Source organism: Schistocerca gregaria, chromosome 4 (assembly GCF_023897955.1).
Source record: "Schistocerca gregaria isolate iqSchGreg1 chromosome 4, iqSchGreg1.2, whole genome shotgun sequence".
NCBI classification, from domain to species: domain Eukaryota; kingdom Metazoa; phylum Arthropoda; class Insecta; order Orthoptera; family Acrididae; genus Schistocerca; species Schistocerca gregaria.
Window position 1 is genome coordinate 340043354 of NC_064923.1, and position 288358 is coordinate 340331711.

Genomic DNA, 288358 nt, shown 5'->3' on the forward strand with positions numbered 1-288358 from the left:
ACATAGAAGGCCAAATCAAATGTTGTTTAACTGTGGCCAAGGTGTTATGGAAACCTATATGACCGACCACCCATAGAGCCATGACAGGCAGCGGGAACGAATACCTGGACCAAACAAATTTTGAGTGTGCGATCGTCCTTCCCCTTTTGACATACGCTACCTTTATTAAGAACATGCCCTTCTATGTGGTCGCCATTTAAAAGAGGTTTTTATTTCGAAAATACGGAAATCTTTGTCTACCCTTCAGATCCCAAAAGAGTTAACTTCAGTCAACACAGGCCTGCCCGAGGCAAGTTGGCCAACATCCTCAGCATACAGCGGGGAGTCACAATCTTCTTAGATGCGACTTGAAGCGTCGGCTACTTTTTTGTCTGGACCCATGATATGATGCACGTTAAAACGAAATGCAGAGATGCGGACTGCCCAACGAGCAACTCTATAAGCTTTTCTGTGACGGAACAATACCCACTCAACGCCTGATTGTCAGTCTCGAGCACAAAGTTCCTATGCTCTAGTAGAAATTGGAGTTCTCCAAGGCGAAGAGAACTGATAAGCCTTCCCAATCACACATTGAATATTTTAATTCAACAGGAGATAAGCACCGCCATGCGTAGGCGAAGGCACGCTGTTCCCCAGATGTTCTCGGAGGTGTGTATGCCTGGACAATAAAGGCTAACACAGAAGGGTTGCTAAGGGCGCTTTTAATTGTCTCAAAGGAAGCCTGATTACTCTCTACCCCAAGAGAAGGGCTCACTTTTCTTGCCCAAGTTACTGAAGGACTCCGCCAATTGGGCGAAATTAGGAACAAACTTCAAGAAGAAATTCGCGTTTCCAATAAATCTGACCATTTCCCTCTTGCTGGGGGGGGGGGGGGGGGGGGAGGGGAGCGGGAGCGGGCGATGGGCAATTCTCGCAAGGAACTTGTCCGGTCTTTAAGCCGAAACAGGTGACCCAAAAATGATATACAAGAGCGAGACAAAGTAATCTTAGATGGCTTGACGATAAATCCGGCCTCCCTAAGACTTAACAAAACTACTTCGAGGTGGTCCAAATGCTCTGCGAACGTGACACTGTAAACCACCACATCATCAAGATAGTTATAAATGGATTTGAAATTCAAATCTCCCAAAACATGGTCCAAAAGGCGAGACAACACTCCTGTGCCCTTACACAGTCCGAAAGAAACTCAATGACAGCTCTCTGCTTGGGACGGACCTCCGTTACGGACACGATTTTGAAGGCTACGTGTAGGGCCGTCACTTATCGAAACTTTATGAAACTGTAGGGACTGAAGCGGGAATATTCCTCGATGTACCACAACAAATTCCGCATTTTTTCAACTTTAATTGGCTGAGAAAGAAGTGTTGCGTTATTTACTGAACGACCCTTCTATTTTATTATGGTTCTATTTTTCTTTTGGCTTACAATAATAAAAAGACAAAAATACTTTATATAACAAATATACACATCGAAATATCATTGTATAATTTTTAAACCAGTTGCTAGTTGACAGTCCGATTAGATATAGATTTTAATATTGATCCTGATCCTTGTTTCGCAAGCTCTGATTTTGCGTTCAGATAACCTTTTAGAAGATTTTTAACTTTTTAATATTTGAAGCTTGATGTATAACAAACGCCCGATGCTCTTTATGTTCCTTTTATCTTAATTTCACATATGTGTTGATGGCAAATGGCGAAACGTCGTAACAACGAAAGACATTTTATTTAGCGATCTGGACTTTTTCTTTTTTCTTAAGAGGTCCCTACAACGTCGCAGGAAGCTGTTACACAGGGTGTTCGGAAATTTCCGTTACAGTCTTCTAGAACTTATAGATGGGACTGAGTACATAATAGTATGACTAGGAATCTATGTCCAGAAACGTACTGTTTCCGTTCTACGGCGCGTTCAGTTCGGATGTGTAGCGCGTTCACGTCTGTTGATGGAAGAGAAAAAGTCTCAGAACTGCTTAACTTGGTATGCAATAGGGTGAGCAGAATGACGTGAACTCCGTCAGACGGTCAACTGATGTAACTTAACGTTTGCCTTGCCGCGAGGCCTATTCAGTGTATGTGAGTATCCGATACAGTAAACATGGTTCGGTACACTTTTTCGGAAGATACAAACACGCTCCTTGTGTACAGCGAAGCCCTTGATAACGGAAGAGCTGCTAGTCGGCTGCATCACGAACGTTTTCAGCAACGTAGCACGCCGTCGCACAAACGTTTTGTCCAAGTTACGCAGCGGCTCCGAGAAAAACTACGTTCTCTAGAAGTAGGCAGTACTGTGGTGCTCCACGGCAACACCGCACGCCCAGCGTGAAGCAGATGTATTGTATCGTTTGAAGAGAACCCGTCAACGAGCACTCGAACAGTTGCGCGTGCAAGGGTGTTAGTGAAAATATCGTCTGGGACGTTCCTTGTGAGCAACAATTACATCCGTACGGCTTACGAAGGGTACATGTTATGGGTCCAGCCGATTTTCCACAACGCGTTCCTGAACTACTGTATCGACACACCCCTGTTTCCATGTCGAGCTCTATTCACATATGAATGTAAGTTCATTATGGCCTGTGCTCTGAATTCGCGAAACAGCCATGTCTGGGCAGAGGAAACCCTTCGCGCCACGCATGTTCAGGGATTTCAGCACCGGTTTGGTATTACCGTGTGGGCAGGTATTCTGGACGGTCACGTGAATGAGCTATACCTCCTTCCACTCAAGCTAACTGGTCCTGCATACTTGATCTTCTTATAAAACGTATTGGACCCGTTCTTCGGAGCTGTTCCACTGAAAGTCAGTGAGGATATGTGGTACCAGCATGATGGTGCACTACCTCAGTTCTCACGTGCGGTTAGGAAACATCTCAACAGACGATACGGTGTAAGATGGATTGGCTGAGTTGGACGAACTGCGTGGCCTCCACGATAGCCGGATCTAACGCCTACGGATTACTTCATGTGGGGTCGTATGCAAAGTTTAATTTACGATACTTCTGTAGAGACACAGGAGAATCTGTTGGCACAAATCCTGGTCGCTGCACTAGAAACTCAAGAGACATCAGTTGGGATGGGGAGTGTGCACCAGAACATGCTCCTTAGGTACAATCTCTATAACGGCGTTGGTGGTCACCACACCGAGCCGCTGTTGGAGTGAATCAGTACCGTTCTGTGCGTACAGTATGTTGAGTGGCTGAGCGGTTCTAGGCGCTTCAGTCTGGAAGCGCGCGACTGCTACGGTCGCAGGTTCGAATCCTGCCTCGGGTATGAATGTGTGTGATGTCCTTAGGTTAGTAAGGTTTAAGTAGTTCTAAGTTCTAGGGAACTGATGACCTCAGATGTTAAGTCCCATAGTGCTCAGAACCAAATTAATTTTTTTACTATGTTGAGAACTTGGAAGAGCGCCAAACATTTATTTCACGGACGTAAATTTTTTATTTAATTGTTTCGTGTTCGTAATTGCAATAAGAATGACACCAGCGCAGTTTTTGGTGAGAAAAGCGATGTCATTGACTGTTTCAAGCATTTCGAAGCTGCGCCAACCGTTCTCGACAACTGAATCGCTGGTAGCCAGTTCGACAAGCATGTAGTGCCCTCGCCCACTAACAGTGGTCGATGGTAGTGCTAACGGATATGCGTGTGCGTGTTGATGACATGTTGATGACGTCATGGCTAAAAGCAGACAGGTGGTATCCCATGCTTCAGGTATAAGTAATTTTCGCTGCATTATATCCAATGTCGGAGTGATAAATATTTGTTTCGTTTTGTTTGCTTTCGAATTGTTTCTCAAGTAGAAATGGATGAATTAAACATTTGAACTGAAACCGTCGTAGAACAGGAGCGGTACGTCTCCGGAAACAGGTTCCCATTCAAAATATCATGTACTCACTCCCCTCTACATGGCCTACAAGTCTGTGACGGGAGCTTCAGAACATCCTGTATGAACGCAGTGTTGAGAACTTCTCCATAAACGTTGGCGCCTTGACTCATCTGTGAGATATTTCAGTATGGCAAGCAGTAACTTGTTTATGCTGTGGCGTGAATGAGTTCTTCATTGTCACGCTCTGGAAGAGCTATTTGCGTAATCTGCAGTATGTGTGGCAGTCAGTTCGACTCCTGACGTGTCCTCTGGTGTGGAGGCAGGCGATACGCCGGCGTTATCGCAGCGATAAGACGGAGACGGGCGACAGGTATCTGACGAGGAGCGGCCGGCCGGCACTGCGGCGAAATGGGTCCCCGGGTAGTGGCGTCTGCGCTGGCGGTCTCCTGCCTGCTGCTGGCGAGTGCCTCGCTGGCGTCAGCGGCCACGGCCGCGGAGGACACGGAACTGGCGCCAGTCGTCAACGTCGAGCAGGGAAAGGTGGCGGGATCCACCATGCTGTCCCGGCGTGGGAAGCGCTTCTTCGCCTACTTGGGCATCCCGTATGCCGAGCCTCCACTTTGGGACCTCCGCTTCCAGGTCAGTCCGCACAGCCATTAAAGGCTTCGTTTTGAAAATACACTATTCAAATGAATTAGCAGAACACATCAATATCAGTATGTTAAATCTATTTTGATGCAGGCAGTACCTGTCATCTTATTGGATGGCTTGAGATGTTCGCTTTGAACGTAGGCAACAATTAAAATCATTCGCTGTGTTAAGCATATAAGTGTCAGGTCCCCCCTCAGTAGGAAGCGAGTAACGGCGTCTCACTGTTTCCTTGTTAGGTACACAGACGGACGTTGCCTTTAATCAAGCACATGCAGTGCGACATCTTAATATACTGCAAGTTGCAAGAACGATATGTTTGATCCGAAAAGACTGGATTTTGGTCGTGTTGCTGTAGATGACAGTGCCTCTCCATGTGTCATCCAGTGCTGTGGGCACCTACAGGGAGGCAGGTCAGTACACCAGGGGAGTGTACAAGATTGCCGACGCTTTACAACTCCACGTGCAGACAGATAACTGGCCGTCTCTGCGTTTCAGCGTCGTAGGAATACGGCCAGAGCACAGCAAGATCTCGGAAGGGTTACTGGAACCGTTGTGTCCTATCACACTCTAATGAACAGGAACTTACCGGCCGCGGTGGTCTCGCGGTTCTAGGCGCGCAGTCCGGAACCGTGCGACTGCTACGGTCGCAGGTTCGAATCCTGCCTCGGGCATGGATGTGTGTGATGTCCTTAGTTTAAGTAATTCTAAGTTCTAGGGGACTGATGACCACAGCAGTTGAGTCCCGTAGTGCTCAGAGCCATTTGAACCATTTTTGAACAGGAACTTGCGCCTCAGACGTCTTGTTCGAGTACCCAACCTTGACATGACATCTTGCCCGCCTTCAGTTCTAACGTTCGCATGTCAACGGGGAACTTAGTCACTGGCGAAGCGCGCTATTCGCAGACTAATGTTCGTGTTCGGAGATTCTTGGTAAGTGGTACCTGCGAATATTGTCCAGTGAAGTAAGGTTCTGTGATGTTATGGGAAGGCTTCAGTGTTGACAGCCGTACAGATCTTGCTGTTATCCATGGTCGCTTTACCGCCAAGCAGTACATTCAACCGATCCTGTTGGACCACGTGGCGGCTGCAGCATACGGTGGCGTCCCTGAATTACTTCTGATGCCAGGGGCTGTGTGGCGAGCGTCAGCAGTGATGTCGTGCTAAGCCTGGACGTTGAAGTAATGGAATTGCCGGCGGTGAGTCCCAACCAAAACCCCATCGTGCGTATGTGGGACACGTTTGACACAAATGTTACTCGTCTCCTGTTCCACCACAGACACTCCAAAACTGGTTCAAATGGCTGTAAGCACTATGGGACTTAACATCTGAGGTGTTCAGCCCCCCAGACTTAGAATGTAATTAAACCTAACGAAACTAAGGACATCACACACATCCATGCCCGAGGCAGCAGCGCGGATCCGGACTGAAGCGCGGTTCCGGACTGAAGCGCCTAGAACCGCTCGGCCACAGCGGCCGGCACAGACTCTCCAAGAACGCTTAAGGGGTCTCACTGAATAATGGGAACGGGTACCACAAAGTGACCTTTGTAGACCTATATGGAGCTTCCCACTTAGTTGTCAGGCAGTGATAAACGCACACAGAGAGTATATACGTTATTGAAGCTCTCACTGAAAAGCATCCAAGATGGCGGGATGAGTGATTGTTTCCACTTTCTTTTCGACACCTGTCGGACATTTCAATTCTTCTTATATAAACACTAGGTGATGGAACTATGTTTTTTTGTGTACTAAATTTGTGAAAAGTAAATGTATAGTTGGGTAACACAGCCAGCCCTCATTATTGCTCAGTGGAGTATGACGGACGCCCGAAGTCGTGTTCCCATAATTCTTTTGAGCACTGTATTTTGTTTTGAGGGAAAAACACACAGAATTTCAATAAGAAATTACCGGCTTCAGCCATCTTCAGACCGCAAGACGCATACAGTAGTTCGCTTCGACCACTGAGAAAGCCATGTTGTCTGTCAGTCACTCTCAATGCGTGCTACTGCATATGGCTTTTATCTGAAGGGGGTCAGTTACTGTCGAAACCGGTGCTAACTTGTTGAAATTCTGTATGATAATGCCGAAAATAAAAAATCTGCACAATCACTGGCGTTTCCAGTACAATCGAAATTGTGATCTCTCCGGAAAGGATTTTGTTCTCGACCATTTTTCGTCAAAGAAAATGAACTTATTAATAAAAATGAAGCATCAAGCGTATAGCAAACCGAAGCAGGTGGAGGGTCACACTAGCAGCCAGAACGAAGGGACACTGTGTTACACATGCCGACAGCACGGGCGCACCGAATGAGCGATGATGATAACCTCGAACATGACTTAAATATGCTGCGGATAACATTACGTGAGAACGGATACGAGGGTGTGTCACTAGGTATTTGCGCTTTCTGCGATCTGATGTTTACCCCTTGTATTATCAAGTGTCAGCGCAGATCACCTCGTATGTTCTCCAGGGTATTTCAGCGAACTGATTGTTGACATCTTCCGTGGTTCCTGACGACTGCTGCTCTGCCGTTGTCGACGTACTGTATACGTTGGTCTTACCCCTCCATCACTCCACTACTCCACTCCTTTCGTTGTCCATGCTTCAGCCTCGGTGGCCAGGGAGGGGGGGGGGGGGGGGGTAGGGGAGGGGGGAGGTGGAGGGTGACGACGTCCTCCTGCGAACTGTGGATGTCGTCGGTTGCGGTCATCAGCATACGGGAATGCTTTTCCTTCAACGCCGACAACAGATGAGAAGCAGTCATGAGAAACCATCTGAAGACAGCAACGCGTCTGTTTGCCGAAATATCATGGAAAACTTACCATGTGACTCGGAAGGACATCCTGGAATTCTGCAAGTGTTTTCGCTTTCGTTCTAATCGTTTTTATGTTGGGAGTACGCCTCACTGCCACCCTCGTCAGCCAATAGATGACGCCGTTCTCTTAACTTGTAATAGCTTTCAGCGCTGTCACATCACTGGTGATTTGCTGTTAAACAGGCATCACGCCTTCGTCTAAGGTACGTTTTCGTGCCTAAAACTTCGTCTCCTGATGCTGGAGACGTCATCAGAGGCTATGAAGACTCAGATACTAATTTCAAAGTTACGCTCAGGGAGCCAAATTGTTTATTTGCACCCATGCAACGGTCGAGTAGTGATTTGTCTCCTCCTTTTCCCCTCCCTCCCCCTCTTCTCCTACCACTTTTTCTTCTTCATATTAGGCAAAAACTGCACTTTTTCCCTGTGTAATATTATTTTTTTAGTTGTACCTTTTAATATTTATATTTTTAAAATTAACAACGACGGAAACCAAGTTCCTTTTATATGAAGCCTTCATTAAAGACATCTTTACAAATTTTAAAATCCCTTGAAAATATTTCATCTATTAATTTATTGTTTTTAGTCTTTCTGTATACTGCATACCTTTTGTCTGCAGATTATTAATCGTTGCGCTGAATGCTCATCCACCGCCCACAAGACGCAAGGGAGATCACACAACAATAAAGAAAAAGAGTCGTTACGTCATGAGACCACTTTCTAATATCGCAGAGTCATGCTGAAATTTATTATGGAAAGTTCAAAATGGTTCAAATGGCTCTGAGCACTATGGGACTAAACATCTGTGGTCATCAGTCCCCTAGAACTTAGAACTACTTAAACCTAACTAACCTAAGGACATCACACACATCCATGCCCGAGGCAGGATTCGAACCTGCGACCGTAGCAGTCACGTGGTTCCGGACTGAGCGCCTTAACCGCGAGACCACCGCGGCCGGCATTATTGCAAGTGGCAAGACCCAATAAATATCTTCACTGCGTGATAAAAACGGCGAAGTCACTGATGGCAGTGCCACTACAGCAGAGTTACTAAACACGGTGAAACACTACTAGCTCTTTATACTCATGAAGTAATGAGTGCTATCGACAGAGGATGTCACATTGATTCTACATCTTTAGGTTTCTACAAAGCTATCGACACCGTTCCTCACAAGCGTATTCTAATCAAACTGCGAGCCTATGGAATATCGCCTCAGTTGCACGAGTGGATTCGTGATTTCCTGTCAGAAAGGTCACAATTCGTAGTAATAGAAGGAAAGTCATCGAGTAAAACAGAAGTAATATCCGGCGTTCCTCAAGGTAGTATTACAGGTCCTCTGCTGTTCCTGATCTATATTAACGACATAGGAGACAATCTTAGTAGCCGTCTTAGATCGTTTGCACATGATGCTGTCATTTGCCATCTTGTAAAGTCATTAGACAACGAGAACGAATTGCAAAATGATTTAGGTAAGATATCTGTATGGCGCGAAAAGTGGCAGTTGACCCTGAATAAAGAAAAGTGTGAAGTTATTCACAGGAGTACTAAAAAAATCCGCTAAATTTCTATTACGCTATAAATATGAAAGCTGTAAATTCAGCTAAATATTTAGGGATTACAATTACAAATAACCTAAATTGGACCGCTCACATAGATAATGTTGTGGATAGAGCAAACCAAAGACTGCGTTTCATTGGCAGAATTCCTAGAAAGTGCAATAGGTCTACTAAAGAGACTGCTTACACCATACTTGTCCGCTTTATTCTGGAGTATTGCTGTGCGATGTGGGCTCCGCATCAGGTGGGGGTGATGAATGACATCGAAAAACTACAAAGAAGGGCAGCTCGTTTTGTATTATTTTCGAAATATGGGAGATAGTGCCACAGACACGAATCGGAGGGGCAATCATTAAAACAAAGGCGTTTTTCGTTGCGACGGGATATTCTCATGAAATTTCAATCAGCAGTTTTCTCCTTCGATTGCAAAAACATTCTGTTGGCATCCACTTACATAGGAAGAAATGATCATCACGATAAAATACGAGAAATCAAGGCTCGCACAGAAAAAAGTGAAGTGCTCGTTTGTCCCGTGCGCCATTCGGGAGTGGAATGATAGAGAGACAACTTGAAGGTGGTTCATTGATCCCTATGGCAGGCACTTTAATGTGAATAATGGAGTAATCGCGTAGATGTAGATTATGGAGCTTACAGTGCGCAAGAGTTGGCACTGTGTGGCTGATTTACTACTAAGGCCCACAAACTGGCTGATTTCAGTCCTTCTTCTTCTCTGTTATAATCATTTTTTTGCTTTTGAATGTCTGTCGCCTCTCTGCAGAATCTAGCACGGTAATAGTTGGATCTCGATAATACTATAGTATCTGAGAAAAGAATTTGGCGGTTCCTTGGTCCCAGATCATGAACTCATACTACCGATTTATCTGTGTTTCCCACAGAATTACTCTTATGTTCTTCAAGCCAGATGTTAGTACGAGCGAGCGAGGTGCCACAATAATTGCCAGACGGGAGAGGACGACGGTTGAAATCCACTGATTTGGGTTTTCCGTGATTTCTGTAAATCGCTCCAGGAAAATGCCGGGATGGTGCCTTAGAAAGAAAACGGCCGATTTCCTTCCCCATCCTTGAATATTTCCGATCTTGTACTCCATCTCTAATGACATCTATGACGACGGGATGTTAAACGCTACTCTTCCTTTCTTCTTTTAGTAGTTGGTAAGTACACCTGACGGCATGTGCAAGGGTTTTCATATATTCTGCTGTGGTAAGCGGCGGGCGCTGGTTCTTCGCAGTGTTAAAATATTCACGCACCTTTCTTATAGGATAAACACTGTGTTAGTGCCATGTCTGCTTAGCTCCCTGCTCTTGCGATCTATGGGTGGAAAACTTTCCCTTCATTTGGTTCTGCCCCACTGCCAATTAAACTTGGCTACACCATTCTCCACTTCCACCATTCGAGAACAACGTTCCTTAACCTTTCTTTTATGGTCTGAAGGTGTACTAGGAGCTAAAAGATATTGAAGACGTTCAGCACAATACAGTCGCAACACTTTATCGCGAAAAAGTGTTTACCAACGAACTCGACTATTCAAAAGCCGCCCAACAAGCGTGTAACCGGTATTAGACGACTCGCCTGACGTGTTCTAGTCATGTGCAGTTGACCTGCCACCTAGCGGCAGAACTGGGGAAGCTACAATTTTAGTTTTTGCTCGATATTGTTTTCACTTGTGGCTAGCAGACGAGATATACGTCAGCTCTTGAGGACTCTTTTGGCCATCGCGCGAGATACTCTGCTCATTTTTCAGACAGTAATTTTTTATAAATACAATGATGAAACAAATGAAAATAGTCTTTTCTGCGTTACCGTTTGAGAAATGCTGTATATCTCATAATAGATTCTTATTGTAGAAAAGGTATAGAATAAAGAAAGTATAAGCGTGCTTATTGAGGAATACGGCAAGGGAAGGTGTCTATATGATTATCAAAATACGCCGTACTATAATAAGTTACGTCAACAAATGTTTAATTCTGAGTTTACATATTTTACCAAAGTGTGAATATAATTTTACTTAGCCGGCCGCGGTGGTCGTGCGGTTCTAGCGCTGCAGTTCGGAACCGCGGGACTGCTACGGTCGCAGTTCGAATCCTACCTCGGGCATGGATGTGTGTAAAGTCCGTAGGTTAGTTAGGTTCAAATAGTTCTAAGTTCTAGGGGACTGATGACCTAAGATGTTAAGTCCCATAGTGCTCAGAGCCATAATTTTACTTTCGATGTATTATCTTAACTGGTATCTGACTGATTTGATTGATCTTTTGTATTATTTCAGCATGCCAGGCAGGAGAGTGTCGAGAGAATAGCTATAAGAGTCGAGGTACAATTGCACATGCCGCGACCAGTGAGGACAACAAAGGCCGTTATGCATCTTTGCTGTCACTCTGTTGTGCCGAGCTGAAAAAGAGAGACAGAGGATTGTTACAGGGACAATAAAAGTGCATAAACCGAGTGCGTGGTGATTCACACATTACTGCGTTATTTGCGCGAATCTCGACATGCAAATAGATTGCAGGTTATCGAAACAAGACACATCCTTTTTGACGAAGTTCCAAAATTCCTGCGTATCTTCGGGCTTCGACTCCTTCATTAACAAGGAGTTTATGTCGGTGCCTGCAGCTCTTCTTCCCTGACAGGGTCGAATCCCATTCCTGCTTCTGGTAGTGCGTCGTCGTTCTGTCTTTCTCCTAATGACTACGGCTGCCACTCCCACGGCAAGTGCTGGGTAGATAACTGCGTCCTCTATGTCCAAAATGCTGTGAAACGTTAACTTAATCATTTTCTTGTACCAGTGTGACATAAAATGAACACTTTCGTCCATAATTTTGTGTAATCGTAACGTAATTTAATTCTGGCTGCCCAAGATAATATCAACTGCTTAATAAATATGAACCTAGACCTTTCAGAAGATTCAATAGGAACAGATACAGCTTTAAGGAAACATCAACTTTCACACCCAAGGACATCAACAAGGCTGCGACTCTGAATATGTACCCTTGGGGCATTGGTGCAGACTTACACTTAAGGTATATCGTTTAATAGGTCTGATGTAGACTTGTATACGGTAAATGTGCCGAGTTATTTTTAGGGTCGACGGAAAGTGCAGTCATCTAGTCATAGCGACTACTGTTTCCAACAGCGAACGAGCCCATGACCTCGGTTTGAATAACCGAGTGGCTGTTGATGTAGTGACAAACTGAAGGGAAGTTAGGCACGGTTCTGCATAACATCTTCTACAACAGCCTATAATTTCATAAAATTTGTGTCAGATGGGCCTCAAACCAACACAATCCATAGCGTAAGTCCAATCGTCTGAGAATCTGTCTTCAGCAAATAGACCCTAGCCCTAATGAAGGTGAATTGAATTTGAAACGAATTATCACTGTAGATGAAACATGGCTTCGTCACTTTGTAACAGAGAGTAAAGGTTTGAGCATGGAATGGAAACACCCAAAATCTTCAGCGAAAAAGGAATTCAAGAGTCACCCCTCTGCTGGATAACTGATCACAGTTCTCGCGACGCGCAAGGGCCGGTTCTAAAACTATACCTGCCAAAGGAGTCATGAGCCAACAGTCAACATTACAACTACATTCGCCGAGGCCTATTGCCAATGTTCACATATTGGTGCCTACATCGTATAACCCACGAGAAAGAGCATTTCAAGTTGTTGGAGCACACTGCATCCAGTTCTGATCTATCTGATGTCGCTGCGTCGGTTTTCTACTTGTTCGATCCACTTAAAAGTAATATAAAATGCTGCCTTTACCCCTACGAAGTGAAGTGATGAATGAAGTGATGCTGCTTCACCGACTTTTTTCTGAGCGTTCTGAAAAATTTGTTCTTTGATGGACCAAGTACACTGAAAAATAGAGTGATTGTTGAAAAAATATGTCATAAATTCTGTACTGTTGTGGCAAATTAGAAAATTGTGTAGATACTTTTTGACGCAGCCTCGTACAACGCGCTGCGAGGTACAGTGAAGCTAAAGTAAATAAAGGAACAACTCCCTCTTGTTTGCTTACATCAAGTGAGAGGTATGAGCTACAGCATAGGGGCTGTGTGGTGTGTCGCTGAGGCATTGAAGCCTATATTTCATAGTGGTGGCAAGATCAGAGAGCTGTTGAGGACCACGAACGATTCCACAAACGCTCTACACGCATTTAGGAACTCCGATTTGATTGTGGTGACATTTATGTTGGTAAAACCGAGAGACCTATTAGCACTCCCGTGTCGGAACATGAATGTTACGTGCGAGTGGAGCAACACTGCAGATCAGCAGAAGACGAATATCACCCGCTCTGTGGTCGACTCACCAAATGCCCCAAGATCTGTATGTTTGCCCGCTAGCCATGGATGCATCAGCTGAAAAAGAGAGGCTGTTGGAATAATAGAGCGCACCAACAACGTGAACTTACACGGCTTAAGTTGCCGACGATCTGGCTGCCGGAGATTTATGTCCAATTGATCACTGTCGCCAGCCAGCATCTCCTCAAGACCAACGACACCAACACAGACAAAAGAGCCATTAGGAACTGTTGTGTGGTGTCGACGTCTTGATGCGGGTAAAAACTGTTGCTGCGTGCAAGCCTGTTGCCTGCCGATCATCTGCTAGAGCGGTATAAGCAACAGCTTTCTGTACCATCACACCTCCAAAGACACCTTGATCTGAACTGCACGTTGATGTGCAAGACAGTGAAATGGCACCCATGGAGAACACCGAGCAGGGCAGCGTGGGCGGTATGTATACAAAGTATCAAATTATTAAACAACGAGCAACTACTGATCGTGGTGAAAGACTGCCACAGGTATAGCTGACATCCAAGTTATTTGTTTATGACGTAGCACAGAGCCATGATGAGTAATGGTGATCTGACTGGTTGAGCTGGTGCATAAGTTCGTAGTGTTTTTCCGCAAGTCAACAAACGCAGCAGATAAACATAACAGAGATTTTACTCATAAATATCATATTCTCTTTCACTATTTACAACCATCTGCCAATACTGAGTTAACTTTTAGATACCGCGACTGTAGAAATCACGTGGTTTCGAGTCGAAGAACTCGTCGAACAATGTTCGGAAGGCATTTTCATTCGTGAAGGAAGTTACTCGAAGGGTGTTCGATAGAGCGAGGAGAAGGTGGAAATATGAGGGCGTAAGAGCAGGTGAATAAGGTGGGTGCAGATGACTACCCAACCCAACTCCTGTACAGTGCTTTTTGTGCGTCTAGTAGAATGCGGGTTGGAGTTGTCGTGGAGTAGCATCAACTCCTGGTCGTTATTCTTGGACTGCGTCTGCAAGACGCCTTAGTTGTTGACAATAAGTGTCATCAGTGATGGTTACACCGCGGGGAAGCCATTCGCAGAGCACCACGCCGTCGCTCTTCCACCAGACTTATAACATTATCTTTTGTGGATGTGCGCAGGTCTTTGTATGGGGAGTTGCTGCTTTGTTTGGGGCCAACCATTCTTTCCTTTTTCTTACAGCATCGAGAAACCATTTCTTGTCACCAGTAACGATACAGGATACGAATAGTCGGTGTTGTTCACGATCTAGTTGACGAGCAAGCAGAAATTCACATATGGCCACACACTGATTTTTTTGTGTTAGCAGAAGAGTCAACATGCACGCGTTTTAGCTCACGCAGCCAGCCGTGAGGAGGGAAGAACTATACTGAGGCGAGGTCTGGAACATGACAAGAAATGAGGATTCAGAAAACGGACGTAATTAGTTTGATACTTAACTTTAATCCATTAATGATGAACGTCGTACATGATTCACAATATTATCTGTTCAGAATACATTCTGGAAGATAGTAATTACAGTAACTAAATATGGCGCCTTGCTAGGTCGTAGCAAATGACGTATCTGAAGGCTATGCTAAACTGTCGTCTCTGCAAATGAGAGCATAGAAGTCAGTGAACCATCGCTAGGAAAGTTGGCTGTACAACCGGGGCGAGTGCTAGGGAGTCTCTCTAGACTAGACCTGCCGTGTGGCGACCCTCGGTCTGCAATCACTGATAGTGGCGACACGCGGGTCCGACGTATACTAACGGACCACGGCCGATTGTAAGGCTACCACCTAGCAAGTGTGGTGTCTGGCGGTGATACCACACATTTCTTTTTATTTTGGCTTTCGCCATAAAGTGTCCATAAATCCGATTTTTCAACCTTCCCCATTGCATACAAATGTCATACGATGGAGGAATGATCACAGTCCAGCACATTTGCCAGTTCTTGAGGACATTGTGAGTTAATCCGTTTAAACGAACTTCATCAAACCCTGAAGATCTTCTTGAAGGTGGTGGGTCACTAATGTGGAAACGATCCTCCTTAAAACGAGAAAGCCATTTTCTTGCTGTGCTTTGTCCAGTCGCATTATCCCCATACGCGGAGCTAATGTTTCTGGCTGCCTCCTCTGTTGTCAGCCCTCTATTGAACACGAACAGAAGAATATGTCGGAAATGTTGCGCTTTCTCCACTTGGTACTCCATTTTCAAGCGTCCACATCTCCACTCACTATCTCCAAATAACAAATGATAATAATTAACATCAAATAGCAACAGTGAACTACAAACAAAAAATGAAAATCCACAAAGAAACCTATAGCAACCGGAATATCAACATGCAAAATGAAAACGCTAAGAACTTATGCACTTAGTTTTGGATGAGGGCTTTCGTCTGTTGTGGGTGCTTTCGACGATCAAGTACTCACTGCAGTCGTAAGTGACACTGTCGCTGAGTCAGCATGGAAATGCCTAGAGGTCGTCTATTGCGGAGGCACATATTCGATTATATGCGCTGAATGGTATATTCCGAAACACTTGTGTCTCCACCGGCTTTGTACTCTGTCGTCAGGTGCACCACAGATCGCCGCCTGTCCTTTTCAGAGAGGAAGCGTTGGCTTTCAATACCTTGTCGCCTAATCGTGGTTTCACCATCCTTCAACCTTATTCCATTTATGCATACGACAGTATCACGCGAACTGCCAAGCAGCTTCACCGTCTCCGAGGCACCGGCCGTAGCAATCTGCCCTTTGTCAAAGTCGCTACGTTAATGGATTTCTCCATTTAGGGCCCGTAATGTCAATAAAATGGTTTTACACTCATCTCTGCTCGTCTTATGTACTTTTCTAACCGCTTCACGTACCCGCAATGACACCAGGCGGCATTCAGTCTGGCTTTGAGCAGTGGAAATAATGTTTCAGCTTAACAGTGTTTGCTGGCTGTTCTATGTTCTGTGTAAACCCGTTATGAGGCTATAGAAACACGTTTTTCACTCGATGCTTGCAACTTTAGTTCACTCTGCAGCTCTGCAAAATGGGTGACGTGAAAACTCCACTTCAGTACTCTAATATGTGGTTGTGAGTAGACAAGACTGCTTGCTAAAGCATCTGACGATGACCCTGAGTGATCGAAACATGTAATCTAATTAAAATGTGCAACTGACGGGACAATAAATGAAATTTATCTTAACATTCAACTAGGCTCAGGAAGAGTGGTTTATCCACTCAGCCGCGACCGGGAGCTCACCGCCGAGGATAATACTAGTGCGATCCTCACTACAAAGACACTAGACCGCCGAACAACCAACGATGTACAATTAAAGTATCAATTTTTGAAGCCCCATAACTGTTTCCCATTGCGACGCATAAGTTTGAAATTTCGCTCGACCTGCCTCTTTAATCTCTGTAGGTCCAGTAATATCAGAAATTGAGTCCGCCTTGATGCAAAACACCTTCTTATTCGTTTATTCCTTCATTATCCCAAACTAGTTTTGGCGACAAATATCACCATCATCAGTGGTTTTTTTAAAATCTAAAACATGCAGAAAATCGCATGGTTCTACAAACACAGTAAAACATTATTACATTTTTACAATTCGTCTTTTGAAACATAGTTTTCTATTGATACTTTCACACTACCTTATTTATTGCATGTTACAGCCTGTTTAAAGCAATTATTGGCTCTGTTTGCGACAAATTTTCTGTGCTCTTTTTTTTCTGTTGCCGTCTTCTTACGTAGCGAACATCATGTCATCTGCAACCATGTGAGCGGCTGTTAGTAAATAAATACTAAAAGGTGAACTTCGTATGTCAGCAGTATACATCTGGAGTTGTGGTAGAGTTGTGGAAACAAGTTATTTGGTGTGTAATGAGCTGTTGCTTAGCTATTCGTGTACTCACGTTCGTTGGATGGTATGTGGCTGCTTTTATTCGAAGAAAAACAAAAACTTTTGCACTTCGTCTCTGATCCAGAATATTACGCCATCTTGCTATTCACATGTGTCGGTAGAGGCGTATCGCAAGTGGCGGGATAGGCTATGAAAAAGTGTAGCGCGAATTAAGACGATTCTGTTCATTATTTTTGTCTCTGTGTGTGATGGGGAAGTAGTTCTTTTGCGTGTGTGTGCTTTCTGTTCTGTGTCCTTGGGCAGTTCTCTCAGAGCGGTAAAGAGCGTGTTGTTGCACAGTGTTGTGTTTTCATTTATTACATTTTTCCCTTTGACTATAGCCTTTTGTCTGTAGTATGATATTTTCCAGCGTTGCTGATTTTGTCTGAGGTTTTTCCGACTAGTCTTAGTCTTTTATGAACTGTATTGTTTGTTCTGAATGATATTGGGATCGCTTGCTTTTACAAGATGTTTCCTATGCTATGTCAAAGGGAAAAATGTAATAAATGAAAACACAACACTCTGCAACAACACGCTCTTTACCGCTCTGAGAGAACTGACCAAGGACACAGAACAGAACGCGCAAACACACGCAAAAGAACCACTTCCCCATCACACACAGACACATAAATAATGAACAGAAGTCGTCGGAATTCGCGCTACAGTTTTTCACAGCCTATCTCGCCACTTGCGATACGCCTCTCGCGACACACGCGAATAGCAAGATGGCGTAATATTCTGGATCAGAAACAAAGTGCAAAAGTTTTTGTTCAGCTCATTATACACCAAATAACTCGTATCCACAACACTACCACAACCCCAGATGTATACTGCTGACATACGAAGTTCACCTTTTAGTGTTTGTTTACTAACAGCCGCTCACATGGTTGCAGATGACATGATGTTCGCTAAGTAAAAAGATGGCAACAGAAAAAAAGAGCACAGAAAATATGTCGCAGACTGCGCCAATAATTGCTTTAAAACATGCTGTAACTTACAATAAATAAGGTAGTATGAAGGTATCAATAGAAAACTATATTTCAAAAGACGAATTGTAAAAATGTACTAATGTTTTACTGTGTTTGTACCATCATGCCATTTTCTGCATGTTTTAGATTAAAAAACCCCACTGATGATGGTGATATTTGTCGCCGAAACTAGTTCGGGATAATAAAGAAATAAATGAATAACAAGGTGTTTTGCATCAAGGCAGACTCAATTTCTGATATTACTGTTTTTCTCTGCAAACACGGACCAAATGGAAGAGTTCCAAGATAATATTATTGGCTCTGTAGCTCTATCTTTATACATATGGTTTCAGGATTTCGGCTATTCAGTATAAAATCTCAAATTAAAACACCTTCAGTTGTGTAAATTTGTAGTTGCTATTTTATTTGCGCAACCAGTTTAAGCGCTACATTAAGCCCCCTGACCTAGGTGTAGGATGAATTCCACCTCTGATCGAGTCATTCAGTGACTGGTATCCGTCGATTACTCCTTAACACAGGCATCCCTTCGATCATCACTTACCGACTGTTAGATAAACATTATTAACCCAACTTCCATATCGGAGCTGTGACCTTTACCTCGCTTGTGGCGACACATTGCTGTTTGAGGTGTCGCCGAGCCCGAGGGAGACGCCACATGGCATCATTACAAAGGAACTCTGTAAGCATCTTTGAGCGAACTTTCACACTTATGCGTCGCAACGGGAGCCAATTACGATGTTTCTAAAACGCGATCCTTTAATTCTCTAGCGGAGTGTATGTGCCACGTAGCTTAGCGAGTTTCAATATCCGCCTACTATAAAGACGTGCGAGATTACTCTTCCATTGTAATCAAAATATTTTCTAGCTATTGACTTATTCATACGTGATAATAGATAGAAGACGAATGGTGCCAAATCTCTTGAATGGGGCAGATGTTCCAACAATCCATACTGGGCTCCTCAAGTTTCCGCACTGACAGTGCACTTCAGCGGGCAAGCAAGCTGTCCTGAATTTTTCTTTAACTGCCAGGCTTTTTTTCACATTCTTACTCCATTCAATTGACTTTTGTATTAATAGTACTTGTTTTACCTTTTGCAAGGAAACAATAACAATTACAAAACACACAGACTATAATTTTTTCGCCAAATGAAGTCAATTTCACCATTTATTTGGTAGAGTCACAAGCTTCTGTTTTGCGTAGATTGCTGTATCGTTTCTTGAGCGGAGTGAGTACCACATTTTCATAGTCTTCCTCTCCTTGTACCTACAGGGGGTTCCAATAAAAGTGCTCTTTTTGCTTAAATGTGTTCCTCCACTCTCTTCATATTTCCGAACAGTCCTAGCTGGCTTTCTTCTATTCTATCCGTAATACTACAATAGGTCTGCATCCTGGCATGAAAAAATAAGTTTCCTCTTTTCTTACCCGATCAAGCCGGGAAATCCTACGTGATCTCAAATAGATCATTTCTAAAGCTCTAAGTATATTTGTATTTCTTTCTGCAAGTTCCCAGCACTCACTACCACAACTTCTTCTTGATTCCACGGTGGATTTGTATAATCGCATTTTAACCTGCAAACTAATTTTTGAGAACCGAAGTACAAGATTTAACTTTTGGATAGCCTCCGTTTCCTGCCTGATCCGTTGTTAGGTATATCTGTCGTGTCTTCCATCACGTGATGGGATACAACATGTACTTATACTCTTAAACTTTAATTTGACGTCCACCAATGACGAAATCACTTCCCTCCAGCCCACAGCATAGATGGTCCGTCTTCTTAAAACTGATTTTGGAACCGCACGTTGTATATTCTTCCAACAACTTCCTAAGAATGTAAGATATATCCTCTTCATCCTCTGCTGCAACGACCTAATCTTGAGCAAATAAAGGTGTACACACACTGGTTCCCTAATCTGATCTCCATGCCCACACACTTTCTACACTAGAGTTCCAGTACCTTCTCCGCGGACACCTTAAAGAGTGTGGGAGGCAGACAGCATCCTCATTTCAGTCCTTTATGATGTTCAAGACCAGCAGGATACGGACTCCTGGAGTAGAAAGACTAATTCCAGGTCCAGAATACACCATAATATACGTTTTTCCTTTATTTACTGAGACGCATTGGAGATTTTACACTGGTAGCATGCACAGAACAATTAATCAACTTATTGTTTTATAGATAAGCTCAGCAATCGGAACACTCGAACAAATATTTACATAGAGAATAATTAAAGCAAAAACAGTTAAGCAAAATTTGGTTTTACAGGAATGCTCAGCAATCCAAATAATAAACAGGTTCACATCCAACGTTTGATCAGAGGTTTAATTAAAGCAGAATTTAACTTGAAACAGTTAAGCAAACTATGATTTTCTAGACATGCTCATTAGTCTGAATAGCAAAACAGACTCCAAACTCTTGGCTAAACAGATCTTAACTGAAACAAAATTTAACTAAAAGTTTTCAGTAAACTAAAACTAGGAAAAATTTGGATACTTGAAAATTACTTGCACATAAATCAAAATTTAATGGAAGACAACTTCCTCACCATGCTAATAACAGTATATGATATCTTTATCACATGCCATTCACCTTAACTGACCTAGGCACTGGGCTATGCGTGGAGTAATTTCAGCAATGTTACAGAAGCAGGTTGAGTCGATATAAATAGACTAAACAGGAATTAATATAGATCATTCTACTAATAACATGTTAGTTGGTAACAATCAATGGAGACTCATACTTAACATTAAGACAACCAAAAGGAAAAATACAAAAGGAACATAAAGCTTGATTTAAATTAATGATTGAAAAGGGCACAATCCAGACTGATGCCCTTTCAAAAGGTGTATTAAAAGGCTTTCGGAAATCAAGGTCAAAATTACTCTAAACCACCTTTAAAAGGTGGATTAAAATAGAAAAAAAGTTTTGAGGCACCTGTAAAGACCAATCAAAAACAACTTCTCATACTTAAGCAATTCATGGGAGATTTACACCTTTAAATAAATATATTCAACTGACAATAGTGCGGTTGCACAGAGCAGTCGTTAATGGGAGAAACCAATTTTTCTAATCTTAATCAAAATAGTAAGTTTACGAGGACCCAATCTGAAACTGCGAGCTCTTTATCTTGTAGATTTACCCTCAGGTTGGAGACAGAAGTTCCAGGACTGCAATACCAGCAGCCAATTAGCAACCTGTAGGTTTCTTAGACCGTGAGACGCTGGAACGGGCTAAGAATGCGGACACAGCCAAGCCATATCGAATAACAACTACACTGCCGTAGCCCAGGAACATAGTACACAGCGGGAGGAGATCTTAAAAACAGTCACTAACGGTGAAAACCGAAGGACAAATTGTAACTTTCAAAGAAAGCGGGTCACCAAGAAGGATAGTGGACAGCAGAGTATCTCGCACAAGCTCAATGCCCCAAGCATTTGCCGACCTCTACGGTCTAGCGGTTCCAGGCGCTTCAGTCAGGAACCATGCGACCGCTACGGACGCAGGTACGAATCCTGCCTCGGGCATGGATGTGTGTGATGTCTTTAGGTTCGTTAGGGCTAAGTAGTTCTATGTCTAGGGGACTGATGACCTCAGATGTGAAGTCCCATAGTGCTCAGAGTCATTTGAATCCAAGCATTTCAGTGAGGCTACATGCACTGCACCGTCGAAATTCAATTATGCCACACAGCGCGCAGCTCCTGTGAAGCGTTGCAACAGCCACTGGCCGCTCTGAAGTCACCACACCAGCCTGGGCGCACCTTTGCCTGCGACGCTCGACCAAGGCGTTCTGCCCCTCTACACACGCAGCCGTTCCATCGGCAGCTTGCGCTGCCCTCTCTGCGTCGCTTGCCAGTCGACTTTTCACCAGCTCCCTCTGCTGACTCGCCTCTCAGCTCCCCGATGGCTCCCACTTAACACTACGACCAAACAACAGAGGCCAATACCGGGATTATACCTGCAACGTAAACCCTCTGGGCAACGAGACGGGCGCTACGTACCTAGAACGCAGGTATCAACTTCTATCCGTCTTAAGGAGGAAATGGAGAAGGGTAATCAAAGCTACCTTCATCCGACACCTTAGGACTAGCACACAGGTCCTGAACCTCTCCTGCTATACAAAATCCGAGGGTTCTTGATTTACAAAATACCGTATTAAAATGGACAATACTGACCGTTTTGATTTCTTACTGAAAATATGATCATTAATGATGCCTGAGTAAGGTATTTATTCCGTTCCATAACAATCAGAGGCAATATTCACTATTATAACCAGACTGAAGTTACAGTAAAGTAAATTTAATTAAAGTATTGCTAGCAAATTTAGGTTCTATCTAGAAGTATACAACTTTTGCACATTTCATTGCTTGCTGTTTATGAGGGTGTTATTTGTGATGGCCTTATTGGTTCATACTCTGGCGTTGCAATAGTGCTGAAGGTCCATTATTATTTGTTCGTTCACGTCACTTCCAATGTATTTAAGACAAGAAATTTTAATGAGCTTCATTTACAAATTGCTTGAGTTCTGTGCATGTACGTAAACATTACTCTGAGGCTACGTAATTCTTGCTATAATACACTCACGGAAAAAAGTCGCAACACCTAAAAATAATTAATGTAGAGTAATGAAATTTCGGGAATATATTTGTCTAGGTAATATATTTCAGTGAGTAACATTGCAAGATCAGAGACTAACGTAAGCTCGAGGAAAGCCACTGCAAATATAAAAAGCTGGCGTATTAATAACCAATGTAACCGCCGGAAAGCTGACTCAAAGCATGCAAACGTCCATGCATTGTCTTCAGCGGGTGGCGTATGCCATTTGTGGCACGGAGTTGCAAGCCTGTTACTCTTGGCCGATCTATAAAAAAACGGTTAATGCTGTTTGTGGATGTCGCTGGAGTCGTCGTCCGATGATGTCCCGCATGTGTTCGGCTGGAAACAGATCTGGGATCCAAGGCAACATGTCGACACTGTGCAGAGGATGTTGGATTACAACAGCGGTATGTGGGCGAGCGTTATCCTGTTGGAAAAGAGCCCCTAGAATGTTGTTTGTTCGTGACTGGCAGCACAACAGGTCGAATCGCCAGACTGGTGTACAGATTTACAGTTAGCGTTGATGGAATAACCAGAAGATTGTTTCCTGCTGTCATACGAAATTGCACCCAGGCCATAATTCAAGGTGTAGGTCCGGTGTGTCTAGCAAGCAGACACGCTGGTTGCAGGCCCTCAATTGGCGTCCTTCTAAAGAACATATGGTGACCACTGGCACTGAGGCAGAACCAGCTTTCATCAGAATACACAACAGACTTCCTCCCTGCCCTCCAATGAGCTCTCACTTGACACCACTGAAGTCGCAAATGGCGGTCGGTGGTTTGGAGTCAGTGGAAACTGTGTCGATTTGTAACAGTTGGTTGTGTCACTGTGATGCCTACTGCTGCTCAAAATGCTGTTGCAGTTGCAGAGCCATACCCTCGGCACCGACGGTAGCGCCACGTGGCTATTCGGAGCCCGGTCTGCTTGGGACCGTACATTCTCGTGACCGCCGTCACCGGCAGCCATGTACAGTGGCTACATTCCTGTCGAGTCTTGCTACAGTATCGAAGAAGGAACATCCGGCTTCTCGTAGCCCTATTACACGACCTAGTTCAAACTCAGTGAAGTGTTGGAAATGGTATCTTTGTCACCTTAAAGGCATTCTTGACCAAACATAAACTCACCAAGCCCAGTCTCAAAGGTAATTAACGCTCACGACCGTTGCAGCGTGTATTTAAAGAAAACCTCATTTGCTTCCGCATAGTGGCGGTATTAGCGCCACTCGTATGCGACTGGCGGGAATGTGGATAGACATTATGTTTCAGATGTAGAAACACGCCTACCATCTTCTGGTTTTGCCAAACAACTGCATCTTGTGATTTCTCCGTACGAGTGTAGAAAGTTTTCACCTGTCTATAATTTCAGTAATGATCATTTATTTGTTATTCCCAATTATTACTTTTGATTTTATTAACGAGTTAAAGTAATTGATAACATTTTCTCACTGTTATTTTGTACCAGGCTGTTGTGTTGCTTATACGTGTGAGAACATTCTTTTGCTTCACGTTTGCTTAAAAAAATATGTAATTGTTACTGTTCTTATTATCGATTAGGTAATGAACAGATATTGTCCAGTTGGACTGGCGACAATTGATTTTTACATATTATTTCATTTGATTTTTCTGTGGGCCATTCGAAATTTCGTAGTATCCATTTTCTTTTCGTACTTTACTGGGTGCGAGTGCACTCTTTTACATACATTCTCAAAATTCAACTATATAGAAAAATAGGAAGTTATTTCTAAAAATAGCTACAGTATGTGATCAAAAGTATCCGGACACTTGCTTGAAAATGGCTTACAAGTTCGTGGCGCCCTCCATCAGTAATGCTGGAATTCAGTATGGTTAGCCTTGATGACAGCTTCCACTCTCGCAGGCATATATTCAGTCAGGTGCTGAAAGATACTTGGGGAATGGCAGCCCACTTTTAACGGAGTACTGCACTGAGGAGAGGTACCGATGACGGTCTGTGAGGCCTGGCACGAAGTCGGCGTTCCAAAACATTCCAAAGATGTTCTATAGGATTCAGGTCAGGACTCTGTGCAGGCCAGTCCATTACAGGGATGTTGTTGTCGTGTATCCACTCCGCTACAGGACGTGCATTATGAACAGGTGCTCGATTGTGTTGAAAGATGCCATTGCCATCCCCGAATTGTTCTTCAGTAGTGGGAAGCAACAAGGTGCTTAAAACATCAATGTAGGCCTGTGCTGTGATAATGCCACGCAAAACAACAAAACACGACCACACCATAACGCCACCGCCTCCGAGTTTTACTGTTGGCACTACGCACGTTGGCAGATGACGTACACCGGGCATTCGCCATACCCACACCCTGCCTTCGGATCGCCACATTGTGTACCATGATTCGCCACTCCACAAACGTTTTTACACTGTTCAATCGTCCAATCGAGGTGTCGTTCGGCATTTACGGACATGATGTGTGGCTTATGAGCAGTTCCTCGACTGCGAAATCCAAGTTTTCTCACCTTCCGCCTAACTGTCATAATACTTGCAATGGATCCTGATGCAGTTTGGAATTCCTGTGTCACGGTCTGGATAGATATCTGCCTATTACACATTACGACTCTCTTCAACTGTCGGCGGTCTGTGTCAGTCAACAGACGAGGTCGGCCTGTACGCTTTTGTGCTGTACGTGTCCCTTCACGTTTCCACTTCACTATCACATCGGAAACAGTGGACCTAGGGATGTTTAGGGGTGTCATTCAGACGTATGACACAAGTGACACCCAATCACCTGACCACGCTTGAAGTCCGTGAAATACGCGGAGCGCTGCAGCCTACTCTCTCACGATGTCTAATGACTACTGATATTGCTGATATGGAGTGCCTGGCAGCAGGTGGCAGCACAATGCACCTAATATGTAAAACGTATGTTTTTGGGGGTGTCCGGATACTTCTGATCACATAGTGGAGTTGTACTCTTCTCCCTGATAATTACTTATCCACTGCGGAAACGGCCGCCCCAAAAATTGTCTTTTTATGATTAGGTTCACACGATCGCGGTCGCGTCCAATAAATTCATATTGACCGATTAGCAATGGGGAGGTTACATCTTCAGTCGGCCTCGCAAGTCAGAGTATACCGTGTTCCAGTCCTCTCACGAAGGAAAAATCACTGAACCGGAGCGTTCCGCGTGGCAGTCAGATACACTCACCTCTCGGGTTCGGAGGTGGACGGCATAGAACCGAGGAGTCAGTAATTAATGAATAATCACTATTTATTGTACTGATCTCAATGCTGTATTAATTCTGGAGTGGAAAACTGAACTGTACTGTCATGCTTCGATAAGTCCAGAAATTTGTAGTAACTGAGTCTAGTGATTTATAAACTTTTAGAGTTTGCTAATTTCTAGAAGTAATAGAAATCGATCAACATCGGTACGAACTTATTCTATATGATCAAACAAATAATGTAGCCACTCTGTACTTCCTAATATCATGACACAAAACTATTTTTTTTCCTCAAGTTCAGCATTTGATTTGTTAATAATAACGGTAAACTTTTTTCTGGTCTGCAGGTTGCACAGAAACCAGACAACTGGGACGACGTTTTCAACGCAACGAAAGAAGGAAGTCCCTGCCCTCAACTGAATGCGGAGGGGAAATACATCGGGAACGAGGACTGCCTGTACATCAACATTTTCACACACCTGGTAATAATAAAGTAGTAGCAGTAGAAGCAATAGTAGTAGTAGTAGCACAAACAATATAAATTTCCCATGCCACTTCTTTGCTTTCATAGCTGATAGAAGCAGAAGATGCTTTTCTACACTAAAAATAAATGAATATGACACGTCTGATGGGATGCCGGAATCTTCCTACCATTCATGTTAATCGATCTGGGGAAACCACAGAAAACCTAAGCCATGATGTCCGGCCAGGGACAAGGCGCGTAATGTGCAAAAAATAGTAAATGGCAAAGCAGAAGGATGAGTGATGATATTTCGTTAATATATCCGCTGAGAAATGATATCTAGCATTAGACTCACCCACAAAAGACTTCGAGAAAACCTCATCTTGATGATCTTCAAGGGAAAGCCTTACAATATTCAGTTACGCGTATTCCTCACACTTATTGTATTTTCTGCGCTTTTAATAATTGTGTAATGCAGTTATTTGATTTGTAATGCGTCTGTGCCGGGGCAGGCTCAGAAGGTAAGGAAAGCCATACCTCGCCACACAATGATAGCCTGAACTTGCTGCACTAGCTCCAGCACACCTGCCGCAGATGACTGGTCAACTGTCTCCACTGGAGACAAGGAACCTTATAAAAGGTACCCTGAGACATCAGCCCTCAGATAAAAGCGTCGGCTGTACATCTTAAGACCTGAAGGCAAGTGAAAGTATGTTGATATTAAAGGAAAACACTGGAGGAACAGATTTTTGTTCTAAGGCACTCGGAACACTGTGCGAGAAGAAACGTAGAGTGGATAGTTGTCACGAAAACTGTGAGAGAAGACAGGAGAACAAACACACACACACACACACACACATACACACAGAGAGAGAGAGAGAGAGAGAGAGAGAGAGAGAGAGAGAGAGAGAGAGAGGAGAAAGATAAATAGAGGGAGAGAGAGAGAAAGAGAGTGTGTGTGAGAGAGAGAGAGAAGATCAGTAGACAAAAGCTTGGTTGTACGAACAAGAATGATAGTGTGGTCAAAACAGGTCGTCAGAAAATAATCTCTATAGCAAGTTGGCGTCATATGAGGTGGCGTTCAACTGTACCTAGTTGTTTGTTTACAGAAGTTTGTGGTTCAACGAATGCCGCGATCTAGCCTTATAAACTATGTTAACGGTTATAAGGATTTTTTTCACATGTTTCACATGTCTTACAGAACGTAACTATTTCTTCGACTCTCTGGTAACTCGTTATTCTTGTAATTATATGTCCGAAAATAATTGAAATCAAAAAGATCTAGTCATCATTGCAACTAATCCTCCGATAAACTTTGATTCAACAGGAAATACACTCCTGGAAATGGAAAAAAGAACACATTGACACCGGTGTGTCAGACCCACCATACTTGCTCCGGACACTGCGAGAGGGCTGTACAAGCAATGATCACACGCACGGCACAGCGGACACACCAGGAACCGCGGTGTTGGCCGTCGAATGGCGCTAGCTGCGCAGCATTTGTGCACCGCCGCCGTCAGTGTCAGCCAGTTTGCCGTGGCATACGGAGCTCCATCGCAGTCTTTAACACTGGTAGCATGCCGCAACAGCGTGGACGTGAACCGTATGTGCAGTTGACGGACTTTGAGCGAGGGCGTATAGCGGGCATGCGGGAGGCCGGGTGGACGTACCGCCGAATTGCTCAACACGTGGGGCGTGAGGTCTCCACAGTACATCGATGTTGTCGCCAGTGGTCGGCGGAAGGTGCACGTGCCCGTCGACCTGGGACCGGACCGCAGCGACGCACGGATGCACGCCAAGACCGTAGGATCCTACGCAGTGCCGTAGGGGACCTCACCGCCACTTCCCAGCAAATTAGGGACACTGTTGCTCCTGGGGTATCGGCGAGGACCATTCGCAACCGTCTCCATGAAGCTGGGCTACGGTCCCGCACACCGTTAGGCCGTCTTCCGCTCAGGCCTCAACATCGTGCAGCCCGCCTCCAGTGGTGTCGCGACAGGCGTGAATGGAGGGACGAATGGAGACGTGTCGTCTTCAGCGATGAGAGTCGCTTCTGCCTTGATGCCAATGATGGTCGTATGCGTGTTTGGCGCCGTGCAGGTGAGCGCAACAATCAGGACTGCATATGACCGAGGCACACAGGGCCAACACCCGGCATCATGGTGTGGGGAGCGATCTCCTACACTGGCCGTACACCTCTGGTGATCGTTGAGGGGACACTGAATAGTGCACGGTACATCCAAACCGTCATCGAACCCATCGTTCTACCATTCCTAGACCGGCAAGGGAACTTGCTGTTCCAACAGGACAATGCACGTCCGCATGTATCCCGTGCCACCCAACGTGCTCTAGAAGGTGTAAGTCAACTACCCTGGCCAGCAAGGTCTCCGGATCTGTCTCCCATTGAGCATGTTTGGGACTGGATGAAGCGTCGTCTCACGCGGTCTGCACGTCCAGCACGAACGCTGGTCCAACTGAGGCGCCAGGTGGAAATGGCATGGCAAGCCGTTCCACAGGACTACATCCAGCATCTCTACGATCGTCTCCATGGGAGAATAGCAGCCTGCATTGCTGCGAAAGGTGGATATACACTGTACTAGTGCCGACATTGTGCATGCTCTGTTGCCTGTGTCTTTGTGCCTGTGGTTCTGTCAGTGTGATCATGTGATGTATCTGACCCCAGGAATGTGTCAATAAAGTTTCCCCTTCCTGGGATAATGAATTCACGGTGTTCTTATTTCAATTTCCAGGAGTGTAATTTGCGTCCACACAAGAGGTTGGTGTAAAGTGCGAAATGAAACGATGATCGTTTTATTCTGCTGTTTTCAAATCATCCAAAATGAGACTTTTATGTATTTTTAGCTTTTTTGGATGGATAAATAAGTTCATCTGATTTTCGTTTTGGTGTAGTTGTATACATTTCATTTTTATGTCATAATTATCTGCGCCCAGCTGTGTTATCCAAGGTTAAACGGTTATTTATAAAGAAATGTTAATTTCGAAACTCGCTATCCACGGATATTTACCACGAGGAAAGTTATCTATGGGACGTATTGAGGCGCGAGCCACTTGCGGCCCAGCAAACCTAGCGACATCGGAAAAGAAAGACGATTTGAGAAACTGACAGAATACATATCGCTCACAAGTCACCCGTTATCTTAAGGAGAAAGTTTTCACACGGTCAAGTAGCGAATTACAAAACGTGCCAGGAAACGGAGTAAATAATTTTACGACTATTTGCGACATGTCGAGCACGGGAAAGATCATAATTGCCTTGGTGTGTTTGGAGAGCCAGATATCTACTGTAATACGTCCCTGTAAACAACGTTCCGAGACTTCTTGTTCTCTGTTCTCGAGATATGGGCGCAGCCAGCCTAGAACTGCCCGTGAAAGAAACGTGGTGTGTCCAGATGAATTCCTGTCACTTCTAGCATTTCTTCTTGAATCTTATTTATAGTGATCGAAAAGACCATTTTCGAAGGGAACTGCAAGCGTTTGGACTGGAAAGGCAAGGTTGTTAGAATGATAGGAATTCGTGGTATTGAATACTGCCTTTCCTTTGGCTCCGCCGGTGATGATGGGGACCTGCACGATATGCTTCTCAGCTCTGTGATGCGTAACCTGATCCCACTGTACAATCTTGGTGCACCCAGGCTACACATCAGTATGAAAGGCACTCCACCTTCAGGTCCAACTAGTGGACGGCATCCCCGACAGCTCAGATGTGTTTAGAAACTCACAGGGTATGTTTTAGCGTCGTATTTTGTCGTCATTGTATCGACAGACATGTAGGTGGCCATCTCACCAGGTACTCGATCAATAATTCTTTTACTGGTGTTTCTCACCGATTCATTCTTGGCCGTCAAAGTCACCCTTGTATACACACACACACTCAGTGTGTGTGTGTGTGTGTGTGTGTGTGTGTGTGTGTGTGTGTGTGTATACAAAGGGTTACTTTCGCTCAAATTAACGCCCACAAACCGTTATTCCTCTCAACTTGTTGCAGATATACAGTTGCAAGTAACTACTGGACGTGTACGAAAAATTTTGACAGATGACAAACATCTTGAATTTAAGAAAACACTGCAGAGACTCGCGTTAACACCCAAACATAAATAGGCTACATTGGAGTTTGCTGAAAAACATGTCATGGACTTCACAATAGAATGAAGTGATCTTCTGTGATGAGAAGACGTTTAATTAAAATGGGTAGGGTGGATTTCAGTATTATTGGCGTGATTTGAGAACTGAACAGCAGGTAAGAATGAGGAGAAATTTTGGTGGCGGAAGTGCCATCGTTCGGGAAGCCTTCTGGTGTGCTAAAGGTAAATCACGCATGACTTTGATGATCACTAGAATGATCTTTATGTACACTGACAATTGAATAGAATATGTGAAGACCTAGGGGACGGAAGTCTAATGTTTCAACACGGTAATGCATCTATCTATGTTTCTGTTAGAACTAAATAGCGGTTTGATTAAAAAGATAGTGATGGCATGCCTGGTTTGCAAGTAGGCCGGATCAGAGCACCGTGGGAAACCTTTGAGGAATATTTGTAAGGCGTGTTTATCGTATTGGAAGACAATTTGAGGCCGCATGTGAGCTTAAAAGACCCATATGAGAAGAGTAGACGACAATTCCATTGCAAGAACTACAAACCCTAACAAGATTAATGCCGAAGAGAATTTTAGAGGTAATTAGGAAGAACGGAGGCTGAACAAAGTACTAACAATGTAATAACAGGAGAGTGCCTATCTTTATATCAATCTCCATCCAGAAAATGCAAACACCTCCTTTTCTTACTCGTGATATGAAAGAAACTTTCTAATTCCGTCACGACTGTTTATGTCTTACATGTATCTACTACTTTTATAGTAAATACGGTACACGTATTTTTCAGACATTTTACTCTTATTTTCGTGGAATCCCGCCTCTGTACTGATTTCCACTACTGTACATGCAGTTTAAACTGTGGTTAGACACCATGTACCATCTCACCACTTCAATCACAGTTACACCTACGAACTGCGCTAACTGTTTCAGGTTCCTGATGATGGCGACGTGAACGACATCATTAGGGTGATGAGGGACGTCATCGTGGTGATTCACGACGGCGGCTTCACGACGGGCAGCGGCAGCTTGTCCAGGTTCTCTCCAGAACACCTCATGGACCACAACGTCGTTCTCGTCACCTTCAACTATCGGCTCGGCCCGCTGGGTGAGACTCATTTCTTAGTGTCTGTCAGGAACGGTTATGCATTAGGGAGTTTTCTTTTACCACAGACGAAATTAAGTTCGGCGGAACTGAAGTGGGTCATTTAGACGTAGCTGTCATCGTATCTTTCTCTAGCAGACCCACGGGTAGCGCTGAAAGACATTTCTACATGTCACTTCCCCTTATTATTCTAAGTAATGACGTATTTTAAACATAAACTCGAATTTATACACGCGTAGATTAAGGAGATGAGTTTATGTTCTGCGTATTTACGTTTCTAATTCATCAGGGCTTATTTCGTCCCTTTTCTAAGTTACCTTAACAAATAATATTTTCCTCTTTCCACCGTTCATGCGGATTATTTTTTATTTGGTAAATACATGACAATGGACCTATCCATGGAACTAAGAGCTACTTTAAGAGAAAAATAAACCTTGCTTTTAAAAATATTGTACATTGTAGTACAGTCTAATTGTTGTTGGATAATTGTATTTGTCGTATTCTATTAGTACCTGTGCAATACCTCCTAGATGAGGCATGAATCACAGCCTGAGGAGAGAATTAATTTTAACAAATGTTTTGTTTTATTGTTATTCATATGGTCCACTCTTATTCTGTTAATAATAACAATTTCTTTTCTCGCCTGCGTTGAGCTGAGAAACCAAGTGTGGCGTGGAACCTGTTGCTGAATCATCCAGTGTACTATGTGTCTTTGACGTCACAGATTTATGAGGAAATTACAACTTAACAGCTATAGACCGATAGACTCAAGTAATCAGGATGGGGAGTAGAGACAGACAATTTTCTTTGTCTGAAATTATCTTGAGGCAGTTAACCAGACCACCGACTCGTGGAAATAACGTTTTAAACCTGCTGGTGACTTATAGACCTGAAATTTTCGACTCAGTTTCCTTTGAACAGGGAATCAGTGACCATATGGTCATCACAGTATCACTGAATAGGGCTGTAAATAGAAATATAAAGAAAGGCAGGAAGATCTTCTTGCTTAGCAAGAGCGACAGGAAACAAATTTCCGATTCCATGTGTGGTCAATACGAAAATTTCATCTACAGCACTAACAACATTGAGAATAAATGGACAAAGTTGAAGAGCATTGTACAACACGTTTTAGACAAGTATGTGCCAATCAAAGTTGTCAGAGGTCGAAAAGACCCTCTGTGGTTCGACGTCCATGGCAGAAAGCAGCTACCAAAGCAAAAGATAGCTTCGCTGCAAATTTAAACTTAGCCACAACATCACAGGCAAATGAAAAACAAACAAAGCCAAAATTAGGGTAAGCGGAGCAGTGCGTGAAGCGTTCAGCAAATTCGAATGTAAAATTCTGTCTACCCATTTGACAGAAAACACTGAGAAGTTTTGGTTTTATGTTAAATCAGTAAACGAATCAAAGCCATCTGTCGAGACACCCTTTAACCATAATGGCACGGAAACGGAGGACGGCGCAAAAAAGGCAGAAATATTAAACGTCTTTTCCAAAACTGCCTCACAGAGGAAGATCGCACTGTAGTGCCTACCTTAAATCGTCTCACAAACGACTGGCTGATATCGAAATAAGTGACCATGGGGTAGTAAAACAGCTGAAATCACTCAGGAGAGTGAAGGCCACTGGACATGACGGAATACCAATACGATTCTAAATAAAGTATGCAAAAGAACTTGGCCTTCTTCTAATAGCAGGGTATTGTAAGTCACTGGAGGGGCGAAATATTCCCGACGACTGGAAAAAAGTACAGGTCATTCACGTGTTCAAAAAGGGTCGCCGAAAACACACACAAATCTATATTCTGACGTCGATCAGTTATAAAATTTCGACACATATTTTATATTTGCGAACTGACATTTCTGGAGACCAAAATCCAGGAATGAATATGGGTTGCGAAGAAAACATTCGTGTGAAACCGAGCTGGCTCTGTTTATCCACGAGACCCAGAAAGCAGTAGATACAGGCGTCCAGGTAGATGCCGTGTTCCTTAACTTCCGGAAGGCGTTCGATACAGTTCCGCACTGCTATCTAACGAAGAAAATTCCAGCTTACGAAATATTTTACCAACTGTGTGAGTCGATAGAAGAGTTTATAGCAAATAGAACATAGCATGTCATTGTGAACGGAGACAAATCTTCAGATACAAAAGTAACTTCAGGCGTGTCCCAGAGAGTGTTAGATAGTAGATAACGTCTAAAGAGTTCTGTCAGACTTATCGCAGATGGTACTGTTGTAGACAGAGAAGCTGCGACGCTAGATAACTATAGCAAACTGCTGCAAGACCTGTAGAGGGTCTTCAGTTGGTGAAGGCAGTGACAATTGACTCTCAGCATAAACAAATGTAACGTATTGCGAGTACATAAAGACCCTTTACTGTATGATTACACAACTGCAGAAAAATCGCTGGTAGCAACTTGTTCCATAAATTATCTAGGAGTATGCATGCGGAATGATGTGAAGTGGAATGACCACATGAAATTAGCTGCAGATGGGAGACTGAGATTCATTCGAAGAATCCTCAGGATGTGTAGTCCATCAACAAAGGACGTAGCTTACAAAACACTCGTTCGACCAATACTTAAATATTGATCGTCAGTACGGGCTGTTTGCTAGACAGGACTGATAGACGAAACAGAGAAAATACAAAGATGAACAGCGCGTTTCGTTACGAAAGTTTCACAGAGATTATCAGCCACATCCAGTGGCTGACGCTGCAAGAGAGGCACTCTGCAGCAAGGTGTTGATTATTATTAAAGTTTCGAGAGTGTGCGTTCTTCGAAGAGTCCCACGTACATCTTTCGAAAAGACCATAAAGATAAAATTAGATACATACGAGCCCATACGGAAACCTACCGACAATCGTTCTTCCCGCGAACTATTCGTGACTTAGGGGGAAGTGACAGTGATAGTCAAAGTACCCTCCGCTACAAACCACAAGGTGGTCTGTGGAGTATAGATGTGGATATTTGGATTTCTTCGTCCAGTATGACAGTCTGTATGAGGCTTAGTAACCGGCGAAATTTCCGTCGTAGTGGTTGACTTACAGAGGTTCAAATTGTTCAAATGGCTCTGAGCACTATGGGCCTTAACTTCTGAGGTCATCAGTCCCCTAGAACGTAGAACTACTTAAACCTAACTAACCTAAGGACATCACACACATCCATGCCCGAGGCAGGATCGAAACTGCGACCGTAGCTGTCGCGCGGTTCCAGACTGTAGCGCATAGAACCGCTCGGCCACTCCGACGGGCACTTATAGAGGATCTGACCCTCAACATGTACAGGCACATAAGTGGTTTCGAACTTTCTTCTTTTTAGGAGTGGTGGGGGGATTGCCAGTTCCGCTTGCAAGACAGATATATGGGTGTTGAAATGCTTCTTCTTCTGTTTGATATCAATGACGTTCGATCGAGGTGTACAAGTTTACTTTGTTTCCATCATTTCCATGACGTCGAGACAAATTTAAACGTACGCAGGGAAGCACAGTTATTTCTGATTAAGTTTCCACTGTTCTCAAAAATCGTTATTACCTGGTTTTTGCTTATTCGGCAGATTAGATGCACGATGATGATCAGGGTAACATAAAACCGGGAGGACATGTTCGATGAATGATGTGTCAGATGAGTGCCTGGGAAGAAGAATTCCTGTAGCGGAAAATGCATGGCTCCTGTCGTGGCTCCACTCGAGTTAAGAGCAGCGCACCTTAAACCGCATCACACACGTCTCAGGCGATCCAATGACTACTCAATTCTGTAGGAGAAGCTATATGGACTGCAGAAGATGGGAATGGTCACTGATGTGGTAACACTACGAGGTGCAGTACCCACTCTTTGCTGTGAATACCAGTTTTTTCTAGTCAATGTTTCCACACAGTGCAGCAAAGTCGTAGCAACACATCCTGTACAAGACAAAATGCAGCGCGAGAAACGCATTTCCTGGACACTAATTACCCTGCCGCTTTCGAACGGATTCATTTGGCTTAAGACTAGTTTTCCTTTGGATATCATTTCAAGTATTTAGTGTCTTACGATGCCGACATCGATTCCACCTTGGCAGAGGAAATGGTAGCACTGTCCGGTATCTTCCCATCCTGATCACACGAGACGCTAGGGGAGATAGTGGGGGCCGCGATCTGTGGTGAGTCAGCGTTGGAGATGATGTGCTAAACAGCTGGCGAAGCTCGCTATTCGCTACTGTAATGTACTGAGTGAAGCTCTTAGTAAGGTGACGACCCGCTACCTGCTATTCAACCCGGTTCTCATGTTTCTTTCACGCTTGTGTATTTTGGTTCTGGTACTACGACTTTTGGCTCACATCTACTTTGGTCTGTTATGGGCTTTTGATTGATCTGTAAGTTAACTCTGGCACTCTCCTCGCCGACTTGCCTAGTGAATTTAGCAGCTTCACTACTCCATTTATTTAACATACTCAAATGGTACTGTCGTCGTTTCGACCAGCCAGTGATCGTCTTTAGACAGTTAAGGATAAAAAGAGGAGACAACAAATTCTTTATATATTCTACAAGATCAGCCAAACAACTATATACACTCCTGGAAATGGAAAAAGAACACATTGACACCGGTGTGTAAGACCCACCACACTTGCTCCGGACACTGCGAGAGGGCTGTACAGGCAATGATCACACGCATGGCACAGCGGACACACCAGGAACCGCGATGTTGGCCGTCGAATGGCGCTAGCTGCGCAGCATTTGTGCACCGCCACCGTCAGTGTCAGCCAGTTTGCCGTGGCATACGGAGCTCCATCGCAGTCTTTAACACTGGTAGCATGCCGCGACAGCGTGGACGTGAACCGTATGTGCAGTTGACGGACTTTGAGCGAGGGCGTATAGTGGGCATGCGGGAGGCCGGGTGGACGTACCACCGAATTGCTCAACACGTGGGGCGTGAGGTCTTCACAGTACATCGATGTTGTCGCCAGTGGTCGGCGGAAGGTGCACGTGCCCGTCGACCTGGGACCGGACCGCAGCGACGCACGGATGCTCGCCAAGATCGTAGGATCCTACGCAGTGCCGTAGGGGACCTCACCGCCACTTCCCAGCAAATTAGGGACATTGTTGCTCCTGGGGTATCGGCGAGGACCATTCGCAGCCGTCTCCATGAAGCTGGGCTACGGTCCCACACACCATTAGGCCGTCTTCCGCTCACGCCCCAACATCGTGCAGCCCGCCTCCAGTGGTGTCGCGACAGGCGTGAATGGAGGGACGAATGGAGACGTGTCGTCTTCAGCGATGAGAGTCGCTTCTGCCTTGATGCCAATGATGGTCGTATGCGTGTTTGGCGCCGTGCAGGTGAGCGCAACAATCAGGACTGCATACGACCGAGGCACACAGGGCCAACACCCGGCATCATGGTGTGGGGAGCGATCTCCTACACTGGCCGTTCACCTCTGGTGATCGTCGAGGGGACACTGAATAGTGCACGGTACATCCAAACCGTCATCGAACCCATCGTTCTACCATTCCTAGACCGGCAAGGGAACTTGCTGTTCCAACAGGACAATGCACGTCCGCATGTATCCCGTGCCACCCAACGTGCTCTAGAAGGTGTAAGTCAACTACCCTGGCCAGCAAGATCTCCGGATCTGTCCCCCATTGAGCATGTTTGGGACTGGATGAAGCGTCGTCTCACGCTGTTTGCACGTCCAGCACGAACGCTGGTCCAACTGAGGCGCCAGGTGGAAATGGCATGGCAAGCCATTCCACAGGACTACATCCAGCATCTCTACGATCGTCTCCATGGGAGAATAGCAGCCTGCATTGCTGCGAAAGGTGTATATACACTGTACTAGTGCCGACATTGTGCATGCTCTGTTGCCTGTGTCTATGTGCCTGTGGTTCTGTCAGTGTGATCATGTGATGTATCTGACCCCAGGAATGTGTCAATAAAGTTTCCCCTTCCTGGGACAATGAATTCACGGTGTTCTTATTTCAATTTCCAGGAGTGTAGTTAATGATAAAAAAGAATAATATCATAACTAAAATCACATGCTGCATGATGGTCCCCGTTGTATTCAACGACAGTGAAGATAACATTAGTGAGAGGTCGAGGTCTTATAGAGGGATTGAAATCTCTTTGTTGTTTCTTCACGCATCCATTCCTGTATTTCTCCTATCCAGTAATTTCTTTGTACAATGTCCCACATTTTTACAAATGCTGACATTTAAAAATTGTTTTAAATATTTTTAAAACTCTTAGAAGATATGTAAAAAATAACATATTATTCTGATAAATTCCGCTCTATACAGGCGTGTATCGTATAAAATATAAAAACAAAAGGACACGGTGATAATCATTGTATCCGTGGTGTAGGAGTGATATCTTTGACTAGAAGTCAAAACGCCTTGCGTTCTGTGTTCGATCCCATCCACTACTTAAATTTCTGACAAAAACCATCAGGAACGGCGGTGGAAGACTTCCAGTATAAGGAGTCACCCTCTTTCTGTCAACGGCTTTTTGAAAGAGGGCCTAGGAGTGTGCAGAGCTTCAGGAAACTGCTGCTAAAAGGCGAAAGAATCAGAAGTGATCAACGACGTGATGATGCAGAAGGCAATGGAAGTCACAGCGTTAAAGACACATGACATGTCCTGTGGCCTGTAACTGAAATAGTATCATGACGATTTCTACGCTGGAAAAAGATTCTGGATTACTCCCCCATTCAGATATCCGGGAGGAGTGGGGGGAAGGGGACGGAGATGACTACGAGAGAAAAAGATTAGAAAGCTAAGGAAACGGTAACCTTCTACTAGTCGGAGAAGTCTGAACGTGAAAGGGAGGCTAGAAAGTCTGAAATGGGAAATGCAAAGACTCAGTCTAGACACAGTGGGGGACAGTGAAGAGAAGTGTAATATCAACAGCGGCAGAAAATGTGATAAGGTGTGTAGGATTGGTTGATTCGTTGTGAAAGTTACTTCGTTATGAGAGATGCTGTGAACAGTGCTCATCAGTATCATTGCCAAACCAACGCCAAAAACAATAATTCAGGTCTTCGTGCCGACCTCACAAGCAGAAGATGGAGAACGAGAGAAAGTATACGAGGACAGTGAACGGGTAATTCATTACGTAAAGAGCGACTGCAATCACACTACTGGCCATTAAAATTACTATACCAAGAAGAAATGCAAATGATTACGGGTATTCGTTAGACAAATATATTTTACTGGAACTGACATCTGATTACATTTTCACGTAATTTGGGTGCATAGATTCCAAGAAATCAGTACCCAGAACAACCACCTCTGGCCGTAATAACGGCCTTGATACGCCTGGGCATTGAATCAAACAGAGCTTGGATGGCATGTACAGGTACAGCTGCCCATGCAGCTTCAACATGATACCACAGTTCATCAAGAGTAGTGACTGGCGTATTGTGACGAGTCAGTTGCTCGGCCACCATTGACCAGACGTTTTCAATTGGTGAGAGATCTGGAGAATGTGCTGTCCAGGGCAGCAGTCGAACATTTTCTGTATCCAGAAAGGCCAGTAAAGGACCTGCAACATGCGTTCGTGGGTTATCCTGCTGAAATGTAGGGTTTCAAATGGATCGAATGAAGGGTAGAGCCACGGGTCGTAACACATCTGAAATGTAACGTCCACTGTCCAAAGTGCCGTCAATGCGGACAAGAGGTGACCAAGACGTGTAACCAATGGCACCCAAGAACATCACGCCGGGTGATACGCCACTATGGCGATGACGAATACAAGCTTCCAATGTACGTTCACCTCGGTGTCGCCAAACACGGATGCGACCATCATGATGCTGTAAACAGAACCTGGATTCATCCGAAAATGACGTTTTGCATTCGTGCACCCAGATTCGTCGTTGAGTACACCATCGCAGGCGCTCCTGTCTGTGATGCAGCGTCAAGGGTAACCGCAGCCATGGTCTCCGAGCTGATAGTCCATGCTGCTACAAACGTCGTCGAACTGTTGGTGCAGATGGTTGTTGTCTTGCAAACGTCCCCAACTGTTTACTCAGGGATCGAGACGTGGCTGCACGATTCGTTACAGCCATGCGGATAACATGCCTGTCATCTCAACTGCTAATGATACGAGGCCGTTGGGATCCAGCACGGCGTTCCTTTTTACCCACTTGATCCCACCGATTCCATATTCTGCTACTAGTCATTGGATCTCGACAAACGCAAGCAGCATTGTCGCGATACGATAAACCGCAATCGCGATAGGTTACAATCCGACCTTTATCAAAGTGGGAAACGTGATGGTACACATTTCTCCTCCTTTCACGAGGCATCACAACAACGTTTCACCAGGCAATGCTGCTGTTTGTGTATGAGATATCGGTTGGAAACTTTCCTCATGTCAGCGCGTTGTAGGTGTCGCCACCGACGCAAACCTCGTGTGAATGGTCTGAAAAGATAATCATTTGCATACCACAGCATCTTATTCCTGTTGGTTGAATTTCGCGTCTGTAGCACGTCATCTTCGTGGCGTAGCAATTTTAATGGCCAGTAGTGTAATAGTCATGGAGGACTGGAACGCGGTAGTGGGGAAGGAACAGAAGGAAGGGTTACCGAAAAATATGGGCTTGGCAGCAGGAGTGAGATAGGAGAAAGACTAATTGAGTGGTGCAACAAATTTCAGATGGTCACCGCGAATACGCTGTTCAAAAGTTAGAAGAGGAAGATTTGTAGCTGGAAAAGGTCCGGAAACAAGAGAACATTTCAGCTGGGGTTTGCAGTGCCTGAATTATTCCGAATTATGATGCAGTGTCCCTTAGGACATGCATGCTTGTCCAAATGAACAGGCACTACGACGACTCCAGCCGTTATGAAATACATTAAATGTATTCGCAATTGCGAGTATGTACAACTATCAGCTGTAGAATGGAATGACGACAATGAAAATTTGTGTGCGTCTGGAACTCGAACCCGGTTTCCCGCTTATCACGGGCGGTCGCCTTATCATTACTCGATGCCAGCACGACTCAGGGCCAGTACCAGATTTTCACGTGTCGTCAACCATATGTCTACAACCTGTACTCGTACATGCATTGTGTATATTCCCGCACAGGGCGTGTCAGCGGATGACTACGACACAGCAGTTCCTGTGTTATTCCGAATTACGATGCAATATTTCTCTGGATATGCATACATGGGGATGCAGAACGAGACCCAGTGCTGAACAGAGATTTGGAATACCAGGTATCTAATAAGGCCCAAGGGATAAACAAAAGTCCTTCAGAATATCTGAAATAATTGGCGGAAATGGAACCAAACTATTGAAGTTGGTGTATATGTATGGAAGACTGGAGACATACTCTCAGACTTTCGGAATAATATTATCCACAAAATCCCGAAGTTGACATTGGGAGACAAGTGCGTGGACTATAGCACAATCAGCTTAACAGCTCAAGCACCAAACTGCCGACAATAATAATATACAAATAATGGAAAAGGCCGGCCAGTGTGGCCGAGCGGTTCTAGGCGCTGCAGCCTGGAACCGTGCAACCGCTACGGTCGCAAGTTCGAATCCTGCCTCGGGCATGGATGTGTGTGATGTCCTTAGGTTAGTTAGGTTTAAGTAGTTCTAAGTTCTAGGGGACTGATGACCTCAGATGTTAAGTCCCATAGTGCTCAGAGCCATTTGAACCATTTTTCGAAAAAATGGAAAAGAAAATTTACGAACTGTTTGGGCGTAGGAAAGGAAGAGACCAGAGAAACAGTTTTGACGCTGCCCTGATGATGGATGCAGGACTTTACTTTCATGGAATTTGTTAGCCTAGAAAGAGAACTGGTGGAAGAAGTTAGAAAGTCATAAAAATAGGAGGACGCTACGGGGAAATGTGGGTAATATATAATATGTGTAAGGACGAAGAGGAAACAATTAGAATGGGAGACCAAGAACGAAGTGCTACCATTGAAAATTGTGTAGATCAGGCACGAAGTCTTTTGCCCTTAATGCATCCTTTCGCCTCTACTATTCGACTTATATATCGAAAAAGTACTACGGAAAATTTGCAAATTTGTGGTAAGTTCTATGGGACCAACCTGCTGAGGTGATCGGTCCCTAGGCTTACACACTACTTAATCTAACTTAAACTAACTTACGCTTAGGACACCACACACAACCATTCCCAAGGAAGGCCTCGAACCTCCGACAGGGGAAGCCGCACGAACCGTTGCAAGGCGCCCAAGACCGCACGGCTACCCCGCGTGGCAAGTACTACGGAAGTAAACGAGTGTTGAAGAGTGGGGTTAAAATTCAATGAGAAGGCATATTAATGATAAGATTCGCTGATGGAATTGCTATCTCTAATGAAAGTGAGGAAGAATTGCAAGCCATCTTCAATGGAGTGAGCAAACACCACTGATTGAGAGTAAACCGAAGAAAGACGAAAGGAATGTGGAGCAGAAGAAATGGGATTAATGATAAACTTAATGTCAAATTTGGTGACCATGATGCAAACTAAATTACGAAATTCTGTGACCTTGCAAGCAAGAGACACGTGCCAGACGAAGTAAGGAGGGTAGAAAGAGTAGTGCTTGGAGCCCGCCTGGTTGGCCGTGCGGCCTAACGCACAGCTTTACGGGAGGGAAGGAGCGCCTGGTCTCCGGCACGAATCCGCCCGGCGGATGGTTTTTAGGCGGTTTTCCATCTGCCTCGGCGAATGCGGGCTGGTTCCTCTTATTCCGCCTCAGTTACACTATGTCGGCGATTGCTGCGCAAACAAGTTCTCCACGTATGCGTACACCACCATTACTCAAACATAGGGGCTGCACTCCGTCTGGTGTGAGACGTTCCCGTGGGAGGTCCACCGGGGGCCGAACCTCACAATAACACTGGGTTCGGGGTGAAGTGGACTGCGGTAGTCGTCGTGGAGTTGTGGACCACTGCGGCTGCGACGGGGACGGAGCCTCTCCGTCGTTTCTAGGTCCCCTCAACATACAATACAATACAGACTAGCGCCTGCGAAGTATGCGTTCCTGGATGGTTTTTAATTTGAAGAAGAAATTTCTTAGAATGTACGTTTGGAGCAAAGCATACATGGAATTGAGTAATAGATTGTACTAAGGGAATGGAAGCGTTTGAGATGTGAAATAGAAGGTGTTGAGAAGTAGGTGGAGTGATAAAGACTGGAGAGATTCTCTGCAGAGTCGGCGAAGAAAGGAACGCGTGGAAAACACTAACGAGAAGAAGGGGCAAGATGGTAGGACATGGATTAAGACATCGAGGTCTACCTTTCATGGTATTGGAGCTGTAGAGAAGGAGGGGGAAGACAGAGCTTGGAATCCATCAAACAAATAACTGAGAACATACAGTGCAAATGCCACTCTGAGATGAAGAGTTTCGCACAGGAGACAAATTTATTGAGGGCTGCATGGAACCTGTCAGAAGACTAAAACAAAAATTCGATCAAACTCTTAGTCTCTAGTCTGTTTCGATGTCCAGTTTGTTTAGATCAATCTCCAGTTTGTTAATCGTCTGCTTCTGACTGTAGTTCACTGTCGCTAATTTTGCTGCTTAACTTCCTCTCATCTCGTTTCCGCCACAGGTTGCGCGCATTTCGCTCAGGCTGCAGCGGTGAGTTTGCCGTTGACTGCTTGCAGGCTTCCTGGCGGCTGGGGATATGTCGCTGCCTGGCAACGTGGGCCTCAAGGACCAGTCGATGGCGCTGCGCTGGGTGCTGCGTAACGGCCCCATGTTCGGCGGCAACCCGCACAGCGTGACGCTGCTCGGCGTCGAGGCGGGCGCCGCCAGCGCGCACTACCACATGTTCACACACCTCTCCTTCCGTGAGTACCGAAGTCCTGACAGGTGTAATTTGTTTGTTTCTACGATTTAACGCTCTTCTCCAGCTGAAATATCGACGCTATAATACACGTATTTTACTTCTCGGACCACAAAAGATCACCAATTTTTATTTTTTGTGACATTTGATCGTTTCACTCTTCTGGAAAACTTACGTTTTATGAAATTCTAGCGTTACATACAACGGGCTTGAATTGATTTAACGAAAGTGAAGCAAAAAGTAGTGTTGAATAATTAGGCAGTTGAACTGTCCAAGTTATAGCGAAGATCGAGTGCTGTTGGGGATATGTGAACAAAGATTTTCCAGCCTGCACAGTGGCGCACAAGATATGATGTGCATATTGAATTAGACTCTGTGGAATATACATGTTCCGTGTTTGTTTATAGGGCTGCGTAACATATATGTATTAATATGTGTTGTGCGAATAAAGCATAAGTTAAGAAACTTCCTGGCAGATTAAAACTGTGTGCCGGACCGACACCCAAACTCGGGACCTTTGCCTTTCGCGGGCAAGTGCACTACCAACTGAGCTACCCAAGCACGACTCACGCCCCGTCCTCACAGCTTTACTTCTGCCAGTACCTCGTCTCCTACCTTCCAAACTTTACAGAAGCTCTCCTGCGAACCTTGCAGAACTAGCACTCCTAAACGGAGAAAGGATATTGCGGAGACATGGCTTAGCCACAGCCTCGGGGATGTTTCCAGAATGAAATTTTCACTCTGCAGCGGAGTGTGCGCTGATATGAAACTTCCTCACTGATTAAAACTGTGTGCTGGACCGAGAGTTGAACTCGAGCACTTGGTAAAGCACTTGCCCACGAAAGTCAAAGGTCCTCAGTTCGAGTCTCGGTCGTAAACACAGTTTTAATCTGCCAGGAAGTTTCATATCAGCGCAAACTCCGCTGCAGAGTGAAAATCTCATTCAGGAAAGCATAAGTTTATTTTGTCCCTTAAATAGTCGGTACCTGTTATTTAGCTGCGTTAATCTGCATAAACTACAACAGGTTATGGGCCCAGGTACTGGATTAAAGCGGTATAATAAGCTTTAAGGTGACGTGTAACTGCGCAAAAGGTGCGCGGAAGTTCGTGTAAACTGGGATTGTGTATGCTATACGAAGAAGAAAATAACCCCAGAATGAGTACAACACAGATACCGCAAATAGAGTGGCTTGTATGGCGCTAAAATTACGCGGCATGGAAATTTGCCGTTGAGGCGTATTTGCACTTGGATGACTTACGGGACGTCTTAAACGGTAAATTGGCACCTACGGAATCAAGTTTTGCTACTAAGGATCGGAAGGCGAAGTCAAAACAAATCCAATGAATTATGTTCACATAGAAAAGGCTACGTCAGCAAACGAAGTATGGAACAAACTGAAAAACGCATTTGAAGATGGTCGTTTAACCAGAAAAGTAGGATTTCTTCGTGAGCTAATAACCACAAGATTGAATAAGTGTAAAAGCGTGGATGAATATGTGAATACAATAATTTCAGTCTCCAATCGTCTGAGGAATATTGGTTTTGAAATCTGCGGATGAATGGATTGGAACTTTATTGTTAGCTGGACTACCGGAGAAATATTTGCCAATGATTATGGGTTTGTCTCTGTAAATGCTACATCCAAAATCCTCGAAATATTTCACACTTTCGAGTGGCTGCCTGCTCCTAATGTTTTTCCCCTTCCAGTGTCAAATTGGCTGTTGATTGCTGCCACAGCAGACGTCCCACTGAAGTGCTCCTTCTTCTAGTGACGAGTTTCTCTCGTAGACATATTTACTGAACTGTACCTTTTAGCATTTAATTATTTCATATTTTCTTTAGTATATTTCGACACTTTAAATGCTTCCAGCTTTTTCTACTCTGGATTCCAGATAGCCCTTACTGGTAAAAATTTGGAATGGAAGAAACGTGTTAATGAGCTTCTCAAATTTAAAAACTTTTGCTCTTTGCTTAGTTGCTTGTTTTGAAAACAAATAAATATCTTAACACGTTTTGCATATGTGTACTCATTAATGCAAATTTATGGGATAACACTAAAAGAAAATGCTTTGCTACTCGTCAATAAATCCCTCAGGGGTATAGAAAGGAGCTCAGTATGCAACCAAGAAAATATTTCATCATAGCATATAAGTGTAAAAGCGTGGAGAGTGAGTTAATCAGCTCCAAGTCACGTTCAGCTGCTAGTCTGTTCTGTTCTGATCTGTGAAAGTCTTTCAGCAACGACAGTTTCTGAGGTACGTCGTCGGCCAATGAGCAGTGATAGATACCAGAGTATCCGAGAGACGTGCTGTAGGGAGTTACTTAAATAACACTACTATATCCGCATTAAACTGCTGATCGACAGGTTTGTGTCTAATCGCACATGCAGATTGCATAGAGGGTGTGAAATTTAATTGCCGGAACTGTAATTTCTGGCAGCAACAATGACTAATCCTGTTCAGTAGTGAAACCTGTGCTACAGCGTAAAACGTTTGCATTAATTATGTCTTACACAACCGGTTTCGGGGTCTCAGTCTCATCTTCAGTAGCTACTATGAGTTATAAGTGAAACAATATGTCCAAACAGTACGAGTGATGACATCATCATCATCATCATCATCATCATCATCATCATTTAAGACTGATTATGCCTTTCAGCGTTCAGTCTGGAGCATAGCCCCCTTATAAAATTCCTCCATGTTCCCCTATTCAGCGCTAACATTGGTGCCTCTTCTGATGTTAAACCTTTTACTTTAACCGAATCGAGGTACGTTCTCCTTGGTCTACCCCGACTCCTCCTACCCTCTACTGCTGAACCTATGAATCTCTTGGGTAACCTTGCTTCTCCCATGCGTGTAACATTACCCCACCATCTAAGCGTCCCACCCAGCTTTCGCTCCCATACAACAAAGTTGGTCGAAAGATTGAACGGTGCACAGATAACTTAGTCTTGGTACTAACTTCCTTCTTGCAGAAGAGAGTAGATCGTAGCTGAGCGCTCACTGCATTGGCTTTGCTACATCTTGCTTCCAGTTCTTTCACTAAGTTGCCATCCTGTGAGAATATGCATCCTAAGTACTTGAAACCGTGCACCTGTTCTAACTTTGTTCCTCCTATTTGGCACTCAATCCGTTTATATTTCTTTCCCACTGACATTACTTTCGTTTTGGAGATGCTAATCTTCATACCATAGTCCTTACATTTCTGATCTAGCTCTGAAATATAACTTTGCAAACTTTCACTCGAATCTGCCATTACAACTAAGTCATCCGCATATGCAAGACCGCTTATTCTGTGTTCACATATCTTAATCTCACCCAGCTAGTCTATTGTTTTCAACATATGATCCATAAATAATATGAACAATAGTGGAGACAGGTTGCAGCCTTGTCTTACCCCTGAAACTACTCTGAACCATGAACTCATTTACCGTCAACTCTAACTGCTGCCTGACTATCCATGTAAAGTCCTTTAATTGCTTGCAAAAGTTTGCCTCCTATTCCATAATCTCGTAGAACAGACAATAACGTTCTCCTAGGAACCCGGTCATATGCCTTTTCCAGATCTATAAAGCATAGATACAATTCCCTGTTCCACTCATAACACTTCTCCATTATTTGCCGTAAGCTAAAGATCTGGTCCTGACAACCTCTAAGAGGCCTAAACCCACACTGATTTTCATCCAATTGGTCCTCAACTAATACTCGCACTTTCCTTTCAACAATACCTGAGAAGATTTTACCCACAACGCTGATTAAAGAAATACCTCTGTAGTTGTTACAATCTTTTCTGTTTCCATGTTTAAAGATTGGTGTGATTACTGCTTTTGTCCAGTCTGATGGAACCTGTCCCGACTCCCAGGCCATTTCAATTATCCTGTTTAGCCATTTAAGACCTGCCATTCCACTGTATTTGGTGAGTTCTGACTTAATTTCATCCACCCCAGCTGCTTTATTGCACTGCAATCTATTGACCATTTTCTTCACTTCCTCAAATGTGATCCTATTTCCATCATCATTCCTATCCCATTCTACCTCGAAATCTGAAACATTACTGATCGTATTTTCACCTACATTGAGCAACTCTTCAAAATATTCCCTCCATCTGCCCAAGGCATCCGCAGGATTCACCAGCAGTTTTCCTGACCTGTCCAAAATACTTGTCATTTCCTTCTTACCTCCCTTTCGAAGACTGCTAATTACACTCCAGAATGGTTTTCCAGCAGCTTGAGCCATAGTCTCCAACCTGTTTCCAAAGTCTTTCCAAGATGACAGAGTAGCTCAAAAGCATATAAGGTCAGATAATTTATAAGCAACAATGAACATACCTAAAATGAAAACAAAGTGTATATGTCCAAGTTAAGTTAAAAGACAGCACATCTGCCGTTCATGGCTCGTCAGAGGGAGAATAGAAAACCGACCGCGCTTATATCACCTCTCACATATGCCTGACGTTAAGGCAGCCATATGTTGTAAGCGCAGCCGAGGGCCTAGAGTCTACATAAGCACCAGCAGAGCCGGATCAGAGTCTACGAAAGTCATAAACTAAAAAATAAGGCTAAAACTGAGTAGTAAGTAGTTACAGTTAAGGATGGCCACTCGTTGCCCATTTTGCGTAGGGTTATCATTGGAGCAGCAGAGATTACAAATTGAAAGCTCGGAGGGTGGAGGAAGAGTGGGGAGGGAGGGGAGGGCAGGCTGTGGTCGAACGAGGTGCCGTGAGAAGGGAGGGCAGTTGCCGCCGGGTCTGGTGCGCTCGCCACTTTGCTGATATAAACGTTGTAGTAGCTCTGCGTGTCTTTGGACTGGTGTTATTCACCACAGCTGGTAGAATTACCCCAATATCAATTAAGTTATGCTATAGACGAATATTCCTGCGCGGTAGTGTCCAATCGCATCATTTATGATCCGCAAGAGAGTACGAAAAAACCCTTTGGAAACAGTTAAAAATTTCAAGGAAAAGCTAAGGAACTACTCACTTTTGTGGAGATGGTCGGTCTCGCAGTGAAAAAAATACATTGCTGTTTTCCATAGCATTATCTGCTTTATTGGTTGAAATTCACATATGTGAATGTTCCCACCTAAAACTCATAAATATAGAAAAAAATACTAACTGCAACGAATTGTTAGAATATCAGCAAATCGTTTTGTATCAAATCAACTTTGCCTGTTAGAAATAAGCTGCATTTGGAAGCTGGTACACAACACACACTTCTCGCTAAAATAACTATCTTGGGGTAAACACTATTGTTACGTGTTCACCACTGAGGCGGATAGACGTTATCACTACCACTTTGAAAACAGGCGAGAATCGGGTGGCTCAGTCCAACCACTCCGAAGACATGGAATACATTTTATTTGACTAGTGAGCGCTGCTAACATTCTCTACACGGGCCTGAATAAATATATCGCAAGTATCACAAAAACAGAAGGAGCAGCATGACACCATAAAGTTGCGTAAATGAAAGAACTGTAACGCGCATATTTGTAATAGCTACAGGATATATGAGCATTAGACCAGTATATGCCCCCGAAGAAGGAAGAAAGAGTGCATCTAATAAATTTTACAAGAACTTGTGAAGTGTCCTTGACTCCATAAGTAAGAAAGAGAGGAGACATGAATGGTACATTAGGAAAACAGCGCGTAAGGACACACCGGAGAATCAGCAGTTAATTAGAATGGATAAATGTTACGAGCCTTTGTGAACTTAAATTCAATGCGAATATAAGATAACTTTTTCAAACAGAGCGAAATTCACAAATTATCTTGACTTCCGCAGTTGTAGATCAGTAACAGATTTATTTAACATCAAATGAAAAATTCTTCTGTAAAAATCAGTTGTGGGAAGAAGAGGAGAATGAGGATGTAGAAGAAATCAACTTATGTCTTTCGTAAACAGATAGAACATATTTTAAGGAGCTTAAATAATTGTAAAATCCGAAGAGCTCCTGGAACGGACGATCTAAGTATAGAACTTTTTAATTACCTATCAGAAGAAGCTATATATAGATTTTGTAAATCAAAGCTGGCAGCAAAGAAAATTATGAATGAAATGGAAGAAAGCAGTAGCAGTACCCGTTTTCAAAAGAGGATCAATAACTTCTTCTTCTTCTGTGGCACTACAGTCCAGGATGAACCTTGGCCTTCTCAACGAGCTTCCGTCATCCATCTCGGTCACTTGCTACCCTCCTCTAGTTTCTGCATCCGAGTTTCCGTAGGTCTTCTTCCACTCCATCTTGCTTGAGGTCGCCCTCGCCCTCTTTGTCCTCCTGTATTACCAAAGAGAAGAGTCTTTATCACCTCAGACTCCTCCATTCTTGCCACATGGCCTGCCCATCTTATCCTTCCTGATCGCATGATTTTTGTTACAGGAGCATCGGCATATATAGTGTACAATTCTGCATTCTACCTTTTACTGCATTGTTCTCTCTCACACACAGGGCCAATTATTCTCCTCAAAACTTTCCTCTCAAATCCGTCGAGCAGCCTTGCATCGGTTTCCGTCAAGAGCCATGTTTCCGAAGAATAAGTGAAAACTAGTCTAACAAGGGTTTTATAAATAGTGAATTTTGTTGGGCGGCTGAGGAGACTTGACCGGAATAAATTACTCAAGGCGAAATATGCCTTATTTGCTGATATCGGCCTAATCTTAATTTCAGTTGAGATGTCATTAAAGCAAGTGACTGTGGAATCAAGATACTTCAAGCTATCAACTCCTTCAAATGTGTATCCATTCACACTGAAAGTTGACGGCGTATTGGGTTGATATGCTTTCCCACAGGCCATCTATTTAGATTTATCTTCATTTATTAAAAGACCCACCTTCTTACTTGCTTGATTTAAGGCTGTAAAAGTTTCTTTCAGTGCTGGTACTGTCCATGCTATGATGTCTACGTCATCTGCATATGCGAAAACCTGCACTGTCTTGTAAAAGATAGTGCCCCTGGTCTCTAGGCCAATAACAGACCGTGAAAATTATAGGTTTAAGTCTCGCAGTAACGGCATACACCAAACATGAAGTATGTGACGATGGCAGTAAAGAGAACGAGGAACTTCGTAGACAGAATATTTCTCGAAGAACAAACTGGTTTTCGGAAAGGAAGGTGCTGCTAAGATAACATTTTCTCAGTAAAAAAAAAAAAAAAAATAAAATAAAATAAAAATAAAAAAAATAAAAAAATAAGAGAATACCATTTAACATACTGCATAGTCTTTACAGATCATAGGAAAGCTTTCTATCACGAGCACAGAGGAAAACTATGGATATTATGGAACAAGAGGTATATCACTACATCTAATCGAAGTTACCCGATGTAACTGTATGTAAACAAGAACACAGATAAATTAGAAATTAGAATCTGGTAAAATTGGCCAAGAAAATATTAATAAAAGTTTCGGACTAGAGTGTACTTCACCGAAGCATTTAAATCTATATTTAGACGACGTTGTGAGGGAATGGAAATATCGGATTATGGAATTTGATATAGAGGACAGCTTCAAAGAAAGAATTTTATGAAAACTTTGTTTGCTGACGACCAGATTGTAGTTGTCGATAACGAAAATAACTTACAGAGAGCTTTACATCAACTATGTAAAATAGCAAAGCGACATTATTTTAGTATATCAACAAATGAAACCTAGTCCATTTTTCAACGGCTCATAACCCCCCGTATGTCCATACTGGAAAGCAAAACTGCTGAACAACTTAACACCTTCAGAGTCTTTGGTCGTGAAATACTATATCTCTGAGAAATGGAAATTGAAAAAGAGATTGAGAGAGTATATATGATATGAGGCACAATCAGAAAGGACTCACAAGAGAAATGCACGAGAGGACCAATGCTAAAATTTTATGAAGTTGTGAAAGTTCCCCGAGGGCGATATGGAGGTGAAAACTGGACTATGAACACTTAGTAGACTCCAAGTTCCCGCTATAAGTCTATTTAGAATAGTCCAGGGTGTAACAAGAGGAGACAGATCAAAAAATGACATCATGCAGAATAATTGAGGAATTTTCAATCTAAATGTAAAGGTTAAGGAATACGGAAAAGGACGGGAAGAACATATAGATGGAATGAGCGATGAACGTATTCCAAAACAACCGCTACAGTGCATCCCTAGTGGAAGAAGGAACATTGGTAAACCCAAGAGAATACTGATTGATCACGAAGTCACAACGGACCAACTGGTCCAATGCCTGAGGGAGGTAAAGAAGAAGACACAAACAGAAAGCATAATAGTGTCAAGCTGTAGTTTAATTCCTGCTTACCTGTTGCCGATATTTCGTCACTAATTTATCGTATCGTCTCTATTAGCAACGAACATCATTTTCAGTAGGCTGTAGGGTTCCACAAAACTCTAGCTGTTCTGTGCAACGTCCGAGTTTCTACTTTCTCCTCCATGAGGAGAAGACAATGCTCTTTCAGCGCACGAAGTACCTACAGTTAATATAAAATAATGTGACATTTTCATTCTACTGACAAATACCAGTGACACTGAAACTTGTGTTTTGAAACTAATTACGATTTGCATTTGCCGGGAACGAAGCTCATATTAAACAAGAAAAGTGGATTTACACTAATTAAAGAAACGTACCTCTTGATTGTTGGGACCGGCGTTACAGATTATTCAGTTTCTGAACGAATAAATAACGGACTGAACTATAGGATATTTCTTGCCTTGCGTTTTTGAGTGGCACCAAAAATGTCTCAAGGTCTTTTGCATTTTCGTTGTTGTAACCATTAAGATTTTCAGGTACGCTCTTTTCTGCAAGTATCTCCATTTTTTTGTCGCATTGGCTAACTACAGACTGTAGCATTCTAAATAAGCTGTTCCACCTAGTCTCCGTTTCTTACTTCAGAAGAAACAAACAACGACTGAGCAGGCCTTGAACGCCGAACCATACCGACCGGTCATCGTGTCATCCTCAGCCCATAGGTGTCCCCCGATGCGGATACGGAGGAGCATGTGGTCAGCACATCTCTCTGTAGGCCGTTGTCAGTTTTCGTGACCGATGCCGCTACTTCTCAGTCAAGTAACTTCCCAATTGGCCTCACAAGGGCTGAGTACAGTCTCCTTGCCAACAGCACTCAGCAGACGCGGACGGTGACCCATCCACTTGCTAGCCAAGCTCGACAGAGCTTAACTTCGGTGATCTGACGGGAACCGGTGTTACCATTGCGGCAAGGCCTTGGTCTGTTGCTTCAAGCTTGTCTGTAACGAATTCAAGTCACCTATTTTCTTCGTGAAATGGATCCTGTCTCAGGCAGTATAAATCATCGAATAAACGACTCCAATTTCATTTTTCAAATAATCGTAATCGAAAACGTGTTTCAGGACTATATTCGAAAGATGTGGAATACATGTGTAATGCAGAAAGAATTTCAGTGCTTTTCATATTTTAGCACCTCGGTCGATGACAAAAGAAATCTCATCGTGTTGCTAAATTAAATTATCGAGATTTTTTATTCTGAGAAAAGTGAGCTTTTGCCAACTCCATGTTTTTGAGTGACCTATCATGATCAACAAAGTATGCACTAACCGATAGGTAACAGCTTTCCCGCTATGGATCGGTCTACAAATTTTCTGTTCATACACAGGCATGAACAGATATGGCCTTGACAGTGCTTGGCATCATAACTCGCCCACATTTCATTGGCTTGTCTTTCAGTGTTTCTTGACGCCGAAGTAGGATGGAGGAGAATGTTGGAGACATCCATCTGTCCAAATTTGGAAGCGATATTTACAAGCTCCTGACATAAAGAGCAAAAACCTCCAGCACATATTAATGCAAATGGACGCAGATTCCTAGCACGTATTTGTGTGCACTTTTTAGTTAGACGCTCTTTCGCTGAAGATCATAGTGCTTCAGAACTTCCACTTTGTCGTTCATTGCAGACGTTCATCTTGCGCCATCTGTACGATAGATGCACACATAGTGGACCAAGTTCAAAGAAACTACAAAAAATTAAAAAAAAGGTCTAAGTAAAAGAAATAAAATCAACAAACATAAAACTTACGCGGATCACGTCTAATATCAAACCAGCGCTCTATGCAAGTCGCACATAAATTCAAAGAAGTAACTGCTATAATAACAGCACAGAAGTAGTTGTAACAGTAAAAACACAGGACAGAAGAACTGAAAATGTAAACATCGACAGAAGGACATATTATACTGAATAACCCACTATTCAAATAATTAAAACATATAAAGTAATAAAAAACAGTAAGAAAACTATCAAGGCGCCGCCATTTCTATGACGTAATGTAAAATCCCATGGCAGCAGGACCAAAAATGTGGAAGCTGCGATGAATAACTAAACCGGTATCCACGCAAAACATGCCACTAAACGGCCAACAAGCACACAATAGATAAAGGACCCTAGCATTAGTGACAGTGGTAGGACTGTGGAACAGGAACAACAAGAGCGAATTAGCTAAGATACTAGTTAGCTACTGCAAGCACTGCAAAAAAATTACTCAAAATATTTTTAAATTCTACCTGTTCGTTCAGGCCGACGTCAGGATTACTGGTTCTGCATTTGAAAATCTCTATCTCCCACAGCATGTTTAGCGTGAAGCCTTTAGGATATACATGCAATATTGAAAGACCGTCCGCGATATTACCTAGCCTGTGAATATTAAGTGCAAGACGCATAGATAATACAGATTTGTGTTTACTTATATTTCAGTGCTCCTTGAGCCTGGTGTAAAAACTTCTACCAGTTTGTCCCACATACTTACAATCGCCCTGCGGACGCTTAATAAAATAAATCCCCGTTTTGTTTAATGGTTGTGGAGCTCTGTATTCATAACGTGTCATCCGTTGTCCATTAGATATACAGAACGCAGCAATGTTATCTAGATCTCTCAGCTAGTTACCCATTTTACCTGACATATCCCACTAGTTGGCGGTCCTAACGAACTTTTTCTTCTCGCCCACATCTTGCGCAACTGGCGTATTGCCTACCAGCGCCTTGACCGTACTCTTTACCGTCATTTATCTACGAACATCCTCGATCTCTTTACTTTTGTAACGATTTGCATATGTTAGAAACTTTACACTTAGGTGACAAAAAGTCATGGGATAGCGATACGCATATATGCAGATGACGGCAGTGTTGCGTACACTAGGTACAAAAGAGAAGTGGACTGGCGGAGTCATCATCTGTACGCAGAAGGTTTTTGTGAAATGCTTTCCGACGTCTTTAGGACGGCACCTCGGGAATTAACAGACTTTGAACGCAGAATGATAGTTGGATCTAGACGCATGGGAAATTCCATTTCGGAAATCGTTAGAGACTTTAATATTCCGAGATCCATGATGCCAAGAGTGTGCCGAGAATACCAGATTTCAAAATGACGGGAAACTAACACCTTACTGAAGTTGTGAGATCACTGATCTCCAACAGAAGATACTATGTGGAATTTCAAGAACAAAGAAGTCGCTGGAGGAACCAGAAGAACGGGCTCCCACAAGGAGTCTCGCCTACTTCTTAATCTGTATACAAATGACCAACCAGTTGGACCGACCACAAGAAGCTTTATCTATGCTGATGATGTAGCCATTGCATGCCAATCTAGATCAATCAAACAGATTGAGAGAAACCTAACAGATGCCTTAGAAGCACCAACTGAATATTACAACGGGAACCAGCTTCAACCTAATCCAGCAAAGACGCAGACTTGTTTATTTCATCTAAACAACAAGGAAGCAAACAGGGAATTACAATTGGAATGGAACTCAGTTAAACTTCAACACTACCCAAACCCAATTTATCTTGGAGTCACGTTAGATCGAACATTGTCTTACAAGAAACACGTAGAAAAAACTAGAGGGAAAGTCAACACACGGAACGGCATAATCCGTAAACTTACCAACTCACACTGGGGAGTAAAGCCGGAAATTCTACGTGCATCATCCCTGGCATTGTGCTTTGCTCCAGCTGAATATGGATGCCCCGTATGGAGAAGGTCGACACATGCTCAGAAGCTAGACGCAGCACTGAATGACTCATGTCGATTAATCACGGGATGCCTGAAGCCTACAAACCGTGATCTCCTTTATGTGTGTTCTGGAATAGCCCCCCCCCCCCCCCCCCACAGATCAGACGGCAAACGTTGGCGATAGCCGAACGAAGCAGGCAGTGCAAAGATAGAAGACATCCCCTGTACGCACATCAGCCAGCGGAGGCAAGACTTAAATCTACGGAAAGACTTCATAAAAGTTGAACGTCCACTAACCGAAAGTCAGTCTACAACTAGAGAATCAATGTCGAAACAGAAATCGGATAAAGGCAGTCTGAAAAGTTGGAACATTAAGGAAAAACTTCCTGCTGGATCACAATTGGAATGGAGAGTCTGGAGGAGCCTAAATAGACTTAGATGTCAAGTGGGAAGGTCACAGGATAACCTGATCAAGTGGGGATACGCCGAAGAAGAGCCCTGCCAATGTGGAGGAAAACAAACCATGACACACCTGCTGACCTGTCCATCTTTGCTGGCCCCATGCACTTTCCAAGACCTGTGGCTGGCCAACGACGCTGCAGTGAAGTGTGCCGAACACTGGAGAGAGATATGAGCCTTGCTTTAGACAATAATGACGACTTACAATATGTGAAGATCATGAATGTATATACGAATGAGTAACTATCATTTACTTGTATTTGTAATCTAGTATATATAGCCTATTAATTAATAACAGATGTAGCTCAGACACGATTAAATAAATAAAACCAGATTTCAGGCATTGCCTCTTAACACAGTCAACGGCCTTCACTTAACGACCGAGAGCAGCTGCATATGCTTAGAGTTGTCAGTACTAACAGACAAGAAACGCTGCGTAAAATAACCGCAGAAATTAACGTGGGAAGTGCGACGAACGTATCCGTTAGGACGGTGCGGTGAAATTTGGGATTACTGGACTATGACAGCAGACGACAGACGCGAGTGCCTTTGCTGACAGCAGGACATCGCGTGCAGCTCCTCTCCCGGGCTCGTGACCATATCGGTTGGACCCTAGACGACTGGAAAACCGTGTCCTGGTCAGATGAGGCCCGATTTCAGTTACTAAGAGCTGGAGGCAGCGTTCGAGTGTGGCGTAGACTCCACGAAGCCTTGGACCCAAGTTGTCAACAAGGCACTGTGCAAGCTGGTCGTAGCTGTATAATGGTGTGGAGTGTGTTTACATGGAATGGACTGGGTCTTCTGGTTCAAATGAACCAATCATTAACTGGAAATGTTTGTGTTGGGGACCAGTCACAGACATTGATGGACTTCATGTTCCCAAACGACGATGGTATTTTTATGGACGGAAATGCGCTGTGTCTCCGGCTGGCAACTGTTCGCAAGTAGCTTGAAGAATTTTCTGAACAATATGAGCGAATGATATGGCCACCCAAATCGTCCGACGTGAATCCCATGGAACATTATGGCACATAATCGAGATGACAGCTGGTGCACAAAATCCTGCACCTGCAACACCCGCAATTATGGACGGTATAGAGACAGCAATCAACCAACACTTCTGCAGGGGGCTTCCAACGACTTGTTGAGTCGATACCACGTCGGGTTGCTGCACTATGACGGGCAAAAGGAGGTCCGACAGGATATTAGGAGGCATTCCATGACTTTTGTCACTTCGGAGTGTATTCTTCTGGGGCTCATACCTCCGGTTCCATTGGTGATAGAAAGATAGGGCCAAGTGTTTTGGATAGTCCCTTGTCTAGGGACTATTTGTATGTCAAACAGAAGGATCTTCTTACTGTAAGTGTCCTACAGCGAAGGATCAAAATATGTGTACTACATAGTCTCTCCAGCTTAGGCAAATGGAGAAAGTCGTAAGGGTCTTTGTATTAAATGTGGTCTATGCTGGGCCTTAAGAGGCTTATGGACGTACCACTTAGTTCATGGACGGTTCCTAAGAAAATCCGAATTTTTCGCCATTGTTTCGACATGAGCAGCAGATATCTAATCAACTAACCTTACAAAATTGTAAAAATTTTAACGGTATATTTTCTAGACATTTGTGTAGAAGTACGATCTTTCTGTTTTCAAAATTTTTTATATGTTATCGAGCAACATCACAAAAACTGGGTTTTCGATACCAAAGCCAAGCCACGGATTTCAAAACGGCTATGAACAACAGATAACTATAATTTTTACATTATATCTCGAGCTTCCTTGGAAATTTTCGTAATGTCTTCAACCGTTTTTGAGATACAGAAGTTCAAAGTTCCCCCAGGTGTACACTCAAAATACGCAGGTGGAATACGGTGTGAGGCAAAGATGTATTTTGTACAGTCACATGGCACGGAGAAATATGCTGTAATATGTCTCCGCTGTCATCAGAAGCGTTCTGCTTTGTGCAGGTAAAATCCTGTCTTAGGTGTAAAATTAGTTTTGTGTTATCTCAGTTTCACGTAAGTATACTGTCAAGGGGAAACTACAGCCGTAATTTTTCACGGGGGCATACAGCTTTACTGTTTGAAGCTGCAAAAACGTGGGAATTTAAGGAGATGGGACCTGGATAAACTGAAAGAACCAGAGGTTGTACAGAGTTTCAGGGAGAGCATAAGGGAACAATCGACAGGAATGGGGGAAGAAATAAAGTAGAAGAAGAATGGGTAGCTTTGAGGGATGAAGTAGTGAAGGCAGCAGAGGATCAAGTAGGTAAAAAGACGAAGGTTAGTAGAAATCCTTGGGTAACAGAAGACATACTGAATTTAATTGATGAAAGGAGAAAATGCAATAAATGAAGCAGGGAAAAAGGAAAATAAACGTCTCAAAAATGAGATCGACAGAAGTGCAAAATGGCAAAGCAGGGATGGCTAGAGGACAAATGTAAGGATGTAGAGACTTATCTCACGAGGTGTAAGATAGATACGGCCAACAGGAAAATTAAATAGATCTTTGGAGAAGAGAGAACGCCTTGTATGAATATCAAGAGCTCAGATGGAAACCCAGTTCTAAGCAAAGAAGGGAAAGCAGAAAGGTGGAAGAAGTATATAAATGGTCTATACAGGGGCGATGTTCTTCAGGACAATATTATGGAAATGGAAGGTAATGTAGATGAAAATGAAATAGGAGATATGATACTGCATGAAGAGTTTGACAGAGCACTGAAAAATCTAAGTCGAAACAAGGCCCCGGGAGTAGACAACATTCCATTAGAACTACTGACAGCCTTGGAGAGCCAGTCGTGACAAAACTCTGCCATCTGGTGAGCAAGATGTATGGGACAGGCGAAACTCCCTCACACTTCAAGAAGACTATAATAATTCCAATCCCAAAAAAAAATCAGTTGTTGACGGATGTGAAAATTACCGAACTATCAGTTTAATAAGTCACGGCTGCAAAATACTGACGCGAATTCTTTACAGACGAATGGAAAAACTGATAGAAGCCGACCTCGGGGAATATCAGTTTGGATTCCGTAGAAATGTTGGAACAAGTGAGTCAATACTAACCCTACAACTTATCTTAGAAGAAACATACGTTTCTAGCATTTGTAGACTTAGAGAAAGCTTTTGACAATGTTGACTGGAATACTCTCTTTCGAATTCTGAAGGTGGCAGGGGTAAAATACAGGGAGCGAAAGGCTGTTTACAATTTGTACAGAAAGCAGATGGCAGTTATAAGAGTAGAGGGACATGAAAGGGAAGCAGTGGTTGGGAAGGGAGTGAGACAGGGTTGTAGCCTCTCCCCGATGTTATTCAATCTGTATATTGAGCAAGAAATAAAGGAAACAAAAGAAAAGTTTGGAGTAGGCATTAAAATCCATGGAGAAGAAATAAAAACTTTGAGGTTCGCCGATGACATTGTAATTCTGTCAGAGACAGCAAAGGACTTGGAAGAGCAGTTGAACGGAATGGACAGTGTCTTGAAAGGAAGGTATAAGATGAACATCAACAAAAGCAAAACGAGAATAATGGAATGTAGTCGAATTAAGTCGGGTGATGCTGAGGGAATTAGATTAGGAAGTGAGACACTTGAAGTAGTAAAGGAGTTTTGCTATTTGGGGGGCAAAGTAACTGATGATGGTCAAAGTACAGAGGATATAAAATGTAGACTGGCAATGGCAAGGAAAGCGTTCCTGAAGAAGATAAATTTGTTAACATCGAGTATTGATTTAAGTGTCAGAAAGTTGTTTCTGAAAGTATTTGTAAGTGTGGCCATGTATGGAAGTGAAACATGGACGATAAATAGTTTAGACAGGAAGAGAATAGAAGCTTTCGAAATGTAGTGCTACTGAAGAATGCTGAAGATTAGATGGGTAGATCACATCACTAATGAGGAGGTATTGAATAGAATTGGGAAGAAAAGGAGTTTGTGGCACAACTTGAATAGAAGAAGGAATCGGTTGGTAGGGCATATTCTGAGGCATCAAGGGATCACCTGTTTAGTATTGGAGGGCAGCGTGGAGGGAAAAAATCGTAGAGGGAGACCAAGAGATGAATACACTAAGCAGATTCAGAAGGCTGCAGTAGGTACTGGGAGATGAAACACCTTGCACAGGATAGAGTAGCATGGACAGCTGCATCAACCAGTCTAAGGACTGAAGACCACAACAACACCAACAAACTACCATCATTTTACTAACCCATACAGTTCTTTTCATATGAGTGACATCTCATGCTGTAGCAGAGAAAAGAAGAGAATCAACGGAAGAGTGCTGCTGTAGGAACACAAAAGAGGGGAATACGCTCCTGTTTAAAAGACTGACTGAAAAGTGTGGCACGGGCTGCACATTCTACCTTCCTCGATACCTTAAAAAAGTTTCCAAAAATTTTGGCCTACGAACTCATTCGCATTTTTTTATGTTCAGAAAGTGGGAGAGAGAGAAAGGGACAATGGCAGTGCGAAAGAGTCGGAACAGTAACAAATACTGGAAGAAAGTAGAGAGTTGATGTGTTGTAGAAAGAACGAAGGAGATAATGACAGTGTGAGAGAAAGAGAGGGACAAAGTGGTAGTGGAACATAGTTGACGGTGCTAGGAAAAGAGTGAAGGAGATAGTGCCAGTGGGACAAAAATAAACAGAAAGAGAAAGTCGAAGTGGGTGAGAGCCAGTGATAATGAGGGATAGAGTACATGACTGTGACAACGAGGAAGAGAGTGATACTGACAGTGAGAAGAGACAGCAGGAAAGGAATAAATAAGGTGTTAGCAGTAAGAGAATAAAATGGAGCCAGTGACAGTGGAGAGGGGACAGTAGTATTAGGACAGAACGAAGGATACTGTGGTTGTGAGACGTGAGACGAGGGACAGGGACAGAATGATGCAAAGAGACAATGCCAATGAGTTGGGGTAAATGAGTGAGTGAGAACGGGCAAGTGGGAGTGGATGCATATGACTGACTTACAACGATGGTCTGGTGCTTGTGAGCGAGTTACGGTTTGTGGAGCTTATGGATGTGAGAGGTGAGTTTCATGTTTAAAAGACCTGAATATTTTCGCATACCAAAATTTTTGGAAATTTTTTTAAAGGTGCTGAGGAAGGTAGAATGAGGTAGCAGGTACCCTTTTCTGTCAGAGTTTTTTAAACAGGAGTATATTCGCCTTCTTTATGCTCCTATAGGAACATTTTTGAGCTGGTAATATATAAATAAAGGGAGTGGCGAGTTTATGGTGCTACTTTGACCAGACAGTTTGCTTGGCACTATTATATACTCTATTTTTGCAGTAGGTGATTGCGGAAAAATGTATAAGATTATAGACACACTCGTACTTCACAGATGCTGTGAAAAAAAGTTGTGTTTCCTTCGTGTTAAGCTGTGACTTGAAAATGGTTGCATGACCGAAACTAGTTTTCTGGAAGTAGTTGTACATTACAACCCTTTCAAGCGGTTCCGCAATGTTGTTAGTTATAAGTAAATCTTGATGGCCAACCAGGGGATTAAATCTGTCCTGAACATCTGTCCCGTGCCTTACTGCAGCAAACTGTCTCTCGACACCTCAATTAAAATGATTAAATCACGAATCGACATTAACGTCATGAAACTATCGCTATGGATGTATAATCCAGTAAATTACGAATAATTCAGAATACTTGTAATTTCTCTGTTTAAGAAGGAAAGGCAGCAAAATTGGAACTTAAAATTCCATAATTGCTTATAACGAACTTCAAATGAAGCTTAGCCTAAAGTGTTAATTGAACTATTTCAGACCATACATGTCAATAGATTTTCATGTCTCAGCCTATGTAGTTGTCTGGAGTGTACGTTACTACCATGTTATCAAAGCAGGATTCTCTATGTTATCACATATAGATGGTGTTTATAAAATAGTTATACGAAAGTAACTTTTAATTGTGAAAAGGGTAAATAACTAATAGAAATGTTTGACGCATCTTCAAGTTCTATTCCCGCCTGACACTGTTAATTCCTGACATCCCAGTAGGTGGCATTCCTGTAGTCATCATGGAGTCTTATAACGTATTTGGGTTTGCGCAATGTTGTTTCTCGTTGCACTAATCCATATCCACTATTACAACTCAGAGACAATTCAGGCCTAAATATCCCAAGCCACCAGCCCAAAGAAAAAATTATTTAATTAGTACAATCGTCTCAGCGAAATTGGCTGTGTATCACGCAAGAGACCGGGTCAGGGTCGGCCAGCAGTGTCTGACGCAGCATCTGTACAAGTGTTCCGGTAAAGCAACAAGGCGAGCCAGGTTAGAATTGAATGCACCTACTGTTACAGTGTTAAAGTTATCTCGGAAATGCTTGTCATTCACAGCCTACATTTTGGAACTGTTACAAGCTTTAAGAGAAAGTGAGAAAGTAAAACGAGCTCTGTTTCATGTAGAAAAAAATGCAAACCAAGGTAACATTCTTAGTAAAATTGTGTTCACTGATGAATCTAGCTTCCATGCGTGCTGTGAAGTTAATCGGCATAATGTTCGGATACGGGGTGAGCAGAAAGCACGTCATGAAATCGAACACGTACGGTACTCGCCTAAGCTGTTTTTTTTGCGGTGGAAGCTGTAACAAAATTTAAGGTATTTTCTTTTTTTTGCCGAGTTAACTGTAACTGGAATATCGTATCTGGACAAGCTTGAACATTATCTAATGCCTGAGTTACAACAGGGTACGGTCATAGAATGTTTCCTGACCAAGAAAGTTCGTCACCGCATTTTTATCATGAAGTAGTCGCATGTCTCCGTAGGAATGTCCCGACTAGACTGGACGTGGTGGAACAATGTATTGGCCGTCACGATCACCTGATTTAACTACAGTGGACTCCTGTGTATGGGGTACATTCAAGACAATGTGTTTGTTCCTCCGCGTCCGGTAAACACCTGCGAGCTGGGACAACTGATAACAAGCAATTGCCAGCATGCATCAAGATTTACTTCATAGGATTTGGCTGAAAATTATTTACAGATGGCACATGGGTTGTGATACAATAGCTTGTTCACAGTTAAAGGTTACTTTTTAATAACTAATTGATAAACACCCTGTACGTCGTGTAATACGTTGTCATGTAGCTTAATAAGAAAAGGTGTCACGGAATATTAATGAATATAAAATTGTGACTTCATAATGGTTGCATGACCGGAACTAGTTTTCTGGAAATAGATGTTCATTACAACGCTTTCAAGTACACCCTGTACGTCGTGTAATATGTTGTCATAAAACAATATTTGTAGCTTAAAAAGCAAAGGTGTCACGGAATATTAATGAATATAAATTTTCGTTAGAGCATTGTTCCACTACCAAGATTTCAGAGACTCAGTCAATGCTGGAAGACGAAAAGTGACAGCTGATAGGGCATCTAAACGTTCACAGCTTTGAGTTAACATTTGCCCAGGCGGCAGATAAGGTAGTGCCATACTGAACCAGCTCAAACAGTGTTTGAAGCCATGCGGCAGCTTAAGTTACACTGGTTCGAAGTGCACTTTGAGAGAGAGGGAAGGCATTTCCAAGACTTTCTTGAACTGCAAGTATGTTTCAGAACTCTCTGCAACCTTCTAGAAGCTTTACTGATCTCCTGTGCGTAGATATACACGTCACAGTTGGGTAGCCTTATATCATCATACGTACGTATAAGGTGGACTTATCTCGACAGATAGCTGCGGCTGCGCCACTGCAGCATGCGAATTTCAGCGCAATGAAGTATTCGATAGTGAGTTACCAGATTCCACGTTCACGTCTATTCTGTTATGGTCTGTGAAACTTTCACACCAAAGATTGTTACTGAGGTATGTCGTCCACCAATTAGCAACAACAGCAGTGGTGGGTCACAGAGGTAACTGACTGCATCTCTGAGAGATGCGCTGTAGGGAATTTGTTAGACAAAATTACTCTAGCCGCAATAAACTGCTAATCGACACGTTGGTCTCTAATTGGAAATAAAGATTACTTTTCTGGATGCCTGTACAGCCCTTTGGAAAGCTTTAGTGAGTAAATGTATACGCCGTGTGGGATTAGCTGAGCGGTGCCGGCACGGCAACTCAGCGTGTTCGGTCAGAGGGTTAGCTGCCCTCTGTATTAAAAAAAATTGAGTTAATGGTTCAACGAAAAACTGAAATGGGTCTCTTGTGACGTCCGCCCAGAGCAGATACAAAAAATGACATTAAAAAAAAAAAAGCGGTCTAAGGCGCTGCGGTCATGGACTTTGCGGCTGGTCCCGGCGGAGGTTCGAGTCCTCCCTCGGGCATGGGTGTGTGTGTCTGTCCTTAGGATAATTTAGGTTAAGTAGTGTGTAAGCTTAGGGACTGATGACCTTGGCAGTTAAGTCCCAAAGATTTCACACACATTTGAACATTTTTTAAAATGTATACACTGCTGACCATGAAAATTGCAACAGAAGGTAGGATAGCAAATAATGTTTCTCCAATTGTGCGTATACAAGATTAGTACGAAGAATATGTCCTTATATTTATAGGTAACTTGAGAGTATACCGAGTGCGAAATGTAGTAGACGGAACAACTACCTCTGGGAGCAAAAATGGCTAAACTATTGGCATCGAGTTGAAGAGATCTTGGATGACAGATAAGGGTACGTCATTCCATCCTACTTCAACTCTATCCCTGTAGTGGCTGGTGACTGGTGAGACGGCAGACCATAATTAGTTCTTTTCAGAGGATGAGAAATGCTGGATATGGTAACAGCCGAACTCCCTCTGTCTAGAAATAGATCAATACAGCACCTCCTGTCTTGCGGTACCTCGTTGACAGTCTCGTGCAAACCTCGAAAACAGGGTACTGCCATTTGTTTTAATACGCCAGAAATGTAACGCCTGGTACTCAAATTACCAGCTACGAGAAATAGAGGTAATCGTGCTCTACACGCAATGGTTCTCTGTAGAGCATCACCACAGCTGATGGCCTTTGTAAACATCGTTAACGCAGCTGGCAACGTTCGTTTTCCTCGGAAACTCCACGCACGGGTACGTCTATTGTGATGCTGTACACCTGAAAAGACGGCGTGTGACTTTCCTGTGTCCAGTGTTGCTGTTGACAGTACTGTTACCGGAGCACTTCTCTCCACTGGAGCGTCAAGTGGAGCCATATGTATGTCGTGTGACTAGGGCCTCTCATCGGGTATATCGTTCGCCGGCTGCAAGTCTTTAGATTTGACGTTACTTTGGCGACTTGCGCGTCGATGGGGATGAAATGATGATGATTAGGACAACACGACACACAGACCCTGAGCGGATAAAATCTCCGACTCAGCCGGGAACAGCGGTAGACGGGCTGACAGACCTTGGTAGTCCTGCTAACTAGCCCACTTCATTACGCTAGGCGTGTGATGTGGCTGCACAATGGTGCACGCCTGAGCGAACAGTGAGTGTATCTATCCTTTCGGGCATTAGTGGAGCGGGGGCTATTGAGATCCTACACGGTTTCCAGTAGAGCTGCACTCTACCAAGACTATGGTTCGGTAATTTTGGTATACTACTTAAAGGACGTCCTAAATGGTAGGATTGTTGGTGGTAGTATTAGTAGAACTGGTGGGGACAGGAACGTAAGCTTAACTTTTGCACTTTTATGCAACCGAAGAATTTAAGTTTGCTGCAAGTAAAGCTTACATTCACAAACTTCATAAATATATATATATATAATTATTGTTATTATTGGAAGAGCAGTTGAACGGAATGGACAGTGTCTTGAAAGGAGGATATAAGATGAACATCAACAAAAGCAAAACGAGGATAATGGAATGTAGTAGAATTAAATCGGTTGATGCTGAGGGAATTAGATTAGGAAGTGAGACACTTAAAGTAGTAAAGGAGTTTTGCTATTTGGGGAGCAAAATAAATGATGGTGGTCGAAGTAGAGAGGATATAAAATGTAGGCTGGCAATGGCAAGGAAAGCGTTTCTGAAGAAGAGAAATTTGTTAACATCGAGTGTAGATTTAAGTGTCAGGAAGTCTTATCTGAAAGTATTTGTATGGAGTGTAGCCATGTATGGAAGTGAAACATGGAAGATAAATAGTTTGGACATGAAGAGTATAGAAGGCTTTGAAATGTGGTGCTTCAGAAGAATGCTGAAGATTAGATGGGTAGATCACATAAATAATGAGGAGGTATTCAATAGAATTGGGGAGAAGAGGAGCTTGTGGCACAACTTGACGAGAAGAAGGGACTGGTTGGTAGGACATGTTCTGAGGCATCAAGGGATCCCAAATTTAGCATTGGAGGACAGCGTGGAGGGTAAAAATCGTAGAGGGAGACCAAGAGATGAATACACTAAGCAGATTCAGAAGGATGTAGGCTGCAGTACGTACTGGGAGATGAAACACCTTGCACATAATAGAGTAGCATGGACAGCTGCATCAAACCAGTCTCAGGACTGAAGACAACAACAACAACAACAACAACAACAACAACATTGTTGTTATTTTTTACTCAGTAGAATGTTTTTCGTGATGATCAAAGGCAAGAGTTTCATATTATTATTGATAAATGCGATATCTGTTTAAGAATAACAGAAATATGTTTTATAAAGGGTGAGCATTAATAAAACCGACAGCCTGTTGAGGCGGATTCCTGACTGTAAATGGATGAATACGCATCGTTGCATACGCATCGTTGCCACGGTGGATGGCGCTAACGAATGACAGTTCCTCTGACCACGTTCCGTGCGTTCCTTGCGTGCTGCACACTGTGTGATTGACGCAGCGTACTGTAAGCAGCAGAACGGTCCAGTATTCGTGTCGGGAACAAGCCGAAATGGTGTGAATGTGTACGGCCAAGCAGATGGAAGCCATCGAGGGGAAACATGGCTATGTCAAAACAAGCACTTTCACAAACACCACATCACACAATATTTCAAGGCCTTTTTTAGGCGTTTGTTTGATCATGGGTCCTTTCAGATAGACGAACGTGCAGGGAGACGGGAACTGTCCGTACACCAGATTTGGAGGCCCGGGTTCTGCAGGATACTGAGACGAATTTTAGTACAAGCTCCAGGCAAATGGCCCGTCAACACGGTGTAAGCCAAAGCAAGATTATTTATTTCCTGCATGACATCCACTACTATCCCAATCGCCTGCAAAGAGAGTAAGGATTAGCAGAAGCGGATTTCCCTCTATGGAAAGGATTTTGTCGACGGTTTTTGCACCAGACGATCAAAATTATGGGATTTCTGTCATTAGGTCTCTTTACCGACGAAGCAGCCTTTACGAGAACTAGCCTCATCAGTCTGCATAATCGTCATCTGTGGTCTTGGCGCGTTGTCAGAGGAACTTTCATTCGTCAGCGCCATCTACCGTGCCGATGATGCGTTTCCTGACTCGTATACGTAAGACCTTTTTTCCTCCATTTCCAGTCAGGTATCCGTCCTTGCAGTTTGTTGGTTTTATTAATGTTCATCCTGCAACAGTTTACCGAAGTACTAGAGCGATGTTTGATATAATTCTGTTTTGAATTTCTTTATTTTTCTTTTTTGTTGAGGAAATTGCATTTTCGAGCGCTATGTGATGGATATGTATTGCTCTCTTTATTTTTACTACAACACCTCTCTGTTCCATGCAAAAATTATCTGTTTTCGAATAAAATCTGAATTAAATATTGAAAATTTCAGTTTTGCTATAAATACTGTTTATTAGTAAGAAACACACAGAACTGTAACTATGTGGAACAAAAATGTTCCGTAGGTTACCTGGCCATTTATTATATCCCGTTTCTAGACCGTTCACCACTTCCGGTTTAGGGGAACGTAGTAAGAAAACGATCGTTCTGAGGTAGAGCCCGACAGGTAGGCAAACACCAAATGTACAGGTAATGCAGGTACAACCACCTTAACTGACCAAAGCTACTAAGAAAACTACCGTAGTTTACCTTTACTTGTGGTAGTTTACGGAAATCTGCAGTAAGTTTACAACACTTGTTTAGAGTATTGCGCTCTTGAAGCCATTGATTCAATCTTCGTACAGTAGTCGTGAGATCCCGAGCAACAATATTGAAGAATGAGAAACCGCTATCTCGAAAGGTCATTTTCCTTCTGCTTTCGAGGTCTGACAATTGTTAGTAGCGTTTTCTTCAGTATCTGACAGTTGTTCAGATCCTCCCAGTTCCATACAGATGAAAGGCCAGAAATACTCATGTTTCACACCATGGTCTCATCTTCTGTGGAGGACGCTGCCGCTGTGCGAACACGTCACGTGGGTCCATCCACTGCCGCTATAGTGTCCCAGCACTTGTCCAGCTGCTACCGTTGTTCTCTAAAGCCTTCGATACGAGCCATTGATAGTAACAGAGTGACTCATCTTCCTGCATTTACGTTTTTCAATCCGAATCGCTCCCTAGACTGTTTGAACATGCTTACGACGACTTTCTCTACACTCTGGACTACGCTTGTGTCCAATTTTTCTCTTGATCTGCGCCGTCATCAACAGCAGGAAACGCCTGTTCGTTCCATTGATTTCTTCGTCATTGTCAGTGTGAAAGATCATAATCACGTAGGAAGCTAGTAACTACTCTAGTAAACATGTGTAGATCTGTAGTTAAACTGGCACGCTTGCTTAAAAAGGCATGCAGCAAGTGAAGAACGACTTTATTGATCACAAAGTGTGAATGCAACGTTTCGGAATTACTTCCATCTTAAGATACCTAAAATAGATATATAACACACGAACTGGTATACAAAAGTACATAATATCTTTTTAGTAGTAATAACTAAGCAACATTGCACAGAAGTGAAAACAGGGTTCCAGTCCTACCAACCCAAGTGCAAAGGTACCACAAGGACAATAGCATTACTAGTTGTGTACGTAACACGAGGTGACAGACTACTAAGGTAGTTCGCATGAAACCATGATAAGTAGACAAAATTGCCACAGCTGGCTGCAGAGTAAAAATGTTGCCACCGTTTCAGATATACAGTGTGGTTATAATTAAACTTCCACTACTTGATTCACTGTAGACGGAAAACTATTTACCGTGTTGGACCCTAACTTTATAGGAATGATGTTCTGAGCGTGCACTGAAGGATTTGCGTTTTTAGTAGTTTTAGTGTCAAGACCTCCTGTTAGGCCCGTTACTTTACGGTTCAAAATGGTTCTGGGCACTATGGGACTTAACATCTGAGGTCATCAGTCCCATAGAACTTAGAACTACTTAAAGCTAACTAACCTAAGGACACCACACACGTCCATGCCCGAGGCAGGATTCGAACCTGCGTTCGTAGCGATCGCGCGGCTGCAGTGTTGCGATACGATAAACCGCAATCGCGATAGGCTACAATCCGACCTTTATCTAAGTCGGAAAGGTGATGGTTCGCATATCTCCTCCTTACACGAGGCATCACAACAACGTTTCACCAGGCATCGCCGGCCGACTGCTATTTGTGTATGAGAAATCGGTTGGAAACTTTCCTCATGTCAGCATGTTGTAGGTTTCACTACCGGCGCCAACTTTGTGTGAATGCTCTGAAAAGATAATCATTTGTATATCACAGCATCTTCTTGCTGTCGGTTAAATTTCGTGTCTGTAGCACGTATCTTCGTGGTGTAGCAATGTTAATGGCCAGTAGTGTACTTCCCCGACGGTTTGTGGTACTGTGCCGGTGCGCTGAAGATCGTCTCCGCCGCGCTGTTGCAGGCAAGTTCGCGCGCTCGGTGTCGCTGTCCGGGACGGCGCTGAGCCCCTGGGCGCACGTGTCGACGGCGGAGGCGCGGCGGCGCGCCTTCCGGCTGGGCGAGCTGGTCGAGTGCCCTCCGGAGCAGCTGCAGGACGGCCAGGGGCTGCGGCAGTGCCTCTCCAAGAAGCGCGCCAAGTACCTGGTCCGGAAGGCCGCCAAAGTACTCGTAAGTGCAGCGCGGCCGCCACTAGCCGATAATTTCCCTCCGAGATTGCCTCACACATCAAAACTGTGCGGACTGGCAGTCCTCTTACCTGTTGAGCTATCCAAACACGAGTCACTGTTCTCTCCTATAGCTTCAATTCTGCCGGTAACTCTCTCCTATTTTGCAGATTTCACAGAAACTGCCCAGCGTTCTCTGCAGGACTTTCAGAACACTCGTGATGCAGATATGGAACTTTTGATCTGTTACTTATATGGATATGGTGTCTGTTCTTTCGGACATTGACGACGAAATTAGAATTATATTAACACCTTCAGCTGCCGACGGGCGTTGATATACATCAACGGGGACAGGTGTAAATGTGTGCCCCTGCCGGGACTCGAACACGGGATCTCCTGCTTACATGGCAGACACTCTGTCCATCTGAGCCACCGAGGGCACAGGGGATAGTACGGCTGCAGGGACTATCTCGCGCATGCCTCCCGCGAGACCCACATTTTCACCTTGTATATCCACACACTACATTCGTAGCGTCCCACCCCAACACAATCATTACTCGTGAAAGACATTCTTACCAAGTCCCTTAAGAGTTCGGGGAATATGTGTGCATCCACACAGAAGAAGAAGGACATGGCCGGTATTGCCAGAACTATATACTTATATGGATATGGTAATGCATACGGATATCTCACAAGTGCACAAGTCGGCACTACGAAATATTTCTATCTCCTGCTACCACACGCAAAACTGCTCCACCCTCCAAGTCTTTCCAGCGACTGTGTGTCCGTCGCGCCGTACTGTCCAAGACTCTCTCGTGTTCTCTCCCATATTGTCGAGCACGTGTCCTTTTTGGAACGATCGCTGTGATTGGCTAGAACGCTCCTGCCCTGCCTCCAAGCCGACACACACTCACAAACATGATGAAACACATTCGAAATACTGGATTTACATGTATATAACGTGGAATTAAATAATTATTCCTAATGCTGTACCGTAAACGCGCTCTATCACACATTATTAAATACATAAACAAATTAAATAAACGATATACCAAAGGGTTTCCTTTAATTTACGCCTATGGTCACAATCTTTTTGTGACCATAGGTGTAAATTAATGGAAACTCATTAAATATACAATATGCGACGATGTCGCAGCTTGTGAAATATATCAAAGGAATAGCAACAAAAGGTAAGCCAGTAGACTAATGTCTCTGTGCTTTCTAAAACACAGTAAATATTTAACTAATTTCTTCATGAATAGTATCTATCGGATATAAACAAAGACATAGACGAATAAATATATTAATAAGCATGCTGCTACCGTTTTTTCGTGTAACTATGGAGTACTTATGGCCTGACTCGATCGGTAATAATCGGCCACTTTGACCTTCAATACCGCATGTACTATTCAAGTTATATGCCTGTAATACATACCAATTTAGGTTTACACTAATAACTTTCTAAAGACAAGTCGATCGACAAAATCGGATGAATCGTTTAGATTTTGGAAATTCGTTGCTGGTTATTACTTGCGTAATGTATCATCAGATACTTAACTCTGAACTAATAAAGATACTGAAAATCTGATTACACCGTCAGAATCGTCGTGCAAATAATGGTAATGTACATGCTTCTTTTTGAGGTATCATGATTCATCTGGCTATTATTAATTTCTATACGAATTGTGAAATGCCTGCCATGATGGTTTCACCAAGTCCGCCATCTTTGGCACTCTCGGCATACAAGTCTCTCTCATCAACACAGTGTCACAGTTCCCAGCCATGTGGTCGGTCTGACCCTTAGCTAACGTTCGGCACCACAAAGTCCCAATTCTTACACAGTCCAATTTTTTAAACAGTCCAATCTAGCCACTGTCACGAATGATGATGATGATGAAATGATGAGGAAAACACAAACACCCAGTCCCTACGCAGAGCAAATCCACAACCCGACCGGAAATCCAACCCGGGACCTTATACCATCAGAAGCTTTTGGAATTGAGGGGAAATTAAGAATGGCTGTGCCCTTTCTGGGATTCGAACTTTGGTTCTACTGGATGGAAAGCCCAAGTGCAACCCCCCCCCCCCCCCCCCAAACACATGGAAACTGTCCAGATGCAGGAGAGGAAGGTTAGGTTAGTGTCCTTCACTTATTTTGGTTGGGAACCTGACACAAAGATCGATCCTAATTACATAATTAATCATAAATATTGGGCCTAATCACACAACTAAATACATAGCACAACACAAGGACGGAATAAAATTGCAATACAACTAAAAAATTGGCGGTGCCATATAACTGGTGTTGTCCTGTTGGGAAAAAAAATTCGCAATAACACTCTAAACCAGCGACAGAAACATTCAAAGTTTACCCTTCACCTACAAGCTGGCGGGAAAAAAGGCTGGGATGTAAGGTACTATCTTTATTCTTTTCCGCAGGAAATATGTTCAACTGACGTGATTGCTGGTGTGGACAGAGAGGAGTTAAAGAAGTCTATAACCCTCTGAGGTCACTTGCTACACGCAGCACGCCATTAGGCAACGGCCTAGACATCACAAAATGGAAATTTAGTAGCGCAACCCTGCCCATCCGGGCAATGCTCCAGACGGATCTTTTTTCAAAAGTCGGCTGAAGTGACCACATCCTCACACCGTAGTGTCTTCAGTACAAAGCGCTTCAGCGAGCATGCTGCCGGGCCGTCAGCTACACATGCAAAGAGAGCGGCGCTGGCATCCCTCACAACAAAACTGTGAATAATGACGGCTATCCCAATAGCTGGTTGTTTGTCTAAAGGGAGAGTCGTGGCCTCTTACAGAACTCTCCCACACGCCGTTCTGCGCATTGGACTATAGAAAACACAATCGCAACGACAGTAAATGATCTCTCTCCACGAAAATAGCCACAGTCCGTTGCCTTTTAGTTTTATGAGCAAAATAGGTATAGTTTTTACATTCAATTGCAGGATACAATTCGTATTTCATTATTTTGCGACATCCAGCAAACTGTACCGCCGCCGATCGCAGATGATCTCGTGTATATTATAAATATTTCACACAAGTGAAATAACATTAGGGAATACAATCTTTCACGCTATTAGCTCACATGTAAGAAAAAAAAACATTGATTTTACGTTCAACAACAGGCTATGATTCGAGAAGATGTAGCTGTTTTGTATACTGTGGCAGGTCCCATTTTATCAATGCAATGCTATATCATACTAGCACATACGAAACAAATCGTCAGAGCATGTCTCGCCTTGTGTAGGTGGGAGACTGAAATTTTATTGAATGATATCGCCACAACAAAAGAAAGAAAAAAGCAATGCCCGTCAATAATCATTCCATGGTGCCCAAGCCATCTCCTCTACCCACAGGGCGGCACGTTATTGATATCAATTTGATAGGCTAAGTAATTAAATTGATCATGAGAGTCAGTTTGCTTGGCGAATCAGCCGGATTACACTCACCAGGTAGGTCAGATGGGAATCCGTGGAGGGAAGACGATGTTCTTTTTGAGGAACACTATTGAGAGCCGATATTTGAAGCTGACCGCAGAGGGATTCTACACCCCACATCATACATTTTGCGTAAGGTCCACGCTATTAAAATCGTGATCGTAGCGACTATGTTACCGTCACCCTGCATAAAAAGCGGTCTTGAGTCTAAAGGCACACACTAGTCGCTGATAGCGTTACGCTTTCTGGTAGAAATGTTGTCTGTGATTTGGAATCAAATCTGTCCATTCCACCATATACTTGCGGTGGATCCTGTAGAGATATCTTCTAATAATTAAGCCACTAGTGAATCATTTTCATGCCACTCTCATATCTAAAAACAAGTCACCTTTTTCTAACCTATCTACTAAGAATCCAATACACCTAAAACTCCAGCACTGTTTTTTAGACAGTCTCTCTGCAACTTGTAACTGCTCCTTCGTCTCGGCCCCATCATTCCTGCAGCTTCGTCCATGCGGTCGTCCCAATTTAACTCGGACCTGTCGAAAGTCAGAGAATGCTATAAGACCTTCTGCATCTCGTGGAGAGACAGAATGAGCTGAGTTAATGCGACGGGACCACGTTTTGACCACTGGATGGATATGGGAACATGCTGTCGTAGCTTCACCAAGTATGTACAACCGAGTGAAATGTGTAAGGCCAGCGCCAAACGAAGCTGTCCCCAGCAACACGATGTAGTAGAGAAGATAGTACGAGTATTTATGGTGATGTTTCTTGTTGGGAAAATTAAGAAGACTCCACATCACGCATGGCATGGAGGAAGTTCGAGAATTTTGCTGCTCCATTGCTACACATCTCCAAACTACAGGGTACATACAGATACTGCAGTCCAAAGGAGAACTGCGTCTCTCAGGGTGCATTCATGTCTATAATTCAAACATTTTCTTCCTCCTCAGTATTTTAAAACATCCAACAGAGAAAATCTACATACTATAAAAACCCCAGTAACGTCATCCGCTAAGAGAACTCGACAAGATATTATCACGTCCCTGTCTTCTGATATATCTGAAACAGTTACAGTCTGCTTTCCAGCATTGACTATATGTGGCGATCCTATTAAATATTGGTTCATTGGAGTAGGTGGCTCATGATCGAAGACGCTTCCACAGACCGGTGTAAAGTTTCATCACCTGTACTGTAGGAGGAGCATATCCAACAGACTATCAATCACACATTCCCGTATTATTCCTTCATAAACAGTTTAATGCATTGTAGAAGCGGACCTTGGGAAGATCAGTTCGGAGTCCTTAGAAATTTTGGAACACATGAGGCAATACTGACCCTACGACTTACCTCAGAAGATAGGTTAAGGAAAAAGCAAACCTACGTTTGAAGCATTTGTAGACTTAGAGAAAGCTTTTGACAACGTTGACTGGAACTCTCACTTTCAAATTCTGAAGGTGGCAGGGGTCATACACAAAGAGCGAAAGGCTCTTTACAATTTGTACAAGAACCAGACGGCAGTTACAAGAATTGAGGGACATGAAAGGGAAACAGCGGTTGGGAAGGGAGCGAGACAGGGTTGTAGCCTATCCCCGATGTTATTCAATATGTATATTGAATAAGTAGTCAAGGAAACAAAAGAAAAATTTGAAGTAGGAATTAAAATCCATGGAGAAGAAATGAAAACCTTGAGGTTCGCCGATGACGTAATTCTGTCAGAGACAGCAAAGGACCTGGACGAGCAGTTGAATGGAATGGACAGTGAAGTGAAAGGCGGATATAAGATGAACATCAGCAAAAGCAACACGAGGAAAATCGATTATAATTTAATTAAATGCGGTGATGCCAAGGGAATTAGAGTAGGAAATGAGACACTTAAAATAGTAGATGCGTTCTGCTATTTGGGGAGCAAAAGAACGAAGATTGTGTTAGCAGAGAGGATATAAAATGTAGACTAGCAATGGCTAGAAAAGCGTTTCTGAAAAAGAGAAATTTGCTATCATAGAGTATAGATTTAAGTGTGAGGTAGACTTTTCTAAAAATATTTGTATAGAGTGTAGCCATGTATGGATGTGAAACATGGACGATAAATAGTTTAGACAAGAAGAGATTAGAAGCTTTCGAAATGTGGTGCTGCAGAAGACTGCTGAAGATTAGATGGGTAGTTCACGTAACTAATAACGAGGTACTGAATAGAATCGGGGAGAGGAGGAATTTGTGGCACAAGTTGACTAGAAGAAGGGATCGGTTATTAGGACACGTTCTGCGACATCAATGGATCACCAATTTAGTGATGGAGGGAAGCGTGGAGGGTAAAATCGTAGAGGGAGACCAAGAGAAGAATACACTAAGCAGATTCAGAAGGATGTAGGTTGCAGTAGTTACTCGGAGATGCAGCTTGTACAGTATAGAGTAGCATGGACAGCTGCATCAAACCAGTCTCTGGACTGAAGACCACAACAATAACATCAAATTGATAACAATGACGTGCCACCTGGTGGGTACAGAAGATGGCTAGAACACAATGGAATGATTCTTGACAGGAATTACTTTCTTTTTTCGTTGCGGCGATGTATTTAACAAAATTTCAGTCACCCACCTACACAGAGCAAGACATGATCTAACGATTTGTTTCGTAACTGCTAGTTTGATATAGCATTGCATTGGTAAAACGGGAGCTGCCACAGCGTACAAACAGCTACATATCCTTGAATTATAGCTTGTTGTTGTCGAATGTAAAATGAATGTGTTTTTTCTTCCTTGCAAGCGAGCTAATGGCGTGAAAAATTGTATTCTCTAATGTTATTTCACGTGTGTGAAATGTCTGTAATACACACGTGATCGTCTGTGATCATTGGCAGTGCACTTCGCTGGCTGTCGCTAAATAGCGGGATGCGAACTGTATCCTGCAGTTGAATGTAAAAACTATACCGATTGTGGTCATAAAACTAAAAGGAAATAGCTGTGTCTACTTTCGTGGTAAGAGGACATTTATTATCGTCGCGATTGTGTTTTCTACAGCCCAGTGCGCAGAACGGCGCGTGGGCGAGTTCCGTAAAAGGCCGCGGCGCTTCCTTTAGACAAACAACCCGCGGTCGGGATAGCCTTCATTAATCATGTGTTTGTTCTGAGGAATGCCGGCATCGCTCTTTATTGTATGAGTAGCTTACCATCTAGCAGCGTGCTCACTGAAGCTCTTTGTACTGAAGACATTGCGGTGTGAGGATGCACTTGCTTTAGGCGGAAGGAGATTCCTGTTTTGCAAGCAGCCGACTTTTGAAAAAATCCATCTGGAGAATTCTTCGGATGGTCGTGTTTGTGCTACTATATTTCCATTTTGTGTTACCTAGATGGTCGCCTCAAGGCATGCCGCGTATTTCGAGTGTCCGCAGAGGGCCTGATCGGGCCAGTGGCCGCAGACGGGTTGCAGAAAAATGGCGGAGCGGAAAGCTTTATGTGGACAACGGCCAGCACGTGCCACGAGGCATTTGGCTGAGCAGCTGGCCATTTGAAAAATCCTATATCCCTCCAATAAGTGGATAGTGGGAAGGAGGGAGGAGGGGAGGGGGAGGCGTGAGTAAGAGGGCCTCGATTTTCGGCAGCTTGTGATCGTACACCGAGATGTCAGATGCGTTCCTCACAATAAAAATGTGTTAGTCTCATTAGCTGCCGCCAAATATCGAGTTGCCCCAGTAAAACAACAGTCTCTTCTACGACTGGAATTACGTAGTGCTTTGCGTCTTGCCCGACTCATCCGCAAGGTGGCCAGTGCCTTAGACATCATAAATGGTGACGACATTCATTTGTGGACGGACTTTACAATAGTTCTCTGCTGGCTGCAGCGTAGTCCTGGTCATTGGAAAACCTTTGTTGCCAGCAGTTAAGTGTTCTCTCAGATCTGTGTAATGGTACATGGTACAGGTGCACTGCCAAATTGCCATTTCAGGAATAACATCTTAATTCATAAGTTCAGCTTGAGAAGCTGTGGATGGTTTCTTATGGACTGACTGCTGTTAGTACTGATTTTCATGTGTTTATGCAGTATGATATTAATACTTTATTGTTTTGTGTCCTACATTTTAGTACCCATCGTGTTTCACGTGCAGTGTGACAGTGGCGTTTTGGTGGTGTGGGCATCCCAAATGTTGATGTATTCATGTTTTATGTGCATTGATATTGTGTCTAGTTACATTTTTATTGTTTTCTTTGTTTTGGATATGTTGTTTGCAAAATGAGAAGACTCATTTTAGAGAGGGATTATGTTTGGACTCTGCAACTCACCCCAACTGCCATGTAGCTGCAGCTCCCAAACTGGGCAGGTCAAATTGTCCAGTATAGTTTGCTCGCTGTCGGGAGACCTTGCAACCTACGTGCAGAAGTGGATCTCCCAGGTCCTTTGTGCGCGGGTTACATTAGCACCGTTGTAACGGCCGAGCAGGTAGCTTGGAGCCGCTGTAGCGGACGGGCGTGTATGTCTCTCAGCTAAGCCAGGAGCCGCAGTTGGCGCCCTGCCTGTGCACATTGTAAAGTTTATTAGAATAAACATTTATACCAGGTATCGTGTTCCGTCTAATTATTGTGAGTAGAAATAACGAGAGAACAGTGAGTCCTCTCGCATTATACACTCAATCTCAAATGTACCGCCGGCCGGAGTGGCCGTGCGGTACTGGGCACTACAATCTGGAGCCGAGCGACCGCTACGGTCGCAGGTTCGAATCCTGCCTCGGGCATGGATGTGTGTGATGTCCTTAGATTAGTTAGGTTTAAGTATTTCTAAGTTCTAGGCGACTGATGACCTCAGAAGTTAAGTCGCATAGTGCTCAGAGCCATTTGAACCATTTGAATCAAATGTACCATCATGGGAGGAAGAGCCCCAGCGTACATCCTGTGCTTTGTGGCGTCGTGTTGATGCGGAGGCTGGGGCGTGTGGTGAGCACTCCCCTCTTCTTGTCGATTCGTCGGCCCTCACCTCTGTGGAGCCGCTACTTCTCATTCAAGTTGCTGCTCAGTTAACATCATGAAACTGACAGCACCCTGTACCGGTTTACGACCAATAAGAAATTCTTGATAGTACTGGGGATTGAACCAGCGTCCTATGCATGATAGTTTTCTACGCTGACCACACAACTACGGAAGCGGATAATAGAAATGATAAGTGAGTGAAATATTTGATAACAGTAGCAGGAATTATAAATTCACCACTGAAAGAAAATAGGAGAGAGAGATCTGCTGTTAGCTGGGACAGCATACTGACCATCTACCAGTGACTACTCATACCCACATTACCTTACGGCGAACACAAAAAAAAACAGAAAAAATAACGTTCTGAACTTGTTTACCGACTTCATCGATAAAGTGCTCGAGGAAAAAGTTACTTTTTCCAATTTACGCTAGATACGTATTGTAGCAAACACCTCAGTGTTATTCGTTTCATCGATTATTTTATACTGGCTTAGGAAGGCGTGTCGTGCACGTTCGTAGCGTGTGGTGATGTGCCCATCGACTGCCATCCTCATGTACCTGAATGCTGTTATCGTTTCACAGTCCCGCTTCAGATGTTTTTCGTAATGTAAGGAAACGTTTTGACACTCACTTCAGTCATCCGTAAACGCTATACTGAGTTGGCCCACGATACCACACACCGTGCACTTATGAATGAGCCCTGAAATATATAGTGCACAATCAACTGACTGAAAACGTACGCAAATTCAACTTACATGACAGATATTAGTCCTGCCTTTGTGAGCCGGCCGCGGCGTCCAAGCGGTTCTAGGCGTTTCAGTCCGGATCCGAGCGACTGCTACGGTCACAGGTTCGAATCCTGCCCCGAGCATGGATGTGTGTGATGTCCTTAGGTTAGTTAGGTTTAAGTAGTTCTTAGTTCTAGGGGACTGATGACCTCAGATGTTAAGTCCCATAGTGCTTAGAGCCATTTTTTTTAACCTGCCTTTGTAAGCACCGTAGCACGAGCACAGCACTAATTGACGTAACTGACGACCTTAAATATGTCATAGGCTGCCTGAAGTCACAACGCTGACAGTACTAGATTCAGCGCAGCCTTTGACCCCCCCCCCCCCCCCCTCCCTGCCAAATTTGGCATACTGCGACAGTTAAAATATGTAGCTACTTGAGGAACAACAGACAGCAGCATGTTGTCTGTAGAAATGAAAAGTCTTTCTTGTAACAATTTGTCTCAGGACTACCACAGGGATCAATCCAGGACCCGCTATTGTTCTTCTTGTCTGCCATTATCTAACCGTTTTCTTACTTCCTGTGAATATAATTCCTCTGCAACTAGCTCCATATTTACTGAAGTGCCAGAACTGCCGTCATCCAGATGGGCCCCACAATCTGGGACTCAAGCTAAATGGTTCAAATGACTCTGAGGTCATCAGTCCCCTAGAACTTAGAACTACTTAAACCTAACTAACCTAAGGACATCACACACATCCATGTCCGAGGCAGGATTCGATCCTGCGACCGTAACGGTCGCGCGGTTCCAGACTGTTGCGCCTAGATCCGCTTGGCCAATAAGGACGGCTCTCAGTGCTGAAATAAGATCTCTAGAAAATGAGAAAACCTAACCACAACACCCGTGAAGTGATCAATGGAGAACAGACTGTTTTCACGAGTTGCGATATATTCGCCATATTCGCGATCTAGGAAACATCTGATTTGCTATAAATCTAGTCACAGATCACAAAATCCAAAACTTTACATAACTCGTGTCATTGCGTATACAGGTGGTACAAGCACATTAATCAAGCATATAAGCTGCGTTATAAAATCGACAATTTTTAGATTGTATGACTGATTAATGTGAATGTACCATCTGTAAATGCAATGACAGGAATTATGTAATTTATTGAATTGATTTAGGTCTGAATATGGTTATAGCAGAGCAAAATTAATTCCCTGGATGGTAAAATTCATGTGATGCATGACTAATTTATTACAAAACAAAGACTGCATTCAAGTTATATATTCATCAAGGATCTAAAACAATCTCTGACAGCGATAACGATCATGACCTTTTCCAAAATTAAGTCTCCACTAAAAACCATGTAAGAATGGATACTACCGGACAGAAAACATCTATCGAGAACTGTAGAAGATACGGATACATTACGTGGTGACAAAAAATTGAATTATGAGAAATTCACAGCTTTCTGGGATTCAATATGTCAAACATGCAGTCATCGAGAAACGATTTTTCACATTTTCACCAATATCAAGAAAATAAAGAGAGAAGACTTTTATTACAAATAGAAAGGAAGCAGCACATCTTCAAATTCTAAAATTCCCTGCAATGCCAGAAGAAAGCCCCGCCACTCAGGTAACACTCCGGCAGTAATTCAAACAGCAGCGGTTACGGCGGACCGCGAAAAATTTCCGGAATCACGTTGCTTATATTACACGGCGGCACGGCACGCGGTACTGCAGGTCATAAAAACGACCGCATGACCGGTTTACGAGTGTCAACTGCACCAACAAAAATACAGCGAGAGTATTAAAACTGCAAAGGAAAAGCGAAGAGAATGGACGCCGGAAATGGTGTAGACACCCAATATGAAGACAAAAACAAGAAGATGGCAAAATAGGGAGACGGATCCAACACCACAGTCTCGAATAAGACCATTATCAACAGTTTAACAAAGGTCTTTAAACGGAATCGTAAACATAAACGACAAAGTCCCAGAAGGGAATGCTTAAACTCCTCCTTCTTTGAGGAGAGTGAAATACTAAAAAGTATTTAAGGTTATCTTCTCCGAGACGAATGAAGTCTTAAAACAATCATTAACTGGAGAAGTATGAGATAAACTGCTACGATTGCAATCGCAACAAAATGCAGCATGCAAGTGAAAAATGTATACGGTACTTCAGTGAGATGAGGATGCCAGAGAGTCTGTCGGAAGGCTTAGTAGCATCCAGACCAGGACAATTGTGTGAAAATGAAGTGGAGCCGTACATACACTAAAATGAAGACAATAACGCTTAATGAAACCAACACACAGTTTTATTTATATACAGGGTGTTACAAAAAGGTGCGGCCAAACTTTCAGGAAACATTCCTCACACACAAATAAAGAAAAGATGTTATGTGGACATGTGTCCGGAAACACTTAATTTCCATGTTAGAGCTCATTTTAGTATCGTCAGTATGTACGGTACTTCCTCGATTCACCGCCAGTTGGCCCAATTGAAGGAAGGTAATGTTGACTTCGGTGCTTGTGTTGACATGCGACTCATTGCTCTTCAGTACTAGCATCAATCACATCAGTACGTAGCATCAACAGGTTAGTGTTCATAACGAACGTGCTTTTGCAGTCAGTGCAATGTTTACAAATACGAAGTTGGCAGATGTCCATTTGATGTATGGATTAGCACGGGGCAATAGCCGTGGCGCCGTACGTTTATATCGAGACAGATTTCCAGAATGAAGGTGTGCCGACAGGAAGACGTTCGAAGCAATTCATCGGCATCTTAAGGAGCACGGAACATTCCAGCCTATGACTCGCGACTGGGGAAGACCTAGAACGACGAGGACACCTGCAATGGGCGAGGCAATTCTTCGTGCAGTTGACGATAACTCTAATGTCAGCGTTAGAGAAGTTGCTTCTGTACAAGGTAACGTTGACCACGTCACTGTATGGAGAGTGCTACGGGAGAACCAGTTGTTTCCGTACCATGTACAGTGTGTGCAGGCACTATCAGCAGGTGATTGGCCTCCACGGGTACACTTCTGCGAATTGTTTATCCAATAATGTGTGAATCCTCATTTCAGTGCAAATGTTCTCTTTACGGACGAGGCTTCATTCCAACGTGATAAAATTGTAAATTTTCACAATCAAAATGTGTGGGCTGACGGGAATCCGCTCGCAATTGTGCAATCACGTCATCAACACAGATTTTCTGTGAACGATTGGACAGGCATTGTTGGTGATGCCTTGATTGGGCCTCATGTTCTTCCATCTACGCTCAATGGAGCACGTTATCATGATTTCATACGGAATACTCCACCTGTGCTGCTAGAACATGTGCCTTTACAACTACGACACAACATGTGGTTCATGCACGATGGAGCTCCTGCACATTCATTCGAAGTGTTCGTACGCTTCTCAACAACAGATTCGGTGACCGATGGATTGGTAGAGGCGGACCAATTCCATGGCATCCACGCTCTCCTGACCTCAACCCTCTTGACCTTCATTTAAGGGGGCATTTGAAAGCTCTTGTCTATGCAACCCCTGTACCAAATATAGAGACTCTTCGTGCTCGTATTGTGGACGGCTGTGATACAATACGTCATTCTCCAGGGCTGCATCAGCGCATCTGGGATTCCATGCGATGGAGGGTCGATGCATGTATCCTCGCTAACGGAGGACATTTTGAACATTTCCTGTAACAAAGTGTTTGAAGTCACGCTGGTACGTTCTGTTGCTGTGTGTTTCCATTCCATGATTAATGTTATTTTAAGAGAAGTAATACAATGATCTCTAACATGGAAAGTAAGCGTTTCCGGACACATGTCCACATGACATATTTTCTTTCTTTGTGTGTGAGGAATGTTTCCTGAAAGTTTGGTCGTACATTTTTGTAACACCCTGTATAGTAAAACTCTATCACTACTTTTATATACGACACATCTTACGAAAGACAGAAACCGAATTTCAGAGACGGTTTTTCGCTGCAGACAGTTTAGGCTCAGTATATATTTCTGTTTCTCCTTCATTGCGCAATAAGTCAGCCTGTTTATTAGTCTAATATTTTGAAAACAAAACGTAACCTGACACTTTTCTAAAATAGTTGTGCGTTTACGTGGGAGCGAAAATCGATTGTAGAAGTGGAAAACTGGCAGCTACTAACGGATTTCCAGAATTGATTTTAGAGTAAATTTCCTTTACTTCGTGTCTATGGTCAGAAATTTTTTTTATCGGACTTCCGGTTCAGGGCTGTAATGATCATCTGCAGCAAAACACGGAAAAAACAAATACATTAGCTGATTGTCTACAGATTAAAACAATAAAATAGACCATAATGAAAAGTATTATTGACATACATGAGCATTTGTGCCCTTTAAGGGGGGCAGGACGTCAAACGAGCCGACTTGGAGCAGGAGAGGCATCACAGGATATTTTAATTTCCAGTGTCAAATACTTTTACAAATAAATTCACAAAACTTTGTCAGCATCGCCACGAAGGATTCAGGATTCACACTCATTGCAGTGGAACTTCGAAAACATGGCAATTTTTTTACATGTGAAGGTTCATCATTTTTTCACTTACTAATGGCTGCATTTGTTCCAATAAGTACACTTTTCTTCATAAGTTAGAGAGATTCTTCGATGAATTTTGCACAGCATACATACCATACTTATAGGTGTATGAAACTCTAGAATTTATTTAATTTATGAAAAAACGAATGAGTGCTATATTTTAAAGTTCATGTTTAGAAAAAACACAAATTTTATAGTTAATTACCTCGGTTTTTACCACAATTTTAATAGATTTGGAAAATTCTAGAGTTTCATACACCTTTAAGTATGGTTTGTATGCTGTGCAAAATTCATCGAAGAATCTCTCTTACTTCTGAAGAAAAGTGTACTTATAGCAACAAATGCTGCCATTAGTAAGTAAAAAAATGTTGAAATTTCAGATGTAAAAAAATTACTTTGCTTTCTTTTCGAACTTCCACTGCCATGAGTGTGAATTCTGAATCCTTCCTGGTCATGTTGACAAAGTTTTATGAATTTATTTGTAAAAGTATAGACAGTGGAAATTAAAATGTCCTGTGGTTCCTCTCCTGCTCCAAGTTGGCCCGTTTGACGTCCTACCCCCCCCCCCCCCCCCCTTAAATATGAAGAGGCGTACCTGTTTTATAAAGACATGTCCTAAAATTCTGGAACCGTAGTGGCATCGTCAAAAGACATGTCCTAAAATTCTGGAGCCGTAGTGGCATCGTCAAATTCTGAATACAAAATCAGCACCAGCATCGTCAAAAGTTAATTGCAGATACAAGAGTTATATTTTCGATAGCACTGCTGTTCAAATCAAAGTGACGTACAGTAGCCACAAAATGTTTATGTTGCAAGTTCGCCAGATGTTGCTACTGTAGGCGTACACATGTTCTTCACTAATTAATTGTAGGATGTAAAATAAAGGGGGGATGCAATCATTAAAGTCTGTAGTGAGCTAATAGGGTGTAAGAGGCATTACAGTAATAAAAAGCAATGAAATAAAACTTGACAGGATTTAGAGTGATAAAAAGGAAAAAGTTAAGAGACAGTAATTGACATACGCTCAATTGCTGCTATTATAGGTAATGATATAAATAATAAACAGCTTTCCGATTACACAGAATAAAATAAAAATTACAAAAATCAATTAGATAAAGGAGCGCCGGCCGCGGTGGTCTCGCGGTTCTAGGCGCGCAGTCCGGAACCGTGCGACTGCTACGGTCGCAGGTTCGAATCCTGCCTCGGGCATGGATGTGTGTGATGTCCTTAGATTAGTTAGGTTTAAGTAGTTCTAAGTCCTATGGGACTAATGACCACAGCAGTTGAGTCCCATAGTGCTCAGAGCCATTTGAACCATTTTTGATAAAGGAGCCCAATGAATAAATGAGCGCCCTCTACTATCGCTAACGCCAGAACGCCGCCAGAGGGCCCCTCGTACCCTGCGGCACACATTCCAAGAAAATAATGATAAAACCCCGTACCAGTTGATGAGCAAGATTATCTAGTGAATGAAGGATGTTATATAAACAGAGAAGGAACAAGAAAACACTAGAGGAATACGCTCAACGTAAGAAACCGAAGTAAATGTGTAAGGCACTCTATACTACGTGAAACCATAAGCAAGCCACGTAAAGAAGAGGCGTTCAGTGGTTAAAGTAGAATATTGTCAAATAAAGTGAAGTAGGCATCGGGCATGAAATCGTTTTGCCAATTAAGCACTTTGGTCAGCTCATTTTTTTTTCTTTACAAATTTCAAGCTCTTCTAACAAGTTAAAAGCACGGCGTTTTTCTACCATGTGGAGAATAAGCCTACTATTCTCACTGTTCCCTTTACAATGACCAGTTTCAGATAAGTGATGCCCCAAAGCAGGTTTTATCCGTGGCTGTGAATGTTCTTTAAACCTTACTTTAAAGAGCGGCCAGTCTGACCGATATAATATATGTCACAGTTACTGCAATCAATCCTGTATACTCGTCATGGTGTGTGTGTGTGTGTGTGTGTGTGTGTGTGTGTGTGTGTGTGTGTGTGCCTGCCTGCCTGCTGTTTGTCATGTTTCTTTAGCCTAGTGTAAGTGCGCGTGACATCATTTGCAGTAAATATCGCAGCTTGTGATTTTAGATTGTTTACATGACCAACCAGAAGCAGTATTGTGAAATGGGCTTACGAAATCAGTTTTGGAAACCCCTGTAAATGTAGTGCATGTGGAGTAGTAAATACAGTTATGCTTTATGGCAACCAGCTAGATTTTATGACCTGGAAAATGCCAACTTATTGTCACGTGCTTGAGTGAAATATTTTAGGGATGAAATCTGGCGATAAAATATTAGGTCCGAGGTCCTACCATGTTTTACTGCTTTTTTTCGGTTCATGATTGCTGAAACGATTCAGGCAATGAGAGACTGGAATCGATTTACTAGGCTAAGAGTCGATGGAAATAAGGTTCTTCAAGATGAGATATTACGCCAACTGATGGCTGGACGACACCTTTCTAAAATAGCTGCAGAAGTGAACGTCACGTTGCGGCAAAGAAACGTGGAATATTCTATAATTGGTTGTTGGAACACAATGGAACGTACCTGTGGGCCTCCTGGATGTTCTCCTAAGCAGGATGTAGAAACAACACACGCTATTTCGACAAATACACTCGTTCGTCGAGCACTTATTTTAACAGCCAATTTTTACCATCCGTTCAGGTACTTTTTTGGCAGACCAGCCTCCGATGCTGGATAGCGGTTTTGAGAATTTTTCTTGCTGTTTCATCCTCCCTTCTCCCCATATCGCCAATTCCATTGTGAGGATTGTGGACTGGTGGGCGGCGGTACACGGAAGGATCGCTGTTATACGACCTGTGAGCTCTGATATCTGTGTTCATAGATTTTAGGACCGTGTCGTGCTTTCAGTAACATCAGAAATGGGTTCCACGCTTTAAACGAGCACTGTGGCGTAGTGGTTAAGAAAACTGCATTCAGAAAGAGGAGGATTCGGTTTCCCTTTTTACCTTAAACCTCTTTATGTGGATTCTAGGATGGTTTCATCCTCCACGACTTAATTCCCAACTTTTTCCCAAATTAGCTAGTGTCCCGTCCGTAGTAACTTTCATATCAGCGGGACACTGGTTTTCCTCTGTCGGTGCTTGCTTCTGGAATCCTAGCCAGTACTAAAGTACCCAAGCTTAGGGTCCTATTAGAGTTTTAATTTTATTGGTCGTAGAACGGTAAAGATTACGCTACCTCTTTAGCCGAAGTTGTACTCTCAAAATAAAGAAGCAATAACATTTTATATTATTTATGACGGTGAATAAACTTGTCATTCACTTAAGTTCTGCTACGAAAATACACGGCAAATTCCCCGTCTCATTTGGTTGTAGGTAGATGGTCTTCACATATTTACTGCGGTGGTTGTCAATCACTGTACATCCAGAGCGTCGTCGAGGTTTAAGAGGATCCTTCAGACCCTCGTATTATCAACTTGCTGATAGAGCGCGCACTGCTTGCGTAAACCCAGAGTATCTTGAGTAAACTAATCTGTTCAGTATCAGTACTTTCTCGTTATTGAGTCAATATAAGAACTGACTTCCCGTGCAGTCTCCAGCGGTCAGTGGCCTCTTCAACACGAGAATGTCAAAAAAGATTTAAAGTTTCCGTATTTGATATATCATTAACTACACTGTCTGCTCATATTCTATGGAGAAACGTCTTCGATGGCTTCACACATTCACTTATTTACAACTATTACGACTTAATGAATCAAAATGTTATTAATTATAAATAAAAATTTTCAGTCCAAATCACATTGTTTTTGTTTCAGTGGTGATTATCGGTCTCTGTTGCTTAACCAATTGCAAGTCCATATGAGGAGATGAGGAGTCAGTGCCGGTATAAACACTTTACTTTATGATGTTCCGTTTAGTATCATATGCGGAAAGACCAAATTGCGGATACTATTCACCTAACGTTACGTAAAGGAAACGTAGATTTCGAAGCGATAGCCATCCTTCGACACGTTTCTATGTTCCGAAGAGGAAGTTCTCGTAGATACCCCAACTTAATCTCTTCCTCGGTCAGCTACCTTTCCTCAGAATATGCTGGACTTGATACTGAAAAAAATCTCCGACCAGTCACTACAGAAATATTACTTTATAGTCATGGACCAGTTTTCGAGTCCATCAGGCTCATCTTCAGAGAAAGCATTCAGAAATTAACATATTCATGTTTGTAGCATGATGATTGGTACTGGAGGATGATTCATTGTGATTAGAATATTGGAAATTCCTTACCGCCTTTTGTGTTCGTTATATGACAAATTTTGTCGAAAATCAAGTGAAGAAAACCTGTGTTTTTCGACGCAGTATGTCGTATAACCATCACACAAAACGACATATTAAAATCTTAGTTACCTTATAGCCACAATGAAACAAACCTCCGTACACAGCATCATGCTAAAAACTTGAATAAGTAAACTATTATATATCTCGTCTGAAGATTAGCGCGAAAAGACTTAAAACTAGCTCGTGGAAATAAACAGATATAACAAAAGTGATTGGTCGCAGTTACCTGTATTTATGTTTCGTTTAATATACAGTTACGAGGTTTTACAGTCACCATAACTGATCAGCTGAATCTTCAAAATCTTTCTGTCGTATACAGTCACCTGATATACATCCACTGAGCGTATGTCGCTCATATTTGTCCTTTTTACGATAGAGTTAAACTTTGTACTCAGATAGAAGTTATCTGGATTGCCACTGCTCAGGGACACATTCAAGGTCTGTTTTAATTTGACGCTACAGATTAAATAGGTACTTATCACTGCATGTAACAGCCTTACAAAACACTGCTGTGCTCTGATAATTTAATCGTTTTTAGGGTTCCGTACCTCAATCGGCAAGAATGGAATACTTATAGGATCAATTTGTTGTCCGTCCATCTGTCTTGCTGTCCAACTAAAAAAAGACCCATTTTCTCAGCAACGAATAGACGCACAAAGCTGAAATTTATCTCACTTACTAAGGTCTAATCTCTCGATGGTGTACAAAATGTAAGCTTCTAAGTCAATGCACTCAAAATATACGGTCATTTACGTCAAATATTTTGATACTCTGAAACTCACACATCAAGACCTGCAAGGTACGTCCGTTTGATCTGGAATCATGGAATTTGACAAGAAGCAAGGGTTCACTGTACAAGTAAAAAAAAAAAAAAAAAAAAAAAAAAAAAAAAACCAGAAAATCGTTAATTTACAATTATATCACACCCAATCTCGATGGATTCCCTGGGACAGGTATCTTGTCAAGTATCGATGTTGAAAGCAGACAAAAATCGTAGCGATTCTCGTTTCCCGGAATGTCTGAACTAGTCTACACGGAACCCTCAGTGCGCGCGTCCTACTCGCACCTGCACAATTTTTCCTTCTTTTTGTGATATGTTATCCAACTGTCTGTCTGTATGTCTGTCTGTTAAGACCGGGTGGACGTATCAAGCTGAAATTTATGTTGCATGCTAAAATCTATGGTCCGTCGGTGGGCGAAAAAATTGAAGCATCTACGCCAATGCAGTCGAAATATGCGGCCATTTATGTCACATATTTTAATATTTTGCCATTATCGATATCGATAGCAGCCAAAAATCGTTGAAATTCTCGATTCTTGGAATGGATATACTACCTATATATACATAATTAAGTTTGTACTGAAACCTTCGTGCGCGAGTCCTGTTCGCACATTTTTAAGCAGAGTCCCCAAAACTGTAATTAAATGCAATACGGGGAAGTTATTTAACCATGGTGGTCTAGCGGGTGGAGCACTACACTCTGGACCTGAAGGGCCACGATTAAATTCCGGAGAGCGGCCGGTACTTTTCCTTTAATGTATTGCAACAGAAAATGCTATATATGCTTTCACTGATCAAATATTAAATGCTCTGAATAACCGGACATCACCCATTGATATTTTTTGTGATCTCTCAAAGGCCTTTGATTGTGTAAATCATGGAATTCTTTTAGATAAGCTAAATCATTATGGTTTGAGTGGGGCAGTGCACAAATGGTTTAATTCATACTTAACTGGAAGAATGCAGAAAGTTGAAATAAGTGGTTCGTGTAATGTTAAAACAACAGCTGATTCCTCAAACTGGGGTGCTATCAAGCACGGGGTCCCACAGGGTTCGGTCTTAGGTCCTTTACTGTTCTTGATATACATTAATGACTTACCATTCCACATTGATGAAGATGCAAAGTTGGTTCTTTTTGCTGATGATACAAGTATAGTAATAACATCCAAAAACCAAGAACTAAGTGATGTAATTGTAAATGATGTTTTTCACAAAATTATTAAGTGGTTCTCAGCAAACGGACTCTCTTTAAATTTTGATAAAACACAGTATATACAGTTCCGTACAGTAAATGGCACAACTCCAGTAATAAATATAGAATTTGTACAGAAGTCTGTAGCTAAGGTAGAATTTTCAAAATTTTTAGGTGTGTCCATTGATGAGAGGTTAAACTGGAAGCAACACATTGATGGTCTGCTGAAACGTCTGAGTTCAGCTACGTATGCTATTAGGGTTATTGCAAATTTTGGTGATAAGAATCTCAGTAAATTAGCTTACTATGCCTACTTTCATTCACTGCTTTCGTATGGCATCATATTCTGGGGTAATTCATCGTTGAGTAGAAAAGTATTCATTGCACAAAAACGTGTAATCAGAATAATTGCTGGAGCCCACCCACGGTCATCCTGCAGACATCTATTTAAGGATCTAGGGATCCTCACAGTAACCTCACAGTATATATATTCCCTTATGAAATTTGTTGATAATAATCCAACCCAATTCAAAAGTAATAGCAGTGTGCATACCTATAACATCAGGAGAAAGGATGATCTTCACTATGCAGGGTTAAATCTGACTTTGGCACAGAAAGGGGTAAATTATGCTGCCACAAAAGTCTTTGGGCACCTACCAAACAGCATCAAAAGCCTGACAGATAGCCAACTAACATTTAAAAATAAATTGAAAGAATTTCTAGATGACAACTCCTTCTACTCATTGGCTGAATTTTTAGATATAAACTAAGTAAAAAAAAAAAAAAAACTTAATCATTAGTGTCATGCAATATTTTGTGTAATGTAATTTCTTGTACAGACATCTTTTATTAACCTGACACGTTCCACATCATTACGAAGTGTCGTATTCATGATCTATGGAACAAGTATTAATCTAATCTAATCTAATCTATGTGTTATTTGTTCATGCTAGTGCAAACTTCATGTTAGTCTAAGCATAGCACGTAGTGTCTATAAGCGTCCACTCGGCACTCTCACATGCACTAGAACAAAGGTTTAGTTCCCAGTCAAACCACGACTCTGTTTTAGGTTTTTTGTGCTTTCCCTAAATCACTTAAGATAATTATCGGGATAACCTTAGTGCTCACAGGTCATTAAGCCGAAGCCTTTCAATTTCCTTCTACTCACCTCTCTCATGTTTTGACTACGATGGTGTTCTATGACCACAGACTTTGAAGATGTAGACATGAACAATTATCCTGGGGCTTTGTACTGGTAGCAACTTCTTATGGGGACTTACGTACAACAGAAGTGGTCTTCAACATCGTTGCCTCACCTGAAATAAAGTAGGGAAAAATGACGACTGTGAAGGGATTAATACCATATTTATTGTAGTAGTTTGTAGGAGGCTTTCGTAGGCATCATAGAGAAAAATGGCGAGACAATCGGGGAGCACATTTTCGGATACATGATGTCAGATGTACGATACAGCTGAGAAGTACAGCGAATAGTAAAGCTTCTAGGACATGCTGCTATGTTGTCAGACTAGACATACTGTAGAAACTGTCAGTACATGAGCCACACAGAATGGAAACTGATCGCCTTTTACAGCAGTTCGTAGTTTTCTGGCCACATGAAGAGGGAATGTCCCCTGAGACTCTATACTTGAATCCAATAATTAATTGCTATTGAATTGTTATCAGAACTATGACAGAAATTTTGTGACTGCTCAGAAGACAATGTTGTTGATGTAAGTTTAAGTTAATCCTCTGAATGTCCAAAAGGGCAATGATGATTATGATGTAGTCTACGCATTAGGCAGATCCATCGCAACAAGCTCGTCATTCTCCAGTCCGTCCTGTTTTCCGCTACCCTTTTCGTAGCTGTGTGTGATGCGCTTATCTTGATATTATCAATAAGCTGGTACCTTCTACTTCTGGCCTTCTTCCAAGTCAACATTTCTTCTAGTAATTCCTTCATTATGCAGCCTTTTCTCACGCAGTGCCCCAGTCCGTTTCATTTCCTCATTTAAATTGGTTCCAGTATTTATTTTTTCTTGTTCACCATTTGTGACACAGCCTCAGTCCATATTTTATCTGTGCGTTTCAAAGCTTCTGTTCCTTTTCCAGATGCACGTCTCATATGTAGACACCGTAAACGGCAACACTCCGTACAAAACACTTCACTAAACTCTTCCTTAATTGGAACTTCCTGGCAGATTAAAGCCATGTGCTGGATCGAGACTCGAACTCGGGACCTTTGCCTTTCGCTGGCAAGTGCTCTACCGGCTGAGTTACCCAAGCACGACTCCCGACCCGTCCTCAGAGCTCTAATTCTGCCAGTACGTCGTGTCCTGGAAACATTTTCCTTGGCGGTTTATTTAACTCACCGCTCCCATCTTGTAATACATTTCTTTTGCAAACTCTATCCTTGTGTTATTTCTTGATTACGTGACAAGTTATTGGCAATGTTGCATCCTAGGTACCTGAAGTACCGTAGAAACTTGTTCCATTTACTCAGAAGTTACCTACCTTTTTTCACAACGGGCTGGACAATGGATATAATGACGAGCGCCGGCCGCATTGTCGTTCTGTACAATACTTGCAAGCTGGAACGACCGCTCTGTGAAAAAAAGACGAGAAACTAAGTTAAACATTTTATGTTATTCAAGGGTGAGTGACATGAAATACACAGAAGACAAGAACAACCAACATATTTACTTACTAAGAAAATTGTCAAAGATGGTATTAGCAAAAAGATAGTTGCATCGGACGTAGTGTGTTCATATCTGAAACTCTCAAATTATTGTGTCGTTACACATTCTGTCAGTGGTTAGCGCTGTCCACAGAAAGCGCTTCTCTTGCAAATTTACATGAAATATGGAGATCCTGAGGGAAGGGGCAGATTTATGAAACTGACGCTTGGCTTTCAACGTATGATCAATGTTTGGTTTGGTATTGCTGCATCCAATCAAGAGAATTGTTTTCAAATATTCATCAAACACTCTATTTCGATGCGCAGACGTAACATACGGCAGTTTTGAAAATATTTATCCACAGACGTAAGTTGTTCCAAACACTAATGCCGGAATAGCATCAAGTTCAGTTCATTCATATGTGATGTGATGTCGACCAAAAATGAGAATTTTGACAGTCAGGCAGTATCTGACAGCTGTGGATCAGCTCTATCTTTTTCAATGAGAAAACTAATATTTATTTTCGGAGTTTTTCAAAAACGTTACAGGACTTTACCGCAACTGAGCTAACTGCACCCTGAGCTTTGAACATAGGAGCCTGGAGATTTCCACTGTTGTGGGGAGATCTCTTAGTATTCTAAACATAAAATTGTATTACAACTTCTCGTATTACATACGTTTTATCAAGCAAATTCGAGTACCGCAGTCGGGTCTGATGATTGACGTCGTAGCTTGTTGATCGCTGCACAAACTCATCACAAATTTACTGTTTTATCTTCCATGATTGGTTCGTGAAAATCGTTGCCTTAAGTCAACAGAGATAGCAAAATTCAGTTTCTAAGTAACTCGTTTCCTTTACGTTGTTAGAGAGGTCGACCAGATAAACACGGTAACTACTGTTATGACCGTTACATCTTTATCACCATAATCACCAGAACCAACATCGTTACCAGCACCACCAACATCACTAACCTCATCATACCGTCATAGTCATCCGCAACAGCTGCAGCAGAAGCAGCAGCAGTAACAGCAGCCAGTTGATGGCCATTGCTGGATAAAGGCCTTCTGTGTACATTTCTATGGATTGTGATCTCATCCATACTAATCTGATAATATCTATCCACTTTGTATTATGCCGACGTCCCTGTCTTTTCTTATTTTTTGGAATGCACCAAAGAACACCCTTGGTCCTCCTACCACTCATTCACCTGGTGGCTGCTGCATATTCTCTCCTCCCCTCCCCCCCTCCCTCCCCCCTTCCACACCACACTGTTCATCTCTTGGAACAATTCTCAACATGCATCTGTCCATCGCTCGCAGAGCAGCTAACAGATTTCGTATTAAAGGTCCTTGTCTAACAGCTGTAAGTCAAAAACCGTTGATGCACAGTAACTGTGTATACCTCTCTATTTCTGCTTAATCAAACTTTGTGTAGCAAGCTACGAGTACAGAATTAACTGAACATGTCCGAAAACTTTATGCGATCTACATATAAATATGTACTCCAAAAGCCATCTTACGGTGTGTGTTAGAGGTTGAAAATGGCTCTAAGCACTATGTGACTTAACATCTGAGGTCATCAGTCTCCTAGACTTTGAACTACTTAAATCTAACTAACCTAAGGACATCACACACATCCAAGCCCGAGACAGTATTCGAACCTGCGACCGAAGCAGCTTCGCGGTTCCGGACTGAAGCGCCTGGAACCGCAGCTGTGTCGGAGTGTACTCCCCCGTCGCCCTGTTCTTCACTGTTCCATTAAATGAAACCAAGGTAATACTAAATCAGGAAATTCGGACCCCGTTCTTGCTGAGTGTGAATGTAGTGAGTACAATAGCTTTCTAATGGTTTAGGATAGCGAAGTACATGAATAATGTGAGGACTGTCATGAAGGACCCCAAAGAGGAACATTCATCAGGTACTAAGTTAATCATATAAGATACAGAAGATTTAACCAAAGCATAATGTTTCGGAGAGTATAAAAAAGAGTGAGAATCCAGTTGTGTGAATTATTACCGTTCATTCAACAGTGAAAAGCGATGCTTTGTTTATGTAGTGTAAATAACGTTTTCGTTTAGTGAGCTATTATTTTAATGTACTGTAAGTCGTACATAGTTGACAATGTTTCCATAGTCTCCTTTGTGAATTAATAATAAGCAGATATTAGGTCTGTAGAATAAGTATATCACTCTTTAGGAATATTTTTGCTGTTGGAAAACTTAATGACGGACTCGGACTGGCACACGGCTACGAAACCCGGCTTTTTGGGTAACGCCGTTCTCAATTGATCTCCCCAGCAACGACTCACAGCCCGCCTCTGTCCATCAACTTTCGAGGAGCTCTCTGTTGGACCTCAAACTGCGCCGCATGTCTTACTGGACCTACACATATGAGAAAAAAGGGTATTTGAGAAGAACAGCTTAGACGCAGACATGAATAACAGACAAATTATCTTAATACTTACAACATCCACGATAAATGTCAGTTTGTCCCCCGGAAACACCAATTAATCAAAGCGGTTATTGATAGATAACACGCCACGAAAAGATGTGAAGATTTTAACACTTTTTGAGTACGGCGCACGTAGAGTTCAATTCGATATTTTACGCTACTGGCCATTAAAATTGCTACATCAAGAAGAAATACAGATGATAAACGGGTATTCACTGGACAAATATATTATACTAGAACTGACATGTCATTACATTTTCACTAAATATGGGTGCATAGATCCTGAGAAAACAGTACCCAGAACAGCCACCTCTGGCTGTATTAACGGCCTTGATACGCCTGGACATTGAGTCAAAGAGAGGTTGAATGGCGTGTACAGGTACAGCTGACCATGCAGCTTCAAGATGATACCACAGTTCATCAAGAGTAGTGACTGGCGTATTGTGACGAGCCAGGTGCTCGCCACCATTGACCAGACGTTTTCAATTGGTGAAAGATCTGGAGAATGTGCTGGCCAGGGCAACAGTCGAACATTTTCTGTATCCAGAAAGGCCCGTACAGGACCTGCAACATCGCAGGCGCTGCTGCAAACGTCGTCGAACTGTTCGTACAGATGGTTGTTGTCTTGCAAAAGTACCCATCTTTTGACTCAGAGATCGAGACGTGGCTGCACGATCCGTTACAGCCATGCAGATAAGATGCCTGTCATCTCGGCTGCTGGTAATACGGCGTTCCGTATTACCCTCCTGAACCCACCGATTCCATATCCTGCTAACAGTGATTGGATCTCGACCAACGCAAGCAGCAATGTCGCGATACGATAAACCGCAATCGCGATAGGCTACAATCCGACCTTTATCAAAGTCGGAAACGTGATGGTACGCATTTCTCCTCCTTACACGATGCATCACAACAACGTTTCACCTGGCAACGCCGGTCAACTGCTGTTTGTGTATGAGAAATCGGTTGGAAACTTTCCTCATGTCAGCACGTTGTAGGTGTCGCCACCGGCGCCAACCTTGTGTGAATGCTCTGAAAAGCTAATCATTTGCTTATATCAGCACCTTCTTGCTGTCGGTCAAATTTCGCGTCTGTATCACGTCATCTTCGTGGTGCAGCAATTTTAATGGCTAGTAGTGTATGTTATGGGCGACGTTCACCTGGGCTTCCATGGGATCTGAGGTAATAATCGAAGGCACCATCACAGTTGTGGACTACGTGAACATTATTGGGGACCACCTGTAACCCCTTATTCTTGATGTTTTCCTCAACGGCAATGGCATTCTCCAGCGGGATAAATATCCGTGTCACAAGGCCAGAATCGTGCTGCCGTGCTCTGAGGAACATGATAGTGAACTCACGTTGATGTCTTGACCATCAGATTCGGCTTATCTGAATCCGAGTAAACCCAACTAGGACGCTATCGGGCTCCAGCTCCGCGCCCGCAAACCAACCGCCCGCAAATTACGGGGAATGTGTGGCCTGTGCGTAGGAACCTAAAACCACGAACCTCTGGAAACCTATCAAGTGCTTTTCGAATCCATGACACGCAGAATCGCTGCTGAATTGCGTTCCAGAAGTGGACCAACAAGCTTTTCAGTGAATTGTCATAATATTTTGGCTCATCAGTGTAAAATAGCACAGGAGATTGATTAAATGAAGTGAAAGAAGGTAACAACAAATTGCCCTTGGTTAAGAGAAATAATGAAAGAAACATGGGATCTTACGAGTTTTCCAGGATTAATTCCCTCAAATGGTTCAAATGGCTCTAAGCACTATGGGACTTAACATCTGAGGCTATCAGTCCCCTAGACTTAGAACTACTTAAACCTATCCAACCTAAGGACATCACACACATCTATGCCCGAGGCAGGATTGGAACCTGCGACCGTAGCAGCAGCGGGGTTCCATACTGAAGCGCCTAGAACCGCCCGGCCACAACGGCCGGCCACAATACAGGGCAGAACTGTTGCAAACACATTGTTTTAAATCATGTGCATAATAGTTATGACATAAGATTCACCAGGTTAATTATTGGGTAACTTTATTAGTGTGCTCGAAGTCACAAACGTAACAAAACAAAATTACTGCGAAAACGGCATACTGAAACAAACCAGTGCCATTTCCGTACACTATTTACGAGCAAACTTACGAAGTGGCAACAAATTAATGGCTCAACTGCCATGTCCTGCAGCTGCACCGCTTAGAACCTGCTGGTGGAAGTGTTCAGATTGATTGCCATTCTGTTGACGCGATAACTCTTGTTCACTTTACGTAACACCATAAATGTTATTGCTGCACAGGTCCTCTGATGCTTTCCTGCAGTGTTGGACACCTGTTTCTGTACACTACAGTTCGGAAATCGCTCCAGGCAAAGAAGTCAACTGGTTCCGGACGGAAGTGCCTAGAACCGCTCGGATTCATTTCCTGGTCCGTTGCTTTTCTCTGTTAACACAATGATATTTCGGTTTCATTACATTCTATCAACTTTCACTTAGGTGCTGGCAGATTCCAACTGTATCTAATGATAGCTCTAAAGAGATTGTTGCTACCACATCATATATACCATGTATGAACGACACCTTTTGTTCAATACCACTGCGGATATCAGACCTGGAGTCTTAAACTAAACACTACAAAGTCGCAGAGTATGCTCATATCGCCCTGAAAGATGATTACCGACCATGTTCGTGAAACATTTTCTCACATACCCCTGATGGTAACCAGTATCTCGATCTAAACTGCGAAGAGAAAAGTGTCACAGCATGCAACAAATAACTGTCTTGCTTATGTGCTATTAAAAAAATAGAAAAAGGTATTTCCACTTAAAGCGAAACAAAAAATAATGCAATATTTAGTTCTGCTTCATCTGTATGCCTTTGATATACTTCAACGCGGCATAACCTGCTAAAGATGAATGATTTAGACCTACGCACAGCATTTCGTAGTTTGATCAAATCAGTCTGTACTACGTTCATCTGGGGTGGATGCAACTGGACAGGTGATATGATTTTCATACGCCCTGTTTTCCTCATCGGTTTCTTAGTTACTGATGTCCTAAATACCTCTCCTTGCATATCAAATGCCCACTGTAATTACATGAGAAATGAAAATGATTATATGGCGTTATAGGCCAGGAGCCCTAGTCTGTTTTTCGCTAGCCTGGTACAAGTCTATTTGACATCACTTGGGCGATTTGTGTGTCTTTGTGATGCAGATGAGATGAAATGATGGAAACAACATAAACACCAAGTCCACGAGCGAAGATGATCTCCGACCCGACCGGGAATCAAACGCGGGACAAACACAACTTACAGCCGATGACGCTAAGAACAGCGCGACAAGCTATATATATAATTCCGTAACTGCACTGCAAGATCTGGTGCGTCCAGTGTTTTGGCTGTACCTATGTAGACACTAAAACTTCCTCCATTTCAGCTATACGGCTCGGGAAGAAACTACCCAGTAATTTACGAATGACCCAAAACCACTGAGCGTGCAAGAGGATATTAAAGCTACATCTTTTACCATGGATTTAGTTTACCTTTCACTATATTCCAGTTGACTTCTTTCAGTCCAACAGTGAATCAGTATTAGAGTTATACTATCAACATTATCCTGACTTCCTTCATCCATTATCTGTTCCTTTTTTCTCTGTTCATCTCATCTGCTAACTTTATCCTAATATTTCCCGCTCCTCGCTGGACCAGTCAACTTCTACTGCAGATTACATTTATTCTGTACTGCTCCCAAGCATTTCCTATACATTTTCGAAATCTTGATTATAGCAGTTCCCTTAGTAAACAGGACTAAAGCTAAGAGGGAATTCAGTAAGTAATGCAACATATTTTTTTCTGAAATGAGATTGATTTTATTGAAGATTCCAATACACCACGTTATTCACCATTACGTTGGCTACAAACACTATTTTCAACACAATCTTCTTTCAATGCGACGACATTGCGCCACCTTATTGGAGGGGGGGGGGGGAGGAGGAGAGGGGGGAGGGGAATTATACTCCGATAGTACTACTCTACGGGTCGATTTCGGAGCCAATCGTCTTGCTGCTTCAACATCATCCCCATCATCCACGAAGTGCTTCCCGCGGAATGCATCCTTTATTGCTCGAAACAGATTGAAGTCGGAAGGTGCGAGATCCGGGCTGTATGAGGAAGAACAGCCCAATGAAGTTTCGTGAGCTCTTCTCGTGTGCGCAGACTTGTATGAGGCCTTGCGTTGTCATGAAGACGGATAAATTCGTTTGCATTTTTGTGGCGACGAACACGCGGATCTCGTCTCTTCAGGATGAGATTTTCACTCTGCAGCGGAGTACGCGCTGGTATGAAACTTCCTGGCATATTAAAACTGTGTGCCCGACCGAGACTCGAACTCGGGACCTTTGCCTTTCGCGGACAAGTGCTCTACCATCTGAGCTACCGAAGCACAGTTTTAATCTGCCAGGAAGTTTCATATCAGCGCACACTCCGCTGCAGAGTGAAAATCTCATTCTGGAAACATCCCTCAGTCTGTGGCTAAGCCATGTCTCCGCAGTATCATTTCTTTCAGGAGTGCTAGTTCTGCACGGTTCGCAGGAGAGCTTCTGTAAAGTTTGGAAGGTAGGAGACGAGATACTCGTCTCTTCAGTTTCTTGACGGTAGCACAGCACACTTCTGATTTAATCGTTGCACCATGAGGGAGGCTATCAAACAGAATGACCCTTTGGAGTCCCAGAAAACCATCGCTATTACTTTATCTGTTGAGGGTGAGGCTTTTAACTTTTTCTTCGGAGGAGACGTAGTGTGGCACCACTCCATGAACTGCCGTTTTGTTTCCTGTTCGAAGTGATGAACCCATATTTCATCCCCTGTGACGATATTCGACAAAAACTGTCACATCAGCCTCGTAATGTGCAAGCAAGTCTTCAGAGGTGGTCCTTCGTTGTTTATTATGCTTTTATGTTAAGCAGATAGGAACCCAGTCGGCACATGATACGCCTTTGAGTACAACAACGAGTGTCTCAGCACTACTAATAGAGACGTTCAGTTGCGCAGCAAGGTGTTCGACTGTCACTCGTTGATCACCTCGAATGAGAGTGTCCGCACGTACCAGCATTGCAAGAGTCACAGCTGTGACATTGTTGCAATTATAACAGACGACTCACTCAGCAAGTAACCGTGCTTTTGTTCACTGACATGTCTCCATAGACTTTCTATAAGCGATGCTCCGATTTTCCGCCGACAGAAAGTCAATGGCAGCTCTGTGCTAGGAACGCACCTGCAGTACAGACGCCATTTAGATTGCTACGTATTACGCTGCCACCTATCGAAACTTCAAGAAACTATAGAAGCTCCACCGGGAATATTCTATGGCGTCTCACAAAGAATTCCGCATTTTTGTAACATAAACTGGCAAAGAAAAAAAAAGTTGTATTCTAATTGAAAGTTGTTCGTATTTTTTTCTGAGTATAGCTCATATGATATGTATTCGTCAATTTAGTAAGGATGCCTAGTTATAAGAGAGGAGCTGAAAGCAAGGTGAAGCATGTGCATAAATAAATAAATAAATAGATAAATTTTTATTTTCAAAATGCATCGTTATATCTCTAGTCGAAAGTGAGTTATTGAGAAAATCCCTGACAGGCTACGATGTCGAGTTGCTATCCGTCGCTCCGTTGTAACTGTGAGAAAGTTTCTGACGCTACAGGAGCTGCGCGTGCCTGATTGCAGGACGGGTTCGGCAGGCCGGCGTGGCCCTTCGTGCCCGTGACGGAGCCGTTCCTGGGCCGCAACATCTCGTTCGTGCCGCAGCCCGTCACCGACATGGTGCAGGCCCTGGGCAGGCGCAAGTTGCAGGACCAGCTGCCCTGGCTCATCGGCACCACCAGCCACGAGGGGCTCCAGCAGGCGCTGGGTGAGTGTCGCCTTCATCACGAGGCGCCAGTGTAACGAAGTAAGGCGCACTAGGGTGTATATTTGTGTTAGAGTGACAGCACTCGCAAGGTTCCTGTTGGAAGTCTCATAAAGTGTATGTATATTAACTCCTACCTGTAATCGTGTGTAGATGATTGTCCCTCCTTCGCAGTAGGTAGCGCAGGCTGCTGGCTCGTGGCGATGATGATGATGCTGTTGTAAAGTCATACCAAGAGGAGTCTGGAAAGGACCTGACTATTCCCTGTTAAATAACGTCATAAATCACTTTGGAGCTGGATATTAATCCAGGTGTACTCCAGACTTCACTGTATGTAGATGTTTCACCATTTTCCTAAATGAAATGATACACTACGATCGTACAAACATTAATACACACTCACGGGGCCGGCCGTCAGTCGTTGTGGCCGAGCTGTTTTAGGCACTCCAGTTCGGAACCGCTCTGCTAATACGGTCGCAGGCTCGAATCCTGCCTCGGGCATGGGTGTGTGTGATGTCCTTAGGTTAGTTACGTTTAAGTAGTTCTAAGTCTAGGGGACTGATGACCTCAGATGTTTACCGGGCGAGGTGGCGCAGTGGTTTGCACACTGGACTCGCATTCGGAAGGACGACGGTTCAATCCCGCGTCCGGCCGTCGTGAATTAGATTTTTCCGTGATTTCCATAAATCGCTCCACGCAAATGCTGGGATGGTTCCTTTCAAAGGGCACGGTCGACTTCCCTTCCCATCCTTCCCTAATCCGATGAGACCGATGACCTCGCTGTCTGGTCTCCTCTCCCAAAAACAACCAACCAACCTCAGATGGTAAGTCCCATAGTGCTCAGAGCCATTTGAACCATTTTTGAACACACTCACGACCAAGTCTCTCGACATCATCGCGACTGGATTGCAATATACCGCGTCGTCTTTTAATATTTAACTGTTCTTTAGAAGTTTGTGGCGACCGCGTTCGGCATGCATCCATCAGCACCCTATGTCCCCGCTCGACTCACTGTTGCCCCACAACCGAGTTCTTGGACTGCTAGCCGCAAAAACAATCCTCTCCACCAATCAAGGTCTGGGATTCGCTTTGCTTCCATATATTGTAGGACTCCTCACAGCCAATGAGACACGAACATTCTGTTTCACGTCACCTTGCTGTCACGTTTACGGTGCCACATCACTGATAATTACGTCAGTCCACTCTACAGCAACTCAACGCTGATACCACTGGTCAGCATTTCGCAGTCTTAAGCATAGAATGTTATGTGCTACATATGCAGTATGCTGTATCTTACAGTAGAATGGCCTACACGCCACAGGTCACAGTGGTCCTGGCACCCTACTCCCCAGATGGAACTCTATTTCCAAAGGGGCTGTCACTCCATCAGTTTCTACCGAAAGCTGTTCTGAAACTCCAAGACGGGAGCCATCGCGGCTGATGCCGCAGCTGTCCATTATACTGTAAGGTAGCGCAGCGTGCTACTGATCACAACAGCTGATTCCCACCAACCGTTATCTGTGAGCTAGTGTCAGAGACGGGTATAAGATAAAGCTGCACTCTGATGCCTACAGGACAGTAGACTCGACATTGGAGAATTCTTTTCTCGAGGCTAAGCAATGAGGAGATCCATCTACACTCCTGGAAATTGAAATAAGAACACCGTGAATTCATTGTCCCAGGAAGTGGAAACTTTACTGACACTTTCCTGGGGTCAGATACATCACATGATCACACTGACAGAACCACAGGCACATAGACACAGGCAACAGAGCATGCACAATGTCGGCACTAGTACAGTGTATATCCACCTTTCGCAGCAATGCAGGCTGCTATTCTCCCATGGAGACGATCGTAGAGATGCTGGATGTAGTCCTGTGGAACGGCTTGCCATGCCATTTCCACCTGGCGCCTCAGTTGGACCAGCGTTCGTGCTGGACGTGCAGACCGCGTGAGACGACGCTTCATCCAGTCCCAAACATGCTCAATGGGGGACAGATCCGGAGATCTTGCTGGTCAGGGTAGTTGACTTCCACCTTCTAGAGCACGTTGGGTGGCACGGGATACATGCGGACGTGCATTGTCCTGTTGGAACAGCAAGTTCCCTTGCCGGTCTAGGAATGGTAGAACGATGGGTTCGATGACGGTTTGGGTTTACCGTGCACTATTCAGTGTCCCCTCGACGATCACCAGAGGTGTACGGCCAGTATGGAGATCGCTCCCCACACTATGATGCTGGGTGTTGGCTCTGTGTGCCTCGCTCGTATGCAGTCCTGATTGTGGCGCTCACCTGCACGGCGCCAAACACGCATACGACCATCATTGGCACCAAGGCAGAAGCGACTCTCATCGCTGAAGACGACACGTCTCCATTCGTCCCTCCATTCAGGCCTGTCGCGACACCACTGGAGGCGGGCTGCACGATGTTGGGGCGTGAGCGGAAGACGGCCTAACGGTGTGCGGGACCGTAGCCCAGCTTTATGGAGACGGTTGCGAATGGTCCTCGCCGATACCCCAGGAGCAACAGTGTCCCTAATTTGCTGGTAAGTGGCGGTGCGGTCCCCTACGGCACTGCGTAGGATCCTACGGTCTTGGCGTGCATCCGTGCGTCGCTGCGGTCCGGTCCCAGGTCGACGGGCACGTGCACCTTCCGCCGACCACTGGCGACAACATCGATGTACTTTGGAGACCTCACGCCCCACGTGTTGAGCAATTCGGCGGTACGTCCACCCGGCCTCCCGCATGCCCACTATACGCCCTCGCTCAAAGTCCGTCAACTGCACATACGGTTCACGTCCACGCTGTCGCGGCATGCTACCAGTGTTAAAGACTGCGATGGAGCTCCGTATGCCACGGCAAACTGGCTGGCACTGACGGCGGCGGTGCACAAATGCTGCGCAGCTAGCGCCATTCGACGGCCAACACCGCGGTTCCTGGTGTGTCCGCTGTGCCGTGCGTGTGATCATTGCTTGTACAGCCCTCTCACAGTGTCCGGAGCAAGTATGGTGGGTCTGACACACCGGTGTCAATGTGTTCTTTTTTCCATTTCCAGGAGTGTATTTAGCAGAATGACTGTAGTGGCTGACATTCTGAAGAATATGTGAGTACAATTCCCGGTAGTCCCAAGAGTTTTTTCTTCTTTGGAGCACTGGAACGAGATGAAATCAGCATCGTGAGATCAATTGAGGATCTACTTGAAAATGAAATCACTGCTTCTAGAACTGAACACTGACAATGGTTTCAGAATGATGTATTGGCCAAACGCTCCTAATATTGCATCCAGTGACATAGTGGTGAATGGTCGACTACGTTTATTGAGAGAAGTTTACGATAGTGTGGTTCATCTCTAAAGGAGATCGTATTTACGACGATAATGAAATCTACTCTTGAGTACTGGTCGAGTGTTTCGGGGACATTGAAGCAATTCAGAGGCGAGCCGATACAGTTGTTACCAGTACGTTCGAACAACACGCGAGAGTTACGGAGAAGCCGGGAAGTCAAATGAGAAGACCCGGTGGGAAGGCGTCGTTCTTTTCGCGGAATACTATTGAGAAAATTTAAAAAAAAACTCGCATCTGAAGCTGGCAGCAGAATGATTCTACTGCCGCAAGCATGAATTTCACGCAAGGACCACATAAGAAACGAGAAATTGGGGGCTCATACTCAGGCATATAGATAGCTGTCTTTCCGTCGCTCTGTTTGCGAGTGGAACAGGGAAGGAAGCTAGTGGTGTTACCGTGTACCCTCCGCCACGCACAGTATGGTGGCTTGTGGAATCTGTATGTAGATATAGACGTAGGTGTAGAGCAGCGCGTGATCTCCAGGACCTGACCAGGGAATTACATTTTAAGATAATGTCAAGACCTTCCTGTTACGAAACCTTAGTTCTTACCAAATTATATGTCGAGATCAAGGGAAGGGCCGTATAGATTTTGATGTGTGAGTTTGCGAGTATATGACTAAATTAGCGTACCTTTTGAGTGCATTGACATGTAAGCTTAAGTGTAATACATCACAAAGGGACCGTAGATCCTAGTATGTGACATTAATTTGAACTTGGTACGTCTACCCCATCCCGAGGAAAAAAGAGGTGTAAACAATTGGGCAGACAGAAAGATAGACGGACACCTTTTGTTGTGTTTTGTTGTTCACTTGCTGCCAGTTTTTCTGAACCACCTCCTGATTTCTTATGGTGGGCCTGTATTAAGCCAATTGGCCGCTGTGACTGGCTGCGTGGTCCCAGTCAGCTAAGTAATGCAGCTCCGGCTTCCGTCTCCATTCACTCCGTTGCCCGTGTCCCACCACGTGGACGTGGTTTTTTTGTATCCTTTATTTTTTTCAGCAGCATTTAGAAATCTTTGAAGTTAACGGTACTTCAACCACAATTTGGTTCGAAAGGTGATTCTCAAGGGTTTGGTTTTTCCAGTATTGCTGTACGAAACCCTAAAAATGTCTCATATTCGAATTTTCTGTGACTGGCCGGATGAGTTGTGTCTTTGGTTAAATGAACTTCAGAGCATATTGTGTCTCAAAAAAACGCACGTGGTGAAGCTTTTGGCTGTTCAAGCCAATCTAAACTTCAGGTTCAGTTTCCTGAGCGCAGGCATCAAGTTACTTCTCTCCATTTTTCGTGAGAGGGACGGAAAAAATATTAAAAAAAACAAGTGGCATCTTCCGCGTGAAACGAAAGGCACCTTCAGTACACAGTAGTTTATTTCTGTAACTGAATACTACCTCTGCTTTCATTGTTATTCGTTCTTCTTTCCTTCAGCGATACTCGACTCACCCGAACTGACGTCTCAGCTGAACGAAGACCCAGGTAAGTTCCTTCCCAAGTACCTGGGCATGGTGATCGAGGGCGGCGAGGACAGGGCAACCGCTATCGGCCACCGCATCTGGGACTTCTACATGCAGGGGGCGGCACTGGATCAGTCTACAGTCGGCAGACTGGTCGACGTAAGTGCTCTCGCTGCTCTTTGATCGCTATGGCTACACTGCTGGTACACATCGACTGCACAGTATCCATGACACTTATACTATACTTCACTGTTTGTTACGTTTGGCCTGTAACGTGCCTTTTTTCCGATTGCAGATGATAGGCGACTACCAGACGCTGTACGGCGTGAGCCAAAGCATCGAACTGCATACCAACCACACGGAGACCCCAATGTTTGTGTACAACTTTGGCTGGAAGCCGAAGGATAGCAAAGAGCTTGGTAAGTTTCTCACGTAAGAACCACTGAAATATTAAATCAGATTTGTTCGTGATGAATTGGACTAAATTCTGTGATCGGCCGCAGGTGGCCAGTGAAATGAATGGCAAAAAGTGCAAATTTGTGTCAGGCCGGGAATCGACTCAGGATTTCCCAGTTTATGCGAGCGGTCGCCTTAACTCCTTCGACTATCCGAGCACGCCTTCGGTTTGACCCGAATTCCAAACTTGCTGCACTATTTAAACAGCGCCCTCTGTCCACCATACTCATCTCTCGCTGCATCACGCTGGATTCCAGCAAGAGTTCAGGAGTGGGAGTGCATCCGCACTGAAATAATCTTAATGGGTAACAAGCCATAGACAGGGTGGTCCATTGATAATGACCGGGCCAAATATCTCACGAAATAAGCGTGAAACGATAAAACTACAAAGAACGAAACTTGTCTAGCTTGAAGGGGAAAGCCAGTTAGCGTTATGGTTGGCCCACTAGATGGCGCTACCATAGGTCAAACGGTTATAAAATGCGTTTTTTTTAAAAATAGGAACCACCATTTTTATTACGTATTCGCGTAGCACGTAAAGAAATATGAATGTTTTAGTTGGACCACTTTTTTCGCTTTGTGATAGAGGGCGCTGTAATAGTCGCTAACGTACAAGTACGTGGTAACCCGTAACATTCCGCCAGTGCGGACGGTATTTGCTTCGTGATACATTACCCGTGTTAAAATGGACCGTTTCCCAATTGCGGAAAAGGTCGAAATCGTGTTGATGTATGGCTATTGTGATCAAAATGCACAACGGACCACGATGGCTGCGACACGTCGAACATCAGCCACCTTGGCGGGTTAATGTAGCGTGCGGCATAATGGGAGGAAGGATAATTGTACCCCATTTTATCGATGGCAGTCTAAATGGTGCAATGTATGCTGATTTCCTACGTAATTTTCTACCGATGTTACTACAAGATGTTTCACTGCATGACACATTGGCGATGTATTTCCATGATGGATGTCCGGCACATAGCTCGCGTGCGGCTGCAGCAGTATTGAACAGCATATTTCATGACAGGTGGACTGGTCGTCGAAGCACCATACCATGGCCCGCACGTTCACCGGGTCTGACGTCACCGGATTTCTTTCTGTGGGGAAAGTTGAAGGACATTTGCTATCGTAATCCACCGACTACGCCTGACAACATGCGTCAGCGCATTGTCAATGCGTGTGCGAACATTACGGAAGGCGAACTACTCGCTGCTGAGAGGAATGTCGTTACACGTATTGCCAAATGCATTGAGGTTGACGGACATCGTTTTCAGCATGTGGTATTTACAGGTAATCACGCTGTAACAGCATGCGTTCTCAGAAATGATAGGTTCACAAAGGTACATGTATCACATTTGCAACAACCGAAATAAAGTGTTCAAACGTACCTAAGTTCTGCATTTTAGTTTAAAAAACCTACCTGTTACCAACTGTTCGTCTACAATTGTGAGCCATATGTTTGTGACTATTGTAGCGCCATCTATCACAAAGCGAAAAAAGTGGTCCAACTGAAACATTCATATTTCTTTACATACTACACGAATATGTAATAAAAAATTTGGGTTCCTATTTAAAAAACGCAGTTGATATCCGTTTGACCTATGGCAGCGCCATCCAGCGGGCCAACCTTAGCGCCATTTGGTTTCCCCATTCAAGCTAGACAAATATCGTTCTTTGTAGTTATTTCGTTGACGCTTATTTCGTGAGATAGTTGGCCCGGTCACGATCAGTGAACCACCCTATATATATATATACGTATTTATGAGTGTTCTTCCGGACGTGTCTCCCTCCTGAACTCCTGCGGGAATCCAGCGTGATGCGGCGATTAGTGACGATGGTGGACAGTGGGCGCTACGTTAATAGTGCGCGACAAGTTGGGAATTTGGGTCAGACGGATAGCGTGCTTGGACAGCCGAAGCAGTTAAGGCGACCGCTCGCTTAAAGTGGGAAACCCGTGTTTAGAATCTCTATCTGGCACGAATTTTCGCTTGTCGCCATGGAATTTATTTCAGTGCCCAGTCGGAATATGTTTCATTTCATCATATATATGTATGGCTGCGGGAAGAAAAAATTATTCGTCTTCCAGCCACGCTTATAAGAATACAATGTTTTGATTTTTACACTGTACAAAGAGGGTTTATAACCTTTGTATCGTTCTTGCTGGTATCACCACGAAACGCGCAAACACATTGAGTGTTATGACGCGACCAGTCTACTCCGGCATGAGCGTATTCCACCAGCATGAGAACTCCATTACCAGAATAACGTGTTGATGAATTCGTGTCAAGGAATTTCTTAATTAGTTTACTAAGAATAATAATAATTTCCAGGGCATAGCAATAATATTCGGACAGAATAAGAAGACTTACACTTGTGAGAAACTAGGTCGCGGAAGCCACAGACCACTCACCAAGATACTCGGCACATAACTGTTTGCACAGCTCGCAACCTTTAACACGTAAGATGTATATTCATATAAGAAAAACAAAGCTATTGAGAAAGTTAACACCTTCAGATTTTTTGGGCTGTGGCATATCATATCTCGTCGAAGCTGATATTGCGGAAGCAGAGAGTTAAGAGTTTCAATGTAATGTGTGGCACCGCCAGAAGAACGTCTAGGAGAAAAGTACGAAAGGTCACAGTGCTAAGATTTTATAAAGTTATGGCAGTCCCCAGTGGACTATACAGTGTAACAAAAAGGTATAGCCAAACTTTCAGGAAACATTTCTCACACATAGGGGAAGAAAATATGTGGTATGGATATGGGTCTGGAAACGCTTTATTTCCATGTTAGAGCTCATTTTCTAATTCTCTTCATAACTGCATTAATCGTGGGAAGCACTCAGAAAAAGAACCTTATCAGCATAATGGGAAACATTTTCCTAAATGAAATGTTCAAAATTCCCTCCGATATCATGGACACATGTATCAACTCGCTGTCGCATCGAATCATTGGTGCGGTGATATATCCCTGGAGAATTGCGTACTGTTTCACAGGTTTCTACAGTACGGACACATAGGCTCCGTACGCAGTGTAGCGGGGTTCCGTACACAAGAGCTTTCAAATGCTCACACAATTAAAAGTCTAGTCGGTTTAGGACCGGGGAGCCCGGAGTCCAAGGAATTGATCCACCTCTAGCTACCCATCTCTCACAGTGTCTTGTATTTAGAGGACGGTCAGCGTTGGCCGTAATATTGATGCTTTATTGATAGCAGAATCGATTTTCGATCACATAGTGATCATCTTCAGTGCTGATATATACCAATTAAACTCAGACACTGGTATCAAGTTATCAATAACCAAAACTGAGAAGCGATCACAATTGAGTTATAATAAGTTTTGGTTATTGATAACTTGATACCAGTGTCTGAGTTTAATTTGTATATATGAGCACTGAAGATGATCACTATGTGATCGAAAATCAATTCTGCTATAGAAAAAAACAACATATTACGGCCAACGCTGATCTTCCTTTTAATTTAAGATATATGGTCGTTGTGCACACAGCACTCCATGGAGTCGCCAATCAATTGTATTTAGAGGCTTACGCATGTCAGTGCAAGCAATGAAATTTTCAACGTTCCCTTCGCCCACTTGGAACAACAAATACTGGCGGTGAAACAAGGAATTACAACTTATTGTACATTCTAACTAAACGTGACAAAAAGGGAATTTGGAACATTTCATATGAGAAAACGTTTCATGTGATACTGGTCTGTTCTGTTTCTATGTGTTTTACATGATTATGAAGAGAAATACAAAATGAGGTATAACAAAGAAATAAAGCTTCTCCAGACTCATGTACGTATAAAATTTTTTCTTCCTCTATATAAGAGGAATGTTTTCTGAAAGTTTACCCATACCTTTCTGTATGGAAGTGAAAACTGAACTGTCAAATCTAGAACCGTAATATGAGGTTTTTGAGAACCGTCCAGGGAGTATCAAAAAGAGATAGATTTAAAAAATGAGACAATCCGTAAGAAATTAAGAATTTACAACGTAAATGAAATGGCTAAGCAATACAGTAAACAATGGAAAGAAGGTGTAGAGTGAATGGGCGACGACAGCATTCCAAAACAGCTTCTACAGTGCATCCCTGAAGGAAGAAGGAACATTGGTACACCAAAGAAACACTGATGGATCAAAAAGTCGCAATAGACCAACTCGTCTAATGCTTTAATGAGAAGAATTCAATGGAATGGTCTCAAATTACGTGGGAGAAGATTCATGTCACTTCGAAGAACAGCTTATGGAGAGCACTGGTGAAAATAGCGACTACACCTCCTGTCACAAACAGTACCAGGGACGAACGAATCTGAACCCAGAGTTCATTTCTATCGATTGCCTATGTCGTAACGCACACATTGAGACTGATAGTCGTCACTTTGATCAACTGTTATGAGCTTAAGTTGTTGCCACAAGGTGTAAGTTGTTTATTCTAACAGAAAATCTAAATATTCATTTTCAGCTGTTACTTCCTCAACTAAAAACTCTCAATTTAAGATTTCACAGATTCGGTACAATTTTGATCCGATAATTTTGGAACATCTGATGATGTTCTTTCACACACATTTCTAAATCGCGGTAAATTATGAGAAATTCATATTCCAGCCATTAGAATTCGCTATAACTTTTGTTGTCGAGAAGAGTGATTAGTTGATTGGTCATGACAGTCTTCAAGAATAAGGCAGCCATTTCGTTTAAAGTCGTCTCAAAAGTATCTTGTTCCACTGTAGTTTAAGGGATACAGCACAACTCGAACGGCTAAAACAAATAAAAACTATTTTAAAGTACGAAAATCCGTTTGTTATGCCACCCATCAAGGTCGTCATTCTGCAAAATTTTGTATTTGTGTACAACTGATGTTTGACGATAATAATAATAATAATAATAATAATAATAATAATAATAATAATAATAATAATAACAATAATTTCGTGTTGCTCACTAGCCTGGTGCAAGTCTTACAATTAGACTCCACTTCGGAGACATGTGTACCCCTGCCTACCCAGTTATCCAAACGGGGAAAGGCGACCTACAGTTTAACGTGGAATTCCAAATACGAGTCTTTTCGGGAGACTACTCACATCTTTGGGTGATGAAGGCTGGGTTAATAAGCAAACTAAAAAATCCAAGATCCGACCGGGATTCGATCGCGTCACTTCCTGGTTTCCAGTCAAGCGCTCTTTTTTTTAGACCACCAGTCCCGACTACGTTTGAAGAGAAAGGAATGTAACGACTAGGGAAGCACAAGTCAATGAAGAAACAAGCCCATGTATCGGCCAGTTATGACTACAGATTCAGAAGATTCATAAATGGTGTGTTATCTGACAAAAGCGAAACATTCGCGTACAACAAATTATGTTCAAATGGCTCTGAGCACTATGGGACTTAACATATGAGGTCATCAGTCCCCTAGAACTTGGAACTACTTAAACCTAACCAACCTAAGGACATCACGCACACCTATGCACGAGGCAGGATTCGAACCTGCGACCGTAGCGGCCACGCGGTTCCAGACTGAAGCGCCTAGAATCGCTCGGCGACACGGGCCGGCACAAATTATGTCCACACACGTAGTATTTATAGTCATTTTCCAGAAAATATAAGTTCCAGTGTTGTTTAAAGAAATTTACTTATTCAAGTGGAAGTATAGAGTTTCAGCGAAGTGATTAAAAGAAAGCGGAGTGGAGTAGCGTGCTCACCTGACAGGCGCCGCTTGCGGAGATGTTGCATCATTTAAGGATTGTCTACACTGCAGTAGTCGATTACAAACGCTACAGAGATCACATTAATCAGCTGTTTGTCACGAGCTGTAGCCACTAGACATACGAAGAGCAGAGCAATTACAAAGAGGTGCGTTCAAATGGAGTCCAAGCAGGGTTTCTAAGCAGTCGTGAGTGTGTACAACCTCCGTGAAAACAAGGACTTTGGAAACGGAAGAAGCAAACTTTCGGCATCGACGATGGTTTCTGGTGCATGTGATCTGATTCACTGGATTCCACTCTCTTCGCCATATGTTGCCTAATTGTTTGCTGGATTACATGCAACCTCATTGAATTTCATACATTTTTTTAGATACGCTTCGGCGTACTGAAATTAATCTCAGTAGTTGTAATTGGAACATGGGTGTTTCTTTCTTTTACATTTACGGTCGTCTAGGAAGTATCTGTCGCGCATCGCTTATAATCGTAGAATAACGACCGCAGAGTTAGAAAAGTGTATGGATGTCTTGTCGCAGGAGTACCTCGCGGCTCCGACGTACGGCTCCTGTTCCCAGAAGTTTCCGGCGGATCGAGGAAGACGTACACGGAGGAGGAGTACAAGCAGGTGGACCGGCTTGTACAATTCGTTGTGAACTTTGCAAGAGAAAGGTACGAAATACTCTGAATATAAATTTTTTGTGGTATGGTTATGAAACTGTTATTGTTTCAAACTCTTTTAGTCAGTCAGTAACTACGTGTGCGTTCCTCTCTCATCTAAACTGCTCTGTCTCTGAGGCGAACTTCCGTGTTTTTCCTTCTGTCTTTCAGGTTGTTTTAATGTGAGTTTACATTATTTTACATGTGGAGTGGTGTTTCCATTTTGTCTTTTAACTAAGCTGATCTCTCCCAATATTTGCGGTACCATTCAAGATGACCAAATTCTGTTTCCATCCATTTCTCACTAAAGGTCTCTTGACATTTCCGTATTAATTATAGACGTACCGTTAGCAACTTCGGTTTTTCAGCTGGAGCTACACTACACTGAAGGGCCAAGGAAACTGGTATACGTACCTAATATCGTATAGGGTCCCCGCGAGCACTCAGAAGTGCCGCAACACGACGCGAAATAGACTCGACTAATGTCGGAAGTAGTGCTGGAGCGAATTGACACCATGAATCGTGCAGGGCTGTCAATCCGTAAGAGTACGAGGGGGTGGAGATCTCTTCTGAACGGCACGTCGCAATGCATTCCAGATATGCTTAATCATGTTCATGTCTGGTGAGTTTGGTGGACAGCGGAAGTGTTCAAACTAAGAGGAGTGTTCTTGGAGCCACTCCGTAGCAATTCTGGACGTGTGGGCTGTCGTGTTGCTCTGCTGGAATTTCCCAAGTCCGTCGGAAAGCACAACGGACATGAATGGGTGCAGGTGATCAGAATGCTTAACGTACGTGTCACCTGTCAGAGTCGTTTCTAGACGTATCTGAGTCCTATATCACTCCAACTGCTCACACCTCACACCATTACACAGCGTCCACCAGCTTGAACAGTACACTGCTGATATTCAGGGTCCATGGATTCATGAGGTTGTCTCCATACCCATACGCGCCCATCCGCTCGATACAATTTGAAATGAGACTCGTACGGCCAGGCAACATGTTTCCAGTCATCAACAGTCCAATGTCGGTGTTGACGGACCCAGGCTAGGCGTAAAGCTTTGAGTCGTGCAGTCAACAAGGGTATATGAGTCGGCCTTCGGCTCCGAGAGCCCATATCGATGATGTTTCGTTGAATGGTTCGCACGCTTGTTAATGGCCGAGCATTGAAATCTGCAGCAATTTGCGGAAGGGTCCACTTCTGTTACGTTTCTGCAGTCGTCATTGGTCTCTTACTTGGAGGATCTTTTTCCAGCCGAAGCGATGTCGGAAATTTGATTCCTGATATTCATGGTACACTTATGAAATGGTGGAAGTATAAATTTCCCCACTTCATCGCTACCAGGGAGATGCTGTGTTCCATGCCTCGTGTGCCGCCTATAACACCACGTTAAAACGCACTTAAATCTTGATAACCTGCCACTGTAAAGGAGTAACCGATGTAGCAACTGCGCCAGATACTTGTCTTATATAGGAGTTGCCGACCACATCGTCGTGTTCTGCCTGTTCACATAACTCTGTATTTGAATACGCATGCCTATACCAGTTTCTTTGGCCTTCAATGAAATTTCTGCTATTTTTCCAGTAGATTTCGAGAAGGTGATTTCAACTGCACTGCACTGTTCGAAGTGCAATATTTAGAACTTTGCGTTTATCTGTTTTGGACCAAACCCAATTGGCTTCTTACACGGAAGAGCGTGTTATCATAGGGAACTGTCACGTCCAGCTGATGGGGAATCTTAGAGACGCTACTGACAAATTCTTAATAGTTGCGAGAAGTGTAGTTGCAAACATAGCAATCACAGTTTCCTCTATGTGGTTGGATTGCCACTACAACTGGAAAGAAACTGACGTGGAACGAAAGTTGAGTCACTGTTTGTTTGCAGTACGAATTCTGTTCATGCTTCTACCAAAACCTTGAAAGGAAGAGTAAATGCCATAAACATTGGATTTGTGACACGGGAATGTGAGGTATGAGGATTGTTGCATAATAACGTCACGTGAAGATTCACATGACTACGTGGTACACACTTCACTTATGAATAGTAAGAATAATGAACTCTGAAAAGAAAGTGCTTGGAGCCGAATTTCAATAAAATTACATTTATTTCATCAAGTGTTCGGAACATCCTCTGTCTATTGCACTACACGTTTTCAGTCACTGGTGAAAGAATTTCAGGAGAGGCTGGGTCTTGGGTCGTCGCAAGTTGTATACTGAATTCATTGTTGACCTTATCCCACAGTGAAAAGTTCATGTGTGTCATATAAAGTGAACAGGTAGATGGAAGCTAACCTTAGACCTATCCAGCGATCGGGGAAAAGGTGGGTGAGCGATTTCCTAGCTACAGGCGAGGGGTGAGACGGACTCCCATCGTGCTGGTACCACATACATCTACGTATTTCGATACAGAGAATTCTTTGAAGAAAGAACCAGTTGTCCTGACTGACTGAATTCCGTACAGCTTCTGTAATCCCACTGGGTAATCTGATGGTGAACTGACACATGATATGGAGGACTACTTGCACTCTCAATGTGAACGAAGCTGCTCTGATTTGTTCCGACCCCCTTGCAATTTCTTTGGAGCCTAAACATTTATTTCATTCCTTACACTCGTTGCAGGCTTTTCTTTACCAACTGCGTAGCTTTCCAGTGTCCTGCCAGTAATAAGTTGTGATTAATGCAAGCAGTGCTTCAAAAATCTGACTTTTCGTTCAAAATTGGTTCAAATGGCTCTGAGCACTATGGGACTTAACATCTATGGTCATCAGTCCCCTATAAATTAGAACTACTTAAACCTAACGAACCTAAGGACATCACACAACACCCAGCCATCACGAGGCAGAGAAAATCCCTGACCCCGCCTGGAATCGAACCCGGGAACCCGGGAGTGGGAAGCGAGAACGCTACTGCACGACCACGAGATGCGGGCTGACTTTTCGTGAATCCGCACTCTTTCTTATCATAATGTTCTCATGTTTCAGTTTAAAATGTGCTATGGGACTCTTACATAAGTTGGTGGAATTGGTTCGTAATTCTGTGCGTTATTTCTTTCACTTTTTTTGTGAGTGATCTTACCATGTCGTGGGACTGTTTGATGTGGAAGAGATTCTTGACATAGACAGGGGTTGGACACAAATATGGAAACACCGTGAGAAATACTTACTTGGACATAAATGCAGACGCTGCCCAGGCCTGTAGACTGTGTGTTGTATTTGGCCACAAAGGGCACTCGTGCAATGTCCTCAGTACATGTAATGACCGTTGTGATCAGAACGGTATTCTGTGTAGTTGCGAGAGCATTATGACCATATTATCGAAAATGTACATTGCGTATGGGGAAAGCGTAAAAAAATCCCTCGCTAAGACACAAAGCGAACGAAATTGTGAACGTGACGGACGGCCACTGAGTAGGAATGAGGAAAAGAAGGGAGCAAAAGAGCAAACGTCACTGCAGAACTGAATTTCGCAGTAGTGAACCCTATCAGAACTAAAACAACACTAAGGGAGCTCTGTAGGCTGGGCGAGCTAGAATTTCCAAACCTTTCATCAGCAACGCAAATGACCGTAACAGGAAAACGTGGTTCTCTTGGGCTGTGGAGCACTGGAAGAATACCATTTGGTCGGATCAGTCTTGATTCACATTGTTTCCAACTTCTGCCCGAGTTTATGCCCGAAGAACGAAACATGGCTAGGATTTGGTGATGATATGGGCAGCCCTGTCGTGGTATTCCATCGGCCCCATGGCTACTCTGCAAAGTCGCTTTACTGCAAAGGATTATGTTACCATTCTGGTTGCTCGAGTACGTTCCTCGCACACTGGTTGCTCCCCAATAGTGACGCTGCATTCCAAGTCTAGAGCGCCTCTGCGCACATTGTCGTATCGTCCAGGACTGGTCTTGCGACGAAGAGGACGAACTGTCACGTCTCCTCTGTCCAGCACAGCCATCAGATCTCACTGTTAGTAAGCCTTTATGGCCCACTTTCAAAAGAAGGGTGCGTGATCGCTATCCACCATCGCTACTTACGTTCATCATGGTTACTTCAACTTGTCACAACTTTACAGGAAGAATGGTATATGATTCCCTCGAAAACTATACAGGAACTGCATATTCCGAGGCGACTAGAAGTTCTGAATACCAACGGTTTTCCTACACCACGTTAGACACCATAATATCCTGGGATTCGCGATCTTTCCATATTTTTGTCCACCTCAAGTACGAGCTAGAAACGCGGCTACTTCCGGTGCGTGCTCAAAGTAAAATTTGTCAGGAATGCATGCTTATCTTTTTTATTTGAAACGTGGTTTGGTATGTTCAAAGTAACACATTTCATTTGACCACCTCCTGGTCCTCCAAGACTGGCTAGCAGCATAGAAGAACGCTTTGTCAAGCCTTGTTTGAAATCTTACAGGAATGAACCATAACTCTTCATTCATTTCATCTTCTGCTTTCACAATTGCTAAGGAAGCCCACTTCTTAGCCTGACTTGTCCAGGCAAACACTTTACATCTGTACAGTGTAACACCACGCTGTGTGCAAGCGTGCCTTCTGAAAGTTTTCCTGCATTATCGTTGAATAACCACTTTTAAGACAGAATAGCCTGTTGTGCCCATTTCCTTCAAACACAGTTTTAGACCGTGGATAGTATACATGTGCACGCTTGCCTATTTCGTTGTCCCAAGAGATCAGTCACGGAAGATTAGCAATATAATAGTGATACACCTCGAATAAACACTAAATGAAACATGACATCAGGTCTCAGAGTCCTGATCCTGATAGAAATTTTCAGTTGTCACTCCAGATAATACAGTTTAGGAAAGAAAGAACTCGACGCACCACGAAGGAATTATCCCTATGGGATGGAAATCAGTAAATGTGAAGTACATGTACAGACAAACAAATGGCTTCAGTAATAGAAAAAAAGGGATAATTTAAAATAAATGGCACTTGAGATCATCACCCCTGATTGTAGGGATGCAGGGCGTTATGGCATGTGACGGTCAGGTTGGTATCCCATCGTTGTCAGGGCCTCTCCAGATACGTCTTCGGCCTGTAATCTCATTGACTGTAGTGGAATTGTCTTCAGTAGTGAGTCCCGCTTCGAACCTGAGCCTTGATGACCAGCGAAGACGGGCCTGTAGACGCCCGTCAGCGGTAGGTACTACCCTAACCGTCGCTCACGGTACATCTCGACAAACAGGAGTGATGGTCTGGGATACTATTTCTTTTCACAGCAGGGCCCCTCTGGTTTTCATCCAAGACACCCTTACAGAATAGCGGTACATTAACGGTACTGTACGCCCCGTTTTATTGTCATTCATGGCAAACCACTCTGGTCTTATACACACATCTAAAATAGTTTTGCATCACCTCGGTTCCGAGTATTCCGGAACCTGTACAGAAAATTGGAATAGAAATCAACATAAACATCATTTCCGCTCTTTTTATTGCTAATGAAAACCACACATTGCATGTTTTACCACCATACAGTGAGACCTTCAGAGGTGGTGGTCCAGAAGGCTGTACACACCGGTACCTGTAATACCCAGTAGCACATCCTCTTGCATTGATGCATGCGTATATTTGTCGTTGCATAGTATCCACAAGTTCCTCAAGTCACTGTTGGTCCAGATTGTTCCACTCCTCAACGGCGATTCGGAGTAGATCCATCAAAGTGGTTAGTGGGTCACGTCGTCCATAAACTGCCCTTTTAATCCATTTCAGGCATTTTCGATAGGGTTCATGTCTGGAGAACGTGCTGGCCACTCTAGTCAAGCGCTGTCGTTATCCTGAAGGAAGTCATTCGCAAGATGTGCGCGATTGGAGCGCGAATTGTCGTCTATGAAGACGAATGCCTCGCCAGTATGCTGCCGATATGGTTGAACTATCGGTTGGAGGATGGCATTCACGTATCATACAGCCGTTATGGCGTCTTCTATGACCACCAACGGCGTACGTCGGCCCGACATAATGCCACCCGAAAACAGCAGATAACCTCCACATAGCGGCACCCAATGGGCAGTGTGTCTAAGCCTTACCAAGTTGCCACCAAATACGTCTCCGGCGGTTGTCTGGTTAAAGGCATGTGCGACAACACCTGTCGGTGAAGAGCACGTGATGCCAATCCTGAGCGGTTCATTCGGCATGTTGTTGGGCCCATCTGTACCGCGCTACATGGTGTCGTGGTTGCAAAGATGGACCTCGCCATGGTTGTCGGGAGTGAAGTTGTGCATCATGCAGCCTATTGTGCACAGTTTGAGTCGTGACACGACGTCCTGTGGCTGCACGAAAAGAATTATTCAACATGGTATCGTTGCTCTAGGGGTTCCTCCGAGTCGTAACCCGTAGGTAGCGGTCATCCACTCCAATAGTAGCCCTTGGGCGGCTTGAAGGAGGTATGTCATCGACATTTCCTGTCTCCTCCATGTCCGAACAACATCGCTTTGGTTAACTCCGAGCCGCCTGGACTCTTACCTTGTTGAGAGCTCTTCCTGGCACAGAGTAACAATGCTGACGCGATCGAACCGCGGTGTTGACCGCCTAGGCATGGTTGAACTACAGACAACCTCCTCCCTGGTGGAATGACTGGAACTGATCGGCTGTCGGACCCCCTCCGTCTCATAGACGCTGCTCGTGCATGGTTGTTTACATCTTTGGTTGAGTTTAGTGACATCTCTGAACAGTCAGAGGGACTGTGTATGTTATACAATATCCTCAGTCAACGTTTATCTTCAGGAATTCTGGGAACCGGGGTGATGCAAAACTTTTTTTTGATATGTGGATTTAAGCAAGACAATACCCGGCAGCATACGGTGAGAGTTTCTAAAGCTTGTCTTCGTGCTTGCCAAACCGTACTTTGGCTACCAAGATACCCGACTGTCTCCCCAGATGAGAACATTTGGAGCATTATGGGCAGTTCCCTCCAACCAACTACTGATTTTGACGATACAACGCGCCAATTGAACATAATGTTGCACGATATCCCTCAGGAGGACACCCAACAACTCTATCAATAAGCGTCAAGCCGAATAACTGGCTGCATCTGGGCCAGAAGTGGACCGACGCCTAATTAACTTGCTGAATTTGTGAAGCTCTTTTTTTTTTGAAAAAATCATCCAATTTTTCTGAAAAAATATTTTTTTGTCTGTCCATATACATCACATCTACCGAATCACGTCCCACTGGGATAATTCTTTCGTGGTGTTTTGTGTGTGTGTGTGTGTGTGTGTGTGTGTGTGTGTGTGTGCGTGTATGTGTATGTGTATGTGTATGTGTGTGTGTGTGTGTGTGTGTGTGTGTGTGTGTGAGAGAGAGAGAGAGAGAGAGAGAGAGAGAGAGAGAGAGAGAGAGAAGAGAGAGTAACTTAGTATAGAATAGCGTTATAATTAAATTTTCGTCTCTGGGTACGCCGCCCCCGTAAATTGCAAGAACTGGAATCCAAAGAAACATTATCACGATATACGCCGTCAAAGCAAGAAGTCACAGGTGTACAACTGGTAAGATGTAGCACCCCGTTTCACTCTGATGCTGGCAGCGACGTGTCGTGTCAAGGATTCTATATGACTAATGTACCAGAGTACTCAACTCACGGAGGCCGGTCAGACGGGGGTCAAGTACATTTCGCTTAACGGCGTCCCACATGTGCTTAATAGATTTGAGATCCCACTTTAGCACCAGTATTTTCATGGTGTGTGTTCCCCAATTCATTCTAACTCAGTGCGAGAGCGGTGAGACGGTGCAGTATCTTGTTGAAAATGTAGGTTGTCTGCAGGGATCTGTAGACGAACAAATGGATGATCCGATAGGTAGATACCTGTATTCTTGATTGCTATATCTCTCACAGCTGTGAACAATGACAGTCATAATAGAGGCCTGATTTCACCCAGTGTAAACACCTCCCACGCCAGTATGAACAGTGTACGGTGGCGGGATGGGTGCATACGTATACTGCAACTCCACAATTAATATGACCTGTTTCACAATTTATGGCGCCAGATGGGGATGATGTTACGCTCATCAGAATCTCAGTGCCCAGCTCTGAGTTGAGCTGTACGACGCTGGTTTCAGTAACTAAAGCGAGGAAGTGATTCTTAGTGGAGTAACTGCACACCAGTTGTTATTATCTAGGCTTTAAAAGATGATTAATTTACTGCACTGTGACTTGCCTATATGCTATTACATTGGATGTTCATCAACAGGGATCCTTCTCATTTTCCTACATTGCTCTGCGAAACTTAGGGGCGAGATAGACTAAGTACCATAACATTTTAAAAACTCCGTGGAAATGAATGAATTTGCTGGAGCATGTTGCCAGAGGTCCCGCAGTCGTGTACAGAAATATGGACAACACACTCCGTGAGGTCAGTATGACTATAGCACCAAATGGGGCTGGCCTCGCAACACTGACACTTGAACGAACCAGAGGAGACAATGTATGTCAATCAGTATCAGACAATGTATGTCAATCAGTCACGGTGCCGGTGTTCTTCATTACAAGGCCCAGAGACAATGTTTGGTGACTTCACGCGGGGTGAGAATCATCGAGAAAGTGGAAGAAGGAAGCAGTGTGACGAGTGTAGCCATAACTTCGATATTACTCAGAGCATTGTTTCGCGTGTATTCGGAGCGTTCCGAGCCACAGGCGCTGCTGCCCGAAGGAGAGGTATGGTCGGCCAGCGGTCAACTGCAGCAGCAAGTGACCGTTACATTGTGGAATATGAAATAACGTACTCACGTAAAAATGCGGTGCAAATGCAAACACATTTAACAAGACTGGAAGGCATGCAGCCTCTTCTCCACAGTGACACGGAGACGGCAAGGTGGTAGTACCTCTTACAGACGACCAGTGCGTTGTGTTCCGTTGACACCAACATCCTGGTGGCACAGTCTGCGATGATGCCAAGAGCATGGGGCAGACAAATGACGATTGGGTCACGTGCTCTTCTCGAACGAGAGCAGATCATTGGACAACATGGTTGTGGAGAGACGCAGCGATTACTATGATTAATCAATAATTCAAGAACAGTCTTAATCGCATTTATTATTGTTATAATACCGCCAACCGGTTTCAACCCGAGGTAGGGGTCATCTTCTGGGCGTTTACACCATTGGTCGACTGCTGGTGGTGTCACTCCTGTCTACATAACGGCAGGCAAATAGTAAACGCCCAGAAGATGACCCCTACGTCTGGTTGAAACCGGTTGGCGGTATTATAGAATAATAAATGCGATTAAGACTGTTCTTGAATTATTGAGAGCAGATCAGTCTGAGTAGTGATTCTGGTGAAAGATGGGAACACGTAATGCACCCAGGAACATTGTCGAATATGATCGTGGTGATCCAGGTGTTAAGGTGCGAGGAGGCATAATGCTTCGTGGGTTTACTGTCTTCCAAATCTCACCGGTCAACGTTGTTATGACACTGTACTCCCTCTCCATGTGCCTCTTTCAGGGGTGCATTCGGCACTGACTTCTTTTTTACAGATGGCAGTGCGTGACCGGATATCGAACAGTGTAGGTGGAGAAGCTCTTGCAACGAGAGGAATTCAGCGAATGGACTGCCCTGATCTTTTCCCCTACATAAAACCTATCGAGCAGGTGACAGGTGCGATGTGAAGTCGTACTGCAGCACCTCCGCATGCACCAACGATCATCCACCTGTTGTCAACTGCGTTGGTGGAGGACTGGAAGACCTAAAATGGTGCAAATGGCTCTGAGCACTCTGAACACTATGGGACTTAACATCTGAGGTCATTAGTCCCCTAGACTTAGAACTACTTAAACCTAACTAACCTAAGGACATCACACACATCCATGCCCGAGGCAGGATTCGCCCTGCGACCGTGGCAGTCGCGCAGTTCCGGACTGAATCACCTAGAACCGCTCGGGCACAATGGCCGGCGGGAAGACCTAATGGAACGCCTTACCACAAAAACTCCTTATCAATCTTGAGGCCAGCATAGCAGCACATTTCAGAGCAGTCATTGTCGTCCTTTGTGATTACACACCCTGTTAAAACCACGTCCCATCTTTCGTCATGTCCAGGAGACCAATATAAAATCTCAGAGAGTCCTGTTGGAATATTGTCTTTCAATAAAAATGTCATTTCTGTTCGTATCACTGCGTATTTATAAAAAAGTCATTTCTCTTCGTATCACTGCGTATTTGTGTCAACTACCCTCGTAGCAGTTCTTTCTATGTATGGTCGAAGTCTCATTGAGCTATGTTACTTCGTGGTACCACATCACCCAAACGTTGCTTTTGCCATTCAGTTTTGCACACCACTGTGTTATTGCCCATACCGTTTGTCGAGTGAAAATCCCAGTGCCTGCATACCTCACGTTATCTCAATCACCGTCTCGTGTGTGGCCAGTAAAGAGTCCGGCGACGTTCCAGAAACGCGGTACATCGAAGTATTTCATTCTCCGCCCGCCCGGTTGGCCGTGCGGTCTAACGCACGACTTTCCGGGAGGGACGGAGCGCCGGTCCCCGGCACGAATCCGTCCGGCGGATTTGTATCGAGGTCCGGTGAGCCGGGCAGTCTGTGGATGGTTTTAGGCGGTTTTCCATCTGCCTTGGAGAATGCAGGCTGGTTCCCCTGATTCCGCCTCAGTTACACGATTACACTATGTCGGCGATTGCTGCGCAAATAAGTTCTCCATGTATGCGCACACCACCATTACTCTACCACGCAAACATAGGAGTTACACTCGTCTGGTGAGAGACGTTCCCTGGGAGGGGGGGGGGGGGGGGCGGTCCACTGTGGACGGAACCGCACAATAACCCTGGGTTCGGTGAGGGGCGGCGCAGGGGTGAAGTGGACTGCGGTAGTCGACGTGGGGTTGTGGACCACTGCGGCTGCAGCGGGGACGGAGCCTCTCCGTCGTTTCTAGGTCCCCGGTTAACATAACATAACATAACATAACATCCCATTCTCCGCAGCGATAGGAGCATTCGATCTCCATAACAGTTATCTGATTCATTGCTCATAGGTGTGTACCAGTACCGTTCGAAGCCTGTTTTCGAGGAGCAGTTTGCTACTATTTCTTATCTCACTATTAAACATCATTTAGTGTCCGGACGGCTAGAGACAATTACAAATCTGTCTAAGGAATTCGGTCTTTTACATCTTTCACAAATCGAGAAGCAAGATGTAAGAACAACGAGCTTCTGAAGTGATGTAGAAAAGATTTCACTGACGTATTATCATTCTCCTGCCTCCAGAATTCTCTCTGCGACGCACCAAGGAGAAACCTGGTCGTTATCCTCTCACATAATAGCACAAGTCGTTGTGTATTTGACACCAATAGGTTGACCGATGCATGTGCGTATGTTGTGCGTTGACTGCGACGTACTTTTTCCTTCCTGCCTTTCAAAATGTTTTAATACTGATTCATTGTTTTACGCGCTGCGCCTTTGCGGGAACTATACCGCTGCATTTTAACTACCTTGTGCAATATCTGATGGAAGCATTAATAGTTAAGTGATTGTGTAATGTATTCCTGACACTTACATTGGAAAGATATCTGATGCTTATTCTATGAGATTTCGAGATTGCAGCCGGATGACGTCAACATTTGGCACGATATTTCGGTTGACAACCATTCAGGCATCGTCATGTGAATGTGTTAAACACTGTACTGAAGACGGTTAAATGGTTGTCAGGCGAAATATCGTTGCCAGATGTTGACATCATCCGGCTGCATTCGAGAAACGTCATAGAACACTCAGGTTTCCATTTTTTTTTTTTTTTTTTGAGGATGGATGTTAATCTTAAAACGTACAGTCAAAATTCTGAATAAACACGGACAGAATACAGATACTCTTTTGTCGTTACATCGCGGAAGCGGTGTAACAAATGTATTTCAGAAGGCCGTGCTCGTAATTGCGGTATGGTGGGATCTTAGTGCTCGGTTTCCATTTGAGGTGCGAGCATGAGGTGAAAAGTTTTAGTTTAGCCCGGACCAGCTGCCATTTGTAAAGCCATTTGAACATCTGTCTTACTGTAACTATATTACTGTGTGTTAAGTGAGGCCTGTACGACGAATCGGAGCTGGCGTCCAGGAAAATTGTGTTTCTCGATTAATTACTCTCGAAAGAGATGTTAATTGGGCTGAAATTAATGCTTGGCTAATGTCACCATTTGTATGTGGACCGTTCGAATTTTACGTGCAAATACTTTTTTTCTGGCCACTTCTATACTTTAAACTTGTGGGAACCGATTAAAACATTACACTAAGGTAAATAAATGGATAACCTAAAAAGATTTTTTTATTACCCGACAATCTTTATCCGTTGTCGAGATGCGATGGCTTAAAGTCGAGCTAAATGTAGCACATAAAATTTATTCATACGGGAAATGAATGTACGGAAACGGTTTAAAATGATTGAGATAAATAAAAAAAATAAATAAAAAATAAAAAGTAAAAAAAAAAAAAACGCATTCCTACATAAACATGGAAAACTTGCTTTCATAAATCTAGCTTCATTCGGATTTTACGTGAAAATCACATGGTTTCGTGAGTCTGTTTATGCGCGATACATCTTTTTCAGACTTGTGCGAATCGGTTAAAATTTCGTAAGAAGATAGTAAGATACATGTACTTAATGATTTTCCTGCTGCTTTGTGAAAGATTTATCCATTGCCACGATGTACGCAACAAGGTTCAAAATGCTCAGTCGTCATCCGAGTCTACATCGGTTGCCAAGCAATGGCGCCGGCCAGGGGGGCGGAGCGGTTGTAGGCGCTACAATCTGGAACGGTGCGAGCGCTACGGTCGCAGGTTCGAATCCTGCCTCGGGCATAGATGTGTGTGATGCCTTTGGGTTGGTTAGGTTTAAGTAGTTCTAAGTTCTAGGGGACTGATGACCTCAGAAGTTAAGTCCCATACTGTTCAGAGCTATTAGAACCAAGCAATGATGGTCTAAAGTCAAAATAAGGCTGGGAACCAGAATTAAAAATGCTCCTATCATAACACAAGAAAGGCGAGTATGTCCTGGTCAGAGTCAGGGATGTGAAAGAAGGGAAGTAGCTTTACAAACTTATCGGGCAGCTTTAAAGACATTTAAATCAAATGCATCATGACACATATGCGCTTATTTACACATTAACCCTACTTCTCCGGCGTAGCCAGGTCACCTAACAGCAAGTTGCTTGCACACGTGCTTCTTGCAATGTATACTCTAAAGTCCCTGATTCTCTGCCCAAGTCTGGAAGAGTCACCACAGTAAACAGTATACGAGATCAGAATGCAGAGGAACATACATGCAGTCACTGAAAAGTTTTTCTGGTGGTATAAAATTTCTGGGAGTCCTTGTGGGACGACATTATGAATCATGTTACTTTACTTGACGGAGCACATCGTATTACTTGACATGGGTACCAATAATAACTAGTAAAAAAAGCGCGAATATGTCAAGATGTTTTGATTTAAATGTCTCTGAAGCTCTAAGATAAATCGATGAACTTGTTCCCTTCTTTCACACCCCTAACCCTGCCAGGAGATATTCGCCTTTTGTTGTTCTACGACAGGAGAATTTTTCATTTTTATCACTATATTTTGATGCTAAGATTATCATACAAATAATCCTTGCCATTCCTGAAAATTCTTGAACAATCTACAACATGCTGTTTTTAAGGAAAAGGAAGATTTGTGTTCAACGAGGACACTAGAGACGAAGCACAAGCTCGAATTAAGTAAGAATGAGGAAGGAACCCTCCCTGGACAGGCCGGACGGGGACTTGAACCATAAACTTTCCGAATGCGATTCCAATATGCTAATCATTGCGCTACCATGGTCGTTTGCTATTCCGAACCAAGTCATCTAAATTTACACTTACTATCTTTTCAATAGTTCAATCATGAATTTCAGGCGTCACTTGGTCTTTCAGTTTTTCTGGAAGTTACATGCATCGTCATTATTATAGTTTTTGAAAAAAAGAATGTTTGTTTTTGATCTCATTACCAGTAATTATTTCGAAGCAGCTGCAACGAGCGGTTAATGCCCACCGTTGTCAAGTCTCACTTTATTTCACAGCTTCGTGATTACCAGAAGCCAGCTACTATACCAGCCTACGCTGTAACTAAGAAACATCTGAAATGCTTTGTTTACATTCTTGGTTTGGTTGTTACAGTGATCCAACATACGAGGAGTTTGAAGAACTGGAAGACATTATGTGGATCGACGCCCTGTACAGCAATTTCTCATACATGCATCTGACTGAGAAAATGGTAGTAGTAGATGGCGGATTGTATCCTGAGCGGATGCAGTTTTGGGAGAGTATCTTGGGTGACATCAGGAGAGAAGAAGACGCAGCGGAAAAGGAGGAGAAAGAGAAGCAGCAGAAAGCGTGGAGGGAGCGAGAGGAGGAGGAAGAGAGGCTTAAAAAGGCTGAGAACAAAACGGAGGAAGAGGTCGATCCGAAAAAGCTCAGAGTGGAGCTATGATTTCTCTGCTGCTACATTCCCCAGCAGGGATACGATATGTAATTATTTGTGTTCACTGTAAATTTCTCGGTAAATTAATTATTTTTATAAAGAACGCAAAGTGTCCAAGTATGAATTCCTTGTTCACCTCAGTGCAAATGTCATCGTATCAAGGGAGAAAAACAAAGTGGTGAATTATTTGGAAATATCAAACATCGCAGTTTTCTGTTCGTACTTGGAGTTTGTTTGGGGCTTCTTGGAGAAAGCTGACCTCCTCACTAACGAACGTATGAAGTTTGTTGGAATAAATCGCGTTTATTCTTTTGTCGATGTATTTCCTCGTCGTCGACAAAATTAACTGTTTCCTCTTTTGCAGAATCACTAGTTACATTTTATTTTGACACTGTTAAGAAGTCGTAGAGGTTAAAACCTGCTAACATTGCATGCAAAACTAATCATTCCATAACAAATACTGAAAAAAATTATTTGATTGTTTCATTTTCTATCAAACTTTTAAGTAAACAAAAGTGCAACATAACTCTATCTCATCATGTAGGCCCTTGAAATCGAAAGCTGTCATCCTGATACACAGGTAATGGAATATGGTGCCCGCCCGGCTAGCCGCGCAGTCTAACGCACTGTGTCCCGAGCGGGAAGGCGTGCCGGTCCGCGACACGAATCCGCCCGGCGGATTAGTGTCTAGGTCTAGGTCCGGTGTGCCGGCCAGCATGTGGATGGTATTTAAGAAGGTTTTTCATCTACCTCGGCGAATGCGGGCTGGTTCCGCTAATTCCGCCTTAGTTACACTGTGTCGGCGATTGCTGCGCAAAGACCGGTTCCACGTACGCGTACACCATAATTAACATACCGCGCAAACATTTGGGTTACACTCGTGTGGTATGAGATGTTCCCGACGGTTACACCGGGGACCGAACCTCACAAAAACACTGGGTTCGGTGTGGGGTGGGTGGACTACTGTGGCCTGTTATGTGGTTGTGAACCCTGAGGGCTACGGCGGGACGAAGCCTCTTCGTCGTTTCTGGGTCCCCGGTTGAATACATACATACATACTGTGGAACGTGGTGGATCACACGAAGTTGTGAGGTAAATTTCACAGTAATTTCCGTATCATGATCATAAACACACATGTACATGAGAAACATCAAATGTGTGGTGTCACCGCCAGACACCACACTTGCTAGGTGGTAGCCTTTAAATCGGCCGCGGTCCGTTAGTATACGTCGCACCCGCGTGTCGCTACTATCAGTGATTGGAGACCGAGCGCCGCCACACGGCAGGTCTAGAGGGACTTCCTAGCGCTCGCCCCAGTTGTACAGCCGACTTTGCTAGCGATGGTTCACTGCCTACTTACGTTCTCATTTGCCGAGACGATAGTTTAGTATAGCCTTCAGCTACGTCATTTGCTACGACCTAGCAAAGCGCCATATTCAGTTACCATTGATATTGTGAATCATGTACCGTCAAGAGCGACGTTCATCATTAATGGATTAAAGTTAAGTCTTCCACCAGCTACGTCCGTTTTTCAAACTTCTAATTTCCTTGTACTGTTCCAGACCTCACGCCAGCCTGCGTGAGCTACAACGCGTGCATTTCGGCCTTCTTTAGTAAAACGGTGTTGGCTCTCTTGCCAACCACAACAAAAAGATTCTCGAAAAACAGTTATATGGACAGTATTAAGCCAAGAGTGAGCAGCTAGTTACAGTTGTAAAATCACAAAAAAAGATTTTACACGTTGTAGTTATTATGTCCAATATAACTGAGGCAAACGACCTAAACCGGAAAAATATTTATTGACACAATTATGTTGACTGCGCACAGTTCTGAGCCTTCAGCTAACTATAAACAACAACACATAAAACTTGAATTGTCTTTCAAAATTAATCAGTTGACAGCACAGAAATTAAATACTTCCTCAGGAAAGTTGCTATGGAGAGGAGTTATTTTTGGACACTGTGGTAAAAGAGAGCGTCTTGCTTAACGTCACTAAATGGAAAACGATCAAGTCCCTCGCTGTGTGATATAATTTGTAGAACAAAAGTTAGAGTTCCGACAAGCCACCATGGAGCACATTCATCGTGAACGCTAAGCCAGTGCTGAGCACGGGCAACGAAAAAGTTAATGTTCCTAGCTACAATCATCGAAACGATGACACAGTCGATACGCGCCGAGCTGTTAAAGAGTCCGGTCCCCGCGTGCGCGACCTGTTGGTTGCAGAGCAGGGGTGGTGGTGGTGGTTAGTGTTTAACGTCCCATCCACAACGAGGTCATTAGAGACGGAGCGCAAGCTCTGGTTAGGGAAGGATTGGGAAGGAAATCGGCCGTGTCCTTTCAAAGGAACCATCCCAGCATTTGCCTGAAACGATTTAGGAAAATCACGGGAAACCTAAATCAGGATGGCTGGAGACGGGATTGAACCGTCGTCCTCCCGAATGCGAGTCCAGTGGCAGAGCAGGGGTGGGCAGCGGAACGGCCGGCAACAGCGGCGGCGGCTCTGGTGGAGTTAATCTTTTCTGGACTGGCCATATCACTGCCTTCTGCTGCCCCAGCGCGATGTGCGGAGTTTGTCATCTTTCTGACTGGCTGCTGGGCTGGTTCGCGGAAGCCGAACGTAGTCTGTGGGTCTCCCTTTGTGATTTGCTCTCAGTCACTAAAAAGTTCTATCTTTCCAACATTGTCTGAATTACTGAACACGACGTCCGCATTCTGTTTGTTAACTACGATTCAAACCAGTTGTGCGTTGTCTAGTTAGGTCTGAAAATAACAATGTACTTGAAATGTGTTCTATTTCGAAAAATACTCGGAACAGGACATACGTCCATCAGAAGTTTTTTGTTTCAAACGCGCGTTTCTGTCATATTGCTTAAGGGGGGGTAGGATGTTAAACTGGCCGACTTGGAGCAGGAGAGGTACCTCAGGACATTTTAATTTCCACTGTCTATACTTTTACAAATAAATTCATCAAACTTTGAAAGCACGGTCAGGAAGGATTCAGGATTCATACTCAAAGCAGTGGAAGCTCAAAAACGTAACAAAATACTTTTTTTACATGTGAAATTTCGTCATTTTTTTCACTTACTACTGGCTGCATTTGTTGCTATAGGTACACTTTTCTTCCTAAGTAAGATAGATTCTTCGATGAATTTTGCACAGTATACAAACTATAGTGACATGTGTATGAAACTCTATAGTTTACTTAATTTATGAAAAAATGAATGAACTGTTACATTTTAAACTTCATGTTTAGAAAAAACTAAAATTTTATAGTTAATTATCTCAATTTTTACCACAGTTATAGATTTGGAAAATTCTAGAGTTTCATACACCTGTAAGTACAGCTTGTATGCTGTGCATAATTCGTCGAAGAATCACTCTTATTTAGGAAGAAAACTGTACCTACAGAAACAAATGAAACCAGTAGTAAGTGAAAAAATGATGAAATTTTACATGTAAAAAAAGGGTATTTTGCTCCGTTTTTGAACTTCCACTGCTATGAGTGTGAGTCCTCTATATTTCCTGGACATGCTAACAAAGTTTTATGAATTTATTTGTAAAAGTATAGACAGTACAAATTAAAATGTCCTGTGGTGCCTCTCCTGCTCCAAGTCGGCTCGTTTGACGTCCTACCCCTCTTAATACTGACTGTTTCATGTTGAATAAAAGCCGCTGTAGCTGTTGAAAAGCCTTTATTAAAGGCACGAGACATTTCGTAATTTAAGTCACATCTCCAGGTGCAAATCTAAATAAAAAAAAGAAAGTAGCCGTAAATGATATGACGCAAAGACCATATCACAGTGACAAAAAGTGTCTGCAAGACTGAATACTTACATTATAGTGGTCAAACCATTTTTACAGTCTCGTCCCAATGCTTCCTACTCGGAAATTTTCCAAAAAGCGATAGTCTCACATTAAAACGCGTCAATGAAACTGGAACCTATGAACTAATGGAACGAGAGAAAACATTAGAGAAAGCACCGGGAAGAGGGAGGAGGGGAAGGTGGAGGGAGAGGACTATTCCTCCTGGAACACGCTGTATAGAACAAATAATTGAGGGTCATTCACTGTAAGTGGAGAGACTGACATTTGAGAGACAAACTGGATGGACGATCCCCTCTAAAATAAAAGAAATAAAAGAAGGCTAAACTTTAGTTTCTCATTGCACACGGACATTATGAGAATGTAATAACTAATTGGTAAAAATTAGGAGAATTGAATAGCACGATTGGATATATGCTATGCGCTGCGTCGGACTCGTGGTCTTTTGATGGACGAGCAAACAAAAAGTGAAGCCAGAGGGGAGGAAGTGTTACGCGGACGACGAAAACAGTTTTCTCCGCTCGGAGTGGCTTTTGAGACGTGATTAATGTGGGTGGCTGTAACAGGTGTAGGCGCCGTCGCCGTCGCCGTCGGATCGCGAGAGCCGAGGACGCGCGCATATTTCAGGCCGGCGTGGAGCGCCGCGGCCGTGATGCATGGCGGCGCCGGCTGCGCTGTGTGGGAGGGGGGCGCAAGACGCTGCCGCGAGTGTTCGCGACGGCGCCCTCTGACGTCACCAGCTTCCCACGCCGTAGCTCTGGCAGCATTAAGAAATGGTTTTGTGAGTGTTATATTGGTACAGCCAGGCTTCAAACAGTCTCGGGCTGTCGAAGACAAAATTACGAAAAATAAGTTTAAAATCTTCGCAGTTGTTACGGAGAGAAGAAGCTGAGGAATGATTCATTTCATATTTAAAATTAGAAAACAGAAGTTTGGTTTGGTTTTCAGTGAATACTACGACTACTGAACGCGTGCTATATTACGACGATGCTGCTATCTCTCTCAACTCCGTTAATTTAAAGACACATATTCCAGTCACGGATAATTAAGGGAGCGGATAACGACGGTTTCTAATTATTGTTAGCAGGTCACGAACTTTACGATTTATTCCTGAAGACACTACTCATACTCATAGCAAACACTTTAAAAAATGCATTGTTTAGCAATATTCCACACGCCACTGTACGACATCCATCTTTTCACACTGAAACTCTGACGTCAACGAACGAGGCGTGGGTAATCATGTTCCAAACAGTGCCGGCCCACTTATCGTTTCAAGCCAACCGCTATCATCAGACCCGCAGATTGTACTCTACTCGACAGCCTCGCTAAGTGCTTGCGCCCAGCAACAACAATTAGACATTATTCAAGATACTATCAGCGGGTGACGATCATTTTGGAATTCTGCCTCGGTTAAACCAGAGGTAACTGCAACATAGCTTCTGCGATGAAGCAGATTGATGAATTCACTCTAGAATGTAATACATAATGACAAATATCTTGACATGTGACGATATTTAGGATCCTCAAAAATGTAAACAAATAGGAAACAGATTTGACTCCGGCACGAACTGATACGAAATTGTGAGGTGTCACAGTGTTCCGCTCTGGGATCATTATTTTTCTTAGTATCTAACGTGTATCATAAGTAATATCGAAAATCGATATGGGGGAAAGTGTATGATAACAGTACAGAATCAATAGTGTGTTGCTTCACACAGTTACGTCGATTAAATATCTAGGCATAGCAAAGCGACTTGAAATAGGATTAGTACGTAAGGGCGGCAGTAGGTAAGGAAAAAGGTCGATTTCGGTTTACTGGGATGGTTTTAGAAAGTTATATAAAGGAGACAGGGTATAGACCAGCATTGCGACTCATTCTTGAGTATTGCCGGATTAAAGGAAGACATGGAAGCAATTCAGAAAATTGCTGATAGATTTCTTACCGGCAGGTCAGCTCAAAATGCGAGTATGGCGGAGATTCTTCCTTGAACTCAAATGGGAATCCCTGAAGCGAAGACGACTTTTCGCAAAAAGACTTTTCAGAAAACTTAGAGAAACAGCATTTGAAGCTGACTGCAAAACGATTCTACTGCCGCCAACATACATTTCACTTAAGAACTACGAAGATAAGAGAAATGAGAGCAGTTACTGAGGTAAATAGTCGTTTCTCGCTCGTTCTACTTGCGAATGGAACAGGAAAGGGAAAGACTAGTAGTGGTACAGGAAAATGCAAAGTTGTGAACTTTGGTGACCGATAAGTGAACGTTTGACACTACGGAGCTGTTTTCCCGCGCACCTAGCAAGGATAGTAAACTTGGGACATGTCGATACCAGGGTATAAAATCTTTGCAAATTTCATTCGCGTACTCAGATGGACGGTAACAAAGCCTCACAGATAGGCGCGTAGACAATATACACAGATAATTGCAACTGTGTCCATTACAGGCGATGTCACAGGATTTATAGCACCGCAGTGCACGAAGAATGTGAACTGTCAAAACCGTATTGGCAATCAATATGCAGGAAATTATACAAACAACTAAAGAAACATATAATGTGTTGAATGTCACTACAGAATGACATACATTTAAATGAGTTACAATCTTTCAACATTGTCCATGACAACAATTAAGACTTACGTGCATTATTTGTGCAAGTACCCTTATGGTAGGGGAACCTGATTACCGACGACAAGACATTTGAATGAAATACGTAGCATTAACAATAAATCGTTGTGTAATAGTGACCGTGAATGTATCATATAGGCAGTGAAAATGAAATATTGAATTGGAAATTGGAGTATTTAAAGAAAAAGCAAGAAATCGTAACAAAATCCACTGCCAACAAACTCAGAGACAAGTGAAATAGTTCTATAATTAAATTTAGAAAATAGATCACCTGGAAGAATGCGGTAGGAAGACTTAAGGAGACAGGAAGCTCTACAGCTTTCTGTATGGGACATCTTAGAGCAGCATTCCACAATATGTAAGAAGCAGGTAAGAAGCACATTGTAGATGATAGGTACATATTGCTAACATTGTGCAAGTACAGTTTTATAAAACATGCATTGTGAACTTGCAGAGGTCTCTACAGCTCTCTCATATCAGCTTTTATCATTTTATCAAGGCGCTCATACCTTCCTACAAGACTTTTGGAATAAAATCCTACAGTGTATCTCCGCATTTTAAGTGTATAGGGCAGAGTAGGTGCATTCATTTTGATTGGGTAGCATGCAAATTTTAAATATGTAAACCATTGATATGAACAAAGCGAAGCCATCTTTTTCTCTCACTTTCATTGTTTGACTGAACAGTGGCTATGAAAAGCAGTGAATCAGGATAGCGGAATCCAGAGCAGGACTCGTATGTAACGGTCTGCGGTTGCACAGAAAGACAGCACTCAGTTTTTCCCATTTCAAAGCGTCTTATGTCTCGAACAATCTCGTAGAGACCGTATAAATCCACTTGAATCTGTACTTTACAGAAGGTACAGATTGTTTCACAGCGTTCTGACAATTTCAAATTTAAATAACGCGCGCTAGAACAAGATACAGCGACGATAGCGCCGTCTATTAATAGTGTGGAGTGTCAAGTTTCATCCCAGATACCAGGTCAGTAATCATGTCGTACTGCTCGAAGCAACATCGTGCGTTCACAAAGTACTATTTTCGCTACGGCGAATGTGTCCTGCACGTGCAACGTGGCTTTCGAAAGTATTTGAAGAACCAGCCGCGACGTCCAGTTCCTGCTTGTGGAACAACACTAAACTTGGAAAACAACTTACGTGCAACTGCCAGCGCATTGAATCGAAAGTGAACCAGCCCTCGGCAAAGCGTCCTAACTCCGTGCTAGACTCTTACCTATAGGATTTTTGAAAGCGAGAGTGTACTCCGACCAGCCTAGAAGCTTGCAACTGTTAAAAGATCGAATTCAAGATGAAACTTCCAGAATTCCTCCAGTAGTTACGAAAGATATCTCCAAAAACTGGGTGAAGCGCCTCGAGTATTTTGTAGCCGCCAGTGCTCGTCATTTTTCCGATGTAGTATGTCGTAAGTAAACTCGAATAAATGTTGTATCTTGCACAAAATGCTTAACTTCGTTTCACAATTAATTTGTGTGTTATTCAAATTTTAAATCATCAAAACATCGTGAAATGTCCTGCAGAACGTACTGCCGACAGACTGAGTACCACCGAGAGATTGGGTAGACAAGGTCGTGTTTTGAAATATAAATGAATTTCAATTTTCTTTAACTGCTTTTTTTAAAAAGTAGATTGTGTAATGGATAGTAAAAATCTTCACTTAAAATTGTTAACAAGCTCATGATTTCGTTGACGACGTTAGGTGTTAAATTGCAGGGCCCTCAAAGGGGCCGTAGGTGAATACCTTAGTGTTTGTCTTGTCTGTCGCGTGGTACATCAACTGACGCCGGTGGTAGCGACAGTCCAGTATTTCAGTGACAAATCTGAAGATGGTCTAATTGGGCTGATAATTGTTAATAAAACCTGATACAGCCTGTTTTGTTCATTAAGGAGTAAGAAGGTTCTGCACAGAAAGCACTGTAATCGTTTTGTAGCCTTCGAGACAGAACTGGCTTGACAGCAGAGTTGCAGTGAAACCCAGGTACGAAGCAGACGTCTTGTCGGTGGGAGGTATGCTGCGGGAAACTGTGGCATTTCAACACATGAACAGTTGTTACGAGTTTGATCAGCTCATATCAAATACACTCCTGGAAATGGAAAAAAGAACACATTGACACCGGTGTGTCAGACCCACCATACTTGCTCCTGACACTGCGAGAGGGCTGTACAAGCAGACACACCAGGAACCGCGGTGTTGGCCGTCGAATGGCGCTAGCTGCGCAGCATTTGTGCACCGCCTCCGTCAGTGTCAGCCAGTTTGCCGTGGCATACGGAGCTCCATCGCAGTCTTTAACACTGGTAGCATGCCGCGACAGCGTGGACGTGAACCGTATGTGCAGTTGACGGACTTTGAGCGAGGGCGTATAGTGGGCATGCGGGAGGCCGGGTGGACGTACCGCCGAATTGCTCAACACGTGGAGCGTCAGGTCTCCACAGTACATCGATGCTGTCGCCAGTGTTCGGCGGAAGGTGCACGTGCCCGTTGACCTGGGACCGGACCGCAGCGACGCACGGATGCACGCCAAGACCGTAGGATCCTACGCAGTGTCGTAGGGGACCGCACCGCCACTTCCCAGCAAATTAGGGACACTGTTGCTCCTGGGGTATCGGCGAGGACCATTCGCAACCGTCTCCATGAAGCTGGGCTACGGTCCCGCAAACCGTTAGGCCATCTTCCGCTCACGCCCCAACATCGTGCAGCCCGCCTCCAGTGGTGTCGCGACAGGCGTGAATGGAGGGACGAATGGAGACGTGTCGTCTTCAGCGATGAGAGTCGCTTCTGCCTTGGTGCCAATGATGGTCGTATGCGTGTTTGGCGCCGTGCAGGTGAGCGCCACAATCAGGACTGCATACGACCGAGGCACACAGGGCCAACACCCGGCATCATGGTGTGGGGAGCGATCTCCTACACTGGCCGTACACCTCTGGTGATCGTCGAGGGGACACTGAATAGTGCACGGTACAGCCAAACCGTCATCGAACCCATCGTTCTACCATTCCTAGACCGGCAAGGGAACTTGCTGTTCCAACAGGACAATGCACGTCCGCATGTATCCCGTGCCACCCAACGTGCTCTAGAAGGTGTAAGTCAACTACCCTGTCCAGCAAGATCTCCGGATCAGTCCCCAATTGAGCATGTTTGGGACTGGATGAAGCGTCGTCTCACGCGGTCTGCACGTCCAGCACGAACGCTGGTCCAACTGAGGGGCCAGGTGGCAATGGCATGGCAAGCCGTCCCACAGGACTACATCCAGCATCTCTACGATCGTCTCCATGGGAGAATAGCAGCCTGCATTGCTGCGAAAGGTGGATATACACTGTACTAGTGCCGACATTGTGCATGCTCTGTTGCCTGTGTCTATGTGCCTGTGGTTCTGTCAGTGTGATCATGTGATGTATCTGACCCCAGGAATGTGTCAATAAAGTTTCTCCTTCCTGGGACAATGAATTCACGGTGTTCTTATTTCAATTTCCAGGAGTGTATATCGCCAAAATCGCCAAAGGAAAGGCATACCGTGACAGAACGCGAATCACAACTTGTGTTGCACGCCATCGCAGACAGTAGCCAAGCACGCTGGCTCACACGTTAAGCAGAACTGTATCAATCTGTTCGTTCATAGCAACAGGAAGAGTCCACCGTGCTCCCCTGGGCTCCAAACTCTCTGAATTTAATACCAGTGGAGAATCTGGCGGACTAAGTCGATCAGGCTGCTCGCGCCTTGTATCCTCAGCCGAGAAACCTGGAGCATTTGGCTTCAGAACTGGTGTCGGCGTGACTCCACACCCTATTGGTACCTTCCAGAATCTCATTGACTCTCTTCCTGCACGTTTTGCGCTACAAAAGGTGATTATTCACAAGTGTGACTGGACAGTGTAGATTCTTGTGTTTTACGGTGCTAGGGTTTAATGTCTATTTATAACATAACAACCTCTAGTTGATAATGTGTGTAATATTCTAATCTGTTCTACACAACCCGTTTTGAGCAACGAATTGAGTGGAGAGGTGGGGAGGGAGAGGATAGGAGGAGGTTAGGGGATGGAAGGGAGAATGGAGGGGAGGCGAGTTGATAGAAAGATCAATGACCTGGATCATGTATCATAAAAAATATTTACAAAGTTGTGCAAGAATCACCATAGCCATGCTACTCGCGACCACTGAAATTGTACTTTCGTCAGTCTAATGAAAAACATCAACAAGTAACGATGACTGCATTAATTAGCCACGCTTTGCATAAGAAATCTTCATTTTGATGTAAATGCATCAGGGTGGAACCTGAAAGCCTTACACCCAATGTAAGTGGCAAATGCTAAGTGAGGTAATGCCATGCTACGAGGTGGCCGGCGATAGGTTGGCGATGTATTACACTGTAAGTGTTTTCATCCCAAACATCCTGTGAAAACAAGGACAAAAGAACCGCATTATTTCATGGTGGCTCTCGAAGGTGCCAACTCCATGTTAACGACTGTTGTAGTATGATGTATCAACGCACATGGTGAGTGTTACCTTTTACAATTAAAAGTGAGATAACTGTCAACATTCCTGAATTTCTGTCTGTGAGAACTTACATAGTCAGTTCCATAAATAAAAAAAGGTACCTGAGCCAATGTTTGAGGGTTTTGAAGCATTTATAAACAAACAAAATGTTCATTAGCGCCTGACAATCACGTCTGCAGTCAGGTAATTTATATATTGTGGCATGACAACGGCAATAAAGTCGTTTTTACGTATTACCATTCTTCGCTTTCATTATTATATTTATTCGTCACACGTTTTGCAAAAGGTTTCATAATTAGAATTCACTCTTAAAAAAAGATAATGGAAATAGTAAAAACAATAAAGTGCTCTCTGGCCTCCAGCCGCATCATGTTATTAAAATACCACGAGCTTTCTACGGTGACTCCTTGGTCGTTATCAAGCGCAATGTCTGCTTCTGAGCTGCTGGTATGCCTTTATCATTCTGCTTGAGGAGAACTTGGTCTAAAGATCGTGGAATTTTAGCTACATGGTCTCACTCCCATGAACAATAATAGCTACAAAAGAAAAAAAAAATTGTTTGAAACAGGATACAGATAATTTCGATGGTCTAGTCTAATTTCTGCGGCAGCAATGGAGGTGACGGGATAGGCACTAGATGGCGAGGGGGGGGGGGGGGTGATGTGGGCGAAAGGTGGAATGATAACGAAGATGACGAGGAGAGTGCTGAAAACTTACAAGAGAAAGGACTAACTGAAATGAGAGGTGAGCATTTACTCCACCATACAGAAACGTACCATAACACTGGAGAAGGACTTTGAGAGTGTTTCTTCTTTGTTGATTAATACAGTTTAAGATATTACATGAGAACTTGTGTGTGAGAAGTACTTGATCTGTGACGGAAGACTGAGTACCGTGCAAAATGAGAATGGGATGAAGTACAAACAACAGGTGGTAGTCACGCAATTTAGTCGCAACCATCGTACCTGGGCTTATGATGCAATGATCAAACAGGCTGTTTTCGCAGATGTAACACACATAACAGTTAGTCATAATCATAAAATTGTGAATATGACCTGCTCCTGAACAAAATAACACATGGCAGTTTTTGAAAATATCTGATGACAAGCGACACACTGATTGCTGAAAGTGATCTGGTTCAGTTGGCACTTTCAAAACATTCTTAAACTGGTTTCCGCGGCATTCGAAGGATTAACCCATAATACGTTCTGACTGATTTACATTGCATAACGACTGTTTTCTGTTTGATCTTTAGCGACGCATAAGTAACAAAAATATTCCTGTAATTTGAAAGCAAAGCACTAAAACAGATGAGTTCCTCGAAAAAAATATTACTTCTTTGAGAACTGACGAAGAGGTTACAGTTCATGGTTCACAGCACTTGAGAGAGATCACGAAATGCTTTAAATTTCGCCTTTTAGGAACAACTGTAGTTTGTTTCTAATGCCCATTGAGGTCAATACTTATCGCTAAGTAATCGCTAAGTAATGAAAACCAGTCCACTGCATATCTAGAACAAATACCTCTGATAAGTTCTGTTTATTTACTTGCTTTGCAAACAGATGTTTCTCATCACAGAACTAATAATTACCCGAGAGAGTTCGATGCCGAAACTTTCTGTTTAATGTCTTGTTTGAATCGCAATAGCATTTGAGGTACCGTAAAACAGACGCATGTCCGCCCATTCATAATCAGGTGCTGATTCATTTCTAATCTTGAATTAGCCTTCCATATGGATACAAAAGTAAGATATACGTATCTTCACAGCCAGATTTAAGACTCGTTTCGACTATTGAGAACCGAGTGCCCTACATCGAAAACTTTGGCTTTTATAAAGCAACGAAGAGTTACCAAAGAGAACTTCCCGTGTCTGTGCACTTCAAGAAAAAGGTATGTACAATGTGACTTACAGGTGACATTCAACTAAGTACTTGCAGCAGTTGTCTCGGGTCATAGGTGGCTTGTTAAAAGGTTTACGAAGTCGTAATGTGCCGGGATAACATTAATTTAGACATGTTTTTAAAATAAATTTACAAACAAGAAATTCCTACTCAACATTTACATTATTAACATTTGTTGCCCAACTCCGTTTTTTTATGTAGTCATTATAAACCCTTGACTAAGTATTAATGCTGATCCAGCATTGATGGCAAATAGCGGTGATACAATGGTGTCAAAATTAAACTAAAGATAATTACAACGACATCAATTAAAACATTCGGCTCAAACTAGGTAACTACTTGACATTAAAATTTAAATTTCGAAACCTATCTTAAACTGCATGTAGTGAACTCGTAAACAAAATTTGTAATGATAAATTGAAAAATTTATAATGATAAATTGACATCAATTCAAATTTCAAAACAATCTTCAGCCAAAATCAATTCAGCAACAGAACTTAAAATTCACAGTAAGAATTACAGCGGACCCCATACTCACATGTTTTACTCACACCAATTTTACTCGTGGCACAAATTAAGATGTACTCAAGTACCGCTCAGAAGTACCAGACAATTTCAAAACTAGACGCTGGGCGCCTTCAGATGAACGCCAAATAAGGAAACGCGAATTTTTCAGTTACAAAAGCTGATTATTCAAATCAAAGACTGATCTGCTGCATTAGAATTCTTTCACGGCTACCTCGACGAGTTTACAGTGCCGCAAGCTTGCAAACATATTTTGTTTCACACTTCAGTCCTGCACTTCTTGGTGATAAATCATACATATCACTAAATTGAGACGATGAAACTGAAACATAAATCAGTTACCACCGATCCCACAGATATGCACAACACAAGTGACGCCCACGACGGCAAGCTCAGTGACAAATGTTCAAATGTGTGTGAAATCTTATGGGACTTAACTGCTAAGATCATCAGTCCATAAGCTTAGACACTACTTAACCTAAATTATCCTAATGACGAACACACACACCCATGCCCGCCGGGATCAGCCGCACAGTCCATGACTGCAGCGCCTGAGACCGCTCGGCTAATCCCGCACGGCGAATTACAACTTTCACAAAATGAACAGATAAAAAGATCACCAGCTATTGAATAGTGGAACCACTCCGCTTCGCATGGAGTGAAGAAGTAGTCGTCCATAAATGTAGCCAGGGTGCAGCAGTAGTATAGTGAAGGCTGTACAGACCTTCCAGCTTTGCTTTGACCGACAATCTCTTCCTGACAACGGATACAGGATCCGAAAGCGTAGATGCCGTTCACTGCCAACACGTCTACGAACACCGGAACAGTGCGATCAGGGGACACGTCAGTCCAAAAGAGGTGGTTCTTTCCTAAGAAACGGTCGTCAACAACAACAACGAGGCTGCTCTGTCACTCCATGTCCAGACAAGACGTTTCCCGACACAAACGTCTACGAACACCGGAACAGTGCGATCAGGGGACACGTCAGTCCAAAAGAGGTGGTTCTTTCCTAAGAAACGGTCGTCAACAACAACAACGAGGCTGCTGTGTCACTCCATGTCCAGACAAGACGTTTCCCGACACAAACACGGGTTCACCGGTCCGGCGCGCCACCTCCCTTGTGCCGCCGCCAACCCAAAAAACTCTTCGCTGCCTCGCACGCGCCGCATAGCTTACCACGTTCATACCACAAGTTGCTTTATGGCAAAGAGGAGCTATACCGCCACCAACTCCACCAGAGGGGCACAAAAGCCGGGAAAATACAAAATAACGTTCGGGAGGGTTCCGCGCACGGCACAATATCGCAGACAATTTAGTTAAATTGTGCACGCCTACGTTCACGAAGGCACTGAAACAGTGAAAGTTCCTTTTATGTTTCAAGTTCAAAGTCTTATAGTCAATGTTGAACTTCTTTTTTAGTAGTTGAAAGTTGGTCTGATTATCATGGAATATTCAGCTGCATCCAGCTGGTATTGAATATGTAGGCGCATCTGACTGATATTGAGTATATAAGTACATTTGGCTGATATTGAATATTGAAGCGCAATATATATTGCATTAGAACAAAATGGAATATCGCATCTGAATAACAATATGTAAGAGAGATTACGTAAGTACAACGAAAAAAAATTATCCTCCTAAAGATTAACCAGTAACGCCCAATGAAGATGTACAAGAGATGAGATCACGAGTCGCAACAGAATTACCTTGTTGCACTTCAACCAAAGGCGCACTCCGGACCACACAAAGACAACCCGCGCTATCTGATCTAATATTAGGTACCCAACCAAGTCTGAAACATCCTAAAAGAAAAGTGAAACTGAATTTGACGCCTACGTGCAGTCTTGTTTGGAAACTGCTTCACGCTTAAAGAAATACTAAAAGGAAAGTGATACAGTGTCATTTCTTGCAACAAGTGATCTTGGAGTGGACTAGCATGGTCCTTAACACGTGGCCTGTAAGATTTTGCACCTTTTAATCTCAACATTCTTCTATAATTCTCTGCCTGCAATAATAATTAATCTTAAAACAGGAAGTCCATTTTGACGAAAACATCGAAGCTGCAGACATTGACGGTATGTGACGAACAAGAGCAAGAGTTATCGTTTACGATACAGATTAATAAGGTCCAAGTGAAGGGAAATATGAGTGCGTTATTCTCACGCTCCAAGTTTAGACTAGAATTACGCTAATTCCACACATATTCATCATACCTCGCATGTAGAGTGATGCAAGTCAAAAACAATTAGGAGCAAGGGAATTCTCACGTTTGAAACAAAATATGAAGTGTATATTAATTTATACATATTTAGTAATAGAATCAATAACAGAAGAAATGATATATAACATACAGATAATTCTATGAATCGCGTCCTGAGACGCTCCATCATATTCTATACGCATTTGGGCCACAAAGATTTCATTTTCTAAAAGGTAATCACATAAATACATCGAAATTGACTAAAAAAATCAGAAACTCCTAAGCAATATGAGAGAGCTTCCATCGTTTTTAGAGTAAACACGGATTCAAGCCGCTTTAATCAAAAACTGGAAGACAAAGGACTTCGTGATCATAAGGCTTCATATGATACGTGAAATCTTCAATTTACATTGACATATTACATGCCAAGATGTGAGGAGCTGACCACATACTTCAGCGTAACAAATTCCTCATCATTTAAACAGCCAGAATAACTGCATTTGAATTCATACAAGAGAACACGGAGAGAAGCTCCAATTATAGTCTTGGCAAGCTAATTCACGAAGAATTACACATACAGAATTCTCGTACTGTGGTAAAATATTGCATCTATATGAAGAATAAGCACGGCAACATGTTGCTAACCGGCAATCCGTGAGCCATGTGGGCGGGGAAGAACCAGCACTTAAGAAAAAATTCTAGTTATTAATTTCATTAATCAAATTCTAAAATATGTTTTAAATAGGATAGGAAATTTGTAATTAAAAATTATAAAGAATTAATTATCTCTCTCTCTCTCTCTCTCTCTCTCTCTCTCTCTCTCTCTCTCTCTCTCTCGTGCAAGGTGGATCTTGCTCAGTTCTATCATCACCTGTCTTAATGACACCCAGTCAACATTACATCTTTGGCTAACGCGATTAGCCAGAATACAAGCGAGAAATGAAAAACTCTTTATGAGAAACGAAAAGCTCTCTCTCTACTCAAGCATGCCGAACAGGCAGATGACATGGGATGCAAATGCATACGAATATTAATACCCACCACAAAAATTCGATTATACGCTGTTATTGAATCTATCTCTTATCACAGAGACGACTGATGCTCTTGGGTCGTACCATACTCCCACTCATATGTAATACTTAACTATGTAACTTCAAAAGCGAATATATCTGCTACCTGTCAAACACACGGCAGCTGGTATAAATATAATACTTGATGCAAGAACGAGTAATACCACCTCAGCAGCCTCTGAATTATCAATCATAAGGTGACTCATCTCCTTTTGCTTCGTTAATGCACTAAAGCCTGCAGTCACCAATAACAGTGTTACTCACTGATGATGCTTACCTGTTCGGCTCCAAAATTTTTCCATACCAAGTGATAGCCAACTTAGTAGACAACAATGTAAGGTTCTCACATTCATTCGGGAAAAACAGCTTTTTGTACAATATGGATAAAACAGACCATATGACTTTAAGATCACCCAAAAACCACCCAAAATATACAGAACGAATACTCGTTGAAAATAAAGACACTGAGCAGTTAACTGAAACTAAGTTTAGTGGAATAAGAATAGATAAACTCCCTACAGGGAAATACATACAGAGAGACATATAATTAAGAAATAAGTAGTCCACGCTATCCATTTAGAGGTGTTCGTCAAACATGTGATCTGGTAACAGTGATAACTGTATACTTTCGCATGTTACCTGAATGTGAATTGTATGAAACACACTTGGACTTAGCAGACAGTAGGAAGAACCTTGTTCAAAGCTGTAGAACACACCTGTAATTCCATACAAAGAGAAACAAAGATATAAACAGAAATTAAAATCACATACAGCCCAGAAATACACTCAAATAAAAAACAGGCAGAAAAACAAACAGAAATTCTACGCAGGGCTCATAAACTTATCAGACGGAAACCTTAATGATGAAAAACACAGCTATTACAGAAAAATTTAAAACTAGTACCTGCAACGAATATTGGTCTATTATTCGGTATTCGGACTATTCGGCTAATTTTATGCTATTCGGTCGAATACCGAAAATCTAGATACTGCTGCGCCGAATAGCGAATACTTAAGTAAGATGTTTTGTCGTAGTCAGACAGTTCCTGAAATGAAAATATTGATATATTTTCTAATAACAATGTAATTTTCTTGTAATCATCAAAGTGTTCGTAGGTTCATAACCAACTTCCGAATTATAAAAATTAACAAAAAATACGTATCAAATGAAATAAATACATATATTTTGTGGGTACATACTTAAAATAATAAATGTCTAAGCACTTGAATTCTGGTAACTGAAATTTAGAAGTGGAACAGTATGGTGCAGAAAGACTAATTTTTGTGCATTTTTGGGAAATAGTTTTCTCCTTTTCTTCTCGTAGACACTCTCAACTTCAGAAAAAAAGATGCTCTCAATAAACACTGCTTCCTGGAACCGACAAATTTTTTGGTGCAGGATTTACAAAATACGGAAAAATATCTGTTCTTGCTTGCCACAATGTGTATGGATTGTCATAACGTGATATGTTCTTAATACTATTTCAGTTGGAACTGCTTTTTTTTCTTTTAGTGTCCCGGTGTGAGCTGTGTTATTTTTCTGCAACCACCTCTTCGAAGTAATTCATAAAAGATGGCCGGCCGCTGTGGTCGAGCGGTTCTAGGCGCTTCAGTCCGGAACCACGCGGCTGCTACGGTCGCAGATTCGAATCCTGCCTCGGGCATGGATGTGTGTGTTGTTCTTAGGTTAGTTAGGTTTAAGTAGTTGTAAGTCTAGCAGACTGATGACCTCAGATTGTGCTCAGAGCCATTTGAAACCATAAAAGATGTGTGAATGGTCTGGCTTAGACGCTGCTCTTCGGCTCTCATCCTCTTGCCCGATTAGGGGACGAATTTGCGCTATCGTCGCTGCTCCTTTCACAGTTCATCTTTAGGTTGTCGATCAAAATATCCTGCCTTTCTTTTTCTCTTTGCAGCTGGCTGGTGAAAACATTCATTATAATGCTTGAGTCTAAAGCGGTCGTCACCAAATAATTTTTACTCGTTGTGATGTCTTCAAATCGTTCTTGTAACTAGGACTGGAATATAGTGAATCCGATACATCTACATTTAAAAAAAAGTCATTATGGTCCTTGATATATCGAAAAGAAATTATGATATACTGACGGAGAAACTACCGACGTAGTGGAAAAAATAGGAGAAACACCATATCGGCTGCACATTGTACATATACTGTCAGTTTTAGAGCTATATATTTAAGCATTGATTTATTATTAAGTATTCTGTACACCAACAAGCTAGCAGCCTGCTTATCCCACTTAGAACAATAATTGAAAGGAAAAGGATGGACGTTGACGCCTGGCGATAACCACGTGGTAAGAGTGGTAACTGCAGGTAAATGGCACAATAAAACGTGTCCGCTGGGTCTGTATTTCGGTCGCGTCACGTATCGAATTTGTCTGGAATAATTCATGTCGAATTACCCAATTTTCGTTTTGGAAAAATTGTGCGATGAAGTTAAACGTTACAGTTTCGGTGATGGTAGCATCGAGCGTCGATTACGTCAGCATATCCCCTCTCACGTCTCCGCCCAGCGCAAAGGCCAATCTTGTCGCCTTGATATTTGTTCATTTCTTTCAGCAACTGTTTTCGAAGAACGCTGGTGTGAAAAAAAGCACACTATCTGTGTATTTCTTTTTTTTTCTTTTTTACGCAGCTAGTGTACTATTTCTTCACATCGGATATGCTATTATTTCATTCACACTGCTCCCGCCCCCCCCCCCCCCCCCAATCCTCACCCCCCCGCCCCAGTGCAGTCGGACTTCTTCTTTGCTTCTTTGTTCCATCTATACTTGCTTCATAGAGTCAAAGAGAAAGACTGGACGTGATGAAAGTTCAAAAAGTAGTAAGACTCTTTCACACAGTCAAAGTAAAGTTATATTCTACTACAACTGCAAATTACTACCGAAAATTGCGAAAAAAATTTGGTATGAAATAAAATATCTGCATCGATATTGCCATTTTGATACCGATATATCTGTTTATCGGTGAAAAAGTATTCCGATGTATATCGATAATTTCTGGAAAAATGTTGGTATATCAAATATCGATATTTTGTCTACACCCCTACAGTTGCAACCCTTGTTGTATGACAAGCCTGCCTGGTTTAATGTGGGTGTTCGCTCTGATGTGCTCGTTTTATCGCAGTATTGAATTAATGTAACAACATACGGAATAATGTCAGATTCGCAACCGTATCCGGAACTTGTAATTTTTGTTATTCTCTTAAAAGGTTGCAATAATTTCAAAAGTTGTTCCAAAAGCTCCCATTGTGCAGCAGTCAGGTTGGTAAAGTCACCATCCGTGAGATAGAGTCAAACGACCCGTTTTTGTTCCACTAGCCTTGCAAGCATATAATAGATGGAATTTCGCCACGTACTGACGTCTTCCACCAATTCATGCTGAGGTAGATCCAAATCTTTCCGGACAGAATGTAATTTTTCTTATGCAGTGCCAGAATGATTAAAATTAGGTACTATCCTGCTACCTGTTGCTATCATTTGAGTCATATTTGACTGAGCCTTCAGAGAATCGTTAACAATTAACTGTAGAGTATGAATGAAACACTGCACTGAGGCCAACTCTGCATTATTAACAACATGAATCTTTGCGAGCTCGAAGTCCCATAAACATACAACTTCTTGTAAACTAATTATTATGTTTTCTGCTGTATGCTGTCCCTTAAAATATTTGATGCTCAATGCTGCACTTTTGAGACTGAATTCAATTGCAATAAAAATGCGCTGTAGAACTTAAAAAAAAACTGTTTTGATAATGCAAGCACGTCGACGTGATGCATGTCATGGTAATATAATCAGTCTCTGAAAGCAATCTTTTAATCGTCTCATCCATCTTATGATATATTTCTGGAATTATTTTGTCTCAAAACTACAGCCAACTTGGTATTGTATACTGTAGCAAAGCGCAATCTTCTACAACCAGCGTTTCCACAACGTTTAGTGCCTCATTCTAAGTCCTACCATTTCCGCAGTTATGAAATGTTATTTTTTAGTCTTGGGATCATTAATATCCCATAGTTTACGTATTTCAGCACATTCTTCAAGACTTAGCTGCTTTTGTGATGTCGAAGATTTACCTTGATCTGTAATTCCTTGCCTCTTAGGAAGCAGTCTGCAACTTACGACGTTTGTTTCTGTGTTTATTTCTCAAGTGATTTATCTTTCCTGATGTTGTCGCCTTCTTTCCAACGTCACACGGAGAAAGTTTTATTTCGTACAATTTACACACAACATTTTTCAGATTATGTTCATCGTCCTCGAAGTATGTCCTTCTACGCATTTTTTTTGTTAGAAACAGTATTCGATTATTTTTGGTTATACCTTACAAAATTTCACTTTTAAACAAATCAAAACGTAGACGGTGCGATAAACTGTGAGTACGTATTGATGATGTGAATCAAACTAAACTTGCCAACAAAACGTGGGGCGCGGTAACGATTCAGAGCGCGGGACGGTGTGGCGTGGGAGAGAGCTAAGTGTAGGTACGTCTGAACAAACGATTCAGAAACAAACACGTCGACAAAAGTTTTACTGCTTAACGCCCCCCGAATACTTTTGTTCAATATTCTTATCTTCGACTAGATAGTCCACGGAATATTCGATATTTGGCGTGTGGCCGAATATACTATTAGTTTCAAGTCTGTTTAAAACGTAATGAAGGCTACATTCAAAAGTAAATGAACATTAATTATATAGAAAATTTGATTATAGAGCTGAAAACGTACTTTTTCAAGAACAGAAGAACACTAGCACCTTGAAAATACAGAGATACTTACAGAATATAAAACTCGAAAACTCGTTAGAAGAAAAACACAAACAGAATCACAACCAAGGCAGACAAGGGATTAAACACAAGTGTTCATTACACTGAGAAAATCGTAAAACTAAAGTCAGACCTGACAAACAGCTTCCTCACAAAAATGAAAAATGTCCTGAAGCCTATAAAACATACACTTCATGACAGCCAAACAGTTCTTATAACACATAGAAAACGTAATACTCTAAAATGAGCAGCCAACCAAAAATACACACTTTTCTGACCAACTATGAATTACATTAACGCACCCACATACAGCATTTCCACGCATATGTCAAACAAACTCGCACAACAGTACAAATTACAAAAAGGCAGGTGGAAAACACTGAGCAAGTGAAAGATATACAGATTCTGAATAGAGCTATGCTGCTCTCATTAGATCTGGAAGGCCGGTATTCCACAATCTCAGTCCAGGAACCAAACAACATAACAGTAAAGACCTATAATCAGTTACCACAGGGACAGGCAATGAAGAGCCAAAGAAAGTGGTGCACTTGCCTAATATCGCGTAGGGCCTCCGTGAGCACGCAGAAGTGCTGCAGCAGGACGTGGCATGGACTCGACTAATGCAGCATGTCATTCTCAATGGAGAGAAGTCTTCCGAAGTAAGAGTGATTTCAGGTGTGCCGCAGGGGAGTGTCACAGGACCGTTGCTATTCACAATATACATAAATGACCTTGTGGATGACACTGGAAGTTCACTGAGGCTTTTTGCAGATGATGCTGTGGTGTATCGAGAGGTTGTAACAATGGAAAAGTGCACTGAAATGCAGGAGGATCTGCAGCGAATTGACGTATGGTGCACGGAAAGGCAACTGAATGTCAATGTAGACAAGTGTAGTGTGCTGCGACTACATAGAAAGATAGATCCTTTATCATTTAGGTATAAAATAGCAGGTCAGCAGCTGGAAGCAGTTAATTCCATAAATTATCTGGGAATACGCATTAGGAGTGATTTAAAATGGAATGATCATATAAAGTTGATCGTTGGTAAAGCAAATGCCAGACTGAGATTCATTGGAAGAATCCTAAGGAAATGCAATCCGAAAACAAAGGAAGTAGGTTACAGTACGCTTGTTCGCCCACTGTGTGAATACTGCTCGGCAGTGTGGGATCCGTACCAAAGCGTTACGGAGATGACAGATAAACTGCAGTGGAAGACTCTGCAGGAGAGACGCTCAGTAGCCCAGTACGGGCTTTTGTTAAAGTTTCGAGAACGTACCTTCACCGAAGAGTCAAGCAGTATATTGCTCCCGCCTACGTATATCTCACGAAGAGACCATTAGGATAAAATCAGAGAGATTAGAGCCCACACAGAAGCATACCGACAATCCTTCTTTCCACGAACGATACGAGACTGGAATAGAAGGGAGAACCGATAGGGGTACTCAAGGTACCCTCCGCCACACACCGTCAGGTGGCTTGCGGTGTATGGATGTAGATGTAGATGTAGAATGTCTGAAGTCGTGCTGGATGGAATTGACACCACGAATCGTACAGGGATGTCCATAAATCCGTAAGAGTATGAGAGGGTGGAGACCTGTTCTCAACAGCACGTTGCAATGCATTCCAGATATGCTCAGCCATGTTCATATCTGGGGAGTGTGGTGGCCAGCGGAAGTTTTTAAGCTCAGAAGAGTGTGCCTGGAGCCACTATGTAGCAATTCTGGACGTGTGAGGAGTCGCATTGTCCTGATGGAGTTGCCCAGGGCCGTCGGAATGCAGAATGGACATGAATGGATGCAAACGACGAGACAGGACGCTCATGTACGTCTTACCTGTCAGAGTCGTATGTAGACATATCAAGAGTCCCATATTACTCCAACTGCACACACTCTCTTCCGACCAGGCGACTTGTTTCCAGTCATCAACAGTCCAATGTCGGTGTTGAAGGGCACAGCCGAGGCATAAATCTTTGTGTCGTGCAGTCATCGAGGGTACACGCGGGCTCCTTCGGTTCCGAGAGACCGTATCGATGACGTTTCGTTGAATGGTTCGCACACTGACACTTGTTGATGACCCAGCATTAATTCTGCAGCAATTTGCGGAAGGGTTGCAATTTCTGTCACGTTGAACGATTCCCTTCGGTCGTCGTTGGTCCAGTTCTTGCAGGATCTTTCTCCAGCCTCAGCGACGTCGGGGATTTGATGTGTTACCGGATTCCTGATATTCACGGTACATTCGTGAAATGGTCGTACAGGAAAATCCTCACTTCATCGCTACTGCGGAGATGCACCAGACATTTGTTGTGTTGTATAGGCGTTCCAGACAGCAGCACCGTATTCTGCCTGTTTTCATAACTCTGTATTACAATACGCATGGCTATACCACTTTCTTTGGCGCTTCAGTGTATCTAAGAAAAAACGTATTCCAAGACCTTATTTACAGCCAAAACTTCTTTGAATATAATAAGGAATTCAACTTACAAGGAGAAGGAATACCAACTTGATCTCTCATTGAAGGTAAGTTACAAAATATCTCCATGGACAAAAAAAAAAGTGTAGCATATTCCAGAAAACAATGCCAGGAAAGTATAATAGACCTTACTAATGGAGATAAATGAGTTTCATCCTCTACTTTCTAGGCGAATCAGAAATGAAGGTTGACCAGCTTGACACAGAAAAAAACACACTTCCCAAAAATATAAAGTTCACGTTTGAGAAAGAACAAGCATCACAAATAAAAACCATAGATATAATTATCACAAAGATAAATAACCGATCCATTCAGCATTTAAAGGAGAACTTTCAACAATAGACACAGTACTGCACGAATCATCAAATCACCCAACGTCTCAGAAATAAGAGTCTCATACATACATGCTCTACAGATTAAACACAACACCACTAGGCAAGCTGGACGTAATGACTCAAACAGCGAAAAGCAGCTGATACCAAGAATCTCTGGCTGCAAAACGGAATAAAAAAAATCCACAAAAAACAACTGAAAAAGACTAAATAAGTAAAACCAAACACAACACAAATTCAATAAAACTCTATAGAAAATCTCATATATACTCACATAAGAAAACAAACAGGAACAAAAAATTAATAACATCTCAAAGAAACATGAAATAAAGATAGCCTACCAAGTTGTAATTCTATCCGAAAATGTTTAAATAAAGAAAATGTCACTACCATATAAAATCTGATATTTACCAAATTCACTGTAACAATTGCGATACTCTGCACTAAGGACTGACCGGTAAAATAAGATACAAAGAACATGAAAATAAGGCACCAGCAATTCAACATTCACAGAACACTTTCAACAAGAAAACCATCACCACACCACAATTGAAACAGACGTGAAGGTAACAATAATAAACAGCTTACAAAGCAGTAACTGGTATATGAACTTTGTTGGGCTATATCAAACCCAACTTTTACACACACAAAAAATTACATACACCTGCTTGTACACAGAAGTCGCATGACTGCTGACTGAGCTGACTGACTGAGCAATACTTCTCGTACTTCTCTGTTCTTGATACCTTCGGTATTTGGGACATTATATTTTTCCGGGAGTCTGCTGACATATTTCCAGACTCACAGATCCTTCGAAGGAACCAGAATAGTCGTTTGGTTGCCACCGCTCCTAATTGCTTTAGAAATTTGGAATTAATGTTATCTAAGACTTCCACCTCGTTCAATACCTAGCCTTTGAAAGTTATGTTGAACTGTAGTACTAGTTCCCCTATGTCTTCCGTGTCCCATTTGCTCTCGTAGAGGCTTTCAATGCATTCATCCCCTTACCTACTCTCTCCTGCGCCATTAACCCTGGAATTCTTCTTGCATTCTTTGCATTTAATTTTACTGAACTCTGATTTGACTTTCCTTTTCGATGAAAGTGTTCACCTTACGACAATTTCTTTCTCATATTTCTTCACATTTTTCTGAGGCTTTTAATTTCGGCATTTCTCACTGATTTCATTTAAAAATGACCTATATTTCTGTATTCCTTTCTTTTCCTGAAAAATTTTGTATTTTATTATTTTGTCGATTAATTGAAGTATGTATTCTGTTAGCCTGTCCAGTTAGCTGTGCGGCCTGATGCATTGCTTTCCGGGCAGGAAGGCGTGACGGTCCCCGGCACGCATCCGTCCGGCAGATTAGTGTCGAGGTCCGGTGTGCCAGCCAGTCTATGGATGGTTTTTAAAGCGATTTTTCATCTGACTCGGTGAATGCGGACTGGTTCCCCTTATTCCGCTTCAGTTACACTATGTCGGCGATTGCTGCACAAACACTTTCTCCACATATGTGTACACCATAATTACTCTACCACGCAAACATTGGGGTTACAGTCGTCTGGAGTCAGACGATCCTTCGGGGGGGGGGGGGGGGGGGGGGGGCGGCGGCACTGGTGGCCGAGCCGCACAATAATCCTGGGTTTGGTGTAGGGCTGCAGTGGAGTGAGTGGACTGTTGCTGTAGCCTGTTGCGGGGTTGTGTACCACAGTGGGGCTATGGCGGGGACGAAGCCTCTCCATCGTTTGTAGGTCCCCAGTTCTATATAATACAATGTATTCTGTTACCCAAGATTCTTGGCAGTTACCTTTGTGACGATATGCCCCTTGGCCACCGATCAACATCACATGCACAAGCTCATTCACGAAACAGAGGGGTGAGGGAGGGGGTCCCCGCCAGGTCCTCATCCCACATTTTATGATGGCCGAGGTGATCCAGGCCCTCAACCCTAATCATCTGTCGGTCCTGTTCCTCCTGCGAGTAGCGTCAGACCACTAACCAGGCCGCCTCGACCGCAGCGCACTGACTGGGACCACTTCATTGAGCACGTCGCCTACTCCGTCGACGTCACCCATGTGGACGACTACATCACAGAGGTATCAGTGGAACATCTCACGGCTGCCGTCACCGAAGCATTGGAATTGGTTACACCCCCTTCAAAGTCGCCTCACCTCCTGACACCTGGAGTGCCACAACACATCCACGATCCATCTGAACAAGAAACAGGCTCTGCTGGGAGTGTCACTTCACCCACAACAGGGACCTCACGCGCCGGAACAATCAACTCCTGCGGGACATCAAGGCCAGCATTGTCGCCCACAAGAATCAGCAGTGGGCAACGAAGCTCCAGTCTTTCACCCCTGACCCCATGAAATGCTAATCGATCTGATTCTTCACTAACTGACAGACCATGATTCCATCGCTTACATCAGAAGGTCCCCCTGGCTACAGACCAGAGGATAAGTCTAAGATGTTGGCAGCGACGTTTGAAGCCAACTTCCTGCCCCTGGATGATGGGGTGGGTCTTCAACTTGTTGCCACCATAGAACAGGAAGCTGAGGCCCTCCTACATGATGAAGATGGCAACAGCCAAGATGACCCCATTCCACCTATTACCGCTGTAGAAGCAGAGGAAGGCATCCAGGCTTTACCTGCTAATAAGGGCCGCTTTGCAGTGATGTTATGGGATGCGCCTTGAAACATCTCCTGTGGACTGCGATGACATGGCTGGCTGCAGTCTTCAATTGGATACTCACATCGGCTGACTGCACAGCGGCGTGGATGCACTCCATTGTGGAGGTTGTGTCTAAGCCTGGCAAGAATAGGAAAGATTCCACAAGCTATCAGCCAATGAGTCTTCTACCCCACATCAGCAAGTTGTTTGAGAGTCTCCTGGTCAAAGAACTCCAAACGATCATCGTCCTGCAACACATCTTGTCTTCCAATAAGTTTGACTTCTGTGATGGGCACTCTACCACCCAACAAATTCTCCAAACTGTGGAATGTATTACCACTGCCATCAGCGAAAAGGAGTTTTGCGACGCCGTCCTTCATGACGTCATGATAGCCTTTGACAGTGTGTGGCTCCGGGTCTCATCTGGAAGCTGAACGGTCTTGGCTTTCCCAGGGTGTAAATCAAGCTCATCGCCTCATACTTACAACATTGCACCTTTGCTGTCAGGGTGGATGATGCACTCTCCGCTGCCTGTCCTATCCACGCAGGAGTCTCACTGGGCCCAGTGCTTGGACCAACCCTCTACTCAATCTATACATCTTACTTTCCCTCACCACCAGGGGTTGAGAAGGCCACCTACACGCGCAGTCGCTGGTGAGAAGTGCTAGTCCCGCGACTCCAGAGCGGCTACCACGCACTTGAAGAATAGGCGATGAAGTGGCGCCTCTGCTTCAATCCCCTGAAGACACAGGCCATCATCTTTACCAGGGCATGCACCATGCCCAACCACCCACTCCTATAGTATAGCACAGAACTGCAGTCGAGAACATCAGTTCGACACCTTGAAGTGCTCCTTGGCAAGAAGCTCACTTGGAAGGTACATGTAGAAGACGTCAGAGCCAAGGTCGGCCAACAGATAGGGGCGTTGTATCCGATAATTAATGAAGGATCATCTCCAGGATATAAATCTGCCCCCTCTTTGATTACACCTGCGGGGCCTGGGGTGACGCAGCGAAGACTCACCTCCAGCGCCTACAGTCACTGCAGAACAAAATTCTTCGCCGGGTGTTCCATGTGCACCCTCAGTTCCCGTACCGCTACCTTCATGAAGTGACTGAAGAATTGGAAGTTCTCGAACGAGTACGGCAGTTTGCACGCCGTTTCTACACCAGGCCTGTAGCATCGACGAAACCTATTATTTGGGACTTAGGGCTCCGCAAGACCCAAGAGACCATTAACAGCAGCCCATCGCACTGCTCGATCCATGGGGAAGCAGTGCACACTGATGAAAATGAAAAACTGCCCTAAATAAGTTATTAACCCTCTGCCCCCTCACTCCCATGTTATACTGAAAATAAAGATGATACACAGTCACTTCATCCTCAGCAGAAGTAGGCAATGCTGAAAAGTAAATCCTACACCATACCGCTATAGAGAATAGCCTTAAGATCTGGACGAAGCATTGATTCGCACCTGCTACGAAAGCAAGTGGCCATCTAACAGCCGTTTCAAATCCACAAGCATAATAGAATGTGCATGAAGCACCATAGCTATGTGAGAGATAAAATTATCAGATTAAATGCCTCGTCGTTTTGAAGCAGACAAGCATTTGCTGAACGATGCAGCCCAGCCTTAGATTTGGAGCCATAGTGCCATAAATATGTACACAGTAGTACTATTTGAAATTAAGAAAACCAATAACTCCTGGACGAAGTGTTAGTGCCGCAAGTTTCTCAGGAGAACATCTATGAAGTCTGCGAGATATGAGACGAGATACTGAAGGAAGTAATGGTGTGAAGACGCGTCATGAGCCGTGCTTGAGTAGCTCAGTTTGCAGTTTACCTGCGAAAGACAAAGGTCTGGAGTTGTACCAATGTCGGTGCTCCACACAGTTTTAATCTGCCTGGAAGTTTCACATGAGCACACACTCCGCTGCAAGACTTAAATTTCATTCTGGGAACTCTAACTTCAGTGGAGCTGAAAAACGGCGACTTCGACTAGCAACAGGCGAGAGTTGCGCTCATGCAGGTAATTTGCGGGGCAGTGCTGTAGACACTAATATTAGTGTCGAGAGATGAGCAGTGAAATGCCTGCGTGCGTGACCTTGGAGAAATTCTGCTAGTTTGCCATTTTGTGGGAATCAGAAAATTCGGGCTGGTGTTGGACTCTGAAATATTTCCGGCAGTCGTTGGAGAAACGGTGATAGTTACTAGGCTGTGGGGCACAAATATTCAGATTATGACTGAATCTTGAAATATTTTCAAATGTATCTAGACCTTGAAACATTTGCGACCATTGTTTAAAAGAATTATTTCTGATACTCGTCGAGTGCAAATACACAAGCTTGTGTGGGTCTTCGATTTTATGTAGGGACTTTGAAGAACATTAAAATATTTCGGACGAAATTCAGACCTTGAATGTTTGATGGTAATAGTTCAGGTGGCAGCAAGTAGATCACAGTCATTCAAACTACACGCGATTCTCATTATATTGTTGTGCTAAAAATGATAAATACAGTATTGTTAATTAAGAGTTTCATTTAAAGGTTCCTCTCACTATATTTTCTTAAAAGATGTCGCTATTTCGAGGACTGATGACGTTGAAAATAAAAAGTCAGCCTCTGTTGCGGCTATTTATTCTAAAGTTGACAGCTGCAACAGACACCGCCTTACTATTATACAACTGCATTGCTTTTGCTGAACCACGTCGGAAATGGAGTGGAGATCGATGACTTTGTCTGATCTTGACAGACATGAAAGTAAAAGTGCCCATCTCCTCTCTGAGTCTCCTGGGCACCCATAACTATTAGACCTATGTCTGTAGGAAGTCCCAAGAGAAAGGTATGGTCGCACATTCCTTGTACTTACATTTGAATGTCCAACGTTTGAGATTGCTCTCAGGGGGATGTCTATTCCTAGTGTTGTAGACCTATTCATTATAACAATATCAACAGCCCAATGAAACTTCAAACGCACATCATTCGACAGTACTTCAGCATCCGATTTCTTTACACTTCGATTCTTCCTAACTATCTTCTCAAACTTCGGCCTAGTTTTCGTTAGTTCTGAATTGTGATCTGAGTCTACTTCTTACGGTCCAGTACCTAAACACGAAATCTCTGTATCATATGACATAATCCAGCCACTATCTTCCCCAGTTTCCGGGCCTTTTTGAAGTGAATCTCACCCTTTCGTGATACCTGAAGGTCGTATTTCTCATTACTAGCTGCAGTTTATTCCAGAACTCAATGAGACTTCCTCCTCTCTCATTGCTGCTGACGGCCGAAAATTCCCCCGTAACTTCTTTTTATTCTTTCTATAAAATTCCAACCCCCCTTGATGATTAAATTTCCATAATAAGGTATCCGTTTAGCACTCCCACATACTCTCTGTACCACTTCATCTTCTACTTGTAGCATCGGTATGTACAAGGTGTCCCTGGAAGACTGGTTAGTATTCAGGAAAATGACAGGAACGATAATTCGAAGCAAAAACGTCAAGTAAACATGGACTCTAAAATACATACTTTTTTCATTTTCGCTACTGTGAAACATATCTCTTCTACCGCACGCTTTTTGTGCTTTGTATTTTGGGATGAGGTAGTGTGGACGAAAACAAAAAATAAAATGTGTGTTAATCGTGGACTCTAAAATGTAAGCTAGTGCTACGACCATCTCTTAAGTAGAAGATATGTGTATCACGTTTGGAAAGATTAAAAAGTGCGCCAAGCCCTTTAGAGCTCATGTTTACAGTGCTTAATTTTCTTGTTTCGGTCCATATTATCACCTCTCAAAATATGAAAACAAAGAGTTTACAGTAGAAAAGATTTGTTTCACGGCATCGAAGAAGAAGAAATGCTCATAGCTCTTAAGGTATACATCGTAGAGTCCACGTTTACTAGAATTTTTTTCTTCCTATGATCATTCCTGTCATATCCATTCCTCATGGGACGTCCTGTATACGTGAACTGTGGTTGGTGTTGGTTAGTTGTCAGTTCTGATGAAAATACTTCTGTCTCAGATCTGTCCACAGCAACTGACTCTGTACCCTAGCTTCCTGGTCATAACGAACCCTACTCCAGTTGTACAGTCTTCTGCTCCTGTTAATATAGAGTAATATCCTACGTTCACCTAACCAGAAATCAATACCTTCTTTCAAATGGTTCAAATGGCTCTGAGCACTATGGGACTTTACATCTGAGGTCATCAGTCCCCTAGTACTTAGAACTACTTAAACCTAACTAACCTAAGGACATCACACACATCCAAGCCCGAGGCAGGATTCGAATCTGCGACCGTAGCGGTCGCGTGGTTCCAGACTGAAACGCCTAGAACCGCTAGGCTTCACCGGCCGGCCAATACCTTCTTTTCATTTGACTTTATTGACTCCTTATATTCAAACTGAACATTAAAAATACTGCAGGAACGGATTCCTGACTGGAAAGGGAAGAAAAAATGTTGTGAACATATGTCCAGAAACGGGCGTTGTGTGTGCAACGACAACAAATGGTTCCGGAAAACAATACACAGCAGGATTGCATCCACTTCACAACGAATGTTCAAAGTGAACAGATGGTATGGTTAGTAACGGTTTTCATGCGGGATACTACACATGATTGTACTTTGGCTTACCCCTTGTTGGCGGGCCACTTGCCTGGAACTTGTACTAGGGTACGTCTCAATGTCCCGTAGAATCCGGTCCTCCATATCTGGTGTATACACAGTCCGCCGCCTCCCTGCACGTTTGTCAGTCTGAAAGGACCCTTGATGACATAAACGGCCCAAAAGCGCTTGACATATAGTGTAATGTGGTGGGTGCCTTGAGGTTGCTTGTTTTGGTACAGCCGTGCTACTTCTCGACCGCTTCCATCTGCTTGGCCGTAGACAAACATCATCTTTGCTTGTTCCTGGCATGAATACTGGTCCAATCTGCGGCTTGAAATACCCTGTGACAATCACACAACCTACAACACACAAGGAACATATGACACGTAATCAGAGCAATACCCATTCGTCAGAGCCATCTACCGTGGCAACGGTACATTTCCAGACACATGTTCATGGGACCTTTTTCCTCCATTGCCAAAGAGAAATCCGTCCATGAAGTGTGTTAGTTTTATTAATGTTCACACTGTACGTAGATTTAGTTATTGGTCTCTTCTTTCCAGATTTTATTGCTTCATTGCCACATTTAGCCTTCAGAAATTTCACGCTCTACTCGTTACATGTTACCGTTTCGATTGTTTTTCTGTCTTTTTCTAGTGGTTACCCACAACTTGGTAAATGCCTGTCGGAGATCCAAATAGAAGATTCTATAGCACTTTCTGCCAGTGACGTTTCTTCAATGACATGGCCACATTTGCTATGTATTAACATTGTGTGGCATTAATGCAATGATTTACGTTGCTAACATCAGGTTCATGCGGTTGGTCATTACCGATTCTTCCACTTTTAGGACTACTAATTATGTGCGTTGTTTTGTTACAAAAGAAACGACATGGATCCACAAACTGAAAGCAAACAATTCAGTGCTGAGTGGAAGCCGAGGACACTTTCATTTGTCGAAAATGTAGCTTTTATGGGTGGAAAAAGGATTCTTACTGTCAGTTAGCATAATAGTTGGCGAATGCTATCCTAAAATTCGGGTAGTGAATGTTTCGAAAGATACTTAAAAAGTGTACAGGATTGCAAAGGAGTGCTGTTGTCTTTCACTGCGCACTGCATCTTTCTACAAAGGTGTTTTCCCAAGGAAAGAAACCGAGGGATTTTCAATATGATTTACTGTACATTTACCACCGCTTGAGATCCATCTATTCCTCCATCTATGGAATTTGTGGATGAAAAAGGAAGAGGATAAGCCAGTCGCATATTGATATTTTGCAGACCTTCCAAAACCACAATTCAAGAGTGTAATCCACTCCTGGAAAAATACTGAACGAAGTACTTTGACAAAAATGGCAATATGGCAAAAATTATATTCTTAAGGGTTCAGTGCTAGACCAATAACTTTTTTGGTTTGGCTTCGTGCAACAGTTTCTCTCCTAACATCTACGACAATTATTGACGAGATAGTAGCAAATAAACACATTTCCACTGCAATGAATAGATAGCGTTTAATCGCAACATTAATATTTTGTGTTGTACCAACAGCGGTGTTGCTAACGATACTATACATTTCATCGATGTTCAGTAACTCGCATCAGGGCTGCCACCTTGCGAGGTCCTACACCTTGCATCAGCGGCAGAAGGCAGCCAATATCCAAAAGTTAATTAGCTTCAAGTCCCAAACGAAAGCTGCACTAATGGACCTCGCGAGCGTGTGACAAGCCGTGACGGGAACCCAATGTGTGCATTCCCATGCATTGCTTCTCAAACAGCGCATGCAATTGAGGTGCACTACCGCTGTCCTCTGTTGCAACAGTTTTTACACGTGTACCTGTACTGTAACATCAATAGTATACGTATCACCAGCCTAACTACCAACATAAAAGTGGTTATACGCTAATTTCGATAGACTGCAGCGTTTCAGTCAGATTATTGAGTTGACGACATAACTTAATCCTTAAGATTTTATCCATTAATCAGAAACATAATTCGAAAGTGTAACAATGGAAGGTGCAACCCCATTAACAGTTTGACTGAATGCTGAACTGACATTCCAGTATTTCCATGTCTCTGGAATAAGCTGATTACAATTAGTTTCTTGACCGAACGTATTTCAGTATTTTCATCACAGAACGGCACTACGCAAGCTGATGGTGGCGCCATAATGATGTGAGCTGTGTTTCCACGGATAATTGATGGAAATGGTTATGCTCGGCTACTTAGAGACCATTTGTAGCCATTCGTGGACTTCATGTTCCCAAACAACGATGGAATTTTTATGGATAACAGTCATTCGCCATTTGTTCGAAGAAAATTCTGGACAGTTCAAGTGTATTTGGCCACCGACAGTGCCCAACATGAATCCCATCGAACATTTATGGGACATCGAGAGATCAGTTGGTGCGCAAAATCCAACACCGGTAACACTTTCGTAATTGTGGATGATCATACGGGCAGTATCAATAGCCTCACCGCAGTGGTAATACCTGTTCCCTTCAGATCACCGGACTTACGAGCTCTAGGGCTTGGCTAGCACTTAGATAGGTCAACATCCGGGTCTGACGAGCGTTGTTGGCAAGTGGGATGCACTCAGTGCTTGTGAGGTCAATTGAAGAGCTACTTGATTGAGGAATAGCGGCACCGGTCACGAAAACCGACAACGGCCGGAGAGCGATGTGCTGACCACATGCTCCTCCGTTTCCGCATCTCGTGACGCCTCCGGGCTGAGGGTGAAACGGCGGCCGGTCGGTACCGTTGGCCTTCAAAGCCTTCCACGGACGGTGCAGCATGGCTCAGTATTTCCGCAGCGGACTTCTAGTGACGTGTTGAGCCCACGCCACGTTTAGTTATTGCATTACACAGTGAAAATCAGGTCCGACACGATTTTAGTATTTTCACCTCAGTATATAATGACGGAAAAAAATCACTTCATCAAAAAGGAGTTACGACAGAGGCGAAAGTTGGTAGGCGTGTTTCTACATCTGAAAGTTGATGTGTATTAAAATTTCCCGCCGGTCATATAACAGCAGCACTATTAGCGTCATGATGAGGATGCAAATCAAGTTTACTTTAAATGGATCCTGTAATGGTCGTGAGTGTTAATTACCTTTGAGATTAGATGTGATGAATTGATATTAGTCAAGAATGCCTTTAAGGCGACAAAAACGCCATCATCAACACCTCATTGAGTTTGAATGAGAAGCTAGATGTGCCTCATGTGATACTGCTAAAAGACTTGGCAGGAACGTAGCCACTGTACGTGACTGATGGCAGCGTTGGTCACGAGAATGCACCATCGCAAGAAGAGCGGCCCCGAACGGGCAAAAGGCACTACCGAGAGGGAAGACCATCGTGTTAGGCGTATAGTTCTGGAGCATTGTATTGCAGCAGCAATTCTAGCAGCAGTGGGCACCACAGTGACACAATGAACTGCTTCAAATGGATTACTTCAAGGATAGCTCTGAACCAGACGTTAGGTAGCGTCGATTCCACCTCAACCCGCCGCCATGCCACAAACTGACGTTCTTCACATGTGCAACAGAATCCAGGCACGTTTACATATTTGCATTCAACATTCTGGCGGTTACACCGTCACCATTTCACTTTTGCAATGGCTTATCCGCCGCTATAATTAACATGTGATCTTGCGATGTTAGTCACTTTAATATGTTACCTAGACAAATGTCAGAGACAGCAAAGAACTTGGAAGAGCAGTTGAACGGAATGGACAGTGTCTTGAAAGGAGGATATATGATGAACATCAACAAAAGCATTAAGTGATGCTGAGGGAATTAGATTAGGAAATGAGATGCCTCAAGTAGTAAAGGAGTTTTGCTATTTGGGGGGCAAAATAACTGATGATGGTCGAAGTAGAGAAGATATAAAATGTAGACTGGCAATGGCAAAAAAAACCGTTTCTGAAGAAGAGAAATTTGTTAACATCGAGTATAAATTTAAATGTCAGGAAGTCGTTTCTGAAAGTATTTGTATGGAGTGTAGCCATGTATGAAAGTGAAACATGGACGATAAATAGTTCGGACAGGAGGAGAATAGAACCTTTCGAAATGTGGTGCTACAGAAGAATGCTGAAGATTAGATGGGTAGATGACATAACTAATGAGGAGGTATTGAATAGAATTGGGGAGGAGTCGGTGGCACAACTTGACGAGAAGAAGGGACCGGTTGGTAGGACATGTTCTGAGGCATCAAGGGATCACAAATTTAGCATTGGAAGGCAGCGTGGAGGGTAAAAATCGTAGAGGAAGATCAAGAGATGAATACACTAAGCAGATTCAGAAGGATGTAGGTTGCAGTAGGTACTGGGAGATGAAGAAACGTGCACAGGATAGGGTAGCATGGAGAGCTGCATCAAAATAGTCTCAGGACTGAAGACCACAACAACAACAGACAAATGTATTCCCAAAATTTCATTACCCTACATGTCCGCCCCCGGTAGCTGAATACCCGCCGCAGGGTAGCTGAGCGTGTTCGGTCAGAGGGCTGTGCGCTCTCTGCAATAAGAAAACTAAGTCAAGGAATCAACGATCAACTTGAACGGATGTCTTGTGACGTCCGCCCAGAACAAACGAAACGTGACAGATTGTCAATCCTCTGGGTCCGGGTTCGATTCCCGGCTCGGTTGGGGAATTTTCTTCGCCCAGGGGTTGGATGTTGTGCTGTCCTCATCGTCATCCTATCATCCTCATGGACTGCAGTTCGCCAAAGTGGCGTCAAATTGAAAGACCGGCACCCGACGAACGGCCTGCCCGACGGAGGGCCCTATCCATACGATTAAATAAATAAATAAATTACTCTACATTAATTATTTTTGGTGCTCCGATTCATTTCCGTCAGTGGATATAATCTCCATTGCTAGAGCTGCCGCCTGCCGTCTGCGAATGGTCACTGCACGTTGACCTCCAACATAGGAGGTGATCACACTAGGAGAGTGGACTGTGTAGTTGGCCGAAAATGCCACACGACCTGCTAGTACGTCCGATAACTCGTGGCATTAACAATAGAGAAAGTCGTTGAAAGCGTGAGGTTACATACACATCGGACGGCAAGAAACCCGAGAAACATTTATCAATCTAATGCAACTGTCAGTGATACACAGAGACATTCATCTCACATTCAAGAAGCCCGTCCAACAACCATGCCAATAGTTCAGCAATGGAATAAAAACACAGTGACGATGAAGTAATTATCGCATAAACTGAATGGGGGACAACAAGCAATGCGTTTGCAAGAAGGCACTCTCGCTAATCGCTCTGGGTTAGAAAAGAAATGGCTCCAATGGCTCTGAGCACTATGGGATTTAACATCTGAGGTCATCAGTCCCCTAGAACTTAGAACTACTTTAACCTAACTAACCTAAGGACATCACACACATCCAAGCCCAAGGCAGGATTCGAACCTGCGACCGTAGCGGTGGCGCGGCTTCAGACTGAAGACCCTAGAACCGCTCGGCCACGACTGCCGGCCCTCTAGAGTTAGGGGTTGTACTGTATATTAGATATTCTCTTCAGTACTGCTCTGTGTACACTTGTTTTAGTATGTCTGCTTCTAAAAGTCCCGTGTCGTATATTGAAATTCATGACATTCTCTACACAATATTTAAGTAATGACGAATGTAATGTTGTGGCTTGAACCATTTTAACCCTTATCCGTGGAGAGGGTCCATGACTGAAACTGATCGATATTTGGGTTTAAAATAATAGCGGCTGATGGTCAAAGACACATTTTATTCATTACTTGTCGGCTGTTGACAGTCGCCTTCCAAATATGTTTAAATATTTACAACAATTTTTATATTATGTATGGATTTTGAAATGCGGTTTATAAATTATTTTCTATAACTTTGCTTTCATATTAAACATGAAAACAATGTTTTAGCTTGTCTAATTAAATCACAGCAGTATTCCACATTGCAGCTACCGGAAACTCCTTCCACTTCGAACTTTTGTGCAACAATTGGTAATCTGCAAGATGCAGATCAGTCCCACGAAATTATAACAAATGATTAAGGTATCTTGACATTCCGTTGTAGCAATAGTTAGTTGCGTGCTGCTCCAAATTTTAATCCGTATATATTTAAGGCTTTTGTCTCTATTAGTTTATATTTGCATATTACTCTGCAGTAACATCAATGTTCATACCATTCGAAATAATAATTACAAAACACAAAAAATATTTTTTTCCTTTTCTTTTAACTGAAAAAATTAATGCATAACAGATATACAATTATTTTTCAGCTTTTCATATCAATCAACCGTTGGCGTTTGCTGATATTATCACACTAAACGTCACTCAAATTATCTTCCCGTCTCCAGAAATGTCAGTTACAACTAATCTTAAACATATTTTATCCAGAATGGATGTAGTTGAAATCCGGAACTGTCCTTTTATAAGGTGTAGAATAATAACCGCTACCAGACACAGCTGTGACTGGTAGCTATTACTATCCTAACCCAACTACTAACCTATTCTCAACTAAAATTTCCTCTATAATTATTATTGTTTGTTTCTCTATTTTGTCCCTTGATATCATCAGTAATTTTTCGTAAAAGACATTGTATAACAGTGTGCAAATTAACGGGGACAGCAACAAAGGCATAATCGTTTTTTTTGGCATCTTGGCTTCTTGAGATCGCGTTTCCAAATGAGTATTCTTGGTATGATGGTGCCTTCGGTATACAGAAGGACTGAGAGTACAGTGTTGTTAATTAATAGTTAGCGTGTGGAGAGCCTAACAAACTACCGGTGTTGGAAATGACGCGGACGCAAGGGCTTGAAAGCGGAGATTTGCGGACAGCGCTAGCTCAACGAATGGACTGGTCCGAAAATACGTGGCCCGGACAGCATCCGCAAATCTCTGGCAAGCGCTGCTGTCCGAATATCTCCGTGTCCGCATTTCTGCGGCGTTCGATGAAATTACTTAGCGCTTCGCAATTAGTCAATGACGGAATTCCAATCGTCTACCTTTATCTCCTTTTCGAAGGTACCGAATCGCCTATATATGATAAATATAGAGGCCTTACATAGGTGTTGTCCGCCATACTCCTGTATGTAGCGTTGCAATAAATACTGTCTATGTTCGTCTGTGTAAATCGACTCCATAAGCAACCTGAGTTATCTTTAATTGGAATCCAACCTGCATAACACTGTATACGTGTTGTATGAATGTCAGTTTCACTCCCATTTAAGCCCTAACAGATCGTTACATGAAAAACTTAAAAATAACATTTGGTTAAACTATCTGACTGCGTATTTGATGAAAAACTACAGGAACAAACGAACTTGTAACAATGAATACCTAAGCTACCTGACTGCGTTTTTGAACAATGATTTACAAGTAACACAGAATTTGACGTGTGCAGCAGAATTTACTGGATTAAAGTACATGAGGTGATGTGCTGTGTCAATGTCTCTGTTTTGGCAGTAAGTTTTGCATTCACCTCTTTAGATTACTGCCTTTTGCTATGTGGTTTATAGCAATTCGCAGCAGAAGCAGCTAAAGTTTATTGTTACTAAGAATGAATTTAATAAAGTGGAGTTTGTTTCGGTCATGTTAACTACTAAACAACTTCTGAGAAGGTATTTCGAAAATTAAATCTATTTAAATATTCAGAATTATAATGACCAATAACAGACAACGACAATGGAAATGACATAGGTACCAATAATAGCTGAGTGCCAGATTAACAAATTATTTCAAGTTCAAAGTTACATTATCATTTAATAACCACAGCATTTATTTATTAATAAGAACAATTATTATTTTTGGAAGATAAGGAGACTTCCTTAACTGACAAGCAAAATATGGGATTACTGCAAACTCTGACTAACAATCACGAGCCTAACCCTGCAATTACTATTGCGCTATGCTTGCGAATTTCATCTGCAATTCCCTCTTCAAGCCTAGTTCAGCCATCTAAATCTCTCTTCGCTATATAAATGTTAGCAGGCCTTGAGTATGGTAAGATTTGCCATCACCGACATGAGGGCAGCATGTCACGTCTTCTGTCTCCGAGCTATCGACCGACAATACTAGTTCCACTCTCGCAGACAGACCTTATCTCACAACAATGCTTAGAATCTAGCTCCCATGTTTCGCCCTCAGATTGTTACTATCGATATCTGAGTGCTTCCACAATGCAAAGCGTTAAGTAGACTATATTGTTTTCAATGTAGTGGAGAGTTCTGACACACTCCTTACAGTGGAACACCGATATTCGTAGTAATTCTGCGTGTGCTTATTGAAAGACTACGTCCTAGCAACTCAATAACAACTTATACTTTATCCAAACACTGTTCATTTGCACGTTCCGATGGAATATGACTGCTGTTCACTGCACCATCCACACACAATTTAGTGAAAACGCCCGTGCAAATTCTTGAATGTAGAACGCTGCAGTTAGGAAATCGCTTGCCGTATTCTCTACCAGCAGCAACAATATTTCCTTTACAAAGCCGCCGTCCAAATACCATACTGGTATACTCAAGAATTTTAAATACTCGTGGCATGCTTAAGCGACACAGCTGAATTAGCCAACCAATCACTATAAGAATCACAACTGAAAAATTCAGTTGTGTAAAGTCAGGCCAAACTTCGCAACATGAACATTGATACAAAAATGAGAACCGATAAATACACCTTTAGCAACTGCAGTACCAACATGCGAAATGGCTACTTATCTCTGCAACTAGTTTTATCCCTGCAAACAAAAACAAGTTTGGCCACATGTTATATGGGAAGTTTTATTAAAATTGTCCATCTCCTAAAATATTATTTGTTAGAGAACATCAAATTCGCCGTTGACAGTAGGTATTATTTATTTCACAACTGAAATTTCCGTCTTCAGGGCATTATCAAATGTTACTGCAGACTCCTTTGCTTCAGCACATGTCAGACTTTAAAGCCCTCCGACATGTATCCATATCATAGTCAGAGCTGAGTCTTTTCACTGTAGGAATAGAGCAGCATTCAAAGAACTCGAAGGTCTGTACAACGTGATATGATGTAAATTATAGTGTGTAAGAACATCTACTTATCGCGATATGTGTTGAGAATGTTAACACTGGCGATATAATTTACATCACTTCATATAATTTACATGATTTCAAAATGTACGAAATTTTGCACCCGTTACTGCTGCTGATCCTAAGAGTGAAAAGGCTTGGTTCTTAATATGATGGGGGATTTTATAGCTTGACATGTGTTGAAGCAAATTTTTTTGCAATACAGGTTGATATTGTCTTTAAGACCGAAACTGCAATTTTTCAGAACGCTTTAGACAATTATTACCGAGCAAAATTGTAAGGGATGGGAAAGCCCCGTGGTCGTTCGATAATTGCACTGGAAAGCTGCTACGAAAGCAAAGAGAGCTTCACTACAAATTTAAACATAGCCAAAACCTCGTAGATGACAAAAAGCTCAAGGAACTCAAAAACAAGCGTAAGCAGGGCTATTCGTCAAAGGTTCAATGAATACGAAAGTAAAACTGTAGCTACTAACTTGACAGGAAATCCGAAGAAACTCTGGTCTTATGTTAAATCAGAAAACGGATCGGAGCCATCTGTCCTTACACTCTGTGACCATAATGACACTGAAACAGAGAATGACACAGAAAAGCCTAAACAGTAAACTCATTTTCGAAAACTGTTTCGTAGAGAAAGATCACGTTGTATTTCCGCATTTAAATCGTCGTACGAAAGACAAAATGATACGATTTCGAAAAAAAAGTGACTAAGCGAGAGAAAGAACAACTGAAATCGCTAAACAGAGGAAAGGCCACTGGACCTGACGTTATAGCAATTTCATTCTACACGTATGCGAAAGAACTTCCCCCTCTTCTAGCAGCATTGTGCATTGTCCTCTTGGGGAGCGAACCATTTAGAGTAATTGGATAACAGTGCAGGTCATTCCCGTTTTCAAGGAGGGTCTTCGAACGGACGCAGAAAACAATAGACCAGATATCGGTCCGTTGTAGAATTTTGGGACATGTTTTACACTAGCATATTACGACGCTTCTGGAGGCCGAAAATTTCCTCTGTAGGAACTAACATGAGTTCCGAAAACAACAATCGCGTGAAACTCAGCTCGCTCTGTTCGTCTAAGAGACAGAGAAAGCAGTAGACACAGGCGCACACGTGGATACCGTTTTCCTTGACTTCCGAAAGCCATTTGAGTACAGTTGTTCACTGCCACTTAATGAACAAAATACGAGCGTATGGAATGGCAGACCAACCGTGTGACTCGACTGAAGAGTTCCTAGCAAACAGAACACATCACAGCTTTATAAACGGAGAAAAATCTTCAGACACAAAAGCATTTTCGAATGTGCCACAGGATATTGTTATAGGACCAGTACTTTTCACAATATGTACATAAACCACCCATTAGATGACGTCATAAGTTCCGTGAGGCTTTTCACATTGTATACAGGTAGGTCACGATGCTGTAAAACTGGTAGCGAAATGCAGGAAGACCTGCAGAGGATCTACGTTGGCAGTTGATCCTCATTACAAGGAAATATAATGTATTGCGAATACGTAGATAGAAAGACCCGTTATTGTATGATCAAAAAATTGCAGAACAATCACTGGAAGTAGTTAGTTCCATACAAAGTATAGTAGCATGCGTAACGAGATATTTGAAGTGTAACAACCACATGAAATTAATGCCAGATTGAGATTAATTAGAAGAATCCTGAGGAGGCGTAGTACACCAGCAAAGAAAGTAGCTTACAAAACACTCGTTTGACCAATAGTTGAATATTGCTTATCAGTATGGGAGTCGTATCGCACAGGACTGATATTTATATATTTAATTATTTTGTGTTCACGATTACAGCCCTTTATCTGAGAAAATAAAATAGGTAGTAAGAATCCCATTTTCTTGGATAACAATAAATACATATATTAACTATTTATTTGTGATACTGAATTTTAATTTTTAAAACTACTTATACTACCCAAAACTACAATAAAACCCTTAACCATTTACCCAAATACTAATACTACATCGTCACTACAGAATCTGCCATGTTTATTTCATTTATTTTGGTGCACTAACCTGTAGATGGTTCTCTCATCTACTGGCTCCCCCCTCATAATACCCTGGTCAACAGTCAGCCTCTGTTTGATTCCTAGGGCGTCAAACAGCACGTCAACAGCTTCTCTACTGCAACAAGCAATTCCACCAATCACTGTTACTTCTTAAAGCCCATACTTTCCTTATAGCCGGAATGGCAACATACTAACGGGTGGTTCAATACCTCGTGAAATCTTCCTTGGCCTTGCTGGATACTGATCGACTCGCTCCTTAATGCTACTCTTGGGATAAAAATCCTTTATGTGTGATGGCCATTACACGCCACATACAGGCCATGGCCAGTCAGGTAATGTATCACTCCACTCGCCGGGTTAATAAATCTCATTTTTAGTCTCTCCCTAATGCTAGGGAGAAATGCACAAGTTATCCTGCCTGTGTCTGAAGTGTCCCACTCATTTCGCTACAGTTATAATACCTAACTTTTTAATAACTTTTTCGTATTAGCATCAGTTCCAAGCATTCTTAGAACTTCCATTTGATTGCCTTCCTTTAACTAGTAAAGGGTTCCCCTTTTCCTAATTTCCAAGTCCAGTTGATATATTCCTGTAATTAGTAAGAAAGTATCATTCGAGATAGTGTCTGCCCCGATAGGGGTTACACATGTTCCTAGGACTGCTCCCGACTTCTCAATTGTGTTATTAACTTCATTTGACGTTTTCCTTAATTTATGTTGCCAGTGCATGTCTTTGTTATTCGTTTGTATGCTCCAAATGACTTTCTGTGAAGAGTTTGGACGCTTGTGAATCAATTAACACAACTGCAATTCTAATTAAGACAGTCATATATATATATATATATATTTGTAATTCTCTTTGATATGTTAGCGTTTTGTTTCTATGTGTCTGTCTGGACTGAAGTTGCTCTTGTCAGTTTGATATTTTCGTTCTGTTTTGTAAGCTTACAAATGGCACTGTATGGCACTATTTTGAAATGTGTTGTTCAGTCTATTGTAGGATACAATTCGTGTTGAAACAGTTCCAGTACTTCATTGTTTTATTTTGTACTTATGTGATTATATGATTGTTTTAACAAAGGAAAAAAAATTGCTGAATGGTCAGCGTGACGGACTGCCGTCCTCAGGGGCCCGGGTTCGATTCCCGGTGAGTCGGGGATTTCCTCCGCTCAGGGACTGGGTGATGAGTTGTCTTCATTATAATTTTATCCCCATCGGGCGCTCAGGTCGCCCAAAGTGGCGTCGAATGTAATAAGATCTGTACTAAGGCGGCCGGTCTGCCTTTTGCGCTCGTTAACGTTAGTAACACACCTCACTGAACTCTTCTCACTAATGGGGCTGGCCTCACTGGGTGCAATCCATGAGCCCAAACGTTAGCCCCATATCCGACAACTGATGCTAATACAGGTATGTGGTATGCTCTGTTTTGGAAGGAAGAGGAAATTGCCTATTTGCAATGTTTATCATTTCGTTTATCATGTTCGTACCTTTTCTGTCTGCTTCCTCTATATGATGTGCAAAGTTACGACATTCGTCCAGAGATAGCCCTAGCGATTCCGTGACTGCTCTTCTTCTAATGCTACATCATTTAATTTTATTTTATGTTTCTTCTAGTTTCGCTTTCAGTAGGAGGTATGTTGTTTTGTGAGAGTCTAGTGATAATTTTACACTTTGACACTAGAGGAAATAGAGAAGATCCGAGAAACAACAGCGCGTTTCCTTACAGGTTCATTTAGTAAACACGAAAGCGTCACGGAGTGCTCAGCTATCTCCAGTAACAGATACTGCAAGAGAGGCGTTCTGCGTCACCTCACGGTCAACTACTGAAGTTCCGAGGACGTACATTTCTAGATGAGGCAGCAAATATATTGCGACATGCCACGTATATCTCACGAAAAGACCGTGAAGGCAGAGACCGTACAATACTTACCAGCGAACAATACGCAACTTGAACAGGAGAGGTTTGACAACGAATGAACCTGTGTTCAGTGTATGCCGCCTTTGGAATCTGAAGATGGTCATTGTATGGCCGAAATCGGTTATGACTGTGTCATAAACATGTGACTGCGTATATTAATAAACAAAAAAAATTTACAAAATAATCAATCACGCAATCTAGAGACAAAATGTCGTTTTTTCCCAAAAGGGGGAAATGACACGGGTTCACAAAGTACCCTTCGCGATACACCGTGAGGTGGTTTGCGGATGTAGACGTAGCTGTAGAAATGAATAATGTCTACAGTCGACAGCCAATATGATATTCTTTAACAAATTCTGCATGACATAAAAAGTTAAAATACTAGCTATCCCTCGTGAAACATCAAAAGCCGGCCGGAGTGGCCGAGCAGTTCTAGGCGCTACAGTCAGGAACCGCGCGACCGCTACGGTCGCAGGTACGAATCCTGCCCTGGGCATGGATGTGTGTGATGTCCTTAGGTTAGTTAGGTTTAAATAGTTCTAAGGGACTGATGACCTCAGAAGCTAAGTCCCACAGTGCTCAGAGCCATTTGAACCATTTTTTGAAACATCAAAACGTGTTCAAATGTGTGTGAAATCTTATGGGACTTAACTGCTAAGGTCATCAGTCTCTAAGCTTACACACTACTTAACCTAAATTATGTTCGACCCCGGTAGCTGACTGGTCAGCGCGACAGACTGTCAATCCAAAGTGCCCGGGTTCGATTCCCGGCTGGTCGGAGATTTTCTCCGCTCAGGGACTGGGTGTTGTGTTGTCCTAATCATCATCATTTCATCCCCATCGACGCGCAAGCCGCCGAAGTGGCGTCAAATTGAAAGACTTGCACCTGGCGAACGGTCTACCCGACGGGAGGCCCTCGTCACACGACATTTCATTACCTAAATTATGCTAAGGACAAACACACACACCCCTGCCCGAGAGAGGACTGGAACCTACGCCGGGACCGGCCACACAGTCTATGACTATAGCGCCTTAGACCGCTCGCCTAATCCCGCGGGGCTCGTGAAACATTGTGTGTGTCACAAAGTTAAGATATGAGGAAATGACTGTCTTAGAACAATGTTTACATTTAGAGAACTATTGAACCTGAGACATTCGCAACTAATCAAAGTTACATTGGCAGGTGCTTTCTTTATTATCTGAAAGGCATTATTCAGATCACTTCTGATGGGGACGCTGTTAAGGAACTTTGGGTTTTCTGTAGCTGACTGGTACTCGCTACTGACGTGTCTCTGAAGAGCCTGACGTGTCTGAATGTTGCAGGACGGTTCAGAAGTGGCAGATGTCGGTGTCGATAAGATAAGTCGCCGTGCCGAAGCGGCAGTGTAGCGGCTGCGTATACCGGCGCCATGCGTTCCTGCTGGAGGACGTGGTGTGTCGCCCTGGGCTGCTGCCTGTGGCTGCTGGGGCCGGCCCCGGCACACGGCGCCGACAAGCAAGGGGCGGGGGAGGCGGGGGCGGAGGATGAGGACGCGGCGCCCGTCGTCGAAATAGCCGACGGCAAGGTGCGCGGCAGAGTGATGACGTCACGAAGCGGCCGCCGCTTCTACGCCTACCTCGGCATCCCGTACGCGGAGCCACCCGTGGGGCTGCTGCGCTTCGGGGTGAGTGCACACAGCCACCAACCGCTGTTAGACTGACGTTCAAAACTGCTTTGGGCTCATTCATCTTGTGCATCGTTCTTTTGTAATTCGACAGCAAGAGTGTTCGTTGTGAATCATGTTTGTTCTCTTAACCGCTGAAGGCGAATGGCAGTCTGATTCCTTTGTATAGGACACAACCGAATTCCTTCCATTTTATCTTCTCAACTGTCAGGTTGTTGGGTATCAAGCGCCATCCGCAGTTTGCCACTATTACGCTTTTCAAAGTCAGCTGTTCTTACTTCTGCATTACTAGTTCAAATGGTTCAAATGGCTCTGAGCACTATGGGACTTAACTTCTGAGGTCATTAGTCCCCTAGAACTCACAACCACTTAAACCAAACTAACCTAAGGACATCACTCACATCCATGCCCGAGGCAGTATTCGAACCTGCGACCGTAACGGTCGCGCCGTTCCAGAATGTAGCGCCTAAAACCGTTCGGTCACTCCGGCCGGCGCATTACTAGTGTTCTTGTTTTACGTAGTTATTAATCTTTTCCCCAAGGCTTCGCCTGTGTATGTGTTCAACACTTGAACACAGCTCTTCCTCCCTTGTCCATGTGGTCCTCACATCAATATCTACACTACTGCCCATTAGAATTGCTACAGCAAGAAGAAATGCAGTTGATAAACGGGTATTCATTGGACAAATATATCATACTAGAACTGACATGTGGTTAGATTTGCACGCAATTTCGGTGCATAGATCCTGAGAAATCAGTACCCAGAACAACCACCTCTGATCGTGATAACGGCCTTGATACGCCTGGGCATTGAGTCAAAGAGAGCTTGGATGGCGTGTACAGGTACAGCTATCCATGCAGCTTCAACACGATACCGGAGTTAATCAAGAGTAGTGACTGCCGTATTGTGACGACCCAGTTACTCGGCCACCATTGACAAGACGTTTTCAACTGGTGAGAGATCTGTAGAATGTGCTGGCCAGGGCAGTAGTCGAACTTTTTCTGTATCCAGAAAGGCCCGTACAGGACTTGCGACATGCGGTCGTGCGTTATCCTGCTGAAATGTAGGGTTTCTTAGGGATCGAATGAAGGGTAGAGCCACGGGTCGTAATACATCTGAAATGTAACGTCCACTGTTCAAAGTTCCGTCAATGCGAACAAGAACTGACCGAGACGTGTAACCAATGGCATCTCATACCATCACGCCGGGAGATGCGCCAGTACGGCGATGACAAATACACGCTTCAAATGTGCGTTCACCGCGTTGTCGCCAAACACGGATGCGACCATCATGATGCTGTAAACAGAACCTGGATTCATCCGAAAAAATGACGTTTTGCCATTCGTGCACCCAGGTTCGTCGCTGAGTACACCACTGCAGGCGCTCCTGTCTGTGATGCAGCGTCAAGGGTAACCGCAGGCATGGTCTCCGAGCTGATAGTCCATGCTGCTGCAAACGTCGTCGAACTATTCGTGCAGATGGTTGTTATCTTCCAAACGTTCCAATCTGTTGACTCAGGGATCGAGAAGTGGCTGCACTATCCGTTACAACCATGCGGGTAAGATGCCTGTCATCTCGACTGCTAGTGATACGAGGCCGTTGGGATCCAGCACGGCGTTCCGTCTTACGCTCCTGAACCCACGGATTCCATGTTGTGCTAACAGTCTTCTGATCTCGACCAACGCGAGCAGCAATGTCGCGATACGAATAACCGCAATTGTGATAGGCTACAATACGACCTGTATCAAAGTCAGAAACGTGATGGTACGCATTTCTCCTCCTTACACGAGGCATCACAACAACGTTTCACCACGCAACGCCGGTCAACTGCTGTTTGTGTATGAGAAATCGGTTGGAAACTTTCCTCATGTCAGCACGTTGTAGGTGTAGCCACCTGCGCCAACCTTGTGTGAATGTTCTGAAAAGCTAATCATTTTCATATCACGGCATCTTCTCCCTGTCGGTTAAATTTCGCGTCTGTAGCACGTCATCTTCATGGTATAACAATTTTAATGGCCAGTAGTGTATTTCCTTCTCCCCACTCATCTCTTCATCTCCCTCTCCCACTCTCTTTCACCATTTCCTCCATCTCTTCTCTCACCATATCTTCCTCCCTCCTCCCTCTGAACATGTCTATCTCCCCCCCCCCCACTCCCTCTTTTCATTTTCACCTCTGGCTCTTCCTTTTCCACCTGTCCACTACCCACTATATCTTCCATCTGACTCATGCATCTCCCCCTTCTCTCCTTTCTCTGCCCAGTTGCTCCTCTCTCTTATATTGTCCTTTCCCTCCTCCCCCCAGTCATGCTCACCAGCGCTTATAACTTCTGCAATACACTTCTGTAAAGCTGGCTGTACTATTGCCACAACACATTATGTCATGAAGGGCAGGCTACACATCAGGGGCTAGAATATCATTAATTTTCCCTTGTCATAAAGGTCGGCTTGCAATGCAGTTCAATAAATCAGTCTGATGCTGCTCCAGCACATCACAACTGTCATTACAGGAAGCTTACATGTTGGAGCCCATAAAACGGTTTTTTGTTCTGACATATAGATTGCGTTGAAAAGCAGGTTGATTTGGTACAGAAATACTGTTCCCACACAATATGCCTGTTCTGCATGTAACCTACACACCAGGGCTGAAAAACACATTTTTTTCTTGTATCTCTGATGTTATTGGAGCTAGGATACTACAAATCGCACAATGCTGAGACTCATGAGACTTGCTATTTCTGTGCCAAATTTAGCTGAAAAGGATCTGTGAGTGAGAGAGGAGATAATAGGCATACACACATTGAAATGTTGTAGCATTAATTTGTTATGAAAGCGATGCTGATAGACAATAAAAGCGGGTTAAAAGCTGTGAGCTACCTGAGGAAGTTAACATTGCATTACTGAGCAACTGTTTCACCAGGTATCCAGTCTAGCTTACCAAATATCCAACCAGACTAACATTAATTATAATCTTTTAATAGTCATACGAAAACCGGTGATACATATATTAAAAAGAGAATCTAAATAAAAAGAAATAAATCAGTTTATATTTGGAAATTTATTTTAACATTGATCATTGAAATTTCAGCATATTAAACTTGAGTCATAACTAAGCTGGTGCCTTATTTAGGATTGTGAAAATGTGAGTTTGTAATCTTACGGAACACATCAAATAGGGAGCCAAGATTGGGAGACTGCATACAACACTACATTCATAAAATAACACACGAAGAACATTGAAACATATGCAAAGGGAAGTTACCCACAACCAACCGATTCAATTTTCACCTAAAGAAGTTACATTCGTAGCGCAATCCTGTCCGTCATGTAATTATCACACACTGGTATACTAAATTCATACTAACTCTCTGTGAAATCTTCCCGAAAAGAATAGCTGAGGGCTACTTTGATTACACCACATGCTTCACTTGGTCAACTTGGCTTACACAAAAAGTGTAACTCCACAATAATTCTGATAGTTAAAATAAGAATCATGAAAGAAGGTTGTATACGTGGAAGAACCCTGGAGATACTAAAAGGTATCAGATAGATTATATAATGGTAAAACAGAGATTTAGGAACCAGGTTTTAAGTTGTAAGACATTTCCAGGGGCAGATGTGGACTCTGACCACAATCTATTGGTTATGACCTGTAGATTAAAACTGAAGAAACTGCAAAAATGTGGGAAATTAAGGAGATGGGACCTGGATAAACTGAAAGAACCAGAGGTTGTACAGAGTTTCAGAGAGAGCATAAGGGAACAATTGACAGGAATAGGGGAAAGAAATACAGTAGAAGAAGAATGGGTAGCTCTGAGGGATGTAGTAGTGAAGGCAGCAGAGGATAAAGTAGGTACAAAGACGAGGGCTGCTAGAAATCCTTGGGTAACAGAAGAAATATTGAATTTAATTGATGAAAGGAGAAAATATAAAAATGCAGTAAATGAAGCAGGCAAAAAGGAATACAAACGTCTCAAAAATGAGATCGACAGGAAGTGCAAAATGGCTAAACAGGGATGGCTAGAGGACAAATGTAAGGATGTAGAAGCTTATCTCACTAGGGGTAAGATAGATACTGCCCACAGGAAAATTAAAGAGACCTTTGGAGAGAAGAGAACCACGTGTATGAATATCAAGAGCTCAGATGGCAGCCCAGTTCTAAGCAAAGAAGGGAAGGCAGAAAGGTGGAAGGAGTATATAGAAGGTTTATACAAGGGCGATGTACTTGAGGACAATATTATGGAAATAGAAGAGGATGTAGATGAAGACGAAATGGGAGATACGATACTGCGTGAAGAGTTTGACAGAGCACTGAAAGACCTGAGTCGAAACAAGGCCCCCGGAGTAGACAACATTCCATTAGAACTACTGACGGCCTTGGGAGAGCCAGTCATGACAAAACTCTACCAGCTGGTGAGCAAGATGTATGAGACAGGCGAAATACCCTCAGACTTCAAGAAGAATATAATAATTCCAATCCCAAAGAAAGCAGGTGCCGACAGATGTGAAAATTACCGAACTATCAGTTTAATAAGCCACGGCTGCAAAATACTAACGCAAATTCTTTACAGACGAATGGAAAAACTGGTAGATGCAGACCTCGGGGAGGATCAATTTGGATTCCGTCGAAATGTTGGAACACGTGAGGCAATACTGACCTTACGACTTATCTTAGAAGAAAGATTAAGAAAAGGCAAACCTACGTTTCTAGCATTTGTAGACTTAGAGAAAGCTTTTGACAATGTTGACTGGAATACTCTTTTTCAAATTCTAAAGGTGGCAGGGGTAAAATACAGGGAGCGAAAGGCTATTTATAATTTGTACAGAAACCAGATGGCAGTAATAACAGTCGAGGGGCATGAAAGGGAAGCAGTGGTTGGGAAAGGAGTGAGACAGGGTTGTAGCCTCTCCCCGATGTTATTCAATCTGTATATTGAGCAAGCAGTAAAGGAAACAAAAGAAAAATTTGGAGTAGGTATTAAAATTCATGGAGACGAAGTAAAAACTTTGAGGTTCGCCGATGACATTGTAATTCTGTCAGAGACGGCAAAGGACTTGGAAGAGCAGTTGAACGGAATGGACAGTGTCTTGAAAGGAGGATATAAGATGAACATTAACAATAGCAAAACGAGGATAATGGAATGTAGTCAAATTAAATCGGGTGATGCTGAGGGAATTAGATTAGGAAATGAGACACTTAAAGTAGTAAAGGAGTTTTGCTATTTAGGAAGTAAAATAACTGATGATGGTCGAAGTAGAGAGGATATAAAATGTAGACTGGCAATGGCAAGGAAAGCGTTTCTGAAGAAGAGAAATTTGTTAACATCGAATATAGATTTATGTATCAGGAAGTCGTTTCTGAAAGTATTTGTTTGGAGTGTAGCCATGTATGGAAGTGAAACATGGACGATAACTAGTTTGGACAAGAAGAGAATAGAAGCTTTCGAAATGTGGTGCTACAGAAGAATACTGAAGATAAGGTGGATAGATCACGTAACTAATGAGGAGGTATTGAATAGGATTGGGGAGAAGAGAAGTTTGTGGCACAACTTGACTAGAAGAAGGGATCGGTTGGTAGGACATGTTTTGAGGCATCAAGGGATCACAAATTTAGCATTGGAGGGCAGCGTGGAGGGTAAAAATCGTAGAGGGAGACCGAGAGATGAGTACACTAAGCAGATTCAGAAGGATGTAGGTTGCAGTAGGTACTGGGAGATGAAGCAGCTTGCACAGGATAGAGTAGCATGGAGAGCTGCATCAAACCAGTCTCAGGACTGAAGACAACAACAACAACAATGAGACAAGACGGTCAAATGCTATCACGGAAATAAGGTTTAGTGTAGCCTACGGAACTATGACTGTACCACGTCTTGCGTCGCTTTGTCTGAAGGAAATCGACGGCTACGAATATCTTTCTTCAAGGATCCAGAAATATGGAAATCATATGGAGGATCTATAAAGGCTTCACAGGGGAGCTTCAGCAGAGTAGTCTAAATAGACTTGACAACATGTGGGCTTATGTTATGTTGGCAGGTTGTTTCTAGTAAGCTGTAGACGTTTCTCTGGGAAGCCCTCACACAGCCTTCATACAATCCCGATTACAACTTCAACAACAACAACAACAACAGTTAAAATAAATTAGATCGAAAAGCAATTTACAAAAGAAAAACCTCTAACTGGTTACTATCGTCTTACTATTAACGTGATGGGTCAAACAATTGTATAAGCACATGGTACTGGTCTCACAAAGTACACCCCACGTGGGTTGAACATGAAGAAAAGTTGCTATATTGAAAAATATTGTTAAGACGAGACGTTATAATCTCACGCACATTCGCATTTAAGATTGATGATCTCAGTTAGAGTTTCTGATCTACACGTGGTTCCACTTTACTCACAAAGTAGTGACAAAGCAACTACTGGAAGATATTCCGAAGTTGACACTCGAAATACACTGCGTTGCAATTTAAGATAACATTAGATATTTTAGAGCTAAAACCTGAAATAAAGGTGATTAAATTTTCAGTTAGGCTGAACGTAAGAAATCCATTGTCCTACGGACTTAGCAGAAACGCGCTTAGCCGGAGATCTTACCACTTCAGACGCTTGCCACGGTCTGACTGACCTGCCGGGCTCCTACCGAGCGTGCTTTCGTATACAAAACGGAAGTGACCAGAGAGGCAGCTCCCTATACCAACATGACAAGGGACGGACAGGACCATACTAAGAATAGAAACCTCTTTGCTTCTAGAAAGCGTAGCTACCTGTTCCGACGTTGGTCCTACTGTTCTCTAGCAGACAGGCTTGCCTGCTACCCTCAAGCATGCAACTAGAAATACATTTGCTCATTCATCCTCTCACACAGAAGGGAAGGGGGATGACAGTATCTTATCATATACAATATATAAAAGAAAGCGGATGTAGGTTCCGTATGAGACTGTGTGACATGAATTACATATAAACTGAGTTTTAAAGTGTAGTAGTATGGCAGATCGTTATTGTTTATGTGTCAAAGTAACACGTTTCACTGCTCAGTCTCCTCCCAGATAGTCAGAAACACCACAGCAAATTTATAAAAGGAATTTATGCCGTAAATGACAACAGATTTAAGAAATTAATATGAAAGGAATCCAACAGAGACCTTTCAAAATACACTCTGACTTATCCTTTTGGCCCTCTTTTCTTCCAAACTTCTGAGGCATCGGGTTGTTTGTATCATTTTTCCTACTACTCTACATTCCCTTTTTACTCTTTTTTTACTCATTGGTTATTTTTTTCAGTCCATTATGCTGTTACCATGCATCATCATCACCAAATTTAAAAAGTCTCAAATTTATTTGTAACTGCTTCTCAATGGGTCCAATCCTGTGTTGCTATATTTCAGATCATTTTAATGAAGTGCTTTTTCGTCTTCATTCTAATACTGTTTTTCATTTTTCCTCTTGCTCACAAACGATGCTTTTGCATGGTCTTATCCCAACTCTTACATCCTTTATATTCTTTCCATGTGGCTTAATGAGACTGCACGCATTACAGAATTCTTTTACAAAAGTCACCTTTTCTCCTGACAACAATATGTTTACACCTTCCTCAGGTTCCACAGCATTTTATTTTTGAAGTTAAAATCTTCTGGGTTACTAGGCCACGTCATATTTCCTCTAAATGAATCGACGTTTCGACCCCTCTGTTGGATCTTCCGGTGTCCACTACTACTAGAACACTGGCAGTAGTGGACACCGGAAGACCCTGATGAAGATCCCAGCAGAGGGGTAGAAACGCCGATTATTGCGTGGAAAATATGACGCTGCCTAATAGCCCAGAAGATTTTAACTTCAGTGACAATGGCCACGAAAGCCTGCAGACTTACATTTTATTTCTGTTTATTTGTTCTATATTCTTGTGCAATAATCATTGACATGACGTTTTATGTCATTCGTCTGCTATTGTATCAATTCGATATAAGTCTTATATGAACAAAAATCTAGCGATGCCAGATCTGACTGCTCGTCTCTGATCGGAAGCACTCAAATGATGTCTTGCAGACTTGTTGCCATACCACAGTGAATGTCCCGTTAATAGGTTCCACAACTATCTTCTTCAAGCACCGTACTACATGAACTGTCGGATATATAGAGAGTTTTCGTGCACAAGCTTCGGCGGGAAATATGTCCCGCCATCAACGTTTCATTTTACTGTCATTGATCGGGTGTGCCATAGCAGTTGTCAGATGTTACGCAGCATTTGTCAATTGTTATTTTAGCAAGTATCAGTTGTTCCTTAGCAGTTCAAGCAGTGTGTATGCTCATAGTTCTGTACGTCTTAGCACAAGTCCTATCATCCTGTCTCTTTCCCTAATAAGCGACTTTCATAAAATTTTGTTTCCATTCTAGAAACTTAAGACTGTAGCGCTTGATACAAAATGCCATTGTAATTTGAAGTTCCTCTTCCTTGTATAGCATTCCAAATACTTTCAGCTACTTTTTTGGAAGTTTTCCAATGACCGTAGTTCGCTTTAGTCTGTTACTGTGTTCCAAACGCATAGTTCCAAAAGCACTTTAATTCTGGATCGTGTGTAATACCAGTAGATTTGGTTGCTACGATAGCAATATTTTTACTTTTTGAAAATGCTTTCAGAGGCTTTCACAGATGTTACCAAAGTGCCGATAATCTTTTACTGTCCTCAGTAAAGTGTAGGTATGTCTCTTCTGCCTAATAAACACTACTTGTTTGTTTGCAGTTACCCATACCGCCAGAGAAATGGGACGACGTGCTGAATGCCACGAAGGAAGGCAGTCCGTGCCCACAGCTGACGTACCCAGAACTCAAATACAGGGGCAAGGAGGACTGTCTCTACTTGAACATCTTCACCCATCAGGTAGGAATACCACTGGTAACTCAGCCGTCTGTGAGAATGTGCTGCGGCGTTTGAGGTCCCACTGCCTTCTCCTGAAGAAATTATACTGCTGAGTACTATTTTACTTGGCAACGGTATTGCTGTAGTGGTAACACCGGTTCCCGTCAGATCAACGAAGTTAAGAACTGTCGGGCTGGGCTAGCACTTGGACGGGTGACCATCCGGTTTGCCGAGCGTTGTTAGCAAGTAAGATACTCTCAGCCTTATGAAGCAATCTGAGGAGCTACTTGATTTACGGCCGGGAGAGCGGTGTGCTGACCACATGCTCCTTCATGACCGCATCCAGTGTCGCTTGTGGTCAGAGGATGATACGGCCACCTGTCAGTGCCGTTGGGCCTTCCAAGGCCTGTTCGGACGGAGTTTAGTTTACTATTTTCATTTTCCATTTAACAAGGTAGCTTTCGCTACTGAGTCACCTGGGCCGCATGTACTGAGGACAACAAGGTTGTGGTACGTTTATGACAGCTGCTCATTACATGACTAAGCACTCGTCGATGGGCCAGGGTGCTACATTATTCGCTGAATGCTGATAAAATGTGTGAACGTGTAATAGAGAAGGGCTATGAACAGAGATTCCTCTATGTAGTTTAGAAGCTTTAGTACAATTGCCTTGGTTATTTATGTATAATTTAACGAATAATTTCTTTTTTAATTTTCTTAATTTTTAAGTATATTACCGCCTCTGTGTAGTTTAGAGGCTTTCGTTCAAATGCGTTCGTTATTTGTATATACCTTAATAAACAATTTCTTTTTTTAATTTTCTTAATTTTTAAGTCTATTATCAGTGTATGAATTATACAGTGACTCATTCAATGGATAAATAACTTAGGCTCTGATAGACGCACAGAACCAGAGAAAATAATATAAATAACATGTGGTTATCACAATACTTTAAACTCTATGTTTCGATACGCAGAATCTTAATGAGGTGGGGAAAATTATAATTCATGGGGTGCAATTATTGGTTATAAGTGGCGTTAAGGACATTACCCTGTACCATAAGCAACACATAGATGAACGACACTGTAAACTCACCACTTTGAAGGAATATTACTGGAGACAATGAATCTGACAGTGTAAATACCGGGTGATCAAAAAGTCAGTATAAATTTGAAACCTCAATAAACCACAGAATAATGTAGATAGAGAGGTAAAAATGGACACACATGCTTGGGATGACATGGAGTTTTATTAGAACCACCCCTTGTTGCTAGACGCGTGAAAGATCTCTTGCGCACGTCGTTTGGTGATGATCGTGTGCTCAGCCGCCACTTTCGTCATGCTTGGCCTCCCAGGTCCCCAGACCTCAGTCCGATGCGATTATTGGTTTTGGGGTTACCTGAAGTCGCAAGAGTATCGTGATCGACCGACATCTGTAGGGAAGCTGAAAGACAACAACCGACGCCAATGCCTCACCATAACTCCGGACATGCTTTACAGTGCTGTTCACAACATTATTCTTCGACCACAGCTATTGTTGAGGAATGATGGTGTAGATATTGAGCATTTCCTGTAAAGAACATCATCTTTGCTTTGTCTTACTTTGTTATGCTAATTATTGCTATTCTGATCAGATGAAGCACCATCTGTCGGATATTTTTTGAACTTTTGTATTTTTTTGGTTCTAATAAAACCTCATGTCATTCCAAGTATGTGTGTCAATTTGTACCTCTCTATCTACATTATACCGTGATTTATTCAGTTTTCAAATTTATACTGACTTTTTGATCACCCGGTACATTGAAAGTATCACTAGCAAGAGCATCCAAAACTGAAGTTAGATACCACCAGTGATGAACAATTCTAGACGAAAAGTGATCATGAGTGATCGAGAATAGTTTGTCTCAAACAACAGATGGAATCGAGACATCATAAATCAGTTAGCATCTGTGTCAGACTTTCTATGTAATCATTGATAGACATCCATAAAAGGTTGTGCGCTAGATCAGCTTCTATATAGGGTTAAATGTTAAGCGAATCATACACTATCCTACCCAAAGTATCTGGACAGCCCTGTTAAATTCGGAACTGAGAATTAGATGTCACGAGAGGTGACCATCAGTGTAAAAGGAGGCGAGGAGGAATATTGTGTTGTCAGTAGAGAGTAGTAGCAGTAACAGCAGAACGAGGCGGTCAGCGGAGCTCAGAGACTTCAGTCGCGTGCTAGATTTAGGGTGTCACCTGACTGACAAATCCGCTTTGTGGCCCATCCAAAGCCGCCCGAGTCGACAATTGATGATGTGATAATAAGTATAAAGGTGAAGTAGTAGCCACAGAAAAAGCAAGACTAGGCAGACCTGATGTACTGACGGACACGGATAATCGAGCATTGCAGAGGGTCGCTGTAAAAAAGGCGCGTGATGTCAAATCAGTGGTCATTCATGAGCTCCGAAGTCCCACCAGCAGTCCAGACAGCACAATGGCTCTGCGCAAAGAGTTAAAAAGAAGGGCGTACAACGGTCGAGCTGCTCATTGTAATACATACACTACGTGATCAAATGTATCCGGACACCTGGCTGAAAATGACTTACAAGTTGGTGGCTCCCTCCATCGGTAATGCTGGAATTCAATATGGTGTTGGCCCACCCTTAGCCCTGATGACAGCTTCCACTCTCGCAGGCATACGTTCAATCAGGTGCTGGAAGGTTTCTTGGGGAATGGCAGCCCATTCTTCACGGAGTGCACTGAGGAGAGGCATCGATGTCGGTCGGTGAGGCCCGGCACGAAGTCTGTGTTCCAAAACATCCCAAAGGTGTTCTATAGGATTCTGGCCAAGACTTCGTGCAGGCCAGTCCATTACAGGGACGTTATTGTCGTGTAACCACTCAGCCACAGGCCGTGCATTATGGCATTATGAACATGTGCTCGACCGTGTTGAAAGATGCAATCGCCATCTCCGAATTGCTCTTCAACAGTGGGAAGCAAGAAAGTGCTTAAAACATCAATGTAGGCCTGTGCTATAATAGAGCCACGCAAAACGACCACACCACAACACCACCGCGTCCGAATTTTACTGTTGGCACTACACGCTGACAGATGACGTTCACCTGAAATTCCCCATACCCACACCCTGACACGGTACATTGTGTACCGTGATTCGTCACTCCACATAACGTTTTTCCACTGTTTAATCGTCCAATGTTTACGCTCCTTACACCAACTGAGGCGTCGTTCGGCGTGATATGTGGCTTATGAGTAGGCGCTCGACTATGAAATCCAAGTTTTCTCACCTCCCATTTAACTGTCATAGTACTTGCAGTGGATCCTGATACAGTGTGTGATTCCTGTATGATGGTGCGGATAGATGTCTGCCTCTTAGACATTGCGAACCTCTTCAACTGTCGGCCGTCTCTGTCAGTCAACAAACGAGGTCGGCCCGTACGCTTTTGAGCTGTACGTGTCCCTTCACGTTTCCACTTCACTATCACATCGGAAACAATGAATCTAGGGAGGTTTAGGAGTGTGGAAATTTCGCCTACAAACGTATGACACAAATGACACCGAATTATCTGACCACGTTCAAACTCCGTGAATTCCGCTTTCTCATGATGTCTAATAACTAATGAGGTCGCTGATATGGAGTACCGGCAGTATGTGGCTGCAAAATGCACCTAATATGAAAAACGTATGTTTTTGGTGGTGTCCAGATACTTTTGATCACATAGTGCACATTTATGTAGTCAGTGCTAAGTGATGCATGAGCTGGTGTAAAGAGAAACGCCACTGGACTGCAGATGTGGAAACTAGTAATTTGAAGCTATGAATCAAGCTGCCTGTGGCAGTCCGATAGGAGGGTTTGGGTTCGGCCAAAGCCTGAAGAACATTACCTGCCATCATTTGTAGTACCAATAGTGAAGAACAGAGGAGATGGTGTTACGGTATGGTGGTGTTTTTCAACGTTATTGTGTGGTCACTTTATTGCCCTTAAGAGAGCGTTATAGGATAGGGACACAGTTTACAGCACTCCGTACTGCGTAGAATAGAGGAACAATTCGCGGACAGTATTTGTTTATTTCAGCGAGGCAATGCGTCCTTTCATAAATAGCTTCTATGAGGCAATGGCTTGTAGACGATAATATTCCTGTAATAGACTGGAAAGCCGGGACTCCCGACCAGAACCCAATGGAACACCTTTGGGCTGAGTTAGAACTTCGACTTTGCTACAGGTCCCTGCGTCAGACACCACTACCTTCTCTGATTTTGGCTCCCGAGCAAGAACGGGCTGACTTTCCTCCATGGGCATTCAGGCACTTCGCAGTGTTCGCAGTAGAGTTCAAGCTATCAAAAGGTGAAAGGTGGAGGACACATCACGTATCAGTATCCACTAATAGTAATTTTTATCAGATGGAGTAAAACAGATGATCTGAAATCGAATGTTGTGTGAGAAATTTATATGGTCCAATTTATCTTGTCCTTCGAGTATTGTCTGCTAGCACGAGTGCCCGAGTTCACATACCTATCTCTGATACGACGTAGTTTGATAATTTTGCAGATAATCTTCAAGACTTCAGTTAGATTAATTATCCCAGACATACTGTGTTGTTTTTAAGGCAGGGAATCCGTTGCAGATTACCTCACTTACCATTACTGATGGAACAAAACTATGCATGTTGAATGATGAGTCAAGACTCTTTCGAGGACACAAAAGTGAAAGGATCAAACGGCAGCGTAATATCTGATGTACTTTTTGGGTGAATTTGAGGACTTAACCATGGACTTATTCTGAGGCAAGCCCATTTTTTTGGTTCTTCTGGAGGGAACGCTGACATCCCACTGATATGTTTACATGTACGAGAACCTTCCAGTCTCATTCACAGCAGTATCTTCACAGTTTGCGGTATTCTGTTTTATTACAAGCCGTTCGTTCTTTTACACATAGTCATTGTGCTTTGTCCAACAAGCTACCAGCTAATAGATTTCATTCGTGTAGTGCGACTGCTGCAGCCTTTTCACTGGACACAGTACGTTTCTCAGCCTAAATTTCTTTAGATATGCGAGCGGGTGGAAGTCAGCGAGTACCATATTTACGAACAGGTTGGACGTTCCTACATTCGATCAGTATTCCCATTGACAGAACACCTTTGAACGTAGGTGTATTATTCTAATGGAAGATGATATTTTCCTTTCTCAATCGAGGCCTTCCATCAGTTACTCCGCCTGACAAAAACAGTGAAGCACGCAGGGAACATGGTCGGATGTAGTGTACTTTCGTACAGTCACGTAAATGATTAGAGGTGCAATTCTCTGTAGAATCGCCAAACAAGTGCATTAGTTTTGTTCGTGTTTAGTGTTGTTATAAAGCCTGGTAGAGTACATACGGGGTGTAAACAGCATCAGATGCTGAGTAATCACTGTGAAGGACACAGAGAAGCCGCGTACTTGTGTGAGACAGAGTTATCAGCACCGGCTAGGCTTTGAAATGGGCCTCATTGTTGGTTTCCATTTAACCGGCAATACGAATCATTAGAATCAGACTTGAGGGGCATTCGGATGAGCGGGGGCAGCAAACCTGTCGTCAAGATTCTAGTAGACCACGTCTGACCACTGCAAGGGAACATCTCTGTATTGTGCAGTGCATCAGGCATCGTAATCTCTACACATCTGCGCCTGCCATTCGAGAACAAGTAATGAACACCCTGTAACATTCTGTGCTCTCCCGCACTTTTGGTCGGAGGCCAGTAAAAGCCGGACAGCCGGATTGGGGAAGTAACCTTCCATGCGTAGACCGCCGTTAACATCGGAACACAAAAAGCTGCGTCTGGAGCGATGCTATGACTGGGAAGTTCGGACCGTTGATGATTGGCGTTACATGTGGTGTTCTTTGATAGGCTGCGATTCTGCATTACCCTGATGACCAACCTTGCCGCGTATGGTGGCGACCCTGGGAGAAGTCCCATCCTTCCAATATTTTGGAGAGGCACTGCGTTATTATTTCTGACCTAATGGAATGGGGAGCCATCGGGTATAACTTCAGGCCACTACTGGCAGCGTGGAGAGAGCGTCTGCCGTAAAATATCTAGGCGTAACTATCCAGAGCGGCCTTAAGCGGGATGACCACATAAAACAGATAGTGGGAAAAGCAGACAGCAGACTCAGATTCATCGGAAGAGTCTTAAGGCAATGTAACTCATCCACGAAAGATGTTGCTTATAAGGCGCTTGTTCGCCATATTCTTGAGTATTGTTGACATATCTGGGATCCCTATCAGGTAGGACTGATAGAGGAGATAGAGAAGATCAAACGAAGAGCGGCGCGTTTCGTCACGGGATCCTTTAGCTGGCGAGAGAGCGTTACGGAGATGCTAAACAAACTCCGCTGGCAGACGTTACAAGAGAGGCTTTGTGCATCACGGAGAGAATTACTATTGAAATTTCGGGAGAGTCAGGAGTCAGACAACATGTTACTTCCCTCTACATACATCTCGCATATTGACCACGAGGAGTAAATTCGAGCAATTAGAGCCAATACAGAGGCTTACCGACAATAATTATTCTCACGCACTATTCGCGAACCGAACAGGGTTGGAGGGATCAGACAGCGGTAGCGAAAGTACCCTTCGTTGTACACCATTAGGTGGCTTGTGGAGTGTGATGTAGATGTAGATGAGGAAACTCTGACGGTATATCGGTACGTCACTGGTATCCTGCTTCCTCATGCTACCTCTCATGCAACACTATCCTGGTTCCATTTTCCAACGTCACAGTGCTCGGTCACACATGGCACAAATTTCTGTGAACAGTATGCGTGATGTCTAGGTACTCCAGCGAGATCTCCAGATCTGTCCCCGATTGAACAAGTGTGTGACCAGCTCGGATGTCAATTTCGCCCTAGTGCCATTACCCAGATTATCAAGGGCCAGTTATAGCAGTTGTGGTCCAATTTGCCTCAGGAGAGGATAAAACTGCTTTATGACTCCCTTTTCAACGAAATCAGTACATTCATCCAGGCCAGAGGCTCTGCAGCGTCATACAAAGTGGGCTCATGCTCTCTAGTTCTTTGTAAATTTGAGTCGATTTTGTAACGACAGCAATAACATCATATATTCTTTCACGTGTGAAGTCAAATTTAATTTCCTCCACTTTCCTGTCAGTCAGTGTATTTTTACGTCCAGCTGATCTAACAAACTTGTACAATATTCTCAAGATAATGCTTTAATCTTTGACGTGTAATCAATAGGAAAAATACCTTCCCTTCCGAATACAAGAAACCTTGTCCATAACCTTACCTTTCCGATGAATTCAATTCATTTGCTTCGCTGTAGGGCCACCGGTTTGAACCAAATCATCTTAGTTACAGTCCTAATGTGAAGTCGTGTACCTTCGTCTCAGTCACAGTAATCAGAACGCAAATTCAGTTTTAGTATTCTTAAAAATGGTCCGAACGTTGCTATTAAGTTTGGTGAGCACTCAGTGAAAAACACAGCTACCTTGCACTGGTTTCTCATAGTTAATGCTCCATGTAAAGAGCAACGTCCTGCAATTACTGATACGCTTGACGTTTGTGATTTCATACCCCTTTCATCGCTGTTTATCCAGGGCCATTATGTGCACTTACTCGCTGTTATCACCTATAGTTGCAGTTTTGGGATGCTTTTTGCGCCGATCATCTGCGAGAGGATTACAGAACCGTTGAATTCAGTTGCCGTTTCTTAATTTTGGAAAATGAGGCCTCGAACTCATCATAAATGTTTATCAGCTTGGTATGAATTTCTTCTGTATAAGGTCACACTACTATTCGTAACTTCCTAATGACTCTGAAGATAACTCAAAGATATTACTTGTGCTTTTAAGTTATCTTCACTGTTAGTTCCCAACTCTTAAACAGTGTGAGATTGATTGTATGCTTGGAACACATATTGTGGAGAATAAATACAACAGAATACTTGTACTGCATTAATAACTATTTTTCGCGTTAAGAATATCTTAGAGTGCCAGAATGTGTGGAAATAACATATATACCGTACTTGGATGAGCAACTGCTTTCTTTTTCATGTCTGTGGCGTAAGCGCTATGTGTCTGGATGGGGCCAGGTCGAGACCTATGATGAAGACAGGCCGTGGCGCGTACGTCACAGCACGTGTGGCAGTGACTAACTACTTCAGACGAGTTTAATAATTATTAACTGCGCATTTAAATGCATGCAAGCTCCCGATAGAACATGACAAAGTTAAGACATTTCTATTACGTATTGATTTCCGTGGGCCCTGCGCTGAGCCGAGTGTTCGCAGGGTATGGTGGACAAGCCAACAAGTGTGACGTCACAATCCGTTAGGGGGCCCGTATTTCTCCGTGAGCCCCTGACGAGGTACATATTTCTCGTGGCCTTGTCCATTGGCGTAAGGGGCAGTCCTGGAATACAGTCATAACAATAATAAAGTAAAGTATTGGTTGTGTTTAGCAACGATTTTCTTCATCCCAACTATCTGTATAAACTAGCGTTATAACTGGCACTATCAAGATACAAATTACCTAGACATAGTGAATCTGAGCCATCTAACGGTGACTTTTTTATTTCCGTAAATATTCGATAGCTAGGAAGATCCAATAAGAGCTACAGCTTCGGATAAACTACACAAAATTAATTTTATGACAAAACTATATTTCGTTTTGTCAGTTTAAACTAATGTACACAAAGCCGCTGCTCTGTACAATTGTGCCAAAAGAACTATTCCACAGCTGAGGTTGATGCTTGACTTACGTTATTGCTCAAAGTATGCGTACATATAAAAAAAAAAATCGTCCTTGATAATGATGCCAGGTCGAGAAATTGTCAGCTTGTTCTCGCACTAGGTGTTACCATGGAATGTGACCCACCTGTTGTGAATTTCTAGAACAGCGTGTAATATGTCGTCGATGGCTTCAGGAGACTCTTGCTGATTTAAATACACAGTTGAATGGCCAACGGAACGTGTCTCAGGTTGACGTAGCAGACGATGTACTCCTCACCCGCCGCTAACACCGCACTCAATACTGGGACCTACAGATTATTCCACTATGATTAGATATGCGATTTTATGGTTCAAATGGCTCTGAGCACTATGGGACACACGTGCTGTGGTCATCAGTCCCCTAGAACTTAGAACTACTTAAACCAAACCAACCTAAGGACATCATACACACCCGTGCCCGAAGCAGGATTCGAACCTGCGACCGTAGCAGCAGCGCGGCTCCGGACTGGAGCGCCTAGAACCGCATGGCCACCGCGGCCGGCTGCGATTTTATGATCGATGTGTTTAGTGCTGAGATGAACTAGAGAATGTTTCCTTGGCTAGCCGTGTATTTGCTCCTATAATCTCGACATAAGCAAGATATGAATTTATTTCTGGGAATGCGTTAATCAAAACACAGTAACACAGTTCTGAACAAGACAGGGAGCATATTAATTGGAACCAGAGTCCAACTCAGGATGTTGAACACATCAGTCCCAGATATAGGACGAAGGACACCGGGAGTAGTCGAGAATAAGAAACACAAACCTGACTCCAAACACCACTTATGTGGCTTTGAAACTCAGATCAAGAAAAGCGATCCTGCAGAGGACGGTTCTAATCCCTCATCTCCCTCGTAACAGAGTTTCGTCGGAGTACAATTCCCATTGAGCATGAGGATACCAAAGAAGGACACGCTGCTGTTGCAGACCTACCCTTCACGGTATGAGGATGTCCACCAGACAAGGAGAAAGTAGAGTGACGTGATTCAAGGGGAACCTAAAGCAATGGTAACTCATCATTTGAGACTGATTTAAAATGTAAAGAAGAAAATGTTGTTTCCCAGTAAATGTGGTTTCTTGAAAGCAATTCAGTTTTCACATAAATTCATCTTTATTTTAAAAAATATAATGGAGGGAAGTGAAGTGGGGAAGTAAAAATTATACAGCGAGACCAGAGGATGAATGCGCGCAGGTTCAAAATGCAGTAATTACTCAGTCATGAAGAGTCTTGCGTAGGACAGGGTAGCCTTGAGCGTAGCATCAAACCAATCTTCGGATTGGAGTCCACAACAATAACAATATTTTGTTCATAAGAAATTAAGGCCTTCCGGAGGGTAAATAATTATTTTTACCAAATCTATGTAAGCATCTCTGCATGTGAACTGATGTAGCCACCGCGAAATTCTTCCGTCTGGTGACAAAATTCCGCTCTACGAAGATAGTGTTGCTCTTACTCGCCCATCCACTAGCACCTATCAGCTATTTGCTTTGGAGTCTGTGTTCATAGAATAGCTATCGAAAATCAACATTACTTTACGGCAACAACGACAGTTAAGAAATTTACGTTGTTGGAATAACAGACTATAGAGCTGCAAATTACGTGACATATTTCCCTCTGTCGCAAACCTCACGAATCCTCTATTATACCCGATATTCTCTTGTTTACATATTTTGTGTATTTTATTTATTTTATATTTATAATTTGTATACATGGCACTTTCTGTTTGGCTTGCTTTCTTGTACGTTTTTCTCTATATCGATGATTAATTTCGTGTTGTTATGTCTGGAAACAATAACAACATCAACAGTAACTGTTTCAATAATACGAATGATTTCACCCACTTACGCCATCTTAAATCAGATTCATTTTCTGACACACGATGACGCCTCGTTTGTTTAGATTTCTGAGACACCTACGCTGGAAGAGATGGAACTTCGGAAGGATGTTATCGTTGTCATCCACGGTGGCCGTTTTACGACAGGCAGCAGTAAGATGGCAGACTTGTCTCCGGAGAATTTCATGGACCACGACGTCGTACTTGTAACCTTCAACTACCGTCTGGGCCCTTTGGGTAAGTTATTATTTAGTTTTATGTAACATTTCATGATAGACACAGCCATGTGGACTGTGTGTACCGAAGAATAGTAACAAACATAAAAAAAACATGTTATGGCAATACACCGGGTGATCAAAAAGTCAGTATAAATTTGAAAACAATAAATCACGGGATAATGTAGATAGAGAGGTACAAATTGATACACATGCTTGGAATGACATGGGGTTTTATTAGAACCCAAAAAATATAAAAGTTCAAAAAATATCCGACAGATGGTGCTTCATCTGATCAGAATAGCAATAATTAGCATAACAAAGTAAGACAAAGCAAAGATGATGTTCTTTACAGGAAATGCTCAATATGTACACCATCATTCCTCAACAATAGCTGTAGTCGAGGAATAACTTTGTGAACAGCACTGTAAAGCATGTCCTGAGTTATGGTGAGGCATTGGCGTCGGTTGTTGTCTATCAGCATCCCTAGAGATGTTTGTCGATCACGATACACTTGCGACTTCAGGTAACCCCAAAGCCAATAATCGTACGAACTGAGGTCTGGGGACCCGAGAGGCCCAGCATGACGAAAGCGGTGAGCACACGATCATCACCAAACGAGGCGCGCAAGAGTTCTTTCACGCGTTTAGCAATATGGAGTGGAGCGCCATCCTGCACCAACATAGTACGTTCCAGCAGGTGTTTATCAGCGAGGCTAGGGATGATGCGATTCTGTAACATATCGGCGTACGTCTCACCCGTCAATGACGTTTTTCTGTCCAGCGCCATCTGTCGGACATTTTGTGAACTTTGTTTTTTTTTTTGTTTTGTTCTAATAAAACCCCATGTCATTCCAAGCATGAGTGTAAATTTTTACCTCTCTATCTACATTGTTCCGTGGTTTATTAAGTTTTCAAATTTATACTGACTTTTTGATCACCCGGTACTTGTGTGGGTGTGGGCTATTGTGGGAGTCAGTGCCGACACAAACAAGGAATCAGAGAAGATGCGATGGCCAGTGGCAGGAATCCAAAATCATCTGTACAAAACACTTTCTACTTAACAGAAAACTTTATTTCTGTTAAGGGAAGAAACATAACTTGATACCTGTGCTTCCTGTGCCTCCTACATGCAAGCGCTTTATTCTCTATTACTACTCGTGGAACGCATGCTACATAACTTCTTCGTATTACCACTGATGCTCTCGAAGTCTGCGACTGAACTGGGGCTATCAGCGATGGGCGGCATGTTTAATCAGCATTGACACGGGGCGCTGTCTTCTTGGATGTGTGGCGCTGTCCGCCCTTTCCATTGACTAGCGGGCCAGCGCCTTCCTGATAACGTTCCGCTGCACTGAACAGTGTGCAGTCGATGCTTTAGGACTGCGCAATACTGGTGATTTATAGACTTGTAACTGACCACTCAAGTCTATTCAAGAATTCCTCTGGAGTACAGAAGATGCCGTCAACTTCAGTATCATTCAAATCCTCTACGGCTGTCCATCAGTTATTTTACTTCTCTTTTTAGATTCGCACTTTTTCTGTCCAACGGGAGAGCCTGAAATAGATCGTTTACTCCTATACTATAGTATTAGTGAATATCACAATCCTTCTTAAACGCAAATTGTTAACAGAAAATTTCTTTAGAGTACAGATGAACTCTGAGAATGTTTCACATTCGCGGATGTCTGACACATACACTAATAAGCCAAAACGCTATGATCATTGGCCACCGCCTTGTGACGTTGTGGGCACGTGACGCGATAACAAAATTATGTAAGCTGAGCAGACATGGACTGGGGCTCGCCTTTGCGAAGATTTGGGCTGCAAATGGGAAAATCCATTGAGATAAGCGACATTGTCAAAGGGCAGATTGTTATTACGTAGAATCTGTGAATGATTATCTCGAAAACGGCGAAGCTGGTCGAATCCTCACGTGCTGCTGTTGTGAGCATATACGGAAACAGGTAAAGGACAGTGGAACCACCACCAGCTATATAGTTGGACGTCCACGACTTTTCACAGAAAGTGGGGGTTCGGAGGCTTGTCTGCTTTGTAAAGTAGTATAGATGGTGATACGTGACAGCTTTGCCGAAAGGGCGCAATGCTGGTGTTTCGGAACACACCGTTCATCGTAAATTGTAGAAAGTGGAGCTCCGCAGCAGATACCCCTACGTGTTCACAAGCTGACACAGCGACATCGCCAGATACGATTGCAGTGGGCACGGAACGATCGGGATTCGGCCATTTATCAATGGAAACGTGTCGGTTCTTCCAGTGAATCGCATTTTGCTACACTAGGTCGATGGTCGTCTCCACAAACACCGTCATCGAAGTGAACGGCGGCACAAAACGTGTGGCGCGCCACGGATGCAGGCTGGTGCGAGCAGCAAAACGCTAGCGCGCCACGGACTCAAGTTGGTGGGAGCAGTATTATGCTAAGAGAGACATTCTCCTATAAAAATTTGATTCCTATTTCGAGAAGTTATTGACCGAATTTAAAAATTTAAAATGGTGTCATAATCTACTCATTAAGAACTGTAATATAATGTTAAAAGTTAAACACAATAAGACAAGTATTATAGAACGCAAATACCCGGAAATACCCGGACTTTATTCATCCAGTATTGGAGGATGAGAGCATATTAGATATCTTGGCGACAAACAGACTTGATCTTTTTGAGGAAGTTAATCTAGAAGAAAGCATTAGCGACCATAATGTCGTTGTGGCTTCTATGTCACTGGAAATTGCAAAAAAAAAAAAGAAAAGCATCGAGTTTTCTTGTTTGGGAAAGCAAATAAAAGTGTCAATAATGAATACCTTCATAGTCAGCTCCAAGCATTCACGGCGGGACACAAAGATATTGAGCATCTTTGATCGGAATTTAAAGTTATTGTCCACCATGTGCTAGAGAAGTATGTGCCAAGGAAAAATATAAGGGGGGGGGGGGGGGGGGGGAGGATCCACCTTGGAACAAGAAGCATATTAGGAAGTTGCTGAGGAAGCAGAGAATTTTGCACAGTCGTTTTAAACGTAGTCACTGCCCCGCTGACAAACATAAATTACGCGAAATGAAAGCAGCTGTCAGGAGGACAATGAGAGATTCTTTTAACGAATTTGAACGCAACATTTTATCTGCAGATTCTAAAAATAACCCCAAAAAGTATTGCTCGTACGTAAAATCTATGAACGCTACAAATAGTTCAATACCTTCTCTTGCTGACAGTACGGGTAATGTAACTGATGATGATAAACAGAAGGCCGAAATCCTAAACCTAGCTTTCAAAAACTAGTCTACGGTAGAGGACTGCAGCACCATTCCCCCTTTCAATTATTGAACAAACGCAAGGATGGCTGACGTAGCGTTTAGTGAACCTGGGATTGTAAAACAGTTAATATCCTTAGACGCCAGGAAGGCATCCGGCGAGACGGTATCCGCGTAAGATTTTATGGTGACTATGCTACAAATATAGCACCATTCTTATCCATCATCTATCAGAGGTCATTGAAACAGTGGGAAGTTCCACGGGACTGGGAGAAGGCTCAGATGAAAGAAATTTATAAAAAGGGGAGAAAATCGGATGCACATAATTACCGGCCAATTTCACTGACATTGATTTGTTGTAGAATCATGGAACATATTTTGTGTTCAGACATAATGACCTTTGTAGACTCTGAGAAGCTCATATGCAGAAACCAGCACAGTTTTAGGAAACAGCGGTCATGCGAGATGCAGCTGGCCCTCTTTGTGCATGACATACAACAGGCTCTAGATGCCGGCTCCCAGGTAGATGCCATATTCCTCAACTTTCGAAAGGCGTTCGACTCAGCTCTACACTGTCGCTTGCTCCAAAAAGTGCGAGCTTACGGTCTATCCGATGACACATGCGGTTGGATAGAAAGTTTTCTGACAGACAGGGAGCAGTATGTCGTCCTGAACGGGGTGACTTAAACAGAAACAAGCGTAACTTCAGGTGTGCCCCAGGGCAGCGTAATAGGCCAGCTACGTTTTACGATTTACATAAACGATCTGGTTGATGGTATTGACAGCGGCATTAGACTGTTTGCCGATGATGCTGTAGTCTACGGGAAAGTAGTATCACACGAAAGTTGTGAACAAATCAATGAGGATTTGCAGAAAATAAATGCGTGGTGTAATGACTCGCAGTATAACAAGGCAAAATTCCCGTTAATGACCGAGCGCGGTGGCGCAGTGGTTAGACACTGGACTCGCATTCGGGAGGACGACGGTTGAATCCCGCGTCCGGCCATCCCAATTTAGGTTTTCCGTGATTTCCCTAAATCGCTCCAGGCAAATGCCGGGATGGTTCCTTTCAAAGGGCACGGCCAACTTCCTTCCCCGTCCTTCCCTAATCCGATGAGACCGATGACCTCGCTGTCTGGTCTCCTTCCACAAACAAACCAACCAACCCCATTAATGTACGAGTACAAAATAAATGCCCAGTCTTTTGAAGCAGTAACATCCGTCAAGTATCTGGTGTGCCTATTCGAAATGATCTCAAATGAAGTGATCAGATTACACAAGTAGCGGGTAAGGCGAACTCTAGATTGCGGTTTATTGGTAAATCCTAAAGCGATGCAGTCCTTCAACGAAGGAAATAGCTTACAATACGTCAGTTCGTCCAGTCCTAGAGTATTGTTCGTCTGTATGGTACACTTACCAGTTGGGTCTGATTCAAGAGATTGAGAAGGTCCAAAGAAGAGCGGCAAAACTCGTGACTGGTACATTCAGCCATCGCGAGAGCGTTACAAATCTCATAGAAAGTTTGATGTGGGACACACTTGCAGATGGCGCGTTAAACGGAAGGGGCTGCTCACTAAATTCCGAAATTCGATCTTCACCGTGGATGTAGAGCATACATTATTACCACCAACTTTTCAAATCACGCAATGATCACCATTCAAAGATAAGGGAAATTCGAGCTCGTATTGAGGCGTTCAGATAGTCACTCTTCCCTCGTGCGATCCGCGAGTGGTACAGAGGGCGGAGGGGGGGGGGGGGGGGGAATATGAGTTTGCACGATTTGTGCCCTCCGCCACACGCCGCTTGGTCACTAGCGGAGTATATATGTAGATGAAGATACTTTACATACGACCAGAATCTGGATTTTCCACCCCGAGAAGAAGTTTCGTATTGGAAACTATTGTAAGCATCTCGCATTGAAGTCCACGCTAAATTTGGAGCATATGTAAAAATTCGCCAATCTTTTGGATCTTGCGTTTGTTTACAATTAGTATGCTTTTTTCGTTGTTTCTGCAACAGTGTTCTGACTCGCGAGTGAGCTCATGAACTAACTGCTTCAAATTATTTTCAGAGAATGCAATTAGCAGAATTTCGGATGATGTTTTTGCGTACCTCCGGATTTAAACATGTATTTTCACCAACGTATCGGAGGTAAATTGAAGGCACCTCTAACTATAATTGTGTGAGTCGGGCACGTATTTAAAATTGAACTACAAGTTTTCTTTGAACCTTTCGGCAATTGTACCATCTGAGTTGGGAGATCGGTAAAATGATCCAATTATTATTTTATTACTGTTTAATTCAGTTTCGCTGCAAGGTAAACTACTTCTAACAGCAACAAATACACCACCGCCAACTATACATAGCCTATCCTTTCTGAATACTACTAGGTTCCTCGCAAAAATTTCGGCTGAACTTATCTCCGGCTTTAGCCAGCTTTTAGTGCCCTTAAGGACTTGTGCTTCAGCGCTTTCTACTGGCGCTTGGAGCTCTGGTACTTTCCCATCACAGCTACGACAATTTACAACTGCTAAACCGATGGCTCCTAGATCTACGTTCTTCCTGTGTTCGACCTACACCGTTTGAGACTGAAGCCCTTTCTGTGTTTCCCTGAGACCCTCTAAACTAAAAAACCTCCCAGTCCACAACACAGACCCTGCTACGTCGCCGCATCCTGCATGTGGTAGACTCCCGACTTATTTAGTGTAACCCGAATCCCTACCAGCCTATGCAACCTACACGATCGCGGAGCGGTCTGTACCTCTGTTTCAAACTTTCCACTCGGCTCTGTGTCACAGGACCGTAATCAGTATAGTGGCCTAAGCTGCAAATGGATAGCTCTGCTTTCATCTCATAAGCGATACTGGCAGCTTTTACCATTTCTTATAGCCTTTCGAAACCAGAGAGGATCTCTTCTCATCCAAAATGACACACAACATTTGTACCGAAGTAAGCCATTACCTGCAGTTGGCTGCACACTGTGCTCTTCGTGGCATCCTAAAGGAGCTGCTCCACGTCTAGAATGACTCCACCAGGTATGCAGACGGAGTGCACACTGGCTTCCTTCCCCTCCTTGGCGCCATAAAGCACCTAACATTGGAGCTCCCAACTACCAATAATCCCACCCTCTGTGTTTTCCTGGATCTCGCAGACCGAAATGTTTCCTCTGGAACAAGATAACCGTTAGTGTATGGCTGAGGGACAGTCTCAGCCACAGACAAAACCTGAAACCTGTTTGTAGGGGGGAAAAGGTGAATACTGGTGCATTTTGTTAGTGCAGTTTGTCTACATCAGGAGCAAGCATACATTCGGGGGCAAACCTATTGCACTCTTTTGATTGACATGTTATAACACCCTGGGGATATCTATCCTTTTGATTGACAGGTAATGATCCCCTGCAGATGATCCTTCCTTTTGATTGACAGATCCTTAACCTATTGTTCCCCCACCCCTCCCCCTCCCCCTCCTCCTCCCAGCCCTCAGGAATCCTCCAACCAACCCCCTACCCCTTGCTGATACAGGCACACTTTCAGGTCTGAGTTATTCGAATAGCGCCCTCTCATTATTATCAGTTTGATTCAATACCTAATTAAGGTGATCAAACCTCCCAACCCTGGCTCTCCCCTCCCCTACATGGAAACCGGCGGCTCTGTGATGTAGAGGAAGGATCTCATACAGGTAAGAAAAGGGGGTGGCTACGCTTTCAGCTACCTAGTTTCAACTACCCGCTTCCCAAATCCTAGATACATGTACATACGTCGTTGTATATAGGAAATGTCTTAGGATTTTTGATAGGTTAGTGAATAAGACAAGTAAATATTCTCTTACAAAATCTTTATTAAATATTTGCATACACATTTACACACAGAAAACAAAGTTTACCTTATTTTTGTTAGGTGTAATTTTAATAATATCCTAATTAATTTTTAAAATATTACTTACATCCACATCTGAATCATGTATTTCTTTCTCCAACCAGTATTTTGACAAATACAGGGAAGGTACATTCTCGGATTCTAATACATATCTAATTTTCTTCCTGTAAAACACTCGTTTTATGGCTTTAACTATTAGCTCAGTTCTTCCTGCAGTTCTTCTAGGCGAGACCATCGGGAGATTTCAGTTTTTCCTCTTATCTCCTCCATGATGCTATTGTTAAAGCGTTCCACATCTTCTGTGTGTAAGTCGGCAACTCTTCTGCTCCACATTCTTGTCGAATTTCTGTGTAGGCATTAAGTTAACAACTTTTGCAAACGAGTGTCCATTAAATGTAGTTATTCCATTAGTTTCAAACTCGGCAAATGGCTGTTATGTTGCTAGGTGGACAACATCCAGCTCGCCACACTTAGATAGAATATAACCATTCTTTGTAAGCTGGTCCAAGTGGGAATAGAGCTTAATAAACACATTTTTTGTGTATCCATTAATGTAGTAAACATTTTCGTCTCCACTGATTTCAGGCAGTACTCCTACAAGTGACCAGTTTCCATTGCTGTTTACTGTAAATGCCAATATTTTATATTCCCCCTTTGTAGCCAGATTTCTCCATAGGATGTGTTTAAATCCATATCTAAAACTGGCCCGCACATCTGGAATAGCTTCTTCCTTTTCCAGTTATAGTTTATATTCTTCCTTTATATCAGTTGCCTTCTCCATGTACTCCAATTTCTTTTCTGTACTTCAAGGTCCTCCATTTCCAGTTTTTTTCTGTAGGCTTAATACATTAACATCACTTAAAGGAGTAATTTCTTTAATGGGGAATCGTTTAAGTCTCTATGACACATTGGCTCTTTTCCTTAAGACTTGTGGTATAACATTATTTGTGGCAACCAATGCCAATTCGGCGATATCTATAGCGGACGGTATCGTGGAGAACAATTTTCTAGACTGAGAAAAATAAGTTTCTCCTGGTTTTACGTAACACTTCTGTGTAATACTTATATTGTCTTTGTTGGAGTCAGCGTTAAGAATCTGCACGTAGTTTACAGGTAGAAAATTAAAACTGTATGCAGACAAAGCATAACTTATAATCTTTTCTCGGTCTTGAGAGTTACTTCCACACCGGTCATTTTTTGGGTGTTCTTATTGCACCAACAGACAAACTGCAGAACGTTATTAAACACAACACAACAGTTCAAAATGGTTCAAATGGCTCTGAGCACTATGGACTTAACTTCTGAGGCCATCAGTCCCCTAGAACATAGAATTATTTAAACCTAACTAACCTAAGGACATCAGACACATCCATGCCCTAGGCAGGATTCGAACCTGCGGTCGAGGCCTTACGATCAGTCCCCTGGGAAGTCTTTCGCCGCCTGTCACGCCCCAAGGCGCCCTCCCTCTCGATAATTAGTGAGGGATCAACCTCAGTGAGAGCAGTAACTGGACTGTCCACCAGTGTGGACTCATTGGCAGACTCGTGTGAGTCCTGCTGGACGTCCTGTTGATCCCCATGGCTGGCCCACAACAGTGATGCCCATCCACTGCAGCCTCAAGCTGTATAACTGAAGCAATCACGGCCTGTAGCTGAGAGCAAAGTGTCACCAACACGGCTGGCATCCACACATAGCAATCACAGTCCCTATTCACACTAAAGACCGTGAAAAACTACACTACACAGACTTGCAAAGGACTATAGATGCTCCCTACCAAACCCTACTGTAGTCACTGACGAAATGGTAGCAACTGTGTCTAATAAATTAGATTTACACTCATAGATTCAAATACTAAACTAACAAGGAATGCAGGTGAGACTAAATAATTCGCTCCTGATTCGGAACTTGTAATATGTCACAAAATCCGACACAAACGTAAACGCGGGAACTGTGTCCACAAAATATTAGATTAATATGGAGAAATTAAAGAAACTAAACTACTAAAGCATATAGACGAAACAATATAATCCCAACGGTAATTAGCGATTTCCAACGATGTTTTCACGTAATTTCAAAACTTTAGAAAACTTTTTCTCTCTGAGCCCCCTGTCCCCCACCAAACTCTGAAAGAAAAAAGAAATAATCAGACTTCAGCATCAGGTATGACGTTTGAATTCATTACTTCTTTACTACGAATGATATACCCAACAGAGTTTGCAGTCAGTATCCATATATGCCATTGAATGTACCTGCAAGATTATATCCTTGTAGAACATGTTGTTTAGGAGGTATGACGTCATATACGTTTAGATAAATGATTTCTTTAACACTGATTTTATTTTCAACGCATGTTGCAGAAATAATCAACATACACCATAAACCTTACCTGAAATATCACTATACAACAAATAGTTCAGGAGGTATGACGTCATAAACATGGAGATGTGAGGTACACTAGATTTAGCTAAAAATGGAGCGCGAATTATCCAGCCTACGTTCATCAAGTGTTTCCTAAAGAGCCTGAAGCATAATTTGAAACCTGTGATAAACGTTTCTTGCTTATATGCTTAAAGTCAAATATTTAACAAGCTAACTTATCTGTAAACTAATCAAATGTTTGAAGCTGTTTTTCACATGAGAGTTCGATTCTTGAAGAATCGGGGAATCAGTGGTAGTTACTATAACGGGATCGTGAAATACCGGAAGAGGCATCTAACAGCGATACAAAGTAAGGGGTCCCGTTTTGGAGCAGCAACAACCAAAGGATAAGGTCTAACTGAACGTTATTGGCTTTGATTTATAATTAGTAAGTGGCGTAGAGTCTTGTTTCCTAAGACAGATGCCTTTACACTTAGATTTGCCCAGCTTGTGAAACAAGACTGCACATAACTCTCCGTTATATAAGTGATCATTACGACACGGAACAGCAATAATTTTGAATAGGTAAGCAATGAAATATAATATTTAGATTGCAGATAATTATTTACGGTCGCCAGCCCAAAAACGAACAAAAGATAAACTTGGTTAATGACTGAATCGACATTGAAATTACGTAGTAATTATAAATGTAAAGTAAGGCAGTAGCGGGACAAAATTGCACACGCGCGAATTTGATTGTAAAGCCACATATAAGGTGTTAAATTGATTGGTAATGTATTGAAATTTCTAACAATTAGTAAAAACCAATAACAGTTACTATTAACATGTCTCACGAAATGTTCTGGATTACGTTATTCACTGTACTGGTTCGGTGAAACAAATACCAGGGACAGATCACTGTTCCATAATAAATATATCGCAGAAAAGTACGTAATGACTTCAATAACTAACAAAGAAGGACTAGGCAATGCCAGGCTTGTGAAAATCAATAGCACCTGGAATATTTGATAAGTATATAACATAAAATTATAAAACTCGCTTAATTTGGAATAGAATTAGCACTTTGCTGTGAAATAACTTTTACTTCACTAACAGGATGCAACAGAGGCGTAACATTGTACAAAGAATTTAATAAATACTGCCACTGATTTCAAGAAATAACTGCTTTTAGTTGCTTTTATCTTCATTGAATTATCTCTTTCACTCGCGACTTCCTTGGTATTTATGAAGAAACCTGACGGTTAATGTATAGGGATAATCAGCACCACTATTGAGATTTATGTTACAATTAAGCAAACAGTATAACGTTGAAGTACTGAAACTAGTACGCTGGCAAGCCGTGTACGTGACAAAAAAGATAACTTGCTTGATTTTACTTTGTGGCAAGTTGCTGATGGAGCGACGTAATGTATTCTGTAATGAACACTGTTGGCAATGGGCTCTTCTTTAATAATGCGTAACTTTTAGTAATTTTTGGTAACGGTACTCCAATTAACACTTCTTGCTATACAGCCTGTACTGTGCCCAGAAGTATGCTTGCTCAAATTTCCATAATGCCTTGCGATGCTTACAACACCATTTCAAAGACAATTTCCATCATGCATTAGGGCACAGCCACCTTGCGACGTACCTCAGGACACAAGAATAGGAACTCTCTCGTTCCACTGTCTCTCTGCTACTCACTCTACGCTCGTGCGCGTTGAACGATATTGTTATCAACTTTGAAACGGATTCTTTGGATTCTGGAAATCTGAACTTCCCTGACATATAATATTACATTTTAACAGTGCTTCATAATTTATTATATTACAATTTTCAAATAGTGTGTATTGAAAAGTTAATTAAGCATATACATACACAGAAAAGAGAAGTGACAAAAAATAACAGCATTAATCATCTAAAAAATCATGAGAGAATAAGTTGCGGAGTTATAAACTGTATAAATTAAAAGAAAAAGCTGGCGAAAAAACTTCATGCATTTAGTTACATCTCTTTACGTACGTTTAATGCTAATACAGCGAGATTCAATACAACGGCCGTGATGTGTGTTACGTTAATAACTGGATCGTGCCATCGCAGTTGTACTTTTTTCCGACGAAATCCATTCTTAAAAGCATTGCATGTCCAGATTTTATTCTGCTGGTAAGGAAAGTTACGTTACAATACCTTTCAAAGAAAATGATATTCGAACAATAGAACAGTATAGATGTACACTGAGACAAAACGTTATGACCACTGCTCAATGGGAGATTAAATGTCACCTGCGACGTTGCAAGTACGTTACACGGTAAGGAAAGTGTATCGGACCGCAGTCAGCGATGTCCACGACGTAAGAGGCTTTGGTAGAGGGTAGATTGCTCTGGCTGAGCACCTGGAATCGAACATCTCGGAAATCGCCAAGCTGGTTGGCTGTCCACGTGCTACTGTATTGATCTTCTAAGTAAAGTGGCGAAACCACGAATGGGCTTGGGTGTGTTCGCCTCAACACGGAACATGGAGGTTGTCCTGTCTATAAAGCCGATAGGCTGTTCCCTGTGGCTGATCTGATGACAGAGTACAGACCTGGTGCAGGCACGAGTGTTTCGGAGCTCACCGTTCAGCACACACAGTTGAAAATGGGGCTTCACAGCACGCAGGCCCTACGTGTTCAATGTTGACTCAACGGCACCATTAATTGTGACTACAGTGGGAATGGGACAATAAACTGAGTTGTAAATAACAGAAGCGTGCCACCTAGTCATATGAATCACGTTTCTATCTACACCAGATCGAAACTTATCTCCGGATACAGGCTAACCGCTGTTCGAAACATGCACCACACTCTGGACGCTGGCTGGTTGGGGGAGTATTGTGCTAGAGAGGTGACACTGAGAAAAACGTAAAACTAAAGTCAGACCTGACAAACAGCTTCCTCGCAAAAATGAAAAATGTTCTGAATCTTATAAAACATACACTTCATGACAGACAAACAGTTCTTATAACACAGAAAACGTAATACTCTAAAACGAGCAGCCAACCAAAAATACACACTTTTCTGACCAACTGTGAATTACAGTAACGCACCCACATACAGCATTTCCACGCATATGTTAAACAAATTCGCACAACAGTACAAATTACAAAAAGGCAGATGGAAAACACTGAGCAAGGGAAAGATAAACAGATTCTGAATACAGCTATGATGCTCTTATTAGATCTGGAAGGCCGGTATTCCACAATCCCAGTCCAGGAACCAAACAACATAATAGTAAAGACCTAAATGCTTATAATCAGTTACCACAGGGACAGACAATGAAGAGCCAAAGAAAGTGGTACACTTGCCTAATATCGTGTAGGGCCTCCGCGAGCACGCAGAAGTGCAGCAACACGACGTGGCATGGACTCGACTAATGCAGCATGTCATTCTCAATGGAGAGAAGTCTTCCGAAGTAAGAGTGATTTCAGGTGTGCCGCAGGGGAGTGTCACAGGACCGTTGCTGTTCACAATATACATAAATGACCTTGTGGATGACATCGGAAGTTCACTGACGATTTTGCGGATGATGCTGTGGTATATCGAGAGGTAGTAACAATGGAAAATTGTACTGAAATGGAGGAGGATCTGCAGCGAATTGACGCATGGTGCAGGGGATGGCGATTGAATCTCAATGTAGACAAGTGTAGTGTGCTGCGAATACACGGAAAGAAAGATCCCCTATCATTTAGCTACAATATAGCAGGTCAGCAACTGGAAGCAGTTAATTCCATAAATTATTTGGGAAAAGGCATTAGGAGTGATTTAAAATGGAATGATCATATAAAGTTGATCGTCGGTAAAGCAGATGCCAGACTGAGATTCATTGGAAGAATCCCAAGGAACTGCAATCCGAAAACAAAGGAAGTAGGTTACAGTACTCTTGTTCGCCCACTGCTTGAATACTGCTCAGCAGTGTGGGATCCGTACCAGATAGGGTTGATAGAAGAGATAGAGAAGATCCAACGGAGAGCAGCGCGTTTCGTTACAGGATCATTTAGTAATCGCGAAAGCGTTATGGAGATGATAGATAAACTCCAGTGGAAGACTCTGCAGGAGAGACGCTCAGTAGCTCCGTGTGGGCTTTTGTTGAAGTTTCGAGAACATACCTCAAGCAGTATATTGCTCCCTCCTACGTATATCTCGTGAAGAGACTATGAGGATAAAATCAGGGAGATTAGATTAGAGCCCACACAGAGGCATACCAACAATCATTTTTTCCACGAACAATACGAGACTGGAATTGAAGGGAGAACCGATAGAGGTACTCAAGGTACCTTCCGCCACACACCGTCAGCTGGTATGGTTGTAGATGTAGATGTAGATATAGACGTACCACGTACCTTCAGAAACCTGACGAGGGCTTTTCGAATGGGCGAAAAGCAGAATTGGTGCTGTATTGTGCTCCAAACGCTGTCAAACACGCTATTAAGCAGGTAATAATGATGTTTTGGTTTATCCGCGTATTTAGATGTTCTTCACATTTCTCTCATTTGGAAGAGTGTTCCTCCCTTATGCAAAACTGCAGCACAACTCTGGCTAGCGGGTTGCCGCACTACCAGACGTCGCCGTGCTCGCAGTATGGAAAAGTATCGAAAGGTCACATCATTCAAAATGACGTTCTTGAGTTTCTCGTTAAGAAATCAGTTAAGGAGTTCATGACGAATTTCAAGATCCAGCTAGTTGTAGCTAGTTGTTCCTCTAAAATGTGGGGAAGATGTCAGTAGATGACTTTCTAGCTGGTAAATCCTTGCATATGTATGGTGAACAAACGAACAATATGCTTTGTCTGTTCTCCATGAGACGCCATAGCGTCAAAAAATATAATAAAGTGCCCAAGAAGGAGCTATTTAAGAACATGTCACTCCAGAATCGTGTTTACAGTTAGAACGAAATCAGAAATGGAATGTAGTGAGTACGAAAGGAGCATCATTGTAACAGACCACAAATTCAGACGTTCGGTGAAAGACATTTTTTTTAAAACCTTTCGTTTTGCCAAGTTCATTTAAACAAAGCTGTCGTAAAATTCTAAACTCAATAATTGAGGTAGCAGATTGTAATAGTAGTGCAGAGGAGACATAGTAATTTAAAACCAACGGTACGAACCGATCATCACACAGCGTTGTTAAATATTTCACAAGACTTCTATTACTGATGAGATTTTTTGACAGTACGATCTGTAAATAGATAATAACACGCAAGTTTTGTGCTTGTGCAGCTGCCTAAAACTAATTACAACAAAGAATGACCTTTGATTGATTACACAAAACTTTAGCCAAGAACAATAGCACACAAGAAGACAAGTGTCTGAACAGCGGTGTTTATTCATGCATATGGTGAATACATTGAAATCGGAAGATGGTCTGTAGCTGTATTTTCTGATATGGTTTCGGAACTTTATTTTGTCGCTGATACAATGAATTTAAGTTTGCGTGACAATATTATACTCGTAGTAATGACATACCGAGTATACTATCTCGAGCGTTGGAAACAGAATTTTTCTGAATCAGTATCACAATGTAGGGGCCCATAAGGAAAGACTGACTTGTCTTAGTTTGAAGGAAACAAAATGTGTTTATTGGATTCATCTACCCATAGGTTGCACCAACTAAGTTCAGTACGAGTAAAAAAAGCCTTTATTCTACCAAAAGAAAGATCAAATCCTGTTATATTAGCTAAAGGACATCCTAAATGCTGCTTGCTATATAGATAGCGCATTTGAGACGAAATAAAATCACTATACATGTACTTTTGGAGGTAGTTTGAATACTGGAGATTCATGTATTACAGGAGAAACTCTTGTTTACAGAAAAGGTGAAATTTATTCTGTTACCGTGGAGCGTCTGTTTCTAGTACGATTCATTCGCATGCTCTACATAAGTTTATCGTATTTTGTACACAATATCACAACTCTCAGAAAATTGAAATTAGAGCATCTCCGCCATTAAGTATGCGGAACACATGAGGTGCCAGAAATACTGCAGTGTTGACAAACTTGTACGTAAACACGACTGCAATCGTAGTGGTACTTTATGGCATGCATAAAGAAAATTAGATACATATTTGTATTGTATCGACAGGAATCTGATTGTAAATATAGGGAGTGAAAGGGAAACGGTGTTGGCAAGGGAGTGAGACATGGCTCTGAGCACTATGGGACTTAACTTCTGAGGTCATCAGTCCCCTAGGACTTAGAACTACCTAAACCTAACTAACCTAAGGACATCACACACATCCATGCCCAAGGCAGGATTCGCACCTGCGACCGCAGCGGTAGCGCGGTTCCAGACTGTAGCGCATAGAACCGCTCGGCCACCCCGGCCGGCGGAATGAGGCAAGGTTGTAGTCTGTCTCCCATGTAATTCATTCAGCACACTGAGCAAGCAGTAAAGGAAAACAAGGAAAATTGGAAAGGGAATAAAGTCCAGGCAAGAAAAACTAAAATCTTTGAGGTTCGCAGACGACATCGTGACACTGCAATAGATAGCAAAGGTCTAGCACGAGCTGTTGGACGTAATGGACAGAGTCTTGGAAAGAGGTTATAAAATGAACATCAAGAAAGGTAATGGACCGTAGGGCGTATTAAATCATGTAATTCTGATAGAACCTGAGGAAATACACTAAAAGTAGTAGATGAGTTACGTTATTTTTGCAGAAAATACGAAGGCTAGAAAATGCAAACTGGTTGTAGCACGAAAGGCGTTTTAGGAAAAGAGCGTTTTGTTAACATCCAATATAAATGTAAGATTCTTTTATACTAAAGACTCAAAATCCTCGAAGTCATGATCGCAAATAACTTTTCATTTTACCAGTTTCAGCTACGCACGAGCCATCTTCAGATCTAACATATAAAACTGCACATAGGAATTCAGCAACATACGGCAGCTTATAGGAATCAAAATTATAGATCCAGAATACAAAAATTGCACATGCTATTGCAGCAAGATTAAGAATTAAGAGGTCTGTTCAAAAAATTCCGGAACTTCGTCCACAAAATTTTTCTACGCTTACCTTTTTCTTATTGTGCATGGTCTCCTTCTAAATGTTCTCCTTCACAATCTATACACCACTCCCAACAACGTTTCCGCTTTCGGAAGCATTTATACGCCTCTTCCCGAATAGCGCGAAGCGCCGTCTGTGAATTTTCTTTTATCTTGTTCATTGTTGGAAATTTTCGTTCTTTCAACGGGGTTTTTCAGTTTTGAAATAAAAAAAGACTGTAGGGGTCAGGTCTGAAGAATACGGAGGATGAGGCATTAGTGATTTTGTTTTTTGTGCAATAATAATACAATGCGGGTGCGTTATCGTGATGCAAGAGCCATGAATTTTAGCGCTACATTCCAGGCCGTTTCCTTCTCACATTTTGTCGCAGGCCTCGGAACCCGTCTCGATAGTACAACCGATTAACAGTTTTTCCGTATGGCACGAATTCATAATGAACTAATCGTTCAGAGTCAAAGGAAACTATCAGCATGGCTTTGACATTTGATGTGACCTGACGAACTTTCTTTGCTCTTGGAGAACCTTTACCGAGTCATTGTGGAGATTGAACCTTGGTCTCAACTTCATAACCGTAGACCCACGTCTCATCACCAGTTATGATTCTCTTAAGGAATATTTCGTTCTTATTTGGGGAATCCAATAACTATTCACAGATTACGAGGGGAAAGTTTTCCTGGTTTTAGCACATGAGCCGTGGGAAGAACATGGTGGCAACACGTTGCATTCCAATACTGTCTCAGGATTTCGTGACGTGATCCAACAGAAATGTTACATTGCTGCAATCTCCCAGACAGTCAGCCTTCGATGGCATGTACAATTTCGTTGACATATGGCTTAAGCAATCATCACCGTAAGCTTCCTGCATCATTTTGTGTGTCTCTGTAAAGGTTTCCCCGAGTTACACGCAGAATTTAATGCAGACACGTTGCTCCTATAACTCTCCCTCTCGAAATTCGTAAACTGTGTGACTCAACTTCCTACTCAATGCAACACCGTACAATAACTAACAGACATACAATGAAACTTTCGGCAGTTACACATTAAACTTAGGCGTGCGCAGGAATGCCAATTGAGTTTCGCTCCAACACACCATTGGCGCGAAATTACGAATGTACTGGCATTTTTTGAACAGACCTCATATATAATAAAAATTAATTACAGGAAGCATGCCATAAAAATACCTTGATTAATGTTATTTCCATAGTGGCTCAACATATAATTAAATTTTTTTAAACGACAACATTCATACAGAACGTATAGGTAAAGTAGCTTTACATCGGCCATAATCAGTCAAATAGAGCGAAGGTCATATAACTGAAAAACGTTCATTAAGATAAGGAAGAGACAGTGAGTAAGTTTTAATTTCATAACACCTTTGATAATATGAGGCCTTATGCCACTGAAACTTAGAAACTGGCAATGTAATCAGAATCTGTATTATCTCATAACAAAGATCATCATAGGTATATTATTACCACTTGATATATGAGAGTAATATTGCAACCTGTGATGATTATAATTACCAAGAAACACAATATTGGAAATAGTGTACTCTTCATTTTACACGGAAGAAAAGGGCGTATCGCATCAAGGTAATGAATCACATAAGGGGGGGGGGGGGTCGGTCAAGATTATGCCACCCATATGGAAATAACTGCTGGCGTTTTGGAGGCTGTGTGAAAAAAGAAAAAAAAAACATGTTAGATAACATCCACTGTTCAGATGAGGCCACGTACCACAAACTGATTTGTGAATCGCCACAGATGCCGGATATGGGCGAACAATAACACTCGTGAGGTGCAAGAATAGGACAGAAGCACTTCGAAACTGAAAGTCTGGCTAAGTAGTAAGACTTATGGGCCATTCTTTTATGCAGTTCAAGCGATAAGGGGTTTCAGATAGCTTGACACGCTTGAGTTTTCCTTGGAGAACGTAGTTTCTGTCTGATTATATTCTGAATTCCGTTGTCTACCTGAAAGACGGGGCTTCTCTCCACTTTGGTTCAAATGGCCCTGAGCACTATGCGACTTAACTTCTGAGGTCATCAGTCACCTATAACTTAGAACTACTTAAACCTAACTAACCTAAGGACATCACACACGTCCATGCCCGAGGCAGGATTCGAACCTGCGACCGTAGCGGTCCCTCGGTTTCAGACTGTAGCGCCTAGAACCGCACGGCCACTCCGGCCGACCTCTCTCCACTTTGCTAACATTGTTCGAGATTAATTCAACTGCGTGTTTCCTGGACGGTGGATAGGAAGACCGTGTAGGGTTCAAATGGCTCTGAGCACTATGCGACTTAACTTCTGAGGTCATCAGTCTCCTAGAATTTAGAACTACTTAAACCTAACTAACCTAAGGACAACACAAAACACCCAGTCATCACGAGGCAGAGAAAATCCCTGACCCCGCCGCGAAAGACCGTCTATGTGGGCTCCGAGGTCACCTGACCTAACACCTCAGACCTCTTCGCTTGGTGGTACTTCGCGTCCAGTAGTTCATAAGAACTATGCTGTACTATTTTGCAGTAGCGCTTATGAAGACATTACACAGTGATTGCGACATACTATTGACCGCAGGCGATGGATACTACCGACATGTGGGGACTTCCTGTAAACTTGTTTGTCGTACGTGCGTTCAGTGGAGTTTCATCTGTTGAATGTATCATTTATGTAATGACATCACCCCATACCTGTTGTATAACTACACTGAGGTGACAAAAGTCATTGGATAGCGATATGCACTTATAGAGACGGCGGTAAATATCGCATACACAAAGGCTAAAAGGGCAGTGCATTGGCAGAGCTGTCTTTTTTACTCAGGTTTTCTACGAGATTATGGCCGCACGACGGTAATTAACAGACTCTGAATGCGGAATAGTAGTTGGAGGTGAACGCATGGAACATTCCATTTCGGTAATCGTTAGGCAATTCAATATTCCGAGATTCATAGTGTCAAGAATCTGCCAAGAATACCAGATTTCAGGCATTACCTCCCGCCACGGACAACGCTATGGACGGCGGCACTTAACGGAGAGCAGCAGCGCCGCGTAAGTTGTCACTGCTAAAAGACAGGCAACACTGCTTAGGATAACGGTAGAAATCAAAGTAGTCCTACGACGAACGTATGAGTTAGGGCAGTGTGTATGGCAGCAGACGACCGGCGCAAGTGCCTTTGCTAACAGTACGCCGCGCGGGATTAGCCGAGCGGCCGTAGGCGCTGCAGTCATGGACTGTGCGGCTGGTCCCGGCGAAGGTTCGAGTCCTCCCTCGGGCATGGTTGTGTGTGTTTGTCCTTAGGATAATTTAGGTTAAGTAGTGTGTAAGCTTAGGGACTGATGACCTTGGCAGTAAGTCCGATAAGATTTCACACACATTTGAACATTTTTTTTTAGCTAAGAGCACGACATCGCCAGCAGCGCCTCTCATGGGCTCGTGACCACATTGGTTGGACAGATGAGCCCCGATTGAAATTGGTTTGAGCCGTGTGACGCAGACCGCACGAAGGCATGGACCCAAGTTGTCAATAAGGCACTGTGGAAGCTAGTGGGTGGCTCTATTTATGTCTGGCTAATTGGAGACCATTTTCAGCTATTAATGGGCTTAACGTTCCTAAATAATGATGGAAATTTTATGGATGACAAAGCTGTGGTTTCACCGGGAAACAGTTATTTGCGATTGGTCTTAAGAATGTTTTGGACAATTTTAGCGAATGATTTGACCACCCTTGTCGCCCGACATGAATCCCATCACATATTTATGGGACATAATCGACAGGTAAAAAAAAATGGCTCTGAGCACTATGGGACTTAACATTAGAGGTCATCAGTCCCCTAGAACTAAGACCTACTTAATCCTAACTAACCTAAGGACATCACAGACATCCATGCCCCAGGCAGGATTCCAACCTGTGACCGTAACGGTCGCGCAGTTCCAGACTGAAGCGCCTAGAACTTCTCGACCACTTCTTCGGGCAATCGAGAGGCCATTCGTGAACAAAATCCTGCACCGGAAACACTTTCGCAATATGAACAGCTACAGAGGCAGCACGGCTCAATATTTCTGCACAGGACTTGCAACGATTTGTTGAGTCCACGTCGAGTTGCTGCAATACGCATGGAATTAAAAAGGTCTGACACGATCTTGGAGCTATCCCACGACTTTTGTCACTCAGTGCATTTGGTATGTGGACGTTACGCTAGCATCTCAGTGGAATTTCGCGTTGATCACCACTTCTAGTGCAGGTATGTTAAAGCCATTCGTGGTAATTCCGCTACTATCATCTGTGCACATTATGTCATGAAACTTCCTGGCAGATTAAAACTGTGTGCCGGACCGAGACTCGAACTCGGGACCTTTGCCTTTCGCGGGCAAGTGCTCAACCAACTGAGCTACCCAAGCACGACTCACGCCCCGTCCTCACAGCTTTACTTCTGCCAGCACCTCGTCTCTATAGAGTTTCACTTCCACTGTGCGTGTTGAGGATAAAAATGTTTGACCGCCAATAACTCAATGGCGACGAGATTCTGACCGTTGATACAAGAACGTTGCAAACATCTTCTCTCCCGTTCCACTTCCGACGTCTGCAGAGATTACGGAGCGAGCAGCTGGAGCTTTGAACCGTTTAGTTTATGCACTGGCGCACGCCGGTAACTCGGCACACATCGACGTGAGATATTTGTACAGATGAAAGCGGGTACTTGCGCGGACCTGCGCGAGTGCGCAGGAACTTGCTGACCGCGGCGCGGGCCGACTGCAAACACGGCGGGTTTGTTTGCGCAGGCTTCCTGGCGGCCGGGCACGCGGCGCTGCCGGGCAACTACGGCCTCAAGGACCAGCACCGGCTGCTCACCTGGGTGCGCCGCAACGCCATGTACTTCGACGGCAACGAGGGCAGCATCACGCTACTCGGCCACGAGGCGGGCGCCGCCAGCGCGCACTTCCACGCCATCTCGGAGTACAGCAAGCGTGAGTAACGCACCGCCACGGTGTGGCCGCAGGCTGTCTGCACGTGAAGTGCCACCGTGAAGCAATGGCACACCCACCATTACACAAAGAGAACATTAAGAAAACCGACAAACTGCAGGGACAGATTCCTGACTATAAATGGAGGAAGAAAGGTCCTATAAATAATTATTATAATGCACTTATAAGTGTCCGGAAAGACATCGTTTTCACGTTAGATGGCGCTGAAGGATGACTGTTCCTCAGACCAGGCGCCATGTTTTTCTTGTGTGTTACAGGTGATAGTGACAGTAACGGCTGTCACGCAGGATTCCATATCCATAATTTAACTTACACCATGTTGGAGTGCCACTTGTTTGGAGCTTGTACTAGGTCTCACCTCAATGTCCAGTAGAAATCGGTCCTCCAAACATTCAAGTTCGTCTCTCTGAAAGGACCTATGATCACAAAAGCGCCCAAGACGGGCTTGAATGTTGCGTGATGTGATTTGCGTCTGTGATGGTATTTGTTTTTGTATAGTCGTGTTGCCTCTTGATCGATTGTATCTGCTTGGCCGTACACTACACCATTTCGGCTTGTTCACGATATGCATCCGGGCCATTCTGCTCCTTACAGAGTGCTGCGTTGATCACAGTGCCAGAAACACACGTGGAATGCACAGTACATGGTCAGTACTGTCATCCGTCAACGCCATCTACCGTGGCAATGATGCATTTACGTACACATGTTCATAGGACTTTCTTTCCTCCATTTATAGTCAGATATCCGTCCCTGCAGTTTGTCGGTTTTATTACTATTCACGCTGTAACTTACGTACAAGACAGAATTACATTTACTTAAATGCACAGTAGTAAACATAAGGTTGTTATAGTAAAATTGCTTTCCCACAACCAAAATACGATGAAGGATCAGACGGTAACTCACAATAACTATTCTCCCTCGCTACTGCAACTGATAAGTTAAAATGTCACAATGAGATAGTTTGAAATTTGTGCTATAGAAGGCATTTTTGTTTACATGCGCAGTTCCAGCTAGAGAAGCCTGAACTAAAAAACAAATATGGTGCGCATATTACTGTATCATCACTTGAAGAACAGTTGAAAGTTAACCCTGTGCGGACTATATATGATTTAGAATGAAGAAAAGTTTCCTAGAGTTCCAACAACATTTATTTTTTCAAAGAAAAAAAATGCTAAACAAGTTATTGATTGAATACCGTAAACAGCTAACAGGTGGTTTGAGACCACTATGGACAAGAGTCCTGAGTGGCAGAAGTGAAACAAGTAATCTGGCTCTAAAAATGTTGATAACGCCATCTGATTTGATCTGTCGCTGTGCAGACTTTGATTGTTCAAATCTACAGAAGTTTCTCTATATAGTCGCATCTGAGAGCAAGTGGCGATTGAGATCTGTACGCTCTGGCAAGATCGGAGCCGCAGTACATTACCCTGTTTGCTTCGTGCAGCGATGTAGCTTGCAGTTGACGCTCATGACTTTCTGAAAAAAATTGTCACTGATGATGAGTCGTGGGCCTGCCACTTCACGCCTGAAACCAAGCTGGCCTCTATGGAGTGGATATGTGTGCTGGTTCCCCAGCACGAAAAAAGCTCAAAGTGTGTTAGTCTGCTAGGAAAGTGCTTGTGACAGTATTCTAGGATACGTCTGGTGTGTTTCTGGGGGACTTTGCTGAACTCGAGACCACAATGAATGTTGCAATCAATCTACATTAAAACTTCGTTAATTTGCTTTGCGCCTTTCGTGATAAACGCCACAACATCAATGCTTGCGGCGTCAGTCTCCTTCATGACAATGCTTGCCCCCATTTTGCTGCTCCGTTTCGTGAGAAGGTCTCCAGATTTAGGTGTTAGGTTCTCCAGAGTCCATCATACAGTCCGGATCTTGCACTATCGGGCCTCCACCTGGTTGGTCCCATGAAGAAATTTCCTCGCCGGCCAACGCTTTGTGACACATGCGAAAGTGAAGTCAGCAGTCCGCAGTTGTTTATGCTCCAACAAAACGGACTTACAAGAACAAGGCATATTGAAACTGGTGCCACGATGGAAGAAACGTGTTGAGAACGTTGGTAACTATGTAGGGATATTGGTAAAAGATGTAAGTTCATTTGTTATTTTTTTGTTATGTTCCCTATTAAAATGTTTGGTAATAAAACTATTGCGCATTAGTTTCTGATATTCTCACGTATTATTTTCCAAAAAGATGTTAGCTGCTCTAAGCATCAAAAAAGTATTGGGACATCTACACAAAAATGTAGTTAAAGTCTAATTCACTTAACTAAATTATGCTAGTCTCTTGGCATACCGTTAACACTGATAATAGCTTTTAGACGTCTTGGAATGGAGAGAAGTTGCTAGTAATATCTGCTGAGATCTTCAACCATTTCTCTATCAACACCGACTGAAATTCTCGCTTCCCTGTAGAATGACGTTTTTGAACTTTTGCATCCAAGTGTGCTCAAACATGCTCTATCGGGTTAAGATCCCGGGTCTATGGTGGAGTAAAAAACCCTTCTTGGACCATTATAGAACGACCACTCCCGAGTTCTCAGAGCCATATGTTTAGGGTCGTTGTCTCGAGCTTTTGCTCTGGCCGCGATCTAGTGACATCCAAGGCGAGTATCTGCGCTGTAATTTATTCTCGCTATTGGAAGTACAGTCAGTTTAGTGCGATATATTTCGTTTGTTAGGCATTTAATTTTTCATTAATTTTCTTCGTTTTTTCGCCTGAATATGGAAATTTGAAGTAAATCGGTCAAGTAGTTTTCGTGATGTTTGGTAAAAACAGCTCGTGCAGAAATTTAAAGTAAATCCACCAAGAACTTTTAGAGACCTTTGATAACAAACTTACATGTTACAAGCCAGATTGCAAAATCTTAAGTAGACAGTGCTCTTACCCTTGTCTTTATGATAAAATGTGCAAAATTTCATGAAGATCGAAAAAAACTGCAGATTTTTATGAATTACGAGGGCTGCCCAGAAAGTAGTCCTCCGCACTTTTTTCTCAAACAATTCTTTATTGAACATAATGAGATTTAAACATACGAAAGAATGATGTTTTATCTACACACCCTATTTTTTCACGTAATCTCCTTCCCGTTCAATGGCCTTCCTCCAGCGCGAAACAAGGGAGTGTGTGCCCTTTCAGTAATAATCTGTGTTCAGGTGGTGGAGCCAGTGCTTCACTGTGTGAATAAGCCCCTCATCGTCCTCAAAATATCTTCCACGAATGGCGTCTGTCCTCGCGAATGATATCACTTCGTTGCAACATGTCGGGTGTGACAGCCGTGGATGGTCTCCCCGACCGCTGTAAATCATGGACCTCTGCCGAGCCGTCTTCTGATGACCTCACCCTCCGTGTTCAGCGACTAACTGTACTTCTGTAGACAGGAGATGCTACATAGACTTTGCACAAGAGTTTGTGAATATTCCCCACAGTTCCTATCTCTGCAGTGAGAAATTCAATGACAGCACATTGCTTGTAACGTACATCACATACAGATTCCATTTTGAAACTGTCTTGCAGCTACGCTATCTCTCTGAAGTGACGGAAACTTGGCGACTTCCATGTGTCGTCAACCATGTGTTTAAGACCTGTACTCTTACGTCCATTATGTATATTCCTGTACGGGGAGACATTTTACTTGAAAGTCTCTTGCTCAGTATCGTATTTATCCACAGACACCGGACAAGCGACATTCAAATAAAAAGTCTCTCCTGTGCTGGAATATACGTAATGGATGTACGAGTACAGTTTGGAGATGACGCTTGACGACATGGAAGTTTGGGTCTGGCCATAGTCGTGCACAGATAGACCATTGGCAAGGTTACCACTCGCGGTAAACGGGAAATCCAGGTTCGAGTTCTGGTCCGGCACAAATTTTCATTTCCGTTATTCCATTATACAGCTGATGGTAGCCCATATTTGCAACTGTGAAGACATTTCATATACTTCATAACGGTTATAATACAGGTACTGCAATATCGTATCAAATTTTCATTCGTAGCCGTTGGGTTCGCTCATGTCCTGCTGCAGCTAAATGTCGGATAAGTCTCTCGTCAGCCGCAACATTGTTGTGTATTATCGAAATTCCTCATAAGTTTCTGTCAAAGAACGGGCTCCTGCAGATAATCCAATGGTACGCTTCCGACACCACCTAGCCCAAACAGCTCACATGTTTTGCATAAGCAAAGATATGGAGCCAGCAGAGGAATCCACATTCAAGGACGAGCCATCCTCGCACAAAATATCCTTGTCTCCTCCGGTGGGCAGCAGGTGAGTGAGCAAGGGAAAATAAATGGTCTTGCGCTATCCGTTTGGTGGGAAGACTGAGTGTCATACTCAAAGAATCTGCCACTGCAAGGGCACACTTACAGAGTGCAGGAACTAGTATTGGAACTGAAGCATCAGTGTGTGATTGTCTAACAGCGACACAACACTTGAACTGACATGCTGCCTGATGCGTCTGTGAATAATGGAGAAATGCCACCATCGACTGGAGTGGATGCAGACACAGTGCATGCCCGTGTAGAAGGTACATGCCCGTGCTGAAGATACTGGAAACATAACAGAAAAGTAATCAGTCTCCAGATGAGAGAATGTGAGCGCTATAGGACTGAGTGCTGGAATCGGCGCCACAGTGAAGTTCCACATTTTGAAGCAAGTATCTCGAGAACACTTTGTAGTGGTAGTTTGAAAATTTGTTGTACCCAGAGCACGTCTGATCATGTGAAAGCAGCAAATGGTTACGCTCAAAGGTTCTATGTTGGCCCTGTGGTGACAGAAGAGTAGGAGGCCTCCAGTTAGTTTACAATGAATAGGGACGGGCCAGGAGGCCGCGAACTTCGTGGCTGACGTCACGAGATTGGAGCGTGCGCTTCAGAATAAAGAATTTGAGAAGAAGGCAGGACGGTCATGAAGATCTGTTCCGTCATTGTGGACGACTTTGAATTTTTGTTGTGCGTATGAGCACTGAGAACTAGCAGGAAGTACTGATGTGTCGTTGAAGACTACTTGAAATTTGTAAAATGCGTATTAGTGCTGAGGACTGGCATGTGTCCAATTGCGTCGTGGCAGACGCCCTGGAAATTGTACACTCATGCTCATAAATTAAGGATAATTGCAGACTGTGATGCCAAACAACGTGGCACTACACAATACTGGCGCTAATAGCATAGGCACATAGGGAACACACACGACACAGACCTATAAGACCACGGTATTGGTGATAAGTAGAGAAAACCGTACTGAAACACATGCGCTACACAGCGCCACTGTTTCCTGCGCATGTATCCCATCATCAATATGGGATATGATCACCATGCACACGTACACAGTCCGCAAAACTGTTTGGCATACTCTGGATCAGGTGGTCGAGCAGCTGCTGGGTTATAGCCTCCCATCTTGCACCAGTGCCTGTCGGAGGTCCTGAAGTGTCATAGGGGTTTGAAGACGTGCAGCGATTCGTCAACCGAGAGCATCCCGACGTGCTCGATGGGGTTTAGGTCTGGAGAACAGGTTTACCTTTCCTTAGCCAGTCTCTATGAGAAGTCGTAGTGTCAGTATTGCTTCGTGTGTTCCTAAATTTTGCCGGAATCCAAACTGATCTTCCCCAAGGTCTGCTTGGAACGTCCCCTTAGAAAAATTGTACAAGACTGTGCTTAAACTGACACACAATATTTTTAGCGCAACGCAATCTGACTTTCAATAATCCCTACAAAAGAATGGCCCTGACTAACATTAACCTATACCTTTCACAAATCACTTACCTCACCAAAAATCTTCGATACTCGAACTACTGCAATACAGCGAGCGCCACTGCCGCCAGCTAACTAAAAGATTCAAACTACGGAAGTCACTAACTACTGAGGCACAGTTAGCAAATGATAGATTTTAATAGAGAACAAACAATGTATTTACCTTAATAAAAAATGGTTCAAATGGCTCTGAGCACTATGGGACTCAACTGCTGTGGTCATTAGTCCCCTAGAACTTAGAACTAATTAAACCTAACTAACCTAAGGACATCACACACGTCCATGCCCGAGGCAGGATTCGAACCTGCGACCGTAGCAGTCGCACGGCTCCGGACTGCGCGCCTAGAACCGCGAGACCACCGCGGCCGGCTTTTCCTTAATAGTCATAATATATATATCAGTTCATGACACCAATTCTTACAAATTTCAAAACTCCGCCATCTCTCTCCCCACGTCCACCACTGCTGGCGGCTCACCTCCAACTGCGCAACGCTACGCGATGTTAACATCCAGCCGCTCAACACTACAATGGCGAGTATTACAACAATGTCAACCAGCCATTGACTGCACACAGCACAGCCAGTTACCAATAAAAAAACCTAAACAGCCTACTTACATAGCCCTCATGCTCCCCACAAAAAAATTTACAAATTGTTTTGGGCAGTGGCCAATACAGATTTGAAAAATTTTTTCATAATTACAATGACAAAGAAATGAAATGCACACACTTATCGATACAATGTTGGTCAAAAGCTAAAATTTTCTCACAGTTCATAAAGACAGTCCTGATCATTCATCAAAGTTAAATTGCAGTGTTTTTCTCAAAGTCTGAGTAGTAAAAGAAAATGCACACGGAAGTAGTGGATTTCCATGCAGTCTTGAAGAAGTAGTGTTGTCCTTCCAACGGAAAGACAGTGCTGACTCTTGACATGCTGACAGGTAATGGGCCACAACAGAGCAAACCCACAGCAGAGTCAGTCGAAGTTTTCAAGAATATTGGTAGGTAGGTCGTCACAGAGTAGACCCATTGTAGTCCTGGTAGAGATTACGGTATTGGTGGGCCACCAGAGGTGCAGACCCACTGCAGTCCTTGTAGAAATAATGGTATCGGTGAGTCGTCAAAGGTGTAGACCCACTGTAGTCCTTGTAGAGATGGCCAGCAGCCATCTGTTTGACTGTGCAGGTGCACAATCACCATTGAAGAGTCTTGCGGATAATATAGCAAGTCCATAACCACCACTTGTGCACTCACAAAAATTGTTTTTGAAATGTCCTTACAACCAGCAATGCTGTTATCCAGTCCCTTACTGAATTATTAACACACGTGCAAACACTATCAGTCCCTACCTCTCACATATTGTCCATATACTATGACCAACAGAAACGTGTGCAGTGAAATGTAATTTACAAGTTACTTAATTTGATGAAATGGTGTCAATTACAATTTTATAACATAAGAATACAATAACGAAGGTACAAAATACATCATTAAAGAACATAACAATACAGATAACATTAGCAGTAGTACAGGCTTTACAAAAGAATCGAAATAGCAAATACATCAGTGTTACAAAATTACGATATAAGTACATACATAAAAGATCAGAATAACTTTTGAAACATCAACTTGACACATGAGCATTAAAACAGAACAGAATAAATAATTTCTAAACATATTTACAAAGAAAACGACATATTATTAATGCAAATTATAGTCGAGGATAACAGTATTCTTCATCATAGTGAACGTAGCTGAATATTAGAAAATTCTACAACATAAGTCTTATCAGATGAACATATAAAGACAGGAAGAACATAAATACACAAGGGTACACAAACACATAGCGGGATAACACAAGGAAAGGGCAGGGTTTGTTTTACTGTAGTATTTTGTAAACAAAACTTTCTTTACTTCTCGGAGATCTCCCTTCGTTCTTCATTATTTCCAAAATGTCCTATCTATACCTGCTTTCTGTACTTTTCTCATATAACCTCTCAGTGCATTTCTTCAAATCCATCGCAACTCATTCTCTTATATAGGCTACCCCCTCTTAAGCTAACTTAAATCTACTGAGCTCAGATGCTTAACTAAGGGACAAGGCAATGTAGCAGCACAAAACAATTAATACAAATAGCAATGAAAAAAAAGGTGCAGGTAAGCAAAGCAAGCAGCAATAAACGTAAACTTATATCTAAACATGACAAACCCACAAGCAGAAAAAATAGTACACTGAAGACAACAACGCAGATAAGGGAAATGTATATTCACATCTTAATGTCTATGTAATTAAAATGGTGCACCATACTTATTCAATGAAATAAATTACCAAGTACTTGAAAAGAAAATTACGTATGCAGTTCCTGTGAAGGGCAATGTCTTTTTGTGCTCCCTCATTTTTTTGGAAGTATGTCACGAAGTTAGTCTTTACTGGGTCTGTAGGCATAAAATATTTATATTAATACATCTATAAAATTTTACTTTAACCAATGCTGTAGGGCAGCTAGAAACTAGATATTCAACAAAATAGGCAAAGCAAGCGTGAAACGTCATTCAGAATACTGGCAAGTGATCTTTCAAAGAACACAGATTCTGGTCATATGGAAAGGCTGTTAGTGGCACCACAATTAGTGTTCAGTCCATAATGAATGAGAAAGGAACTTAAATTTAAGGGATCAAAGCAAAAGCTGAAACGTCATTCGCTAGCCATAAGGCATTTCATAATGCAGTAAACAATCCTCCAACTAGCAAGACAATAGACATGGAATGTTTCTCATCATTTCATTTCAGTAAATATCATAAATTAAGAACTCCAAAGTGTAATCATATGTTTTCAAGTTTGAGCGTGTCGTATTTGCGACGCTTTCTACAAAGAAATGTCAATATCGAGCATAATGGCCTTTTTTTTTATTACCTGTGCCTCTGAAAGGCACACACTAATGGCTTGTTCCAGGTGGCTGTCGCCCAGCTGGGTGCCCACGACGCATTACGTGCAGGTGGTCACTTAACTGTCTTACCGAAATATTTACGACACCAGTTTCCGCTACAGTGGCAGTCTCATATAAAAAATTTCACAGGTCAAGAATTTGCGTTACACATCTGTAGAAACAAAATTTTATTAATATAACAGTGTCCAAAAAGTTTTCGTCGGCATTGTAATACATTCAAGCATTTACATACATTTCATAACTCTTAAAGTACGATTCTCGGTTTCCAACATCCTTTTCCACAAACCAGAGTCCCTAACCACTACTCTTTATTCCTTACCATATTCGTCGACACTTCTTCAATATTTCATCATAACAGATACATAGCATAATCAAATAACTCATATAGCATCAGCTTATTGACCATGAACATACCACAACAGCATAATACACATAGTCATCGTAATAATCACATTATAACACCTCAGTCAACTCTCAAACTCGTCGTAGCTTCCTCCAATAATTTCCAAACCTAAAAAAAAATTCTCTGCTCATGTCAAGTGTCACCTGTCTCAAACGTACTTTAAAAATCATGATCCCATACCAAATACATCATTCTAAGCTCTCATATTATCACAATGGTTTTCGAAAAAATATGAAAATTTCACAAAGTACAGACAAAATACAATTTCATAAGTGTGAAATTATCCAACTGTGTGATTGCGTAAACATGTGTCACTGACGTAATAAAAAAAATGTTTGTCTCTCAGTTAAATGATCAGATAGCTGTGTAAAGTAGTATAAGCGAATACCATATTAGATAGGGCTCCTTGTGCTTGCCAAACACATGATACACAAAGTGAGCGTGTACCCCCTGAGAATTAATGTAATTATATCCTCAGGTGTTACAGATTACAGCAATGGAATGAAATGTATCATGGAAAACCTTTGTATCATTGTACTTCAAATATCTTTAAAAATAAATGTTTTAAGTACAAAATTAATCACTCAAATACGTGTACTGTAGAGATAAACTGTGCGTCTTGTTGTAAGATAATTATGTGGAAGTGTCGTAGTTATCGTCCTCTGTAAGCAAAGTTCTGCTGAAGTCAATGTACTTACCTCGTAATAAACGAAGTGAATTGCTTTGCGTATAAATATCTTAGTTATTACGCTTATTGCCGTGACGCAGAAAGTACTGTGCTGTAACGTATTGCTGTGCTATGGAAAAGGCTGTCTAATTGTAGCTATACCACAAAAGTTACCACTAAAACATGTTTTACTTTCCAGAATAATTCAGAAAAACTGTGCAGATATAAAACATATAAACTGCAAAAGCAACATTGTAAATTGTCACTCATTAGTAGCGTCATGATAAAATCGTGTAGCTGTCACATAAACTAACCACTGTGTCATCTGGTATCTCACAGAAAGTACTTTAAATCCAGAATGTATTTTGAAGTAAACCAAAATGTTGCATTAAAATCTCATTAGCAATACTGGTAAATGTTCTAAGTATGTGCGCCTTATAGTCGTTACGTAATCGTGCAACTAACAAGCAAGAATGTACACGCACAATAACACTGTGACGTCTGTTCACTATAACAATGCATGCGTAATTTCTTTTTAAATAAGTTCTCTTGGTACTTGACTGGACATTTAACTTCAAACATGGTTGCATGTTAACAGATTCTAAGTCTGACAAATTGTATTAGTAGCGTGAAGTGAAAAATTTTATGGCAAAGACAAAGTAAAAAACCAGATTATCTTTCAATAAACGGTTTTGCATGTGATATGTGGTGTAATCTTTTACCCTTTATAGTACTCAGAGTTTGAACTTGAATGCAATTATCATGCGGTATATGTCGGTAAAGAATACTGGAATTTTTCTCAAGGTTAGCGCCTATGTTATTTTTCTCAAGCCCAGCCGGCGCACGTGGCTGCCTGCGGTGCGAGTCATTGTCTGTTTCTTTGTTGGCGCGCGTCGTTATTAGGATTAGGAGACCTAACTTCTACAAATTCAACTTGTCGAGAGTGCCCTGCTCTGTTTGAATCTCGCCAGTTCTGATGCAAATCAAGTCTGTCGTTACGATTATATCGTCTGTCGTCATGTCGGTAGTTCCTGTAGTTTCTTTCTTGTCTGTTAAGTGGCGGAGAATTTCTCCCTGAGTTATCACTGAACGGTGGACTGTTGCGTCTGAAGTTATTCTGTCTCCCGTGATAATAATAATAGTTCTGGTTGCCATATTGTCTGTTTCTATGATTGTCTCTGTCATGTTCATTACTACGGAAATACGATCTTTCTCTGTAACTATTATTCTGCCAGTGGTTGTCATACAGGTGGTGTCTGTTTTGGTCACGATTTGTGAGAATAGCCTTGTCGTGTCCAGTTGTTATTTCTTTCATCGCGGAATTGCGACGGATATGACCTGTAATTATTGTGCTTCTGTTTTTGCGTTCCGTGATTGTCAGTGTCAATTTCCAGTTCTTGTAAGAATCGCTGAAAAGCTTCAATGTCGTCTTTGCAACGTCCTGCCAAAATAATATGTCGTAAATGTTCAGGCAATTTCATTAAGCAAATGTGGATGAGTTCTGTGGGGCTGTATGGGTTTGAAAGATATAGATTCTTATGTAGCATGTCTTCAAAATATTTCACAAGACTTGAAAATTCAGATTGTTCGAAATGTTTCTTCATTATGATGCCATGTTTTACTTGGTCTTGTGTAGCTTGAGACCAATATGCTAAGAGGAAGGCATGGTAAAATTCTCCTTCACTGTGGCAATCGTGAATAACCGATCGCATTCTTACAGCTGGTTCATTCTCTAAGTAGCCACACATAAATTCTAATCTGTGCTCTAGTGACCAGTTGGGAGGAAAACAATGAGAGAATTGATGGAGCCACGCTTGTGGATGATTGTCGTTGACAGAATTCTTAAATGTTTTGAATTTACGTGTAGTAATGAACAGCTTACAGTCAAAATCATCGTGTCCGCGGGTCGCATGTCGGTCATTGTTACGTCGTTTCGGCGGTTCCATCTCAAAATTCGGTGTACCTTGTCAATTTCTTTCATAATCTCCAAAGTGCCCTGTGTTATTATTTTGTGGCAGTTCCGTATTTTTATGTCCCTCTTCCCGTATTGGAGTGCGAGTGTCCTCTGAAATACGTAATTCTTGTATTACCTGTGTGAGCTGATCTTGCACTTCCCGGATTTCTCTTTGGTGTTGTGTATTAATTTGATTCTGATTTTGTTTGAATTTCCTAATTTGTTCGCACTCTTCTGTGTCATTCAGATCATCATCTACCTTTGTAGATAAGTTAGTGAACTGATCTGAAAGTTCGGCTACTTTATCCGATAGTGAAATTATTTCCTCAGTGTGTTTTTCTGAACCAAGTTTCAGAGTGTCCATTTGTGTTGAAATCGTATCTACTGTGTCCTTTAAGTTTTCCTGAGTTTTTGCAAGTTGCGTAACCGAATCGGTAGATGCAACTGAGTGAATTTTAGCTTGCAAGGTCTCATGATTTTCATGAACAATAGTTTGCAGTTCTTTTATGGCTGCTTCGTGATTGTGTAATGCATTTTCATGCCGCGAAAAAATAGGTTGAAAATGCTCACAAATTTGTGTTTTTACGTCATTACAGACTTTTTGACATTTCGATTCGATTTTATGCAACTCAGTAGTTAAATATTCACGTGTTTGTTCAAGCGTTTGTTCCAGTGAGTCTAACTTTTGAAGCTTTTGTTCCATTGTGTCTAATTTTCGAAGATTTTGTCCCATTTGTTTCTGATTTTGTTCAAGTCTTGTGTCTAACTTTTGAAGATTTTGCTGTGTTTGTCTCTGATTTTGTTCCATTGTGTCTAACTGTTGCTGTGTTTGTCTCTGATTTTGTTTCATTTGTTGCATTAATTGCAATAATAATGTATTAGTGTCTGGAATCTGTTCCTCTATGCTTTTCGGCAGTGCTTTTGCACCGGCAACATTCACATTTTGACAAGCAAAAAATGTGTCTTGACTTATTTGAGAAAACGATGAGGACGCAAAACCCGAATCTACAGTATTTCCTAGATTGTGTCCTGTCATTTCGGATTCCTGACGTGAGCTGTTGCCGACCGATCGATCGATAATGCTTCCCTGTTCACTAATTGTTTCACTGCCTACGCCATTATTTGCATCCCGCTCCATTTCCCTATGCACTATTACCAAATTACTACTTTGAGCATTAGTTAATTCATTACATGGTGGCGCTAGCAGACTGCTTTCGTCTTCAATGTCATTTCTCAGTTTACTTTGGAGCCTAGTATGACGTTTTACACACCCCATTATTGTCACAATATTTCACACGACAACACAGAAAAACACCATTTGAAGAGCAAAAATGAGAGAACACATTAACATAGCACTGAAAATAATATCTAGTTAATTGCAAGCGAACCTGCGAAATCCTTGGTGCAAATCTACAAGTATGCCACAACTGTTTTACTGTACAACAATAAAAGACTACAACTACAAACGAGATTCTCTCAACAATTACGAGCTAGCAATAAACAAAATCTACACTAATTACACAAACTACAAGAAAAAATCAGAAGATTCCAGTCTACAAGTTTTTCCATTCTTTTGTAAAGGATTCGTGTATGTATTATGCAACCGTGACTCATTAAACTGATAGTTCGGTAATTTTCACGACTGTAAGCATCTGCTTACTTTGGAACCGGGATTATTACATTCTTGTTTGAAATTTGTCTGTCTCGTACGTCTTCCTCACCAGGTGGAAGAGTTATGTCATGGCTGGCTCTCCCAATGCTGTCGGTACTTCTAAGGGAATGTTGTATACTCCCAAGACCTTATTTAGAGATAGGTCTTTGAGTGCTTTGTCAAATTCTTCCCTTATCTTCCTCTACGTGCTCTTCCAATTCCGTAATATTTCCCTCAAGTGCGTCTCCTTTTTATAGGCCCTATATACACTTCTTCCACCTTTCTGTCTTCCCTTCTTTGCTTAGGACTGGTTTGCCATCTGAGCTCATGATATTCTACATCTATCTACATGACTACTCTGCAATTCACATTTAAGTGCTTGGCAGAGGGTTCATCGAACCACAATCATACTATCTCTCTACTATTCCACTCCCGAACAGCGAGCGGGAAAAACGAACACCTAGACCTTTCTGTTCGAGCTCTGATTTCTCTTATTTTATTTTGATGATCATTCCTACCTATGTAGGCTGGGCTCAACAAAATATTTTCGCATTCGGAAGAGAAAGCTGGTGACTGAAATTTCGTAAAAAGGTCTTGCCGCGACGAAAAACGTCTATGCTGTAATGACTTCCATCCCAACTCGTGTATCAAATCTGCCACACTCTCTCCCCTATACCGTGATAATACAAAACGAGCTGCCCTTTTTGCACCCTTTCGATGTCCTCCGTCAATCCCACCTGGTAAGGATCCCACACCGTGCAGCAATATTCTAACAGAGGACGAACGAGTGTAGTGTAAGCTGTCTCTTTAGTGGACTTGTTGCATCTTCTGAGTGTCCTGCCAATGAAACGCAACCTCTGGCTCGCCTTCCCGACAATATTATCTATGTGGTCCTTCCAACTGAAGTTGTTCGTAATTTTAACACCCAGGTACTTAGTTGAATTGACAGCCTTGAGAATTGTACTATTTATCGAGTAATCGAATTCCAACGGATTTCTTTTGGAACTCATGTGGATATTTATACAAGTTTTGTAAATAATAGATTTCAGCGATCAGTCGTCCTTTTGAAATTTTATTGGCAGACCTAGATTTCAAACGGACGACTGATAGCTGAAATCTAATATTTACAACTCAATATAACAGTCGCTGGGTGCAACTGCCTCTGAATGGAGGGTAACCTGATTTATACAAGTGGTTTTCTTTTCTCCAAAGGTCTCTTTAATTTTCCTGTAGGCGGTATCTAACTTACCCCTAGTGATATGTGCTTCCACATCCTTGCATTTGTACTCTAGCTATTCCTTCTTATCCAATTTGTCCTTCCTGACAGTCTCATTTTTCGATCATTTGTATTCCCTTTCACCTGCTTCATGTGTTGCATTTTTATGGTTTCTCCTTTCATCGATTAAATTCAATACCTCTTGTTTTACCAAAGGATATTTTCTAGCACTCATCTTTTTACCTATTTGATCCTCTGCTGCCTTCACTATTTCATCTCTCAAAGGTACCCATTCTGCTTCTATATTCCTTTCCGCTGTTCTTGTCAATTGTTCCCTATCGCTCCCACTGAAACACTCTACAACCTCTGGATCTTTCAGTTTATCCAGATCCTCTCCTTCAATTCCTGCCTTTTTGCAGTTTCTTCAGTTTTAACCGGCAGTTCATAACGAGTAACGTCCGATAGCATAGTGACAGCACTTGCTGAGCACAGTAGATAGTCTAAGTTCCATATAAGAATACCAGTCTTCGAGGATTGAGTCTAAGGAAGGCCAAGTAGGAGGAGGCGAATTTCCCCGGGGTACAGCTGGCTGCTTATAGTGGCTGCAGTGCATGTCCTCCAAATCAGGCTGCCGACAGAACTCCGTGCTGTACATCTCGGTGGTCTCTGTGCTTCGGAATTGCTTGCAGTGGCTCAACGGAATGAACTGGGGAGAGCAACCAGTTGCCATCCAAAATACATACCCAGTGGAGTAATATCGCTTCGATGTTTGGATGGTACGTGATTCGCGGAGGCAAAGTAGTGTTCTGACTTTACTTCGGGATGCACGTAGCACGGGTCTCGGGGATTGCACCTTTCGTGGTGCAGCTAGCGTCGAATGTGTCTGTGTGTCCGACTAGTGTTCCACGTCGAAAAAGACGTGTTTTGGGGACAACCAGCCTGTTATGATTAATATGCCGCTCCTAGCGCACCGTTGCCGAACGGTCTGAGAAGGCAGTGACTCCTGCGCTGCAGAGAACCAGCAGCCCACACCCGTAGTGCGGGTAGCAGCAGTCACAGGCGAAGGCCTTGGCTACATAAAAATGGATACCCAGGCCAACGATGGAAAAACTTTTTTGCTGAAAATACCTTACTATTAGGTTTTTTAGGGTGGGAAATCCAAATATAATACTTCCAAAAATGTATCACCCACCATTTCTTCACATTTTACATTTAAATTTATTAAATTAAGCGATTTTTTTAAAGAATTTAACAGCTTTTATATGTGAGACCTGAGTTTCTCCGGGCGTATACAACTTTCAAATAACTTTCAAATTCTGCTGATGGTTGGATGATTGTGGCGATCTAAAAGTAACATGCATACTCCTTGGTCAGCAAGGTGGCTTTACCAAATTTCCATGTTTCTTGTGTGAATGGGACAGCAGGGCTAGTGGTCAACACTGGTGCAGAAAGAAATGGCCTGTGAGGGAGTCTTCAAAACCTGTTGAGAAGAACATTCTACGCAAAAACCTTGTAGATCCTAAAAACCTACTCCTATCACCTCTACATATAAAGAGAGGCCTAATGAAATAGTTTGCAAAGGCTTTGCCTAAAGTTGGACCATTTTTTAAGTATCTCTGCCAAAAGTTTCCACACCTGTCAGATGACACATTAAAAGAAGGCGTCTTTGTCGGACCTGACATTAGAAAATTGATGTTTGATGTTAACTTTGAATCCACAACGATCTTAAATGAAAAAGAAGCATGCGCATCATTCAAGCAAGTCGTAACAAAGTTCTTTGGACATGAAAAAGACATAGAATATGTTACCATTATAACTAAAATGTAAATGAATTTTTAAACTTCAGGATGTTTAATGAGCCTTAAAGTTAACTTTTTGAGCAGTCACCTTGATTACTTCCCGGACAATATGGGAGATGTTAGTGAGGAGCAAGGAGAGCGTTTTCACCAGGACATTAAAATGATGGAAAAACGCTATCAAGGCCTCTGGAATACCAACATGGTGGGGGACTACTGTTGGTCACTTCACCGAGACGTTCAGCAAGTCACTTATCGTAGAAAAAGCTACACAAGAAGCTTCAAAGAAAAAAGAGAAAGAAAAAAGAGAAAGAAAAAACCAATTCCAGCTGACAAGTGAAACCTGTATTAACACATATCATTGTTTTATGTATCTTACTGTAATTATAAACCATGCTTATGTTGTAACAAAGCGTTTCATTAATTTCCTCGTTTACCGAATAGCATAGGATTTTTATGCTATACAGTAAAACGCACATTGCTCGGAAACTACGGATGACACGAAAACACTAAGGATATATTTGGATTCAGCTCATAAAAATCTATAAAGATCAGCTATCAAAGTAAAAAAAGTTTTTCAAAAACAATTTTTCTTTGGTCTGTGATCTTAATGTAATAATTACTCTGAATCGTCAGAGTATCTGGTATACGCATACGTATTCAAATACAGATATATGTAAACAGGCAGTATACGGCACTGCTGTCGGCAGCGCCCGCGTAAGACAACATGTGTCTGGCGCAGTTGTTAGATCGGTTTTTGCTCCTATAATGGCACGTTATCAAGATTTAAGTGAGTGTGAACGTGGTGTTATACTTGGCGCACGAGGAATGGAGCACAGGAAATTTGAAGTAGCGATGAAGTGGAGATTTTCACGTACGACCATTTCACGTGTGTACCGTGAATATCAGCAGTCCGGTAAAACATCAGATCTCCGAAATCGGTCAGACCGGAAAAAGATCTTGCAAGAACGGGAGCAATGACGACCGAAGAGAATCGTTCTATGTGACAGAAGTACAGCCCTCCGCAAATTACTTCATCAACAAGTGTCAGCGTGCGAACTTTTCAACGAAACAACACCGATATGGGCTTTCGGACCAAAAGACCCACTCCTATACCCTTGATGACTGCACTACACAAAGCTTAACGCTTCACCTGGGTCCGTCAACACCGACATTGGACTACTGATGACTTGAAACATATTTCCTGGTCGGACGAGTCTCGTTTCAAATTGTATCGAGCGGATGTACGTGTACGGGTATGGAGACAACATGATGAATCCAGGGACCCTGCATGTCAGCCGGGGACTGTTAAACCTGGTGGAGGCTTGAAATGGTGTGGGGAGTGTGCAGTTGGAGTGAAATGGGATCCCTGAATCGTGTGGATACGACTCTGACAGGTGACACGTACGTAAGCATCTTGTCTGGTCACTTGCGTCCATTCATGCCAATTGTGCATTCCGACGGGCTTGGGCAATTCTGGCAAGACAATGCGACACCCAACCCGTCCACAACCGCTACGGAGTGTCTCCCGGAACACTCTTCTGATTGTAAAAACTTCTGTTGCCCACCAAACTCCCTAGACATGAACACTATTGAGCATATCTCGGATGCCTTGCAACGTGCTGTTCAGGAGCAATCTCACCCATTCGTACTGTTACGGATTTATGGACAGCCTTGCAGGATTCATGGTGCTGTTACTTACAGCACTATTTCAGATATTAGTCGAGTCCTTGTCAAGTCGTGCTGCGGCACTTCTGCGTGCTCACTGGGCCCTACACGATGTTAGGCAGGTGTGCCAGTTTCTTTGGCTCATCAGTGTATGTTCGTTGTTGTTATCATTCTTACGTATGACTCATGGACTACGCATATTGTGCTGTCACCTGTAAAGTGAACTTCTAAGGATTAATGGTTACATGTAACAGATGACCTAAACTCCTTAACCTTGACTATGAAGTAAAGAAATCTATAATTGCATAAGTAGTGTACCGCCTGAAAGCGGTAGCCACGAAGTTTTAATTATCACCTCTTCAGGAAGTTTCAGTTGATTGCTCCTTTTGGGTAGAATTTGCTGGCATCACACCATGGATCTCCAAAATAACACTCGGCATCACCTAGCAAGATTTTGGTGGAAGTCTTTGCCTTTATCAGCGATGGTGAATACACACATTTTCATTACTTACTTTGTCTCTTCGTCTAGTGGACATATTGACACACACACACACACACCCAAGACGATCAGGCAGCTACATAAGACATTTGGATTGACCCGCAGTATTTGCACTGCTGAATTATTCGGCGGAAATACTGAAGAGGCGTGAATAGACCCGCCTGACGGGTAATAACCTTGGTCCTGTTCAAAATGTCGTGAAAAATGTTGGAATATGCTCTATGACTCATCACCACTTTCTCCTTTGCCACTATCGCCTCGATTATGATATAGCGTCTTCGACCATCACCGCCTCCACGTAACGGTGGTGAAGTGGTGCACACTTCATCAACTCGGTATGGACTGTTGCAGAGTTGCTCCTCTTCAAATTCAGTAAACTCCGCCATTTTGTTTTGACTCCTCTAGCGGCAAGTTGTGGTACTGTGACGCGGTGATTTCAGTGTCTAATGAGACTCCTCGAAGAAATTAGCTACCTATTTATGATTTTTCTAGATGATAAGTAAAAGTTTATCTTGCAACCTTACATTTCAAATGGTTAACAATGCCTTTGTTAGCAGTTTAGCTACTTAGTTAGATACATGTTCCATAGATAATGTGACCGATCCTTTTATCAAAATTGTTTGTAATAAGTGAATTTACGGGATGTGTTTACATGATTAGTGTTAACATTAATGAAAACGTTATTATTTTGAGTCCTAATCATCCAACTACAGATGTTTCTTTTTTACTGCCTGCCAGTTCTTATGCAGAAATTAGTCAATGAAATAGGAATCACCCAGGAGCCACTGAGAGTTGTAACTGGGTAATAAGTGTCATTTTTCCCTCTAGTGTTGTAGACATCGAAAACACTGTTCTTCTCAAATTGCGATGGGTTACTTATGGGAATTTAATTAGCAAATATGTGTATTGTGACGGCGCCGTTAACACGCCTAGCTCCTTGAAGAGCTACCTACATGACATCGATGGTTGAACACCACTAATTATTCTTATGGAACGCTTTTGTGCAATCAATATTTTCTTTCTAAAAGATCTGCTACCTCAAAAAATTATTCCGTAAAGCATTAGTGAGTAGAAACCAGCAAAATATGTCAGGAATTTGATATGTTTGTTTGTAAGACTATCAATTATATAAGAGCAAAAGTAGCTGAACTTAAATGTTTGAGATGCTGAGAAATATGTTTCTTCCAGTTCAAGTTTTCATCAACATGTCCAACGAAACATTTAGAACACTGTACCTTTGTTACTGATTCTGGTAATGTTCTGCGTCAACTGTTAATATGACTATTTTCTGTACAGAACTGAATATAGTGCGTTTTTTCAAAATCTAGGGAGAGTCCATTTTATGATAATCATTTTATAATTCTTTGTAATGTCATTTCCCAACTCTCCTGTTACCCTAGTCACTATAATGTTCTACATTTACGACACTGAATTATTCTGCACAACTTTTTCCATTCTGTTTGTCAAGTAGGTTTCATATCAGTTGTGCGTGAAGCCAGAAGTTTCATAAAACTTGCGTTTCTCTAAGAGAATAACATCATCTACACAGTCAGACGTATTGGAAAGGTCATAAAATATACCAACTGGCGGTATATTATTATTTAAGACTTTTAATGTTTAATGAATGTATGCATAGATAGCATCCTTAGTCGAACATCCCTTCTGGAATCCACACTGGTGTATGTTAAGTAAACTGTTCCTACTTAAGTGTGCGGCTATTCTTGAGTATATTACTTTTTGGAATGTTTCGGATAAAGCCATCAGTAAGAAAATTGTGCGATAATTGTTTAAGTCTGTCTTGTCACTTTTCCTATGAAGTGCTTTAATCTGTCCGGAGGTCGGGACGCTTCTGATGCTGAGTAGGCAGATCAACATGGTGTGCTCGTCAGTTGGCGTGGAATGAATGGATTGTCCCACAGGGTGTTGCTTTGGATTGAACACGCTCAAGCGTTAGTTAGTTAGAAACCGATATCTTTATCAGCTCACCGTATAGCCGGATTCCTACAAATTCCTTTAAAACACAATCCCACATCGTGTTGATCTGTTTCAACAACTGGGTGTCGTGTTAAATTTGAAATTTTCCCGGCGAATCAACTGTTCAAGAATATTTCTGGCTTTGCAAGCCTGAAATCTTTTTGAAAAATTTGTTGTCGTCACAATTAATGCTGCGACCATTGCAGAGGGCGTACTCCACCACAGCTTGTTTAGTTGTTACTTATCTGCATGAGCTTTTGTTCCACCCATATTTCCTCTATCGTCCGTTTTTACCCTCACTGGTTTTCACAGCCCAAGGCCATCCGTAACAGGCTCCAACAAGACTTAGAGTTTGGGTGGCGGGTGAAAGACACACTTAACGTCATGTCTGTCACGAGAGGAATGATTGTGGTCTTTCCTCAATCGACGCTATTTACGATGGACGATAGTGCGGACAGCCTGCAGAACTCCAACTGTGACTCGCCCATAAGCTGAAAAGTGTTGTCAGGGATACAGAAATCGGTGTAATTCTCAAGAAAACCAAGGGTAAATGAAAGTCATAATAATTTCATAACTGTGGAAGTCTGTTCCCGGCAGTACTGACTGACGTCCTTTTTCTCAGAGATCCCTAAAGAACTCTCACTTCGCAGCACTTGAAGTCAACTGCCTGCAAACCCGCGTCCTCGTGATAGCATTTGCTGATACCTCTAACTGTCCGCAGACTGGCCATGAGCGAAAGAGGGGTAGCGTCAGAGACGCCTACTGTACTGTCCTTCAATTTGGCGGCAGGTCCTGCCTTTTGTACCCGTCTACCCAGTATTATCCCCTACCAGGGACGCCCTGAAAAATTCCGGTTGAAGTGCATAGGGATCAGTTGCTTGAAAATTACCATCTTTAGGCATATTCCGAGAGGCAGCGTACGTCATCATGCTGAGCGCGTCGGGATAGCGGTCACGCGCTCATTTAACACTGCCCTTCTCTTGTATGTGCAGCCTGTTTGCGCGGGGCCGGGCTGACGCTAATTAAATACACGAATGTACAGAACTTCCTCTGCTTTCTGACGACAGCTTTTCGTTACAATTTGTTCCAAATAATTATTATATTAATATACTATATTATAATGTATTATTATTTTACAATAATTATAATAATTCCAATTAATTCTAGATAATTCAGTTTCTACGTGTGGCCCCCGTTTCATCTGGTGATATCGTATGTTGTAACATTGCAGAGTAGTTTGCCGATTTTTGCAAATGTGTTACCGACGTCAGGGATAAACTACATCGCAACAGGTTTATCTCCTTCTTTTGACAGCCCTTTTAGTTTTATGCACGCTTGGCCTGACAGTGATTCTAACTGTGTTTCAGGAAAACTGCCTGCTGTCTTTTAAGCTTTCTTCGACAGAGACTTCACGATAGATGTGGACTAGTGTGCTGAGGATACTTTCTCGTAGTGAAGGTGGATGACAGCTGAAAACATGAAAATATTAGTCTGTAGGTCTAATACTTCGTTTACGGCAAATCCTGCGTCTTAGTAAGTCATCGGATCTCCGTTTGACTAGCATACCCAAGAACGGAATTTTTTTCTATCCCCACGTGGGTTCGTGTCGAGAACAACTGACAAAATGAGTAACTTAGAAGTAAATATCTTCTGTGCAGTTAGGTACCTTATAAAACACTTAATAAAGACAAGTCTTCTGGTTCGGACACCATACCAATAAGATTGATTTATAGTATGCTGATACAATAGCGTCATACTTAGCATTCATATACAACCTTTCGCTCGACGGAAGATCCGTACCAAAAGATTGGAGCGTTGCACATGTCACACGAGTATCCAAGAAAGCAAACAGGAGTAATCCTCTAAATTACAGACTCATATCACTGACGTCTATTTTGAGTACGGATTTCAGAAAATATGGTGTGCATGAATGTTACGAATTACCTCGAAGATAACGACCTATTGACACTCAGCATAGATTCAGAAATAGTGTTCTGTTGAAACATGACTAGCTCTTTCTTCTCATTAAGTAACGAGTACTATCGACAGGGGACTCAGATTGATTCTGTATTTTTAGATTTATCAAAGACTTCCGAGCCCGTCCCTGAGAAAAAGACTTCAAATTGCGTGCCTACGGAGTATATCTTCCGTTATGCGACTGGATCCGTTATTTCCTCTTAGGAAGATCACAGCACGTAGTAATCGACGGAGGCTTTCCCCAAGGATCTGCTATAGGCCCTCTGCTGTCCATTATCTACATAAGCGATTTTGGAGATAATCTGAGCAATCTTCTTAGATTATTTGTAGATGATGCTGACATTTATCCTGTAGACAAATCTTCGGAACATCAAAACCAATTGCGAAATGACTTAGACACGATATCTGAACGCTGCTAAAAGTGGCAATTGTCTCTCTATAACGAAATTTATGAGGTAATCAGCATAAATAAAAAACAAGTCAGTTAAATTTCGATTATACGATAAATCACACAAATTGACAGGCTCTCTGTTCGACTAAATGCCTTGGTATTAATAGTACGAACAATTTAAGTTGCAACGATCACATTGATAACGTCGTGGGGAAGGAAAGGTAAAGACTACTTTTTATCTGTAGAATAGTTAAAAGATGCAACAGGTCTACTATAGAGACTGCCTACACAATGATTGTTTTCTGTTAGAGTATTGCTGTGCTACATGGGAACCTTACTAGAGAGAATCGAAGGACATTGAACAGTTCGAATAAGGGTAGCACGTTTTGTATCATTGTGAAATAGGGAGACAATATCACAGATATGATAAGGTAGTTGATACGGCTACCATTGGAAAAACACTTTGTTGAGGCGAGATCTTTCCACGAAATTTCAATCACCAACTTTCTCCTCTGAATATGAAAATGTTTTACTTTCGCCAACCTGCATAGGAATAAATGATACCCGTAATAAAATAAAATAAATCAGAGCTCGTATACATTGATTTAAGTGTTCATTTTTTCCACGCTCTGTTAGAGAGTGGAAAGGTAGAGAAATTGTCTGAAGGTGGTTCGAAGAACCCTCTGCCGGGTACTGAAGTGTGAATTACAGAGCAGTAATGCAGATGTAGATGAATTTGATGTTCTGAAGCAGCGATTTCATATGTTGCTGTCGTCCGTGTCGCCAGATCTCGAATGTATCATTCACGCGCCGGAAAAAGGACAAGGTTTGAATGCCTCAGAATAATGCAAAATCGTCATACAGCAAGAAAATCCAAAATTACAGCATTTGTTGTGTTTCCGAATTACTGGAACACGCAGAAAACCAATGCATGATACAAGGTTTCTGTGCCATAAGAGCAAGGAGAAAATGTACTTGATACTAAGTCTTGTACGTCCTCTTGGAAGTGCGATGATGTTTAACTACATTACTGGCCATTAAAATTGCTACACCAAAAAGAAATGCAGATGATACGCGGGTATTCATTGGACAAATATATTATACTAGAAATGACATGTGATTCCATTTTCACGCAATTTGGGTGCATAGATCCTGAGAAATCAGTACCCAGAACAACCACCTCTGGCCGTAATAACGGCCTTGATACGCTTGGTCATTGAGTCAAACAGAGCTTGGATAGCGTGTACAGGTACAGCTGTCCATGCAGCTTCAACATGATACCACAATTGAAGAGTAGTGACTGGCGTATTGTGACGAGCCAGTTGCTCGGCCACCATTGATCAGACGTTTTCAGTTTGTGAGACATCTGGAGAATGTGGTGGCCAGGGCAGCATTGGTACATTTTCTGTATCCAGAAAGGCTCGTGCAGGACCTGCAACATGCGGTCGTGCATTATCCTGCTGAAATGTAGGGTTTCGGAGGGATCGAATGAAGGCTAGAGCCGCGGGTCGTAACATATCTGAAATGTAACGTCCACTGTTTAAAGTGCCGTCAATGCGAACAAGAGGCAACCTATTACATCACGTCAGGTGATATGCCAGTATGGCGATGACCAATTCACGCTTCCAATGTGCGTTCATTGCGATGTCGCAAAATACGAATGCGACCATCATGATGCCGTAAACAGAGCCTGGATTCATCCGAAAAAATGACGTTTCGCCATTCGTGCACCGAGGGTCGCTGTTGAGTACACCATCGCAGGCGCTCCTGTCTGTGATGCAGCCATGGTCTCCGAGCTGATAGTCCATGCTGCTGCAAACGTCGTCGAACTGTTCGTGCAAATGGTTGTTGTCTTGCAAACGTCCCCATCTGTTGACTCAGGGATCAAGACATGGCTGCACGATCCGTTACAGCCATGCGGATAAGATGCCTATCATTTCGACTTTTAGTGATACGAGGCCGTTGGGTCCAGCACGGCGTTACGTATTACCCTCCTGAACCCACCAATTCCATATTCTGCTAACAGTCATTGGATCTCAATGCGAGCAGCAATGTCGCGATACGATAAACAGCAATCGCAAATAAGCTATAATCCGACCTTTACCAAAGTCGGAGACGTGATGGTATTCATTTCTCCTCCTTACACGAGGCATCACAACAACGTTTCACCAGGCAACGCCAGTCAACTGCTGTTTGTGTATGACAAACTTTCCTCATATCAGCACGTTGCAGGTGTTGGCGCCGGTGCAAACCGTGAGTGAATACTCTGAAAGGGTAATCATTTGCATATCACAGCATCTACTTCCTGTCGGTTAAATTTCGTGTCTGTAGCACGTCATCTTCGTGGTGTAGCAATTTTAATGGCCAGTAGTGTACATCTAGTGCGGGAGTGGTCAGTGTTGTGTGGTGTGGTGCCGCAGACCGGTTCTCGGGGGTGGTGTCGCTGTCCGGTACGGCGCTGAGCCCGTGGGCGCACGTGTCGACCGCGGAGGCGCGCAGGAGGGCCTTCCGGCTGGGCGAGCTGGTGGGCTGCCCGCCGGAGCAGCTGCAGGACGCGCCGGGGCTGCGCGCCTGCCTCTCCACCAAGTCGGCCAAGGCGCTCGTCCGGCACGCCGCCAACGTCACCGTGAGTACCGCCCCTTCCTCTCTGCTCGCCAACATTTCATATTAACCAACAACTGCGAAGAACGTTACACTGCTGTGGAAAACGTATGGAAGAAAGTATCTTACACAGGTTTTGAATGGGGTCAGCCTTCAGCAGAACACGATTTTGTTTTTCTGTCCCAGACATGTTTCACTGCAGTTGCAGCATCATCAGTGCTTTTTTATTGTTATGGCAGACAGTGGAACAGTTGGAGATGTCATTGGCGGTTGGCTTGAATTTCTCTGAGAATGTTTCTTTGTGTGTGTGTGTGTGTGTCTGTGTGTGTGTGTGTGTGTGTCTGTGTGTGTCTGTGTAAAGAAGGGGGGGGGGAGGTGGTAGAGACAGAGAGAGACAGAGAAAGAGAGAAAGAGAGAGAGGGAGGGAAGGAGATAATAGGTTTGACGATTTAACATTATTATTAAAATTATATATATATATATATATATATATATATATATATATATATATATATATATATATTTTGTATGTCTGTGTGTGCACGTGTGTGTGTGGTGGGGGGTGAGGGAGGCGGAGTTCTATAGGATGGTATTATCTGCTAATTCTTTGATTCTTTGAGGGCCGCACACACACACACACACACACACACACACACACACACACACACACACACACACACAACCACACACACACATACAAAATTTCACATAAATTATTAATCTCCGGCATAGCCTCAACAGTTTAGAAACCGTAATTTTTGCGTAAATGATTTGCCTACATTAAGCTGTATATAGTTGCAGGTGACAAACTATAAAGAAAAACAGACAGTATAGAAACGTAATACAGCAGGAAAACCACACCATTTGATAACAAGGCATGAATACACAATTTTATTTGCTCCTCAAAAACCTGTAAGTACGATTTAGAAACTAACATTTGTATGTACTTAAACAGTAAAGAACATTGCTTATGTTTAACAGCCACAACAATAAGAAAATGCACTGATGATGCTGCAACTGCAGTGAAATATGTCTGGAACAAAAAAACAACAACGTGTTTTGCTAAAGGCGGACCCTACTCAAAAACCTATGTTATTGTTAAAGCAAACACAGACAAAAGAGCTTCAACATCAAGATGGTTACATCTTACACAGAATTCCTAACTGTGAAGCGATATAACTCGATGAAACTTGGACCACACATTGAAACAACTGCTACAGTATAGGACAGAAGGTAAATGAAAGAAACGCGGAATGCAACGAATGTAAATGATAATTAAATTCTACGGCGAGAGTTGCACTGGTCACTGCGATTTATTTTGGTACTTTGGACATCACAAAACATGTTACGTGGTTGTTAATAAAGTGTGTGATCACGCGGATGGCAATGTATGTCCTCGTGCTGACATCAAAATTGGTAAGGAGTTCTTGTGGTGTTGCGTTCCACTCCTCCACCAACGCTGTTGTCAATTGCTAGATGGTCGTTGGTGCATGTGGACGTCCTGCTGTACGTCTTCCGAACACATCCCACATGTGCTCGATGTGATTTAAGTCGGGGGAAATGCTAGGCGAATCCACCGGATATCTTCCGCCGCGCAGCTGCGGTCGACTGTTATCCAAAAAAGCGACAGATATACTAAAGGGACTGCCTACACTACGCACGTCCGTCTGGTTTTGGAGTATTCCTGAGCAGTTTGGGATACTTACCAGTTAGCATTCATGGAGTGCATCGAGAAAGTTCAGAGAAGGACCGCACGTTTTGTATTATTGAGAAATGTTGGAGAGAGTGCCACGGACGTAATGTAGGATTTGGGGTGGACATAATTAAAACAAAGGCGTTTCTCGTTGTGGCGGGATCTCCTGACGAAATTTCAATCACCAACTTTCTTCTCAGAACGCGAAAATATTTTGTTTGCTAGACCTACAAAGCGAGAAAAGATCATCATAATAAAATAAGGGAAACTAGAGCTCGCACGGAAAGGAATAGGTGCTTGTTCTTTCCGCACACTGTTAGAGGGCGGAGTAATACGGAATTATTGGAAGGTAGAATTTCCTGGCAAATTAAATCTGTGTGCCGGAGACACTCGAACTCAGTGCCTTTGCCTTTCGCGGGCAAGTGCTCTACCGACTGAGTTATCTAAGAAGAAGAGCTTCTGTGATGTTTGGAAGCTCGGTAAGCAGAGCACTTGCCCGAGAAAGGCAAACGTCCTCCCGAATTCGTGTCTGGATCTGGCACACAGTATTAATCTACCAGGATGTATCATATTTGCGCACACTCCACTGCAGAGTGAAAATCTCAAATCGGATGGCAGCTCGATGAACCCTGTGACGGGCACTTAAGTGCGATTCTCAGAGTATCGGTTTGGATGTAGATGTAGGAAATGAGGTCAGAGCCGAATGCACGCCGGAGAAGATACACATGATGAAGCAGTACACTGTCACAATAACGTACATTAGTCAGTGTACCGTGTTGAAAGATTTGGATGTCAGTGTACCTATGCAACATTATGCCTTTCTACACCTCGACTCCCGGATAATCAAAACCATAATGTTGGACGATGTTGGATGTACCCTCATATGGTGGAAGGTCCCATCGAGTACCTCTGAGATACGTTGGGGAGACGGATTGCAGCATGTACACATGCGCCAACGATTATTCAATAGTTGTCAAACGCGCTGGCGGAACACATTTTGGAACAAACCTACCACCAGCTTAGAGTCAAGAAGAGATGATACTTTCTGCAGGACCTGACTATCATTTTGCAGGACAATGCTCAAGCACGTACAGTGCAAGCTGTTACTGATTTGTTTGACTGATGGGGCTGCTAGGTGCTATACCAACTACTGCACTCCCCTGACTTAAGCCCTCGTGAGCTCGATTTCTAAACTGAAGGAATCACTACACTGCATTCACTTCAGAACTGCTATAAATTCGTCGGGCAATAGACCGCGCCATACGAACTGTTAACACAACTGGCACTGCTAAGAACATCCTACGACTTCCACATCGATGGCAACGGGTATATACAATGCTGGTGATTACTTTGAAGGGCATTAAAACTTTGAAATACGTATCTACATTGCACGAGCTGTAAATAAATAGTTGCCACTACTTAAGGTCCAACGCTCTTATAATGTGCGGTGCTCATGCACGATTGTATTGTAGACATTTGTTTAAGGAATTGAGGATTCTGATTACTGCTTCACAGTATATTTATTCCCTCATGAAGTTTGTCGTAAATAATCCACTATAGTTCAAAAGGAACACTGATGTACGTAATTACTATACCATAATGAAAAATGACATTAATTGCACCACATTAAGGTTGTCTATACCACAAAAAAGGGCTGCACAATGCTGCAATAAAAATTTTTGATCCATTAGTCACTTAGTCTGACACACAGCAAAGTAAAATGTGAAAACAAACTGAGAAAGTTTTTCCTTGTTATCTCCTTCTGTTCCGTAGAAAAATTTCTTTTACTGTAATGTGTAAAAGGTGATGGGTGGGAGTTACTAACTCATATTGGGTATATCCTATTTTTCTTTTTGTAATAAAATGTAAAAAAAAATAAAATAAAAAAATACTCAGAAATATTCAGAATGTAACCGTATGTACAAATTAATTTACGATATGAATGTAAAACGACTCTACGATAATGATCGAAGCAGAAGAAATAAATTCAAATTTGTGCCAGGGTCGCGACTCGGAGCCAGCTCTTCTTGTTTGCTAGTCAGAATTGGTAACCATTACACCACCACAGCACTATGGTGAACATTACTGCACGAACTACCCAAGCTGAGTGTCCTCCCCAACCCAAATTCAATTAATATCCTCTGCTTATTTTGGCTTTGCATCGTCACTGCTGCCAGGGCTCTCCGTCATTGGAATAGCACCCTAGCGTTGGACATAATTTTAAGATCTACAAGATCACCTATGGTACAGAACTTTCCCATTATGTCCAAAGCTGATGTGATATTCCAATGGCGGTGAGCCCTGGCAATAGTGACGATGTAAGGAAAAAATAAGCTGAAGATATGAATCGAATGGCAAGGGCACACAACTTGGGTAGTTCGTGCAGAAATCTTGACCATAGCGCTGTGGTAGTGTAATCGTTGGCATTTCTGCCTAGGAAGCAAGAAAACCCAAGTTCGATTCACGGTCCTGGCACTAATCTTAATTCATTTCTTCTGCTCCGATCATTATCGTAGATAAAGAAGATACTTAAATGTCTCAAGGAAACATATAATTATAAGATGTAAAATGACTCGTTCCACATCATTACGATCTATCGTGGAAAATGATCCATGGAACATGTAACTAACTAACTTACTAATTCCTGCTAATCTGTAAATATAATAATGGACTGTTGGTAACCTGACGCGAAAAATATTATTTTACGAATTATTCTATCCCTGCTTACACTTTCAATAACGTCAAGTTGATATGATTTATTACCATGTGAGCAAACATCTTTTACCGTGTTCTACAGTTAAGACTTCAGTTTTTGTTTCCGACATTGTCTTGCAGCAAGAATTATTATATAGTACAACAAATCTATCTATTGGGAAGTTACATGTGTGCCACGTAATGACCCATTTTCAGACTGGAAGACTTGGATTACTACGAAGTTTCGAAAATTTGTCCCCTCTTAATTCACCTTGAGTATTGTTAGAACATGCATCAGAATAACATCGTAAGAGGAAAAGAAAAATGATTTTTATTTTGTGGTTTGTATGTTACGTTATCTTAAAATGAAGGAAATTTTTGTTCCAACTAACAGAATCAATTCTGAAATGATACATACAAGGAGAAAATTATTTAGTTTTATTTAAAGTATGAAACTAACAAGTCATTGTGCATCGTCGCAAGGTGAGCAGGGGACTAACAGAAAAAACTCAGCATAATTTCGATATTTTACGAAACTCTTCTTCTCTATGTCTGTGTATTTTCTGTCTTTACCTCTCTGCCTGTCTAATCTCTCTTTCTGTTACCTCTCTATCTCCCTATTCCCGCACTATCCATAGTTTGATTTATCTCCTTCGCTGTCTGCCTTCTCTGTCACACACACACACACCGGAATTTGCTTCTACGAAACAAATGCGACGGTCAACAATCGATGTTTTTGGTACATGTGGTATTTGTGCAGGACAGAGGGACACCGTTCGCGCCTACACTGGAGCCTTTCATGCCACGTAACCGCACGCTGCGCTTCAACACGACGGAGAAGATGATCGAGTTCTCGGTGGTCATAAAAGAGCAACGCTGCTGGATCATAGGCACCAACAGCCGAGACGGTCTGGCCCAGGCGTCCAGTAAGTTCTATGCTTCTTCTGTCCCTGGGATTGTAGTTAAGATGCAAACTTAAGGTTCTGCTTTCAGCACAATGACGCAATAAACTAATACAGTACTTGCAGAACAGGTAAATATTCTTAATTGTTCCCAGTATACCTTCAGAAATCTGTCGTGCAAGACCTAACTTGAAGTAAATAAACTGCAGGCTAAACTGAATGCCAATTCTGGCCCGTCTGCAGTGAATATACACTATTTTCTGTTCTTTCGTCCTTAGAGACCCAACAGACTAAACTTTCAGCTGCGCAAAGTGTTATGCCAAAAATACTGTACTGATTCGGTAAATGGAATGCAGAACTGAGAAAACATCATGTGCAAAATTTTCAGAGTTTCTTGTTTGTTATCTACTTCTTCCCTCTACAGTGACTTGAATCAGAACTGTCTCAGTGTGGTGCAACGCTACAAAAATGTGGCATAACAGTGAATATGTTTATGTAACATAATAGAATATATTAGAAAGAAAATGTCCCGACTGACTCTCTGACTTATCATCGCTCAGCCCAAACCATTAACGACAGAAACTTGAAATTTGCAGAAGGTGTTGATCTTCCACTGTCTGCGTCGTTTAAGAAGGGATTTTACGAAATTCAACCCCAAACGGGGTGAAATAGGGGATAAAGGCTTCTTGAAAATAGTTCGTTATTAAGGAAATATTGAAGCTAAAGTTATGAAAATTGGTATTTGGTTTTTTAGTCAGAAATAAAAAAATACGTGTTTCAGCCTTTTTGGAGATTTAACCCCCATGGAGATAAAACAGTCAGTGCATGTTTTGTTTAAAATAAATCTTTATTAAAGAACTACTAAAGCATTTTAAAGCTACGTCTGTGAAAATTGGTATTTGATTTCTCGCTTACAAATTAAAAAAATGTTTCATTGTTTTTGACGACTCAGCCCTGTAAGGGAGTGAAATAGGGGATGAAACGTTTTTGAAGTTGTTGCATCATAAAAGCATTTTCAAAGTTAACTCTATGAAAATTTGTACTTGGCTTCTCTGTTAGAATTAAAAGAATACACATATCACTGTTTTTGGAAATTCAGACCTTAAGGGGATGAAATTGAGGATGAACATTTTCTAGAAATGTTTCATTACATAAACATTTTGTAAGGCTAAACAGATGAAAATTGGCACTTCACTTCTCGGTTAGATATAAAAAACACGTGTTTGGGAATGAAGTTTCTATGGAAACATCATCACAAGAATGCAAAAGGCATGATTAACAAAATCCTTGCATTTCAGCTAACAGAACCGCTTTTTGGTTAGAAGTACATTCAGAAAAGACCATGATTATGCCCTTGACTTACGTGGAAAGTTCAGAAGGTGAAGCAATATGTGAATAACGTAAAAAATTCGATTAAAGAAGGTAAAAAGTAGGTGTGGACGATACAGTATATCCGAGCGAAATAGGGGGTACTTAGCTAGTGTAATAAATTTTGATCAAATACGTAAATGGATATAAAAGTACGGCGTTGTTGCAGTCGGATGATGTTATATGCACCGTTCACGTAAGAAATGGCGTATAGTTTCTCTCTGGGAACAATCTGATTGCGTACTAAAGGCAGAGTAGCTATAGTTGGTCACTCGTGTAATGCGTTCCATAGAATGAAAATATAATCATTGTGAAACTTTCTTTTCAATGGTAGCTGCTAGGATATCTCTCTACATTTTGCTGAAGTCCATAGTAGTACTAATAACGTAGGTGTATCAAATAAGACACAATTTTAAATAAAGCCCACTCCTGGTAAATTTGATGTATGAGGGAGACTTGGAAGGTGGAAGCAGAAGCACTCGACGGCAGTGATATACCACTTCAGCTGTGATTCATGTCCTTCCATTATTTGTTGTTACTTTTGGTGCTATTCTTATTTTTTCAGATATTTAGCACAATTTGTATGTAATCGACTATATGTATATCTACAACCCTCCTCCCGTGAACCATGGACCTTCCCGTTGGTGAGGAGGCTTGCGTGCCTCAGTGATACAGACAACTGTACCACAGGTGCAACCACAATGGAGGGGTATCTGCTGAGAGGCCAGACAAACGTGTTGTTCCTGAAGAGGGGCAGCAGCCTTTTCAGTAGTTGCAGGGGCAACTGTCTGGATAATTGACTGATCTGGCCTTGTAACATTAACCAAACAGGCCTTGCTATGCTGTTACTGGGAACGAGTGAAAGCAAGGGGCGACTTCAGCCGTTTTTTTCCGAGGGCGTGCAGCTCTACTCTATGGCCAAATGATGATGGCGTCCTCGCTCAATCCGTGTCATGGCGCCTCAAACCGTACGGCTACTCCAAACGGCGGGGACTGCTCTGGAGGATGTCGTTATCAGGAGAAAGAAAACTGGCATTCTGTGGATTGGAGTGTAGAATGTCAGATCCCTTAATCGTGCAGGTAGGTTAGAGAATATAAAAAGGGAAATGGATAGGTGAAAGTTAGATACAATGGGAATTAGTGAAGTTCGGTGGCAGGAGGAACAAGGCTTGTGGTCAGGTGAATGATGATGATGAAATCCTATACTCCGAGGAACATAGGGGACGGGATTCCGTGTTCGGGAAGCAAGAATGCTACCGCAAGACCACAAGCTGTGCAAACTCAGGAGTAGCTTATGAAAAAGTAGGAGCTTGTGTAAGCTACTACAAACAGCATAGTGAAAGCATCATTGTAGCCAAGATAGAAATGAAGCCCAGGTCTACCACAGCAGTACAGGTTTATATGCCAACTAGCTCCGCAGATGACGAAGAGATTGAAGAAATGTATGATGAGATAAAAGAAATTATTTAGATAGTCAAGGGAGACGAAAATTTAATAGTCATGGGGGACTGTAATTCGGTAGTAGGAAAAGGAAGAGAAAGAAAAGTAGTAGATGAATGTAGGATTGGGAGTACGGAATGAAAGAGGAAGCTGCCCAGTAGAATTTTGCACAGAGAATAACTTAATAATAGCTAACAGTTGGGTTTAAGAATCAAGAAAGAAGTTTGTATACATGGAAGAGGCCTGGAGACACTGGAAGGTTTCAGATACATTATGTACTGGTTAGACAGAGATTTAGGAACCAGGTTTTAAATTGTATGACTTTTCCAGGGACAGGTGTGGATTCTGACCACAATCTTTTGGATATGAACTCTAGATTAAAACTGAAGAAACTTGTAAAAAGATCAACATTTACGTGAATAATATTAAAACAATCGTGAATAAGACAAATAAGCTACGTGATCAGACTGAAAAGTAACGCGCACATTCTTGTAGAACACGACATAAATTAACTCCGGAAACGCACTTTATGGCATGCGGAAGGTAACGTCCCCCTGCAACGTATGCCTAGTTTGAATGCGTTGTATTTGTCAGCGTATTTTGAGTAACGGGAGTCTAGGGACGTGTTCCTGTGTTGTGTCAAAGGGGGTTAACAGCGTGCATTTATCTGCTGAAAAATTGATCCTACTGAGATTCATCACCGTTTAAAGACTGTTTGTGGTAACGGTGCTGCTGCTATGTATACTGTAAATCGATGGATAATAGAATTTCGTAAGTGCAAGCCTCGTAAATTCATAGTTGTTGTTGAAACATGCAGCGGATATCCGATCACTGTCTTGGACGATAAACATTGCAAACTCGTCGACGATATGATTCAAAGTGACCGGCGGATCACTCAAAAGCGTTTCGCAAACCGTATAAGAATATCCAAGGAATGTGTCGGCTTCGCTATTGAACACTTAGGAAACCTGAAGTTTACTACCCAGATCTTGCACAGTGTGGTTTTTATTTCTTTCCTCTACTCAAGAGAGACACAGGTGATCGTTACATCTCGGCCGATGAGGTGGAAGGCAGCTACCAATTCCTGGATTCGAAAAAAAGTCCGAAGAATTTTTAAGTGACGTTGGGAGTAATGTGATAGTCGTAACGGTGACTATGTTGAAAAAAATACATATATGATTTTGAAACTTAAGGATTTGATTTTAATGTACTTTTGCCTGATATTTCTAATTGTTTATGATCGTGTTCCAAATGCATTTGTGCGTTACTTTTCAGCTTCCCTCGTAGCTAGCAGAACAATGGTTGAGACTATTTCTTCAGCGTCAGCCTGATGTCGCAAAAATGAGTGCTTAAATGATGAATTTAGACAGATCTTCCCCGAATTAACCAAATTATCGTTTCAGATTACTTTGAAATAAAAATTGAAAAAAGTAATGCTTAATACATTTTAAGGGAAAACATCAAAGTATATACAATATGAATGAGAGAAATGGACGCTTGGCTCTGCACAACCAAAATGGAGTGTTTGCCGAGAAGGGAACAAGAAGATTTCATATTTCTGCTCATGAACACGCTTAGAATGTAACAATATAACTAAGCGAAAATAATATGTGGCAGAATACCGCGACCCTGATTATGTTCAAAGGAAAGAGGCGTAAGGATGAATGGGATTACATTTTATCTGCTGGTGCTTATTTTGAGATGCCGGAAAAGGGGTCGACGGCAGTAAATGTGTTTGTAAATTAGGTTGACCACTTTTTTAAGGAAAAGAGCCCTGCCAAAACCCTCCTAATTTTTGACGAAGATAAATCGCATCTGGGTGTTAATATTGTTGATACTGCTGGAGAAAACAACATAATCCTGTTCTGCCTGTCAAGCTGTAGTACGCATGATTTGCAACCGTTCCACAAGCGTGTTTTCAAACTCTCGGACGACGCTGTGCTAAATTACTGGACAACGACAGGAGTGTGACTTGTCACACGTGTGAAGTTCGGCGAAATATTTTGAAGTGTTTGTCTGAGAGCAGTGGCAGCAGTTAACCTGACTGCTGGTTTCAAAGGAAACGGAATTTTTCCTTTAAATCCTCAAGTGAATCCCGAATCCGCATTTGGACCTTCAGTTTTAGCGGAGTTTCTTGTTGCAGCCATGATGTATCTGACCTATCATCTGATGACGCAACGACAGATGGTCTTCATGAAGTCAAGAAATCCTTCGATCAGTAACTGTCAGAAACCACCGCCGAAAACTGGTGGCGCAGAAACACTCACAGTATCTAGTGCTTCCATTAAATGTTTTCGAAAAGTGAAAAAATAGCATCATAACTTAAAGCTGTAAATACCAAGCGGAAAACTATTTCAACGTCCCTGTTTGTAGAAAAAGGGCCCATGAAAACATTAGTAGTTTAAAGATCAATATAAAGCTTCTCAACTTAAAAGAGTAAATTGCTTGGAAAACCAATCAGGATACTGTGACCCCACAGGAGAAAAGAAACAAAAGAATCATGGTGGATGAAGTCTGTGGAAGGAGTCAGATTATAGATATACGACTATGCATGACGGGTGAGGAATAGGTTCGTAAACAATGTGCAGGTTTATGTTCTGAAGATGCTGAATCTGTTGTTTGTCCTGATTTTGAGAATGACCTGTAATGTGCCACCTGAACATTCACTACCAATTTAACTGGATTTTTCATACTTCGCTTTACGTATGTTTCTCTGCGTGTTGCGGCGGCGTGGCTTAGTTCGCCCATTACCTGCACCTACCTAAGAACTCGTTGCAGCAGTTCGCCGGTAGAAAAGCCAAGCAGGAACCTACCGTACTGCAGCTCGAACCAGGCTGCATACAACGTAACTATTCTAAGAATCTGGAAAAGGTCTTAATTTCGAATGAATGTTGGAAATACTGGCAAAACGTCGGTATTTTCTGAACCTTGAGATGTACACGTTCACTGCCAAGCCCGTGCTAATCTTAACACATTCATGTACAAAGCCTTTCAGTCATGTTAGCAAGTTTATGGTAACGTATTTACAGAAAACTGAACAGCTACTAAGCATGGATTGTTCTTAAATGAAAATGCTCGCCATACTATTAACTTTATCGCTGTCTAATGCACTCAAGTTTTTAGTCATCTATCTGACCAATATGCCACGCGGAATTACTGTCTTTTCTCATACACAAAATTACTGAAAAAATACATACTTTCTAACAAACACACCGGAATAAATATGCATTCACTTTAAAACACTTTTGAAACATTTAGCACAACTAAAACCGGCAAATTATAACCTCCTGTGGAGCTCATACAACACATGACCGTACCATTGAAAGGCTGGGCCCCGACTCCCCTTAGGCTCTTCTAAGCAATCTATATCTACAAGGGGTTACAAAATTCCCCGTCGTCTGCATTGACGCTTCCTAAAACTTTCTCACACTAGTTCGTACTGCGTTCATCAGTAGAACAATGATCTACATGTTATTTACTTTAGACCACATTCACGTATCATTTACACTACTTAAAGCATATTGAGAACTGTACAAACATAAATAAACAAAAAAGCCTTCAAGAAATAAACAGAACAATTTACAAAAACATTCTCTTGACCTGTTTCTTGAATGTCCCTGTACACTACTGGACTCTGGTAATCAAAATTCTTAACTGCATTATAGTTCTTTCTGTTCATTCCTGTCAGCTACTGTCCTCTAGCAGATAAAAATCAGAACTATGTACTCGACTGAACCCGCTTCAGTCCATGTGTCACTGTGCACGCATGAGTCATTCTCCCGATACACAGGCTCTGGACAGGAGCCATATAAGGCGCCATGCCTCACTGTGTTTGTAAGTAATAACAGTTTTCGTTAATTCATTAGCATTATTACTTTTGTACAACAATGAGTAATTTGCTATTAGATTACTTTTTTACAGTAATATATTAGCATTTAATCTGAGAGCCTATTTTATTTTGTATTTCTATTATAATTTAAATCATTGGCCTTTTTAAGTACACTCTTCGGGCCTTATTTAGAACCAGAGGTTTTAAGAAGATCGCGTTGACGACTAACTTATTTACATCAGTAAAAGTTATGAAATTTTTAGTTTTCCTTGTTATTCTCTAGTAAAGAAATAAATTGACTTTTTAGTACCGTGTATAGCTTTTCCCTGAATGCCCAAATTAAAAATACAGAAGCTGTTGAACCTTGAGTGGTCGTTAACTGATACACATATCTTACAGTGGTTTTCAGACCGCCTTTTATTTTTTGCTCGAATACCGATTATCAGATTACAAGATACCTGGATGTGTCGAATAATGACAGATGAACTACTAATGTATATGAATGCAATAAGAATTTATAATCTGACTCGCTTTCAGTTTCTGCTTGACGTGTGCACAAAACCAATACATTGGTTCTCGAGCACATGCTTTTTGTGATTATTGAAGTCTACCTCTGAACGTTTTTTGGTTATTGAAGTCTATTTCCGAACTTTGTTCAGCTTAGAGTGGATCTTCCCATACCTTGTGCCGCCTCTCTCTGAGACTATAATTTTACTGTTGGGGTTTGTGGCAGGTCATAAGACCTTCTTCAGCCAATCGAAGGATTACATTCCGCTGTGAAATTGGAATGGCTGCCTTTGGGATGTGTTGCCTTTGGGATTGTTTAACACTGATGTGTCAAACAGTATAGAGCAATCTGGTTCTTATGAATTGTGGTACTAACAAACAAACTTCGTTTACTGTCCAGTTTCTGAGTCTATAACATGAGTATTATGAATAGTGAGGTTGACAGGCTATCGTGAAGAATGGCTTAGCCTTGAAGTAATTTTTGTATGATAATACGAATGAATTTTTTTGATCAGGCTTATGAGGAGAGTGCTCCGATTAAGAAGGGTGTAAAAATGTTCAACCTATATACCGAACAAGGAATGATGCAAATAAATGAAAGATTCAAGTGTGGGATTACAATTCCGCATGGAAGTGTATCCGTTAAAAGATTCGCTAATGATATGACTATCTCCAGTGAAGATGAAGAAGAATTACAAAATCTATCAAATAGAATGAAGAGCATGATGGCTACAGAATACGATCTGAGAGTAAATCGAAGAAATGGAAAAGTAATGTGAAGTAACAGAAATGAAAAGAGCGGGAAGCTTAACATCAAAACCGGTGATCAGAAAGAAGAAGAAGTTAAGGAATTCTGCTGCCTAGGTAAGGAGGGCTAGACGCGGCAAGGAGGGTATAAAACAGTCTAGTCCAGGCCAAGAGGGCGTTCCTGATCAAAACAAGTCTATTAGTATCAAAAAGAGTTCTTAATTTGAGGAAGAAGTTTATGAGAATGTAAGCTGAAAACACATCATTTTATGTAATGAATCATGGACAGTGGAAGAAACGGAGTGAAGGAGAAACTAAGCGTTTAAGATCAGGTGCTATAGAAAAAGGTTGCAAATTAGGTGGACAGGTAAGATATGAAATCGCTAAATTGAAGAAGCGACATGTGTCAAGACATGCGTTAAGATAACAGGGTATACCTTCCGCGGTACGAGAGGGAGCTAGAGGGGGTAGGAACTGTAGGGGAAGACAGAAATTGGAATCTATCCAGAAAACAGGAAGATGGGTACAAGAACTACTCTGAGACGAAGAGGTTGTCACAGGAGATGAGGTCGGAATTCGTACCTAAAAAAAAGGAAAATACACATAAAGTAATTCAAATAATAGCGTGTTAAACGGCAAAAATTTGTACATAGTAAAAGCAGTACCTGCGAAAGGTAATGTTTCGATTTCGTATCGCTACCCAGCAAATAATTTACTCTGCTAGAAAGTTTCAATAGTGTATCAGTTTTGTACGAAACAACGGAAAAAAGGTGCTACTGATTTAAATATCACAACTTTTCCTGACAACTTGTGGAGACTTTTTATATGTGTTTCTGACAGCGCAAGAGAACAACTACGTACGGTTTTGCGTCTGCTGGACGTGCAGACCGCGTGAGACGACGCTTCATCCAGTCCCAAACATGCTCAATGGGGGACAGATCCGGAGATCTTGCTGGCCAGGGTAGTTGACTTACACCTTCTAGAGCACGTTGGGTGGCACGGGATACATGCGGACCTGCATTGTCCTGTTGGAACGGCAAGTTCCCTTGCCGGTCTAGGAATGGTAGAACGATGGGTCCGATGACGGTTTGGATGTACCGTGCACTATTCAGTGTCCCCTCGACGATCACCAGAGGTGTGCGGCCAGTGTAGGAGATCGCTCCCCACACCATGATGCCGGGTGTTGGCCCTGTGTGCCTCGGTCGTATGCAGTCCTGATTGTGGCGCTCACCTGACGGCGCCAAACACGCATACGACCATCATTGGGACCAAGGCAGAAGCGACTCTCATCGCTGAAGATGACACGTCTCCATTCGTCCCTCCATTCACGCCTGTCGCGACACAACTGGAGGCGGGCTGCACGATGTTGGGGCGTGAGCGGAAGACGGCCTAACGGTGTGCGGGACCGTAGCCCAGCTTCATGGAGACGCTTGCGAATGGTCCTCGCCGATACCCCAGGAGCAACAGTGTCCCTAATTTGCTGGGAAGTGGCGGTGCGGTCCCCTATGGCACTGCGTAGGATCCTACGGTCTTGGCGTGCATCCGTGCGTCGCTGCGGTCCGGTCCCAGGTCGACGGGCACGTGCACCTTCCGCCGAACACTGGCGACATCATCGATGTACTGTGGAGACCTCACGCCCCACGTGTTGAGCAATTCGGCGGTATGTCCACCCGTCCTCCCGCATGCCCACTATACGCCCTCGCTCAAAGTCCGTCAACTGCACATACGGTTCACGTCCACGCTGTCGCGGCATACTACCAGTGTTAAAGACTGCGATGGAGCTCCGTATGCCACGGCAAACTGGCTGACACTGACGGCGGCGGTGCACAAATGCTGCGCAGCTAGCGCCATTCGACGGCCAACACCGCGGTTCCTGGTGTGTCCGCTGTGCCGTGCGTGTGATCATTGCTTGTACAGCCCTCTCGCAGTGTCCGGAGCAAGTATGGTGGGTCTGACACACCGGTGTCAATGTGTTCTTTATTCCATTTCCAGGAGTGTAGTTTCACTTCCGTTTTATAGAAATCCTCTTTTGTATTTTATGGTGCTGCGTGAGAATGCAGAATTTCAATATTAGTTTATCTGCATCCTTTAGACTTCTTAGTCCATTGAAAAAAAATTATTGTATTTTATGGAATTTCGTACCGAGGGACTTAAATTATTCTGGTGCCTTTGTTGGCAGAGGTGCTAGATTCTCCTGAATTGATGCAGAAACTCAACGATGATCCAGAGACAGAGCTTCCCAAATATTTGGGCATCGTCGTCGAGGGTGAACCAGAAATGATGGCGAAAATAGGAAGGCGTGCTTGGGAATATTATTTTGGAGACGAGAAGCTCACCAAGGACAACATAAACCTGTTGGTGGAGGTAAGCGGATCAATAAAGAACATACGTTAATGTAAAAGATTTGTTCAAACTGCAGTGAGGACTAACTGTGTAACTGTTGTGTAAAAGTGTCAGATTTCCAGCAGATGCCGCGCTTTTCAGATGACAGGCGACTTCAACACGTTTCACGGTGTGTCGAGGAGCATCGAACTGCACACTCTCCACACGACGGTGCCGATGTTCGCGTACCACTTTCACTGGAACGGAGACGGCAACTCCGGCAGCCAGGGTAATTTAATATCAAATGATTTCTTTTCTGTAATTATACTGAGCAGTGACTGTTCTCTCAATCCAACGAGTCGTCTCTAAGGAAGTTTCCTTAACGCAATTTCCATAATGATTTGTAAATCCTAAAATGTGTGAGTGTTCTTCAATATTTCAAGCCAAATTTCGGACCTGCATTGCATATCCTTTACAAGCAGACGCTTTAAGTTATTGTTAAAACATCAGTATTTCATTTTTTAACTACAACAGTAAGATGTTTTTTGGCAGGATACGCTACTAACCATTTGTAACGAGAAAAAGCCTTCAATGAATTTCATGTCACATTTATCCATACAAACGCATTTTATAATTACAAGTAAATACTTAAGGAATAAGTTAGAAAGCAGCGAAATAGCACCAGTGCGTCTTGGTCCAATATTTTCTGCGGACTTTGTGGTGCTCCGTTTATACTGTATTTAATGGTGTACCATTTCATATTCTAAAAAAAAAACGTATCGAATTAGTTGATTCTGTCATCAGTCGAATATCATTTTTACAACACCGTTATTATTGCTACAAGTTTCGACTGTGACTAATCATCATCTGACACAGGAGGCTTTTCACTTACAGTGCCTTGTGTCTGACAAGTGTTAGTAACAATCGAGACCGATAGTGCAGGAAAGATCTTCACAATAGCTGATGGGAATGCAAGAAGATTTTCGACAAATATCTGTTAGTGGCTCGAGGGCGAATATAGATTAGTGGAAAGTAAGCAAGAGAAGGCGTTGTGGTGTAGGAGGATTAGAGGATTTGGCTGCAACCTATCGCCTGAATCACTTCGTAAATTGCTTGACTTAAGGAAGCTACAGAAAACCTAATAATTATAATCAGATGGGAAATTGAAGCTCTCCCCTCGCAAATGGAGTTCCTTCTCTGCTTCATTCCGTGTTTGATGATTATAGGTATAATATCGTGAATTTAAACACAATTATATAATATTTTACAGTAATGTATGCTCCATCAAAGCAAGAGAAAATGCAGTGTTGGAACTCCAGGAAAAGAACATTTTTTGACGTGTTCCCATTGAAAGGTACTGGACTGAAAAAGGACAAAATAACAACAGTCATGGAGCTTTTTCGCTTTATTTACGCCAAGAGTCCATAGCTGAGCTGTCATCGTTGTTGGGTGAAATGTAGGGGACTCTAGATCGATTCCTGGTACTGGCAAGATTCTTTTTTTATGTGGAAAAACTTGAACACGGCGCACTCAGCCTCGTTACGTCAACTGAGGAGCTATTTGACAGATTATTAGGGACTCCGGGTCTTCTAATCCGACATTGACCGGTATGCTGACGCCTTCCCTCCATTCCGCATCCAAATGCCACCATTGGCAAAGGATAATTCAGCAGTTGGGCGGTTTTGATTGGTCCGTCTGTGGCCAGAACAGTGGTGGAGGGCGAGAGAAGAGATATTTATGCCAAGATGAGTTTCAGGTCTTCCATCAACTGCAATCGATTTCATATAGATACATCGTAAATATAAGTTCAACTGCATTTTGTATGCCTCATCTGTCTCATTTTGTTTCAAACAGCTGCTTATTATCTTATGTCTGTACAAAGTCTGCAGTTATACACACGCGGCGCCGCATTAGGTGACGCAGTGATTTGCATACTGGACTGACATTCGGGATGTCGACGATTCAAACCCGCCTCCGGCCATCCTGATGTAGATTTTCCGTGATACTGAGATTGTCCCTTTGAAAGGGACTGATGTTTGCTTTGTTGAAAATAATGCTTAACATAAAAAAGTCTTAAATTGCTGTCACGTTTTCGAAATAACCACTCCAAAAACGAATTAAAGGAATCCAGATACTGACGACTTCATATATGTAAGTATCGATATATTTGACTGTCTGTACACGGAGTGCATAGGCGTCTGAAGATAGCATTAATGAGATGCCGAAACTGGTAGTTTAAATAAAGTAAATTATGAAAACATACGGCTGTTTGACGATCTTTCTTTGGTAAAAATCTTGAATATGGCTGACGCTCAGCAAACGTATTTAAGTTTTAATGAAGAATAAAATCAGCCAATCGAATCCAGAGATTTTATTGCATTGACCTGGTTTGATACAGACTAAGAGGTTTTTCATCAGAATAAGTTACAGTTACCTACACTTTTTTAATCAGCGGCAAGAGAATAACATAACTCATTCTGAAGAAGATATCCTTAAATCTGTATCACCTACATCTACATGGCTACTCTCCAAATCACACTTAAGTGCCTGATAGAGGGTTCATCGAACTACGTGCACGATAATTCTCTATTATTCCACTCCCGAACAGCTCGCGGAAAAAACAAACATCTGTATCTATCCGTAAAAGCTCTGATTACGTAGGTCGGTGTCAACAAAACATTTTCGAATTCGGAGGAGAAGGTTGGCTATTGATACTTCGTGAGAAGATCCCAACGCAACGAGAAACGCATTTGCTTTAATGATGTCCACCCCAAATCCTGCATCATGTCCGTGACACTCTCTTCCCTATTTCGCCATAATATCAAACGTGTCGCCTTTCTTTGAACTTTATCTGATCTGATAAGGATCCCACATCGGACAACATTGCTCCAAAAGAGGACGGACAAGCGTAGTACGGGTAGTCTCTTCAGTAAATCTGCCAATAAAATGCACTCTTTGGTTTGCCTTCCCTAAAACATGGTTTATGTGTTCTTTCCAATTTAAATTGTTCGTAATTGTAGTTCTAGGTATTTTGTTGAATTTATGGCCTTTAAATCTGATTAGTTTATAGTGTAATCGAAGCTTAATGGATTCATTTACCACTGATGTGGCTGACCGCTCACTTTTCATCATTTAGGATCAACTACTAATTTTCAATCATATATCTTTTCGAAATCGTTTTGTAATTTGTTTTGATCTTCTGATGACTTTATTAGACGATAAACGACAGTATCATCTGCAAACAGCCTAAGACGGCTGCTCAGATGGTCTCGTAAATAGTTTATATAGATAAAGAACAGCACACAGCCTTTAACACTACCTTTGGGAACGCTTGAAATCACTTCTATTTCACTCTATGACTTTCCTTCAACTGTGACCTCTCTGACAGAAATTCATTAATTCAGACTACCGAAAGTAGGTCAATGCAATCGAATTTGTGCAACCGGCTGGCTGCTTTAATCTTCATTAAAATACTGACTTATGAAGCTTTCTATGGATTCACTTCCATACGGGATCCGTTTCTTGACCCTGGAACGTCTAGGTGAAAGTTTCTCTCCGCGCCTAGAGTAGCATCTCTTCCGTCACCGCCTCTACAGCGTCTCGTCTTTCTGCCGTGAGAGTCTGACCATCAAGGACTAATGAACTGTACATTTTGTCTTTAACGCAAGCCCACAAAATGTCTGGAGAACGTGATAGCTGACCAATCACTCTGAAAAGATTTAATAGAAGATCTGGAGAACAAATAACCCCAGTGTGGCTATGCAACATCTTGTTGAAATACTACCCCACGTTTGACATTCTTGTGGTTTAGGTGCAAGAGCACATGCTGACGCGTGTCTACTAACAACTTAATGAGTAATGCTACAATTTTTAACAAACTGCATAGCCCTATACAGAAAATTATGTTAGAAATGTACTTTTGTAATCAGGATGTTTTTGGATGTTCCTCCTGTAATAGATTCAGATTGAAAGATGTTGCATTGAAAATGCAATAGATGTGCTCGTACTGACAATAAATATTAGTTTGGTGCATAGGTTAGTAGCATTTTTCCATAAGTTTAGTAAACACAATGGATACACATAACAGAAACTTTAGTCATCCATAATATATTCTCCTACATTATTTTCAACAGTTTACCAAGACTGAGGTAACTTTCAGATTCCGCGAGCCATGTTCAGAAGGTATTTTCATCCTGAAAGAAAGTTGCTAGAAGATTGTCCGATTGCTGTCGGAAAATGTGAAAATTGAGGCACGCAAGATGTAGTTAATATAGTCGGGGCGGACTGACGTCCCAAGAAAACTCCTGTATAAGTGTTTTTGTAGGTCTAGCACGATGTGGGCGAGCGTTTTCGTGGAGTAGCATCACTTTACGCAGTCTTCCTGATCGTTGTTCTTGGATTGTGTCTGCTATACATTTCAGTTATTGACAATGTCAGTAGCGATGGTTATACCTCGAGGAAGCTATTCGTAGTACATTACACTGTTGCTATTCCACCAGACACATAACATTATCTTTTTTGGAAGCACGCAGGTCTTTGTACGGGAATTTGTTGCTTTGATTGCGCTCAACCATTTCTTTCTTTTCCTTAGGTTAGCATAAAGACATAATTAACGATACAGGATATAAATGGTCGGTGATGGTCACGAGCCAATTCACGACGAGCAAGCAGAAATGCATATGTGACCATCAGCTGATTTCTGCTGCTGTCATCCCTCTATTGGCACTTCATTTTGTAGCGTCCACTATTTCTATTCGCTGCCTTTCATATGACAAAATGACAATACATATACTCAAGAAGCAACAGCGAAATACAAACAAAAAGTGACAGTCAATAAATAAACCCACAGCAACCTCAACAACAACATCCAAAAGAAAAACGCTACGAACTTACGCACCAACCAAGTATGTAACTACACTCCTGGAAATTGAAATAAGAACACCGTGAATTCATTGTCCCAGGAAGGGGAAACTTTATTGACACATTCCTGGGGTCAGATACATCACATGATCACACTGACAGAACCACAGGCACATAGACACAGGCAACAGAGCATGCATAATGTCGGCACTAGTACAGTGTATATCCACCTTTCGCAGCAATGCAGGCTGCTATTCTCCCATGGAGACGATCGTAGAGATGCTGGATGTAGTCCTGTGGAACGGCTTGCCATGCCATTTCCACCTGGCGCCTCAGTTGGACCAGCGCTCGTGCTGGACGTACAGACCGCGTGAGACGACGCTTCATCCAGTCCCAAACATGCTCAATGGGGGACAGATCCGGAGATCTTACTGGCCAGGGTAGTTGACTTACACCTTCTAGAGCACGTTGGGTGGCACGGGATACATGCGGACGTGCATTGTCCTGTTGGAACAGCAAGTTCCCTTGCTGGTCTAGGAATGGTAGAACGATGGGTTCGATGACGGTTTGGATGTACCGTGCACTATTCAGTGTCCCCTCGACAATCACCAGAGGTGTACGGCCAGTGTAGGAGATAGCTCCCCACACCATGATGCCGGGTGTTGGCCCTGTGTGCCTCGGTCGTATGCAGTCCTGATTGTGGCGCTCACCTGCACGGCGCCAAACACGCATACGACCATCATTGGGACCAAGGCAGAAGCGACTCTCATCGCTGAAGACGACACGTCTCCATTCGTCCCTCCATTCACGCCTGTCGCGACACCACTGGAGGCGGGCTGCACGATGTTGGGGCGTGAGCGGAATACGGCCTAACGGTGTGCGGGACCGTAGCCCAGCTTCATGGAGACGCTTGCGAATGGTCCTCGCCGATACCCCAGGAGCAACAGTGTCCCTAATTTGCTGGGAAGTGGCGGTGCGGTCCCCTATGGCACTGCGTAGGATCCTACGGTCTTGGCGTGCATCCGTGCGTCGCTGCGGTCCGGTCCCAGGTCGACGGGCACGTGTACCTTCCGCCGAACACTGGCGACAACATCGATGTACTGTGGAGACCTCACGCCCCACGTGTTGAGCAATTCGGCGGTATGTCCACCCGTCCTCCCGCATGCCCACTATACGCCCTCGCTCAAAGTCCGTCAACTGCACATACGGTTCACGTCCACGCTGTCGCGGCATGCTACCAGTGTTAAAGACTGCGATGGAGCTCCGTATGCCACGGCAAACTGGCTGACACTGACGGCGGCGGTGCACAAATGCTGCGCAGCTAGCGCCATTCGACGGCCAACACCGCGGTTCCTGGTGTGTCCGCTGTGCCGTGCGTGTGATCATTGCTTGTACAGCCCTCTCGCAGTGTCCGGAGCAAGTATGGTGGGTCTGACACACCGGTGTCAATGTGTTCTTTTTTCCATTTCCAGGAGTGTATATCAACTCGACTGAAGGCTGGTGAAGACCTGCTGCGTGTCTTGGTAAACAATTTTTTGTTTTAAAAAAAAAGGTGTCCCTGTGACTTTTTCTTCGGGTAATTTAATCCTCAGATACAAAGTTCAGCCACCACTATCAGAAATAAAAATGAAAAATTAAACAACTTCTTGGTAAAACGTTTGTGAAAAGATGTGTATGGGGAACGCTTACCAGAGTAGGACACCCGTTAAAGTATATGATAAGGAACTGACAAACAGTTAACTTCGTAATGCAGGGTAAAAGTACAGGGACGTACAAAGTTAACTGTAAAACAGATTATTGACGATGCTCCCTGCAGTGTGTATGAAGAGATCAAGAGAGCGACGCATATTAAACAAGAAAGGCGCCATCAACTAATCTGTTTTTGAAGTAATGTAAAAATTGGAAATTTGTGGTAAGGAGTGCGGGACCAAACTACTTAGGACATCGGTCCCTAGGCTTACACGCTAATTAAACTGACTTACGTTTAGGACAACACGCACCCATGCCCGAGGGAATACTCGAACCTCCGACGGGGGGAGTCGTGCGAACCTTTGCAAGGCGCCCGAGACCGCAAGGCTACACCGCGCGGCTATGTAACGTAGAACTGCGTTACTAACTTCTCGTACGATGTAGATTTTTATCTTCACGGGTGTATCTAAGCTAGCCAAATATGATAACTAAAGTTCGAGAAAATAACTAAAGTTCGAGAAAAATACAATAACGGAGCATGAAAAAAAAAGCACCGTGAAGTAAAGATTCCGCATGAAAGGAGTTTAATTCGTGTAATATGCTCTCTACTTTATCATAACTGCGTGGTGAAGCACCCATAGACACGCTGTCTTGGGCAGTAATATCGATACCACATACAGGATCCTGCACAAGCAATATAATACTAAATGGTGTATAGAAACGATCGTATTAGTTTGGAAGCTATCTTGGAAGTTATTGCGTCACGCTACATTTCTTATAGTCGGCATTGAGCCAGTTATGTTGACAATACGCAGATATGATCATAGCTTAGTATACATTAATTACATAAAGAAAACAAAATTATGCTCGTAATTTAAGACAACCCTTTGAAACTAATAGCGGCAATGTTGCTAGTCTAACACAAAATTTCGATTAGGTCATGCTCAGCACGGTTACCCTACATGGCTCCAGTTCAAGAGGCAGGGTCATGCGAAGTTGCGAGTCTGCAAGTATACGTTATTGTTCTTGTTTGTCGGAGAATTAATTCACGAGGTTCACAATGCAATAACTTTTACAGAAGGAAACATCTATGCACAACGTCATTAAGCAAATTATATCCTGTTTTACCGCCATTATTATTATTGAAAGGATATGGATTATTTGCTTTTCTTTTGATGCCTTAACAACAATTTCAGTAAGATTTCCGTCTTCAAGACTTGTTTAAAAGGACGTAAATAACAAATATGTCACTGGTATTTATGAGTTAAGGCAACCTAAGGTAAACAAATCATTAAATACTATCGTTCAACGCACTCATGAAACGTTATACGCTGAAACGCACTTTATTTGAAACAAATTTAATTTGCAGGCAAACGTATACAAAAAATTTGCAAAATATTTCTTTCCAGGACTACCAGAAGATTACGATTTCCGGCTGATGCTTCCAAAGACTGTGGACGGAAAGAAGACAGAATATACAGAGAAGGAACAGAAGTTCGTCGAAAGAATGCTGCACATTATTCTGAACTTTGCGCATGAGGGGTAAGCTGAATGTCACAGAATGTCTCCTGTACTGCAGTTCTTCACTTCCTTCTTGGTAGTGGGATAGTCCTTCTCATCTCAAAGAATATCCGTTGGTAATACATTCCATGACGGATATGTGCACAGCAGAACTTTATGTTACTGTTATTCGAATGCTGTTAATTCGCTATTCCCACCTTAATACTTTCTCGCTAGATGTGATAGTCTCATAGACTGAACACTTGCCTTGAAAAGACTGTGATGCTAAATTTACTTGGCCAGAGCAAGACTAGATTTTCAATATTCATCGTGTCCATAATTAAAGACGCAGTTTCAAAACGCTGTAGAAAGGGAACCACTTCTCAGAATGACATCAGATTTGAACAGCATATCTCTGACACAGAGGGAAACGCCATGACAGATGTGGGAATTGGAAAAGAAAAAAATAACGACAATTTTACTAGTAGATGGCGCTGTAAGCGTCATAACGTAAATGGGGTCGACTACAAACGACAGATGAATCACAATCCGACGGTAATGGCTTCAGATACACATTGCACCACACGTATTGTTAGATGTGAATGACTGCACAAGTTCGGCAGTCGACAGCTGTGGCACTGATAGTTAGGTTCGACCATCCACCACGACACGGCCGCACCACGTCGGATCGGAAAAGTCGGTTTTTAATTGTCCTCGGACCGAAAACCACATAAGAAGCAAAATTACATCGCTATTTAATTGTCTTGGAGCCAAAAACTGCTTAAAAATCAAATAGACAAGCGTTTTTAATCATTCTGGGACCAAAGACAGCACAAAAAGCAAAATGACATTGGTTTCCAGCTGACTGGCGCAAGACATTCTCGATATGCTTTCCAATGTTTTCTGCTACAAGTTTAAATCAAGAACATGAGAAAGCGTTGTGCAGTGCATGCTCTTCAGTTGAGGTACGTTCATAATTGGAACACTGAACGCAACATCTTCCGGATTAACCCACAGCCAGTAATTACACGGATTAAGATCAGGTAACATGGACGGCCAGGCTGCAGGAAAATGACGACTATAATTTTAACATTTCCGAAGTGCCCCTTCAGCAGCCACTTCACTGGCTGTGCAGTATGCGAAGGAGTTCCATTTTGAAACTTCCTGGCAGATTTAAACTGTGTGCCGGACCGAGACTCGAACTCGCGACCTTTGCCTTTCGCGGGCAAGTGCTCTACCATCTGAGCTACCCAAGCACGACTCACGCCCTGTCCTCACAGCTTTACTTCCGCCAGTACCTCGTCTCCTACTTTCCAAACTTCATAAAAGCTCTCCTGCAAACCTTGCAAAACTAGCATTCATGGGAGAAAGGCAAAGGTTCCGAGTTCGAGTCTCGGTCCGGTACACAGTTTTAATCTGCCAGGATGTTTCATATCAGCGCACACTCCGCTGCAGAGGGAAAATCTCATTCTTCAAATGGTTCAAATGGCTCTGAGCACTATGGGACTCAACTGCTGTGGTCATTAGTCCCCTAGAACTTAGAACTACTTAAACCTAACTAACCTAAGGACATCACACACATCCATGCCCGAGGCAGGATTCGAACCTGCGGCCGTAGCAGTCGCACGGTTCCGGACTGCGCGCCTAGAACCGCGAGACCACCGCGGCCGGCAATCTCATTCTGGAGTTCCATTTTGCATAAAAATGATCCTACTCATACATGAAGTGTTGGAATGGCAATGGCGTACGAAAGACTCTCATAGATTTTACCAGTGACGGCACAGGTAACAAGACCCGCAGGTCTCCTCCACAAAATACGGCCCTACGATAAACAATTACGTCAACCGCACCACACAGTTACCTTTGCCCAAGAATGCGGTGCAGGCTGATGTGCCTGTGGATATTCCGTTGCGATATTCTGCCCTTGGAGATGCAAATGGGCTTCGTCTGTCCACAGAACGTTTCGTGACCATTCATTGTCCACTTCCATGTGAGGAAGACATCCCAGAGCGAACATTTCTACTGCTGACAGAGCAACAGCAAACAATTCCTGTACTTGGATGATTTTGTACGCATAGCAGTGAAGGAAGTTTCGGAGAATTTACTGCACCGTGCTTACAGGCACGTCTAACGTACGAGCAGTTCCCCGTGAGCTGCATATTTGTAAAGCACTGCCCGATTCCTCCTGCAGTGTTGTGTTCACATTTTCGATAGACAACGGGACGACGGATCAACTGCTGCCTTCCCACTGCCACACTGCGCTCCTCGAATTGGATCATTTTCTCCAGACCCTTAGCAGACATCGGAACAATGCTTTTTTTTCGTACCCTGAGCTGTTAGGAACTTATGCAGGGCTACTAGCGCGATCCATCATGCAGACAGTCATGTTAGGCATCTTGCACGCAAACTGAGAAACAGTCATGTGCCGCGCGTGTGTTAGCATGTATATTCCGACGCTTACAGTGCCATCTATCGGTGAAATTTTCGTTAATTTGTTGTGTTCCATAAGATTTTCCCCTGTGTCAGTAACATGCTGTTCAAATTTGACGTCATTCTCATTACATTTCTCTTTCTATAACGTTTTCGAAGTGGAACTTTAATGATGGACTCTCTTTACATCAGTTTATAATCTCCAGTAACGGAGTATATTTAGGTGTAACACTCTAAAACCTTGATACCTGGACACCTGTTGCTCTTACAAGTCTTCTAATCACTGTGAGATCCCTGGCTATATCCGTTGTCGTTAAATCACGGTAATAGAACAGCGCTCGTACAAAAGTGGCTTGTTCGAATTATACAGGCCTTAGAAATTTTCGTTGCTTATGTCTATACAAAAAATAGGCTTATTACCAATCGATAAAACCCGAAATGAATGAGCACACTGCTATTGATGCCTTTTCTTTCTGTTCAGAATGTTTTACTCGACGAAGGCCTTGTGATTCCTCTTTTAGATGAGTTGGCGAAACAGTTGAATGTGAAATTGCGTACTAAAATAAATTATACGGAAAATACGCTATTGTTCTTGAAAGACGTAAACAACGAACGATATACATTAATAAAATCAATTTTGTGCCACACATTAGGTACAACACAAGAAAAAAACTGATTAAAATTACAAAATCGTATCTCATATCTGACATTCAGAGTCTGGTTTTCAGTATTCATGTACTGCAGCAGTCGCTGAACATGTGGCTTGGAATCAACGTGAACGTAAATACACTGACAGGAAAAAAATCACAACACCAAGAAAAAAATCACAACACCAAACACCTGAATGAAAATTGGTAGGCGTGTTTCTGCAGCTGAAAGATGATGGCTGTTCAAATTTTGCGCCAGTCGCTCAAGAGTGGCGTTAATAGCGCCACTGTGAGGATGCAGATGAAATTTTCTTTAAAGTGTTACCTTTCAGGTTGGTCGTGCTGAATTGAAGTTAGTCGAGAATGCCTTTAAGGCGACAAGGACCCCATTACAAACTCCTCACTGACTTTGAAAGAGGTCGTGCACGAGAAGCTGAATGTTCCTTCTGTGATTCTGCAGAAAGACCTGGCAGGAATGTAACTACTATACGTGAGTGATGGCAGCGGTGGTCACAAGAATCTACGGTCCCAAAAAGACTCGACTCCAGACGGCCACATGGCATTGCCGAGAGGAAAGACTATCGTGTTCGGCTTCAACTGCAGCAGCAATCTGAGCAGCAGTCTGTCGAACTTTCAACAAATGTTTCAACAGGAATTGATGCAAATCGTGATGGTCATGTGGCAGTGCATTGTTTTGTTGAAAAAAATCTCCATCTCGATATAATTGGTGAACTGGTGGTAGAATTCGTTCCTGCAACATGGTAAGGTACTTCATACCTACTTTATTGTATTGTATGGATCTGGGGACGTAGATATGACGGAGAGGCTTCATTCCCGCCTTAGCTCGCAGTGGTACACAACCCCACAACACGATACAGCAGTCCACTCACACCGCTGCCTCCCCACACGGAACCCAGGGTTATTGTGCGGTTCGGCCATCAGTGGACCAATCCTCCCCCCCCCCCCCCCCTCCCCCATCCCGGAACGTCTCACACCAGACGAGTGTAACTTCAATGTATGTTTGGGTGGTAGACAATTTATGGTGTACGCTTATGTGTAGAATGTGTTTGCGCAGCAATCGCCGACATAGTGTAACTGAGGCGGAATAAGAAGAACCAGCCCGCATTGCCGAGGCATATGGAAAACCGCCTTGAAAACCATCCACACACCGGCCGGCACACTGGACCTCGATACTAATCCGCTGGGCGGATTCGTACCGGGGACTGTCACGCCTTCCCGCCCGGAAAGCAGTGCTTTAGACGGCAAGACTAACCGGGCGGGTTTCACACCTGTTACTGTTCCTTGAGCAAAGAATTGCCCTGAAAGACCTGTGACAGACGTATCGCACCACACTGATAACCCAGAAAGATCAACAGTTCGTTCTTCTGTAACATGGTGATTATCTCTTGCCCATAATACACAACTATAGCGTCTAACGGATCCACTCAGTTTAAATGTCGCGTCATCAGACCAAACAGTGATATCGGGCAACTGTTTATTGTCGTAAACGCATTCGCAAAATTCGAAGCGCTTACCCAGATCGTCCTCATTCATAGCGTGAAGCGATTTGGGAATACAGGGTTTGCACTTTGCTTTGAAATGTGGTGAACACGTGACATGGTTACACCTCATTCATGCGCACCTTACCGTATGGACTTCTTTGGGGATCTTGTGAAAGCTTGCACCACGACTTCCATCCCCCGCCTCTGCCCCCTTTCGTGCACTACTGATTTCATCCTGTCCAACCGGTCCTTCTTCAGATCACGCACGCTTACTTCTCTCCCAAACTTGTCGCGCAGTTTCGGTATTGTTACACGTGACTGTCGTGCAGTATCAAGCTCTGCGTGCCAACGTCTCTTTACTTTTCTCTTGTTTCCACATTTCCAATTACACTTTAAAATCTGTCTTCTTTGGTCCAAGAACACATTTCCACTCATCTTGTTATTTACGTTCAGTTGCTGCCAACTGAAAATAAACAAGAGAGAAACAAATGAATGACTACAAACAGTGTAAAGTTCTTTGTGGGAACGCTGTGCCACAGGGTGGGTCACCTAGTCTTTCACCGCAAATATTTCGGACGTGGAAGACATTATCGATAAGTGGTTTTCATAGAACTGAATTACAGGCAATGACGCGTATTTGCAGCCAGTGCACAGATTATGAGATGTTAAGGAAAGTGCAGTTTTCTACAACAGTTACAATTTTGTAGAGGGGACAATACCTATTGACAATAAAATCCTACAAGTAGCCTCATTCAGAATGTCAGTGATGTTTGTTTCAAGAATCTGGTGTAAGTAGTTTACGAGTTATCGTACTGTTAACATTGTAAACACCGACAGCTACAGCTGTTTGTTCCATCCTATTGCTTAGATGTTCGGTGACGACGTTATGTTTGTTTAAAATGTGTTCACTGCGATTCCATTGCGACTGTTCGCCACTTACTGTATGATAGCGGATGTAGTAAGACCTGGTTCTGAGGTGGTATTTCCCAAAGCGGAAAAAGCGGTCATGCGCATGATTTGTGGCGATTATAGGAATTATTCCGTTCTTTTGTGTACCGTATACGCTGAAAGGTATTCGAATAAACGTCAACATGTTCAAACAATTACAAATGATACGAAACGGCGTATTACTGCTACCTGGGCTGAAATTTCCACTGAAATGCTAAAACGTGTGCATCAATCTGTGAATGACAGACTGAAAGCTTGTATTGACAGTGGTGGTGGCCATTTTGAGCACACGCTTTGAGGGTACAATTGTTCTTCAAACTTCTCACACCACAGAGGTACTGCAATAACCTATGTTTGTCTTTCTTTTGATCGAAGCAATGTCCCATTTAACAAGACGACACCGCCAGGGACGTTTTAACATGCACATACATCCATGTGAAATTCACACTCGTTTGTGCTACAACATGGAACAAACAACTGTCCGTGTTTACGACATCTAGTATACTACTTGGATTAGACTCCCGCAACAAACACTACTGGTGTCCTAATTTAGTCTATTTTGATTCTGATAGATCCAATAGACATTGTTCCATTGAAATATTTGTATCTTTTGTAAATAAATACACATCTGAAAGTGATAACTCACTTCGTATGCAAAGGCGGATCCTAAACAAACATTGCATATGTGAAATCCGCATATCAATGGCGCATTCCATTATCGAAATATTAGCGGTGCAAATTTTAGGTGATTAACGCGGTATGTAAGAATGAGCGGTGGGGAAAGTGTACCGAGATACACTGCCGAAACAGTTGTGGAGGTGTCTGTGAGCAGCATGAGTAAGAAGTGTGACCGCCCTAACACCCATCCCCAATTTGCTTCTCCCATGCACGCACATAGGTACTAGTACGCTCTTGAATTTGTAGTGGCGTGGAACCATCCTGAGAATGCCATGCTAAGGACTGTCTTTCCACACGGGGAGCACATGAATTGGCAGCTGATGAGACTGGGAGAACCAATCAAGGATCCGTACGTTCCTCATAATGTTTGAGGTAAGAACTTTAGTGTAGTCTTTCATTATCCCGCTGCAGTACATTAATTGATATCTTAGTCGTGAAGATGTGGCAACAGTGTTTAACATTCTTGTCACATACTGTTGAGCATTCAGACGCCCTTATCAAATTTCCTGTTGTCATATCCAGTAGCTTCCGACAACATGATGGCAAGAGTTGTATGGATCTCGAGTACAGCAGCTTCCTGGCCCTTCACTACATCGTCTACACTCATTCTCAAGTCAATGAGACCGCCACAAACGGAACCAAGTCTCACCACTGAGCAGTACAGGATGCCTCTGAATGTATCAGTTGACTGGGGCTCTAGGCCCAGCAATTCTTTGTTGCCTGTGGTACGTTGTTGGCGGCAAGCGACGCAAGGCGTCTCCACCTCCTACCAAACCATTGCCAACTGTTTGTGGCGCTATTATATTTGCACCATCTGCGGAGATATTACCTATTACCATCCGGCAATCCGTCAGAGCAATTTCATCCGGAATCTTGTCCCATGATGGGAGTGGGGGGTTGGATATTAATTATAACGAGGTTAATTCCATTCATATTTATTAATTAAAGAATGAGCCAGAATAGCTGAAGCTCTTAATGGTGGCCGGAAAAATAAAGACCCACACGTTGCTCGGGACGTCAGAATGCGTATCCACCATCCTGGTTGCGGAGGGTTGGCTACGACAGAATCTCCATCGTAGCGTCCCGGGAAAGCCCGAAAATACACTACTGGCCATTAAAATTGCTACACCAAGAAGAAATGCAGATGATAAACGGGTATTCATCGGAGAAATATATTATACTAGTACTGACATGTGATTACATTTTCACGCAATTTGCGTGCATAGATACAGAGAAATCAGTACCCAGAACAACCACCTCTGGCCATAATAACGGCCTTGGTACGCCTGGGCATTAGTCAAACAGAGCTTGGATGGCGTGTACAGGTACAACTGCACATTTAACACGATACCACAGTTCATCAAGAGTAGTTCAAATGGTTCAAATGGCTCTGAGTACTATGGGACTTAACATCGAAGGTCATCAGTCCCCTAGAACTTAGAACTACTTAAACCTAACTAACCTAAGGACATCACACAACACTCAGTCATCACGAGGCAGAGATTCAAGAGTAGTGACTGGCGTACTGTGATGAGCCAGTTGCTCGGCTACCATTGACCAGACGTTTTCAGGTGAGAGATCCGGAGAATGTGCTGGCCAGGGCAGCACTCGAACATTTTCTGTATCCAGAAAGGCCTGTACAGCACCTGCAACATCCGGTCGTGCATTATCCTGCTGAAACGTACGGTTTTGCAGGGATCGAATGAAAGGTAGAGCCACTGGTCGTAACACATCTGAAATGTAACGTCCACTGTTCAAAGTGCCGTGAATGCGAACAAGATGTGACAGAGACGTGTAATCAATGGCACCCCATACCATCACGCCGGGTGATACGCCAGTATGGCGATGACGAATACACGCTTCCAATGTGCGTTCAGCGCGATGTCGCCAAACACGGATGCGACCATCATGATACTGTAAACAGAACCTGGATTCATCCGAAAAAATGACGTTTTGTCATTCATGCACCCAGATTCGTCATTGAGTACACCATCGCAGGCGCCCCAGTCTGTGATGCGGCGTCAACCGCAGCCATGGTCTCCGAGCTGATAGTCCATGCTGCTGCAAACGTCGTTGAACTGTTCGTGCATATGGTTGTTGTCTTGCAAACGTCCCCATCTGTTGACTCAGGGATCGAGACGTGGCTGCACGATCCGTTACAGCCATGTGGATAAGATGCCTGTCATTTCGAGTGCTAGTGATACGAGGCCGTTGGGATCCAGCACGGCGTTCAGTATTACCCTCCTGAACCCACAGATTCCATATTCTGCAAACAGTCATTGGATCTCGACCAACGCGAGCAGCTATTTGGCGATACGATAAACCGAAATCGCGATAGGCTACAATTCGACCTTTATCAAAGTTGGAAACGTGATGGTATTCATTTCTTCTCCTTTCACGAGGCAGACAGCAACAACGTGTCACCAGGCAACGCCGGTCACTGCTGTTTGTGTATGAGAAATCGGTTGGAAGCTTTCCTCATGTCAGTACGTTGTAGGTGTCGCACCCGGCGCCAACCTTGTGTGAATGCTCTGAATAGCTAATCATTTGCATATCACAGCATCTTCTTCCTGTCTGTTAAATTTCGCGTTTGTAGCAAGTTATCTTCGTGGTGTAGCAATTTCAATGGCCAGTAGTGTATTACGATTAATCACTACACAGTCTTGGTGATAGCTTAGTAGTCAGCAATTTAATTTGCCCTTTAACGCATTTCCACTCAAAGCTCAGAATATTAATAAAATCTTTCCTTCAGTCAAAACAGTAACTACGCACGGAAATGGAAAACGATGCAACCCGCCTTAAATCTAATAACCACTACACTTGCGTACTGTCTAAGAACAAGCCATGGAATTGCAGATGCATCGGCCCCACCGTAACTCAGCAATAATGTAAGCTAAGGTAATTGCTGTACCAACCAAATTTTGAAAAAGAATAACGTACTGTCAGTTATTGGATAACCCTGAAAATAACCATAGATGCTCTGGCAGACTAAAGCACCCGAGAAGGAATTAAAATATGCTCCTCAACTAAAATACTATTCAAATACGATCATTATGTCAGTTGAAATACAACTTAACATTGGGCTGATAATGGTAACTCGAGAAGTAAATGGCCTTAAGAAGGGTCGCACAGAACTGCTCAGTTGACACTGCACACTGCCAGCGCAGTGCTGCATCACAACAGGCCCACAGGCGGCTTGGTATAGATCTGCCTCGCCACATTGACTAAAAATGTTGCTCAGCAATATGTGTTCACGTGTACGATTCCCTGCCGCTGTGCGTACTGTTGACTAATCAGATCACCTATGTGGTGTGGGTTAACCCCCCTTCAGCGCGACATTACCCAGATCTAAAATTACAGTAAAACTGTAATTACATACGCCGGCCGCGGTGGTCTCGCGGTTCTAGGCGCGCAGTCCGGAACCGTGCGACTGCTACGGTCGCAGGTTCGAATCCTGCCTCGGGCATGGATGTGTGTGATGTCCTTAGGTTAGTTAGGTTTAAGTAGTTCTAAGTTCTAGGGGACTAATGACCACAGTAGTTGACTCCCGTAGTGCTCAGAGCCATTTGTAATTACATAGATAACTACAATTGTGCGCCACTACTAGGTTAACAAAGGATTGTCATAACTTTTCTCGAGGAGGGACCAGGCCACAGAAGACGGAACAGCTGTACAATACCACGACTTTTTAAGTTAATCAACAGGGCGAATGTCACTCGCGACCAAAATCTAACCATTTCAAAACACAATTCTGTTCGCGGAATCGTCTGCCCATCCAAAAACATAATTCAGAACCGTAGTAATCCTTCCACACTGCAAGGTTCGCCGGCTCAAAACCAAACCTGGATCAAGTGATTACGCTCCACACGACTTACTCTGATAACCGAACAGAAAACGATCACATCGATAAGCAAAAAAAGCACAAAGCTTTGTTAGCGTGTATGTTTTCACAAACGCTGTAACATTTCGCTCCGACGGTCACCTACGCGAACTAAGCATTAGTTAACACACCGTTTGCAAGCAAAGCCTATTTGGCACCAGCTGACGTTGTTGTTAGATCAACGGCCTTGCCGCAGTTGTAACACCGGTTCCTGTCAGATCACCGAAGTTAAGCGCTGACGGGCTGGACTGGCACTTGGATGGGTGACCCTCCGGTCTGCCGAGCGCTGTTGGCGAGCTGGGTGCACTCAGCCCTTGTGAGACAAACTGAGCAGCTACTTGACTGAGAAGCAGCGTCTTCGGTCTCGTAAGCTGGTATACGGCCCGGAGAGCCGCATGCTGACCACATGCACCTCCGTATTCGCTTCCAGTAACGCCAGCAGATGAGAATGACGCGGCGGCCGATCTGTACCGTTGGGGCTTCCAAGGCTTGTTAGGATGGATTTTAGTTTTTAGTTTTTTAACCTTGTTGTTGCAGTCAGTCCTCACTCTTATATTGTACACAGCAGCAACGTAAAGCAGGGTTATTCTTCGCGGTGTTGTGCCATCCGGTGATTATCTTCGTGTAATTGTTAGCACGCAACTAACAATTTCGCCGACAACCGTCTAACGATCTGCGAACGCATCATCGAACACTAGGAAGCAACAGCACAACTCACTGGCTAGTACCTTTACTGTGCGAAGCAACTAAACATATCAAGCAGCGGTAATTAAGCTAGACAAACAATGAAACCTTCTACTAAATCCAGGCTCCTAAATGACGACCATGTCCTGCGGAATCAAACTACTTAAACCTTACTAACTCAAGGACATCACACACATCCATGCCCAAGGCAGGATTCGAATCTGTGACCGTAGTGGTCGCGCGGTTCCAGACTATGCATTGAATACACGCTGAAATTACTGTTACAGTGTACTTATGTAGCCCAATGGGTTAATTGCGTATTTTCTGGTGAGAAAGAGCACTGGCAAACAGTCTTCGCTACATTAGGTTAGTCTGACCTAAAATTTATGGTCAGTGACTAAGTGTAAGGTCAATGGGTCGGATGCAGGTTTTGCACCTGTGAAATACATTCCCACATTACAGAAGCGAGTATTAAATTAGAACTAATATTGTGGCTGAGCGGTTCTAGGAGCTATAGTCTGGAACCGCGCGACCACTACGGTCACAGGTTCGAATCCTGCCTTGGGCTAACAGTCATTGGATCTCGACCAAGGCGAGCAGCATTGTCGCGATACGACAAACCGCAATCACGATAGGCTAGAATCCTACGTTTATCAAAGTCGGAAACGTGATGGTACGCATTTCTCCTCCTTACACGAGGCAACACAACAACGTTTCACCAGGCAACGCCGGTGAACTGGTGTTTTTTTTTTTTAATGAGAAATCGGTTGGAAAATTTCATCATGTCAGCACGTTGTAGGTATCGCCACCGACGCCAACCTAACGTGCAGGTAACGCAGTTACGACATTAACTGATCAAAGTGGCCGTTCGTGCAGGGACCCGACCCCGGAGCCGGACCCCGTGCTGGACGACTTCTCGTGGCACGACGCCGTGTTTGCCAACTACTCGTACCTGCTGCTCGGGGAGACGCTGGACCTGGAGAGCGGCGGCGTGCGCGGCGAGCGCGTGGCCTTCTGGGAGGATGCGCTGGCCGAGGCGCGCGCCGCAGAGCTGCGGTCGGAGGAGGAGATCCGCGACGAGCAGCGCCGGCTGTTCGCCCAGGAGGAGGAGCGGCGAGCCGCCGAGGAGCGGGCGGCCGGCGGGGCCAAGTCCGAGGAGGCCACCAAGGACCAGATCAGGAAGATCGAGCTCTGACGCCGCACGCCTGTATTTGTACCGTGATTTTCATTAAATGACTCTTTTTCACTATGCGCAGTATCATTCCCTAATATGAGCGTCTATAAATATTTCTCTTTGGGGGGAGACGGGCCACCTGTAATCTGGTTTCGTGAGGCCCCCAGCGACTGCCTCTTCATCTTACAAGGGAACCTCCCCATCGCACCCCCCTGAGATTTAGTTATAAGTTAGCACAGTGGATAGGCCTTGAAAAACTGAACACAGATCAATCGAGAAAACAGGAAGAAGTTGTGTGGAACTACGAAAAAAATAAGCAAAATATACAAACTGAGTAGTCCATGCGAAAGATAGGCACCATAAAGGAGAATGTAGGATCAAGAGCGCCGTGGTCCCGTGGTTAGCGCGAGCAGCTGGTCCTTGGTTCAAGTCTCCCCTCGAGTGAAAATTTTACTTTCATTATTTTAGCGAAATTATGATCTGTCCGTTCGTTCATTGACGTCCCTGTTCACCGTAATAAGTTTAGTGTATGTGTTTTGCGACCGCACCGCAAAACCGTGCGATTAGCAGACGAAAGGACGTGCCTCTCCAATGGGAACCGAAAACATTTGATCGCAAGGTCATAGGTCAATCGATTCCTCCACAGGAAAACACATCTGATATATTCTATACGACACTGGTGAAGGCATGTGCGTCAGATGACACGAATATGTTGTCGGCCGACCTAACTTGTACACTTGGCGAATGGGTAAAAAGATTCTTCTACCTTGCCCGATTTAGGTTTTCTTGTAGATGTGATAATCACTCCCAAAAGAGTGTAGACGGACAGATAATAATTGTCTGAAAATAAAAAAATTAAACTTTTCACTCGAGGGAAGACTTGAACCAAATACCATTCGTTCCGCAGCTGCTCACGCTAAACACGTGACCACGGCGCTCCTGAGCTTATACTGTCCTTGATGTTGTCTATCTTCCACATGGACTACTCAGTTTGTATATTTTGCTTATTTTTTTATAGTTCCACACAACTTCTTCCTGTTTTCTCGATTGATGTGTGTTCAGTTTTTCTAGGCCTATCCACTGTCCCAACTTATAACTAAATCTTAGGGGGGGGGGGGGGGTGCGATGGGGAGGTTCCCTTGTTAGAGCAGCACTTACACTCAATCTATTCATTTATTTATCATCATCATCATCATTTAAGACTGATTATGCCTTTCAGCGTTCAGTCTGGAGCATAGCCCCCCTCATAAAATTCCTCCATGATCCCCTATTCAGTGCTAATATTGGTGCCTCTTCTGATGATAAAACTATTACTTTAAAATCATTCTTAACCGAATCCAGGTACCTTCTCCTTGGTCTGCCCCGACTCCTCCTACCCTCTACTGCTGAACATATGAGTCTCTTGGGTAATCTTGCTTCTCCCATGCGTGTAACATGACCCCACCATCTGAGCCTGTTCGCCCTGACTGCTATTTATACAGAGTTCATTCTCAGTTTTTCTTTGATTTCCTCATTGTGGACACCCTCCTGCCATAGTTCCCATCTACTAGTACCTGAAATCATCTTCGCTACTTTCATATCCGTAACCTCAACCTTGTTGATAAGGTAACCTGAATCCACCCATCTTTCGTTCCCATACAACAAAGTTGGTCGAAAGATTGAACGGTGCACAGATAACTTAGTCTTGGTACTGACTTCCTTCTTGCAGAAGAGAGTAGATCGTAGCTGAGCGCTCACTGCATTAGCTTTGCTACACCTCTCTTCCAGTTCTTTCACTATGTTGCCAATCCTGTGAGAATATGCATCCTAATTACGTGAAACCGTCCACCTGTTCTAACTTTGTTCCTCCTATTTGGCAGTCAATCCGTTTATATTTCTTTCCCACTGACATAACTTTCGTTTTGGAGATGCTAATCTTCATACCATAGTCCTTACATTTCTGATCTAGCTCTGAAATATTACTTTGCAAGCTTTCAATCGAATCTGCCATCACAACTAAGTCATCTGCATATGCAAGACTGCTTATTTTGTGTTCACATATCTTAATCTCACCCAGCCAGTCTATTGTTTTCAACATATGATCCACAAATAATATGAACAACAGTGGAGAGAGGTTGCAGCCTTGTCTTACCCCTGAAACTACACTGAACCATGAACTCAATTTACCGTCAACTCTAACTGCTGCCTGACTATCCAAGTAAAGACCTTTAATTGCTTGCAAAAGTTTGCCTCCTATTCTATAATCTCGTAGAACAGACAATAACTTCCTCCTAGGAACCCGGTCAGATGCCTTTTCTAGATCTATAAAGCATAGATACAATTCCCTATTTCACTCATAACACTTCTCCATTATTTGCCGTAAGCTAAAGATCTGGTCCTGACAACCTCTAAGAGGCCTAAACCCCTACTGATTTTCATCCAATTGGTCCTCAACTAATACTAGCACTTTCCTTTCAACAATGCCTGAAAAGATTTTACCCACAACGCTGATTAAAGAGATACCTTTGTAGTTGTTACAATCTTTTCTGTTTCCATGTTTAAAGACTGGTGTGATTACTGCTTTTGTCCAGTCTGATGGAACCTGTCCCGACTCCCATGCCATTTCAATTATCCTGTGTAGCCGTTTAAGACCTGACATTCCACTGTATTTTATGAGTTCCGACTTAATTTCATCCACTCCAGCTGCTTTATTGCACTGCAATCTATTGACAATTTTCTCCACTTCCTCAAATGTGATCCTATTTCCATCATCATTCCTATCCCATTCTACCTCGAAATCTGAAACATTACTGATCGTATTTTCACCTACATTGAGCAACTCTTAAAAATATTCCCTCCATCTGCCCAAGGCATCCACAGGATTCACCAGCAGTTTTCCTGACCTGTCCAAAATACTTGTCATTTCCTTCTTACCTCCCTTTCGAAGACTGCTAATTACACTCCAGAATGGTTTTCCAGCAGCGTGACCCATAGTCTCCAACCTGTTTCCAAAGTCTTCCCAAGATTTCTTCTTGGATGCTGCAATTATCTGTTTGCCTTTGTTTCTTTCTTCAACATAACTTTCTCTGTCTGCCTGAGTTCTAGTATGTAGCCATTTTTGATACGCCTTCTTTTTCCTTTTACAGGCTGCCTTGACTGTGTCATTCCACTAAGCTGTTTGCTTCATCCTACTTTTACACACTACTGTTCCAAGACACTCTTTAGCCACTTCTAGTACTGAGTCCCTTTACCTGGCCAACTCCTTTTCCAATGACTGTAATTGACTACATTCAACTAACTGGTACCTTTCTGAGATCGCTGTTATGTACTTGTGCCTGATTTCCTTATCCTGAAGTTTCTCCACTCTTATCATCCTACATATGGACCTGACCTCCTGCACTTTCGGTCTCACAATCCCAATTTCACTGCAGATTAAATAATGATCAGTGTCATCAAAGAATCCCCTGAATACACGTGTGTCCCTCACAGCCTTCTTGAATTCCTGATCTGTTATTATATAGTCAGTGACAGATTTGGTTCCCCTGCTTTCCCAAGTATACCGGTGAATGTTCTTATGTTTAAAAAAGGAGTTTGTGATTACTAAGCCCATACTGGCACAGAAATGCAAGAGTTGTTTCCCGTCCATGTTGGCCTCCATATCCTCTCCAAATTTACCCACAATCTTTTCATATCCTTCTGTTCGATTTCCAATCCTGGCGTTAAAATCACCCACGAGCAGAACACTACCCTTGTCCTTTAACAAGTACGTCACTGAGTGCCTCATAAAAACTATCCATCTTATCTTGATCTGTCCCTTCACAATGCGAATATACTGACACTATGCTAGTTTTCTTGCTAGACACTGTCAAATCTATCCACATCAGTCGTTCGTTTACATACCTTATTGCAACTACGCTGGGTTCCATTTTTTTCCTGATACAAAGCCCTACACCCCATTGTGCTATTCCTGCTTTGATTCCTGACAGGTAGACCTTGTATTCTCCCACTTCCTCTTCTTTCTCACCCCTTACCCGAATGTCACTAACAGCTAAAACGTCCAGCCCCATCTTACTTGCAGCCTCTGCCAGCTCTACCTTCTTCCCAGAGTAGCCCCCATTGATATTAATAGCTTCCCATCTCATTACCATTTGTTTGCCAAATGGTATCTTAGGAGTCCCTGGTTTGTCAGTTAGAGGCGGGACTCCGTCACCTCCAAAGGTCCGAGGCATTTTGCTCTGATTGTTGCCAGCATCATATTTAAAGTACCAGGGAAGCAGGTTGCTAGCGTTACTTGCCCCGAGTCCCATTGGGTTTTACCCCTAACGGCTCAGGGACTAACCGGTGGATTTGGTAGTCTTTGCTGTATAAGCACAAAGGTGACAACGACTCAGAGTATGTCCGAGATGCCCTGCCTTATTCCAAAGTAACTAGTATCCCGACTGTCGGGACCACTTACTTGGCCACTCATACGTTGCCCGTGGTTCATGAACTAGGACATGACTACAGGAACCCACACCATGAACCACCATTCATTTCTTTAATCAATGGAAAATCCAGACTGGAATAATGACAATATTATGAAAAGCATAGATTGTTATTTACCATATATCGGACATGCTGAGGCACAACAAAATGACTATCAAACAAGAAAGATTTCTCCCAGCAGTGCTACTCCTGCAAGGTTCGCAGGAGAACTTGTGTAAAGTTTGAAGGTAGGATAAGAGGTACTGGCGGTATGAAAGCTGTGAGGATGTGGCGTGAGTCGTGGTTGGGTAGCTCAGTTGGTAAAGCACTTGCCCACCAAAGGCAAAGGTCCCGAGTTTGAGACTCTGTCCGGCACACAGTTTTAATCTTCCAGAAAGTTTCAAATCAGCGCACACTCCGCTGCAGAGTGAAAATTTCATTCCAATCTTTTTGTTGTATCTATCTACGACTGAACTATTCATCTATTTGTTAGATGTGTTCCAATCTCTGTCATCCCCTACAATTTTCACCCTTTATTGTTCTCTTATGTATTATGGAATTCATTCTTGATCATGTAACTATTTTTCTTATTTTTGTTATGATAGAAGGTCTGTGTATATGTATTCCAACGTGCACATTATTTAAACTGAAGATTGCAGGCGATATGCTTACGTAAACGCTACGTGATGAATAGATTGGCCATCTCCACCTGAAATTATATAATTTATTCCAAGTGACTGTTACTAAAAATAATTAGAAGATCTAAAGTTGTGTACTGAAGTAACTATCCTTTGAAAGTCGGTATCTGCAGCGCAGTGAACAATGCCGTCGTGCGTGACGTCACAGTGCGTGTCTTGCAGTTACCTGGGGGAGATGGAAAGTAAGTTTCCCCTGTCGACTGTGGTCAGAGTTGTGTGTGAAAGGAAAAAGAAGAGGATGAGACATTAAAGATAAGACATATCTTTATTTTTCTAAGTAATTTCCAAGTACATTGAGACATTTGTCATACCACTTTATAAGCTTCAAAAGCCTTCCAAGAGAAAAACAGAGCGTTGCGTACGGAAGAAGCATTGAACGGCTTGTTTGACGTCAGCATTGCTGCCAAAGCGCCTACCGCCGACAGTCTTCTTCAAAGCAGGAAACAGATGAAAATCACTTGGTGCGAGATCCGAAGGCGGATGGTGTAGGCGCTCCGAACCAAGAGTTGCAATATGGTTTTGCGTTGCCGTCGCCATGTATGGCCTCGCATTGTCACCCAACATCAGAACGTCATATGTGAGAAGGCCAGGCCGCTTTTTCCGAATCCCCTCTTTCAATTTCGACAGAGCCACACAGTACCGCGCAGCATTGATGGTTGCATCCTCCAGATAGGCCAGCAGCAAAAATCCTTTGGCGCCCTAGAAAACGGTGAGTAGCACTTTTCCTGCAGACCGATTGCTTCTGAACTTCTTTCGGACAGGTAATGACGGATGGTTCCACTCTATGGGTGCGGCCAGCGATTCGGGCTTGTGGTGGTGGACCCACGTTTCATACCCCGTCACAATCAGAAACAGAAGGTCATTGCCAGATTCATGGTAACGCACGAGCTGTTCCAGGCTGAACGCCATGCGTTGTTCCATGTGTGTCGGGGTCAGTTGGCGAGGCACCCATCGTGCGGACACCTTCCTGTATCGAAGAATGTTGTGGGTGATCTTGTGAGCCCGCTCATGTCCGAGTCCAAGTTCTGCCGCTACTCCATCGATGGTGATACGACGGTTCGCTCTAATCATGTCATCCACTATCCTGACATTTGCATCTGTAGTGGCCGTGCGCGTCCGTCCAGTTCTCGGTATGTCCTGCACTTGCTGACGTCCATCACTGAATTGCTGGCACCATTTGCCTCGACATCACACCCGACCCATACACCTCAACAAGCCGGTTACGAATTTCTGTGCCTGATACTGCACGTGCCCATTCATAAAGGATAACAGCTCTCGCTTCCACCTTTGACCACGACTCCAAACCGCACCTTCCCTCCATAGCTCCGGGAAAAGACTGAGCGGCCGGCCTTCGCTTTGCCCAGGCACTGCGACAGCGCCATGTGCTTGATTGCGGTCGACCTCTACCCAATGGTGTGTCGGTGTTTTGCACGCACGTTCATCTGCCGTGTCGTCTTTCGCTCATATCACACAACTCTGCCCACAGTCGACAGGGGAAACTTATTTTCCAACTCCCAATCGTATAACACATAAAAATAACTGAGTAAAAATCGACATAAAGTTGCAAACTGAACTTTGAAAGAATAAATGATTAAAATACTTGTGTAAAAATGCCTTGTATGTTGCATACCCAAACTAAGTAAAATTTCGAACACTGAATGACACACTCACGAACATGTAACACTGCAGTGTAAGAGTAACAGTTTCTGTCAAAGAAATGAAGTTCTGAAATAAGCTTTGACTGAGCTAACCCAGATGACAATTTGAAATGCAACGCTTAACTGTCTTACTGTGTCATAACAGTGATGTTCAACTGGCCCCAGAAAACTTCCGTAAATTACCTTGAGGCAACGAAAAATGGGTATTGCTCGAAAGTGGTGAATGTTAGAATGCAGTGCAGCCACAAATCAGCCGAAATTCAAGGAAAAGCAGCAGTGATAAGCATATCATAATATGAACTTTAAGAAACTGTGTTCGCGAAGTTAAATGTGGAGACGCTATATTACAAAACTTTAATAAGGGGACGTTGAAAGAAACTTAAACTACCGAATAATATAAAAGAGACTAGCATTAAAAACTGAATTACTAAACTGACTTTCAAAGATTGCGTTAATCTTTACAAAATTTACATCTTATAAGAAATATAACTCTGCATTAACTCTCGTTAATGAAATGCTAAAGGAATGGTTAACCTATGACTCTGAGTCGAAGCGTGTGAGCGGACAATTTTGTTTAATCTCGTCTCGGCACTCAGACCAACCAGTCCGAATCAATATAGAAAAATCGTTTCTCAAACAGCATAAATTACTCACGAGCAAGCGGTGCAGCGACAACATTACCTGTATACTTCCACGCTTCTAAAATCAACCTTTACAAAACTGTATTTCCAAAAATCAACATCCTCTGCGTTTGCATCTCTGTGTCCTGCCAGCTATTCAGACTGCTCAGGCGTGACCGACACCAGGCTCCTTCACGTCATACTTGTGTGCTACACTACAATGACAATACAACAAACAACCAAAGATCACTTTGCTTGCACTCCGAGCCTTTGTTGCGGAACACATCGACTATTAAAGACTTCAGGCTGAAAAATATCGAGTGTGCAAGTATGCAGTATGACTCATCGAATAAAAAGAGAACTCGCATAATTATTATTGACTACCAACAAGAAGCTAGAGATCTTAAAATGTCATAACACATGTCGTACCATCATGCCCATCATTCTTGACAACAGTTTCCAGATGTTCCTCTCCGCACAGTTTCTGTGGAGAACATAATTTCTTATCTCATCAGAGAACATTACTTCAACGTCGTTCTACATTACCAAAACTCATACGCTTCTAGTATCTTTTTGCTCGTTTTCTCATACTCTATGGTTCGCTTCTATACAATTTTGTGATCCAAACATAACAGTCTCACAAATTTCTTCCTCAAATTAAGACATTATAGTGCTACTACGTCGGTAGTAACTCTACACTGGTAACCGCGTAAATAGGGCATCATCCGTGAAGAGTATGAAGTACTGTTCTAAATAAGATCTGTTGAAATTCGGTGGCCTGTATACCAATCGCTAATCGATCTGAATCCGAAATGAAGCGTGTTTCCTGGCAGAAACTATGAACTCCATTGTAGCTGATACTTTGTCCGAGGCAAGTTTCAGAAGATATATATGAAGATATATATATATATATATATATATATATATATATATATATATATATATATATATATATTTCTTGTAGTATGTATGTGATGGCTTTAGGTCGAAACGATCTCCTTTCCGGAAATTGCAAAAAAAAAAGTGTTAGAATCGAAAACTGAGTACACCTCCAGCGTCAAGGGGCATTTACTTCCATAAACATCTACATTACAAAAAAACACGCAGATGTCCATTTTATGTCCATGTAAATACCCTGTAACATCATAACAATGTTGCGCCACCACTGCCACAACATAGGTTGTATTTTCAGAAAACTCTCGTAAAGTTGCTTTTTTTTCATTACCTACATCAAAATTTACGACAAGTTCCGCTGCTATCTGTAAAGGTTTTCTCAGAAAACCCAAAATCCTATACTCATTTCTCCGTGAATGACATTTCTCAAAATTGCTGTCTCAGTCTCGAAAGTAAAAACTAGCTCTCTTTTGCAGCAACTTTCAGAAGCAGCATTTTAGTGGCATGAAAAAAATAATTCATTCTCCTCCCTTACTTCCTATCTGGCTTATAAAATAAAATATGTAAACTTAAACTACAATTTATTTTACGTGCTCAGACGATATCTGCTCCTCGTATAGAGAAATACATGCAGATTACAAATGAACCTTGCTAATCCCCATCAGGAAAAAAAGGTAACACGTATGTGTATTGTCTTACGTGTTTAATACTACAAGACGTGTTTTAGTCGTGAACGCCCTCTTTGTTTTTTACCAGTATTTGAAAATAAGGTAAAAACACTGTTTTTTCAAAGATAACGTAGACAATCGTGTAATAACTGTTATAAAAATCTAGAGACTAACTTTTACCACGTATAGGATATCAGCATAAACAAAGCACAGGGAGGTGAGCATAAATCGGTTGTTATGTTCTCCTGCAAAATGTGCTTTTCGTTAGCTACAATGTTGTTCGAATTACAACATGATTAATAATGAGATTTAATTGGCTAACCCGTTTTGTTTAGTTCTCCAGCGATTTTCTGCCATGCGTTATCTTGCCCACTGCAAATATCATAGTCTGCGCGTTTATGAACTCATAATTTGAAAGTAATATGCTATTACTTTTAGCAATTGGAAACTGTGTTTGAACCAGAATCTCTCGCTAGCAAAGTGAGTGCAAGTACTTTAAAATTCCGAGTGCACTGTCTGGTATAGAATCGCCGTAGCGAACCTACGTATGAACACGGACATATTTACACAAATTACCGTTTAGGCATGTGATTTTAATTAATCTTGAACGCTGATGACTGTAGATTAAATTGAAAATAAACAATTGTTATCAATAATACTCAGAATGGCTTTGTCATGAAACAATCACACACAATGACTAACTTGTGTAACGAAAATGTGCCCTGTCGTAAAAACGCATCTACTGAATTTACATGGAAATTTGGTACTGGAAACTGATCCTAATCCTCTCAACGGTTCATTTAGACCATACAGTAGATTCTTGCCTTGCAACTTGTAGCATGGCTCTTCTCTGTCTGCACAGCATGAATGATGGTCTGAAATAAATGACTGGATAGCAGTTTGCCTTTTTATCTTATTTATCAGGCTGTTTCTATCAAATTAGACTTTGGTTTCTTTTCTAAAAATATGGTTCATTGTCCACGCAATAGCGCAAGGCGAGGCAGTTCTGACTTTTCTAAATCTATCTTTTCACTTAATAATGGGGTTAAAGTTCATGAAATATTTATAAATAAATGGGACAGTGTCCTGTGATTATATTTAATCCTTTTAATGTCACAAATGGAACTTGAATTAACATGAATGATAATCTTTTTCTATCACTATCATTTATCATAAATTTACTTTTACGCATAACACAGGATGTATTAAAAAGAAACATCCGATTAAAAAAAACATAACTATTATGTTATTTGAGATATGTGCGTGAACAACGTACTGTTGGAAAGAGCAAACTCTCAAGTTTTACATTGATCGCGCTACGTAGAAGCAGTGTGCGCCCACAACAGAAAGCGTTTTGTGTTCTACGTTTTGCGCAGTGCGTGTCAGTAATAACTGTTCAACGTGACTTTCGTACTAGATATGGTGTGGATCTTCCATCAGCTCAGAGCATTAGACGAAGTCATGAACAACTCTGAGGAACAGGTTTTTTGTGTAAAGGCAAATCGCCGGGCCGTCCGCGAATGTCTGACACAGACGTCGAAAGCATCCTCCATCGTTTCACAAGGAGTCCGCAGAAATCCGTTTGCCGTGCACTCGACAGCGCTATATGCCCCCGATGTCCATCTGGCGGGTGTTGCGTCGTCGTTTATAGATGAAACGATACAAAATTCAGCTAGTGCAAACTCTTCGTGAAGTTGACAAACAAGAAACGTGTGGTGTTCTGTAGTCTCGTTCTTGGCAAAATGGAGGATGATAGTTTCCTTCCACGCTTAGTGTTTAGTGACGAGGCAACATACCATTTAAATGGAAAGGTGAACCGTTATAACGTGAGAATATGGGGGACGTAACAACCGCATGAAGTTGTGCAACATGAGAGGGACTCTCCAAAATTTAATATGTTTTGCACAGTTTCGCTGGATAAGTTGCATGGTTCACTTTTCTTTGCGAGAACACTGTTACGGGGAGCACATATCTCGATATGCTTGAGAACTTTCTTTTTCCCACAATTGGAGACTGATTCGAAGACTAACTTTTTGAGTTTACCGTTCATCAAAAAATAAAATTCATGGTATATGTTTATTAGTTTCAGAAATATAGTCGCGCCAAATCGGATGATTCTTTTTGATAAATGTTGTACAGTATATAGATTACGTGAAGTTTACCCTTCGGTTTCCTAACTAAATACTTTTAACTAACAGTGGTGGGAGAAAACTAATTAGAATACTGAACACATAACTGATAATTCATCCTGGAAACCAATACGTAGCTGTTGTTAGACACAATAAAATCTGTGCACTACATTATTTCACGATTGACGCTTGCACCAAACAAAACTTGATTTATGTTACTTTCTTCCAAAAGAGTCGTCTCTCTATAAATTCACTTCAAAATCATTTTCTGTCCTCAGTCACACCAGAGAGCATCCAAACTACAGTTCCTTTCTGTCTGGCACCTCCTCCATTCAAGTTTCTTATCCAGCCGTAATGTAATTCCCTCTCGCCCTCTCAGGCCAGCATCTGCTACTGACCTCTTCGCTTTCCCGAGCTCTGTTCAATAATACAGCCTTTGGTAGCTAAAGTATGTGACTCGTCTGTTAGACATGCCAAGATACTCAAAGTGATAAAAATTCCAAACAACTACAATTTACAGAATGAGATTTTCACTCTGCAGCGGAGTGTGCGCTGATATGAAACTTCCTGGCAGATTAAAACTGTGTGCCGGACCTTTCTTTCAGGGGTGCTAGTTCTGCAAGGTTCGCAGGAGACATGCCAAGATACTCAAAGTGATAAAAATTCCAAACAACTATAATTTACAGAATGAGATTTTCACTCTGCAGTGGAGTGTGCGCTGATATGAAACTTCCTGGCAGATTAAAACTGTGTGCCGGATCTTTCTTTCAGGGGTGCTAGTTCTGCAAGGTTCGCAGGAGAGCTTCTGTAAAGTTTGGAAGGTAGGAGACGAGGTACTGGCGGAAGTAAAGCTGTGAGGACGGGGCGTGAGTCGTGCTTGGGTAGCTCACTTAGTGGAGCACTTGCCCGCGAAAGGCAAAGTTCCCGAATTCGAGTCTCGGTCCGGCACACAGTTTTAATCAAGCCAGGAAGTTTCTTAACTATAATTTATCTTGATACTTACATTGAAAGGTACGCCAACTGGCAAACATATCTCACAAACTGTGATGTCTCATGATATTTACATTTTTTACACATATTTCTCCTTATGTAGATGCCTTTCAAATTGAGGCTACTTTTCTATTATTTTACAGACCTTTACGTTAAACGTGAAATAATTTCTCAATTTGAAAGCTTAAATTAATGTAAGCAGCAGCCCGCTACTTGAATGTCTACGCCACGCGTCGCTTCGGTTCGCCCATCGCGGCTCCATACTGTATGTACGTGGCGCAGACCACGAAGTGGCGCGTCTCCGCCACACCACCTCTGTGTGCTCTGCTTCATTTGTTAACATGAAGGTCGCATGAAACAGCGCCATGACCCTGCCAGACGTGGGCGCTACACCACTTTTCTTGAATTGGACCTGACAGAAGAGCTTGAGATGATCCCTCCTATGGTTTCTTTACGATAGGGTGGGGGAGAGTTCCAGTCTTTTAGGTTGGCTTCTCTAAGGTGGCGCTACTCGAGACGGAGGAAAAAAGGTCAGCCTCTGCGACAGCTTGGCCACGATTCAAATTTTGGGACTATTTGTAACAGTTTGCTGGTGGGGTATCAGAAGTATGCTGACATTATCAACCGACGGTTCTACACTTCAGCAACACATCGGCGAGTCCAGAACTTTTGCTTCTCAAGTTTTCCAGCTCAGTTAATACGTATGCATTTTTGTCACTGGTTTCGTAATTTCCCTCCTATCTGAATCTGTCTGCATCTTATATCACTTGAATAATTCGGTACTCTTTCGTCGTACTGTTTTTGTAAAATGGTCGCTAGGACCTCTCTATGTGTGTCGAAAATATCAAGAAAACGTTTACTATGTGAAATATCCTTAAGCAGCAAGGAATCATTAGTTTGGAAATGGAGGAAAGTGTGGATGGTAAAAACTGTAGACAGAGACCAAGCATTGATTACAATAAGTAGGTTAAGGTTCAAAATGGTTCAAATGGCTTTGAGTACTAAGGAACATAACATCTGAGGTCATCAGTGCCCTAGACTTACAACTACTTAAACTCAACTAACCTAAGGACATCACACACATCCATGCCCGAGGCAGGATTCGGACCTGTGAACGTAGCAGCATCGCGGTTCCGAACTGAGGCGCCTAGAACCGTTCGGCCACAGCGGCCGGCTAGGTTCAGGTGGACGTAGTGGTGATACATAAGTACAGAGGCTTGCAGAGCATGGACTACGGCAGAGAGCTGCACGAAACCAGTCTTCTAACACTTGATTACGGCAACAACGATGCTAGATTACGAAATAAACACGCTGAGCGAGTTACGCACTGTAACGAA

General features: G+C 42.8%; 2 protein-coding genes across 2 annotated transcripts; both read left to right on the forward strand.

Moving 5' to 3' along the window:
- Positions 1-4139: 4139 nt before the first annotated feature.
- Positions 4140-126838, forward strand: LOC126266724 (venom carboxylesterase-6-like). Its single transcript, XM_049971200.1, has 10 exons — positions 4140-4455; positions 26139-26273; positions 31299-31473; positions 43064-43249; positions 69295-69500; positions 100346-100529; positions 105298-105482; positions 105619-105742; positions 112022-112154; positions 126273-126838. Exons 1-10 carry the CDS (start codon positions 4225-4227, stop codon positions 126583-126585), a joined length of 1872 nt encoding a protein of 623 aa, XP_049827157.1. The 5' UTR covers positions 4140-4224; the 3' UTR covers positions 126586-126838.
- A 45626-nt stretch (positions 126839-172464) lies between these two features.
- Positions 172465-274989, forward strand: LOC126267007 (venom carboxylesterase-6-like). The gene is made up of 10 exons (XM_049971771.1): positions 172465-172742; positions 181478-181615; positions 192264-192435; positions 213731-213916; positions 239247-239452; positions 244575-244740; positions 254787-254971; positions 255092-255218; positions 262888-263020; positions 274624-274989. Exons 1-10 carry the CDS (start codon positions 172488-172490, stop codon positions 274940-274942), a joined length of 1887 nt encoding a protein of 628 aa, XP_049827728.1. The 5' UTR covers positions 172465-172487; the 3' UTR covers positions 274943-274989.
- The last annotated feature ends 13369 nt before the right edge of the window (positions 274990-288358 follow it).

Coding starts and splice junctions, on each gene's coding strand:
- LOC126266724 (XM_049971200.1), top strand. CDS start 4,225: ATGGGTCCCCGGGTAGTGGCGTCTGCGCTGGCGGTCTCCTGCCTGCTG. Junction 100,530..105,297: donor GGGGCTCCAGCAGGCGCTGG/GTGAGTGTCGCC, acceptor TCTTTCCTTCAG/CGATACTCGACTCACCCGAA. Junction 105,743..112,021: donor GAAGGATAGCAAAGAGCTTG/GTAAGTTTCTCA, acceptor GTCTTGTCGCAG/GAGTACCTCGCGGCTCCGAC.
- LOC126267007 (XM_049971771.1), top strand. CDS start 172,488: ATGCGTTCCTGCTGGAGGACGTGGTGTGTCGCCCTGGGCTGCTGCCTG. Junction 192,436..213,730: donor CTACCGTCTGGGCCCTTTGG/GTAAGTTATTAT, acceptor TTGTTTGCGCAG/GCTTCCTGGCGGCCGGGCAC. Junction 263,021..274,623: donor CTGAACTTTGCGCATGAGGG/GTAAGCTGAATG, acceptor CCGTTCGTGCAG/GGACCCGACCCCGGAGCCGG.